General features: G+C 48.9%; 1 protein-coding gene across 1 annotated transcript; it reads left to right on the top strand.

Annotated features, from left to right (window-relative positions):
* The first annotated feature begins 8,902 nt into the window (after positions 1–8,902).
* Positions 8,903–163,458, top strand: MYO18B (myosin XVIIIB). The gene is made up of 43 exons (XM_067539421.1): positions 8,903–8,987; positions 14,301–14,456; positions 16,196–16,855; positions 17,379–17,445; positions 18,879–18,991; positions 19,822–19,998; positions 21,172–21,370; positions 23,687–23,829; positions 25,911–26,011; positions 28,206–28,269; positions 40,180–40,324; positions 63,376–63,546; positions 65,413–65,503; positions 67,259–67,451; positions 68,757–68,837; positions 70,410–70,557; positions 72,916–73,075; positions 74,696–74,879; positions 75,264–75,465; positions 78,033–78,142; positions 85,961–86,026; positions 87,519–87,647; positions 88,484–88,627; positions 89,769–89,858; positions 95,131–95,250; positions 96,122–96,230; positions 97,457–97,581; positions 99,461–99,615; positions 101,830–101,953; positions 104,188–104,388; positions 105,028–105,138; positions 107,006–107,110; positions 110,961–111,113; positions 114,591–114,704; positions 115,289–115,405; positions 116,658–116,741; positions 118,355–118,492; positions 119,868–120,053; positions 138,279–138,412; positions 141,544–141,585; positions 142,625–142,786; positions 159,719–160,971; positions 163,295–163,458. Exons 3-42 carry the CDS (start codon positions 16,274–16,276, stop codon positions 160,968–160,970), a joined length of 6,792 nt encoding a protein of 2,263 aa, XP_067395522.1. The 5' UTR covers positions 8,903–8,987; positions 14,301–14,456; positions 16,196–16,273; the 3' UTR covers position 160,971; positions 163,295–163,458.
* Positions 163,459–218,944: the final 55,486 nt, after the last annotated feature.

Raw genomic sequence — 218,944 nt, 5'->3', positions numbered from 1 at the left:
GGATGGAAAGCTCTGCATCCCCTTTTCTACTCTCCCATAAAACTATGCTCTGTGCAGAGAGCATATTAACTCCACCTGTCTGGCAATCACCTAGTCTCCTGCTGCCTATCACATGAGGTATATAAAGCCAGATTCCCCTCTCCTGGATGTGTGGAACCTTGGTTTAGTCTTCTACTACTTTCATCTCAGTATTTCTCAGAGGAAAGAAGTAAAATCTCATGGGTTATAGGCTCATCGCTGAGACTGCAGGTTCCTAGTTCAGAGGGGGATGGTGACTTTTCTTTAACTACTTCCCCCCCTCCTGTCACACTCCCGGGTCCCTTAGTTCTGCCATTCCTTGGGTTGATCCCGACATGCTGTGTTCTTCTCTGGGGAGTGTAGTTAAAGCAGATGCTGCTGACACTGCTGCTTCACAGGGCTAGAAATGTGAGCTGCTGCCAACTCCTTGGCAGTGGGAGCTCTGTGCTCAGGGTATTGCCTCCCTCGCCATGCTGGACCCTTTCTTCAGCGCACTGCCCTTCTCCCAGGCAGGGAGTTTAGGCCCCGAAGTGCCTGGGTCCTTTTTTTCTCTGGATAATTCTCAAGGATTTCCTGAGGTGAAACGGGGGGCTCCAATTTCCCTTCCCCACTACTGGAAGTAACAAGTCCAGAGAGCTCCCACCCACCCCAAGACTCAGTGTCCTCCTGCCCAGCCTGCGTCTCTGCTCACACTGCCATTTTAGGGCAGCACTTCCTTAGCCCTCTTGGGACCCGCTTCCAGGCTCACAAGAGGAACATGCTCCTTCCACAGCTCTCCATCCTCCAGATGTGCTCCACACCGCTTTGATTACAGACCTGGCCTCCTCTCAGTGCTTCTGGTCCTGGTTCTCCCCTACACTAAAGCTCCAGAGACATAAAACAGCCCGAAGGCCTATCTAGTTAGTATTATCTAACATGGCTTACATGGCCACAGAGGCTAGAGGCTAACTAAGTTCATGTTCCCTTGTGCTAGGGGCTGTACAAACTTGTAGTGAGTGCCCTAAATGGCTTCCACTCTCCAGCCATGTGAGGATTCCTCTCTTCTTTGCAGTCATTTAGACAGCAGCCCAAGATGCATCACTTCTGTCTTACCATGGCTGAGTTTATTCCCAGGCCTTAGGCGCCTGCCTGGGTTTTATAGCCTCTGCTCTGCTTTGTTGCAGGGGTGTCTTGGTTGGGCATATGGCTCACAGACAAAGGTTATGGACGTGCACAGAGGATTTCACCAGGAACAAGTCTTCAGTTTCGGTTCAGACACCAAGTGGTGACTCAGCTGATTGCACAGAAAGGTAATGGGTGAAGCTGATGAAGTTTCTCTGATCTGTTCAGGTGGTGGAGGCCTCCGGAGAGTTAGACAGAGACACATTCCGCCTTTGCCTCTGAAAATCCTTTACCCCAAAATATCACTGGGAAAGGCCACAGAGTAACAAAATGGTGGGAAATGCTAATGGTCTTCGAGAGCCTGGTTCCTGCAGCACAACTCCCTCCTGTGCCTGACCTTGAACCCGAACACTGGTGCATGCTACAGCGAGTGAGAGCTGGGTGGCAGGCCGGTGACAATCTGACCACGTGGAAACTGAGGTATGATCCCAAACGTGGAGAGACGAGGCAAACACGTGAACACTGCCAGGTGCACTGCCCCCATCGACATCCTGGGCTCCCGAGGACCTGTGTCGGCTAAGTGAGAACACCAGGACCAGCCTGTGGTTTTGGAGCCACAAGCTATGACGACGACCTAGTGTGGACGCAGCTCTTACCCCACTTCCGCAGGCAGGTGTGCAGAGGAAGGCAGTCGGCTCAGAAGAGGGAGCTGGAGCAGCAGGGGCTTTTTAAATGACAGGCCCCAGCTGAGGTGTAAAAAAAGAAGAAAGGAATGGGGGGCTCCAGACTCAGCCGGAGGGGTATGGGCTTGTATCCGAGAAAGGAAGGCTCGTCTCTACTCCAGACAGGGAGGGGCAGGAATGCCTCTGGCTGCTGACGCAGGGTCCCTGCTCCCCCATGAGACAGGCCATTCACTATGTCTCATGCAGCTTATTCAACTCCTTCCCCAGTAAGAAAAATTCCTTGTTCAGGCAGCACGGTCGCTGAGGGGCAGCGCTGTCTCCTGCGCTCATTGGCTGCATCCCAAGAGCCACGAGTTCTTTCCAGCTGACACCATCTGTCAAAAGGCAGCAAGTGACGGATCTGTCAGCAGCTGCTTTCCTGGGCGAAGCAGTGCCGGTGTAGGGGGGGGACAGCAAAGCAAGGGAGATTCAGGAGAGCCCGACAGGCTTTGCTGCCCCCCTGGCCTGAGACGGTGCTTTAAACTGGGCAGTTGTTTCAGCAGAATCTTCACCGAGGAGGCTCTGTCACCCCTGAGCCACCAGAGCCGTTACTCTACCATGCGCCGTGCGGCTACCGGGGCCAGGGCACGTTTCCTACTTTTGCCAACGATGCTCCTGCTACGATAGAAGGGCCCAGTGTAGTTTTCGGTGATGCTGTGTCACCCCCGCAGCCAAGGGGTTATTTTATTCATTCATTCATTCCATGTAGCTAGTGAGCCCGTCACAAACTGCAGGCAAGCTTCCCGGGACAGCTACAATAGGGCCCCATGCGGGGTGCTGTCTCCTGCCCACCCTCAGCTAGTCATCAAAGGCAGTTACACTGAAGGGGAAACATTTTGGTTTCAGGGGAGTTTTTGGGAGGGGAAAAATCAAAATGAAAACACCTGACATTTTGAACTGAAATTTGTATTTTGCTCCTCAAAAAACCAAAATGCAAATGGCAATTTGAAATGAAACGAGACCCCCCAGAAGAGCCTATTGGAAAAATGGAAACTTCCACACCAAACTGTTGCTTTTTGAAATTTTCTTTGAAATCAAATTGCATTTTTCAAACAGTCCTAGAGTCGTTGTGCATTTGATGGCCTGTCAATTTCACTGTTCCCTCAGTGTAGTCAACCAGCTTGTTTCCTCTGTTTCATCTGTGGCCCTCTTATATAGGGGACACGGAGACGTTTTAGTGAATAGGAAAATGTGATTATAAACCCACAACATTTGGCAGGGTGAGTCTGTTACAGGAATAGCACCTAAAAATACTTACAGAGCATGTTTCGAAGTTCATTAGATTTCAGTTTCCTAGTGTCCCTTTTAGTACAGCAGTTTCTGTCATGAAATCGCATCTACAGAAACTTTGGTGATCGCCAGAGGCAGACGTCCTGATCCAACTCTCCAAACCAGGGTTATAACTGGCACCTTCCTCAATCTCTCTGCAGTGGCTTTTTTGTTGTTGTTGTTTTGGCCACTGATCGTGCTCCTGTAATATTCCCATTTGCCATCAGGTGTTACAATTTAGTGTAGTTTCACTGTATTTTAGGATAAAGTTGCTTAGTCTTTTTATCTGTCAACCAAGAAAGCAATACACAGAGCCATCTAGTGGGAAGGAGATTTACGGGAGCCGATTACTCCAATAAATCTACTTCCCCCAAGGAATGAAACACAGTGACTCAGCTCAATCCGAGGCGTGGTCTACACTTACCCTGCTGATTCGGCGGCAAGTTACGCAAAGTACGCAAAGAACTTGTGTAACACCCGTCGACTTCTGTGCTTCTCTTCTGCGCGCCGTCTTCGCTGCGCTGCACCATCGGGAACCGCGTTCCCGTCGACGCAGCGCTGCGCCACTTGTAGGGGTGGTTTAACAGCGTCGACTTCCTGATCGACTGAGCAGGTCTTCACTGACCGGTCAGTTGATCCAGAAAAGTTGATCTGATGGTGGCGACTTTGCCGCCGTCAATGTAGACATAGGCCTAGTGATGTTTGTTTCTTCCAAAAAAAAATGGAGCTTTTTGTTCTGCTTGTAAGCCCAAAAATAGAATAGATAAATGTGCAAACAGATCTCTAACCCAGCGACCAATCAGAACTGGTGAACAGAACTAGTAGTTACCGATTTGGACGTGGGAGAGCTGGGTTCTGTTCCCGCCTCCACTGCTGACTTGCTTGGTGACTCTCAGCATCTCGCTGTGCCGCTGACACCGCTCTTTGTCTGCCTTCTCTATGCAGAGTGTAAGCACCTGGGCAGCGAGCGTCTCTCCCGACAGACCAGGATGCATTGGTTCATGGTGAAAATGCTGGCACAGAAACAGAAAATCAGACTCGGTATTTTGTTCCTTTTAGTAGTGTTCCAGGTCCAGGACGAGCGAGACCATGTCAGAGGGTGATGCTGGCCTTTTAAGAGGGAAGAGGCCAGTGTACCTGGGACTGGGCAGTTGAGCTCCCCACCTAGCTAGGCTTCGGAGAGGGCATCTGGGCCCTGGCAGAGAGGAGACCTGGAAGCTCAGAGAGGGTTGAACAGAGGAAGGGAGGCTGAGCGAGACAGGAAGCAGCAAGGAAGAGCTGGCAAGAGATGCTGGGGCGAGAGAACTGGGGTCCCAGCAGAGGGAGCGGAGGCCGGAGAGGAGCGTTGGTGACAGCTGACCAAAGCTGGGGATTCCCTGGGCAGGAGCCCCTAGACGAAGGGTGGATCCAGCATGGTTGGAGGAGGCCAAGTGCAGAATCAAGAGTGTTGCTGCAGGAGGGTAGTTCCCCTGAGCAGGGGCAGGACTTGCAGGCCTGGAGAGTAGAACCTGTGGGGAGCCTAGAGTGAGGACCTGCAGGCAGGCCTGCAGAATGAGGCTCTGCATCAGGGCAAAAGGAAGTGGGGACCCCGTGCTGCTATTGGCTGTTGGGTGGGTCACCTGGAAGAGTTGGCCTTGACACGGGGATGGGGAAACCTGTTGCATCTTTGTATGTTCACAGTGGATTTGTCAAGGATGGTTGTACTGCCAGGGTTGCGGGGGAACTACTGCACTGGTGTGCATGAATAAATCACACCCGGGGGGGGGGGGGGGACTTTGTAATGGACGCTGACAGACTGTTTCTTTCATGGGCAAACAAAAGGGGAAACTGAGGCAGGCACCCCTGTCATGCCCTAGCCTGCTGCTGGAGGGTGCCCCCCAGGCCAGGGTCACGCTGTCACAGATGCCTAGACAAACACATGATCAACAGTTCCTGTGGAGGCTGGTGCACCGGGATTCTTTGGCAAGGCATCAGTTTGTCGCACTCAGTTGCAGCACTATGGTCTATTCTTTGCTCCTGAGAGCCATATTCCCCCATCTGGCTAACTGCCTGCGTGTGCGTTGCGGAAACGCTGAGGCCTGGTTGTCCGCTTGACTTCTGCCTAGCGTTTTTAAATTCTACATTGGCTCCATTCACCCACCTAAGCTCACAGTAGCACCTTTCCCTCCCGCCGCTTCTCACAGGCTGCCCAGCTACTGGATCTCCCCCAGCCGTGGTCGCAAACCTTTTCTGCCTGAAAAACATGTCCCCAATCACCCGTGAAGGGCATCCTGCCTGCACCGCAACGCTGACTCCGAGGACTCATTTGCCAAGTCAATGAACCAGCACACACCGTGGTGCAGGAACGGCTACGATGAACCTAAATTCCCACTTCTCCTGCTGATCGACTTCAGAGTGGCACGAAGAGCGTGCTCCAGACCTCTGCAATCTGCCTTCCGTGGCAAACGGCCGGCTTCACCCTAGTGGGGCTCGCGCTTTTGCCTCTTGTAGTGGGCCAGGGAGTCACCAGTTACCCCGTCTCCCCAGGGAGAGGGGTAAGGACCCAGGCCTGCCTGCTCCTCCGGGTCCCAGCCCAGGGACCCTATGAGTAGCAGCTATGTGCTGCTGGCACCGTGTTCACAGCTGCCGTCTTTTTCCCCTGGACTAAGTTTCCCCCCTCGGTCCTTCTGGCCTCTCAGGCCCTGCTTCCTTGCTGCCTGGGCTGGGCTTCCTTACCCAGGCCCCTATGCCTGGGGGAGTAACTCAGTCCTGTCGGGGACAGGTTTCCCCCCTCCTGGGCTCGGTACCTCTCTCAGGACCCCTCCGCTCTTCCATGCACCACGGTACTCCGGTCCACAGCACACCTATTCCTCCAGCTCCTGCCCTGTCTGTCTGGAGCAGAGGGTTTTTAATCAAGCACCTGGCTGGGCCTTAATTGGCCTCAGCTGCTCCTAATTGCCCCCTAATGACTCTTAGCTAGCAGGCAGGGAACAGAGCCCTGAGCATTCTGGGGCTTACGTACCTCCCTTCGCGCGCACTCCTACTGCCCTCTGCCCTCGCTATATCACACTTCCAACCAGTCATTTCGAGTGGGACTGGGAGGTATTTTTAATAAGTGTTTGTGAGACACTTCGTGTACCTGTCAGCAGGGAACTGAAGTCTAATAGTCCTGTTTTCCTTCCTTGCTCACGGCTCCCTTGACACCTCTGACTCCAGCATTCTGGAAACGAAGCCAGCACTGGTGCCTTGGAAAACCAGGGAGAGCGAGATGGATAGTTTGGTAACTCTTGATGGACAATTTTGATAGCGGCTCTCTGAATCCGGAAGTCAAAGATCCCAGGCCTGCTGGTTGTTCTCCCATGTAGCTTTCAAACTAATAATCTGGGACTTCACTGGCTGGGCTGTGAGATCCCAGTCGGTTAAACTCAGCGTGGTGTGCTTTAAAATGTCCGTGTCCCTTAGTCCGTTCTCTCTGGTTGGGATGAGAGTGCTACAGAAAAGCAACATCTGACTCTCTTGTTGTGTAGATGGTAAATAAAGGCGTGTGTCATGCTCAGCAAGTGACTTCCTGAGCCCAGCGCTTAGCAGGCCTCCCACCCACCACCGGGGCATCCAGTAAAATGAATCCAAATTAATGTAAAGTGTGAATTTGAGGTGGATTAGTGACACTGCATTAAATCTCGGTGTGGACGCCGTTGTTCAGGATTGTGGCCCTAATTTGATTTATTTTAATTCACTTCAGAATTATGCCATGTTAGAGAAACACCTCTGGGAAGCTGACGTCAGCACAGAATTCAGACTGCTGTATTTCACAGCTCGGGGCCAGGGATAACTTTTTCACTCTGTCCTACAATGAGTAGGTCCAAACTTCTTTGGTACGTCAAGCTGGCACTGCAGTTGACATGATTTTTTCCCCCATTGCAGCGAGATGGAGCTGTGCTATTTTAAGTGTTGCACACAAGTCATCGGCCCATCTCAGACTGTGATCTCATTGGCTCTCACGCACCAAGCATGGCAGGCATGATCAGGACGACTTGTATGGAGGGGAAACCGAGGGAGCTGCAGGAAACAGTGCTGGTCATGAAGTACGTAGCTGCCTTTGACTCAGTTTGGAACCATCCGTCAACCGGAGCGTGGGGACCCTTTGGCATTAGAGCTGATGTTTTAATTAGATGAAACTACGCTCTTGGCCAGATGGAATCATCAATGATCCCAGACACGCTTTTACAAGGAGAGAGAGAGAAACTTGCGGTTTTGTTTCTAATCTAATGTAGGTCATTTATATTGTGACTCTGAACTCCCCCGGCAGGTTCAGCTGAGTACGGGCTGTTCTTCGTTCCCCAGTTTTGAACTCTGCGCTGTTAAACCAGTTCTGAATCCCAGCGCTGCGCTGCCTGCAGTTCAGAGGCTGATTAAGTGATTTGTGTGCATTTGTGGTAGGTCATTTCATAGCCAAAAGATGCTCTCACAGCACGTGCTTTCCCTGCCTTGCTTTTCGATTTTTATTTGTTTTAGAGACATGGTCATTTCCCCCGAATTCCTCGGGGGCAGGCATTTTCTGAACCCAACACCCTCTGCCCTCACTGCCGGCAGTGTGCGGTAGCTGTGCTGGAGTGAATGGTGTGGCGCGCTGTGGATAGACGGGAGTCGCCAGGCAGCGGAATAAGGAACTTTCAGACTGGGCTGTATCAGCACAAAGCTCGCTGCAGTCAGTCAGTGCTGCTGCCTTCAGAGAGCCTGTGCCACAGCCCCGTCAGTGGTGGCGTGAGAGGCTCTGCCGACATGAGTGGCTGTAACAGCTGGACCGTCGCCTGGGGGCTTGGCTGGGGTTACTGGAGCGCTGCTGAAGGCGGCAGGCTGTAGGCAGGGTTGCAGAGCTCCCTGCGGGGTGCAGGAGAAGGAATGCACCAGAGGAGCCGTACACCCAGCGGGTTTAAGCGAGGTTCTTCCGGCAGCTCGAGCGAGGTTGGCAGGGCCGTTTGGCAGGAGGCTGGTGCAGAGCTCAGGGCCTGCAATGCTGCTCTCCGCGCCGGGCAGCCAAGGGAGCTGTAGCCGGACCGGGAGCATCTCTGGGGGCTGGGGGGTGGGCAGATAAGGACAGCGCTAACTGAAGCCGTTGGGACTGGGGCATCTTTCTGGGTTCTGTGCTGCGTGGCAGGGCCGTGATTCACCATCCTCAAGGTGCGGAAACCGGCTGCCGGGATGGTTCTGCCGCTGCGCGTTATTAACAACAGGGCTGCTCTGACTCCCCAGAGCAAAGGCAGTGGTGGTCCAAGGGCCTCCCAGCGGGCAGCACCTTCCAAGTGCCAGCCGCTGGCTGGGCGGCCTGGGCCTGTGCGTGGGTGGCTGGAGCTGCCCACGCCTGCTGAGCCCGCCGCCGGGACTTGTCCCTTCGGCATGTGTTAAACCAAAGAACATTCTCCAGCCACTGACGGAAAATTCCTTCCCTTGACGTCAGGCCTTCTTCGATCCCCCCAACATCTCCGTGGTTTCCCCTGGCCTGTGCGCACGCACGCGGGTAGCTCGGTGGAGATGAAGGGTGGGCACATGCTGCAAGAGAGTGGGTGGAGTGGCGGGGAGGGCGGTAGCCGTGCAGAGTTCCCCAGAGCCCTGCTGCGTGCCGTCCCGCGCGGCTGGGGCCTCGGAGCTGCCAGGCCCCTCACTCAGACCTGGAGCTGGGCTTTATTTTTAGCAATGACATGTGTCAACTCAGCTGCTGCTATCGCAGGGGGCGGGGGCAGAGGAGGGGCCGTGGGGGGGGGGGGTGCCTTCTCTCCGCTGCTCTCTTGCTCTCTTTGCTTTTTCTGCTTGGTAGGCTCCGTTAGCTGCTAATAGAGACGGGGTGTCTGCCTGTCGGACTTGAACTCCCGGGCTGCCACCGCACCGCTTGCACGAAAGGTAGAGTCGCTGCTCGGCGTGTGTGCTCGGCTGGGCTGGTGTGTGTCTTGGAGGAGACGGGTTAGGCTTTGGGATCCAAAATGTACTTTTTTGGGTGTGCTTGTTGCCGGGTTCTTGAGTCTCAAAAGCCTGAGGGGAGCTATTTTTAGCTAGGTATGAAGGGCGACAGGAACGGGTCTGACTTCGGGGCCTCCATCCATTGGCTGGGTTTTCTCTCCCAGCAAATGGAACGTGTACGTGTGTGTGTGTTAAAGGACAGTACAGTGTGTGTGTGTGTGTGTGTGTGTGTGTGTGTGTGTGTGTGTGTGTGTGTGTGTGTGTGTGTGTGTGAAAGGACAGTACAGTGTGTGTGTGTGTGTGTGTGTGTGTGTGTGTGTGTGTGTGTGAAAGGACAATACAGTACAGTGTGTGTGTGTGTGTGTGTGAAAGGACAGTACAGTGTGTGTGTGTGTGTGTGTGTGTGTGTGTGTGTGAAAGGACGGTACACTGTGTGTGTGTGTGTGTGTGTGAAAGGACGGTACAGTGTGTATCACTCTCTTTGGGTGGTTGTTAGACCACATGGATTCATTCACCAGGACCGTGTTTTTTTCTGAGCTCCTGGAAAGAACTAATGTGATTTTCTGGCCAGTCTCCTTTTGAGAACTCTTTGCTCACATTCATAATCCTTCCAGCCCAATATCCTGCCTGGCACGGTGGCCAGCACCAGATACTTCAGGGGAAGGTGTACGGACCCAGCAGTAGCAGCTATGGGATCATTCGCCCCCCCACGTTAGGTCCCGTCCTGAGCTCTGTAAGTTAGAGACTGGCCAAGCCCTGAATCGCGGGGTTGAATAGCCCTTCTGCCTGTGAGCATTACCGAGCGCTCTGCAGAGTGCTTTGCAGTGTGCCTGCTCTGAGTAACCAGTTTAGTGTAAAACATCCTGGGCCAGATGTCCTCTCGGGTGCAATTATTGCATGCAAGGTTTGCAGTCTGGTGCTGTTGGACGGTATCAGCGAAAGCAGCAGCTGGGTTTCAGATGCTGGGTCTGGGAGCTGCTGCTCCAACTTCCCGTGTGACGTGTTTGCTTCCAAACGAAGCGTTAACGTTGCCAGTAGCCGTGGGTTGTGGAAAGTCTTTATTGTGTGGGACCCTGGCTCACGCTCAGCCTCTCAGCGGGGTGATTAGCAGCTATTTGGAGCTGACTGAACTCACTCAGGTCAAATCTCAGTGGTGCTTTTTCAGACCCACAGTATGAGGGAGGAGGAATTTTCATTTGCTCTGCGATAATATAAATCGTTGCACTGCAATGTCCCCCTGAGGAATACGTCGGATGGTTTATGTTCTAGTAACCTGAATCCAGAGATGCTGCCTTGAATTGAAATGCACAGCTAAAGGGTGGTGGAAAGTTCTGACCGGGGAGGCCATCATGCACAGATTTCAGTTTGTCAGTGAGATCTGGGGCGTCTCCCAGCCAAAAGTCTATGAGAAAATACATCCCGGGTCCAACGTGTGTGATGATTAGCAAGTTAACGTGCTACCATTGTGGCGGGCACTGGGTGAGGAGCACAGAATCATCCTGGTCGAGGGCCCTTTGCGGCTCCAGGCGCGGCTCGCCGATCCTGCCATGGGGAAATGTTCTTCATGGCGTCAGGGTTCCACGTGCCGGATGCTGCGGAGGGGCAATGTGCGCAGCGTGGTGTCCTGTGTGTGGGGGGAGGCTGCTCTCCCCAGGGTCACAGGGTCCCTGCTGCCATGACACATGGCTGGAGCTTGGAAAACCTCAGAGCCACTGTTCTGGGAGAGGATCGTCCATTGTTCTGCCTCTCGCTGCTGAGCGTGAAATGGGCCCTGTGAGGCAGGGCGTGACCGTCACCCTGCCCTCCCGGCTCGTGTCAGCGGCTCGGAAGTGCGGCCAAGCCTGGGGAGGAGCTGTTGACCTCGGGGAGGGAGGCTCAGCAGCGGGCAGGGGTGTCTGCGTGGAGCAGCAGAGGAGAACCCTGGCTGGTTGGCCGTGCCCGTGCTCCTCACGCCACGGCGGAAGGGGACAAGCTGGCTCAGTGATAACCGCGAGCCAGGACTCTTGGGTTCTGGTCCCGGCTCTTCCGCTCAGTGTTTACACACTGTGAGCTGGGGGTAGCATTCAGCTGCAGCACCCGTTGTGAGGCTAGAGTGATATGGGGGCAGCCCCGGGAGCACGAGAGGGAAAGGCGTCAAAGGGAGGTGACTGCTTGCCCTGCTCCGCGTGTGTGGAAATGAGCCCGACGGGCGATGTCTAAACGCGACGAGGCCGGCGGGGCTGTTGTGCCGCAGCAGAGGGGCTGTGACCCGATCCGAGGGCCCGTGTGCAGCCAGACACCTGGTTGTCTCGGCTCGGGGGTTGGAGGGAGAAGGTGGTTGAACAGGGGCACGGCAGGAGATCCCCGGGGCTGGGGAAGGGTCCTTGTTCTGTCTGAGTCGGGGAAGGGGCCAGTTGGCTCAGGCACCCAGAGGTCTGCCAGTTCCACAGCCCCCGTCCTGGCCGGGGTGCCCAGGGCCAGGCATATGAGACTGCTTGCCCCCGAGCATTTAATGCCAGTCGTTGGCAGCCTTGGGAAAGCCATGGGGAGGGCAGGTGTAAGGCCTGGCCCGGCGCCCAAGTGGGGCCTATGCTGGAAATGGCCCCTGAGGGGGGTGGGAGGGTGGAGTGAGGCTGGGGCTGGCCAGGGACCGCGGCGTCGCCCGTAATCACGGGTCACTTCTGAGGCAGGGAGAACAGAAGCGGCTGATCTCCCTTTCCTGGCCCAGTCAGTGTTTACAGACTCCCACCACGTCCCCTCTTCTCCAGGCAACAGCTGTCCCAGTGTCTTTTCAGAGCGTTTCCCAGGCCCTTGCTCATTCTCTTGCCCGCCTCTGAACCCCGCCGCGTCCGCGGTGCCCTTAGTGCGCTGGGTGCCCAGTGCCGCTCACGGGGCCCAGAGGAGACGCACGGTCGGCTCACACAAAATGGTTCTAACATTCTCCATACGTAGCATTCAGCACCCCGTGCCCTGGGCCTGCTCCCGCCTCGTTCGCTTTCCTGGCCATCGGTGCCCATGCCGCAGAGGTTCACAGGGCAGATATGGTTCAGTTGGACCCCTCTGGGCGAATGAGAAGTTCAGAGTTTTCCCTCATTACTTTGCTTTGGGTGACCGTGAATTTCCGTGGCCCTCGTCTTGCCCCTTCACCGAGCGTGACGAGGTCTGGGGAGTTCCTCAGTCCTCTCTGGCCCTGATTAACCCAAGTCGCTTTGTGTCAGCTGTCTGGGTCCTCGACACCCAGGGCCGGGCTACCAGCTGCCTCTGATTTGAATGTCACTCATTGCCCGGCTCTCCACCCCCGGCTGGGAGGGGCCTGCTCAGCCGTCTGGGTCAGACGCCCACGGAGAGGGTGAGCTGGGGCCGAGCAGCTGGTGTGTTTCATGTCTTTCTCGCTCCGGGACTAACGACATCTTTGTTTTTTCTCTCCTCCCGCCCTCCTGGAATCCGTGTCTGTGTGTCTGGTCCTGGGCCCAGGTCGATGTATCATTTGTCTCCATAAAACATCATTCCGTGTCTCACACTTGAAGCACACCAGTCCTCAGGCACTGTCACGGCAGCAGCAGCAGCATGGCCATCTCCTCACGCCTTGCACTGTGGGAGCAAAAGGAAAGTGACGACCCTCGTGCTGCTGCGGGGGCGGGGGTCCCTCCCGGCGGGACGTAGCCTGTCTCTCCTGGGGGCGTTTCGAGGGAACAGAGCCTTGGAAGGAGCCAGTGGTTCCCAATTGCACAGTAGCAAAGCTTCCGGCAGGGGGGCAAGGAGCATGCGCCGCTTTGACCATTGCTAGCACGCTCTGTTCATTGCCTGGATTCACGTTACCTGTTACGATTTCGCATCTCATAGCACATGGCTTTGGTGTCACTCCCTGTGCATGTCCCGCTGCCTCCCCAAATGTCCCCTTTGAGCCTTCCGCCTCCTAGCACACAGGAGGCCATTTGTGTGTTGCGAGCTATTTCTCTACTGCCTTGGGAACAGAGGGCTCCTGTCGGTAAATTGCAGGTAGAAGACGAGAGTTAAAACATGCTTGAAAAGTACGATTGTCCTCAGCTGCGGATAAAGCCATTGGGGGGCGGGAGGGAGGGAGATACCATGGGTCGGAAGTTCCAACCTTCTTCGGGACACAACACATAATAAGGTTCAGAGGCCCTGAACTGTCACAGCTTTCGCTGTTTCCCAAGGTTTGAAAATGAGACTGTTCCTGTAACCCCTTTGCAACAGCCATGTCCTTTGTGATGTGAGCGGCAGCCACGTCCCCAGCCCCTTGATGGCCGTGGAAGTCTTTCCACTGACTTCAGGGAGCTTTGGAAGCGGCCCTTAAACATGTCGGCTCTTGTCAGAGGAGGACAAGGTTAGATGGATTCCTAGATCCCTTCTGCAAACCATCCTTGGAGTTGCTTTGCTAGGGGACAGTAGAACATGGTCAAGGTGCTTGATTTGTAGCCTCAGAAGGTTTGACATCCCTCCACCTGCACACAGGGAGACAGATGAAAACTCACCCAGCCCTTCTTTGTGTCACGCTACGTAGCCAGCGGCTGTTAATCAATGGAAGGCAAAGAATATCCCCCGTCTCGTTCAGCACACATGGGGATCAGATTGGAAACGTGTAGGCAACGTCTCTAATGTCATAAGCAAAGGAGGGTGAGATAGTTACTGGGGCGTTGGCTAGGCTACTTGGCCCCATATTAGACCACTCAGGCAAGTCCCCAAGGATTTTCAGAGGAACCAGGAGAATGGGGGAGGTCACCCAGTTGCCCTTGGGCCTTTGGAAATCTCCCCTGAAATTCTAGATGGGTATTTTCCATCAATTTGCTTAGTGTTTTGGCAAAAAATTGGTGCCACCAGTCTGGTTTTCAGGAGTGACCCTACCACAACACAGCTGCTTGGAGAGCAGGCCACAGGCGAGTGCAACCCCAAGACTCCCAAGCAACCCTACAATAACAAACCAGAATGCACTGCCCCATTGCCCACAGGCAAACCTGTAGGAGACACAGCCAAGGGGAGGTGTCTGGTTCCACTTCGTGAGTGGTGATGAGGATGTCTGATTGTTGGCAAGAGCTCTGCAAACCCCCGGCCGTGTCTCTCTCTCACTGTGCTGCTCCCGTGTGATGCTATCGCAGAGTGTGGGACGTGGCCTGTCACCCCTGAGCTTGGTTGAGTCACGTATGCCGGCTAACTGCTCTCCGAGGGGTTTGTGGCGCTGTCTGAGCCCGAAGAGCAGATCTCTGCCAGGGCCCGGGAGGAGAGCCATTGAATAACAACCTCTGCTTGTACAAACAGATTAGGGAAGAGGACAGGAGTCCGGCCCCTTCTTCCCCCCCTCCACTTTTCTCGGTGATTCCTGGGGGATTCATCAAACAGCTCGTTCGGGAAACAGAGAAAGAATCCAAGGAATCTAGATTGAAAGAGAAAGGCACCTTGAACGCTAAAGAAGACGTAAGTACCCAGCGAATCGTGTCCTGCCTTCCGTGTCCTGAGGTTCAGCTGTTAGTGTAACCACCACCGTTGTGTGTGTGTGGCTGGGCCAGAGGATACCAGCCTACTACAGCTCCCAGTTAGAGGAGTTGCTCCGTTAGCTCAAGTAGTAATGGCTGGTGCTTTCAGTGCTGGCTGTCCTGGTTCGTTCCCAAGGCACCGGTACCAGGGCATCTGGGATAAGCAACAGCCTGAAAACGCCCCTGTGCTAGAAAGGCAGAAGGGTGTTGTCCGTGACATTGTGAGGGCTCAGATTTGGGTTTACTGAAGGCTGCTGGGTGGGTTGCGGCTCTGTGTGCTGCGTTGGTGGAGGCTAGTTTTATTCTTGTTTGCACAGTCCGGGTTCTCACAGGTCGAAAGTGCTTAGAGCCTCGTTGCAGAGGCTCCTTGTCACTGTGAGAGAATCCTGGCCGAAACCCCAGGCAATGACTGTCGCTAACGGAGCTAATGGCTAATGGACAATAATATCAGAGCGGCAGGTAAACTTGCAGGGCTCCGTAAGCCAGGTTTGCGTTTGGGCAAAGAGCAGCACCAAACCCAAAGTCCCGAGCATCTTCCTAAACCAGCGACTGGCCCGGGGTGAAGCTGGCTGAGTTTCTGGTGCTAGTTGGAAAGTTTTTAACTTGAGATGCATGGCTCAGAATCGGTTCAGTGTTTTCCAATAAACTGGTAATAAATAGACACATTGGAGAGAGGGTTCAGAGAAGGCCCCAGGCCTTATGGTGATAGACTGCAGGAGCTTATCACGGAGGGTTAAGGGGTGACTTGATCACGGTCTGTGAGTACCTGCCAAAGGACTCTTCAGTCTAGCAGGCAAAGGTATAACAAGACGTAATGGTTGGAAGTTGAAGCCAGACACATTCAGACTGGGAATACAGCACACATTGTTAACGGGAGGCTAACCAGCCACTGGAACAACTTACCGAGGGTCGCGGTGGATTCTCCAACCCCAACACACATGCGAGAGTTAAACCTGGGCGTGTGTGTCACTGGCTCAGGCCGAGGGCCCTAGGTACCTCGTCGGGATGAGCCTAGGCATCCAGTCCTGCCAGGCATTCAGCGTGCTCAGCTCGACCTGGCGTCACGGCTGGACGAAAACCGTCGACGAGCTGTGCTCAGTGCCGTGCAGGATTAGGCCCTAGGGTAACATTGGCAGAAGGGCCAGGTTTTCACCAGGATTCAGGTGCCCAGTGGAGCAGATGGGCACCCAGGGGGGTTTTCTAAAGCACCTGGGTACCTAGTATCAAAGCAAAGTCAAAGGGAGTCAGGAGCCTGACTTTTGCCAATCCCCTGCGGTGCCCCTCTGCTCGTTTAGGCCCCTAAATCCCATTGAATTAGGGTTCTAAGAGCCAACCTCGCTGACGAAAACGGACCTTAATGACATGGGTGCGTTTGACCCGAGTGCAGTGGCTGCTCCTGTCATTTGTGGGCTGAGCCTGCAGCTTATCCCTATTCATTGGAAGCTACTTTTAGTTGTTCCAAGTCTCTCACTCAAATCAAAACCTCCTCAACCCCCAGGTGAGGAGAGCAACTCAGCCAAGCCCCTGTAGCTCTGCACCTGAGAGGAGGCTGGGTGTAAGCTTGCTCAGAGGCCCCGGTGCCCCTGGGCTGATGGATTCACCGTGGGCTGATGAAGCCGTTCCTCTAAGCCCCCAGGGTTCATGTTAACAGACTTCGCTTCATCTTGATTTTGTTTGTAGCCGCCCGGGGAGCAGGACAACGACCGTGTGCAGCAGTTTGTGACAAAGGATGAGGATATCCTCGACGTAGGAGGAGAAATGTCAAGTAACGGGCAGCTGCTGCAGAACGGCCTGAACGGAGAGCAGCACGGAGGGGAGGTGGCAGCGGAAATTGCTCCGAGAAAGCCTCTTCCCTTCAAGAGAGGCGTGAAGAGGAGCAACATCAAGAAAGCCACATCCCCCGCACCGGAAAAGGCAGCTGCAACTCCCACGCCGGGGGAGACAATCCAGCCAGATGAGTCCCAGGCTGCCAAGCCTCCGTGCCCTAAGCAGAGCCCTCAGGAGCAAAGTAAAGGGGAAAATACCCCTGCTGATGCGCCGGTGACCAGTAAGGATTTTCAGTGCCACAGTGAAGATCCTGCAAAGGAGGGCAACGAAATGAGGAGAAAACATCCTGAAAATTCAGGGAAAGAGAAGGTGGTAACAAAGAACCAGGCGGAGCCCCAGATCAGGGGTGAAACCAAGAAGGAACAAGGGGAGATCAAGGAGAAGCCCATGGAGGACAAGGAAGAACCAGTGGAATTCAAGGAAGAACCAGTGGAAATCCAAGAGGAACCAGTGGAAATCAAGAAGAAGCCTGGAGAAATGAAGGAGCCAGGGGAAAGCACAGACTCAGACAAGGTGATTTTGTGCCCTGTCCGTTTGTCTTGCTGTTTTGCTGTAGTATAGAGTCCTGCCCTATGGAATTAGAATAAAAACCCCTTCGGCACAGGAGAACTGAAATAAAATCAAAGCTGTTTAAGGTCCCAGATCAGAAGAATCTGTGTCTCGTGTAGACTTAGAAGTGACAAGTTCATTGGAACTCATGCAGATGTTAACATGTGTGAGAAAGTGTTTAGTGTTTGCATTTCATGACCAGCTGGTGGGATGTCGCAAGCATGGTTTTCACATATCTGTCCCCTGTTATAACGTGATAGCAAACATCTGCATTGTAGATATCCCTGTAACTGAGTAACCCATCCAAGGGGAAAGAAGCCTTGTGTAATGCAAATGAAGAACTTTACCAGGGAAGTTCTCATTCCTGCACATGGCACGCAAATGGGCATTGTATGTGACATCAAAAACTTTGCTAAGAGACCAGATCAGAGCTGCCTCTGCTATGCTGTCTCCTGCTGCAGGGATCTGACTCTCTTTTTGTCTCCAGGTTCACGACGGTGTGTGGTATGAAACAGAGAAAGTTTGGCTTGTCCAGAAAGATGGATTTACACTCGGTAACTTTCATTTTCTCCATCTGCGCTCTGTGAAGACTAAGCTGAGTAATTTGCTTTAGAGTAGAGTGTGGAAGGGCGATAAACCTGACAGGTGCAGCCTGGCCTCTGACTGCTGGGGGCTAGGAGGAAACCCCATCACTACAAGGCTTCTTCCTCTGAAGCAGCTGGTGCTGGCCACTGCTAGAGCTGGGACACTGGACTAGGTGGATCTCGGGTCCGATCCAGTCTGGCCCATCCCTCTGTTGGCCATTGCCATGGTTCACGCAGGGAGGAGCCTCTCCTAAGAACCATGACCTCCTCCTAGATTAGTAGTTAGAGCAGGGGTCTGGGAGCGGGGCTCCTCAGTTCGGTTCTGAACGGTGTCAGGATGCCACTGTGTGACTTGGCCAACTCCCTCCTGGCATGTTCTCCTGGCTTGCATGGCCCCAGAGGGGTTAGTGGGAGCTCAGCCTGTCCAGAGATTCACCCCTTAGACTTGGCTGACAGGCTTCTCCTGGTCTCTGAAATGGGGTTGAATCTTGTGCAGTGGTCCCCGTCAGTGGGAAAGCATCACGTGAGTGCCACTGAGACGCGAGGTGCTAGTGGGGAGAGAGGAAAAATATCACCCTTCCCGTACAACAGCAAACCTAATGCACGGCGGTAGCACTTTCCTGTTGGCCACGCTCCTGGAAGGCATGCCAATATTGCAGGCCATGTTGCCTCCCCCCAGAGCTGGCAGTGTTTGGTATTTGTCACAGAATTTCCCCTGGTGCCTTTCTCTGCGCCCTGTCGTTAACGCTCAGCGCGGGCGTTATAAATGGCGCGTCGGACTCTCGGCTTTACGCTCTGGCCCCTTTCCCTCACGCCGGCAGAGTAAAGAGGCCTGGTAGTCTGTGTGCGCAAGGAGCCGCGACTGTGTCTCCTCTGCCAGGGGAGGCGTGGATGCAGCGTGGGGAGGTTTATCTGCACCAGCTTGAATCTAGTTAGCATGGGGAGAGCGTTGCTGAACTGGTAACACAGGCTTCAGCATGGCCACGCAGCCGGAGAACTAGCCCCGCAGCGCCCTGGGGACCTGCTCTGGTTGCTAACCTCTGCTGACGCCTGTTCGGCCACCTCTGTGCTGCTACTGTTATCCGGCTGGCTAGAGTAAAGCTCGTACGTGCATGCCTACCTGTGCTGCAATCGCCCTTACCCTTGCAGTGCAGACAGAGCCCGTAGGGCCACGCACACTGCAGGGGTGTGATTTCGAATGGGTTGTGAACTGTTGGGGTCTGGGTAGGCCCTGCCGGTGCACGCTAGAAATCGCCTAGGGTACAGCACTGGGGCGAGAGCGGAATTGGCCCCTCTGTAATTCTCTGAACCAAAGCCACATCTTGTGCAGGCCTGCCCAGCTACCTCGGTAATTAGCCACGCCTTCGTCAGGGGAAGAACTCATCCATGGGCTTCTCTTGCAGCCACCGTGCTCCAGCCGGATGTGGGGACCCCGGAGCTGCCAGCCGGGAGGGTGAGGGTTCGCAGAGAAGCTGACAACATTGTCACCGAGGTGGACGAGGAGTGTGTGCACCGGGTGAGTAGCCAGAAATGAAACCCAAACCAGCCTGGAAAGCCTCTTCCTCCCTCCCAGCTGAGATGGTCTCTCTGCCCCATGGCAAATCTCACTGCGCCTGTGAGATGGGGGCAGCTCTGTTGCAGTCCATGGTGGCACCAGTTTGTGCTGATATAAGAGACCTCCACCCCTGTTCCCCACTGGATGTCCCGGCAGCACTTCCTGTCTCCTCGCTGGAGATTCTCCTGGTATTTCGGAGACTTTTTGTCTGTCCAGTGATTGGCCCTCCATTGCGATTGGCTGCAGTGGTTGGACTCCGTTGCACATCACGCTGTGGTTTGCAATAGCAGGGCTGGAAGCGGGGCTCTGACTGCCCTGTGAGCTGCTGATCTGTTGCAGCCCTGTCTCCTCCGTTCCTGGACCTACTCTGCAAGATACTACGGATCTCTAAATGGTTTTGGTTCCTGCTCTCAGTTAATTGTACCTGGATGCCATTGACCCTAGTGAAATGTGAGCTCTTGGGGAAGGGACTGTGCCCTCCTGTTTGTTTGGAAAGTGGCTAGCACGTTTTGGGTGATGTGGCCATATAAATATTGATTTAGCAGAGCCCCAAACTGACCTCTTCTCTGCCCCAGGGAGTTCCATCTTGTGAGGTGTCTCGCTGGGCACCATGCCACCGTTCCAAGGGTGGTCACAGGAAGCTCTGGCTTGAGCCCGAGAAACGTTAGGGTTCCCAGGTTCTCAGCGATTCTTCGTGATTAATAATAAACACTCGGCACTGCAGGGAATGAAATGAGTCTCTCCAGCACAGCCAGCCCCTCATGGGGCAGCTCATGCCTTATTTCTCGTAGACCAACCCCTCCAAACTGGATTACGCAGAAGATCTTGCTGCACTGATCAGTCTGAATGAATCGAGTGTCCTTCACACGCTCCAGCACCGGTACCGGTCCCAGCTCTGCAACACTTATGCCGGGCCCAGCCTGATTGCCATCAGGCCCAGCTGGGCCACTACTAGCTACTCGGGAAAGGTAAGCGATGGGCCGGTCCTGTGCGGCGTCTCATGCAGCGGCTACATGACGGTGTGATGTGGTAGATGGGTTCCCTGGCTTGGGTTTGGGATGGCTGCAAATAAAACGTCAATCCCACACAGTCGTGCGCTTGGGTTAGGGCCTGTGTTAGAAGAGGGTTTTATTTGATTAGTTTAGAACATGATCTTCACCGAACGCCCTGTTCCCCGGTGGCCTTTCGGAGGAGAATTCCTTGGATTCCATCAGTGTCCAAAAGGTGGTGCCATAGAACCATCATAACAACGAGAGGGGCTGGAAATGGATTGCGCCGCCTTCTTAACTGAGGAAGGAGGGGCTCCTGCATTAGCTGAAAAGAGCGCCCCGGGCTCCATTTTCTGATCGGCACACGTGGGAATGACAAACCTGAGCATCCTCGCTCCTTGGGATGGGTCTTCCTGTATGGCAGGGCACAGCAAACCGAGGGGGGCTGAGACATGTCCATAAGGAAATGCAAAGCTGTAGGAAAAATCAAGGGGGAAGGAGCTTGCCTTGCATCCGGCGCTTGAAATTAAGCCCGATTCACATGAACGTTTCAAACAAAAGCAGACCCATTTCAAAGCAAAAGATGAGCGAAATGCTCCTTTCTCTTTCACCTTCCACCCTTTAGCATTTACGGGCCGATGGTTGTTCTCGTTAGAAATGCGTGCATGCCTGATTTTCGTGAGGAAAGAGCGATTTTGCTAGAATTGCAAGGAAAGCGCCGTACTAGCGGTGTGGGCTGAGAACGGAGAGGAAGCTGTGGACTTCTGCAAAACCGGCACTGAGTTTCCAGAGCTGTAGGAAATGGGGCCACCGGGTGACGGGACGGGGCAGAGAAGGAAGGAGTCCAGTTAAAGGCAGAGCTCCTCCGGGCTCGTTAGCAGCAGACCCTCTCTGCTAGCCCCTGTGGTGCCATCATACCCTGTGATCTGCAGTCTCAAGGCAAGGTTAGGTTGCTTCAGGGAAGGGGTGAAGAAAGGGCCTGCGGCTGGGAAGCTCGTGGGGTTTTTCTGCAACAAAGTGCAGCCTGACTGGAAACAGACAGGCTGGAAGTTAAAACCCTCAACGTCTCTCATGTCGGAGAACCCCACCGGGCGACTGCCTGTTCGGCGAGATCATTAGTGCAGCTCATTCACGCGGCCATTCCCTTTCTAGGTGTTCAAAGGGAAGCGAGACAACATGCCCCCTCACATCTGCTCCGTGGCGCAGAAGGCCTACTGGAACCTACTCATGCATCGTCAGGACCAGGCGATTGTGCCCTTGGGGAGAAGCGGTGCTGGGAAAACAAGCTGCTGCCAGAGCGCTCTGGAGTACCTGGTGGGCGCCGCCCGCAGCGTGGACAACAGAGTCTCAGGTACAGCCGTGGAGACTGCCAGCCGGTGACTATGTCTGCATATTATTATCCTGAGTATTGCAGTTGCACATAGGGAGCCCACTGATGGGCCAAGTCTCCACTGTGCTAGGTGCTGTACAAACACAGAAAAAAGAGATGGTCCCTGTCCCAAACAGCTTACAATCTAAGTATAAGTCAAGAGACAACCGGTGGAGACAGGCAGGAGGCTGGGGGAGAGCAATAAGATGATACTTCTTTGCACATGTACTCCCCTTTCTGTCTGTCTGTCTGTCTGTCTACCTATTGTCTCTTGTCTTATACTTACAGTGACAAAGTAGAGAATGGGTCTGAAATCAAGATGAAATTCAATAAAGACAAGTGCAAAGTACTTCAGTTAGGAAGGAAAATTCAAACACACAGCTACAAAATGGGGAATAACTGGCTAGGGGGTGGTGCTGCTGAAAAGGCTCCAGGGTCACAAACTGAACATGAGTCAGCAATGAGATACAGCAGTGCAAAAGGCCAATATCATTCTGGGGTGTATTAACAGGAGTGTCGTATGTAAGACAGAGGAGGCCATTGTCCTGCTGTACTGGGCGCTGGTGAGGCCTCAGTTGGGGTGCTGGGTCCAGTTCTGGGTGCCGCACTTTAGGAAAGATTTGGACAAATTGGAGGGAGTCCAGAGGAGAGCAACAAAATGGTAATGGGTTTAGAAACCCTGGCCTGCGAGGGAAGGGTAAGAAAACTGGGCATGTGGAGTCTTGAGAAAAGCAGACTGGGGGCGGGGTGGGGATGGGAGAGACCTGATAACAGTCTTCAAATATGGCAAGGGCTCTTATACAGGGTAGGGTGAGCAATTCTTCTCCATGTCCACTGAAGCTAGAACAAGAAGGAGATTTAGGTTAGAGAGTAGAAAAAGGGTTCTAACTGTAAGGTTAAGCTCTGGAACAGGCTTCCAGGGGAGGCTGTGGAATCCCCATCACTGGGGGTTTTTCAGAACAGGTTGGACAAACACCGGCCAGGGATGGTCTGTTTATTTGGTCCTGTCTCAGTGCCAGAGGCTGGATTTAATGACCTCTTGAGATCTCTTCCAGTCCAACAGTTCTATGTTTCTATGTAAGATGTTTGGGGCAGGGACCTCTCTTTGTCCTTGTGTTTGTACAGCGCCTGGCACAATGGGCTTCTGGTCTCCAACTGGGGCTGCTGGGTGCTGCCATAATAGAAATAATAATTTTTAGTATGGCTCAGCTTTAAAAGCAGCAGGCTCAGCATACCGTGAGAGTGAGCAGGGGTCAGGTTTATGAGTTTACTGAGGTGCTGATTAGATTTGTTTGAAGCTGAAATCTACCAAATTATATTTTCCAACTGGATAATATGATAGCCAATATCTGAACAGAATTTAATAAGGATAACTCCTTTTTATTGAGCCCAGGAAGCAGTAGCGCGGTTCTTTTTCAGGTCTACTTTTACCATGGACAGTATTTCCCAGATCAGGACACTTAGTTATTCTCAACCAATCACCACATTTATTACCTCAGTAAGAACCACACGGGTCTGTAAACCCCAAGTTTTATAGACTTCAAGGCAGAGGAAAGTTTGCAGGAGGGATATGAAGGAGGAGAAGGAGGCGGCTTTGTGTGGATGTTTATGGGGAACTCCTCCTACGTGTGCACAGGACTGATCACAGATAGGAATGCAAAGCGCTGGGCTCCCCTCTCCAGTTACGTGAGTGGAATACCTCAACCCTTTGTGTCCCTACTCGTGGTAAGCTCTAGCTCCACCATGATTAACAGCAATTCTCCCTTACTGTGGAGGCGGGTGTGGATTGAGATGTCTACATTTATGGACAGTCCCTTGTCTACATTTACATTGCACTGTTTGGTTTCTGGGGGTCAAAAAGCACAGCCTGGATGGCACCTACCGATGACTTTTAAAACCTGAATAAATAAATGTTATAGGAGCTAGGTTTACACGGGGTTAACTCAAAATGCCCTCCCAAGGGAGAAACACAATGATGAGCAACAGCGTGTCCTTGGTCCAGCAACCTCCACTGTGCCATCCAGAGCCTTCCCTGCTGCGAGAGTCTGGGCCATGCTGCTGCGAGGCATCCCGGCCTTTAGTGCAGGGCATTGGGACTTGGAGGAGGGTCTGATTTTCAGCGAAGAACATGGATATTTTCAGGATAGCAGCAGCCATGTGTTGCTGTCCCGCTGGGGCCCAGTGAGCTGGGATTAGAACCAGGGAAGTGTGCATTGCTCTGGTACAGCAGCCACAGGGCATCTTGCAAACGCTTTTTTTGCAAACTCTTTTTCAAGTTGTTTGTGTTAATTTTTGCAGTGGAGAAGATTCAGGCCATGTTCACCATCCTCAAAGCTTTGGGTACAGTGACCACCCGCCACAACAGCACCTCCACTCGCTTCTCCATGGTCATGTCACTGGATTTCAATGCCACGGGCCGAATAACAGCCGCTCACCTCCAGGTAACTCTGCAGACCCCAGCCCCCGCACCCAGGGGCCAGCCTTTTCCACTGGCAAGATGGGAGAGTTCAAGTGCCCAAAGGAGACCTACCGTGACTCTCCGTTGCCCTTGTATGCCAGGTGCGGGGCTGTTCCTTCGCTGGCAGCACCAGGCAGTCATCCCCGTGGTCACACAGCTGTCCAGCACTTGTGGAAATGCACAGACTGTCCCGTGGGGGAAGCGATTGGGTGGACGTTTATAGGAAGTAAAGAGGAATGCAAGTTCTGATCTCTCTAAAACTGCTCCCTTTCTTGGGGGGTCTAACGGGGTGTGAGAATTCTGGTGTCTGTTCCTGGACCACATGCAGAGAGGAGCAGTGGTCAGCTGCCTTCCACCAAGACACCTTCACTCCACGTTTCATACAGTCATCATCAGATTCAGCCCTTGTAGAGAACATAACAACAGCCACACTGGGTCAGACAATGGTCCATCTAGCCCAGTATCCTGTCTTCTGACAGTGGCCAATGCCAGGTGCTTCAGCAGGAATGAACAGAGCCGATAATCATCAGGTGATCCATCCCCTGTCGCCCATTCCCAGCTTCTGGCAAACAGAGGCTAGGGATACTTCAGAGCATGGTTTTGCATCCCTGCACATCCTGGCTAATAACCATTGAAGGGCCGATCCTCCAGGAACTTATCTAGTTATTTTTTGAACCCTGTTATAGTCTTGGCCTTCACAACATCCTCTGGCAAGGAGTTCCACAGATTGACACTGCGTTGTGTGAAGAAATACTTCGTTTTGTTTGTTTTAAACCTGCTGCCTATTAATTTCATTTGTGGACCCCTCGTTCTTGTGTGATAAGAATCATAGAATCATAGAATATTAGAGTTGGAAGGGACCTCAGGAGGTCATCTAGTCCAACCCCCTGCTCAAAGCAGGACTAACCTCAGCTATATCATCCCAGCCAGGGCTTTGTCAAGCCTCAGCTTAAAAACCTCTAAGGATGGAGATTCCACCACCTCCCTAGGTAACCCATTCCAGTGCTTCACCACCCTCCTAGTAAAAAACTTTTTCCTAATGTCCAACCTAGACCTCCCCCCTGCAACTTGAGACCGTTGCTCCTTGTTCTGTCATCTGCCACCACTGAGAACAGCCTAACCCCATCCTCCCTGGAACCCCCTTTCAGGTAGTTAAAGGCCGCTATCAAATCCCCCCTCACTCTTCTCTTTTGCAGACTAAACAAGCCCAGTTCCCTCAGCCTCTCCTCATAAGTCTTGTGCTCCAGCCCCCTAATCATTTTGGTTGCCCTCCGCTGGACTCTCTCCAACTTGTCCACATCCTTTTTGTAGTGGGGGGCCCAAAACTGGACACATTACTCCAAATGCGGCCTCACCAGTGCTGAACAGAGGGGAATAATCACTTCCCGTGACCTGCTGGCAATGCCCCTCCTAATGCAGCCCAATATGCTATTAGCCTTCTTGACAACCAGGGCACACTGCTGACTCATATCCAGCTTTTTATCCACCGTTACCCCCAGGTCCTTTTCTGCAGAACTGCTGCCTAGCTCGTCGGTCCCCAGTCTGTAGCTGTGCATGGGATTCTTCCTTCCTAAGTGGAGGACTCTGCACTTATCTTTGTTGAACCTCATTAGATTTCTTTTGGCCCAATTAGATTTCCCAAGTTCTGCTGAAAGTCACACACCGTTGGAAGTTTTACCCATCCTGACATGTCTTGAGCTAAATCCTCCTCTCGGTGACACCAGTTACTTGGCAGAGGTGTCAGGCTGGTGGAACCCAGAGAAAAGTTTGGTCCCTCAAATAATCCATTTTCAAAAGCTTTAAATCTTGGCTACAAAACACAAAAAATATAAAAAATCCAGGTGGGATCATCCTGTCCTCAGGTCTGTGCATCTGGCTCACTCCGCAGTGACTCTGATCTGGCCAGCGATGGGTGTCTGGCATAAAGAGCCCCTCCCGTCACAACATGCAGTGTTTATTTGGGTATTCCCAGTCAGTCGGCGTTCCACAGCCGCTAGACGCGGCTGGCTTGTGTGGGAGCGCAGGCTGGGGAACGGGTGCTGACCTCTTTCTTTCCTCTCTCAGACAATGCTGTTGGAAAGGGTTCGCGTCGCACAGCAACCAGAAGGAGAGAGCAACTTCAATGTCTTTTCTCAGATGCTGGCAGGCCTGGACACGGCTCACAGGTACGCCTGAGGAATTTGGAGGCCGTGTGTGTGGGGCGAAGTGCAGCGTGGCTGTATGGGGTAGCTTTTCGCCAGGGACTCCTGTGTAGATGCTGCAGTGATGGGGGCTCTAGAAGTGACACACCATAGGCTAGACTCCAATGTTTAAGCCATCATGGATTCCTGTGTTACACCAGTGAGAGAGTGGGCCTGATTCTCCTCTGGTGTAACACCAGTGTAAATCAGGAGTGTTGCCATCTATGTCCATAGGAACCGCAGTAGCATAAAATGTGTATAAACTTCAGAAGAGTCAGGTCAGCGGGTTCTGCTAGACTGTTCTCCTCAGTCACAGAACTGCTAATGGACACAGGTGGCCGAGCTGTTCAGCCTTCTATTAGAGAACTGTTCGAGCGTGGGGATCTGCTCCCCAGTTCCCCTGTCTTTCCCTATTTATACTCAAGAGCTGCTTCATGAATACAGTTTTCCAGTTCTCTGTGATGAGGGCTGAATATAGAACAAAGACTCTTGGAACATATGGGGCAGATCATCAGATGTACTTTGCACTAAGCACAAAATTTATATGCTGATGAAGAAGGTGGAAAAAAAATCAGTCTGGAAGAGGCTGTGTTTTAACAGGATTGCCCTTGACCAGGGTAACAGGTGTCAGGCTGTTGCTAGAGATAGATGTAATGTAGGATAGGATCAGACAAATAAACGTGATATTGGCAGGGGGTATGAATTAGGCTCTGGGACTGTATTGAGGAACTCTGATTTCTCCAGCAGAGGGAGCAGAATAGCTATGAAATGATTTCCCAACACAGCATTTGGTTTTGGTTCTGGCCCATTTGTTAATCTGTTGTCTGATGGAATGAGATTTGACAGCAAAGACACACAAATAACAGAAATCAGGGCATTGCACTCTAGGGTGTTTGTTTTCAGCTGTCTTCTTAGAGGAAGTGGGCAAACGTCAAAGGTTACGGGGCGTGGAGAGATCACTCCACATGCAGAGCTACTTTTGGAGACTCCAGTGTGGAGCTGGGTGAGAAATCTTCAGAGAGCAGGGTCGGGCAGGAGGCTCCTGGTGCTTTTGCATCTTGGCTAGAACCAGGGATGGGAGAATGAAGAGAGAATGAAACGTGATTCCAAAACATTCAGCGAACGGTTTAACAGACCCACGCACACACAACTGACTTCTGGATGCAGGTTTGGGCCACTTTTCATTTTATCTGGATGATTTCACCTCATGCCTAATAACTCTGGGCTGCCCCCTGACCCAAGTTAGTTAGCCCCACACTACAGAGTCCCATTGACTCAGCTGGCAGGGCCATCTCCACCTATGCCTGCAACGCTCCGTATCCACCAGTGGCCTCTGCAAGTAACAAATGCCCCTGAACCTGGGAGGCCAGCCTGAGCTCTGGTTGTCTGAGTTTGTCCCATGAGGTTCCTGCAATAACCCCAAACAGAAGGATCCCAATTCTTCTTGATTCTAGCTGATTTCCATGTGACTTTCACAGAACCACGTGGGACCCCTGGTTCTTATCCACAAAACTGGGTTTGTGACTAAGAAGCTGAACCTCGCCACTACCCTACAGCCTGGTAGTGAATTCACACGATAACAGAATAGCTCCCTGGGATCTGAATTGTATTGCGGTGCTGGTCATTGTAGGACGGGAGGAATAAACCGGTTCATGTCTGGGAGCATTTATTAATTACCTCATCTCCATCACGAGTGCGTTACTTAGCACAGGGAGGGAAAGGAGAAGTGCCATGTACATTTGTACATCCGGTGTATACAGCATGAGGGGAAACTAGCACTCAGAGATCAGGAACCATGGAAAGGGGGATTGGAGAGAATCCGCACTGCGGCAAGGAGTTGTAACTGCTGGCCAGGGAAGGCCATTCTAGACTGAACCTTGCACTACTCCTTTGGGCTTGATGATCTCTAACGGCGCACAGAGAAGCATTTCCAATGGCGTGAGCCTTTGGGAACCACACGTGAAAACATGAGTTTAGTACGCCCACCTCCTTCAAAGTGATATGCTCTCTTACTCTCAGCGGAGCAATTGGATTATCCAAGCTCTTTCAGCGGCTTTGAACACTGCTCCGTGCTGTAGCATTCGCGAATGTTTTCATGCACCAGACCCTGGAGACCAATAAGACCCGTCAGGTAGCGCTGAGGTGTAGTTTAATTTTCATTTTTCATCACTGCTTTCAGGACGATGCTGCATTTGCACCAGATGGCTGAGAGCAACTCCTTTGGAATCGGGCCATGTTCAAAGGTAGGGCTGTACAAACCGGTCACATTACCTCCCGCATTGCTTGCGTTGCGTTGCTCCTGACTGTTCTGTGTAGCACGGTTTGGTGTGTGTGGCTTTGTTCAGACACACCAGGTGACACGAGCCTGGCTCCTAGGAGTTACCCTTTGAAATTACACGTCACCTGGCTTTGTCAATATGTTGCAGATGGATAATTTGTCAGATGTGCATTAGCAGAGGAATATCCCTCAGCCCAAGCTAGCAGCACAGCCGTGTTAGACCCTTCCCACAGGGTCAAGGAGGTCCAGACAGGAAATGTAGCGGGCATCGCGCGATAGATGGAACGCACAGATCTTGAACTTTCCTGAGATCTTTTGAACCTAAAGTGGCTCCTGAATAAGACGGGCTGGAAAACCAGAGTTCTGTTTTGTGCGAAATGTTGTGGTTTCCACGTTTGTGTTTGTTCCACATTGGTATGAAAACTAGAGCTTTTGTGGGGAAAAAAGCGAGAGAGCAAAAGTGCTCCTGATTCAGAGCAGAGACTTTCACCTCGGTTTCTCCCATCCCAGGTGAATGCGCACGAGCTACTGGCTATTCTCGCTCTCTCTCTGACCAGAAATATCCTGGACCTGAGAAACTTTCCCAGTGAAATTTCCATTGACAGTGATACTTTTCCATGAAATGTTTTGTTTTTGATGACTCAACATTTTCTGATGAAAATACATTTCATTGAAAAATTCCAACCAGCTCTATAGCTCTGGATAGAGAACTGGCTAGAGAATAGGGCTCTACGAGTAGTGATCAATGGCTCCATGTCTAGCTGGCAGCCAGTCACAAGCGGAGCGCCCCAGGGGTCAGTGCTGGGGTTGGTTTTGTTCAACATCTTCATCAAAGATCTGGAGGATGGGGTAGATTGCACCTTCAGCAAGTTTGCAGATGACACTAAGCTGGGGGGAGTGGTAGATACCCTGGAAGGTAGGGATAGGATACAGAGGGACCTAAACAAACTGGAGGATTGGGCCAAAAGAAATCTGATGAGGTTCACCAAGGAGAAGTGCAGAGTCCTCCACTTAGGATGGAAGAATCCCATGCACAGCTACAGACTGGGGACTGACGAGCGAGGCAGCAGTTCTGCAGAAAAGGACCTGGGGGTTACAGTGGATAAGAAGCTGGATATGAGTCAGCAGTGTGCCCTGGTTGTCAAGAAGGCTAATGGCATATTGGGCTGCCTTAGGAGGAGCATTGCCAGCAGATCACGGGAAGTGATTATTCCCCTCTATTCGGCATTGGTGAGGCCGCATTTGGAGTATTGTGTCCAGTTTTGGGCCCCCCACTACAAAAAGGTTGTGGAGAAGTTGGAGAGAGTCCAGTGGAGGGCAACAAAAATGATTAGGGGGCTGGAGCACAAGACTTATGAGGAGAGGCTGAGGGAACTGGGCTTGTTCAGTCTGCAGAAGAGAAGAATGAGGGGGATTTGATAGCAGCCTTTAACTACCTGAAAGGGGGTTCCAGGGAGGATGGAGCTGGGCTGTTCTCAGTGGTGGCAGATGACAGAACAAGGAGCAATGGTCTCAAGTTGCAGTTGGGGAGGTCTAGGTTGGACATTAGGAAAAGGTTTTTCGCTAGGAGGGTGGTGAAGCACTGGAATGGGTTACCTAGGGAGGTGGTGGAATCTCCATCTTTAGAGGTTTTTAAGATGCGGCTTGACAAAACCGTGGCTGGGATGGTTTAGTTGGGGTTGGTCCTGCTTGGAGCAGGGGGTTGGACTAGATACCTCCTGAGGTCCCTTCCAACTCTGATTCTACTTCTCAGTAAGATTTGAGAGTCCGGGTGTAGGGGCCTGAACAAAATCCTGGGAGCAAAATCCTCTGAATTACTCGTGCGGATCTTCCTTCCTTGAATGGATGGCTCATCTCAGGACGGATGGACTGGACTATATTTTCTCTAAAATACAGCTGTCTATCTTGGGATGCACAGTAACAAGCGCCTTTGTCGCACTCTCTGGGTCCCAACTCAGATGGATTTTGCATTTTTCCCCAGTCTTGGATGGCAAAGTGGGGCAGGAGGGGGGTGTCGTTCGCTTGGGGCACCGAAGAGGGCAAGCGAGGAGCTAGGGAGTGCGTCAGAGGGAGCTGAGTTTATTTGTCGACTGGTGTGAAAACGGTATTCTGGACTTGTAAGACCCAGTCTCCCAGTACGGCTCTGTGGGAGGAGAGGGGGGTGAATGTGGAGTATCCAATGGCTTGATTTGCTCCTGGCCTATCTCAGACCCGTAAGGTGACATCGTAACGTTGACTCCCAGCCTCCACACAAGCACCTTTGTGGTTTCTCCCATGCTGCCCTTCGTGCTTCGGAGGAGCTTCCCAGAAACATCTGCTAAGCTACCTCCTCCTCCTCTTCCAACTCCCTCTGTAAAAATCGCCTTGGCCATGATGCCTACGAAAAAACCTGACAACACTTAGACCACTGGTGAGCTGAGACCACTGCCCAGCGTGCCGACTGATTGGTTCTGAGCGCTCCCCATTGGTATCTCTCTATTGTCTCTTGTCTTGTGAGCACTGTGGGACAGGGATCATCTGTTCATGCTGGATCTGTACAGCACCTAGCACGAGTGGCTAGGGCTCCTGGCCACTATGGTAACAGAAGTAGTAAATAAGAACAATAATAGCTATAGTAACGCAGTGAACCTTCGCATTCTGCTGGCTAGTTGGGAGGAAGACCTTGCAGTGAATGGGACACGCACCAATCTGGAGCTGTCCCCTTGATCCTAGCACACTCTTCTGGCTTTGGCTCCCAGTGCTAGCTAGCGCGATAGGCTGCAGAACGTCACTTGTCTTGTGCTGGGTTATGCTGAGCCCTGTTGGGGTGGTGAGGGACGAGGCTGTGGGACGCGGTGCAAGTGAAGTAGCTGAAATTCCTCAGTGCAGCTTTACGGAGGGTACCAGGGCGCTACTGTTAGCTGATCGGAGGTAGGGCAGAGTTAGCCAGCAGAGACTGAGATTACGGGTTTCTTGTTGTCTGTGGTGGAGCTGTCTAGCACTCTGCTAGGTTAGCCTTTGTCTCAAGCTTGTATTTCAAAATTCAGCATTCACTGCTGCACCTTTAAAGAAATATGCCTGTCTCTGTTAGCACTTATTCAATGAAATAAGACAGAATGTATTGTTCTAAATATGTGTGAATAATTTCTGATATTTCCTTGTGATCGTAGCTCTCCGATGGGTGAGATCACGCTTTGGAGAACATCAGAATAATATTTTTAGGGGCTATAACTACATTTGGTTTTCATCATCTGCTGCTTATTAGTCTTAAGCTGTTTGCAGGGATTCGGCATTTTACCAATGAGCCAAAGCACTGGCATGAATCATCGCAATTTACAGTTACATCAGCTATTGATGCAGTTCAATTTTCCGTCTTCATTATGTAGCTGTTAATCAAATGCAAGGGCCAGACAAATGAGCTGCTCTGAGCAATTGATCCCCTGGCCACAGGCTGGGTGGCGTTTCCAGGTTTGGAAGGGCACAGCGTGTTATTGACCACTGATAATACATCAGGCAATGAGCTCAGCTTTCACCGTCTCGATTTCCCAGTGAAATGACCTTCTTTCATCATTCCTTCCCCCGGCTCCTGAATGCCCGGGTTTGGAGAGAATTGCAAATAGCCTCCACGTGGACAATTCCTGTCAATACTGCTGCTGGCCCGTTTTTTTCCAGCTCTACAGTGCATTACAGAGCAGACGTGAGTGACGGCCCAGCTCTGCTGGTGCAGTGTTTCTTTGGCAGCAGTAGGTAGGGAAAGCTGGATCCACCTGCATTTGTGAATCTGAAACTGACAAGAAACAATGCAGGGCTGGGGTATTTTTTTCTCTCTTTTCTTCCTTGTTGGTCTGCAGTCCCTGGGATTAAACAGGAATTCAGGCTGTGATCTCTGAGAAGCTGCACTGGGCAAAGGGCTCCTTGAGTTACATTTTAGTTGACATCAGTGTCAGAAAATCTATATATGATGCTCTTCAATGTGCTAGCTGAAGTCTCTCAGCACAAAATGGGGGATTTTTTATTCCTTTCTCCCGCTCACTGGTCTCTCTAGGTTTCACTTCTTACTCTCCAGTACTGTTAATGTGGTGCATGTAGGAAGGAAAGTGACCTAATTAACAGTCAGTATAGAAAAATGAAAATGGCTCATATTTAAGTCAGCCTGTTAATGTTACCTCAATTACTTCAATGTACTCTTCAGTGTGCACATTTCTTTAGTTGTATTAAATCAGCAAAGTGAAAAGAGTTCAGATGCAAGAAATCTCCCTGGAAATGCAGGCAGGATTCCGAGAATCTCTCTGCAATGTGAGCAGGGAGTCTAATGGCGCATGGAAAGCTCCACTCAGCCTCTCTGCCCGTTTGTGCTGTTGGGGACATTTAATGCGTGGATTAGTGGTTTACTGGACTGCAGCTGCATTTGCTGATGCATCGTGGTCCATGGAGGGTGCCTGTTTGAGAGCTTTAACCTGCAGATTGCTGACATGCAGCCCACCGTGCAATGGGAAATCATGCCCTGCAGGATGGGTTTTCTAATCTCTGACCTGTTCCAGGTGTGTGGGTGCAGCCGTGGGGGTAGCAAGCAAATGACATGGTTTTATGCTGATTGCATCCATCCTGGGACTGGCTGCATGCACTCCCTGGGGCAGACCCAGGGGCTAATAACAAGGAAAAACCTTCAGGCCCACCCTAGCAATACCAGGAGGGGCAAGGTTATTTTTAGACTTTGCAGCACAGGGAGCTGAAAACATATTGCACTGGTCTAGACAGTGCAGCTTTATGGAGTGACGCAGTCATTAGGGTTGAAACTGTTATTCCAGGCATGTACCCCGTTCGGCTGAAATCCTTCATGCTTGTTCTCAGCGTAAAGGTGACTCTTGCTTTGGTAAAGGGCCATTAGGCTGTTTTTGAATTAGCCAAGCGTGAAAACGAGTATGTGTGAGGCTTTGTTTTGTTGTGTGCTGTTTTACCAAAGGGGAAAAAAAACCCAGAATCTTTTCTGTGGATGCAGATAACTCAGAAACGCCTTATTTTTAAATGTCAAATGTGCTCTGGATTTTTAGGCTGGGATTCCAATAGGCATGTTTGAAAGTCCTAATCTGACTCCTTGCAGTGTGTAGGAATAGGGTTGCATCCCTTTAAATGGCTAGGGAGCCCTCCAGTGGTCCTCACCATGTTCTGTGTTTTGGAAGCTGCCAGAAGCCAAATGGCAGAGCAACATGTATGCAGCTAAGTTATGCATGTTGTGTATATCCAGTAAACACAATTATTTGGAGTCCACTGTGTTTGTGTGGGTCCTTCATAATACATTTGCATAAAAATTAAAGGACTCAATAGTCCTTAGTGGGGGCCATCGGCTTTGCTGCATTTGGAGAAACGAAGGATTGTGTCAGTCTGGGGAATCGTGTGCTCTGCCAATGGTGCAACTAACTCCCGGCGCCCTCTCGCTCCTGCTAACTCACAAGAATGTCACGGTGAGTTTCTCTGGGGAGACGATAGGGAGGCAAAAGCTGGGCGAACTCTCAGGCAATAAGACAGGAGTTTGGTGTCTCGAACTTGTGCATAATACGGGCATGGGAGGGGATGGGGCCCCGAGACGACGATCAGGGACCACTGGTCGAGGGATTGGAACCGGGCACCAGTTAGGGGTGGTTGATTTATTGTGTGTTGTGGTCAGTTTCCAAAATCTTTGCTAAAGGAAGGAGAAGGGAGGGCTAGCTCCCCGGCAGGCAGTTCCTGCTGAGATTACAGCTGTGCGTTTCCGTGCGGGTGTAGAGGTATGTGTCCATTTACATCATTCCTGTATGCGTTTATGACATATCTCTCAGAAATCCCTTTCCAGCAGTTTATCCTTCTGTCCCTGGGACTGAACTTCAGTGACACAGTGGGACATTTGCTTTGCAAATGGAGAGAGACTGACGTGTGACACTGACAAGGGACTAGAGTCACCACAGCATGCACATGGTGCCATGTTACTTATCAGAGATTCCTGCAGAAACTGAAGCTCAGGGGAGGAAGCCCAGCAAGGATGCACAAACTATCCCCTGGGACAAAAAACCAAACACCCCATTAAGTCAGGCGGAATCAGAGCTGTATCCTGTAAATGGGTCCCGAGCCGGCTGACGGCTAGTTGTAAACCTTTCCCTACATGACCCTATACTGAATCAATAAGATGGTTTTATGAAGTGCATGTCAAGATTTGCTAATGTCCCTGGGGCTGACTTCTGGCTTTGCCTGGTTTTGACTCTGGAGTCACAACCTGTTCTAATTCAAAACTCAACTCCCGGTCACAAACCAAAAACAAAACTTCACCCCAACCCCTGCAACGTTAAAGTGCAGCTCCATGGACGAGTCATGAGAGCTGCTATGAAACAAAACCAGATCAGATGTCATTAAGTACTCAGGGAACTTTCCATTGGCTCCGGGTGAACCCTCCCTAAAGGTAGCCTCTTTACTGCTGGTCCTGGCTGATTCCCCGGCCTCTGTGATGGAGCAGTGCCCATTGCAATCTGAGCTACGGCTGCTCAGAAATTGTCACATGAAACAGAGTTTGGTCAAAAAAGGCCAGTTTATCAAACCCAGAAAGTGTTGTGGAAACAGTTTGGGTTCAGTGAATTGTCATCGAATCACAGGTAGGGGTGCGACAGAGCCTTGTCTGCCAGATTCCCTGCCAGCTTGCCTGGCAGCTGCTGGGCACCCCAGAATGTCGAGGTTCTGGGCTCCGGGATAGCCCACCCGGCCAACTGAGTGTCACTGTCAGCAGCTGTTGGGGGCTGCTGCCTTTTTTTTTTTTTTTTTTTTTTTAAATGTCTGGTTTGTGGGAAATTGAGAAAAATGTGGTTCAGTTCTGAATCAGGGCCACATGTGTCTGGGTGGCAAATCCTCTCTAAAAGGAAGAGTCAAATGACAGCACCGGCATGCACATGACTCTCCCGTGGATGGTTAGTTGCAAGAAGAGAGTGGCACTGGCCAAATCTCTCCCTGGTGCAACTCTGCTGAAATGAACAGAGTTGCACTGGGGTGAACTTGGCTTGGCAGTCTGGGCTAAAGAAGCATTCAGGAACTTAACAAAGACGGGAGCAAAGCAGGATTGTTGCCAGCTGTGGGGATATGGCTTCAAGGATGAAATCTGCTCTGCCCTTCTCTGGGGTCTGACATGAGCCAGGCAGTGGCTCTGCCCCCAGAATTTCCTTGCGGGGGCGGGGAGGTGGGCGGGAGTGGAGAATGATATTTCCAGTGCCATGAGAAGCTTTTTGTGGGCTGACACAATGGAATTAATACATGGGATTTTAATACTAATGTGTAAACTGCGGGTGCTCATCGCAGGCGCTGTCTAATAGATCATCGTATATAAATAAAGGAGGCTCACACAAGTTCTTCTGTAACTGCATCTGCAAGCTGCTGTCCTTCCCTCGCTGCCAGCAACTTGCCTTTGTGCTTTGAGCTTCTGCGGCGGAGGAAGCCGGCGCTCGGTGCCCTCGGTGAGCGCTCCTCGGCACTGTTTGCCCTCTGCGTTTAGTCCTGAATCTGCTGCCCGTACTCCAGGGGGACATAGCACAGCAAAGTACTACTCCGGGGGAGTACAGGAGGCAGAACTGGGCCCTTCGGTAGCTCTGGTACTGAGCCGAAAGCCAACAGCTTGCAGCACCGGGGAGTTTGAAATCCAGATCATCGTTATTTATTATCCTCGCTGTGGTGGCAGCGAAAGGCACTGACCAGGATCCAAGCCCATTGTGCTGGGTGCTGCATAAACACAGGGAGAGAGACAGCCCCAGCTCTGATGATTTTTGTGGCGTGGGCCCATCTCGCCCTTTCGCAGAATTCACCCCTACAGCCAGGGAGGAAATGATGGAGAGTTGCAGCCGACACTGAAGAGGGGGCGCCCTGCATGGAAAGCCTATTTATGGAAATGTCCTCGGGGTGACTGGGTGAGCAAGGGGAGCGACCAGGAGAGATGGAACTTTTCATCTGCAGGTCACTGGTTCAATCCGTTACGGGAGGGTCAGATCAGATTTTAAATGGTATTTAGGCAACTAAACACTTAGAAAAATCTGGCCCATCATGACTAGAGGCTGTTGGCACGTGACTTCTGCTTGCTGAAGTGAACTGAGCCGGCGAGTCTCTGGACATTGTATGAAACACCCTCACGCACAGTGATCTGCCTGAACCCAGCTAGGGTGCAGGGGCAGGGCTCAGAGCCTGCACGAGCTGGCTAGGATAGAGGGGGCGTAACACGAGCCAGGCAGGCAAACAGAGAGGTGATGGCGAAAGAGCGAGTGTCATGCTGAAAGCTTCCTCAGCACTGAGGCTCTCCTGTGTGGATCTCCCTGTCACCTGCTCGGTCCCTGCGCCCCGTAATCCAGAGATTTGCATGCCATGGGAAGTTCCGCCTCAAGTGATCTGACTGACAGTTGCCTCCGCGATCCCTGATTGGCTCTTTGACCCTATATAACACCAGGGGGTGGCCCAGAAAGCGTCTAGCCAATAACATGGTTCCCTAGCTAGCCGCCACGACTGCCCTGCTTCTCCGTGGTGAGATCCTGGTGGCGAGCGGGGCTCTGACTTGGATTCTGATCCTTGACCAATCTCCGGGAGCCCAACACAGACCCTGACCCCTGGTGTGGACCCTCACCCTGACTCTGACTCTGGCTTGACCCTCAGTTCGATTCTTGACAAGGATACCGGCTCTGACTCCTGGCTTCACTTCCTGGCTCCCAAGGGCCTACCCACTTTCACCCAGGATCCTGACAACTGACAGCTAGGGATGTGGGTCTGACAGCCACAACAGGGTGAGAAAGAAACAGGGGCTTCCTGCTCATTTAATAGCCCACAATCCTTGCTGTATCTTAAGGCTCGCTGCTCACCAAGTTTCTCCCCGGTTGTCTGTTTTGGGGGATTGCTTCTTTAGTAGAGAGGTGAAGGTGGAAGAGGACATTACCGGGGCTGTCTCCAAGCCGGCTGCTGCACCCCTTCCTGCTCTCCGCAGGGGAGCAGCTACCTCCCCTACAGCTTGCCAGCACTTCCGGTTTCCCTGAGTTTTTTCACTTGAAACACAATGCTCTGCTGCCACTGGAAATGGCCCTTGCAAGAAATCCAGTTTGCGCTTGTCCTGGGTTGTCGGAGTTTAGTTTTTCATTCTGGTGGCAGGTGCTGGAGAGCGACAAACACGGCCTGCTGCATGCAGCGGGGGAATCTCTCCACCTCACGGGGCAAGAAGTGACTAGAGGGATGAGAGCGTGTCATTCACTGCTCTCCGGGCAAGGGGGCTTGTTCCTCTTTCCATTTGAAATGGTTTTCCCAGCCTCTGCCGGCCCTGAGGACTGCCTGGCTGACTTCTTGGATGGTAGACAGTTGTGAAGCCAGGGGTATAAAATATGGTTCCCTGTAGAGCAAAGCTGACCCAGTCATAAGTCTGAGCTCAGATTTTGTGCCATTTTATTATTATGATCTGGTCCCATGATGCTAACACTTGGAATGAACTTCCGCTGGAAGAGTAAGTATAGATAGTGTCTCTTCGGTTTGTTAACGCTTTCCATTTCTGCAAGAAGCCAACCCACCATTCATTTACATGCTTCTCTAATCTGCACTGGGAACTTGTTCACTCAGTCTTTCACAGCCAGCCAAGATGTATATCCTCAGTAGGTTCTATTACTTGGAAAAAGAGCCAGAATAACCCGGTGATGGCGTTGGAATGAGAGGATTCCCTCCTCTTTGTCCTGGGCACGGAATGCCGTCTCTGCTTTTCATCACAGGGCAGACTTGGGGCACCTGCTTTTTTTGCCATTCATTACATCAGAAAAATAAAAACATAACTTTCCCAGTGGCTCTGACATGTGTCATTTCCCAATGTGTGACGTATAAAGGTCCTGCGGAGAATTAACTCCCAGAACAGGGAAAGGGAAGTCAGGTTTGTCTTGTTTGTTAATATCACATCATGGAAATATGACTGCCACTAAGATCTACAGGGCAAATAGCAGATTGGAAATGAAAGACTAAGGGTCTAGTTCAGGTTGTGGGCAGTCTGAAGCAACTTAGTTGACCTAATGTAACAGCAGGCAGGAGTATTTTGCAAGAAGATAGAAGACTGATGGTTAGCTTCCAAATTGCTGCGACAACATACAGAATTGTATAAATATAATTATATGAAAATATAAATCAGCTGATTAAATCATTTTAGTCAGTAACCAGCCCTCCTAAATACAAGGTTTAAAGCAATTGCACAAAACATTTAATTAAAATCTGAGACTAATTGTGCATTAAAATTATAATTTTTGTAACGTTAGAATTGGGTAACACGTATATTTAAGTAATAATGATCATGTACCTAATAATAATTTTCACTTGTCTGCAAATCCCAGTTGCAGACGCCGCGCTGCAAAGATTCAAAGACTTTTTTCATCGATTCATAGATTTTAAGGCCGGAAAGAACCACTGCGATCATGTAGTCGGCCCTTCTGTGTGTCACAGGCCATTGAATTAATTTCTGCTTCAAGTCCAATAGTCATGAACCCACGCCTGGAGTTAGGTGCCTAAGCCAGGTTAGATGGTGGTGATGGTGGTGCCCGCTTTTATGTCCCATAGAGCTTAGGTTAGGGCAGTCACCAGGCAGGTGAGAGACCTGGTCCAAGTCTCTGCTTTGAATAAAGCAGAGTGGGGATTTGAAGCCCAGGTGAGTGCCCTACTCACTGGGCTCTGGGGTCGAAGGGAGCTGCTGCAGCACCATCTCCTGCAGGAGTCATTTGGGCTGGGTAGGGGTGCTTGCAGCATGCATAGGGCATCGGGCCCCCCAACGTGAGTCTTGCTGGGGCGTCGACCCTTGCTAGATGGCGAACAGCTCAGTGGTGTCGGGGCTTAGGTGGCTTTGCACATGCCCCCGGCAGAAATGCTGGTGCCTACAGGATTTTACTGGTGGAAACTTAAGCACCTAGAGAATTTAGGTACCTACTTAGGGTGAGGTGGTGGCTGAGAGGTGGTTTTGTGAATGCTAGTGACACCTAAGGGGGTAGTCGGGGTGTAAATCTACCCCACAGTAGCCTGCCCCACACCAAGTGTCCCTGGGGACCCAGCTGCCCCACACTAACAATTCCACAGTGCCCACTGCTCTACCCCGCTTTGAGATGGGAGTGGCGCACTAGGGAAATCGTGGTGCCTGGTTGCAGGGCCCACACGGCTGGTTAGTGCATGGCAGGGTAGATCTACACCCCGCCTGGCTGCGAATGAAGTGTTCGTGTAGTGAGCCCCCTAGATCACAACCCCAGGCACAGTGCAACGTGCAGTCTCAGTAGCAGAGACAGTGCTGGCTTCATGGAGAATTGGTGTGAATTCCTTCTGCCGCAAGGCAGGTTTACCTGGCGGGCATCTCCACACACACCAGGCTAGCTGTGATCTATAGAGCTCGTCAAAGCTCTGGATTTCCACTCAGTAGGGAAATTGGTTTTCATTCCGATTCAGAATGAAATGTAAAAAAATTCAAAATTCCGCACCCCCCCCTCCAGATTTCATTTTGGGTCATGAAATGTTTTGTTCTAAAATGTTTATAGTATAATTTATAATATATTTATAAAATAAATTTTGAAATGGAAAGTCATTTCAAAGTGAAAAATCAACACGCTCTCCTCCGACCTTATCAAAATGCTTTCCCCCCCCCAATTTTTTCCCCCCAGAACAAAATTTTCTCAGAAACAACACATTCCCATGGAGCGCTTCAGTTATGACAAAACTTCATTTTCTGAAGGAAAAATGGTTGGAAAACTTTTCAGCAGCACTAGTAATTGTCCACTGTTTCCTCCCTTGGCCCTTTTTAATTTCCCTCCAGGGTTGAGTCTGAGTATTTGTGTTTTCAAGAATTCCCCGCTCTCACTTTAGAGACAATTAAGTTTCTCCTGTTGTTTCTTCCCCCCTCTTTTAGACTGAAGAGAAGCAGAAGGCGTCTGCAGCATTTGCCCAGCTTCAAGCTGCTATGGAGACTTTGGGAATCACGGTGGATGAACAGAACGCTATTTGGCGTGTATTAGCAGGGATCTATCACCTAGGAGCAGCGGGGGCATGTAAAGGTAAAGGAGAGCTTGTGCCTCTCATCTTCCTTGTTTTCCTACAGCTCTTACCTGGCTGCTACTTGTGCAAGGGGAAGAGGAGGGAGAAGGCAGCCCAGCTGGACACACAATTTGACCTGAGAGAGAAATGTGTAATTAGATTGCACTGGCCATACCTTGCAGTGTAACTAGATTTCAGTTAATTCCTCCTCTGCTTCTCCATGTTGGTCTTTTTGTGAGTCTTCTGCTCTTTAATGCTGAGGTCACAATATCAGGGCTGCAAGGTGGAGGTGGGAGCGCTGTCCCCTGAACTGAGACAGACTGACGGTCACGGTTACATCCGTGCCACCTCATCGGCTTCCAAGGAGTTGAACGGGTGTCAGTAACTCTGAGTAAATAAATAACGGGCTATAGGCTGGGGTGTTAAGGCCTAACGCAAACTGCATGCTACCGATACTGGATAACGAAGGCGTTTCTCTTTTAGATGCCCACAGCAACTCCTGGATAACAATTCCCTCAGCCACATTGGTGGTGTCAGTCGGCAGGCTTTGATACAGGGCCCAGCTCTCTTCTCACACCAGTTTAAATCCACGGCATTACGTCAGCGTACAACTTGTGTAGTGAAGAGTCAGGCCTACAGAGTCCATCATATTGTGTCCTGGGTTTAGAGACCTTGAGTTCTGGCTAGTAGCACAGACCAGACTTCTGACAGTTACTTTTGTTCCTATCATTCATTCCTTCCCTAGACAGGTTCAAAGGTCCGCCTTACTTTTTTACCAGAATCACGCCATGCCCAAAGCCATGGGGTATGAAAGATTTCCTGACCTTCATTGCAAACTTGTGACATGCACAGAACTAGGGGCCCAGGCTGTCAGCATAACTCCACTGAAGTTCGATACCGGAGTCAGTGGAGTGACACAGATTTATACCAGCTGAGGACTTGACCCATAGATCTCCAGCAATTTGCCACGTCACATGACTTAAGCATCCAGGAATTAGCCCCTACTCAGAAGCCTTTGTCCCACTGGTTCATCATTCTTCAGAGTTCCTTTTTAATTATTTAGGACCTGAGTTTTGAGCATGGGGCAAGAAAGGGGAAGACAGGCTACTGGAGGAGTTCTCTGGAATGTGTTAGTTCCTGGTACACCCTACCAGCCATAGACATCAGTACCAGAGAAATCCCATTTATTTCTCACAACCAGGTTTTGCCCGACTCACCCATTGTACTAACGCCAGTGCCTCTTGTCTCCCTTCCAATGTTTTGCCATGGTTGGGAGGATCAGTATGCATATATGGAAATGAATTGTCTGTATTGTTGAGCTTGTTCACATTCATGGTCCTTGTCTTTGACAATGAGGTTAGTAGTTCCTCCTCACTCTAAATTGCCGTGTCTGTCATTCCTTAGCATTTTTCCAATGCGCCAACTAGAGAATTATCCATCCTGGTTCCTAGGGTGGCTGTGTGTTAGGTGCAGGTTCAGTTAGCAATTATTTTAGCTGCTCTTGAATGTCTCGTGCAATTGAATTATAACGGGAGCCACTTGTACAAAGGTTATAAAGACATTATTACTACATGCATACAGAAATTGCCTTTTCCCTAACGAAGTATTTAAGCTCTGTTCTAGCCTATTCTAGGGACAGCCACACATGATTTACACACTTCAATTGATAGGAGCGAAATAATGGGTTGCTTTATTGCTGCCTATGGCTGATTTTAAAAGCCTGCACAACATGCCATAACACATCTCATGGTAATTTATGCCATGAATCATTTATTAATTATTTTAAAAAGACGAACTTTGTCTTCATCTGAAGTGTGTTCTTTCTCTCTCTCTCTCTCTCCCCATTCCTTTCCCAGTTGGTAAATTTAGTACCTCTATTTATCTACAGTGCAGCACAGTCTAGTCAGCAAGGACACACGCGTCTGACATTGATTCGAGTTCTGCCTGTCCTTTGGAACTAAATTTCTCCAGCCTCCGAGTTCCAAGCCAAAGGAAATCTTGTGAGCAGTGATCCCTCATTTAAAAACTAAACCACTTAAGCACAAAGTGAGCTGGGCAGATAGATGCCAGTGCTGCCCAAGGAGGAATGATTAGACACCCGAGCTGGTGTGTGGGTAGGGACCGCATCCTTCAAAAGGACGCCACCCAACTAAAGTGGATGGTGATAGAAGTATTGCAGTCACTGTACTAGAACTGACCAGTTGCGCTCTATCTTGTCTCTGCTATAGAGGAAGCTTCTTCCTAACCCTGGGGAGCTAGTGGATGAAGTGTGCCCTGAACCTTGAGGGGTTATATCGCTTGCCCCTTTACAGTCTGCTAAAGAAATGGTGGGTGGCTCTTACTGTCCATCTAAATGTCTGATCCTGAAGATGTCCCTTTTAAAAAACGCTGCCCATCCAGTCACGGTTTTGTGTAACAGCAGTAGAGCATCCAGGGGTGCAATTCCCGCTTCTAATCAAGTGATGATTGTTTGGTAAGGGGGAAGGGAAGATTTGCAGCTGCCAGGACCTTCGGGGCGTACTCACCCTGACTCTCTTAGCATGCTCTCGATTTGGAATTGAAAATCGCCTAGTGCAAACACAGGAGACTCGGGGCAGCCTTATCTTCCACTTTAGTTCTCGAGGGTCACAGCTCTTGAGCCAACTATGCAGCCATGTCAGAATATGCTAGGGTGACCAGCTAGTAAGTGTGAAAAATCAGAACAGGAGGTGGGGGGGTAATAGGTACCTGTATAAGAAAAAGCCCTAAATATCAGGACTGTCCCTGTAAAATTGGGACATCTGGTCACTCTAGGATATGCAAAGCCGAATATCTACTTTATGAAGTTGAGAAAGGCTTTAAAAACTCCCTCTGATAATAACTGGAGCTGATTTACTCAAACTTATTGAACTTTCAGCAGGGACCTTTGGTCCTCTGCATCCTGTGAGTGAGTTTAAGGTCATCCTGTGTTTGAAAAATCTTGTTGCAGTTACTTTGGTAAGAACTGGAGTATAAAATAACAGGCCCAAACAGGTCTTGAGACTTCTCACAGAACTGAATCAGGTACAGGATTAAAAACCAGAGCATGTCTAAGCATCACTCACTCTGGTATCGATTCCTCTGTCATGTGTCAACAAAAGGAGAGAAATGAAAGGAAATGTGGATAAAAAATGGATCAAAGCTGGTTGGAGGAAGAGTCTCTGAGGGGCACTCTTGTAATATGGTTAAACATATCTCCCTGATAGCCATCTCTCCCCTCCCCCTTCTCGTGAACTTTGAAGTTATGTGTTCAAAATCCTTTGCTTTTGGAAATGTCACCAAAGAGAGCTCATCAGTGCCTTTTTCACTCACGGTCCTGAACACAGCCAGACACTGCCGTGCTGTGGAATAGCAGGTGCCACGGCTGCCTCCGTTATCTCAGAAACAAAGGCACTTACCTCGTGGCACAGGCTATATTCACCATAAGGGAATGCGAGTTAAATAATTGTCTTTGCGGATTACCATCATCTTGTCACAAATTCTGTTTGCCCTAGACTAAGACCGAACGGGCCAGTGGCATCTCTCACGGGTTGAGAATGAGAAACTCGTTTGTCACTCTAAAGACGACAAAAAAAGCAGGACTTCAAAAGCCTGCTCCGTTGGTGTCAGCACTTCTTGTTGCCTTAGAAATGTTGTGACGTTCCCTTTGTGGGAAACGAGAATGACATCTAGAGGCCAGCAGGCCTCCTTGGGGACCATTCACTGAAGCATTTTCTCTCTCCTTTGTGCATTGCAGTCTCTTAAGTATTGTCATGTATTCATTAGTGCTTTAACCAAGAAGGAGGTTTCAGGTGCAGTTGGGGGTCTGGAGTCAGCCCATTCTCAGTCTGTTTTGCTGGCTGGTACAAAAATCACAGCCTCAATATTCTCTGGACTAGGGCTTCCCACCAGGGTCGGATTAACCCATAGGCTAATAAGGCAATAGCATTAGGCCTTCCTATTTTTAGGCCCTACTTTAGGCCCTCCGTTCCATATTGAAGTAACAGCCGAGCGACAGTGGCGGGGCCATTGGAAATGTGTCTCGTTAGATATTGATTTGTACAAATTAATCCATCAAGATTGTGAATTCCGTTTATGACGGTTGTGATTTTGTCTTTGTGGGCTAAGTAAGTGTTTGTGGGCCCAAGCCACTTTGTACCCAGTAGGCCTGCACTAGACAATAGAAACCATGTCGAAGAAAGGAGGATGGCAGAAATTGAAGGAGGCCAAAGACAGACGGTAAACACAAGATGTACTCCTTCTCTAACATTTGTTTCCTCTGACTAAGTCCGGTGGTGAGGAAGTCCAGGCGAATACCCCAAGTGAACCTGCTGTACCTGATGAAAAGAAGCAGCCTCCTGTGACTTCTCTAGCTGCAGTCTCACCCCACTCCTCTGAAGACCTTCCCAGTGGTAGTCATACAAAAATATCCTCCTCCAATAATCCAGGCGGGTGGCATATGACTTCTCAAGATCTCATTGTATATTGGACTGAGAAGGGCCCACAGAATTGCCAGAATCTAGACGCTGACTTTTTATTGACAAAGGGAGAGTACGCCAATCAGTATCATTATCTGACCAAATCAGTGTTTGAACATGTGAAGCCTAACAAACAGACTGGCAAGCGAGAATGGCTCATCTGTTCGCCTTCTAAGAAAATGTACTGTTTTTATTGCCGCCTGTTTTCCGATACCAAAAAGTGGGGAATGTTCTGCGAAGGCTTCAGTGACTGGAAGAACACTGCATACGTTACCAGTCATGCAATGAGTGAGGCGCATACATTGTCAGTTAGCAGCTACCTTGCCTGAAAGAAAGTTAATGGCAGAATTGATACCCAAATGGAAAACCAGTTTTTGGAAGTTTGTGCTTGTTGGAAGAATGTTCTCAGATGCACTCCCCCAGCAAGGCCCCGGCAGCTGCAGTGGGGACAGGGGAAGTGAATGCTCCCTGCTGCATTTCCTGCCCCAGAGGCATCGCCTTGCCCCGCTCTCCAGAGCCACCCTGCCGGGCTGGGGCTCCGTGACTCTGGGGAGGGGCTGGGGGAAGTGCTTCAAGAGGTCTGGAAAGCCTGTGTGAGAGTCTGTCACCACCCACACATCAGCCCAGCCTCCTACGCAGCAATTCATTCTGCCCCAACTCCTGGATCGAGCCTCCTCTCCCCTCCCCACACAATGGCCTCATCTCTCCTGCCCTCCCCCACCTTTGCTGCTTCCACTGATCCAGGGGCTCCTCACCCCCCTCTGCTAGGCCTGGGGGGCAGCAGTGGGGTCCCTTCTGTCCCTTCCCAGGCCGGGTGTTGCAGGGAGGGCGGGGGAGGAGGGAATGGAGCCGCCCTGAGCTGCTGGGCTCTTTCTGCTCCCTCTTCCCCTTCCCCTGCTGTGGGAACAGCGTTGGCTTGGGGGGGCAGGGACGGGGAGATCTGCCTCCTGCAGCAGCCCTGATTGGCTGCTCTTCCTCAGGAGGCGGGCAAGTGGGGGAAGCAGCCAATCAGAGGGTGTTTTCCCCCCAGGAGATGGGCAAGTGGGGCAGGCAGTCGCCAATCCCAAGGGGTTTCCCCCAGGTGGGGCTGAATTTGCTGTGGCTAGGGCTGTTGGGAATGGTACCTGGGCCAAGTAATCCACCACCTGTGCGGTCTCCTTCATACAACCAATGGAATTGTTGCATGCAAATTAGCTGTAGAGTAAGGTCGATGATTGGCTGAGTTACCTATGATATCACAAGGGTCTTCTGGGACTCCAGGACTCTTGGCATGGCTTCGGTGTGTAGCCGTCCACCGCCTGGGTGTCGTTCATAAAGCCCGAGTGGCTGGTAACTTAAAAACGGGCTGGTAATAGACCATGAAAACCGGTGCGGACTGAACCTGGGGATATACAGCCGCAAGGGGTTGCACTGATTTATTGATCCCTCCTTCTCCTGGTCTGCAAAGCGCAACCAGCCCCCAGCACTGATAGGTGCCCTAAGCCTGCCCTGGGAGCAACACTTTCCTCAGCTCTGAGGAACACCTTAAAGCTGAACGAAGGTTTAGATCCCAGTGATTGCGACCCAGGCTCTGGGAGGGAGGAGCTGTCTTCTCCCCACCCCTATGGGCAGGCCAGAGCCACGAGGGGAGCAAGGAACACAGGTTTGGCTGTAATGGATCAAAGCCCTCATCCTTTGGCATTTTACACTAGAGTGTTTATACAGGGCATTGTTTGCACAGCAGTGGGAAGGGATGGTGCTGCCATATTGGCCTGCCGTAGTCCTGCGTATCGTTTGAATGGCCACATAAAAAGTGGGAGAGAACCCATGCAGGGGTCCCAGCAGTTATGGGAGGTGATCAGTGCCGTGGGGCAGCATAAAAACTTGAGTAGAGATAAAATCCTGCTCCATGCGAGGTGGGTAAATGACCCAAGTTCTTCCAGCAGACTGATCCTGTTTTTAGAATGCTGCCCGGTTGCTCACACCTCTTCCCATTTAGAAAAGTGATCTGGCCACACTTTTGCATGGGACAGAAAATGACTGAACACTAGGAAGGAAAATCGCTGCATCTGACTTTTCTGGGTGTTTATTAATTTTTTTAATATTAAGGAAAGTGATTGTTGTGCCTGGAACATCCAGTCATGGCAGGATTTCGCTATAGATTCACTTTTTAGTCTTTGATCGGAGCAGTTTATTCTCAGAGGAGTAAATTTTACATGGAACTGCACGCCACTGAAATGAGCACGGCATTAGAGATGCTGTTTGAGCTCTTCCTTTCTGTCTATGAATGCTTTGAGAACACCTCCAGACAGCCAGGCCTGCTGGCACATGTCTGTTAACACAGTGTATTTCACTCTTTGTTCTGTTAGAACTGGAAGTTCTCCAGCGCCATCCTGCATGTCAAGTGTGGCTCTGTCTAGAAAAGTGATTAACATTTCCATTTAATTGTTGCCCAAGCCTGCTTTCTGCAATTTCTCTGATCATATCTGCCTGGTTTCATCAGAAACCATTGCTCCCAGCCCTGTAGAACTCAGTGTTCCTGTGAAAGAGTGATCCAGTTTTCACACTTCCTGGTGCATCACAGAGAATATTGCCAGTTATATTCTGCTCCCAGGACTATCTGGTGGACTTGAGGAAGAGGATGTGCAAATCAGGAAGAACCCAACCTAGTTTTCAGGCACTAAGATTGCAGTGCCTGCAATTAGAAAAATCTTGCTTTGCTTGATCCAGGAGTGTTGGGATCTTCACCTAAGTGCTGCGAAAGTTAAAATTCAGGGCTCAGAATTGTAGCTGCATCTTGATAGCAGTTTGGGTCTCCTGCCTGAACCAATCTCTTTTCATGCTATTTCAACTGGGGATGGGAAAGGAAGCCTGAGATTAGTTCCCCTGAATGCATCCATAAGAGATATAGTCATAGATTATATATTGAAATCTAGGCTTTAAATCATCTACTTACTTATTGCCACAGTCCCCATTCCTGTCATATCTGAGGCAGGGAGGATTATTATCCTCATTTTACAAGGGGGAAACTGAGGCACAAAGAGATTGTGACTTGCTCAAGGCCACATGGGAAGCCCCTGGGCCTGGATCCATTGATGTGAAAAAATCTCTATGATGCTTATCAGTAGAAGTGACTGACAGTAAAAATGAGCTATAGAAACCTCACCTGGATACCCCTTTTAGCTTTTTAAAATGGAACGTTTCCAGAATTGCTCAAAGCTATTTAGATGACGAGGGTAATGGGGATGTCAATCAAAATGTTAAAAACAGGGCACCTTGCAGAATCAGGCAGGTGTTAATTACCCAGTTTCCCGTGAGCACGGATGCCAGTCAGGAATGAGCCGGTCTGACTTATCTCATCCTCACCAGCAGTAAGAAAATCCTTAAACCTGCATTACAATTGCTGTTTTACAGTTTCGGAGATGTAGTGACCTGCCAGTAATGGATATGGAAATGACACTTCCTTAATTCCACCACGGCTCAAAACCCAAATTTACCCTAATTTTTCATGATTATGTGTCACTAAAAGGATGAAGTCTCCTCAATGATCACTGGCTCAGAGGCTGCCTTTTGTGACAAATGCAATATCAGATGTATCCCTCGGATGGTGGTGGTTTGCAAGGGAAGAAACCCAGCATGTTTCAGTGTCGTCTATTGCATGTTTCAGAATGTTCATCATTGTCCCAGCTCAAGTCCAGCACTGGCTGGCATCTGTGCCCACGTAGCAAACGCCAAATGAAGAGAAGAGCCCAGTGCGTTAGGGGCTGGGTTTTGCATGGAAAGTAACTTCATAAGACTTTCCACAGGGGCAATTCTCCCCCCTCCTAAGGCTTTTAAAAACATGTTTGAGGATTAAAATCTTGTTTTAAAAACATTTTTTATCCTGTTTGTTGGAAAGCCAGTGCCAGGCGCCTTCTCTGCCAACTGAATTTGAGAAAAGGGAGAGGAGAGACCCTGACTGGCTAGGAAGCATCATGAATCCTCTCTAGCTTTCTCTGAGCTGCGTGCACATGCACAGTGTGGAGATGTGGGGCCCAAATCAGAGCAATGCTGGAGTGGGGTGGGTAGATTGGGGTCCTCAGACCCAAACACACCTGGCAGTTTTGACTCTGGCTCAGATGCAGCCCCAGTGGGCACACATTTTCTGAGATCAGACGGCTGATACTGTGAGGTTTGGTTTTTTAAGCTATTCAAAGTCAAAATCTGGATAGAATGGTGTTAACTTTTACATCATCCTCCAGAACCTTCAATTCTGGGAGGGGTTTTTCTTGTTTGTTTCTGTTTTGTTTTGTTTTTTAAGAGCTCGCTTTCCTGATGGGGATGCTAGAACATTAACAGTTGGCTCAGCTAAATCGCATTCTGCTGAGTCTCACCCCATTGCAATGTCAGGGCAAAGGCTAGCTGCCTCTCCGGCTGGGGAAGGGTACTCTCTGCTTTCTTGTGTCATTCATCAAGACGCTGCTTTGAAAAATTCAATCTAGGCCGAGTGTTTGAATCTCTGAGTCTCTCCATAAAGTCTAACATATTCCACTCTTCAGCACCTTGGCTTTCTTCCTGACATTCTTTAAAGGGACAGGAGCACGTTGTGTCTCATCTGCAGTTTGCAGTGAGATCATTGCTGTCATATGTTGCATGCTCTGAAATAACAAATCCACACAGGCTTCATAGGAAAGGCCTTAAAAACTGCCTGCGAACAATCGTAGTGGACTTGCAGACACCCGCTGAGTGCAGTGCTGAAAGGAAGGGGGTTCTGAGCTTACTTAGCTTCCATTTGTTTGTTTGTATTGGAGCCATCTGGGTTTAACTGGACAGGGGGAATGTGCCTGGGTTTGACCCCTGGCATCATAAAGCCAGTGGACTCTCATTAGTCAGTGCATGCTAGCTGGAGGAATAGAGATCCCTTTTGACAGGCAGAGGTTGCTGTGGGATTTTTAGGAATCTAGCTCTCTTGGTGCTTCCTTGAGGAGGGATGATAAACCCATTTTGTTGGGATTGGCATGCTAGGAATGCTGGAGACTGGGGAGGGAGGGGAACAGAATCTGCAGCACCTTGGGTTAATGCAGCAGCTTTTCTTTTCTGGAGACCCAGCGTCAAATGATTGGTCACGAGCTTTAATCATGCCATGAGTTTTATGTTCTCAACCTTTGTCCCTAATGGATTATTAGTTCCTATCACAAAAGCCGGGTGGTCTTCCTGGCCTGCCAGCACTTTGGCAGAGCTGTGTGGAGCAGAGATCTCCGAAGTGTGTTTTAGGGAAACTAACTGGGTTTTATACCAATTCTGAATCTCAACGTGGATTAGCAGAAATGTTTGCTGAGATATATGAACCCGGGCCTCGTTCTGGGCCAAACGTGCACTGCCTTTCCCGCCTGTGCTGGGTGTGGGGATGTTCAAGATTTTGAGTGAGAACCATGCAAAACTCCAGGACACGGAGAACTGACAAATCTGCGGGTTTGCAAATTGCACTGATAGAGCAGGGCTTGAGTGAGCTCTGCTCTAGTATTTACGGATCAGATCTGCATGCTCCAGAGGTGGTATTCTCTGGCAGCGACTGGACGAGCAGTACATGAAAGCTGCAATTCCGCAGAGTGTGCAGGACAGGCATCCTGACTGGAAGTCGCCCCCAATCCAGTGTACGCCCTCAGCTACCTCTGCTGGCACGGCTCTTGGAAAGCCTCTGGAACCCGCCCACAAAGGAGGCGACAACAGCCCCTTTCCTCAGCGGGCAGCCGCTTGCACGCCTGTGGAATACTCTATGCCAGACCCTGGCCGCACCTGGGGCCAACCCAGCTCTGCAGCCTTCCTTGTGTCCCCTGCAGGGGCTGAGTACTGTGGCAGCCCTGGCGTTGTCCCTGAGTAGGCTCCCACCCGTCCTGAAAGGGGCCGGGAAGGGGAAAGGAGAGTGAGTGGATGGTGGCCTCTCCTCCGCACAGGCTGCAGCAGCAGCAGTGCTCCTCAGGTGCTGAGGCCCCGTAGGGCCTTGTATCTCCACGGCTGGTAACTTTGCCACAACGTGGCCCATTTTCCCAATCCAAATGATATGTTTGGACGCCCTGGATGGGCAGGGCCTGAGGAGTTGCCAGTGATGCACTCAGAATCCGTTCTCCTTTCCTGGGCTCTTGTCGCCCATGCGGTGAGCTGTGCGCCTGGCCCTCAGATTCACTGGCTTTCTCTTTTTTCTGAAAGACCTTTGCTGTCATTCATTCAATCGTTCATTCCCCTTTCACCCGACGGCCTGGCCGTTACGACAGCTGAGTTACTGGTTATCACGGCTCTTCAGCCGGGGCAAGCTGTCTCTCCTCACGCCGAGATAGGGCACTATCTGTTCAGCGCGCCGACATCTTCATTACAAACGGGCCGCGAAATGCAGCCAGAACGGCAGATTTCTTTAATCATGCCATTACTCGGCTCTTCCCCTAGTTATACATACGCTTTAATGTGTCATTCGTCAGCCGAGGGGTCAGCAGAGAATTAAGCTGGAGAATTTGGTGGAGGACAAATAAATTAAACATTCAAGCAAGGATAACCCCTCCCTGTCTCGTCCCCCCGCCCAAAGCCATGAAATGGGCGTAAGTGTTAGTCCCGTCATCAGGAATGAACACACACATTGTCATTATAAAATAAGAGGAGAAAAGTGGCCGAGGTGACAAACTGGCTCAGCTGTTTGTTTGGCACGGTCGCTGAACTCTCCCTTCACAGAATGGCAGAGGCCTACAGAACAGCTGAGTATTACATACCCAGAGAGAGAGACCTTACACTCCATGCTGATTAGGCCTCAACTGGAGTCTTGTGTCCAGTTCTGGGCGCCACATTTCAGGAAAGATGTGGACAAAGATGTGGAGAAAGTCCAGAGAAGAGCAACAAAAATGATGAAAGGTCTAGAAAACATGAGCTATGAGGCAAGTCTGAAAGAACTGGGTTTGTTAGCCTGGAGAAGAGAAGACTGAGAGGGGACATGATAACAGCTTTCAAGTACATAAAAGGTTGTTACAAGGAGGAGGGAGAAAAATTGTTCTTGTTAACCTCTGAGGACAGGACAAGAAGCAATGGGCTGAAACTGCAGCCAGGGAGGTTTAGGTTGGACGTTAGGAAAAACTTCCTCACTGTCAGGGTGGCTAATCACTGGAATAAATTGCCTACGGAGGTTGTGGAATATCCATCATTGGAGATTTCTAAGAGCGGGTTACTTATCATCTGTCAGGGATGGTCTAGATATTCCTTAGTCCTGCCATGAGTGCAGGGGACTGGAGCAGATGATGTCTCAAGGTCCCTTCCAGCCCGATGGTTCTACTATTCTAATTAGCTGGATTCTTGAAGCGTAAGCGAGCGCCCTTTACAGGCTGCAGGTCCCTCTTAACATCACTTGATGTTTAGAATGAAATGACCCCGTAGCCTGCCCATCCCAATCCCGCAATGCACAGAGACAGAATAGCAAAATAAACCCATTCCTCCACAGGAACCATGGTATCTCTGCCCCATCTCCAGGCTCCTGAGATGGGTATTGCAGGTGTGTCCTGTAAGCTACCAGCGTCCGTCTCCCAGATCATAGGAGTGGAGTGGGTTCCAGGTCGAGGCCCGCCCTGTGAATGCCTTGCCAGCCCCTCCCACGCTCCTATATGGAGGATGCTCCATCTCACGCAGCTCTGCAGGCTCTAGTTGTGCTGTATGGCGCAGGGAGGAAGGTGTCTCAAAACCAGCTCCTGGGAGTTGCTCCTGGCATGAAACTCCACTTCACGAGAAGCAGCTGCAGCCCTTAGTGTCTGGGCGGTCTCGAGGTGCAGCTCAGAGATCCCAGCTCCAAGGGGGAAAGGTGCCTGAATCAGCAAGGAAAGGTTGCACCGTTCTTAACCAGCACTGATGAGTAAAGAGCTCCTGGGCTCAGAAACTACCTGGACATCCAGCAGCAGGGCAGGGTCCGACAGCGCTCCCCTCTCCGCTGCACGCCTGTGCTACGAAGGGCCGTCACAACCCCTCAGTCAGGGGCACCGAGGGAATTCCTGGTGACTGCTCTGCCTGCTTCTCCCACCGCATCGTCGCCCGGGGCTCATCTGAATCGAGCCTCCATCCAAGTCCCGTTCTCACCTGGATGCTGGGTTACACATCCCACTGCATCAGTCAAGTCAGGCCATGTCTCCTCACCGCCCCCCAGCCCCTTCCTCTAGGGAGGGTGGCAAAGCATCCTCCTGTGACACCTGAAAGCTGGAAAGTTTCCTGGAGATCTCCATGGAGGATTCCTGGGCCATCCCTGTGCACATAAACAGTCTTTTCCGAACGGCGTCCTCTGCGTAGCTGGAGTGGCCACTGGGAAGCAGATATCCACTGTGCCTCACTTTTTCTTCGTATTACACATACAATATAAGCGCATGTAACCCACAATTTGACTGGAATGGCATTCTCACCAGAGGTGCCTTCTCCAGCATCACGCTCAGCCACCATGCTGTTATGCGACCCGCTGGACTGCTCCGGGGTTAAAAACAGCCCCTGGCTCTCATGGAGGATGGATTCCCCCCCACTCGCCTGTTTCCCATTCTCGTCCTCGTCCAGCATGTCCTCCTGGGTGTTGCCTGAGGTGGCCCGAGACTGAGACTCCTGGGAGGTATCCACCCTGCGTTTGGGGGTAGTGGTGGGGTGGCCGCCGAGAATCGCATGCCGCTCATTGTAGAAGCAGCATGTCTGTGGTACAGAACCAGAACGATTGTTCATCTCCCTTGTCGTCTGGTACGCCGGCCGAAGTTCTCTGGTTTTCACGTGGCACGGCTGCGTGTCCTCGGTGTAGCCTTTCTCCCCATGCCCTGCATGATCGTTTCATAGCTGTCTACATTTCTTCAGCTAGATGGGAATGGTGCCTGCACAGGCTCTTTCTTCTCCCCAGAGACCGATAAAATCCACCACCTCCCAGGTACTCCAGGCTGGAGCACATTTGTGACATTGAGTCGCCACGATCAGCTGCGCTGGCGAGTTCTCTGCGTTGGCCAAATAGGAAATGGGAATGCAACGTTTCCTGGGGCTTTCCTGTGTACCTGGCTGCGGTGCAGCAGAGTTGAAAACGATCTCCAGAGCGGTGACAGAGGAGCATTGTGGGACACCTCCTGGAGGCCAATTCAGACACAACACTACGTTTTCACTGCCTCTTTGTCGACCCATCCACCTCAATTTAATCGCTACGCCTCTTGCAGAGGTGCAGTGATTAAGCTGATGTCACAGGTGAGTTAGGTCAGCGGAAGGGACCTGGTAGTGTAGATGCAGACCTGTTTGTAGTGTAGACCAGACCTGAGAGACATTATTATGGGCTGCAATCTGCCCCCATTGCCTTTACATAGGCCTTTTCCCAGTAGTATCGCAGTCTGCCTGACCTTCCCTAGGTGTGGGGAATTAATATGCAAAGCAGCTATCTCACTGAGCAGCAGCTCCTCAAAGCATTCTTGGTCCTCAGTGGGGTTCCCATCCCCCAATCACAGTCTCTGCTCTTAATTAGGCTGCATTTCCTCTAATAGACTAGTAGCTCGGTGTTTGGTTCCCAAAGCACGTTCTAATTTCCCTTAATTGTTTCCCACATGCACTGATTAGAGTGGAAATGTTAGGCATGCATGTTCATGACTAACTCCTGATGTCTCAGGGCTCTTAATTACTGATTATTAAATCAATATATTGTTGTTGGGGTGACCTGCAGGAACCGCAGGGGGCATCAGGCAGGTGACTGGGAATGCTGGTGTTTTCACCACCGGAGCCGCTCTGCGTCATTCCTCCTGATGTAATTATCCACTTCTATTATAGAAACACCAAGTACAGTTTGAAATACCCAATTGCTGCCCACAATTTCCCCTACTCCCGTCCCATCCCGGCCAGGCTGCCCAGGGAATTGAGGTGAACTCTATGTATGCAGAGGCTTCTAGAGTATGCATGACAGTGAGAACTGCAAAACAATTGGCTTTGAGACAAGTGTGCTCATCCGTCAAGGGCCCGGTCTAAGGAACAGACGTCGCCTTTGAACTTTCAGTGCTGCTTCATTTGTTTTCACAGGCAGTTTGGTAATGGAATTCTGAGTTAGCAGCTTACGGTGTTAAATCAGGCTGCCTGGCGTAGGTGATCTCTCTATTAATATATTTCTCTTGGATTTACATTCCAAAAATCCTGCTCTGGGCCCCGGACTGGTGACCGTTTGTTTAATTTTCGTTGAGATAATTTTCTTCAAGAGTAACTCCCCTCATGTCAGCGGGCTTAACTGGCAGGATACTGATGTGAGACGAGAATCAGACCCATCCTGATTTCAGGGAAGTGAAGGAAGAAGGTGGTGAGTAACAAGTCTGGCCTCCGTGCTGGAGCCGCTGGGATTCGGCTTCTCCCAGGAATACATAGCGATGACTTCACTGCAATACTATAGAAATATCACCCTATCGGTGCTCCAGAAATCTGCCCAAAAATAGCACCATCATTTTGCTACTCCACCATGTGCTGCTAATACCAAAGCTCAGTGCCATGCGGGTTTAGTGTGAAGGAAAGGCTAAAAGTGATGGAAATCTTATTAAACAATTCCCACTTGCATAAGGCAGAAAAAAGAATTCCAAGTCCAGTCACCTTTAAATCATCTGGGTTTTCCCTGTAACTTTGCAATATGACCTTCTAGGTTGCCTGGAGACCTCTTGGTTATGCTGTTATTATGTGACCAATAAAGTGCCTTTCCCATGATTTAACATAACAATAGAAACAAAAAAACCAAAGAGTGAGTCATGGACCTAGATTTAAAACTCTGGAAAATGTCCTATGGCCTGTTCAATTGAGTATGGTAGAGTCTGATATTTGACCACTCTGGTTTACGTGCTGTGTGAGAATCTCTGTTTGTGTGAGCGCATGCGTGTCAATAAGCATCATGCTGATAGTTTAGCTTCTTCTTGCCTCTGTTAAATATTAAACAGGCTGCAATAATTACTTTGTAGATGTTGAAATTCAGATGTCCTACGACAGGCAGATTGCATACCAAGGTGACTGCACACTGCTGCTTTTATTTATAATTTATGAAGTGGAAAAAACATGCTTAGCACTAGATGGAACCGACTGAGAATAGAAAAGACAATTGCCTATCAAATCAAGAGGCACAATACATGGAAAAAGTACCAGACAAATCCGGATTTCTATGAAGACTGAGAATCATGGAATCATAGAATATTAGGGTTGTAAGAGACCTCAGGAGGTATCTAGTCTAATCCCCTGCTCAAAGCAGGACCAACCCTAACTAACTTTGTCAAGCCGGGCCTTAAAAACCTCTAAAGATGGAGATTCCACCACCTCCCTAGGTAACCCATTCCAGTGCTTCACCACCCTCCTAGTGAAAACGTTTTTCCTAATATCCAACCTAAACCTCCCCCAATGCAACTTGAGACCATTACTCCTTGTTCTGTCATCTGCCACCACTGAGAACAGCCCAGCTCCATCCTCCCTGGAATCTCCTTTCTGGTAGTTGAAGGCCGCTATCAAATCCCCCCTCACTCTTCTCTTCTGCAGACTAAACAAGCCCTCAATCTCTCCTCATAATTCATGTGCTTCAGCCCCCTAATCATTTTCGTTGCCCTCCACTGGACTCTCTCCAATTTGTCCACATCCTTCCTGTAGTGGGAGGCCCAAAACTGGACACAATACTCCAAATGCGGCCTCACCAGTGCCAAATAGCGGGGAATAATCACTTCCTTCGATCTGCTGGCAATGCTTTTCCGTAAGTGTCAATTTGCTTTTTCAGGATATATCAATATATTAAAATTGATATGCCATTTAAGGAATATTTTTCAGTGTAAAAAATAGCAGTATGAAGCGCATCTGAGAAATGATTTACTGCTTATTCAGATATGTTCTTGGAACAGTATCCAGATAGAGGATCTGATGCATGAAGTAGAGGATGGCTGGTGTATATTTATAATAAAGTAGCATTTCCCTAACCTCAAGCAATTTGTGCATCATAGAGCAACACCTTTTATCTCATTTTAATAAGGCTTTGTATTCTCCCTTCTAGAATAGCTGCAAGATCTTACATGATGAAGTAGCAGAAAGCAGGCCTAGAAAGAAATCCAAATATTTCCAAGGTATCTGACACGAGGCAGCCATCTTGTTATGTTCAGATAAACATTGCACTTATCTGTCCTGGGACCAACATGGCTACAACAACACTGCATACACCATTGTGCTTATCTGCCCGTTTATCCCTTAGTTTCCAGAAGAGGATGGTAAGCAGAACTGCACAGGGTTGGCAGGTTTCCGGGTGAGAAGGGCATTTCTCAAGGGTTTGGCTTGTGAGGGGCTGGCTGTGAACAGCTCCCTCTTGCTTGCTTGGACGTTCAAGTCTGATTAACTCAGGCATCCCAGGAAGCAAGCCTTGTACCTTGCAGCGTGGTTATGCAAGGGCAGTCGTTCTAGAAAGGATGTTTGGAAGAGGAACTGAAACCACACAGCCTTGCAGTTAAGGGACATGTGGAGTTAGAAGGTCTGGCTTCCACTGAGGAGGTCACGTAGGCCCTGACAGCTAAAGGTGTTAGATGTTAGGTGTTAGGTGTTGCTCCGTTCAGTGTTGCGAAGCCTAACTGATGTAGCCGAAGTCTCGGTGAAAGTCCATGGGACTGAGCTCCTTATCACAGATCCTAATGAGTGCCCCTCTCTGGCCATCCGCTAGGACAGCTGTGAAGGGGGAACCCAAGCCTCTGCGCTCTGGATCTCCAGGGCAGGGCTAAAATTCTAGAGTTTGAATGGAGTCCAGCCACTGCCCCAGTGTTGGGGGACCCTCGCACACTGAGAGTGCACAGACCTGCTATCCAGCGACCCCGCCGAGAATCGGAACTTGCTATCCAATTGCCTAGCCCTTCTGGGCACAGTGCTGTCCCTTCATTCTCCCCCCAAATCATCATATGGTCTAAATCACGTAGGGCTTGCAATGCTGAGGCAACGCCTGGATACCTGGGCCTTAATCTTGCTGTAGCTTGGTTCTCCATGTTTAAAATGGGGACAATAATTCTTCCCTACGTCGCATGGGGGAGTTGTCAGGGCAAACCCATTAATGTTAGGAAGGTGCTCAATACCACAGTGAAGGGGGAGGTATATCAGAACCTAGAAGGGCCGTCCACTGCAGGTGGCTGAAGTATTTTGAAACAGTGATGGAATTTTGAAATTCAGAAATAAAAAAGCAAAAATGTCAGCGATTTGTTTGTGATTTTGTTTCAATGGTTTCTGAACATCCATGGAGCTGATCAAAATGTTCTGAATTTTGAATTAAAAAAAATTGATTTAAAAAACAGAAACAAAATCTTGAATTGTCCCCCCCCTCCCCCCAACCAACCAACCAACCAACCAACCAACCAACTCTAGCACATGCCTTGATGTTTGGAGCTCTTTATCAGAATCAAAACTAAGGGAGAAAGATAAGTGCACAGAGAGATCTTCTTGACAGTGCTTTGCTAATTGTTAACACTCTGTCTTGGACCCAGCATTTGTACCTGGTCTGAGTCACTCCTTTGCTTTCTTTTTGCATTCACTTTCTGTCCACAGATTATGGAAAAGCATAATCTAATATATCCTTTATGGTAATAATAAGTCCCTGTATGACTTTTTCTGTCTCTTCTCTTTTCTGTCCATTCCACCTCAGCTTTGCTGTTTTCCTGCCAGTTTGCTGTCACAGAAGAATATTTATTCGTCGATTATCAGGGGATGTATTCTGCATTTTGTCTCCTTGTTGATTTTAATCATTAAGATGGAATCACTATTATTGAATATAAATAATTGTCATTGCAAATATATGTCCGCTTTATTTGCTGGGGGAGGTAACAGCCCTGTGACCTCCAGGGCTGTGGGGACGGCAAACATTGCTGCGCTTGAATAAGACAATCCTGAACTTGAAGGGATTGCGTCATGAGCTCATCAGCTTCTATAAATGCATCTGTTAGTTCAGTCCTTTCCAGCTCTTAAAGGATGCAAGAAAATGCTATTACAGCCTTTGCCAGTAGCGACTACTATATCATTACAGTCACAATTCAAACACCCTGTTTTCACTCACTCTGAACTTTCTGGAAACCTTTCCTTTGGGTTTGATATTTCCCTTGCTTAGTCTCTGCCCAAAGGCAGAATCACTTTTGAAGGGTCGAGCCAACTGCACACATATTGTTGAGTTGCTGTCTATGTGTGATGAAAGGTATACTTAATCCTGCCTCAGAGCATGGTGACGGAATAAATGACTCCCAAGGCTTCTTCCAGCCCTATGTTTCTATGAATCTATGGCTCTGTTATATGATTCCTTGAAATCAATAGGACCATTCACAGTGCAAAAAAGATATGCCTCCGTCTTTGCATGATTGAGGTTGTAGTGTGGAGCTAGCTGTGCTGAGGGCAAAAGGTGTCTTCGCTAGGTTTGAAAAGCTATTGGTTTTAAATTCATAAAAAGTGTAAACCAGCTGAAAAAGCCATTAGGAGCATAACCAGTAGGAGAAATGACTTGTGTCTAGAAGTGTGTAATTACAATGTGCAATTAACTAAGGACCAAATCCTGCAGTGCTTACTCAACCCAAACGTCCATGAATGCCAATGGAAAGTTTTGAATGAGTAAGGAAAAATGCTACAATATTTATTATTTTCTTTCTTTATTATTGTTCTCACCGTCAGAGGTAAAAGGAATGGATATTAAATATAGACAATGTTCTTCATATATTGCGAGCTCTTTGGGGCAGGGAACGTCTCTTGATCAAAGAAAGACAAGATGGGCAAACCCAAGACAAGATACTTGGCAGCTAAACCGAGGCGTGCAGATTGTTACGGAGGGGGGAGGAGAGACTGGTTATATGGAGGACTTTAAGGGCTAACTAACTTCTCAGTTGGCACACAGACCCATTCGCGTTACTCTGCAATCGGAGAGCAACCCTAAAGCCACTGAGAACATCTGTGCACTGGAATGAGAATCAAAAGGGCTGGCTTTCAATGACTTGCATAAAGCTGGGGGATACCTCAGTGAAACTGCTAATGTTGGAAATAGATACCACTTTGGTTGCTGTCTAAATAAAGGCAGAAGATCTGCAGTAGTTGATGGCTCTTAAAGTAGCTGTGAACGTGAAAAAGAAAATGATAGTTTTTATTTAGTTAGCTAGCTGTGTTTTAGTTTTAGCAGTGAGGGCCTCCGAGTTCATCTCCAGCTGGGAAGGGACAGGGTTTGGTTCTGTGGTTCCAGTCTGGGCCCAGGACTAATATTCTAGATCACTTCCAAGGCAGCCAGCAGAAAGCTTTCTGGGTGAGATGAGCTCCTGTGCAGAACGGCCTATGTGCCTAGTAAGTCCCACTTAAGACCTGAAAACAGAGTTCAAGGGGGACAGAAGTGCTGGCCCATGCTCATATGCCAGTCACCCTCTCCACTGAAGGAGGGGTTGTCAGGATTCATATAGAGCAACAATGATGGCAGTAATGCAACTGAGGTTCTGGCATTGGCCAGGTCTGAGTTTAACTCGCACAGATCTAGTGTTAGTGGAAAACTCGCCCTCTCCTCTGGGATATTGAAATTCAGCAGCCCCCAGACGCACCAAGCAGCTGTGTTTTATTTCTGTGTGTGCGCCTCTGTGCTCAGCGTGTCAAAAAGAGTCCAAGGCGGGGGTCAGATTTCCCGTTGTTGTGGCTGCTTGTTTCGCCAAGACCTTGTCAGATCGGACAGGCCCGTACTGTTGAAATATTTTTTCAAGGAGGCTGTGGACTGGAAAATGAAATGTTAACCCCGAAAATAGTTATTTAAAATGTCTGACTTTGATTTTTGTCCGTTTTGCTGGACATTGCATCTGACCGGCACAGTTTAAATGGGGGAAAGTCTTCTGTTCCCAGCCAATATCCTACTTCCATTGTTCAGATTTCTCTTGAATTATCTGGAAAACAGAATTCAGATCCACACCAACTCCTGTCATTTTTGCAACAGCAGTCCTACTCTGCATTTATTTAAAACCAGCCCCATAATTGGAGCTGGCTGGGTTGCAATATGGAAGGAATTTAAACAGCTTTCATTAGAAAGATCTGATTTGACAAGAGAGAGAACATCCAGATGTTTTACTGGAAATTTGATGATCATCTGTAATTGCATAGACAAACCCCACTGAGTCAACGCAACTTTTGCCCAGTTTTCCCAGCACTCACTGTCAAGGCTGCACTTAGAGCAGGAAACATGGTTTGCTTATTATCAATGATGAGGCTCTTCTCCGCACGAAACGCTGGTGCCGTGCCGTTGGAATTGTTGCTTAGGGGCCTTCTTGGACTCCACTCACCCTGTCATCCTGATTTGCCTTCCTAAAGATGCTTGCCACTTCCTCAGTGGGAGTCGGCTTTTCGTGCCATCCCCTAAGCAGAACTTGGATTTTGTTTTTTGCAAGATGTGACCATTTTCTTTTAACGAGCTTCAATGCTCATTATAATCTTCAATCAAGTTTTAAGTAATTAAAATAATTTAAATGAGCTTGTAATTAATAACCAACTTTGGGTCAGATTCTTCTCCCAGTTAGTGATGCTGATGTAAATCCAGATTAACTCTACTGAGTCAGTGGAATGACTCTGATTTACCCCCGTGTAACTGAGGGCAGACTATGAGCCTTGCAATTCATTGTAGCCAGGGGACTGAGGTACTCCCTGGCTTTGCTTGAGCTCACGATCCGTGGGAGAGATGGCTTTACTAATGCGATAGGCTGTGCCCTGCTGATGACAACTTCAAGCTGTGCCAGCCACGCTCCTGGCATTGGATCGTGAGGCCAGGATCGCTTGGTCCTCGTTGCCCCACCCAGCCATCGGATCCTGCTCAATCCTTGCTGAAGAAACTGATCTAATGCTTTTCTTTAAAGACTGGGCCCAGTTCCTCCTAGGTATAACCCCACTGGTTTCTCCTTGGACTTGCCCTAGAGAGGAATTTGGCACTGTGTCCTGGAGTGTAAGGTAAATGCACAACTGTCCTCTACTGGACAGAGTCAGACTTGCTCTGTGGAGTGTCATAGATTCTAAGCAACTGTTATAAAGGAACTTCTTTAGTAAGGTTACGGGGCCTGGCCTGGTGGAGCGAGGCCTGAGTCTAATCCCAGCTGTCTCCGTGACATGCCAAGCAGCTACACCACGCCGTGTAGTGGCAGAGAGCAAGTCCTAGGTTGCTACTGGCTTGCTATTATATCTTCTCTAACTGCTCCAGCCCCATGTTCCTTTCCAGTCTCCGTGGCAGAGCTCCGTGCTCCCAGTTTGTTTCCAGGCCTCAGATCCTAGCCACTGAGCTGGAAAAGTAAGTTGAGTACTGACACGTCAATCAGAAAAACAAGTGTCCTGATTTTCTTTAGAATTCCTGTCTGCGGGGCTGAGCGGAGAAGGGCTCATGTTAAAAAAAAAAAAAAAAAAAAAAAAAAATCCTTCTGGGACGCTTTGCTCCTTTCCTCTCCGTTTTCCAAGCCCTGTCAGTCTCCACATCACCTAGATGTGAGTCCACAGGAAGAACTGCAGGAAGTGAGATCGTTTGGAGGGGGTGCTTCTTTCCAGCACTTACAACATAAATACAGGTTCTAAGATATAAAGCACTGTGCAGAGGTGAAATTAAACTGAATTGCAGCAATCAGTTTTATTCTGCTCTGTATTCTTTATGAATGGGTTCCATCATGTTCTGACTAATTAGCTCTGCCATATTACACCCGAGCAGCAATTTATTTTAAAGTACTTTCTATCGAAAAATCATTTCCAGGTCACATGACCTGGCATTTGCAGATTTTTCCCTATCTTTGTTGAATGTGAAAATATTATTGCCTGCGACCATCCGCCCCATTTCTTTTGTTACGTGCTCACCGCTAAAATCTGTACCATTGTTGTCTGTGAGTGATTAATGTTACCATGGTATTTGTAATGTTCTCTCCATCAGGCGCAGCTAATAACAAGAGAATGGTAATTAGGCAAAAGGTAAAATTATTAATGGCAATCACTCTTTGAAGGTGGAAACAAGTGTTACCTATTCATTTATTTATAGCCGGGGCATTTATCAACATAATGTCTGAGTATCTCAGAACATGGATGTGAGTCGGTAGGCTCTGATTCCATGCTCATAAGACATTCAGATCAGAGATTTGGGGTTTGTTTTGATTTTTTTTTTTTTTTTTTTTTTGCCTGTTTGCATCCGGATGAATTCTTTCCAGCACCTTCCCTTAGCATGTGACCTTGTCCGTCTCATTCTGAGGTCAGTGAAGGCAGCGAGGGGAGGGGGAGTTGAAAGTTGCATGTGAGGAACAATTTATGTATGCACGGAAGGGTGAAATCCAACATTTCTTTCCTTGGTGGGGGGAGAATAAACAGGTCTCACCAGGAGGATGACCCAGGATGTTCTTCCACCCATTCTACCCCCTCCATGGTAAACAATAGGTTTGCTTTCTGTTTCTATGACTGGACGTGGGGTTGGGAACTAGGGTGACCAGCTAGCAAATGTGAAAAATCAGGACAGAGGATGGGGGTAATAGGCACCTATATAAGAAAAAGCCCCAAATATTGGTACTGTCCCTATAAAATCGGTACATCTGCAGTCAGAACAGAAGGCAGTCAGATGCAACTGTTCTTGATCGGCTGGCTTCTTTTGTGTGATTCTACTGTCTTTTCTCCTCTCTTCTCAGTTGGCAGGAAGCAGTTCATGAAATTTGAGTGGGCTAACAATGCTGCAGAGGTGCTGGGCTGTGATTTTGAGGAGCTCGCAACAGCGGTCTTCAAGCACCATCTGAAACAGATAATAGAACAGGTCACGTCTGGAACGAGTCGGCTGAGCAAAGATGAAGAAAGAAATGCTGGTATCAGACTTTTCCACCCTTTCCTTTAATTATAATTGACGTGGAAATATTGCCGTGGGTATTGTTCTGGACTTTGGCCAGGGAATAGCTAGTGTATTTGTGTGGCATTCTAGAGAAGTGTACTTCACCCATCTCTCACCAGTGCTGTGATCCTCTAAACATAGTTACATTAAAGAATTTTTTACCGATAATTAATGTAACAGTCCCCAGTTTATAATACTGATCATACGCAGCACTTCTTTAGAGCATCTTCAGATCATTAATCCCGACAATCCCACTGCAAGGAAAGCCAAGTAACAAAGTATAAAAATTTTAACCTATCTGCAGAGCGAAAACATGTTTGTCAGAGAGCCCCTCTTCCAGTGGAGACCCTGCTTCATTTTGCAAGAGAGATCCTGCTCGAGCCCTGCTAGTGTGGGCACATACAACTTCTCCTCTCCTCCTTCAAATTAGAGTGAGCTAGATGATATTTGTTCCTCCATCTGCATCACCAGATGTGTTGAACATCACCAAAGTTGTTAGAATCCCTTGGACTAGCCTATGGCCTTTCCATCTTCATGATCAGCATGTCATTTGCGCTTTTCTTTCTATGCCACAAGAAGAAACATTGCTACCTGCACAGAACAGGCAAACGGGCCCCCGTGAGATGCAGCGTCACTCCAAAATAGGGAAATGCCCTTCCCAAGGTCAGCAAGCTGCCAAACCTTTGTCATTTCTTTTGTAATTCACAGGACAATGTGTGCATTTTTGTAACAATTTTGCATTGTGCTGGGACCAACACACGAACTCTTAAATGTACACTTGCCAACCATTTCCGGCAAGGCGGCTGAAAAGCAGCAGAATACAAGGGGAGCATCAGCCTTAACAAACAGTTATTTGAATTGCAAATATCAAGTATTTTTAAGTAGCAAGTGGAAATCATTTGGCTGAGAAGCCAAGAATGTTTTGCTCCCTGCTGACATCTGGGCACTGAGTGTAATTCACAGCCAGCATCCCTCTGATTTCAATGAGTGTGTTTTATTTTTCTCCCGTCTTTTGGTGGTATTTATCTTTTGAATGTTGTTTTTCCCCTTTGTGTGTTTGCAGCCAATGTTCACGGTTCTCAAACTCTGCCATCTGCTATGGAAAGGACTGTCATATTTGAGAAAGGTGCTAGGAGGTTGTTTGTTTCCTAGCAACAAGCTCAGGTTCCAGGGTTAAAGGAAGAATGTAAAATGTTCTAAGAGTATCAAAAAAAAAAAAAAAAAAAAAAGTCAGCATGTAAAGGGTAGCCTTTTTTCACCGTGCTCATGCATGAGGCAGTGCTGGAGATTTATTGCAAATGCCTATGTCTTTCTAGAGAAAATGTGGGAAACATGCTGTATTGGATGTCCAGGGCTAGCTCAATGAAAAGCAAGTATAAACAGATGATCTGATAGCATTAATGAACCACTGCACAACTGGAATAATGGTCACATGGAGCTAATTCAGGAAGGCAGGTTTAGCGAGAGAGATTTCATGCAGATTAAGAACCAGCCTGTACTCCTATGAGGAGTCCTTACTGGCCAGAGTGGAGTCTGTTGACTGGTGTGAGTAAGAGTTTGCAAGATCGGTCCCTATACTGTAAAGGCTTTATTACAAAATATAAATCAGATAAGAGCCACTGGAGCCATTCAAGGCAACTCATGCAAATATTTATTCCTCATGTAAATGGATTTATGGAGTTAGTGCCTTAGACATAAGAACTAGGACTGGTGCAAGTTATGCTCCATAGGGAGCAGGTGATGTAGTTATGCCGGTTCTGTCCATGGAAGTTCAAAACGGATTGACAAATAAATCATTCAGTGTCTTTGCTCTGCTGTCCTCTTTTCTCTTTGGATCCTGTAGGACCCAAGATGACGGGTGTGGAATGTGTGGAGGGGATGGCTTCGGGTCTCTATGAAGAACTGTTTGCGGCTGTTGTCTCGCTAATCAACAGGTACTGAGCGTTCCTAAGCCAGGCAATTAAAAGAACAAACAAGTGAGCAGAGAGCAGGAGGCTGTGATAAGCGAGGTATAAAAACACAGATATGATTCATGTCCATGGTTTGTCCCTTATGTCCCCCCTTCCTGACATTAATAAAGAGGAATCTGTACAGAATGCACTCTGAAGAGACGCACCTGGCATGTAGCCACTGGTTGCTGCAAAAAGGTTATCTGAAGAATGTCTCTGAGACAGAAGAAAGTTATCAGGAAGTCAGAGAGTGATCTTTTTAAAGGATACTGCAGCATGCTCAATAGATTGTTCCACTCATCAGGAGGAGTCACTGATGATTCTCTGAGGTCTCATGGAAGAGCAAAATGCTGCTGGCTGTCTAAAATCCTGAATAAGGAAGCATTAGTTGACAGAATGTATCTTATGTCCCCCTTCCCTTAACACCAGCTTGTTTCGCTTGTTTGTTTGTTTTTTCAAGCCAGCCCATCAAAGCCTTTTAAGCCATTGCCACAAAGAGACAGTATGTCACAGTGGAAACTGTATGTTTCAGTGCAGTCAAGAAAATTTTGCTGACTCTCATTGAGTTGTTGAGGTATTATGGACTTAAATCACTTGCAACTTGTACTACAATTTCAGAACCACAGGACATGTCAGTGATGCTAGAGGAAGGTGCCGATATGAAATTCTTTAAGTGAATTCTAAATATACTTTTGTTTCTTCCTGCGAACTTGTGCGTTTCAGAGAGACTTCAGAACACTAATGCCTGGCATTTTTTCCTTCCAATTATTTTCAGCAAATCTCCTTAGTTGGCATTTGCCATCTGACAGAAGTACACACTCTTAAATCTCAGCCATGTGCACAACATTCAGCACTACAAGTCATGTTATATCAGGCTACGGGAGGAGGCAATGGGAAACGACATTAAAAATGCATCTGAAGGAGAGCAGAGTAACCCAACCTTTTCAGAAATATTTATTTAAAAAAATCACGGGGCTTTCTCCAGCTCATGTTCCCACAGTTATTTTTCTCTGAAATATTTGACATGGATGGAAGCAAAATGGAAAGAAGTTGTTGGAAATATTCATTTCTCTCTAAGCGACTCTATAGCATGGTTCTCCCTCTGAACATACTTGCTGTGCTCTGCATTTCTGGTTACATGTTTCATCAAGAATTAAGGCCCAGCATTCTTCCACAGTAGAAATATCTGATACTTTATTTTCCTACAGTCAATATTTTGGAACTTAAAACGGTCATTAACATAGTCAACCATTTTTAGGACCAGCTCTGGCACCCAGTTGTTAAGACAGCTTAGATCTGAGGACTCCATATTTCAGGTACAGTGCCTAAAAAGAGGCATCTCAGCCCATCATCAGTGAAATGCTTATTAATCCAGGTCAGGAACAGGCTATGCCAGATCTTCTGTGCTAGGCTGGAAGCAGTCACCAGTAATGAATAGAACAATGAGGACTTGGATAAAGTTCAAATCCTGAAGGGCAGGAAAATCCCAGTAGCAATGTGGTTATGATCACTCTGTTTTAAAGACACAGACATGTGCCAACCAACCAGACATGGTTGAGCTATTAAACGTGTTATAATTATAGCTAGGGTCACAGGACTGTCATGATTAAAAGGGCCTCCTGGAATGATAGTTGAACAAACATTTACATTTGGGGAAGGGAAATAATTTCAGCTAACAAAATAGGACTCAGATATGTTCTTGACGAAAGCTTCCATGCTATTTTTACCGTGTTTTCTCAGGTCTTTTTCATCCAGTCACCTCTCCATGGCTTCCATCATGGTGGTGGACACCCCTGGTTTCCATAACCCTCGGCACCAGAGGAAGGAGCGAGCGGCTACTTTCGAAGAACTTTGTCACAACTACGTGCATGAGCAGCTGCAGGCACTGTTCTACAAGAGAACGTTCGTTTTGGAACTGGACAGGTACCGGGAGGTGAGGCTCCAGCTCTGACCCCCTTCAGGATCTGAACTGCTCTTCCACTGGCGACGTATCAGCCAGAGAGTCCGTGGCTTTTTAAACACTGGCTTTTCATAAGGGAAGTACTACTAAAGCATCCAAAAGACCGAATGGAGATGGAAGTCTTAAGCAATGTCCCTCTTCCACCTTTTTCGTGTAGTACCCCCTACCAATCAGCTCCTTGCAGTCCCAGCAGAAATCCCATTAGATTTCATCCCTGCTTTGGACTTCCCTGGTCACCTCTGAATTGGCTTGAGGAGGCCCTGCTAGTGACATCGCTGAGCATCTCCCTGGGTAACCCTGTGTGCCAGGCAGAGAAAAGAAAGGAAAATGTGAAATTATCTAGGAAACAAGTTGACATAAAATCCACAAACAATCACAGCAAGTAAAAAATGACTCTCTGTTTTAATATCTGAGTGACTTACCTCACTCACAGAGCTCAGGCATAATTTGTCTGAATATCAGCATCCAGTTGAATCTGGGACCCAGCATTTGAATTGGTTCCATCTCAATATGTAGGTGCAGGTTCTGTACCTGGAACTGCAGAGAGCTGCCTCGCTAAATTACTGCGGAAAGATATTAAAATGGTGGTTTCTGCTGCAAATGCCGGATTCATCTGCTGCCGGGGCAAGGAGCCACTTAACTCATGGCTGCCCTTCGCGTGGAATGGCTACATTAGCTATGCAAAGTCAAAGCTTGTGTGTAAAAGGCTGTTTTTCAGAAGCGCTGAAATCTCCCTGTGGGGAGCGGCACTATGCGATGATGTAGCGCAAGGAAGAAGCTGTCAATAATGAATGGCTGGCTCGTGCATATGTGGGGCAGTGAGGCTGATAAAATTAACAGCTGTAGGATCAGAAGCCTGGGAACACGGAGCTGTTGACTTAGAATTCTCAGCTCGAAAGGGAAATTGAATAAAAACAATAGGAAGCCTTGAAGCTGCAAATTAAATAATTGATGGTTTTCATGATGCTTCCTTGTTAAGTCCCCCATTATTATCACATCCATTATTTATGAAACTTGTTTGACATTCACCAAACCACTGAAGAAGCCTTTGGTGCACCCTTATCTTGACAGAATTACCCAGCGAAGTCAGCTGAGGCTTTGCCAGTGCAGTCAGTTCAAAGATGTCTGATCCAAGAGCTTTGATCAGCCGACTTCAGGCTGTCGCGAAGCGAAGGGGGATAAGGAGCAGACGCAGTTTTTCTTCTTGTAAGTTTATTTCCTCTTGGATTTCAAATGTCCGCTCACAAATGAAGCAAACTTTTCACTCGTGTTTTCCAGGAAAATGTCGAGGTACCTTTTGAGCTGCCAGAGGTCTCTCCGATGGCCACGGTGTCTGTCACTGATCAGAACTCCTCACAGGTAACGGGGCCTGGAAGCAACGGCAATTCTCTCTGTCCATCTCCTTGCCGGTGGTCAAGGGAGCAAGTGCTGGGAGAGCTGCTGGTTGTGAATCTCGCATTTTGTGAGGATTAGTCTCCCTTTCTCGGTGGAACAAGGATTTCCTGAGGCAATGTGCTGACCTGAGATGCACTGACCGTGGGGGACAGGAACAGAATGGTGACCGAGGGCTGCAGCAAGGACGCAGTTAGGTTCTTAGTGTTTCACAGTGTGTTCTCTTTGGCTGCTTCTTTTAAGGTCTGGCTTAGTGCTAGTGAAGTCTCTCTCTATATATATCGTCTCTGGTTGTCCCTAACGCACATACAGCATTGGCAGCAGCAGTGCCTGCTTCCCCATACACACCACCTTCTCCGTGCTCCTTAGCCCTCACCTGAGTGGGCACCGTATTCAAACTTCACAGGGGACTTCAGTCCCGATGGTCCATTCAGTTGTTGGCCTGAGACTGCAAGCAGACTGAACAGAGGGGGTCGTTAGTGACTGCTGAGATTTTGGTGATAGGGATATGGATACAAATCCCAACTCGTTTTACAAAGGTGACCGAACAGCCATCGCTAGAGGGTACTGTAAGGTAACGCACCACTAACCCGGATCCGATTTGACGTGGTGATCGAGAAATGAAAGGCTCAATACTCCATTCATGACTAATCCACTGCACCAGCCTTTAAGTGCTTGGCATTGTCTGTGGTTTGTAATGCTGCAGTTACGAGAAGATGCAGACAGACGAGTATCCATGTCAGTAGAGTGAAATGCATGTTTGTGCACGACTGCAACTCAACAGTGGGGCAATTCAATGGAGTGTCCAAGTTAAACTGCACCTGGTGCTTGTACAGACTCATTGTCATTCTGCTGCATCGAATAGGTCTCTTTGCCTATCTCCCTGTCAACACCAGGTGCCCCTTCCGTATGGTTACAAGTCCATTCTCTGTTTATATGACTCAAGGGCTCAGGTTTCTATCCCTGGCATGGCTGTTGCAGATCTCGGATCTGATCTGCCTCTCCAGTGCAGAGGAGTGGTTCCAGCAAAGGCAGCTGAGTAGCACTGGTGGCCGTGAGAACTGAATTGGACCCAGGAAGCCTTTCTTGTTATTGGCCCTAATGTTTTCCCTTGCTCAATTTCATCCCGTTTGTCTCCTGCCCTTTTCCCACGCTGAGTCATTCGTCTCCATCCTTGGTATTGACACCCTGGAAATCATGATACGATTCTTCATGTTCTGGCCTCTCCGGGTCATCACTCGCCCGGCCTGAGCGTATGTTTGTGAGGGAGCCCAGCAGAGTCTGAGGAACTAGTGTAACTTAAAACCTCGTCCATGGCAGAAAAACCAAATCACCCCGAGACAGCTCTCCTGCCTGGTGAATGGGCAGCCCTGGGTGGAGATGGTGGGGAAGGTGGTTTAAGAATGAGGGACGAGTCAGGCAGCCGTATCTTCAAAGCCTCGGTAAGCACAGACAGCTAAGCTCGCATTTCCACTTGCCTGCCCCCGCTCTGCTCACTCCGTGTGGGAGATGTTCTGACCGGTCGTTTCATTTCACCAGCGGCACGTGCCTCCCCGTGGCCAGAAGGAAGAGCGAAAGGGCTTGCTCTGGATCCTGGACGAGGAAGTTCTGACCCAGGGCTGCAGTGACGGCGTGGTGCTCGACCGCCTGTGCTCGTACTTTGCCAAGGAGGGCGCAGCGAGTGAGGGTAAAGAAGAAGGAGGCTGTGTTCGTAAACTCTGCAGAGAGGGAGTGGGCGGTGCCCTCCCTTGGCACCTCCCTATGGCTTGGAAAGGTTAAGGGATCATCTGGCAAAGCAAATACCTCAGTATGCTGCACTTTGCTTTGGCCTTGGGGGTGGTGATTGTTTCTTGGTGGCAAAGGGCCAGGCAGACCTTTGGTGAGACTCTGTTGGCTACCACGGGCAAATGTGAGTCTCAGCGTTTTATCTGGGGATAGACCACGCTTGAGCAAGGGGGAGACACTCTGGTTCAGTGGATGTTACATGCAGTCCACCCTTTCCCCCACTCAGTGCCCTTTCAAGTACCCTGTGAAAGTACACTGAGTCTCTGTCCACCCATTCTAGCCTTTATCCGATAGGCGATGTAACCTCTACAGGGGCCGCTCGCTGCGTTTCATCACGCCCTAGCTTTCTGATGGCAGACTAGCGTAACCTCCAGCTACCTTGCATCTCCGAAATACGATTAATAGCAACTGTTCACCAAAGGGCCACACGTACAAAGGACGGTGGAATGGGGGCAACCACAAAAATGCACTTGGACCCACTGAGCTTGCAACACACACACTAGTGCGTAGAAGCAGGCGTCCGTTTATGCCAAGCTGGGTTTTGCGTGTGCACATGCATGTTTGTGGGCTCCCCTGTTGTATTCTCTGACAAAGTGGCCCTAAAAGCCTGTGATGCTGCTGAGACAGTGTTTTGGACTCAACATAAAACCTCTTAGAACCTGACCTAACATCTCATCCGTACGTGGGAACCAACAATCTCTGCATCCCCGCTGGCAGGCCAGCTTGGCAGGCTGCAGCATCACTCCTGGTGCTCTCTAATGGACATGGGACGGGGAGGGCTTGACTTGAACGAAAGTTCCAGATTTTGATGCATGTATTTACCTTTGCATCATTGAATAACCTGTCAGCAGTGGAACTGGAGATGGAATTTTGTGTAATCAGATGGACAGTCCCATCTAAGTGCTTTCACTCTAACTAGCGGATGCTTTGCCGTTCACTTTCAGGAGAAGTAGAGCAGGCTAGAGTCAAATGAAAAGATTAAGGTATCTGAGTGTTGGTGCACCTAAAGGAAAGCCACATTATTTCTGGTAGGTCAAGTATAGACAGGATTACCATGTAGTGGTACCATGTAGGGCATCTGTAGTCACCTCGTTGATACGACAGTCATACAGTGCAGAACAGTCTGGCTGTGCTAAACCAGACAGAAAAATTCCCAACGTTCTCATCTAGCAAAATTGCCCAGGTTTAATGGGGGTAGAAGTTTGCAACAAATATCAACACCTCTGAGAAAAGTTTTAACTCCAGCACAGCAGCATGCAGGATTCCCTAGGGTTAGCTACAGCATGTGCCTCTGACAGCGTCTTTGAACGTGGGAACAGGAAGTTCTTGCTTTCGAAAGTGTTTCAGACCCAGCTCCAAAATAACGTAACTATACAGGGCCACGCTCTCAGCTGGCGTAAGTTGGCGCTGAAGTCAGCAGAGCTGAGCTGATTCACATGCGCTGAGAAGCTGGCCCGGAAACATTGTTGACCGTGCAGCATGCAGGGCTTAAAGAACCTTAGAGCTGCTAACCCCAATGGCCCACAGAAAAGACCATTTTTGTCATGTGTGCAGCAGGTGCCATTTATAAACAGACAGGAAGCTGGAGTCTGCCCAGCCAACAAGCGTGAGAGTGGTGAGCATCGCCACCTCCCTGCCTGCTGGCTTGCTCAGGGCCACATTGGCAACAGCAGCTCTGACTGGGCAGGCTATGCCCTAAGGAAAGGCAGCAGCGTACAGGGATGGAGAATGGCACAGGTGGCTGAGTTCTTCTGGGCTTCACGGCTGCTTTTATAGCTCTAGAGTTTTCCAGAAGTCGGCAGAATTGCACCGTGTGAAAGGCCAGTGTGGACCTGTTTGAGCATCTTAATTTAATTGCGCATCTCATGACACTGCACTTCACTAGTCTGGCTGCTTTCCATGCTGGGACAGGGGATGGGAGGGCTGCAGGATAAAGGAGCAGTTCCAGGTGCAGGAGGTGACTATGCATCCTGCAGACAGTCTGTGCCCGGCTTTTCTTGGACAGGTGCTGCTTCTGGCACATAACGGAGGTGCAATATACATCAGCTGAAAGGAAGGCTGCTATGTCAGTGCCCTCTTCACCAGCCTGATGCTGCAGGGTCTCTTCCTGTACCGGCTTACCGCAGATTTGTGCTAATGGGCGCAGCCCTAGGAAACCCCCTTCATATTAGCTGGACAATAGGCCCCCCTGTGTGTGCAGCTCTGCTGACTTCTCCCCATTGACCTTGAATAACCTCTCGCTGGTGTATTAATATTCCAGAGGAAGGCTCCCTTCGCAAGTGTGAGCAGGTGCTGCAGTTTGAGATCTTCCATCAACTGGGCCAAGACCCTGTGCGTTACGACCTCACTGGCTGGATCAATAAAGCCAAGCTGAACCTGTCAGCACAAAATTCCATTCAAGTCCTGCAGCAATCCAAAATGTGAGTACCCGGGGCAGGCTTCACCTGCAGTTTGCAATAGAGAGGCAGGTAGCTCAGGCAGGGAACCTGGTGACGAGATAAATCAGAGCTGGGATGCAGGGCACATCTCTTTCACTGCAGCTCTAGTGATAATAAACTTTGCCAAGGAGAACTGCTCTGGCTTTAATATCCATCCTTAATGGAATGAAGAGCTTTACCTGGGGTTGGGACCTGTAAAACGTTGCCTTGGGGTGAAAGCAAAGTTAACGGAGGGGAAAGTGATTCCCGTTTTTTCTCCCACCTTTTATTAAGCCTTAAGAGCTAAAAACACTTTTATGGATATTTTTGAATCAGCTGGGGATCAGAAAGTGGAAATGATACGTTTTATAGCATTTATAAAGATACTCCAAAGCGGCTGGCAGGCCATCCTCACTGGCTGCTTTGAGAACTGCTTCTGCCTAGCTCAGTCCCAGAGAAGTATAGGAAAATAATTTCCCTAGCTGCACAATTCTTCCTGAAGTCAGGGATAGCTTAAAGGGATATCTGCCACAGTTAAACGCCCTCTCTCCACAGCTGCTGCTTGCTACAGAGAACAGATTTTAGTTGGTCTTTTGTCACATCAGGAATAACCACTCCATGTTTTCATAATGGATCGTGTACGAATTTTTAGTGAGAAACCAAAATTCTGAAGGGGTCCAGTCATTTACACACGACACAAGAGCAAATCCCAGCTGTTGATAACAGTGACGCACAAACGGGTTTGGGTCACGTAAGCGCTCTCTCTCCCGTCCCTGAACCGCCCTGAAAGCTCAGATCCAAACTTTGCAGAAGTTTGTGAAGGTTTGGTTGCCTTTCCCGACATGATTTAGGAGGGAGAGGGGCAGGATCTCATATCCTGAGCGCTGGAGTGGCAGCCAGCAGTTTGAGTTATCATCCTGGCTCTGATATTTACTCCACTTGGACCTTGGTCAAGTTACTTAACCTCTCTGTTTTAGTGTTCCCATCTGTAACAAAGGGCTGATAACACGCTCCCTTACCGAGCTCCTGGGGTATTTTGAGTATTAACTAGTTAGGTCCTGATTCTGCAACCCTTGAACATAATGAGAAGCACCCATTATTGTCAATGGGACTACTCAGGCAAGTGCTATTCACTGTGAACAGTGGGGGCAGAATTGGTCCCTTCGGGTTTAAGTGCTTCAAACACTTGTGACCCGGTAACTTTTACCTGGAATATAAAAGACTCAGCTTCTGGGGGCTGGGAAGTTTGCTGTTGAGATACCCCGTTCTTTCCGTACCCGATCCCAGTGCATGCCTCTGGTATTTGTGCTGGGATACAATTCCTGGTTAAACATCCAGAAGGGAACTCAGGTTCTTGGCACAGAATGCCAGGAAATATTACACTTCAGACAAGGATGATGCAATATGGCAGCTTCCCCATAAGTAAAGAAGCTGCAGTACCCAAACACTTTCCCCAGCAGTGAGCTAGCCAGTCGCCAGTCATGGTTTAATTCCCTTTTTCAGGTGACCTTTCAGTGAAAAGAAAAGGTTTTCCACTCAGCTGCGGGCCTTTATTGCTGTGATCTTATCAATCAGCCAGTGTGTGACCTTGGCTGGTTTATTTCATTGTTTCATTTCTGACAGAGATGATCTGAAGAAGCTGTTTCTGTCCCGGTCCAAAATGCCCCTGATTTGCCGGGCAGTGGCAGGTCTGGAGGGAAATTCCCAGCAAGCTCTGCAGCGCATTGGTTGTGTGAGGAAGACCTTCACCAGCAGCTTTGCAGCTGTGAAGAAGAAATCTGTGTGCGCTCAGATAAAACTTCAGATGGTGAGTGACCAAATTGTCTTGATTCCCTCCCATATCTTAGCGGGTGGGTCAAAGTGCCTTTGTCACGTTGAGCACATTGTCATTAATAATTCTTGCCTATATCATGGTAGGATCCTGGCACCTCGGTTCTATTGCACTGGGCATTGTACAAACATCGTAACCGACAGCTCCTGCCCCAATGAACTGACAATCTAAGCAAACAGTGACCCTGATCTGGTGCCGTTTTCCTCCATTGGTTAGTTCTGTTTCTGATTCCTAGTTATTTGAAGAATCTCCTTGTATGTGGCCCATCAGCTGGTGGAAAGGGAATTCTTGTCCTTCCATGACAAAGTGCCATCCCTTTAATCCCCAATTGATCTCATTTATCTGTGATTTATACCACAGGACGCTCTCACAAACCTGATCAAACGATCCCAGATACAATTTGTCCATTGTCTTGTGCCACGAGCGGGAGCAGATGGTGCAGAAGGGAAGCTCTCCCAGCCTGGCGTCACAGGAGAAGCAGAGCTCACTTTGGACATACCAACCCTGAGAGTTCAGCTGTGTGGGGCCCAGTTACTAGATGCGTTACGCCTGTACAGGATCGGTACGGCAAGCCTACGTCGCGCAATAGCTCGGAATTTTTTTGCGTGCGTTCTTCCCACCCTGCCTTAGCCGCTGTGCAGCAAAGCCGCTCAAGTATGCACTTACTAAACGACTCACTCCTCGTTCCTTCTTCTGATTAACCACTTCTCCGCATGTCCTGTCTTCATTTATCAGAGTGACGTGATTGCCATGGGGAGGAGGTGGATTCACAGTGGTTTCTAACTCCTTTGCCCCAGGCAGAGGATTTTCAGGATCTCTCCACCCCCAGACGGCAGTGCTGCCTACTCAGTGACTTCAGTCCCCTCTACCAGTTTACAGTCATGGAGACATGCCAGCTCAATTGTGCATAACCTCGTCAGTCCTAATGGCTGCCTTTCCGCTATTTCCCCTCTGAGATGACTGAACATGTCGTGCTCCCAGCTGAGCAATGGCAACACAAATGTTTCAGAGGGAAAACTAAATCAGGCCAGGCCCTGCCTGTTCTGATTCTCCTGCTGTAATCTGGACAGAGCTCTCCTTTTTGAGCTTTGACTTTAAAAAGGTAATATCCCCGAAATATCCTAGCACTTCGATCCCCTGGAATGTAAAAAGTGAGACCCAACTGCACTGAATTGTATGGCCTAGGCCCCAAAACTGCCACTTCCACCCACACCTCAAAACCGGCGCTCTGTCGACTCTGTAGGATGGAGCTTGCCAGCCAAGGCCTGTAAGAAACACAAGCCAGAAGGCTGACAAACATTTCCCACACAAAACAAGGCGGTTGTGACGAGGGGAGTCAGCTGAAGAGCTGGGGTTATGTAGAGGGGGCGTCAAGGGAACTTGTCGTAGTTCTGAGGCTGCGCGGCACAGAGATCAACGTCTGCTCAGCTACGGTGACTGTTCTGTTTGTTTGGGTGCATCTTTCATCTCCTCTAGAACGAGCCTGGACTCGGCTCAGACGCGTTTCCAGTGGGGCTAGATTCCAGGGGCAAGTAAAGAGTTATCGAACCCATGTGTCCCCTCCAAGAGCAGTTGCCATGGTGCAGGTTCAAGGGGCGGGGATAGCTGGGGTCCCAGTGCATTGTAGAGCTTAATTTATCAATGAAATGGCTGGCAGTGGAGAGGGCAGGGCATAGATATTCTATGTTCTTGGTGTCCTGCTGTGCCTGAAAGGTGGGCGACCATATGCTGCATTAGAGTAGTTTGTCCATGGCCTTGCGAGCGAGGTACAGGGGAGGGACCTTGCAGTGTCTAAATGTGAGGTGTCCAGGGATAATCTCCTAACACTCATCTCTTCCCAGGAGCCAGGCCGTGTTATTGCCTTACACACAGCTGGCGTTGTAGTTAGCGACAGAACTCAGAGCGACTTTTTGAAGGATCTGATCCACTGCTCCGGCTGTACGTTTGTTAGAATGGTTGGGCTAGGTGGAAAGTTTCTAATGCCGAATAAATCCTGTCTCTTCAAGCTGTGCGGACGCAACAATAAATATATCCAGATTTGAAAGCACTTGTGAGAGCGGGAGTGAGCATTAGGTACAATCAGAAACAAAGAGAAATTATTCCTCCGTCAATGCCTTATTGATTAGGGCTTTGCTCTCTCTGACATCGAGCCGAATGAGCCGGGAGCTGCCATGGGGAAATGCTCACAGCCTGAGATGGCAGTCTGAGCTGCTGGGTGACAGTCCATTTCAGGTCAGGAGGATGCAAGCTGGGACTCCGTTACCCTGTCTCTCTTGGCCAATGCGGCACAGTGAAAAGCTTTTGCATATATTTTAAATTGGCACCTGATACTCAATCCCATGTTATCACAGCCAGGGAGTGTAGATTTTGCTGGATGAAGACGATTTATATTACAATGGTACCAAGAAGTCCCTCATAGCACCAGAGCTCTGTTAAGCTAGGTATTGCACACACACCTGGGAAGAAACAGTCCCTGGTCCTGTGAGCGTACAGTCAAACGGACGAGCCTGACAAAAGCGGGGAGAAGGAAACTCTGACCAGCCCCCACTTAATGCACAGCAGGACTGAGGCACAGAGAAGTTCAGCAACTTGTCTGAGGTCAGACCATTTGTGGAAGAGCCTGGACTCAAACCCCACTCTCCTGAGTCTCGGGCAGGCCATTAACCACAAGGCCAGCCTTCCTTTCCAGGGGGGCTGGCTTTTGCGCACTAAAGAGGAAGGATTGCCCGGTATTTAAGGCACTGACCTGGCACTTAGAAGTCCCAGGGTTATTTTCCTGCTCTGCCAAAGACTTCCACTGTGACACTGGGAAAACCACTTACATTCGCTGTGCCTCAGTTTCCCCATCTCTCTCTCTCTCTCTCTCTCTTTCTCTGTATGCTCTTTGGGAAAGGCTTTTTCTGTTTTAGAGAGAAAGTTGTGCTGTTCTCCACTAGTCACAGCAGCACAGCCCATCATCCCTGCACCATGCTCCTCCCTCCACATCCAGTCCTAGGAGGAGGAGAATTTTCTCCCAGGTTTCTGTTTTCCGTACAGATCTGTGGACTGGCCCCTATTCCGATTCACTCATGAGTAACGCGTAGCATCGCCCTCTCAGATCTGCATCCTGCTCCTCTCTGTCTCTCCCAGGTTATGGGGATCGCATGGTGCTGACTCAGTTCCGACGCCGCTTCCAAGTGCTGGCTCAGCTGGTGATGAAGAAATACACATCAGCCTACGAAACACCGGACGAGAATAAGGTGTGTGGGTTGCCAACAACCGTGTGTTGCTGGTGGGGGAGTGAGCTGGAGCCAGGTCCTCTTTAATGCAGCATTACCAACTGCAAGTGTTCAAACCATCGGGAGGTTGAAAACAATCCCTTCTTGTTGTTTGTCTTCTGGTTTCTGAGCTTTTCCGCTGCACTCACGAACGTGTTCAATCCTCCCTCTGCAGCCACAAGGGGTGGGGCCTTGCTTTTTTTACACAGATGACAGCTGCGGGGCCCAAGTGAGCCCTTGCCTGCTGGAGCTGGGGCTTTAAGAAAACACCGAATACATCGAGACTGGCTAGAAAGTCCCCAGAGTTGGCAACGCCGCGCATGGATCTGCAGAGCCAGCCCACGTGTTGTGCAGGCAATGAGCTGTCAGAGCCCAGGACTGATAAACAGCAACTTGTGGAGGTTGCAGATGGGCTCATGACGGCTTCACGGCGGAGTGCCGGTTTTGATAAACAATGGGCACGGTAGCGAAGGAACCGAGATTCATTTGCTAGCTTCCTCTTAGCCAGCCATTGATTCAGCCAGAGTATTCATCTCAGAAGTACAGGACGTTCTAATTTCCCCCTGTAGTTCTCATCTGAGACAGAGGATCAATCACTGGGAGAAGAGCGCCTGAGTTCATGCTGCTTTTGTGCACCACGATCTAGATACTCCGTGCAAGGTTCTCCCATGTTTCACATGGCACAATGAAGGGATGGGAATTTAAATTGCTCTCTCTGGCTCGTGGGGGGCAGCTCTCCAGTCGGCTTGGCTGCATCCTTGCCCTTTGTTAATGAGGTTCTAGTGACCTGAGTACATTAGCAATTTGTCTGAACTTCACTGGAACAGCAGCAAGGCCCCTGGCTCGTCCTGGTGCTTTTCCTGACTAGAACTGGGTTTTCCAAATGCAATAGACAATCTGAGTCCTGACTGCAATAGCAGCATTTGCCCCTGTTATTGCACAGTGGAGAAACCAACCCGGAAATGAAGCTTGCTTTGTTCCTCCTTAAATACCAGAGAGCAGAGTAAACTGATTTAAAAATCCCGCTTGTTGGGAGCTGACCGGTGCTCTGTTCTCTAGTGGGTCGGGCTGTAATGCCCTTATTTACAGTGTAACTTTATTTTGCACATCGAGGTCCACATGCTCTGGAAAGTGAAATGGGTGTGTGGGCGGGCGGAAGGTCTCAGCTTGCTTTCTAGTCCAAGTCCAGCTGCACCAATGGCAGCAAACAGCAACAGCATGGAGCAGGCAGAGAGAGGCAGACCAAGGACTCTCAGAAGCAGCAGCAGTCCATCTGCCAGACATTAGCTTAAAGAGTCAACCGCAGGGAATCCCTGAGTGTGGAGGGACTTATTTTGCTAGCCTTCCACCAAAGAGCAGGCTGCGTTCACCTGGGAAGAGACCCACAGCTGCCTACGAGTTTGTATTCAGAGAGCCACGAAAACTACAGATACATAAGCTGCATTGAGGTCGCACTTCCTCCATCCACCTGCCCAGCCTGGCCTGTGCGGCAGGGTTGTGTTAACTGACAGCGCCGCCTGTCGCTTTAGTGTGGTGACAAATCTCCCTGCAGCGACTGGCCCAAAGCCACTGTGACTGGGATCCTTTCCTTCTGCCTTCACCCTACACAGAGGGGGACAGTCACCGTTGCTTTGGGCAGAAATGGGGCCAGAGATCCCCTCTAGCTGGGGGTGTCTGAGAAGAAAATAAGGTAGCACTGATAGAAAGGAAGGTGGATAATTTAACCATCAATGTCTCTCACCATTTCTTCTCATTAATGGCCATGTCAACCACCCCCTTGCCTTTTGCCTCGTGCAAACTTCGCCAAGGCAGTTCTCACGGGGTTAATCCAGGTCATAAGTGTTATGGGATGGGGCAGGGGTCTGATCTGATGGAAAACGATGAAATGAGGTCAGCCTGTCATCACGTGCCATTAACACTAGAGAAAAGTGAAGCTACTGCTCTCTTTATAACCTGAGCGGCTTATTGGATGAGGGTGGGGGTTTCTAAGGAGGTGCCGAAACCCATTGAAATTCTGTGGCAGTTGGGTGCCAAACTGTTTTAGGAACCTGTGAAAATCCCAGCTCCAAGAAGTCTGAAAGGAGAAGGATGGTTAGGAGTAAAGCGGACTGTTCTCTTTGCTCGCAGGTTTCATTTGCTCCCACGTAGATTTTCAGTAAAAATGGAGGGTGGGGCAATGTCATTTAAGAAAAAGCCGATAAAGATTCAAATTCTGGAGAGGCTGATAGGAGATAAATATTCATGAACATGTGCTCCCTTGTGCAAACTGTCAGTGTGCAAAGTCAGTAAAGACTCCCGGATTTAATGAGACAAGTTTGACGGCCAGAAAAGGTCAATATTGTTATTAAATGCTATAAGACGACAGAGGCTCCTGAGTCAGCAGAGTGTAAACAGGGGATTGGAAAAATTCATCCTCCCTGGTGCTGGCCGTAATGACGTTGTGTTACAGGAAAACTGCATTAAGTTGCAATTAGCTGCATTAACACAGCCACTGGCGCAGAAAAGATGTTTTTCTTCATCCTTGAGGTCACTGTACACACACTCTTTCTCTCTCTGCAGGGCCCAATCCTTCATGCACTGAAGCTAATGGGAGTTTTATCGTCCATTCAGGGGAAACAGCACTGGGTCTTTGCATATAAACGTGTATTCTGATTTCATCTCTAAAACGCTCCCACCCAGAACTAGAGCTTTGCAAACAACAGGTTCTATGGTTCACTGGCCAGTCCAAAAAATTGGGGGTGGGGGGACAGAAATTGTGTTGAAAATGTTGGCATATGGCAATGTTGAAAAAAAATTGTTTTGGGTTGAATGGAACGTTTTGGTTAGATTTTGAGCATTTGAAATCACGTTTATTGTTTTTTAAATAAGGAAATTTTGAACAAAAAAAATCGTTTTGATTTTTTTGTACAATTGATTTATTGTTTTGGGGTTTTTTTTAAACCAAAATAATTTGGCGAAACCAACGCAAATTTACAGAACATTTGGGGGTCACCTAATCTGTGGTTTTCTCTGAAAATGTTTTTTGCCCAGCTCTACCTACAGTGCTGTAGTCACTCATCTGTAGGTTATCCATTCTCATGCACAGTTCCTCCCCGCCTCCACCACCGGCAGTCTCTGTCCTTCCCTGTTCCAAGCTGCTGCTGTTAGTCGTGTGTGTATTTGTTTTACACCAGCAGCACTTGGAAACCTCACCCAAGCTGGTCCCTATGGTGCTAAGTGCTGCACAGATCTACAAGACAAGACAGTCCCTGCCTGAAAGCATTGACAGTCTTAGAGATTCTGACTCTCACACTTGGCCACCGCTAATAATCGCTTATGAATTTAAACCTCACTTGTGAGTGTAGCACTAAACACAAAAGCCCCTCCTGTCCCCATTCCCAGCCCCAACAGCTTGGAATGTAACGAGGTTGCATTTGCTGTACATGTCTTAGGTCTCCATCCCTGACCCCAGTCAGATATCTCCTGGGTATCCACATTTCAACAATGCCTTGTTCAGTTTAAGAACAGGCCTAACTAGGAGGAGGCAGCAAGGATGGTGTATTTCAGAGATTCACCCAGAAGCGAACACCAAAGAAAATGCTCTCTTGCTTTCCTGGTAGATGTTATACAGCCTGGCTCCACATCTACATTTTGCATTGTTACAAACTCAGAAATGAATAATATGTTCTCTAATTGCATTACATAGTGAGTCTGACATCCCCCTGGAAAGTTCATGTCAGGCTTTCATGGGCAAATCTGCTTAGCTCTTCACAGAACTCAATACAGCTAGATCAAAGCAAGGACGATTTCAACAAAACACCATGCTGGAATGGTTTTGTTAGACTTTGACAAGTTGTCCTAACAAATACGGGATCTCTCACACACATACAGGCACAGGTGAGCATTCACACACACACACACACACACTAGGTTGGTGGGATGCTCTCATGTTTTATATGTGAATGAAAAATGATGGCACATATAGTAGTCCCACATAAATTTGCAAGGCCTCAGAAGAAGTGTCAATTAATTACCGATAGGAAATCTTCAGTGATGCAAGATAATGTTTTTCCTAGTTATGTTAGAGAAGAGGTATTCAAAGTACAGGATATGTTATAACTGAAGGCAAAGGGCGTCACTGGGAATTAACAAGGGTTTATATCTGTAACAATTGTGGATGCTGTTTGAAATCCTGAGCACTCCAGCAGTGCAGGTGCCTGCGGGAAAGGTGTTCGGGTTAACTAGTGATGCTGTAATGGATGTTGGGTGGGACTTTCAATATCGCCTAGGTGACTGAGCAGCACAAATTATGTTGACGTCTGAGCGTGCCTCAAAGAAATGAGCAGTGCGGATTAGACTTTCTGACCTCGGTGGGTTCTCAGGTTCACACGTCCATTAGCAGATTTTTCTGCTGCTCGTGGCTTTGATTCACGGTCATTTGTATCACTGAAAGACCATTCCTGCTCCGAATAGAAAAGATACGTTTTGTCTTCTGTATGCAAGTCAGGCTCTGCTACCATGTCCACTGAAGTCCATGGAAGTATTTCCACCGTAGATCAGGCTCTGGAATGCTGGAGTAAAATATGGAGAGGACTATAAGCAAAGAGCAACTTCCACTCAAGATAAACCCAGCATAACACATTTAGCTAAAGTCCCTGTAGCTTATCTGGGAATACTTTCTCGTTCTCCAGCAAGGTCCCTTGCAGATCTTACAATGGTTTCTTCTGCTCACAACAGGAATGAGAAACTGTGCAGCAGCAGAATCATTACAGATCGGTGTGTGTTGGCTCCAAACTCCTGAGCACCTCAGTTGCTTGAGCCTTTACACTCCCTCCGTGTTCGTCTTGTGCTTTTAAAATAATTTTGCTGCTGGACTCAGCTCAGCTCTGAGTGTTGAAATGGAACGTGAATTAAATCAATAGCCATTTTTAGAGGCTTTTGATGTTCCCTGAATGGCTTATGACACCTTCGGTTTGTTCTGTGATATTGCAGATTGCAGAGCATTTCAAAGGAATGAGCCAAAGGTGTGACTTTTGTATATTTTATTATTTGGGAAAGAGATTCTCTGTGATGTTGTTTTGTCTTAGACCAGACTTGAATGCCAGACCTGAATATCGGAAGGCTATTGAGAGCTCCTCTGAAGTCACATATAGTTCTGTGGCTTTTAAATATTTCTCATACGAATGTGCCCCTAGTGACAGAGGGGTGCTTGTCTGAATTTTAACAAGGAAGAAGACTAGTCTGGGTGGCTCTTATGTGGAGAGTTGTATTATTGGAGGTTTTATATTAAAAGCTCCCTTAGGTCGGAGGTTTTCAAGCAATCCTTCTTTTTGATCATATTCATCATCGTCAGGATGTGCACTACGTTTTTTAGCCCTTTGTTTTTCACTAGTTTATTACCTTGACCCAAAGACCACAGAATCGGCGTTCCATGCTTCTGATAATATGCAGACGTGGGTGCTCTGATCTGCACTTTCCTGGAAGCCGCCATTCTCCTCCTTTTACGGGGTTTGTTAGAAATATGGAGTTGTCTCCTCAGACTCCCTGAAGCTCTTCCTAAATGTGTAGGCTTTTGGTAAACAAAAAGACAAGTGTCCTTGGGAGCTTTCTTTTAAAGACCCTCATTAAAAGCTGTCAATCTAGTCTCTGAACGTCCACTTGCTTTCTCTCTGAAGAATGTCACATTTCCAAGTTTTCAATTGCCAGCGTGTCAATTGCAGCCTTTTTGTACTGCAGAAAGCAACAAAAACCTCAAGACACCTTTTAAGAAAGTGCAGATCTCCACCCACTGATATTTTCAAATAGTTCTCTCCCTTCGAGGCTGCTGAGTGGCCATGTCTTATTTTGCTTTGTTATTATAGAAGTCAGCTTCAGAGGTGCCTTTTTTGCTTTGGTCTTTCTGTTGTCCATGGACTGGAAATGGAATCAATTCTTGATTCTCATTTCACATCAAAGGAACTCAGAGACATGATCCAGGAAAGCCCATCTCCAATGGCCCCATGTGAACAGGGTTGAGGCCTTTCTTCCACTTTTAGGGAACATCTATGTGGGAAGGGTTTCTAATTGAAAAGAAGTATAAAGTACTCAGACACATTCCTCATCTCTTGACTGCACATCACACAAGGCAGTATAGAAATAGGGGCTTGTGGGTGCCGCATTCCTGGAAGTTTGCAGGATTCATGAGACCCACTAGCATGCACTTACTGGATTTGCATGACATTTTCACAACCAAATTCCAAACCAGTGAAGTCTCCTCGGTTGACGGTTTGTTATAGACCCGAATCATGAGCTAGGTTCACTGCAGGATTTGTTTAAGTACATGAACCTGAGCAAATCTTGGCCCTGTTTCTTAGAGGTATCCACAAATCCATTGGAAGTCAGCGGGAGCCCAGGTTGGTCATCACAGCTGAAAATCAAGCCCTTTGAATTTTGGCGTGAAATCATACAAAACTCAGTTGGTTGGGTTGCATTCTGCATTGAGATTAGGGGTTCGTTTAAACCCCAAACAGAATGGAAATTGGGACTGGGGGTGGGAAGATTTTCCTAAAATCTCTTAAACTCAGCCCACTGAGTTCTGCATGGCATTCATTTCTATACATTTCATCCATAAGGAGACAGTTTTCTCTTCAACAAGACTAACTTGGATTTGTAAAAATTCTCCAACAATCCATATTTATTACTTTAATAGTGAAAGCCCTAAACCTAAAATAAGTTCAGTTACTGCTCTTCTAACTCTTGTGCTGGAACACTCCTTATGATGAATGAATAATGTGAGCAGATGTGAGGAGTAGAGACGCCTAAAACCAAACTGCTTATTTTTTTACCTGAACAGGGACATGTATTGTTTGATGCATTATACTGCAGAGGCACAAACAGCAAGCTTGTGAGTCCACAGCGTAGCCATAGCTGAAAGGTAATAATACAGGAAAGGGCATGTGCCTTCTGCACTGAGTCCTGGGGTGGTTCTTGCATTGCTCTGGGAATATTTTTAATAAATGTTTTACAAGTCTATGAAGCCAAAGCCCTGCAGGCTGGGGGGACAAAATCCATCAGCTAAGTTGATGTGAGATTGTGATGCTTTTTTTCAAAGGACTAACAATTATTTTTCTGACAGCTTCAATTTTAAAATAAAAGGTTGCTTAAAATGCACCCTTAACAGAGACCTGCGGAAGAATTCCCTCTTTGATATTTCCATGGTGGGGAGGGGGTGAGTCTAACATAATTACTTCATCACCCAGGGCTAGAGTGGGCTGCAGTTCTGGTTCTTGCTTTCTCTGATGTGCAGTTGTGCCGTATTTGATGGGGCTCTGAGGACGTTTCCTGAAGGGTTCTGAGCGTCACCAGGCTGAAACCACTAAGAAGCTAATTCTGCTCTCCTCCTAATCAATTGCAAAATACCTGTTCACTTTGCCATGAGCAGGAGCGGGCCCATCCTTTTGGTGTGATCCTAAAAGGTGCTCAGCACCCCTCGATTTCAGAAGGAATTGCGAGTGCTCAGCATCCCTCGTGTGGGATACTGTTGTTGTCCTCTACTACTTATGCATCAAAACTGTGCGCCCCGTAGACTAGGCCATTAACCCTCCCCTCTCTCCCCTATCCTCCTTCGCCCCCTCTCCCCCCGGCACTACATTGTACGCCAGTTATAAAGGGGCAGCACTCTGTCAGGTTAAGTGGAGGGTAACTCTGGTCTGATTCGGCCTGAAGAGCATAATATGTCCCAACTCCCTTGTTGTTTTCCTGGACGTCCAACCCAGGTCTCTGTGGTCAATGAATTAAACAGTCCAGTCCCTCGTAATTCCTTAACGTGCTCTTTCTCTGCAGGCAATAGAAGAGCTCTTCCGGGTCCTTGATCTGGAAAAGAAAAGCGTAGCAGTGGGACACAGTCAGGTATGCTGTCCACAGTCCTTGTGTCGTAACGGTGTCAAATCCTGCTTGTTATCAGGAGCACTATTCATCCCCTCTCCTGTATTAACCTAATACAGTGAAAGACATTGTTCTTGCTTCCGTGTTGTTACCTAGGAGCCTAAGTCCCAATGGAAATCAATGGCACTTTGGCTCCCAACTCACTTAGTCACTTTTGAACATGTTCCCTGATGTGAACGATACATCAAGACATTAAGATCCTACAGGCAGGACATTTGCAAATGAAATAGTTGCCACAGTAACACGTTCACACTTAAAGCTAGTCGCAAAGAGGAATTAGTGTTATGTGCACTCCTACCTCTGTCTCTGGGATGCTATAAAGAAAAAAAGAATTCCTTGAATTATTCTAGGGAGCAGAATAACTTTCTTTCATCCTCATGCAATAGTTTGCAATGATCTCTTCCATGAAACCCTCTCACTTAATCAATAGCGTGATAGCAGCACCAGTCAAATCTTGTTGTATAGGAGTTAGTTTTGTCATCACTCTGAGCATTGATTTTGTACTAGATTGTGAAGTTAATATAGCCATTATGAGACAATCAAAGAGGGGTGAAGCAGTCATAGCATTATCTCAAGAAAGCCAGTTTTCTTGCAAATGCTCTTTGATAGCATTTTGGTTCTTTAAAAATATAGATTTCAGTTATGTTGTAAGGCTCACAAATATAGTTATATTTGAATAATTTGTTTTCAATATAAAAAGTGTAACATACAGCATTTAAACCATATTGGTCAAAGCACTGAGAGTTTTGCTTGAGTAAGAAGTGGAACAGGATCTCAGAATTTAGCCTTTTATTGATTTTTCAAAATATAAATACAACAGCAAAATCTATATTGTTTGTAGCATGTTTGTCATGAGCTCAGATCAAGTAAATGGCCAAGTTAATTTTGTTTCTTCCTGTCGTACGTTGGTATGTATCTTCCATTGTTACTGCATTGTGCATACACTATTGAAAATGCATTTTGCAGCAGAGAGTCCAGTGTCGTCTGCTCATAAAGTAGGTAATGACCCGTGACCCATGGTCAATGTCTCAATGACTTGCCGCTTTGAGCAGGCGTTAGGGCACGCATCAGTAAAAGGGGGGAGAGGACAGAGTAGACAGTAGAAACAATGAATGAACTACAAGCTGAATACAATTGAGGCCATTACGGTTCCTAGAAATTGAGTTGGGAGGGCAGGTTCCTGGCCCAAGTGACGGTAGTGAAGATGTTATGTCTGGAGAGAGCAAGAATTAATTGTTACAGACACTGGGCCATAGTCCGGCTCTGGATACACGCATGCGGGATTGCTGCAGATCTCAGAGGAAGGCTGGCAGGCAGGAATCAGAAGCCAGAATTCGGCTTTAGCAGGGGTGCTCACTAAGCCCTGGTTTAAAGAGCAGCTCTTATTTCCTCCTGGACAAACGTTGGTGAGCGGCCACATTTCCGGAGGTGAACGATTTCTATCCATTGCCCTCAGGTTTTCCTGAAGCCTGGCGTGGTCTCCAGGCTGGAGAAGCAGCGGGAGAAGCTGATATCCCAGAACATGGTTCTGTTCCAGGCAGCTTGCAAGGGCTTCCTCTCCCGTCAGAAATTCAAGAGATTCAAGGTAACTGCCCTCTTGCCCTCATTTGGCCAGAGGGGACGTCCACTTCTTTGGGAGAACCCAACTGGGCATGAGGTGGCCTGTGGCTGCTGCGGGAACAGGCTGGGAGTTCCTGTATCCTCTCTTGTTGTCTTGTGTCACCCTCCATGGCAGGAGAGAGGCCTCCTTTCCCCATGTAGGACTGTATTGATTCAGAGATGGAACAAAAGCCTTTCCATTCATTGCGGGCTAGCTTGTGGCCAGAACGATTGAATAGAACGATGAGCAGCCCCAGTGAAACGGGTGGGACTGGTCATGGTGGAAGGTGTTACCTCGTGAGAGTCACAAGCTGGCTCCGATGTTTCACCATTCCTGGGTCGTCTGACATTAATAACAGCTTCTCTGCACACACGAACATGCATGCATGCACAGTCACACGACTTACTCTGTTTGCAAAGTTTGCAGGGTTCATTTTTAACTTGTACATTCTAATTTTCAAGTTACATCTTGTAAAGCTAAATGAAACATAACTAAGCAATTAAGCACAGTCCAGTCAAACCAAAAGGCGCAGCTCCGGGTCAAATGCATTGATTTTCTGAAGTCATGCAGCACAGTTTTGTGCAGCTTTGGAAATGAACAATCCATTCCCCAAACCACAGACTGATGTTAGTTGGTAAAATATTTCAAGATCTTCAGCCTTGTCTCTGCTGGAAACACCACATTCCCGTGCCCTGTTTCGATTCTGGTGAAGCTCTCCATTTGAACACGTATCTGAAACTCTTGCTCATGTGTCTCTATAATGTGGTGGGACAGACATCATTGCTGGAAAAGTGCCATTGTTTCCAATGCTCTAATTTCAGATTCAGCGCTTAGCCATTCGGTGCATCCAGAAGAATCTGGCGGTGTTCCAAGTGGTGAAGGACTGGTCATGGTGGCAACTGATGAGCTGTATTCGGCCATTGCTTAGTGTGAACGTGGTGGAAGATCAGCTCCGAGTCAAAGACGTATGTAACGGTAGAGCAAAGACACTGAATGGGAGGCCCAGCACGCTAGTCAGTCAGGAAGTATGTTTTACTGCCAGGAGAAAAAAGACCCATTTTGTTGGTCTTACCAAATTCTTACATCCTGTTTCCCACCCTGCACCATTTGAGCCGGGGGTGTGTTTTCAGCTTATCCGAGAAGTGAAGGTACAGAAATAAGAACTAGGCTTTTCAGGAACAAATGGGAAAAGTGGGAATCTGCATTTCTGCCTAGGATAAAATAAAACACACAGGCAACAATTCTGTCTGTGAACTGAAATGCAAGCCGTTTGGGTGCAAATACAGGCACCGGACCCAGTCCGGGTTCTGGACAAGAGGTGTCTTCCAGCTTTGGTTTAGACAGGGGAGGATCCAGATATAACATTCCAGAGCAGGCCCTTGTCTAACATATCAGAGTGGGAAAGTGGGAAGCAGCCCCCACCTTGCCTATGGAAGGGGCAGTTAAAAAGGAGGACTTGTCCCCTCGCCCCATTCATGGAGGTCCTTTTCCAGGGACTCCGAGTCTAACATGAAGCCCAGGCTCCATGCCATGAGAATGTATTGTCCCGGGACCCCCACACGCTCTTTCCAACTCCAAGGGCACCTTAGGAACCACTGCAATATTGGCCTTCTAGTAAGCAGGCCACTTAGGCCAGGGAGAGACCATGTACCGCAGCTGATTCTGGCTGCCAAATATTGGACCCTGCGGTGATGAATAGGGCCAAGAGGTCACATTCACCCTCGGTGTAACAGGCTCGGCTTTCTAATGTTAATGGAGTCATGCCTGCTGCAACCACAGCTCCATTTGATAGCTGGCCAGGTTTTCAAGAGTATTTATTTGATAAACAGCATTCAGGCACTTGGATGCTCATCCAAGCTTCTCAGGTTTGCTTCTTTCTAATTAAATGTGTGCTGTGCATACACCAAAGCTGATGTTCTCTCCATTTAAATTAGTGTCAGGAACTACATTCCAAGCAATTAACAGTGATCAGCCCTTAACTTTGCCCAGTAAATTTTCTTAATAAGGCAATTATGTCTGTCCCACTTATTTTTAACAGAAAAGATAGATTTATAAATAAACAAACCCTGCTAGAATGCTAAGCGCGTGTTCGGCAATTTTATTTAGGAGGAGCTTGCAGTGTTAAGAAGAAAGCTTGAGAAATCAGAGCAGTCACGTAGTGATCTTCGGCGGAACACAGAACTGTTGGAAAGCAAGGTAAACCCTGAACATTAACCCTTCGGGCATCTTCCCTCTATGGCTTTGTTAGCGCACAATTACAAATGAAGGTATACCCCAAAGGATGGACGTTAAATGATAATGGCTCCGTGAGGAGTCAGAAAAGTCTAAACCTGGCTGGTGCACTGGATACAAGCAGGTCTGGGCTTGTGCCACTTGTCTGCCTGTCATTACCGTGCAGATTGCCTCGAGAAAATACTGTGTGGCGTGTCCATATCCAACTCCTTTCTACTGTATTCCTCTCCAGCCCGACTGGAAGTCGGGGGAGCTGGGTTCTGAAAACGCTCATGTTGTAATTTTGGAACATGGGTTAATGATCCCTGAAGAGCTGATTTTATATTTAATCTACCAAGAAAATTACCCACTGATTAATTTTGATCAGGTCAGATGCATGAAATGGACCGTTTTGGCTCGCTGTCGGGGAAGCCGGCAGCTCTTGCTGTTATCTGTTAGGATAGCTGAGTGGGAGGATGGGCATTTTCTCTCCTATCAGATGGAAGAATCCTTGTGTACTGCCAGCCTTTATTTTGGTTGCTGAGCAGTTTTCAAGGCCCCCGGTTATTTCGAGGTCCTGTTACTGATGCCAGCTGACAGATCATGGGATTCTAGTGAAAGGAGATGCGACTAAAAGTAATTAGTAGGTAGCCAGTCCATGGGCCACGTCTGCTGGAGCCCCAGGGGCCGATAGAATGAGCATGACCAGTGCTAACAGAGTTCTGCACTAGCCAGGCAGCTCACCTGCACTGGTGTCACACGTCTCTGGCTCCTGGCCCCCTTTATCACTCCCCCGGCCCTCCCCCCATCTCACACTTGTTTGTAACCTCGTTGACTTGCTGGAGGGGCAGACTTACAGCTACTCAATCGGAGTGAAGAAGTGAGGGATTGACGGCGTTACCCTGGGCGGTCATGGCTCACCAACAACACGGGGTCGCAGGGTGCTGAAACCAGCAGCACGGAGGCAGTCCAGTCTCCTGACAAAGAGGGAACTCGGACTAGAAATGGTGCACAAATGTAGCGTATTCTCCGTCCTTCCACTCTCCAGACTGCAACCTCCGCCACCTCTGCAGATACCAGGAGTAGCTGCGTTTAATGGAACGAATGCTAACAATGAGAGGAGCAGGCCCCCGGGCAGACCGGCCATCTGGCAGTTCTGACAAATGCCAGAGGGGCCGGTGCACTCAAGGGCTGCTGGACCGGTTGGCCCGGCACGGAAGCCTTTCGTCAGACCCTCCAGCTGGGCCTGGCCAGAGGGTGGCAGCCGCTCCCCTTCCCGCCCCACCCCTCTCCCATTGCGTGGGCCCAGCGGTGCCCTGTCCAGTGCGCTTTACAGGCCAGGGCCGATTTTAGTCCCAGTTCATCACTGAGCAGGCAGGTAGCGCAGTAGCCCACCCATCTGTGGGCACTGAGTGTGACCTGTTGTGGGCTGTGGATGTTAAATAGCAGGAGCGTCGGAGCGGAGATTGGCATTCGGGAGACGGGGGCTGGGGGCAGGTTTCTCCTTCAGCAAGCAGGAGCTGAGAGATGTACTCAGGGCAAAATAGGCCTTTGGCAGAACGTAGGCATCTGCTCTCGGGTCCCAGACATGGCCCCACGTTGGGAGCATGTGAGATGAATAAACACCTTGCCCTTGCTGCTCGCCGGGTCTCAGAGCTGCCTCTCTATGGAGTCTGCCTTGTCACAGACTGAATTCACTGAACGAAGCGACACGTTAGGCCTCCTGTAGCTGCACTGTCTGAGCAGCTCGTACAGCCCTCCTGCAAGCGTTACGATGCCTGAAAGGTTCTCCATACAGCTGCCAAATGGGGAAAGGAAATGGTTTTAAGCCTACACGTTTCCTTCTTTTGTTCTGGTTTTCTGGACCCTTTGAGAGAGTCAATGATCTGTTTGGAGCTTCTACCTCTGGAGTCTTCCAGCCACCTCCAGGGGAACCAGCCAGCCAGGTCTGACTGCAGGGCCAGCTCCTGGTCAGACGTACGTTGCAGAAAGAGCAAATAACACGTCAGGTTAATGTCTTCTTCTGCTAGCCATGTGCTGATTATTTCACACTGAGCAGTCAGAGCAGTGTGGAAACCTGGTTAGCCGTAATCGCAGCACCCAGGAGATGTGGCAGTGTTTCCACAATGTGCCAATTGCATGGAAACATTTTGCCACAGCAGTCAGTTGCTTTCCACTGTGTAACTGCGTGAGCGTGTGTAGCCTCCGTCCTCAGCTGTACTCAGTATCCACTGGGCACAGCTCAAAGGCGGGAGGGTGGTGTTTGCCGCTGGAGCTGGTCCAGCCCTCTGACTACTCCATGCGGGGCCTGTCTGGATGTGGTCCCCAAGACCAACTTGCGGATAACCAGCGCCGTGTCCTCCAGCCAGTCCTCCTCCTCCTGGCAATATTCCTGGCAATATTCTTTGCAGGGAGGAGGGGAGCTGCATATGAGTCAGCTGCCTGGCTGTACTCCCGCAGGGGAGGGAGATCTGGGGTAATCCTGACTCCACTGAAGTTGGTTGGAATCTGACCACTGATTTCATCTGTGCTTCTATCAATGGGAGTGGGGCTCAGGACTGAAGTCACGGAGCTTGTGAGTGTGTCCTTGCGCGTGCATGAGCTTGGGCGTGCGTGCGTGCAAGCAACTGACTTGTAATGACGTGTACTGCAAATGCTCAGATGCTGAGGATGCATCAGAAAACTGGTGAATTGACCAGGTGAATGATTAGTATTCACTTTGGGGGTGGTGGTGATGTTTTCATGGGAGCGATGAAGAATGATTCAGCACTCTCTGTAGCAATCTTTGTCTGTCTTTATTCGCACGGATCCCCAGTGTCCCCTAGGAACAGGCTGAAGGTTTTGTTTGGAGGCTGACACAATTTTGCTCTCCCCAGGCTCTGACCAGTGTAATTACCGTGTTAATGAGTTAATTGCTCCAAAGTGGCGTTTGTGTGAAGTACAGAGGAGATGCCCAATTTATGGCAATTCGCTTTGTAAAAGCAGGGCCTTTTCCTCCAGTGCCAGGCACCTTGTGCTGTCCTTTCCCAAAGCACAGGAGACTCAGACCTGAACCTTTTCCAGTGCTTTCCCCTCCTTCTCTACAATCCCTGGTGAAAAGCAGCCAAGTGCATTTCATGGTGGAAAATCCTTTATTGACTGTTCCTTCCCTTTCCCCTTCCCCTTCCCGGTAAATTGGACCGTTGATCACACTCATCCCCCCTGTGTTGATTTAGCAATGAATGGCTTGTGGGAACGTTCATGGGTGTGTATACACACATGCGCGCACACACATAAATTAACACACACACAAGATGTGGAACGAACAGGACACGTGCCATTCACCCAGTCATTAAGCCAATCGCATTGCTTGTATGTCAGATCCCTCGCATCTGCTTTTTCCTGTTTTTGCAGTCTGTAGTTCCTTCTTTTCTCTGTATAGGACATTTGAGGTGTTACTGTAATAGAAATAATGACACACACGAACGCTAAAAGGACATTATTAAGGTTGGCATTTTCTAGATTTAAAAAAAAACAGAACTGAAAAAAGAGACATTGAATCAGGTGGGATCACACTGGCATCCGTGTGGATCGTCAGCTTGGTTTGATCCTTCAGCTCCACCGTACAGACTCTGCCACGTGAACTAACGGAGTAAGTGTTAGCAGCGTGAAGCTGTCATCCTCTGTGTGGACCAGCACTCGAAGGGATGGGACACGTAGCCAGTGTGCTATGTGCTGAGAGCAGAGGGGTGGCGAGACGCCGGGATGTTGGATTCCAATCCAGGCTCTGAAAGGGAGTGTGCTCCAATGGGCACAGACTCTTCTGCTCATTTCCACCAAGCTTGGCCTTTCTGCCCCGTCCCCTCCAGCGTGTCCCTGTCCTGTCTTTTCCCCATCCCTGGCTGGCCAGCCCCAGCTCCATTCTCCTCTCCTAGCCAGTCCCAGGCTCTACTCCTCTGGCTTCTCATTCCAGTCCCAACAAGTCCCAGGTGCCCCTTACTCCTAGCTCCTCATCAGATCTGTCTCTTCCCCCCACCCCAGCCTCCATTTGCCCCTTATCCCCATTCCCACTGGCTCCCAGTTCCAATCGCCCTCCCCAGGCACTTCATCTAATTTCAGTGTCACCCTCTCCTTGTCCCAGTGTCTTTGCCTAGGCAGTCCCAGTTCTCCCTCCACCCCCAGATCCTTGACAGCTCTGTCTCTCCTTGCCCCTCCACTGATTTTCCCACAGGAATAGCCAAAAGGACACCCCTGACACAAAATCCACCCCCTGCCAAATTTCACATCACTACTCCACAGTATGGGGACACGAGCGCATCTCAGTTTTGTTTTTTTTTAACATGGGCAAAACATATTTTTCCACCTTTGTTCTTGGAAATGGCTGAGCTCTTTTGGCTGACGTTTTCCAATAAAATTCAGCCTGAGGCAGACGTATGGTTTAGAAAATTTCAGCTCAAATGGTTGTAGTTTGGCGAAATTATAAGCATCTGAAGACTGGGTCTTATGAACAGTCGTGCCGGGCAATGTTAATAATAGGTGGCGTTATCAGCCCTGCCTGTAATAATCACTGTATGTAAATAAAATGCTTTCCTGACATAGTCTGCTGTACAACTAACCAGGGAAATGGAAAGAAGCTACCATGAGACCAAGGTGCTAAAATCTACATTGTGTGAACCGGGCTAGACTCGGTGGGTTTGTATGAGTGTGTGTCAGGATAGACTCTGAACTCTTACTGAGTCTTTCAGGACAAGAGCGGGCGAAAAAATAATCCAGTGCAGCTAGCGTAGATCTGAGCATGAGCAAATAAAAGAGGCAGCAGGTGGCACAGCAAACAAACAGATGAATATTACCCCCCGGGAGCTTCTGCACTCAGACAGTCCAAGCGCTTTCCAACTTGTCAGCACAAGTCAGTCCTTCCTCCTCTGTATGTTCTGGCCAGTCTTCCAGAGGAGGCAACAGGCATGTTTCAAGTAGGAGAATGAGAGTCTTGATCCGGTCTGCAGAGAACACGTGGGGCAGCTTCAGAAACTGGGTCCGCTGTTCGCATATGTCAGCAGCTCCTCTTCCCCATCTCAGTTCTGAAGCCCCAGCCTCAGGCCTGGTGCACGTTCAGCTGCCACGTGGTACAAACGGAGCCCGTCCAGCCAGTGTTATTTCAGTAGCCGGAGAGTGACCCGATGTGACGGGCAGTGACTCTTGTTCCAATCAAGGAACCTCTGTTGGCTTCGCATGATGTGCTTGGCCAGGTCAGGCTTCACTTTGTGTTACGCTCCCCCAGGTCATAGACTTGACGACCGAACTCTCGGACGAGCGGTTCAAAGGCGAGGTGGCCTGCCAGGTCCTAGAAGGTGAACGGGCTGAGAGGCTCCGGGGCTCACAAGAGATCAAAGAACTGCAGGTAAGAATCAGGCTTGAAGAGCTGGGGCATGGACAAGGTGGCATATTTGTGCTCGCCCTCCTCCATAGGCCATTGCCAGGGACGGTTCTTCTCCGGTCTGAATCTGCCAATGGTAAGACCGGAGCCTCCCCTTGCAGAGGACAGCAAAGAAGAGCTGCTGGCTGAAGGCAGCCCACTGGAACTAGCAGAGCTGTGACCTCCCGGGAGCCTAGCATGACTCTCAGCTGTGCAGAGCGTGCACGGAGGGAGGCCAGCCATGGGGCCCAAGTCTCCGCTAACTGGGAAGTGTATCCTGGGGTCTGGCTATCTGGACAAACACAGCACCAGTCATTGCGGACCGAGACGTGTGAGAGACTTTTGGAACCTTAACTTCTCTGGGAGCCGCCAGCCAGGAGGAGAGCAGCCTCATGAGCGCAAGGCCTGTGAAGGAGGAGACCTGGGTTGTGTGCGCATCTCTGCCACTAACTCACGGGGACCTTGGCCAAATCACTTCTCCTCCTCACGGCTCGCGCTCCCCATTGTAACGGGGAGACAGCGCTTGCCCACATTTGTGAAACACTTGGCAATCCTGGAGGAAAGGTGCCAGATATAAGTGCACTTCATAGCATTGTTCTTTATTTCAGTTTCATGCACTGTTTCATTCACACTGTTGCCAGCACGAGTCCAGCTGCCGGGGCTGGAATTTGGTATTTCTGATTAAGCCAGAAATAACAACAAAGCAGGCGCTAGTGTGTTGTTCCCTCCCTTGCGGCCACCGCTGGAAGTGTGGATGTACAGGGGGAGACTGTTTTAGTTCCATTTCTGCTGGGCTCCCTTTGGTTTGTGCACTTGGCTTGCAGCTGGTAGGCGCTGACCCGCTTCTTCCTTTCAGAGTAAATACGACCAAGTGCAGAAGAAATTGGAGTCCGTGGAAAAGCAGCTGGAAGAAGCTCAGCAGCAAATTCAGTTGCGTGAAATTGGGATAAGTGGAGCTGCAGGAGGTAGGGAGCGAGAGCCGTGATGTGCTTCAGAGACAAAGCCAAACTCAGGCGGGTGTAAATGGCGGTCCCCCATTGTGTCTAGCAGGATGGCACCTCTGCACCCCAGGTCTGAATGTGGCCCTTAATGTCTTGTCACCTTGACTCCCTTTGCAGCTCAGTCTGATTGTTGGAAGTTTCAGGACATTCCAGAGCTATTCCCTTCCCAGAACACCGCCACCAGCCCACCTTTAACCCAGCTGCAAGTTTGCCACCGCCTGTCATGCTAGATTTCCCCATCCGACATAGCTGGGGAGTGACATCTCTTTTCTCCTGTCACTGCCGCTATGACTTCTGAATGCAGGATGAGCTAGGATGGAGACCGAGTGCGTCAGCCCGGGGAGCCGCTGGTGATTCTCTGTGCTGGCCTGGAGGCTTCACGCTCCAGAAATGTCAGGAGTGTTTAAACCAGTGGGTTTTACAAACAGTCACATCACTTGTGAAGCGATGAGGGTACTGTTAAGGCTACTGGGCGGGAAGGCTTAGCTCCTATAATCCTGCGTATGGTGAGGAGTGTGGTAGAAGAACCTATCTAGACTAGACTGGGATGTCCAAGAGTCAAGACTGCATGTCTGGGCAGGGGGTGGAGGAGCTGGTTTGTTTTTTATTTCAGATACCGAGGTGGCGTCAGAGTGCCCCCTTCATGTAAAGGCAGGGCAGCCATGGGTGCAGGGAGGTTAGATTGGACCCTCGAATATGCCTACGTAGCAATTAAACACCTGCGGCTGGCCTGTGTCAGCTGACTCAGGCTTGTGGGGCTACGGGGCTGTACAATTGTGCTGTAGAGATAGGGGCTCGGGTTTTGGGGGGACTCCACAATGGGGAAGGGTCCTAGAGCCCTCGCTCCAGCCCGAGTCCGAATGTCCGCACCCCGATTTTACAGCCTTGTCGCGTGAGCTTCAGTCGACCGACACGGGCCTGTCGCGGGTGTTTGTTGCAGGGTAGACTTACCCTGAGAATTCAGTGGTGCACATGACCTCCATGAGAGACAGGGTTTTCTGTCCCTGACGGGTCAGCGCGGAGCAGTGCGCCTGCATCGTGCCAGGGTTCTCTGTCCATCTTGGAGGTGGTGCCACTGGCTAGCTGACTTGTGGAATTCAACCCTTCGTTCACGTGCAAAGGGAGCTCGCCTTCTCCGAGTGCGGGCTGCCTGGTTCCGGGCTGCTTCCTGGGCACGCTTTCTTTTTCAGAAGAGGAGTGGCAGGTGCGATTCGACTGCGCTCAGACGGAAATCACGTTTCTCAGAAAGCGCCTTGCACAGCTGGAGGAAAGGCTGGAGTCCGAGCTGAGTGCTAGGAAAGAGCTGGAGCACAAGGTACGTGCTGGGAGGTCAGCGCTGTTCCTGTTCTGGACAGGTCTGTACGGGAGTGGGGAGCTGCCCGGGTGGGGCGGGGGAGAGAGAAGGTTAACATCCTGAATGGCATGATCTTGAAGAAATCTGTTGTCCCTGTAAAACCATTTCCACTGGTGATGAGGTTTGACACCGTCTCTAGAATTTGTTTGCTGAGCTTTGAGGCCTCCTGTGTGCCTATGTTGCTCAGTGGGGCTCCTTGCGTGAGCGAGGATTTCTTCTGTCACTAAGCCTCTGTAGGAGAGTGCTCTTAGCTGTGTCTCTAGTCCGGACGTCTCTCCATTCACGCCCTGGCCAGCAGAGAAAAATCACCGTGTCTTTCTTAATGTGAGAAAAAAACCCAAAGCTCTTCTGGAAAGTTCCATTTACACAAGAATCCTTCAGAATTCCACACGGGTTGAATGTGAGAACACGCGGACAGATATTCATGTGCATGTACACATCAGCAGGGCCCTACGTTCCCAGAGAGGGCCTGTTGTGCTTGGGAAACGTGGCCACGGTTTTAAAAACTGGCTAGTAGTTTTAGCTGTTTTGTGGGTGTTTGTCTAAAAGCACCTCCGAGGGCCCTGATTTTCAGGGTAGGTGACAGCCTTCAACGTGTCTCAAGCGGAGCCCCCAAAACTGAGGCAACCAGAATCACTGTCACTTTTGTACGTCTTGGCTTGCACTGATCAAGAAGGTCCAGCAAAGAAATGAAGCCTGGACATAGCAATGTCCAATGTCTTCATGACAAAGGTGCAGCAATCTGGGGGTGATGGAACTGGAATCCTCTTCTTCATGTAGCCGTGAGCCGTGGACAGGCTTCTCTGAATGTATCAGCTCCTTGATGCAGCTCATCTCCATATCTTGTTAGAAACTGGAATGACATTTGACGTGCTCAACTACATTAACCCTCCCTCCCCTAGACACACACATTTTCAATATTTGATCAAGGCGTATTCATTACCATATGCCTTGCGGGTAGATGTTACCTCTAGGAAGAGCTCATTATTCCACAGAGGCCTCTTGAGAGTGTGGTCCTCTCTTTACGGCAGCTTAGAAAATCACCTCGCATACTATGAGGAGCAAAATAAAGAAATAAATACCTTCACGGTACATTAAAAAGTTATAATATTGCAACTAATTCTTGGAGCTAGGGTAAAAGAAAACAGCCCATTTGCTTTCCGATACTTAGTTCAGAATTACAGGCTTCATTAACTCAACATTTTGCTTATTTAAAGTTATTCTTTAATGACTCCACTTCTTCATTCGTGAGTGCGCTGGGTTTTTCTTTTTCCCAAGCCCAATGCAGATCCTTAGCAGAAAATGTTTTCCACTTTAGTAGGTTAGAAGGCTTCCTTTCGCATCAGAAATGCTATTCAATGTTCTTAAATATTGCAGTTTTGCTGGAATAAACGTTAGGGGACTGGATCTGAACTGGCATTTATACCACAAGAGTCCCGCTTCAGCCCATGGACTGTGGTGACTTGGCCTTGTGGGACCTCGCTAGCCTTTATGCTGGCTCTCTGCACAGGATGCATTTCATCCTGGGAGAACTAGCTCTGAGCTGCCAAGTTCAGCTCCAGCTCTGAATTTCTCACCAAAGTTAGAGGGTATTTCAGCCTGGGGTCCAGGTTCAACCCATCTTAGAGGTTGGTGAGCCAGCTGCAAAGCTCAGAGCAGGATCCAAACTTGCCCCAAAGCCTGGGTGCTTTTGGACTGGAGTGTTTGGTTCTGGCTTCTCTCTCTTTCGGACGGATGGAGGCCTGAGTCAGGATGCATGCTGGAACCTCCTGAATGGTGATTTCAACCCCCAGTTATCACTGAGCAGAGAGTTCAACTTGACATTTCTCATGCCCTTCAGCTCAGCGAGGTGCAAAGCACTTACGAAGGCACCAAGAAGGTGGCACAGCAGATGAAGAGGAAGTGCAAACACTTGGCCTGTGAACTGGAGGACACGCGGGTCCTGATGGAAAGCCAGCAGAGCCGCAATCATGAGCTGGAGAAGAAACAGAAAAGGTAAGATTGTGAGGAACTAGCTTTGGGATCTGCCATCAGAGACAGCTCTGGCGTTAGAGCCGGCAGAGAGAGACCTTATCCACTAGAGCGCCACACTGCCCAGAGGTGCCCCGAAAAGCTGTTGGAAAGAATAGCCCTTCCTTTTGGGGGTAGCATCTGCTTCCTCAGCCCAGCGCTGCGAGCACACACACAGAATCCTGGCCCTTCCCTCTCAGCAGCCAGAGAACCTGTGTTCAGCCGGCAGCTAGAAGGATGGGACACCCCGTTTCTTAGGCTTCAACGGTTAGCTCCACTGAAACAATAAGACAGTGGGGGGCTTTGTCCCAGATCTTGAGATCGAGCCCTTCCCAACAACCTCATTGCTAGCCAGCAACCTGAGGAGATCAGACCATTTCAGCAACCTACGACTTCTCCCTTCTGGGGGACCCCCAGCTCTCTGATCTAAATATTGGGCTCAGCTACTGGAGCAGTCGGTGTTTCGCAGAAGCAAGACCTGCCATCCAGCCACTAAAAATGGAGAGTGAGCCCGAGCAGCCGATAATGGACAAGCAAGAGGCTCTCACACAAAAAGCCTTCCGAGCGAGCTTGAACGAAGCTACTTTGGTCTGAAAATATGACAGCTGCTTCCCCAGTGAGGAAACCGTTGTCTTTTCTGAGCAGAACAGCAATGAGACCACAGCATGTAATTGGACCCTGAGTTCATTTATAGCCAGAAGCTGCTAGTCACATGAAGTCAGGAGCATCCTCTTAAGGGAACCCCCATGGAAGGCAGAGGCTGCTGCTGTGATTCCTCTGATCCCAGAGTTTAAATACCGTCTCCATTAATGGGCACCAGACAACAACAGCCCCATAGCATGTAGCAAGTGAACTGCGAACCCTACAGTAGGCCGTCTTCCAGAGGCTGAAATTCCTTGGGGGGGCTGTTTATTTTTACCTGCTTTGAATGTTGGTATTGCACCCGGCAATATGTTCTGTTGCCGTGTAACTATAACACATTTCCATAATAAACATCATTCTGTAAGCAAACATGCTCTGCCTACAAGCAGAGCACTGCTTACTGCATTTTAAAGTCCACAGAGAAGGTGACTGTGGGACTGGCAAACCCTTTCGTCAAAGGTGGTGACTACGTCCTGAGATGCAGCAAATAAAAATCTGTGTTTCAGGGGAAGTGGCCAGCACTTAGGGATCTGCATGTACTAAAGATCCACCATTAGTGATGATCCCTGGGTTTGCCCCTGACTGTGTAAGTCCCCCATACTGGGAGCAAAATGTATCCTTGAGTCAGATGGAGGAAGTCCTTGAGCCCATGTTCCAACTCCTGCACCGCTGCTGCCATTTTCTCACCAGGCAATGGGTGCAAGGCACTTTCCTGCAGCTACTTCTTGTTTGGCCAAAGAGGCGTCTGTAAAGGAAGTGGGGCGCTGCTCCTCCAAGGAAGGGAGAGACTAAGACAGAGTCTTCTGCATCACAGCTCGGAGAAAAAGAAACTGGACCTCGCCTGCATTATCAGCTCTCTCTGTGTTCCTTTCAATGCCATTTCATTGCCAGTATCCCTCATTTTACTATCTCCACGGAGCTCAGATCCTGAGTTTAGAACTGAGGGTTTGGGGTCAGACCCACATCTACTATCAAGTCAAGAAAGTTTAATCACCTAATTATTGCTCTGAAATCACCAGGTTCCTGGAGCTGAAAGGGCATGGCGGAGTCCCGGGGTCAGCGCCAGCAGATTGGGCTCTGAATTGCCTGCAATGTTGTGTTTGTTCAGGGCAGACTCTCAGCCTGAGGGGGAAGCTCGGGGTTACTCTGTGTGTGTCTGAGTATTTTAAAGCATTTCCCATTAGTAATGGCCACTTAAAGTTCTTGTTAATGTTCTGCTCTTTGCGGAGTGCTGCTTCAGGTGCACATGTGCAAAGAGCTAAATGTGCACAGTTGCTTTTCAGGAGCCTCCCAGCACTTAAAGGGAGTAATTAACAATTCGCCAAACGACAGCAACACTTTGCAGACTCTAGATATATCAGGTGGCCCCATTTGGGCTGAGCCCTGAAATGTCACCTCAGAAGCACTCGGCCAGTCCAACGCCAAGGGAATGCTAATTGCCACCATCCTGTCCTCTCCTTTTGGAGCGATCCCCCTGATAACACTCACTTGTAGCCCTGTTCCCGGTCAGGATGTTGTCTGTAAAGAGCAATAATGTGGTTGTTTCACGTGTGGCAGGTTTGACATGCAGCTAGCCCAGGCCTTGGGCGAGTCAGCCTTTGAAAAGAGGCTTCGTGAAAAAGTGACTCAGGAAAACACCACCGTCAGATGGGAACTGGGGAAACTTCAGCAGAGGTTAGAGGTGAGAGGAACATATTCCAGTTTGCCCTGGCTTATCTGGCTGCTCTTGAGAACTGGCATCTTCCAGCAAAGCTGTAATAATTGTAATTACAGTCATGATAATTAGACACAAACCACACTGCTGGAGATGTCTTTGTTCTGTGATTTCTTCTAGCACATAGCAGGATGCGTAAGGCTCTCCAGCATCAGGCTCCTCCGACAGGCAAGGAACCCAACTGCTACACAGAAACCCACTGAAGTAGACTGAGCTCGGCCCAGGTTTAGGGGTCTGTCTGTGAGTCTGTCTGTAACAAGCTGCAGGGCTGGGGCCCCAGGGCATTGCAGAAATGAGCTGGGGCCAGAATTAGCACGTCACGGTTCCAGTTTTCTGCTGGCGTGACTCCAAGCTGTAAGCCTGTGTAGAACGGGCAGGACACAGTGTTAAATCAGCCCTTGGTGGTGGAAAGAGAGAAGCAGAGGAAGGGTTTTTTCAACCTATGAGTTGCCCTTGTTTTCTTGGAATGGGATGTAAATCCTGGGGCTCTCAGTAATGGAGCACCCCAAACCCCGAGGGTGCCAACAGCGTGCCAGGCGGAGCATGACTCGCAGGCGTGCTCTGTAGGTGTTTCAGCTGCTAGGATTTGTAGGTGCTAGCCCTGGTGAACCCCAAGAACCACTCAGACACATGGCTCTGGGAAGGTATTTTGCCAGGGCTGGCGGGAAAGGGGAAGGTTGCAGATACCCTAGGCGTAGCGGCATAGACAGAGTTCTAAGTGAGCAATAGAGGCTCCTGTTTGGCTCCCTGGGGCCACTCAACTGAGCGCCAAGGCTCTTCAGGCCAATGTCTATTCAAGCAAATAGCAGCTCGCAGTTTCCCAGGCCAGGCTCACTGGGGCTCCTCTGCCCTGGCTCCCTGCCCAGCCCCTGCTGCTTGCCCATAAGTCCCAGGCAGACTTGCCTCCAGCTGAAATGCCTGCCAGGCACAGCCTGTTCCAAACGCAGCTCTGCACAGAGTCCCTGGAGAAGATATTTTTGTCTCTAGCTTTTCAGCAGCTCCTGGCTTGCCATGCAGCCACTGCTTCCAAACAGGGCCCGGCCACCACCTGGTTCATGATCTTTGCTTTCACCAGGAGGTAAAGGGACGTGCGGTGGGGAAGGGCTGATGGGAGCTGTAGTCCCTGGGTTAGTAAATCCATCAGCAGGGGTCTCTCTAAAAAGATCTTTAGCTGTAGCCAAGAGTATTGGTTGTGTTCGTTGGTACGGCAGGGATCTTATTCTGGAACCTCTGAGATGTGAGAGCTGCTCAGAAAATCCTGCCGGAAACGAGGGTATTCCGAATGCCAGTGAACCAGTCAGGCAAGTCCGTCAAAGCCTGTGATACTGCAACACAGCTTTGTTTTGTGAGAGAAACTTTCATTCCTCCCTTGCAGAGCCGAGAACTTCAGCGACAGAGTTGGAGAGCAGAGGCCAGCAGAGGGAGAAAGGAAGTAGGAGAACTAGGCTGGGGAGAGGGGGCATGCTCTCGTTGGAGAGCTGAATTGAGACGCAGTGGCATGACGAAGAGAAGATAGTACCAGATGGCAGGAACTGCAAGGGAGGCACTGTCCCAGCCACAACAGTGACGTCGCGGGGGAGTAAGAGAAGGGGTCAGCGGTGGATGGGCAGAGGGAGCGAGAGAGGAGTAGAGAGAGAGACAAAAGCCCTGCTCGGATGAACTGGTCTGAGCTAGGTGCTGCGAGTTCATGGAAGGTATCTTAAACCAAGGAGTAGATCCTGCAGTGAGTGGGGGCTGATGGGGTAGTCTGAAGAAGTGGGTCGTTATTTTCATTGGGTGACTGCTGCATCGAATAAGTTCAGAGTTTACCTCCCACCCCTTGAAGAAGCCCCTGTGTCATGGGTTGAATCTCCAGGGTCTCTATAGCAGATTGCAAAAGTAAGGTTACAGCTCTTGTTGTTGTTTACGTGCTGCATGATGGAGAATGCCTCTTCCTTTCCTGCTCTTCTCCTCCCTGTGTTGCTCAAAGTCACGTTTCGAGAGGTTCCTAACAAACCAGGTTGAAGATTTTCCAAATTTCAGTGAAAGATTTTTTTTCACATTTGAATTTATTCTCCCCTACCCCCACCGTTTTCTGACCAGTGCTGGTTTCTCAGTCAAGTCCTGGGAGGTTGCTTTCTCAGGGAAGCAGGTGGCTGCATTGCTAATAAGCCTACTCTGACCCTCCACATTTGTGGACTTTCTTCTATTTCCCTGCATAGCAAAAGGATCTGGAAGCGTCCGGCCTGAATCAGCGCGTTGCAGTGCTAGCCTCCCGAGTGCAGGAGCTCACGTCATCGGATGCCTTGGAGGAGAATGCCATGCCCACCCTCAAGAAGAAGCTTTGGGAGCTTGAGTCCAGTGCCGCTGAACAGCAAGAAGAACTGAGTCGCCATGCAAATGCCGTTGAGCAGCTGGAACAGGTAACGTTCCTTTCTCCTTAGGCTATTCAGTCCAGCAGGGCACCGGTGGCATGGCAGGTCAGTGCATTGGTCTGCAGCACCCTAAGAAGTACAGAACAAGGAATCAACTCCCCCCAGCCTGAGACTGATTTTTAGGCTCTTCTGCAGCCTCTCACCTTATGGAAACTCAATGTACAGTTTATTGATTCGCCTTGTCCAACAGAACTCCTTTAACATCATTCAGCTGGTTCATCATCATGTGCTTAAGCTCAGAAACTCATTGCACTGACTGGTAGCAGGTGTGTTGCATTGCCATGGCCGAGTATTGCAGTGTGATACCAGTACAGCATGGGGGAAGGCTGACAGCGTGCAGGTGGTCGCGTCCTCCGCTTTCTGCTTGGAAACATTCAGCTCCTGGCAGCTTCCGTCATGCTAAGTCCCCCTGGCAGAGAGATCTGAGATATTTGTTATGGTGTGATAGGTAGTTGTACCCCTCCCACACATTTGGGCTGCCTGGAGCTGCCCACCTGGCATCCTTCTTAAATCTCCAGAGGAAATGTGCTGCAGTTTCCTGCCTGTTCAGTAAACTGAGGAAGCGCCGGGAGAGTTGGTAACAATTCACCCAGCCGACACAGAGCTCTTTGTCTTGGGTCTCCTCAGCTCCATATGAGGCTTGAAATGGAAATAGAACGGATGAAGCAGATTCACCAGAAGGAGCTGGAAGACAAGGAAGAGGAGCTGGAAGATGTCCGCCAGTCCTGTCAGAGGAGGGTATGTCAGGGAAGTGTTAATTGGGGGGGACTCGCTGAAGGCTGTGACCCAGGGACGCGCTGTCAACCAGTCTGTTGAACGTGCCGTTGGGGAAAGGGATTTGAGTCTCTTCTGTCTGTGATGGTGACTGGGGAACGATTCAGAAACGAGGCCCCGATTGTCACAAGTATTTAGAGGTTGCGCTGCTCAACATGGGAAGGCCCAACCGATTTCGATGGTGAAGTCACGTTAGAAAATGGGAGTGGGCAAATATAGCTTCTAATCTGACTGCAGCGTGCGGAAAGGTGCAGGGGCTGGGTTTAACCCAGGTCCAAAGTGGCTCTCCGCTGAGCAGCCATTTTCCCTCTTTGCCCTCCCTTGCCCCAAACAGATCGAAGGTTTTTTCCCCTAAATGAGTAAACGGCAGAGACTCCCGAGAGGGCAATCAATATTTAGCAGCTGGCTCGCTCGCTCGCTCGCTTTCCCCTTTTAAACCTGGTTTAGGAGCTGCTTTTCAGAGATGCAGAGGGAGGCTGGCGGGTGTCTTGGGAGAGCGCCGATGATCCACGCCAGCCCCCGGCAGGCTCCGAGCTGGAGCCTTCTTGGCAAGGTTGCTCCTCTAGGGCCGGTCCTTTAGTGGCCTGCAGGAACAGACGTCAGGCTATGGAACAAACCGTTCTGATTCTGATTCCCCACATGTAATCTAGCTGCTCCTCTGTCAGCCGTACAGCAAAGCTGTGAAATGCTAATCGGGCTCTTGCTTCTCCGTCCGCAGGGTATTTTTCATTGTCTCGACAAGCGGTGATAAATGGTGTCTGGAGAAGGGCCAGATGAATGAGCCTGGTTAGGTTCCCCTAACACTTGCCATCTCTTTAAGGCTGTCGCTGTACAGACGTGGCCTGATTAACCCCCCCCAGCACCTCGGTGAGGGCACTGTTGTTGTTCCCTTTTCACAGACGGGGAAACTGAGACACACCGGGGACATGACTCAGCCTGTCAAGTCCGTGTCAGAGTGCAGAGAATATGGCCCCTTTTCTCTGGCCACAACCGCACTAATTCTCCGAAGTTGCTATGGCATCTCTAAGCCACCCGAGGATTACCCTGACAGGAGGAATCCCCTGTTGTCAGGTTAGGCTCCCAGGAGAGCAGTGCAGAGCAGCAGTGATGGACTGAGGGGGTGAGGGGGGGGGCGCTGGGCTGGGCCAGAAGTGGTGGCGTTGCCAAGAACAAAGCAAGTACGTACATCTTCTCAGGGACAGACCCCTGCGGCAGCGAGCCTCAGAACTCGGGTCACAGGGTTCAGGCTTGCGGGGCTCGTGCTATAGGGCTGAAAATAGCCATGTAGACGTTCCTGCTCAGGGCTGGATCCTGGCCTCTGAGGCCTTCCCCTCTCGCTGGGTTTTAGAGCCCGGGCTCTAGCCTGAGTGGGAACATCCACACTGATCGTTTTAGCCCCATGAGTCAGTTGACCCAGGCTCTGAGACTCACTGTTGCAGGATCTTTTTGGCAGTGTAGACGTACCAAGAGTGCCTTTAAAGAACAAGTCTCCCATCCCTACTAACGATGATGGGGTGTTCAACGGGCTGCAAAACTACTGCGTGTTGCTCTGCTGCTGCTTTGGCCATGCCCTGGCAGGACATACCATTGGGCTGTATTGTTCCACATTCAGAAATGAGAGACTTCATCTAAAATCAGTGGCTAGGACTGTGATTGCCTTCCCCCTTTTAGTACGGAAAGGTGCCAATTGTGCAGCGACCGCCGTAAGGAGCCAGCAAAGTAGTGTCCAAGAAATAGCTATTGATGAAGTCAGAAGCAATCGCTGCCAGTCTCCGTTGGGGCAGCAGATTGCATTCTGAGCGATCTTTGTGTGCTTCTCGCCCGTGCGCAGCTTCGTCAGCTGGAGATGCAGCTGGAGCAGGAATTTGAGGAGAAGCAGATGGTGCTCCATGAGAAGCAGGATCTGGAAGGGCTGATTGGGACCCTCTGTGAACAGGTAGGAATCTGGAGTCCACCAGCTCCTGGGAGATAGTTTATGGAACTGCCAGCCAGACGAAAGGGTGTGACTCTAATCCTTGATATGACCTTGCCCTTGGAGTGCCCCCACCCAAAACACCTTTTTTATGACTGTGTGACAAATTACAAAACGTCCATGAAGCCAGGCACAGAACACAGTGAACGTCCTGATATCAAAGCTGTTGCCAAGGGGCTAATCCCGGCTCTTCTCCCACCAAATTCTGCCCAGCAAATATCGCCCTGCCTATTAGAGCAATATCATTTGCCATAGCCGTTCTAATACTGTGGTCCCGATACAGCCTCAGATCACAGGTGTGGCTGATCCCACAAGGGGAATTTGAGGGAAAGCTTTATAGTGCTTCATCGGATAAATATCTGGATAACGAACAGTTGGAAAGGAATGCTGACCTCATACTATTTTTGTGGGAGAAGCCAATAAAACCAAATGAATGCTGGAGCAGCTCCCTCTGCCCTGAGAAGCAGTTTATCAGATTGTTATTTACCATAGATGTCTGTCCTGACCACATTTGTCTGAACAAATCTTTTGTCACCACCTGATGTGTGTATGGCAGTGATTGAAGAACATGTCATGGAAAAAGCATACACAGCTGTTTCCTGTTAAATTGCAAGATAAGGAACTTGAGCGTAGCTTCTTTAGATGACACCTTGACTGGGTAACATACAAATCTAGGCAAGTTTAGAAACTCTCAGTCACCATGTCCTGGGGTGGGAGTCCTTGATAAAGGCCGGGTTGATTCTGGCCATTACCTGGGTGTGCTGTGGAAGGGCCTCCCTGGACATTTAGACAGGCTGTCTTATCACTTCTCTCTGGAAAGTCAGCGGGAGTCGGGGCAATCACCCAGCGAGCGGAGTCTTTTGTGCTAACTGCCTGTGGACAGTTCATCGTTATGTTGCAATTAAAATAACTTTAAAACAAAGGCACACACAGAGGAGTGTGCACAACTGCTGTGGAGCTATGGTAACTAGATAGCGTAACTCCTGGTCAGTGGTGTGAGCTGGCAGGGGTTCATGAGATCTGGCAAGTGCGTGCGTTCGTTGGATTTTGGAGTCTAACAAGACTGTGCAATGGTGGGGAGGTATCAGGAGAGATGAACAATTGTGGAATGGGGCCTGTCCATAGCTTCCCATAGGCTTGGAGCTTGTCAAATGCTTTGGTAGCCGTCAGAATGAACCCTGCTATAGGCATGCTGGGTATTACTGTTATTGCCACCCAACAGTTCAGCATATTTTCCTGTTTGATAGTGTACAAAATTAACATGGCTGGATGGATGTGTGTACGAGCTGCAGAGAGAGTTCAGGGCATGGGAGAGAGGGAGTGTCAGACAGTTCTTACCAAAGGCTGCTGGTACCCCACACAAAGTATTGCCAGGACCATGTCATCGCTCCGTCCACGCCCTTCACCGAATGCCCATGTTCACTGTTGTGATTCTTCATTTCCTGTTGTGATTAGCAGAAAGGAATAGCATTAGTCGGCTTTTATGGCCCTGATCGTAAGTGAAAAGGCACCTGTTGGTGATGACAGAGAGGGCAGGCAGAGACTGGAGCGCTCTGGGCACTCAAAAGGCCGAAGTCAACAAACCCAGTTTGTATTTGTGACACAGAATCCATCTGCTGTGGCAGGCAAGCACTGAGATAGGACAAACAGTACAGTGCAGCATCCAGGAGATAGTCTTCTTGTGGGGGAAGAGGTGGGGGGAGCAAAGCAGAGCTGCTTGGCTTTAGCGTTAGTAGCGATACCGTTTGATTTGCAGTGGACAGTGTGCTACAGACCTTCTTATAAAAAAGCCAATTAAGGAAGCAGAGACACCCTCAGTGTTTTCAGGTTACAGAAAAATGCCAACCCGCTTTAAAACAGGTTCCAAGGTCGAGTCTATGTAATGAATTTTAATCAGCGACCAGATGATAGGAGACTAAATCTGAGAGTAGTGATATGTAAAGGAATATTTCGAGGCACAGAGTGCAAGTGCTGTCACATTCCAATTAGTTTGAAATCAAACACTGACACCATCTCCTTCTTTGCTCATTTTTTTGTCTAACTCTCTTATCCCTGTGTCGATGGATGCTCACAAATTCATTTGGACGTAGAATTTTTTAAAATCACTTCCTCTTCTTTAAATGGCTTCAGGGTAACACACTGGCACAAAATGAACAGGTGAGGAGCCCACATAGCAACGCCATAGTGATCGCCTGCCAAGACTGTTGAAATGTCACAACTGACAAACCTCTACATACAGAGTAAGGGACACACAACTCAAGCTGAATAACTCTCATTTGCAAAGGGTCCTTTTGCTATTTCAACAGATGCTTTGCCATAGCTCTGTGTGAATAATTCAAACTGAAACATTTGTTTGGTGGTTTTTTCTCTGTTCGTTTAGTTATTTATTTATTTATTTTTGTGATCTGGAATTTCCCAATGAAAATTGTATATTCTCTTGATTTTTTTTTCATTCTTCAATAAAAATTGTGATAACTTTTAATTTTAGCTGTTCAATATTTGAAATTTGGGATGTTGCTTAATCATGATCGGGTCACAAAGCACAGTGGGTCGTCTCTGTTCCCTGACTGGAAGAGCGTAACCCTAATAACAAGGTTTTAGGTGTGAATGCCTGTAAAAATCAGAGATTCCCTTTCTGTGAGTCTCCATGTTAGTAATTCTCAGTTGCATCAATATTAGCAGAAGGCCGGTCGGTGTGCAAGGGGCAGAGATACCGGCAAGGCCAACCCATCCCAACATGCAAACCGGGATTTGCAGTGCTTTTCCCACACTGCTGTTGGAATTCATCCTTCCTGCCAGCAGAGAGGCTGCATGGGTGATTCGCAACCTGGCTTGCAGCGGGGGAATTCACTTCCCAGATGCTTCGCATCCCACAGACATAGAGCCCAAAGGGTCAGATCTGCAGTAATGGCAGTGACAATGAAAAATACATTGGACAGTCTTCCATGCTCCCGGATTGATATTCTGCTGCATTGTTGTCTTGTTCTTCCTCTAGCGACACTGGTTTTTTCTGTAGTAGTATCCTTGGTAACAATGCTCTCTAGCACTGCAAGTGGGATAATATTGCTTTAAGGATCTTCCTGCCGCCAAGCCCTATGGCTTATTACCGGTACAGTGTCTGCGCAGGAAGCACGGCACCGGACAGCAGCTGCACCCGGTCTTCCAGTTCTGGAAGCTCTCACTGAGTGCTATCTTTTGATGGGCAAGCAGTTAGGCATGCAAAACATTTGAGGATGCCCAGAAAGCTTTTGCTGGCATCTGCTCACTGCTGAGTGGGGTTAACAGTAAAGATGAAATCTCTTAAGGGCAGCAAGATAAAGTCTGGAGTAGCTGTGGATCTCAGTAATCACTGTGCACATGTGTATACATCGAGTACATTCCACAGAATCAAGACAGTTTAAAGCGCCTGGGTCCTAGACTTTGTCATTACTTATTCAGATCGTTTCCTTGCTGCTCGTTTGAAATCTGTTGCTTTGCGCTAGAGACTGAGGCAGTCTGCATCTCTGTACAAACACGATGCTAATGGAAACTAGAGACGGTAGAAAAATTTCTAACAACGGTTTTCTATTGAAAAATGTAATTTCATTGAAATCAAAACATTTTGTCAGGACAAGTTGTTTTTGACAAAATTTTGTTGAACAAAATGTAGAAGTGAAACATTTCAATAGTCCCAGTTTGACATTTTTCTGAAGTTTTGTTCCGTGGGAAATTTTGAAATGTCACCTTTTCATTTGGTTCAAAATAAAAGCCCTGAAATGTTGGAATTTCCCGCAGAATGGGTGACCAGCTCTAATGAAAACCTTTCTGCCCCCAGATTGGTCATCGGGACTTCGACGTAGAGAAGCGGCTCCGGCGGGACCTGAAGAGGACACACGCTCTGCTCGCAGATATGCAGCTCCTGCTGGTGACAGCGGGAGATCCCAGTCCGTCCATCAGCAAAGAGGAGCTAGAGAAACTTCGCAGTCAGGTCAGAGACCTTAACACTTTTGTTACTGACAGAGTCTTGATAGACACGTTTGCCTTTCTTTTCTTTTCATTTGGAACCTCTCGCTTTGTTATGCTGGGATGCTGGAAACACACTAGCACCTTCACGCACAGAAATAAGATGCTGCTTAGCGGCCTTTCCCACGTACATTACAAAGTCACTACATCCAACTGACCAAGCGGTCAGGGAACCTCTTCTGAAAGCATGCACAGACTTGCATACCAATTGGCCAGTGCCCGGCCTTAATGATTTTGGTTTGCACTGATCAGGGTTAGGAAAGAACAAGCTTCAGTTCCAGTAGGACAAGACTTCTGTAGATTCATTCAGAAATTCGTGTCCCCACTGTTTTCCCACAAAGATGCAGCCTAATGAATCTGCTAATTTTGGTACTTCGCAGCTCTCCTTAATGTCCAAAATCTTGTGACCTGCGCATTTTTGGCCTCTCTGCTTTCACACTGAGATAGCAGACATAAGAAAGGGAGCGGGAAATGTGCTCCAAAAAGTAATGTGCTGTTGTTAGGAGTTTAGTCAGGAAAACAAAGCTGGAAGAGCAGTCACTGTCTCCCAGGTTCTGTTTGCTGCCGTTAGCTCTGGAGGAAAGCTGGGAAATGTGGGAGTATCACCCTTTCAGCTTTGTTTTTGCATGTAGGACAGAGAGTGAGTTCCAGCCAAATCCTGGTGTTTCAAAGTGCTCTACCTCTTACTGCCGGGAGATCTCCCCACTGAGACTAAAGAACCCGCCCAGGTTGGCCCCCCAAGATCGCATCTTTAAAGACACCTCTTTGTGTGACGGGTTTTTCACACGCTCCCCTCAAAACTCTCAGTGAAACGGGACCCTCACAGCCTGAAGGCGCAGAGAAGAAAACCCTCTTTTCCATCTCTCTCCTGTCTGAAATAATACGAACGGTGCCAGTGTGATTGGATTCACTCTGCGGGCACTTACAATTCAGATCAACAGGCCTGCGTGTGCCTTTAAAAAGTGGGGCACCTGTGATTTTAGGGTTCCTACTGATGGTTCTCATGAGGGGCCCCATCCAAGGTCCGTTGAAGTCAGCGGAGTGACTGTCAAAGGGCTCTGGCTCACACCCTAAAACCTGGATTGGCTTCTGTGGGATTTCCGAGGTAAATAAGGTGCCTAGTCAAATCCTTCACTCTCTCTCTAGACACGTCTTACTAGTTATTAGTCAAATCTACAATGGAAAAAACTGTGAAGAAAGAGAAAACACATTGAACTCAGTCTGAGAACTGCTTCCAGTAAACTGCACTTGACTCAGAGAGGGCGTGGACAGCCAGTAGCTTTAGATACATCTCACTGAGCGGGCAGCACTGTGTCTGCCGCCAGGCTCCGAAATGAGAGACTCCAACTGCGTCCTGGACGGAACAGTTAATGCAGAGTAAAGGACTTTCCCCAGAATGTCGGCTGGGCCTGTCCTGCGCAGAAAGTTACCAAAGGAAATCTCCTCTGAGAGGCGTTCTTTTCATCTTCTACCATAAATGAATCCGGTCTTTGTCTTACACGCCTCCCGGGCCTTTCTGAAGGCAGGCTGCTTCGGTGGTTGAATCTGTCGTGCATGAAGCACTCGGGATTACGGTCAGTTGCAAAGGGGGCGTTGTGGTTTCGTTGCTTGGCCGCACAAGCGCTGGGGCTGAGCACAGGCACGGGCACTGATGTTCGTTAGGACTGATGTTGATTTCATGCCAAAAGAAGCAGGTCAGAGTGGTAGCCACAAGAAGGGGTTTGTAAGGAGCTGACACCTACGAGTTAGCTCTCACGGTGCATGAGAGTGTTCACTTAGGCGGAGATCATATGAAAGCACAGTGCCCTTGAATCAGCGGCGGCAGATCAGATATAGCAGCTCCGCTCACCGTTCACTGTTCTCAATGGATCCCTTTCTTTTAACTAATAAGTTCTTTTTGCCAGACATTCACAGGCTATTTGTCTCCCATTTTCCCTGCTATAATGCCATCTTTAAAAGTGAATCCCTAGTTGTCTCTTGTTTCCCACTTCAGTGCTGAAAAGACTGATGATGCTCATTCACTTGCTTTCCTCCGCCCCTCTAGTGTTGTTAATTGGGCAATTTGGCACCCTTTTGACAAAGACTTATATATAACAGGTTAAAGACTGAATCACAGTAACCTAAGTAACTGACCCTTCCGCAGCACCCTTTCACATGCCTAGGGAATAAATAACCAGGCAAAACTGAGCATTGCTGACTGTGACAAGGACTTAAATGTGCCACAATTGTTCTACTTTCCCTTCAAATAAATTGATTAAATATTGCCCTGGCTGGAGGTTCTCATGTGGTAGAGAAATATGTCTTCTATAGCTGGTTAAACACAGGTTTTCTTCCAAATCCTCTAATTTAAAACCGTCAGTAAGTAATAAAAGATGCAGTGCTAGTCAATTAATCTAAGAAAACCGTATTTCTGAATAAAAGGGTTTTTAATACTTTGCCTCTCCTACAAAGAAGATACTAAACAACACAACAGCAGCTGGTTGGGATTTATGGGGGGGAGGTTAGGAAATGCTAATTTTTTATATGAGCTCTTCAACAAATCCTGGGAACTGACTCTGGGATTCAGAAGGAATGTCTGCATCCAGGAGCCCTTACAGACCTGTGCTCATATCCTGATGGAGACTGGCAACTGAAACAGCTAATTACATGAAGTAGCTTGGAACTGTGAAAGTACCTTTGGCTCAGTGGGAATGAGAAGCACCGAGGAAGGAAGAGAAAAGTCCTGTGTAAGGATTCTTCAGGGCTTCCTCAGGGACAGTCCAGGGACCTTTTAGATTTTAGAATGACATCATGTCTTCCAGATGTCTGTAGGACATTTAAGATCATTGTAATTTTTTTTAAATAGCCGAGTAATAAAAATCAAGAGCAAATTAGCATTTGTAAATGTGGTCTTTCATGTGTGTTTGCAAATGCAGTTTACACTACATGAAAAACCCATTTGCATACTCCAAATCATGAATTGCTCTAATCACAAATTACATGTAATTCACATAATTTTGCAAATTAATGATCCCAGCTCTACCTTACTACACAACGGCAGCGACAGACAGTAGAATTTCAGTACAAGACGCTTGCTTCGCTACTCAGCAAGATGGGGATTTATTTTAAGGATTTCCATTTATGACGGTAATTGAATGACACCCAAAGCAAGCCTTCCCACTGAGGGAGAGTAGCAATACACGTTTTTCTCTGGAGTCTTATTTCATGGCACTGTAACCAATGGGAAGGCAGCAGTTTTTGTGTGAAATGGAAATGGAATGCCTCAAGAACAACATACATTTTACAAGGTTGAGTTAAAATGTACTTTATTGGGTGAAAATGTTCGGGGAGTAAAATGTAAACAAATGTTGCTGTGTAGCAAAGGGAGAAGAACGGTCAGTGGAAGGACTTTGGGCAGTCAGTGAGAGCTGACGTAATTATGGTCTTTCTCACTTCTTCACAGTGGGAAGAGAGCAAAGCCAAATGTGCAGAGGCTCAGATGTCCCAGAAGGCAATGGCTCTGGAGCTGGAGAACCTACACACAGAGCTAGAGACAATCAGCAGGAACAAGAACCTGGTATGTGCCCAGGGAAAACGCCCTTAGAATAACAGACATTACTGAAACTGCCTATAACCCACCCAGCGCCCCAGGGCAGTGTGGTGCTTTGTGGATAGCTGTACATGTTTTATGCACTGTATTGTTTAGACTCTGAGATCCTCAGAACTGGGACTCGCACATGTCGTTTGCTTGTAAATTACTTTAAATTGTCTAAGCTTTCAGGGAGAGCCAGCCCAAGGACATTTCTTGCCTCCAGGGACATGTAAAGTGGCACAAATTATCCAAAACACACAACATAGCCTATGCTGTCTGCAGTGATGTGGTGAACACCAATAAACCCTTACCTTCCTCTCCCTATCAACATGAAACAGAAGCACACGGACTTTCAGTATGTGCATGGAAATGGAAAAAGCCCTCAATGAAGTGCCACCAATGAAAGCAAGTCTGCGTGCGCAGCAGAGAATTCCAGCCCTAAAATCCCTCCACTACCACTGGCAGCACTTGGAACAATCCCATCGTCTCTGTCCACACACACTCACACTCACTCTGTCAGCACTCTCTTGTCAACTCTGAACGAGCAGCTTCCTATTTGTCCTCTGCAGGGTGACGAGCAGCTTTACCAGCTGCAGCACGAGAAAGCTGATCTCCTGAAACGCATTGATGAGGACCAGGAGGATCTGAACGAACTTATGACAAAGCACAAGGCTCTGATTGCACAGGTAAAGAGTGTGATGAAGAGGAAATGGATGTGCATGAGTACACACAGGCCTATGGGGAGAAGAAGAGATCACTAGACAGATGTCCAGAATGCATCATGGCGTTACACCACAGGGGAAGGGTTAGAAAGGAAATGTGTAACCTGCTGGAATCACGTAAACATATTGCTAATAGTTTTCAAACAATACATTCTAATAAACGGTGTGAACATGCATACCCAGACACACACATCGAGAGAGTCATTGCAATATGGTTTGCGACAGCTAGTTTGTTACTCTCCTGAAATCATGACTTTTAATAAATCTGGCAGCTGGGGATCCATGATCAAGTGTTAAACAGTGGGTGTCTATGCAAGTAACCAAAGTCACACTCCAAATCCATCCATAAAAGTTGTTGCTTAGAAGAACAAACTGGCTTGGAGATATTGTTGGTCAGGAAATTATTACCCTTTTCCCATGAAAAATGTCAACAAAAATGAAAAAAAATTCAAATTTCCATTGAAAACCTCAACACTGATTTTTTTTCCCCCTCCAGTTTTCAGTAGCCAAACTGCAAAGTTGTGTTTGGTTTAAAACTGAAAAAGTGGTTTGCCATTTTCACTGGAAATTGTGTGATTTTTCACTGAATTTCCTTGGGAAAATTTCCATTTAAAACAAATTACAGAAAAAAAAAGTTTCCATGAAAAATGCTGACAAGCTGTGTTTGGCGATCCTTTGTGGGGTTCTCAGCCTTTGACTAGAGGGGAGATTGGAAGAGGACATTGATGTGTTGAGGGTACTGGCTATGGGCCAGGAGTCTATGTGGCTTCTATATAAATAGCTTAAACATTATGTGACAGTGCCAGCCCTCTGAACTGTCTCAGCATGGAAAAGATCAGTGCAGGTCTCCGGACTCCGAAGGTATAGAAGGGGCCCCATTCGGACAGAGGTCCAGTATTTGCCAGACGTTTTCTCGACCATGAAAGGTCCATAGTAGCTTTGCAAGTGGAACAAGTCTAAGGACTTACAGGATCTACCTTTGAGGATGACCCTGGTGATGTCACATCTGATCAGTTCTGCCAGTGGCTGTCCCCAGAAGCTGAGAAATCGGGCAAGGTTGGTGGGTTTATGCTGGCATAGTTCAGGACAGGAACAGCTGCCCATTCAGATGTACTGGGAATTGCCTTTCCCTTGCCAGTCTTCAAAACTTGTGTGTTCCCAGTTCTGCTCCAAGTTCTCTGTTTTGCCGCTATTGCTGGGTTTCCTGTTTTCACAGTCTGCAGCAGACATTACTCAGATTCAGGAACTACAGACGCAGCTGGAGGAAGTGAAGAAAGAGAAACAAAATCTTCAAGAGAAAGTAAGTGCCTCCCCTGGGGCTCGAAATATCTGGCTATAAGGTACATCTGCCCAGGCATTAACTCATCCCTGGAGCAGACAGGCAACAAAGGGCTTAAAGGAATCACTCGGTCCTATGGCTTCTTATTGCCAGTCCTGTCATTGCCTGCAGATCCCAGGACTTAGTAAGATGCTCATATCCCCTGGAATACCCCCATCCAGAGGCATGTCTAAGAATCCATTGAAGTTCTGAGCTTCAGCACTGACATGCAGTGTCCTCATATCCTTGGGTGACATCAAATGAAATGTTTACCTACTCATTGTCAGAGAACTATCTCCTCTCTGCAATGCCATGGTCCCTCTCCTCTTCATAACCCACCGTCTAAGTCTGCAAGATCAATGAGACAAGTACAAACGTAAACGCCTCCTTTTAGTTGCTGTAAACACTGCTGAGTACTGACTTTCCTCAGGGCGAAGCTGAGAAACTGGGCCAAACAGCATGTTCAGGAAATCTATAGCCACCTGCAGGTGAACTTTCCTTGGGACTGATGAAAATTCACACTTACATGGTTCTTTGAGACCCGGGGAGTTTCCTGCTCCTTGTCTTTGCTGTTGCAGTTTCTTGAATTGTGCTACCGCACCAGATTCAGAGGGAATATGCCTCCTTCCACCGCCTCAGTGGGGACAGTTCTTCCCTGCTCGTGGCACCCTGGCTCCAGTCCTGTAAAGCATGTATTTAATAACAAGCACGCCAGGCGTCCCACTGGCTGAGTGCTTTGCTCTCCCAGGCCTAGGAGTTGGACTCGCTCACTAGGAGACAGATTGGAGGGTTTGACAGACAGTTTGGAGAAAATAAGAAATATTTCCTCTGTCTGGGCCAAAAATACATTTTGATCCCAGTGTTTACCGAGGTTTGGAAAGGGCTGGTTAATTTTCCCCCTCATTGTTTCTGAGCCTTATTTCCAAGGCTGCCTCTGGAATTCCAGGGGCCAGACAAAATTCCGCCCTGGGCCACACTGCACAATTTCATACATGTACCGTCCTCAAAAGACTGGAGAGGGGGAAAACAAACCACCCAGCTGGCTGAAAACTCGCCCTCATTTTTCTGTTCGTAAAACCACTGAATAGAAGGAATTGTTTGCACACCCTTCATGCAAACCATAGCACAGGACGTCTGGCTGCCACCGCTGAGGTAGAAAAAGATTGGGACTTGGGGGATAATCCTGAGCCCATAGAACTGGCTAGCTGGGCTGGCACTGTGTAGTGACAACCCTGACAGATTTCCCATGTCAGTTATTAAAACCAAAAAAGTGATGATCCCGGGAAAACCTGGACAGGTGCCAACCCTGCTTGGGAACCTGTATCTTCGTGAACTGCTCGGCACCTGCGTGCGGCCCTTGCACTTTCAGTGTGCTTTCAGAAGGGGCTGTTGACAGCTCTCTTGTCTCAATGGATGTGGTGCTGCCATGAGAAGGTTGCATGGTAGACAGTACTGCAGAGAGGCATTAATAAAAGAGGAGAGGAAGCGGGCACTTGAAAGAGGCCAAGGAACGTTTGAGCTGGTTCTGACATTTCCAACTAAAAGCCTGAAGCTTCACAAACCCTGTCTTCCCCTCCCCCCCCTCTCTAAAATAGCTGCAGGTGGCTCAGGCCCGGATTGCTTACGTGGAGCAGTCGATGGTTGAACGTTCCATCGTCAGTCGGCAGGAAGCGCTGATCTGTGATCTGGAGAACAGGCTGGAGTTCCAGAGTGTGCAGGTTAAGCGGTTTGAGGTACTGCATATTTCTGAGCTACTTATTTGCCTCTAACACACAGAGAGAAAAGCCCTTTGAAAAAAGTGGTTGCCTTTGTCAGCGCTGCTGTCATGGTGAGATATTGGCCTGCATCACCGTGTGCTTTACAAGCGCCGTGGCAATGCAGCTACTTCTGGTGTGGATGGAAGAGGCCAAGTGGCTCTCAGAGTAGTGCAAAACAGTGTGGCAAGAGGCTGTGGAAACCAGAGCAGACGCCTGCCCTTGTGAAAGTTGCTTTGGGATCTTTCCTACCCAGAGCAGACACCAGCTCCTGGGGCCACATCTGTAATGCCCCCAGAGCATGGAACCCATGGCATTGCCCTGGGAAGGGGGGGAGGCTTCTTCTTTGGAATCTGCGGCTCTGATGGGGCTGTGGATTTCATACCACAGAGGTTCATTATTCATGCTCTATTGCTGTATTCTTTGCAAGCCAGAGGCATGCTCAGTGCTATAAAAACATGTAGGAAGATATGGTCCCTGCCTCGAGGGATACAGCACTATATTGATTTACTCCTTAGCACGGTTATCACAGTGCCTTTCCGAAGGCATCGCAGGGCTTACGGCACAGTCCAAAATGCAGCATATTAAAACCAGGCACATCAGTGCATATCTAGCCACTTAAAACCCCGGCCTGCATTTATTTGTGCCCATTTCCTTTCATATTATGAGACAAAATAAAAATACCCATCCCCCCCCGAAATGTGACTAATAGAGGGGGTAAGGCCGAGAGAAGGGAGGCCAAAGAAAACGAGGTAGGGCCACTTTGCAATGATATACCAGCAGGATAGGAAAGGAGAGGGGAAATGTAATGCGATGCGATGTGATGCTTGCCTCCCAGATTGTTTCCCTGCCCTAGGCAGTGGATAATGAATGATGGGACACGGAAGGCGTTGCTTTGCAGTGCGTGCTGCTGTTGTATACACTGCATTCCACACACTGATTGCAATGTGATCTGAGCTGTGCGGAAGCTCTCAGGGCTCTTAAACCTGCCCCCAATAAATGCAATGGGCTGTGCAATGAAATTAAAGAGCCATAACTTTAAAGCCAACCAAAGGAAACCGTGCTTTGTGGAGTTCACAGTCAGCCTGCATGGAATTCATTGCATCAGAGGGTCACTGAGACAAACGCTGGCTGCTTAATATTATGACAGCTGCCAACATTTGCAATGTTTGATCCAATAGTAAGTATAAACAAACTTCATGCTTCAAGGCATCAGCTGACCTTCTCTAGGGGTCAGGAAGGGAGAGCATTCCTCCATGTACATCATTATAAAAGATTAAACAATGGGGAAAAACTCCTTGTAATCCTTTATTTAAAATTACCCCTTTGCCTTTTGTTCCCCCCCTCTCTCCAGATGCTTGTGCTTCGTTTGCGGGACAGTGTAATAAAGATGGGAGTGGAACTGGAGAAGGCTGTGGAGTCAGAGGATCGAGAGAAGGAGAATGCCAAGTATTACCAGATGCGCATGGAGGAGATGAAGGCAGATATGAATGAGCTGGTGCAGAGGGAGCTGGAAGCCAGTCGCAGGCGTGTGGAGCTGGTAAGAAGAGGTGGGGGCTTTCATATAAGAGAGGGTCATTACCTCATATCAGACACCAATGGACTCTCCTTGCTGGAGGCTGGGAAGGGCTTGTTGCAGCATCAGAAGCTGTTTACACCTCCTGGATATGGCCCATTTTTTTCAGATAATCAAGTAAGGTTACCACTTTCCCAGCTCTGGGTTGTTCCCAGGTATCCATCACTCCGGTGCTTTGATCTTTGGCTGGATTTATTCTGGACTTGTGTTGCCTTTCAATGGTTGGAACATAATTTCCAGAGTGCGTTTAGAGGGTGGTGTCTAGGAAGCAGAGACATGCATGAGCTGCCATCGCCGACGGAGGCTTAATTCATCCTGCTCCATGTCCTGGTGCCTTCTTGCGATAAACCAATTTCTATCCAGTGGTCTTTCACATAGGTGCGGCTGCTGCTGCGCTATGAAATCTACGAGCTGGCAGATATTATAACAACATACACCGGGGGGATCCTGTGATGCAGGGAAATAAATTATGTCCTGAGTTGTGCTAACTAATTGGCCCAGACTCACCAGTTTGCTCTCAGTCCCAGCATGCCATGGGGGTCCTGTAGCGTTTCCAACACCCTTACTGTCTGTTGCACATAATTACTTCTTTGCAAGCCTCCCAATAACCTGCAGATTGGCCCAAGGGTCCCGGAACAACAGGTAATTTTCTGCTTGATGTTCTGTGTGCTCGATATTTCGAGACAGGCCTATCCAATTTGTTGTTAGAGTTGGCCCTCAAGCAGGGTAAGTAATGTTTTACAGGCCACTTCCTCTCGCTGCTTGTCCTGGATTTCTCTGATGTCAGCCACATCAGGTTTGGTTTTGACAAGCGGAGTGCTGAGGGCAGTCAGAGCGGCTCTCTAATGGTGCTGGGTAGCTTTCCTTTCCCCCGCGCCCCCAAATCATTATTATGACTCCCTTGCATTCCACTCTTCACGTAGCTTTGGCTGGGGCAGCCCGGTGACCTCCGTACTCACTGGTTTTATCAAAGAAAGAAATCGCTCTGCCTGCTTACCTCCAATAAATATGGAGGACGTTAGCCAGCCGAGCGCTGGTTGGGAATTTTCCAACACCACCGAGTTTTTTTCCGAGAATGCCGATTTGTCAAACCCGCCACGCTTTGTGCAAACGTCCAGTTTCGATGAGCTTTCGTTGACTCAGAGGCAAGCTCTCTCATCTCGGGTGGTTCTGAGGCCATTGACTGTCTCACTTCCTACCAGGAAGCAAAGCAGCATGAGTTCACAATCAAGCCCCGAGGCTTAGTGTGTTGTTTTCCCCAAAATGTTCACAGTGTGGGATACATTTTAAAACCAAGGTTGTCCCATTGGCCACCTCCTCTGCCATTCATAACTTTACGTCTCCTGTGCCTCGCTGCATAACATCCCTGGCAAACAGAGCAGTTGCTTACCTAGAAGAATAGAGCTCCGTTCATCACTCTCCCAGCATCTGATCTGTTGTGACATGGGGTCACAGTAGGGAGAAGGGTGAGAACCACTGATCTAGAATGATCAAGAGAAAACTCTTCCATTCACCCAGCTGCCCCACCCCTTCTTCCAGTGTTGAACAGAGGCACAACTAGGAGTCATCCACATTGGCCAGTGTGTCTTGGTGCATTGAGAGAGAGAGGAAGGGAGACGTTTGAATGGAAAGAGACTTACCTCAGGCCACAAGCTTCCCTTTTGCATCCGTTCATCTGGACCCTCCAGCGTAAAGTGGGGTGCACAAAAGAGAGAACGTTCTCCATCCAGGTTGCACATGAATCCGTTGTGATGAACAATTCACCTGCTCTGCGTTTACGAAATCACGGCCAGACTCAGACTGACATTTAAAGAGCAAATCAGAACAACGCTGATTTATTTTCACTTTTCAGTCTCCTTCAAGCTTTTATTTAATAGTGAGCGACAAACCCCCCATGAAAGGAAAAGATTATTCATGCAATAGCTGCTTCTAATATGGTTGTGCTGCTGGCAGAATCCTAGCCAGAAAGTAACCGTTCCCTTTGCTAAAATAAATGAGTAAATCTTCTTCGTTGTTTTCATAAACAAACATGCATCCCGGATGCCACCAGCAGCTTTTCTAGAGGAAAAGGAGTTTGAGTTATTCTGTTACTTTTTGAGGGTGGCTCAAACACACTTTGTGTTAGGTGTGTTGGTTTGCATATTTTGTATATATGGCCAGAAAACTCTGTCTAGAAAGGACCCACTCTCCCCTAGGAATGAAACCTATCAAATGTTCTGGTCAATTCATGAATTCTATCTGAACCAGCTCTAAGTTGCATTCAAAATTAAAGAGCATTGCATACCTTGGCTAATTCCAGGAATGTGCATTTCCCAGTTTTGCAGACTCTCGTGGTTCAGCTAATTCACAAGGGCTTTCGTTAGCCAGGCATCCGTTTTGAAATTTTGCATATTGTCTTTTAGAACAGTGCGCAGAGTCTGTTAATTGCATTTGGAAAATATAAGCACAAATGTAAACCAAGGCTTTTGTAATACTTCCTCGAGACATTTAGGGGGCTGATGTAACACAACACCCGGTCTCCTTGTGATACGACATACATCAATTTCTAGGGTAGAGTTTTGAAGAGGCATCTGAGAGCATCCTCTTAGATGTCTCACTGAGACTGCATAAAAATAACAGCACTGCAAGCAAAGGCTAAAGATATGCAGGTTGATTTAGCTTTCTCCAGATACCAAGATATCTGAGTTTATCTGACATCTGCTGCACAAGGCATAGGCTTAAGGGAAAGCAGTTAAGGAACGCTGCTATGCAAGGAGCACATTCAGGCACTTCCAGTGCCCATTGCCCAGGCTTGTGAAATGAGCCAAAAAATGTCTCTTCATCCAGGGAAGGTGGGGCTGGAGAATTGTGTGTGGAGGGGTTGGATGAAGACGGTCTAGTTATGCTGGAATCCAGTGTGTATTTTGAGCAAACATTGATTCCCTGTGACCAAGAGGCTTTATCGCAGCAGAGTCTAATATTCCCTGAAAGCGAAGGCATTCCTCCAGGCTGTGTGAACTCTTAATAATGTTTAAATAAAACGTTGCAGGATAGCTGTGATCTCAGTGCCCAACCATGCTTGTCAACTGGGGGTGAGACCATAAATAGTTAATAGACAAGCACTTACGACTCTGCTCCTGTTAAATCTCACATAAATTATAAATACTGCAGGAGTGATTCACTTAACATTACTTAAACCATAGTTTGCACCTAACAAAATAAACAAATAAATACAGTTCTTCCTTTGTCCTATATGGGGTTTGGGCCTTCGTTCCACTAAATGTTTTGGAGAAAGGGATGAAAGAGACTTATTTATTGTACAGGTTGATTTTCAAAGTTCAGTGTTCTTTCCAAGAGTGCTAAAAACTGCATTTGCAATGCTCAGATGTGCGTGAATACATAAAATGCCAGTAGCTCACATCTAGCAGCAGTGAAGCCGTATGAAAACATTTATATCTAAAAGGAAATTGTTTTCCACCATTTCACTAACTTGAACCAGTGACAAACTTGTCCAAACTCACTGTTTCCTCCTGGAGTTTTTTTGTAAAGGGATGGCAGAGTGCAACAAAAATGATGCTCTGTTCTCAGGACTCAGGGTGTGAATGTGCTACTTTATTTCAACTGCATCATAAAAAACAAAATAAAACAATGTGCGGCGGGGGGCGAAGGAGAATGTCACCCACTGACAAAGAGGAAGTAAGGAGGGGTGGAACATGGCTCCATTCCCTAATGCTTGGGTAATCCAGTTATCCCCATTATGACCACTTTACTACAGAGTTCAGATTGTTATCAATGCTGACTTGTGCTTAGTGAAGATGCTACTTTAGCATCTGAGCTGGGCAGAAGGGATGGAATTTCAGTCAGAATCCACTGGCACATGGTGAGTTTGACAGAACTGACTCAAACTTGGACACTTTGGGGCTAGGAACCTGCAAGGTCCCTATTTCATTATCCATTGTGGAAAATTCAGACAAGGCGCACGGACTTGTAGACCACAAGGCAAGAGGGCCAGGGCCCTCTAAGAGTGCCAGCAGCCATAACATTTGCTTTGCTTTATTAATCCTCCACATGAGTGGGTCTTATTTACAAGAGCCCACACTGATGTTAGTTTCCAACACATGTTTCATCGGGCAGTGAGCAACATGTGCTTGCTTGTGGAGCGCGTGGCGTGTGCTCATGGTCCTCTTGCTCTATTCTTCTGTTGTGTGTGAAAAAATATCCACCCAGAAGCTGTTCTCCTCCTGAAGGATCTGGATCTGCAGGATGTGCTCTGGACTGCTCTCCGACGCAGTGCTGAGCACCCAGAGGTTAAAAGCCTTAGTCCCAGCCGCCTGTTCTCTCTCTGCTACCACGGAAACTAAAATCCTCTTCTCTTTTGTGACATAACCCTAAGTTATCTGACTATTTAAAATAAACCCTTGGGAGCTTAACAGCAAAACCAGTTCTCTTATCTAATCTTCAGTGCACACTCGTTTATTATGAGCTTGATAGAGGAATTACTGGGGGACATTCTTTGGCCTGTGTTATACACGGGAGGTGAGACTAGATGATCATAAGGGTCTCTTCTGGCCTTAATATTATCAGGCAGATCTTTAGCTGGTTTAAACTGTCATAGCTGCAATTGAGGCTCCAAGAGCTGAGGACCTGCCCCTGTCGATCTGTTAGTTACTGCAGGATACTGGACGCATGCTGGGCTGGATCCATGGCCGTGCTGCTCTAGGGTTAGGCGTGAATAGGGTAGGCAGTAAGCTTGTCATGAGATTTAGAGTCAGTGATGGTTTTCAGGATGCCTGTTCCCAGCTACTCCGCTCTGGAACGGTTGAGGAGAGACCCCCACTGCCCGTGCACCCCAGGATCAGCCAAAGATGTCAGCTGTTGTGTCTCAGTAGCCATCTTTGAAAAAGCAGGGTCCCCTGGCAGTTGCTGCAGGGAATCTCCGGTACGTGCCTTGACCTGGCCCTGCAGTTTGCAGAGAAAGGGGACTCCGCTTTGCAGCTGCAGAGTTTCCGGCACAGAGATGACAAAATGCATGGCATTGACTCTGATGATGATAAGTACAGTTTCCAACAGCTGCTTTTTAATGATTCATATGGTCACTACAAACATGGAGTTAATACAAAGGTAAATGTAAAGCACACCCCAGCTGACAGCTTGCAGCAGAGGCGCCTACGGTGCTCAGCATGGTTATTTAGTGAACTAGCTGTAGCTGTTTGTCTTTTAAGAGGAAAAAAGCTCCCTGAGGGCTGGGGATTACAGCTTGCGGGCTTGAAGTGCAGAGCGGTCAACAAGACTGGTGGGAGTTTTCCACACGTTAAAATGCCCTCCAAGGCCATGCAGTCTAATGAAATGCTCTCGTCGAACAAGCAGCGGTCATACAACACGCCCAACTTTCCGCCCCGAGGCTGGGCTTCTACAGTGTTTATGGTGCCCCTGCAGAGAAAGGCTCAACTCGCTGGTGTCCTTTCTCTTGCTTCAGGCACTGAGTATACAGAAGTTTGGAGGTTCCCCTATGTTTAGGATGGGTGGTAGGGAGAGAGGAGGGGCCCTTTTAGCATCTCCTGTAGAACAGTGACTCTCTGTAACATGGAAAGTGTTGGCAGCTAAGATACTGGTGTAATCAGAGAGAGGCCTCCTGCAAGCATCTGTAGAACTGTAGCATCTGTCTATGAAGTTCTGTGGAAAGTCTCCAGCACAGCTGCTGACGCAGGCAAGTTTTTCACAGCTAAGAGTCAGGTCTCAGTAGGACCATTCTGCACATGCTGGTTGTCTTGCTAACAGGGCCTTTGTAAATAAGGAGTAACATAAGCGGTGATCTGCTTGGAATGAACCTTCTCTGAAAGGACCCAGGAAAAAACTGGATACCTCGTCGGCAGCTGCTGGGCCTGAGAATTTGTGCTTGGGGGCTGATATGGTGGGACAGAGCAAGCGTGTGAAGCATTAACACTCGGTGAGACAGACCCAAGCTCTGCAGAGGTCACAGAGTTTAAGGCCTGAAGATACTACCAGATCACCTTTACGTTAAAGTTTCTAAATGTTTCTTCTATTAATAGATGTGAATCTATGTGATCTAGGTGTGATCTATTAATAGATGTGAAACGTGGAGCACTATGCACTATTCTGAGTGAGAACTGAAGTATTTCTTCAAAAAATCCCATCTGGAGGGTATTTTAGGCAGCAGCCATGGTGTAAATAACACCTTTTACGGTTCTCATGAAAGCAGATATCCTTCCTAATTACGGCAGTGTTATCAGAGTGCGATCCAGAAGGGCTTAGCACATTATAGCCTCCGTGTTTACAAACTGTTTTCATTTGAAAGGCTTAATGGTTTCTCAGCCTTTGCTGTGAGCTTGATGGAAGAAACGCCGGATATTTATACTCCTAGTGAGGTGTCTAGACTTTGGCTGGATTCTTAGGGGAGTTGCACTATAAGGCAAATTAAAGGATATAAACAGAATAAATGCTCTGAACAGTCCATGACAAACTTATAGCCCCCTGTCCCCCCATCCCTGAACATCCCCTGCACAAGTCCTTTGGAGTTGTTCCTTTCCCTAAAAGCTAATGACTTTAGCTAAATTTAACCACAGATATTATCAAAAGAAGTCAATCACTCCAAGCCTCACTTTGAGATAGGCTACGAAAAGCTTGTTTTGGAAAAGCCACCTTAGCAGAATTAGATCCAGTGCGTGTCAGATGCGTGGCTTTGTTTTGTCAGTGGGGAAAAAAATTCTGTAACAATGAATCAGCACTTGCAGTTGCTAATGCCAATTATAAATAATGCCTGTGTTTGAAAGATTAGAAACAGATACTCATCTCATCTCATCTCGCCTGAGAGACTGGGGACATTTTGTCACTTCAAACTTGCTGAAAACCTCAGTTAATTACTTAATTAAAAATAATAATGATTGATGAATGCTTCAGGAGTATGTTAAATTATTCAAACAGAGCCACTCCAAACGTCATTAATTAGATTACACATCACTTAAAGGTGGCTGGGAAATTTGGCAAAGTTTATGTTGTGACAGCAGAATACACACAAAAACAATCGTGAGAGATGACGAAGCTGTGATGAATTTTCCAAGTCTTCTGACCACAAATCCATTGTAGTCCCGTTCAGTTATGTCACTTTGGCTTATCTCTGCTTTGCCGTATTTTTAAATGCTTTTGAGGCAAATTAAACGCCATTTGAGTTGTGAGAAAATAAGGTCCATACATCCTTTTTCAGAGAGAAATGAAACCTGCCTCCAGAGCTTGGCATAGGCTGAGGAGGCAGCAAGTGAGATGGCTAGGTAGGTTATTGTCATTAGCCATTGTGGATCAGCAGCGCTAAGTAGCCCTAAATCAGCCGGAGACGCCCAGTGGAAACTCTGCACTGGTGTGGAGGGAGAAGAGTGGCTGTGTCAGGTGTGGGGCTGTGTCACCCATCCTCCCCTGGCAGAAGGGACCCAACTCCTGCACTGTCAGCCGCCTGTCTTAGAGAGGACCCCTCCTGCCGGCCTGCCTGGGTCTGAATCAGGAAGCTGCAACCTGCTCCCATGAGCCCAGCTCTGGTCTAGCAGAGAACCAGGACCTGTGAGCTAGCACGTGCAGCTTCCTTTTCATCGTATCCTTGGGCTGCTGCCTTCGGAGGCCTTGCCAACGTTAACTGCCTGGAACTGCCACCAAAGCCAGCAAGCGCTGCCTCTCTGGTTATTGGTGGGATGAAGCGATGGACAGTGACTGCCTCGCTGGCCCCAATTCCTATCACTGCTTCCCTGGGCCCTGGAGATTGCCCACCCCTCCTGCCCTGTCTCTGCCTGGATCCTCTCGTCTTTCCACAGAGGCTGAGGGGAGAACCTGTCCTCCTGACAGAGTTATACCTGAACCCGGGCTCTGACAGGTTGAGTCACAGTCGAGCCTCAGCCTGACTCATCTCTCAACATGACCCAACACCACGGGCGGTTCTCAGAAAAGCGCCGCTCTGTGTAGCAACAGCTCTACGTGCGACTTGAACTTGACGGTGTATAGGCCTGGCCCTCCCTCTCCCACTGGGCCTCTCTGTGCCGGCAGGATGCTCCCTCGCATCCAGGTCTTGAAGACCACAGGGCCCTGCCAAAGGGTTAGAAGGAAGCTGATGTCCATCACTGGCTGTCAGTCAATGGGCCACAGTTAATTTTATTTAAACAAGCCTGGCCACATTCAATGTTGCTCTCTCGCCGGCCTTCTGCCTTGCACAACCCTTCAGGGCTGGCAGGAGTCGCTGCTTTTGTTCCGTCTTCATTGACACAGATCCAAACAACCACAGCTGGGCAATTTTTTTTCTCCTTTGCTGAATGTGGCTGTGCAGATGTAACTCAGTCCAACACAAGGAAAGGAAATGCAGAGCTAGGCTTATGGTTTGGATTTTCTCCTGCACATCTGTCAAAACTGCCATCAGGTGTCGGCAAGTAAATGTCTTACTAGTTCCCCAATGCCTTGAAGTTCCGTGCAACGCCATTTGCAGGCTGAGCAGGACTCTGTCATTCCCTATTTACGATTTCATTCGCAAGTGAGCTTTAGCATTGGACAGTCCAGCCCAAACTTGCGTACCCATCTGATTTCTTCTTGCTTTGCTGCTGACATGTGTTGCCAGAGTTTTGATAATGTTTAATTAAATCAGCAGTAAATGGTCTCGTATGAAATCTTACTTGAAAAATTTCAAGGCTGAGAACGTTAAGCATATGACAACAGTGACAGACCTACCAGAAGCGAATGAATTGCAAAATTTTCTGTGTAGATTTTGAAGATAAGGTTTCCTCACTGCAACAAATAGTTTTTTGCTACATATGGTTTTTGTTATGCAGTGACAATTGCAGCCTGAATTCTCTTCACTATTTTCTTGGAAGACCTTAATTCGTATGCCAAGCTGGGTAATATTAACCTCGGCTTTCTAAAGTAAATGCTTTTGAACTATTGACTGTACAGTGTTGTACAGATTTTTGACAATGCTGTACATTAAGGCAATTTATCCACCCACGCAGTCAGTGGAAAATCCAGATTGGGACACTTTGCATAAAGAGATGGTACATCTATCAGATCAAGTATATTTTAGCAGGAATTAAAATAATGATCAGGGTGATTTCCATCGGCATGACTGGCAGTTCTTCATTCCTGAGTATCTAGTGATTAAATAATTACAGGGTAGATACACATGATATTAGTATAAGCAGGAGACAGATTTTTAGAAAAGCTGCACTATGGAAAGGTGCCTGAATCCCTTTAGCATCTCAAGTCATTGATAGACCAAACCATTACAGTTTAGTACCACTTTGTCAGTGCACCTCTCTGACGCTTTAGTGCAACAATTCTGTCTTCCACATACCCTCAACATATTCCTTCTCCCAGCTTCCCCTGTTCGCTCAGCCAGCCCCTGGGTCCATTACCCTTTGCAATCCCAACAGCCTTGCCTCCTTCCTGAGATTCCAGTGGCCCTCTCCAACTAAACTGGTCACCCTTTAGCACCAGGCAGGATGCTGTATGGGACAATTCTTCACTGAATGAAAGGCTAGACTAGATGTGAGCTGATTGGCCTTCTCCCCTCTCTAACCCTCTGTGAAACAGAAACTCAGCCAAGGGGATGCCAAATGCAGAAACAGCTGATCTAACCACCAAACAACTATAAAGCAGCAGAGACTTGTTAGTTTCTGGATGAACCGTTCCCAGGTGGTGGCTGGTTTGTGAATAGCTGCTGGCTGGTTTCAGTAGTATCTGGGCTCTGTGTGGCTGCATAGTCTGATATCTGTAGCTTCATGTCATCACAGGTGATAATCTTTGCCGCTGTGAAAAAGAGAGAGGGCGAGAGCGTTTTCAAGGGCAGGCACGGCAAGTTGATATAGAAATGTATGGGAATAACAGTCCCACTGCTAGAATCCTTCCAGGCCAATAGCTCCATGAGTAAGCCCCTGCTTATCTTGCGGTATTGCGGAAATTGCAGATTCTACAATATTAGGCTTCCACTCAGTGCTAAGAGTGGGAGACCCCACTGTCAGCCCTGGGTCCCTGCTCTCAGCCCCAGGGAGCCAACAGCAGGAGATCCTGCTCTCAGCCTGATCTTCCTTCTGTCAGCTCCAGGTGGCCGATAGCAGGGACCCCCACTCAGTCCTGGATGGCTGGCAGCAGAAAATCATGGAAAAGTAAGAATGGAATTTATTGCTGCAAATAATAAGATCTATTATTACTTCTCTGCAATTTTCCATGGCTTGTCCGTAACTCAGCCGCAATTTTTTGACAATCATCCCGCAATTCAAGAAGGGCCTTATCCATGTGTTATTTCCTTGTGTCTCCTAACTGTTGTGATGCTCAGTAGAGGAAATGGTCCTTTTATCTGTGATATCCATTCTGTCCAGGAAGTCAGTTCATTGGGACTCCCTGCGCTTTGTCTGTGCTCCTGGGCGTAACGTGAAGTAAATGAATTGCAGTGCAAACCACTGCGGGTCATGCAGGCAGCCAGAGCGGCTAATTAGAGAAACATTCACGCACTCCAAAAAGGTTCCCAGGGTCGCCTCTCAGAGTTTTCGAATGGCAATGGTAGATCAGGCTTCCTCAGTGTGTTTGCAGAAAAGCAATGTGATCAGCGTTGCTAGCTTAAATCACTCTAGAAGGCTCTGTCCTGTAAAGTGCGGTGCTGAATTACACTCAAGCCAAATTGTTCTGTAGATGGAGAAATAGCGCTCAGTACCTGAAAAAGCTACAGGGACATCATGCAGGGGCACCGATGTCTCACCCGAGGTATGTGTGCTTTGCAATGAAGCAGCTTGACCCTGATGCGAGCGGATAGAACTGATCCTACCATCGGAGCTGCTGGCCCGAAATTAGCCAGGAAACCTGGGGAAAGTGTCGGAGACACTGCCCAGACAGCAGAAGTCCCTGGGGGTGTGTTGTGGAGCAGAATAAAGAGCTACTGGTGGGAGTGAGGGAGGGATGGAACCAACAGCTCAGCGAGAACAGCTGCTGGAGATTTCACAAGGAAATTAGTAAAGGAGGTGCCTGCACCAGAGCTGTAGCCCCAAAAGATAGAACAATAGCACCAGCCTCCTTCATCCTTCCGCCTGATTTCTGCTCTGCCAGGCACTGTTTTTAACGTGGATTCACTGCATGTGGAAGGAGCTGGTGGGGCAGCCTCGGAGAGCAGAGAACTGCTAAGTGCCTGGGACAGGCGCAGCATGGGCAGCGGTTCACCCTGCTCGCCGATGAGCCTGGGCATTATCCCAGAGGCAGTGACTGCAGTCCCTGGCCGTTCAGACCTTGGCCTGCCTTCCATGGGCTATGTGGGAGGTGGCCATTGGGGCACCCTGGTTTGGTGAGCTGGCTTCTGTGCACCTTTTGTCTTCAGAACGGCACAGGGCATGTTCAGGGCAACTGGGGCACGGCTGAGCCAGGCTTGTCTCTGGCAGGGGCAGAGACGCCCTACAGTCCCCTCTCCATTGGCGTCTGACTCAGCCCCTCTGTGGTGGGAGGCAGAGACTAAAACGCGTGTACGTGGGGGGCGAGGCAGGAGGTGCCTACGGTGAGCAGCAACACGGCACCAGTTTGCTGTGGGGGGGATGAAGGAAAAGGGGCAGGAGAAGTAGGAGGTGAGAAGGCCTCTAAAGACACCTCTGGAATCAGCCAGTCTGCAGCCTCCCCGTATGGGGGTGGGGGGTGTATGGCAGCAATTGGCAGCTGTGACTGAGCGGGTAGCGCACTGCGTGGAGCCGTTCACATGCGGCAGGTGCTGAGGGGCCCCCATGTTTCGTTCGGGGGGGGGGGCGGGGGGGCGTCAGGGAGGTAAATGCAAATGCTGCCTTCACTGCCATGATTCTTGGTCAATGGCTGTGTGTCATTTTAATCATGTGTCATTGTCTCCTTGCTGCAGGGTGCGATGGGCACGAGATGTCAGGAATCCTCCTTTCCTTCTAGGTGGGACAGGGGCAGCGTAGCATAGGAGAAAATACAGCCCCCAGGGGCAAGGGGGGACACGTTGTCACTCTTCTGAGACCTAGGAATGGTTCTGAGGGGCACTGGAGAAGTGGGGCTCATCCCCAGCTTGGCCTGGCGTCCTTTGGCAGAGGACAGCTAACGGGGAGAGATTAAAGAGGGGGACTCCCCTCCAAATAATGCAAGGCATGGGGTTGAAATGAATGTCCACCCACAGTGCAGTGTTTAGGAAAATCACCATCTCAGCCTCAAAATATCCCGATTGCTGCCAATTCAGAACTGAAATCTCAGCAGCGGCGAAAAAGTCACGGTCTTATTCCCTGCAATAGCAAACGTAATTACAAGCTGCTTTCGCCTCTCTCCCCCTCCCCCTTATGTAGGTCTCTGCGGCAACAATTACCTTCAGTCCCATTCATCAACACGGCCATTAGGATTTCAGTGAAAACAGTGATCAGTAACACCATCTTCCTGCCCCACACCAGCTAGTGCTGAATAACAGACAAAATTACTCGCAGCTCCCCGCCTCTGTCCACACTGCACGGCCTCGCTTGATTCCTGTCTTTCGGCTTCACGCACGGTTTCTCACACGCTGTGCAGCGCACTTATGGGCTGGCAGTACAGGTTGGCTGTGCTTGGATGGGGGACATGTAAGAAAGTGAAGCCCCCGCACACCGGCGATTCCGATTATAAACACCAGGCATTTCAAGGAGCACCTGCAATCAGATCCTCCAGGCTGGTGTGGCTGTTGTACCCTCTGGGTTGGTGGAATCCAGTGTTCGGACCAGCAGATCTGGCCCCAAGAGGATCACCCCAGCGAGAGCTGCCTTGCTGGCACAGAGGGTCCTATGCCATCTCCTTCCCCTGCCACCAGGGCCTGGGGATTTCCTAGTCCTGTGAGCTCCTCCCGGCTGCTGCTGCTTCTTCTTACAGGTGGAAGGGCAGAGAGGAGGCCATGGGGGTTCGGTGAGCCAAGGTTGGTTGGCTGTAGCGCTGGTGGCGGTGGGGGGAGAAACTCAAGCTCCGGCTGTTAGAACAGCTCCAGCTGTGTGTTGGGCATGGTACAAATCCCTGACAGCGTGCTGCCTGCCAGGCTGGTGTATGGAGTGCTCACCTCCTTTGGTCGTTCATTCTTCCTTTGGTTCATAACCAGGAAGTATTTGTCAGAACAATAGAAGCTGGTGCCTTTCTCAACAAACATCTTTTTGTGTTTCCTCTGGACAGGAAAAGTCAGAACCAGCCTCCTGTCCATTCCCAAGGAGTATTTTAAAATTCATGCGGGTTAGTGCATTAAAAGGGAAATGCTTCTTGCATTTACATTCAAACTGAAACAACACGTGTCAAAGGTGTCTTTCTAATTGCTACCTGGAATAACGGTGTTCTGCTGTTGGGAACTTTATTGTCACGTTATGCTAAGAGGATAATTACATTTCAAGTGCAAAAATTATGTTGATATAATTATTCCTTTCCTCGAGAAAATTGCGTGGTACAGATATGTCATGTTTGAATTTAAGTGGAAGGGCAAAGTAGGTACAGTTGTTGCAGGCACCAATTATGCTGATAGCAGCTGAAATCCTGAGCGTATGCTAATAGGAGAGCCTCAGTCTATGCCATGAACAGCAATTTTAGGATATCATTGTCCAGTCAAGGCTAAAGGAAAGGTTGTTCTGGAATTTGTGTCCTATGCGATGTACTTAACTCCATTCCCGTGGACTGGAGAGAGAAATTTTTGCCATAAATGTTGAGCTTTGACCTGCTAAACTAGAGACTATTCTCAAATCCACTCTACAGACCTCTCTCATCCACCGAGATCCCTTCCATGCTCTGTGCACGGGACTCCCAGTGGGGCAGCTGGAGGGCACAGTGTGCACTAGAGACTTGCAGTGTGCAGTGTACAGCATTTCACTGTGTCTGCTTCTACCAAAGCTTTCCTCTAAAAGCGAAGGTCTTGATCCTGGACGATTGAAGATAATGGGAGATTTGCTATTGACATCAATGAAGGGTCAGGCCACGGTGTATGTACAACATGGGATAAACCAGCAACTTCTTAACTTGTAGGATGGAAAGATGAGTGGTACAATCTCTGAAACCTTCCCAAATTGATCATGTTTCTTTTGACATGGTTTATTTACAAATTAAATGGTCCCTGTGTAAGGACGGGTGAATCAGTTGGGATAAAATAAGATCAAACCTAGACCTCTGCTCAATCCATAAACAGCAGACATTCTGTTTACACTTACTTTATTCTGTTAAAGTTGAGCAAATCATTTACTTTTTCTGTTTACAAGTCGCCTACAGACTGCTCATGAAATCCTCCAATTCCTTTGTTAATTCTTCAGCAAATTCTGAATATTCTGAATTCATGCTGAGTGACAGGTTTCGTAAATCAGGTAGTATCGTTCCGCCCCTGTTCCTGCTGCACATTTTTATAAGTGACCATACAGTTCAAAATTAACTTTCAGTGACAGTTGGCACCTTCAGACTTAAAATTCACTTTTCATATGGATTTGTACAAGTAAATTACTTGAAGGTTAATGGAGAGAGAACACAAATTGGCATGACATTTTTTTCTCAGTATTGGAACCGTTCCAGTGCCTCTAATAATAGTAATAATAATAATAACTTGACAGCTCTCAGCTGTAAACAAGTCTGGTTTAGAGACAATGGTATTGTTAAGTACTGCTGCCAGCTTCCATTAGAAATCTCCATCAAATAACCACTCTGGCCAGAATCGGTTAAAAGAATCTCAAGCTTATTGATAGCATTATCACTGTGGCAGTATAATATATTAGGCCACCTTCTCAATAACGTCCAGTGTTAACCCCCCCTCCCTACAAAATGATTGTTAATAACGTTACAAACACAAATCACACAACTCCTGCATAGAAGGGGAATAGCAGGGCTTACATTCAGCCGGAGCTATCTGGAGTGGAATGCCAGTAAATATTTTCAACCCCCCTGGAGTTTTTATAGCATGTTGGGGGAATGGGCCCCTCCGGGAAATACTCAATAAGAATTTAAGCCCTGGTGAATAGTATTAGCCTCTCTGGGTTTCCCCAATTGTAAAAGTGACCTTCCTAAAAAACATACCCAGAGCAAGATCTGGCAAGGTGCAGACCCCTGCCCTTCCACTGAAGTCTCTGGGCATGTAGTTCATTCAGCACCTTGTAGGGTGAGGTCTCGACTCCTTTAGAACCCAGCTTTCCAGCCCTGCCATGTGACCACTTGACCGTGCAGGCCTATGTAATGTCAGAGGAAGGACGGATTTCAGCTCCACTTAGAGAGCCAGCACAAGATCTAGGCACCACTTCAGTTCAACCTCACCCACCAGACAAGATTATATCCTGGTCAGAGGGAGGAAGGTCTGCTCTGTCTGCAGCTCGGGAATGGGGTGGGAGAGAGAAGAGGTGTGCACCTGATCTCCCCAGGGCAATGGATGGGGGTAAGGAGGGGTAGAGCCATAGAGCTGCTCTCCTATGTGCCGACCAGCCAGCTATGAGGAGGTAGGTAGGCTGCACTCCAGAAAGGAGTGTCACAACTTACTTCCCTCCCCTCCCCGCCACTAGAGAGAGAGCTGAGCCGGGGAGAAACTGTGGCTCTGGGTGACATTTCTGTCCCAGTGCTGCTGCAAGGAGCTGCCCCATCCTCCAGGACGACCCAATCTTCAATCTACTTTTAAGGTTCTGAGTGTGACTTAAGCAGTAACCTTGTGCTGGCCTTGGTACACGGCTGAATTTCACTTCACGGTCTCACTTTCCTTCTGGATGCCCAATTGACATTTCTGTCAATAGGATCTGGTTGTCCACATCCCTCAGAAGCAGCACTGAAAATCGCAGCCTTAACATTTGATAGACGCTCATAAGAGCATGTGAACATCAATGTAAAACAAACTGATGTACACGACAGCTGCCCACGGAGACACAGCGTCCTCACAATGCAAGCTGCGAAGATTACATTATTTGTTAATGTTTCACATCTATAGAAGTCTTGGAGGCCTTTTATTTTTCACCAAATTGAGCAAGAAAGCAACTGAATTCCCAGATACCGAGAAGCGATTCCATCCCTTTGTGTTGAGGGGAGTGCATTCTCTCCCGTCAGTGTGTCAGGAAAATAATAACAGTATGCAGCAAAAATTGAATGCAGCCAGTGAACTACATTTAATTGAGTCACATCTTCCCAGAGCTGAGGAATTATTTTAATGAGGGCTGTTATCAGTATGTCTGAGGTTTGCTTTTTTATCAATAGGTGGTTTTACTTGTTGGTTTTAAATTTACAAATAGCTAATTACAGATGTGTTCTCTAAAGCTCTGAGTTTTCTCCCCATGTGATTTAACACTTCACTGCCTGTCTAGAGTGTTTTGCTTTTTTCATTCGCTTGCATCTCCCATCTCAGTTGTGTTGTGTCCACTACCATGTGGCCTACAACACCCACAGGGGCCACATCACGGAGCACTTTTCATAGCCAGCTGACCTGTATTGTCAGGAGGATTAGCAAAATTCCTCTATAACTCTAATTCCTATGAGTGAGCTGGGGAATTCCAGGAAGGGAACCGAACCAGTCAGCTGTCCACTTACATTTTGTTCCTAATAGGGAGGGAAATAAAAGACCTGGAAACACCAGATTTCAGAAAGATGTGGGTGATGTTAAAGTCTCTACAAATATCGGAGCACTCCCAAAAGCAACTGAGAGTGTGTGCAGTCCAAACTCAGACATTTCTTTGCATGTTTTTATGAACTGAAATGCTGTTCCCCTAAGGTCTACTCACCCTGTGAGACCAAGGCTTTCATTATTTACTCTGACAGGCGGCTGGCTCTTGCACTAAGGCCTGTCGCTGCCTGCATTACAAATCATCTCTCACCTTGTCACCACAGAGATGGCAATTTTACAGCTGGCACCTTCAATCAAGTTGAATTTGCAGCTTGCTCTCTCTCTGTCTCTGTCTCTGTCATGTGATGGTTTAGAAACACTGTCTGAAGAATTCCTCTCTAGCTGGGATCTGAAAAGACTCAAAAGCAAATTAAAAATGGCGCAGTTAAGACTGTGAGTGGTAAAAGATTGAAATCTCCATGTGATCAGTGCCAGCTCAGGCAGCTATGGTTGCAATTAGGATGGGAAAATCTCAGCCGTGGCTTGTTGCTGATATTGATGGTGAACAATAGAATCCAGGTTCGTGACACCTTTCCCCCTGTGGTTTAAATGATAAAATTAGCTTCTGGTTTTCTTATAAGCTGACAAGGTTTCTGAAAAGAGCTTTGTCTGTAAGCAGTTTGTACCATGTTATATAAATGGATAAGCATCCCAGAAATACACAAAAAACATCCATTTGGCCCTTGCATTCTCCGCAGGTCTGTTCCCAGGTTAGTTTTATGAATGAGCTCCCTCCTTCCTCACATCTCTCCTGCATACAGCACAATTTAACTGAGTCTTAAAACCTGAGCACTAGGATAGTGGTGCTGGGTCACAGAACGAAAAGGTGGGAAAGGCATTCTAGACCATGGAATCTACCCTATAGCCAGATCATTGCAGAGCCCCCATTCAGAGAGGGCAGAAGGCATTGAAGTCATACAACTGCCAACTGCACCAAGACGGTGGAGAGGGTCCTGGATTCATTTCATTTTATTTTTGAGGATAGAAATATGGGGGTTAATGTAGGTCTAAAAGCTGTTTCAGAAAAGAACATGAAGCCAAAACCCAAGAGCTGAAGGCCCTAAAAGGATGTAGCGTTGCTGGTACCTGCTGTTAGCATTCAAAACAGGAGGAAATGCTCAGGAGTCTGGGGGTCTCCTTACAGGATTTGGGGGTGCATTGTAACCTCTCCCATAACACCACAGCTCTTCAGGGGAAGGGGAGATAATCTTATGGTGAAAAGCACTGGACTCCTCACTCAGCCGGTCTGGGTACAGTCCCTAGGTCTTCCACAGACTGCCTGGGTGACTGTGGACAAGTCACCCCACCTCCCTGTGCCTCGGTTTACCATCTACTAGTGCTTCCTTTCTTCCACTCTTTGTCCGGTTTAGCTTATCTATTCAGACCGTAAGATCTCTGAGGCGGTAACCGTCTTATCAAGTGTTTGCACACGACTTAGCACAATGGGGCCATTATCTTGGTTGGAACCACTAGGTGCTACTGGAATAATAATAATAATAATTAATAATAAACACATTTATAAGAAAATACACCATTTAAGTGAATGGTTTGTTGCCCCTCTCTGAGGTGTAGGTCCATGGCTGAATGTCTGTAGCTTTCCTGCATAAAACCTAATCTCAGCATATGTTTTCTAGGAGAAGCAGGTGGATGAGCTGTCTGCAGTGAGGCAGACCTTGCAAGCTGACCTGGAAACCTCGATCAGACGTATTGCAGATCTGCAGGTCGCCCTCGAAGAGGTGCAGTCCAGTGATGAAAGTGATACAGAAAGGTATTTAGAATAAAAACAAAGCAACAAGACAAAACAAAGGAGGCCAGGTTCATCCCTGGGGAAACCATTCTAAAGTTAGTGCAGACACGCTAGGGATCACGTTGACCAGATCTCTTTCATTGTGATTGGGAGAAAAAAGTGTGCAGGTTTGCATGATTTACACTTGCTGGGTTAAATACACCTGTGCTGATGGAGAACACAAGACCCACCTAGGGTTATGTGGGACTTATGTAGTGAACAAGCTTCTTTGAACTGTCCGCACAGGAGGGAATCCCCCCTCCAGTGAATCACACTGATGCCACCTTTAATGACAAGGAGTGTTGTCACAAGACTGGGTCAAATTCGGGAACCGAAAGTGTTTTTTCCATTGACAAATGGTCTTTTTATTTTTTAATGAAAAACGTTGCATGATAGGTGCCACTCACAAACTGTGCCCAGTGGGATGATTTACATGAATGTGGGACACATGATGGAAATAGCCTAGTCACAAAAATCATGGTTTCCTGTTCCAACAGATGCATGGTTTCCTTCAGGGAGAGGATTCTAATCCCTTTGTGTTTGGTATCATAAATGTGGCTGTGGAGTCTCTTTCAGAATGTGAGCGTCCGATGCGCTGTGGTTTATGGCTCTGCATCTTGTAAACTCATTTGAACCAGTGAAAAATAGGAGCATAAAGCTCCCAATGCACCATGACGGTGTTTTAAAGTGGAAAGGGCTATGCAAGGTACAGGGCAATGGAAAAAGCAGGTCCTAATTTTGCATATGTCCTTCAGTCTTTTCCAAAAGAGCTGGCAGGGTTAGTGGATAATTTCCTTTTGCAGGGCCACAACTGAAATGGATTTAGGACAGTACTGAAGGAGGTTAAACTGAATGATGATTAAAAATGTCAGTGTTTAATAGTTAAACCCGTACGCTTAATTTGTAAAGTTTTCCTCCTGCTTATTAATCAGGTATTAACGCCCTTGGGAAAAGCATTTCCAGTCTCGGATGCGCTGGCTGTTTGCCAGAAGCTGGGAATGGGTGATGGGATGGATCACTAGATGATTACCTGCTCTATTCTTTCCCTCTGAAGCACCTGGCTTTGGCCACTGTTGGCAGACAGGATCCTGAGCTGGATGGACCATTGGTCGGACACAGTGTGGCCGTTTTTATATTCTTATGAAATCTTTGTTCGCCAACACACTTCACGCTTCCTTTCTGCAGAAAAGTGCTTGTGACCTCTTGTGTTTGTAGACTGTTGGGTGAAATGAGTCCAGTGCAAGTCAAATTCACCACCTAAAAACCTTGACACGGAGCCTTTAAAAAGGCTATCATCAGATACATTTAAAAATAAAATTGTCATACAAATTAAAAGGCAAAATAATTCCAGCAGTGAATTCTGTGCTCAACAAAACAAATGACTTCTTAGTCTCCAAATCAGGGGCGTTTGCCTCCCAGCCTATGATGCCCTGCTGTCTTTCCAGTGCTAATACCTAACTGCTCTTCCCAGATCTGTGTTTGAGACATGTTCTTACTCAACTAGAGACATTCTTTGGCCCTGTAGCCTTCACAAATATAGCAAATACCCCAAGTTCTAGTCTGAAGCCTCCCTTCTATTACTGATCTTCACACAGCTATTTTTGCTTTAAATCAGCCCACTGCCTTCCATCTTTCTAACTGTTTTTTTAGTTTCCTTGATGCTTTCAGGGTGTCTAACTCTTTCCCAGACAGATTCCAGACAAGGCCATTGCTCCTGCAGCAGATCTAATAGGATGTTCTTCCTGAAAATAAATCTGCTATGTCTCTTCCCAGCTCCCCCTGCTGTGAATACAGTGTTCTTCTCTCTGTGTAAGAGGAAGTCTCCTGGAAGGGGTTAGGCTTAACGGGATATGCATCAGGCTACACAGCCAGAGATGCTGATGTGAGAGAGAGATGTTTTTACAGAGCATCTAGTTATATCAGGCTTCTTGTCAACTAGATGCTCAATAAATTGATTAAAAAACAAACAGTCACATGCTAAGAGGACATTCTGATGACTAGAGAGAAGGGTTATTAATTAATTAATTAATTAATTAATTAAAGGTCTTGACACCATTCTTTGAAAGGATAAAGTTCCTTCCCCAATTATTACATTGGGTAGAACCGGGTGAAAACCAAGAGCTCACAAACGCCTCTTGTAAGCACAACTTTGATTTCAGATGCAAGTGAAGCCTTGCTCCACAATCAGATGTACGTCTCAGCAAGGATTTTCCAGCTGCGGTGCTGGGGAACATGGTGTTCTGCCCTCTTTACGGTTATTTACCCCCTCCATGGTTAATGTGCTATAATGTCTAATGATGCTTCTCTGTATCCATGGGTTCAAATGTTGCCATTTCCCTCCTGTCTTGAGCTTTAAACCAGGGGATCCTAAAACAAGCCCAAACTGTAACTAAGTTGAATTAGTAAAGTCAGTCCTCCTCAGCTGTTCACTGAACGTTAGGGAATGAAACACCAGCTCTATAATAAACCAGGGTTAGAGACAGGGGCTCTCAGATTTGCAAGTGATCAATGCCTGATGCCGTGTCTCACCTCTGACTTCACTGGAGTTAATCCTGATGCACGCAGGTGTGAGAGCAGCATCAAGCCCCAAGCATCATGCATTAGGTAGCTCCTAGAAAAATCAACCCCCTCTGGTGCAGAAGAACTGCCGCTAGCACTGCTGCTCACAGCAAGCATAACGTGCTCATCACATTAGTTCCTTTTGTTGGCCTACAGACCTGGGCTATGGGTTTAGCATCTTACAGGAGAATTAGCCATGCAACTTGCATTACCAGCAGTGGGCTTGTGGACTGGCACCACATCACTATACCAAAATACCTTCCCCCCCAAAGTGCACAATGATGGCCTTTATCTTTGTGTGTGCCTGCGCGCGCGTGTGCCTTTCTTCTCTGGCGTGTCTGATTTTTAGGAAATATTTTGGACAGATAGGAAAAGGGCCCGGTTGGCTCTGTGCCTTCTTGTAATGACAGCTGAAGGAGCAAGTGGTGTTACAATGAATCTGAAACATTTTTGACCTCCTCAAACAAAAGCCAATCCTCTGACTTCCACTGTGGTTGAATAACGATAGCACAATCCATCGCCAGGTGTAATGATCTTTTGTTCCTTCATTACAGCGTCCAGACAGCCCTGGAATCAAATTGTTCAAGAAGAGATATGTAAGTGAGCCCTAAGAAGTGCTGGCTGGTTAAAGCTTTTGACCTTTTGTGTGATTATGAAATAAGTTATTGATTCACAGTTGTCAAAATCTCGTTTGCCAAGGAGATGTCAATACCTGGTAAGAATGTGGTTGTGTTCTTATTAGACGTGCTTTGATTAGTTTCAGATGGAAGTTCAGATGGATTGCCTGTACGTACGCCGCAGCTACAATGATCTTCCACATTTTCCCTAGATAGTCTGCCTATGAATCCAAGATAGATTGTCTCAATTTTTTTTTCTTTGCCTGGCTCTGATTTGAGCACGTTAAACAGGCTTGTACTTTTAAAGGAGCTGAACCTCTTAAAGGAAACCAACCTGTCATGATATCAGGAGCGGACATTAATAACAAATGAACACAGGGACCTAACACCTCTGACCTGGAGGACTGGTCAAATCTGTTTTACAGTTAAAGCCATCATCCCAGAACTGAACATACAGCGAATAAGCTGGGGACTATGTTTGCATGCCATCGATCCGCGTTACAGAGCATTTTCACCAGCATAAGGGAAACAAAATCTGTTCTGGTCTTTCACAACATCAGCACAGATTGGCTCAGAGTCTGCTTTCAGTGTGCATGAAACACTCTTCCAGGGAACCTGATTTTCATGGCATTGTCACTTCAGCTGCCTGTCATCTAACGGTGCAAAAAATAATTAGGGATGAAGTGACCAATACAGATCAAACAAAAGCCACCCCAAACTACCACCCTGAGAGAACCCCTCTCGTTTTAGTAATCTTTCCCTCCCCCCCTTCCCCCCGCTTCAGTTTTCATGTGCATGGTTTGGGTAGACCTGCTACTGGAGCCCAAATTCTAAAACACCGTGGGAGAGGCTGGGCATGTGATTATTTCCAGCCCAGGGATCTGGAAGCCTGAAAAGTCAGGTGACGCTTTTCAATTCCCCCATTTTCCAACTTACCTCAGATTTCTTTGCTGTATTTGTGGAAGGAGGGCATGCTGGAGTGAACGTGAAGTAAAACAGCGCTGTGTTCTGCTTACAGTGCCAGCCAGTCCAGCTTAGGCTCCACTCTAAGTTTGGAGCCAGAAGAGAGCATCAAATCCTGGTTGGGGTCATCAGTGGGCTGGTCGTCACCTTCACGAACCAGTGTGGCGGGAAGTGCATCAAGGCAATCCATGGGCAACCGCAGCACCCTGAGCCTGAGGTAAGAGACGTCGCTGAAGAGTAGAGAAAAGAGGTGGAAACAGGAAAGTTACGTTGTGGGCCTTAACTGAGAGGTTAATGCAGTTGTCTCATTCATTTGAATACATTATTTAAAACATCTGTAGAAAAGTGACACCCTAATCAGGTCAGGTCCTATAGAATCCTTGGTCCGGAGACAGAAAACGTTTCAGGCTACATTCTTTTCAACATGTAGAGAAGGAAGCTCAGTGGGAGAACCTGGTATTTAAGGTCAAAACATTGAATCAAGGAAGGTAGTCATTTCTAAACCCGGATCAGTGGAATGTTAGATGAAAGCCACTACTTCAAAACCACACTTCAAGCAGTATAATATCCCTTGATGTATTCGCTGGAGATGATTTAAAGAGATAATGCCGTCTGTCTGAAGATTTGTGTGCCATACGCTCACACATTTACCACTGAGAAAACATTTCACATTAAAGTGTATAGATGTAGGACATGCCAGTTTTTGAAGAAAATGCAAACAAGCTGCAAGCAAGTTGGACAATGGCATATAGAAGCAGCTAGATACTTAACTTGGCACAGCTTGGCTCACAGCTTGGAGGGACTAGAAACGATGAGTAAATTAGCCCCAGAAAAAGGTTGAAACATAAAACATGCACCAAACTACATTAGCACAGGGGCCAAGCGTTCTGCCTTTACTAGCTGGGATAGCATTTACTCACAAGAATAGCCCAGCTACGAATCCTGGCATGATTAAATAAGAGAATAGAATGAGTTGGAATAAAAAGTCCAGGGTCTTGTCTGGAAGCCATCAGTTTCCTCTCCTGAAGCAGAGTTCACCTTTCCCCAGATGACCTCAGTGAGCTGTTACTAGTTTACTAGGCAGCAGGAGTAGCATATAGACACACATTTGTGACACTTAGCATGTGCTGTCTCATCTTGGGAATCTTGTGGTGCCACTCACTGCAGCTGCACTACCCTCGTGAATGCAGAGCATCCAAGGACTTCAGTTCCAATGGGCAGAGAATGAATGACGTCAGACATACATTCCTTTTCTGTGTCAAACCTTTGCCATCCTGCCCTGATGATTACTCCATCCTAATGATCAGAATGGTGACCACAGGAAATCCGGCATGGAAAGACATAACAAAATCTTGCCAAAAGATGTTGGAAGCCTGCTGTGTACCACCGAGAATATGCCCCATATTGCAATCCCAAACATGAATGGCAAAATATTGATTCTGTTGTGTGGAAATAACGCAGAAAACTGTACGCGTTCTCCTGCAGGCTTAACTCATTTGCCCAACATGGCCTCGACCTGAAAACTCACCCTCTGCGCTCAGTGGCAGCTTTCCTTGTGCTACAGCATCAATGCAGAACACCCTCTAGTGCCCCGTGTCCCAGTGCACTAAGATAGAGAAGACTAGATGAGACAGCCCTTCATACCCCTCCTTCTCTAGCCACAGAGGTGGCTGAAGGACATCATGAGCTATTCTTTCCCCCTGGAGTCAGAATGGTGTCTCCACAGCACCGTTAGAACCGGCCATCTAAGGGAATTCTTGGAAACAAAGCTTAGTCTTTCGCAGATGTGGTAGCACACGTGGCAGCAACACTGACCACATAGAGCCATCAGCACAACTCACAAGTGTGGCTCTTGAGAGGACAGTGTCACCCTTTGAGAGCTCACTCTGTGAGAGCTCAGGGTGCATCAGATTGTTCCTGAGATGTGGTGGGAGCTCACTGTTCGTATCTGCTGATAGCCAGAGCCTACCCCCAGATAATAAATTACTTTGAACTTTATAATGTGTTTATATGTTTGCTATCATAAGGAAAGAACTGCTTGAAGACAGGGGAAAAAAGGGAGATCACCTAGGTTTGGATTTCAGTATCTGAGTATTCTTCTTATATTAGGACTGGAGGGCTTGGCCACACTCCTTATTTTATTTTACAACATGATATCAAAAGCAAACAATTTCTATTACAAACTTGAGAGCTATCTTGCAAATGAAAGCATGACAGGAAAATAATAAGAATTTCTTAGTGGAATCTGGACAAGTTCTTCTCTCTTACTGCAATGGAGTTGTACTGGATTCAGACATGCAGAACCAAGTGCATAATTCGGTCGATGCTCTTTTTTCTCTGAACATGCACTGTATTGCAATGTAAATGTGGCGATTACATATAAATTATTTCAACTAGCATAATCATAATCATGTTAATTGCTGTGTAATCTTCAGTAATTATTGGATGTCATTTGCTTTGGTGTGGATTGCACACTACAGAATTCTATTTGGCTTACAAATGGTTTTAGATTTTTTTGCATTAGGTCTTAGTTTGCCTCTGACTTAGAGAAAACATCTTCTGTGATGTTTAGTTAATGTACCATATTTTGCTTTGCAGTTGTAATATGCTTACAAATTGTGCCCCTTCTAGCATCGCCCATAGCCCCAATTGAAACAAGCAGAGGAACAAACACACTAAGCTTAAACGACATGAAGGATGCAGTGGAAATCAGAAACCTGTGAGGAAATATCTGGTTCAGGCCAACGTTCCATATTTTTCTTTAAAGCACTGTGAATTAGAGATGGTCTGTCAGTCTCAACTTTCTAAAGCTTTGAGTACACTAACTGAGTAACATTTCAGAATGGGAGGTGAATATCTGTCTAGTGCTTGTGCCCTGTAATACGAAGTTTCCTCTAATTCCTTGCTTCACTTTGGGTAGGTGAGGAATGCCTGTCTTTTTTTGTGTGTGGTGATTTTCTGTTTTTCATGGCCAAAAATTTAAAAGAATCCAGAAAGTTTAAGACCAGCAGGAATGACTTGTCTCAGTTAAACATGCGCTGTGGTTTGTTAATGTACACTTGCACATAGAAATAGGGATTCAGGCTTTTTAAAATGTTGTTTTTACTCATTTAAAAACATGTTTGGCTTAACAGTGTTTCTTCTATATTTTATTACTTAGTGTGCTTATCTGTTAGTTTACCATGGATCTTAAGAGAAGGTGGCTCATTTATGTTATATAACCGTAAGGAAAAGTTTCTGTGATCAAACTGTTATCTTTGCGTCTACAAACCTCAAACTGTTTTAGGCTGAAATCCGGGGAGGCAGTGATCTCAGATTAACGGCTATTAGGGCCGGTAATTTCCTGTGAAGTCACCTGATATCTTTCTCTTCCTGACACTACGATACATTCCCAATGGCGGTTCAGAGTCTGTGGCCACAAGGAGATGTAATGCCTTTCCTATATTTATTTCTCAGACACCCAAAGGTCACAGCTCTTCAGTGGGATGCATTGATGGGAACAGGACTGAGAGATAACGCAGTGGCACCGGTGAATCAACACGCTCAAAAGCTTGGTGGTGGGGACTAGGCTTGTCAGAGTGATTGCAGCAATTCACACATCTCTCTTCCATTTCAGTCGGAGCTTTGCAACTCCCACAAACAGCCAGGCAAGCTCTGGAGGAATTGCTTTGCAATAGACTAGCCTGTGGTGAGAAGTCTCTTGGGTAAAGTCTCAGTTCATCTCTTGATGAGTGTGAATCTCATGTGGGTCACCCAATATTTCAGACCCACGTGGGATTTACTGCAGAGATGTTTTACATCAAGTTTCCATACTTGGCCTTGTGCGCTTCTAAGGCAGCTGCTGTCACATGAAAGATCATCATAATGATACATCCATTCCAGTCCCTGCTGGGTTCAGTCCACTCTGAGACCACATCGGTCCATCCACTTGTGTCACTCCCTTTACAGAGGAAGCGAGCACTTCATTGCAGGCCCTATCCACTGCTGCATTCACAATAATGTTTATTCTGTAATGGATCAAAGCCATAAGAAGCAGGAGCAGGAGATCATTGCTCCACTCTTTATTAAATGAATTTCCAGAATACGCAGCATATGGACCCTTTGAGTGAAATGTATTTAGAACTGTGCTGAATTGTCCATCTTCATGAGATATTCATCCCATTAACATGAGGGTCCCTGGGCTCATCCTCTCACTGACACATTTCCAGACACTCATCTGAATTGGCACGTGTGATCCTTGCCTGGTCTCTTGTGAGGTGAACCAGACAAATGCACAGATATCCAGGGGTGCGCCTCACATTGCCATCACAGGTTTAACTCAGATTTCACAGCAGCTGGGGCAGTGCTGAGGACTTCTGAAAATGCCACCCCTGCCTGCCAAGCTCTCAGTCTGACACTGAGTTTTGAGGAAGGCAGCAGTGGTGCCTGGAGGGGAGATTTTCCTTCCCATAGACTTTGAAGATAAGTCTAGAAACTTTAGAAGGCGAGGCGGGGAGGTAACCACCAGGCCCGAGACAAGCGATTTAAGCTAAAAGGCAGCGTTGGCACAAGAACAATGGGGGATAAACTGGCCGTGAATAAGCTGAGGCTGGAAATTAAAAGGAGGTTTCTAACTGCCAGAGAGCTGAGGTTCTGGAAAAGCCTCCCAAAAAGGAATGAGGAAAAACAACCTAACTGGTTTTAAGATGGATCTTGATAAATGTATGGATGAGATCGCACAGGGCTGCCTGTGATAGCCGGGCTGGACTCCATGACTCAGGAGGCCCCTTCCAGAACCATGTCCTACATCCCTAAACTTTCCCCCTTGCTTCCAGTCAGTTTTCAAATCACTGAGCAATGAAACATGGGCCTTGAGCCCACAGCCACTACCTGGCTCTGCATTTCACGGGAGGGGAGCTAGCTCTTCACTGTCCCTTATGAATTCCTGAAGGAAGATGTCACTGCTGAATGTAGAAATAATGTTCCAACATCCCAGAGAGATTTTCAGACTTTTTCAAACTAGCTGTTCTTTGGCCCACACATGAAAATAAAGAGGCTAGGACATCACTATTCCTGGGAATGCTCCCAGAGACAGTATATCAACCCAGCAATCATACACTTGTTACAAGGGAGAAATTAGCCTTTGGCATGCAAAGGACTTTCTCAGAATGTAATGAATTTTAAATGAAATTTAATTTCAGTCTCTGTGTGTGGCTAGAGAGCTGGGGTTGAAGCCTCCTTTAATAGTTACTTCATCAAATCAAGTTAGCAGATAATACAGAGAACCTCTTCAGAGCAGGAGAAAGGTCAATGTCACACAGAACTTCTCAATGCTAGATGGTAACAAGAATCTAGCGATACTTCATTGAAGAGGAAAAGATCTCTTTAGCATGTAGCCCTTTGTAACTGCTTGGTAAAGGCATGTCAGCTTCCCCTGGGCTTTTTTCTGGGATAAAATGTAGTGCAATATACTAATCTCAGAGACGAAATTATCAGATTGCTTGACATAAAACTAAACGCTGTCACACAGAATGAAAGAGGCAAGTTGGATTTACTTTACAATATCTACAATAAAGGATCAATGTATAGTAGGAGGTGGTAATCTGTCTTGATTGAATTCCAACTCCTAACAGTTTGTTTACAGATAAATTCAGAGGGGCAGCAGACGGTTGTAGATCTGCAGTGATATCCAGCACATGGACAGATCAAAAGTTTTAACTTATGTCATTATCATTTGATAAAATTCTGGCAATTGAAACCAACATCCTAGAGGAGAATTTTCACACTGCAGGACTGGGGAGGACAATCCAGGCTGATTCTGCCACGATGATCAAAATAAAGCCATTCTGCAGCATGCAGCACAGCAGGCATGATGTTGACCGGGATTACAGAACTCTCTCCTCCTACACTTTCATCAAGCCCCCTGATGGCGAATGCTTTAAAATCTGTTTAGATAAAAGCAGTGGATGAATTGGCTGACTGAAGTACCTGTAGGTTGCTAATTCTTTCAAAGTACTGGCTCTTTCTTTTTCAAACTTAGTGCGAAGACAGCTGAATTCCTGCAGCGCCCACACTCATTACACTCCACAGAGTCAATCTCTTCTAATCTAACACCCTGGTGCCTGTGGAGCATGACGCATAGATCCACAGAAATGTTGGGCTGGGAGGGACCCTGAGAGGTCATCAAGTCCAGACCTCTGTGCGGAGGCAGGACCAGTAAACCTAGACCATCCCTGACAGGTGTTTATCCAACCTGTTGTTAAAAATTTCCAATGATGGGGATTCCACAACCTCCCCTGAAAGCTTGTTCCATTATTTAACGATCCTTACGGAAGGTAATTAATTAGTCTATTAGAAAGTTTTTCCTAATATTGAACCTAAATTTCTTTTGCTGCAGATTAAGCCTGTTATTACATGTCCTACTTTCAGTGGACATGATGAACAATTGATCACATCCTCTTTATAACAGCCCTTAATGTATTTGAAGACTGTTCTCAAGTTCCTCCTGTCTCCTCTTCTCAAGACTGAACTTGCCCAGTTTTTAAACCTTTCCTCACAGGTCAGGTTTTCTAAACCTTTCATCGTTTTTGTTGCTGTCCTCTGCAACCTTATTAGTTTGTCCACATCTTTCTTAAAGCATGGCGTGCCAAACTGGATACACCAGTGCCGAGGAGAGTGGGACAATGACCTCCTGTGTGTTACACACGCTCCTGTTAATACACCCCAGAATGATATGAGCCTTTTTCACAGCTACATCACATTGCTGACTCATACTCAATTTGTGAGCCACCAGCATCCCCAGAGTCTTTTCAACAATACTGCCACCTGGCCAATTATTCCCCGTTTTGTAGCCGTGCCTTTGGTCTTTCCTTCCTAAGTGAAGTACTTTGCACTTGTCCTTTTTGAATTTCATCTTGTTGATGTCAGACCAATTTATCAAGGTTGTTTTGAATTCCTCCAAAGTGCTAGCAACCCTTCCCAGTTTGGCGTCCTCTGCAAATTTTATAAGCCCACTCTCCACTCCATTATCCAAGTCATTAAAAATATACTACGTGCAGGGAGATTTTTGTCCCCTGTAAGGCATATCTGGGCCATAGTCTGTATTTCCCTATGTCTGAAGCATCATCTGTTTCTCATAGATAGGGGCATACCTGTGAGCTGTTCCATTACTAGGCATTCTTGCCTGAAATGCCAGGGTTTTAAGGGCAGTCATTTTAATGAGGCATTCTGAAATCCATGCAATTCCTTGGTCTAACCTTCCCTCCATCACAGCAAGACGATCCGTACAATTGGTGAGAGAACTTTTAAGTACCACAGCCGTCCAGTTGGGTAACGGTCTTCAGGTATCCTCCCTTTTCCCCTCATAAGATATTGTGTCCATTGAGCTCAAAGAGCTAAAACACCATGGAGGAGACTGCCCACCCCAGCTATTGCATTTCGATAGATCGCTATTGACGCTGATAGAGCTGCACTGATGTTTCACCAGCTCAGGATCTGGCCCCATCTCATATGTAAGAATTGAGCAGTAGTATCACTGTTGTTGTTACAATCATCATACTGCTAAAAAGCTGCCATAACTCCACAATGATCTCCCGGGAAATCTTTCAGCTGATTGACGGACCATCCTATGCCTTTGCATTGCTCTCTAATGTCTAAGGCCTTATCTGTGCTGGGATTTCAGACACTGGTGGAGTTCTTTGAACCTGGACAAAAGTAGAATGGGTTGAAATTTTTCAATCATGAATTTTCCTACCCCCCAAAAAAGAGATGTTATCAAAAAACGAATTAGTTGGGTGAAAAAATGCCCTTTGAAAATGCACTGTAAATGGAGGGGGGGACGGGGGAAAGTGGCAAAACCGTTTTGTTTTGTTTAGAATGTACATTTTCAGGTTTTGAAAACTAAACCAAAATGCACATTTCTATCTGAACCAAAACACAACACAGATTTCATTTAGTTTCAAAATTTTCCTGCAAACGTTTTTTTCATTCAGAGTTATTTGCGGTTTTACAAGGGGGCTGGGGGAGCTTGGCACGCGCTAGAGGTAAGTTGCCCTGATGGAAATTGTGCTGTGCTGGTGTAAACGAAGGCTGCACAAGAAACGTGCACGAGTGCAGCTGCATCAGTGGTCCAGTGGAGACCAGGGTTAGATCAATGAATCAGCTGCTGCTTCCGGATTGAGAAGCAGGGCCAGGTCAAATGCCTGAGGCCTTGCCCATGGTTACATGGGCTCTGACCTGCTCTCTGTCATGGCTTCCTCTCCCCTCCAGCTTCTTTCACTCCTCTCATTTTCTTCTGAGCTTTTTTCCAACTCTTCTTGTTCCCCTGTCCAGAAGAGGGAGCATCCGATCTGAGTCATGGGCTCAGCTCCTGGCATCCACTGGAGAGACAGACTGAGCGGGGAGAGGGCGGGTGCTTTTTTGCTGGGTGTGACCAGAATCCTTGCTTCACTGCAAGGACCCCGGCGTGCCGGGCACTGGAAGGAAGGGTGACGTGCCCGTGCAGTGTTTTCTTGCTGCACGATGCCTTGTTGCGCTGCCCTAAGCCACATTCATGATTTGCATTTTAATTTAAAATGCGCACACGCCAGGCAGCTGATGCTGCTTTGAGCTAATAAGGTTTTTGCTCCTTTGGCATACACGCCAGGCAATGCACTGGGTAGCAGCGGCCCCATCCCTGCTCCAAGCCGGCCTAGCTCTTCCTGTGACCAATGGAAATAAGAGTTACTGTGTCTGTTAGGGTGTCTGTGCGTTAGATTTGCGAAGCTCTTGGTGCCTTGCTACATGGATGATTGTTTCGTGAGCAAAAATGGGACATCCCCGAGTGCTCCTTGGGTGCGAAATTGTCTTGAACTGGCACACTGCAGGTAGGCTTTGCCTGCGAGCCTGGTTGCTTTGGAGCCCAGCCGCTACGTGCAATGGGTCACTTTGTTTTTAAACCCCTGGAACACGGTTTGGAGATAAGCTCACATGCAGAACGAACTTCTCCCACTCCCCTTTTCCCACTCATAGACTTCAAGGCCAGAAGGGACCATCGTGATCATCTAGTCTGACCTCCTGCACATCGCAGGCTGCAGAGCTTCACCCAGCCACTCCTGTAACAGACCCACAACCTCTGGCTGAGTTACTGACGTCCTCAATCTGGAATTAAAGATTTCAAGTTACAGAGACTCCACCATTTACTCTAGTTCAAACCTGCAAGTGACTTGTGTCCCACACTGCAGAGGAAGACAACCCCCCCCCAGGGTCTCTGCCAATCTGACTTGGGGGGGGGGGGGGGGAGGCGGAATTCCTTTCTGACCCCGAATCTGGTGATCAGCTAGGCCCTGGGCATGGGGGCGAGACCCACCATCCAGACACCTGGGAAAGAATTCTCTGTAGGAAGTCAGAGCCCTCCCCATCTAGTGTCCCATCTCCAGTCGCTGGAGAGATTTGCTAATAGCAGTCATGGATGGGCCGTAAGTCATTGTAGGCAGCCTCATCATACCATACCCTCCAAAAACATATCAATTTAAATCTCGAAACAAGTCAGGGTTTTTGCCCCCACGACTCCCTTTGGAAGTAGAATTTCCCAGGACTTCACTCCTCTGATGGTTAATTTCAAGCCTAAAGTTGTTGATGGCCAGTTTATAGCCAGTTTTTCTTGTGCCAACATTAGCCCTTAACTTAAATAACTCCTCTCCCTCCCTGGGGTTTATCCCTCCGATGTATTTATAGAGAGCAGTTGTATGTCGCCTCAGCCTGTGTTTGGTTAGGCTACACAAGCCAAGCATCTTGAGTCTTCTCTTGTGAGGCAGGTTCTCCATTCCTCTGATCATCACTGGAGTCCTTCTCACTGTCAGGATCTTCCTCACAAGGAGGTTACAAAACAAAAGCCTTTGTGCAGAGGAGCTGCTGCAGAAGCAGCATTATAAATGAGCACGGTGCACCCAGGGAACGGGATGCAGAGATCATTTTAAAAGCTCACTTTAGCTCCTTCCTACACAAGGTGGGACGATTCCTCCATGTCTTTGGCAGAAGCTATGTTTATTCATCAGGAACAGAGGCACAGATGTTGCTGTTGCCAGCATGGTGTTTTGAAGCACATTGATTATTCCATGTTGCATCTATAAATATAAATGTTTGAACAGGACATGATTTTAATGCAATTTTTTTTTTTTCAGAATCTCAGCAGACTAGGAATGATTTTTGTCAGTTCAAGTGAGGAGGATGATGCTCCTGCAGCTTCAGTTTCTGTGTTTATTCCTCCCCTCCATAGGCACTCACTTTGATGGTGCCCAGAGGGCCCAGCACCCACAGAAAAAAATATAGTGGGTGCTCAGCACCCACTGGGACGTTCAGGGCGATTGGCAGTCTGCAGATCAGCTATTTCACCCACAGACTGTGGCTGAGTTTGTCTTGCCCCACCCACCTGGCCACTGATCAGCTGTTTGATTTCATCAGGTTAAATCAATCAGCTGTGAATTGGTGTTTCCCCTGGCCATGCCTTCTTGCTCCCGCAGGGCAGGGCTGAGTCATTCTGACCCCAGGCCCCTCTGCTCCAACCTCTGGCAGCCTCGGGGCCGGGGGCCAGCTCTCAAGCCATGTCCCCTCCTCACTGTAACAAAACAAAAAGTGTAAGGGGTTAGGGTGAGAGTGGGCGCTGCTAGCACACAGCCCCACCAGCCCCTGCTGCTCACCTGGGGGCTGGGGCCACCCCGCCTGCAGCGCCTCCCCTCCGCCTACCTGCGTTAATTTGTACCTCCCAGCCAGCATGTGCGTGGCTGCAGTTCTCAGCCAGGCTGCCAGGCAGTGGGTAAGTCCCGGAGGGAGCCCGGCGAGGCTAGGGTAGCGCTGGGGAGGGCGTGGGGTGATTTGGGGTCTCTGGCTGAAAAACTGGATGCCCCGAGCCCCAACCTGCTGCCTCCTGACCCTGCCGCCCATGCACCCCTCCCCACCTCCCTGCACAGTCCCGGTGGCAGCAGGGGCAGGATTGGAACTACTTGGGTGGGGCGCGTGTCCCGGCACAGCCTGCCACCTCCTGCTCCTCCGTGACCCCGTGGGGGGGGGAGGGGGGAGGGTGGTTTCAGTCATTCAGGCTGCAGCTGTTACTAGTCTGGAATTAAATCTCCCCCATCCGGCCTAGGCACCGCTTACGTCCTCCCGATAACGTTTCAGTGGGGCACTAGCTGTGAGGTGGAGTTCACTCCTGCTCACCAGTGTGAAGTGCTGAAGCTGTTTTTTTCCAGGCAGTTTTCACTTACAGAGAGCTTAGAGGACCACAAATATCATTTTTACAACCCTGAAGGGCCACGAGTCTCTGCCAGCAGGCCTCACCCCCCCCCAACACACACACACACACACACACACACACCCACCCACCCCCCTCTCTCGCTGATCTCCCGTCCCCCTGGCTGCAGCAGGGAAACCGCATGCATCCTGTAGCCGTGTGCTCCACCTGGATCCCTAGGCAGTGGCTCCCTTCTGCAGCTGGGGGGATGGGAGATCAGTGCTCCCCTCCCTCTGGCTCCAGCAGGGACCCCAGCACTTTAGGACCCAGGTGGAGCGTTTTGCAGTGCTCCCTGCTACAGCCAGCGGGACGGGAGCGCTGATCTCCAATCCCCTCGGCTGCAGCAAGGAGCTTGCACCGGTCTTGTAGCCCCACGGCGATGCGCTCTGCCGGAGTCCCTAGGCAGAGGATCCCTTCTGCAGCCAGCCGGTGGGGAGCTGCAGGCCACTTTGAAAGCCCGCAGGGGCCAGTTTTGGCCCCTAGGCCACAGGTTGGGCAACACTGGCTTAGACTATCGTACCTGCTACAACGAAGACCACAGCCCAGAGAGGTCAAGCCCGTCTTTGTTTTGAGACGCAGAACTCAGAATTTGCTCTCTGGCCCTTCGCCCCCCAGAATCCAGTGTACAGAGTCTCTGTGCTGCTGTCACTCACAACGCTTATTAAGATGTACGTCGGCAACTGAGTTAGCCTCAGATCTCTTCACTCTTTCCATCACCGCTGGGATGGCATAAAGTAGCTATCATCACTGAATTTTAACAGCTTTAATCTCAGCCCCAGATCACCCAGCCCCGAGAGCAGAAATATTTATATTCTATACATTACTGGCAGATAAGGCTACTAGAGCAACAAATGCTCAGATTGGGCTCCCTCTCTATGTTGTGCTCTGTGGAACACGTACAAAGAGCAACAGGTGCAGTTAACTCAGTGGGTGCAGGTTAGTAGGATTTGGAAGTATTTTCTGAGTGTGACGGTATGACAGAGTTGCTTGTGATGGTAGGGGCAGGACTCAGCAGCCCTGGTGCTCACTTCCGGTTACTGTTTTATAATCCTAAAATCTCATGCTTCAGGGTTTCAGATGGCCACCTGCAGGGGTCAGGAAGGAATACCCCCTGCCCCCGAAGCATCAGGGTTGTCCACAGCTGGTGATGGGATAGTGGGGAGGGCAGACCAGAGCTGTGAAGTGGCGCTGAGCATTTTCTCTCTTGGGTGCTTGGATGGCTGGCTGCCTTGCCACATGTAGGGTCACAAAGAAATTTTGTCCCAGGTCAGATTGACAGAGACCTTGAGAGTTTTTTGGATTTTTTATTTCACGTTCCTCTGCAGCATGTGGGTGCAGGTCACTTGCCAGGATTATCTGGGTACATCTCACCGTAATCATTGCCCTGCCATTAGAGGGGCCTCGGGTACTGGTGCACCTTGGTACCTCCTGTTCTCTGCCTGTGGCACATGATAATCTAGTCACACATAATAATCTAATCTGGGCTGTAATACTTTGGTCTAATTTTGGTTGCTGGGTTTAGTACGTGACTGTGGGTGGTGTTGCTGGCCTGTGATATACAGGAGGAGAAACTAGATGATCTGGCAGGTCCCTCTGGCCTAAAGCCTCTTGGTCCTAATTGGGAGACATTAGCAATTGGATTCTCTGCTTTTTGGGTATGATTAAGGCCCTACCTGAATCACAGGATGATTGTCAAAAAATTGTGTCTGAGTTGCAGACAAGCCATGGAAAATTGCAGGCAAGTAACAGTGGACCTTATTATTTATGGTAATAAAGTCCATTCTTACTTTTCCGTGATTTTCTGCTGCCGGCTGTCCAGGGCTGAGAGCAGGGGCTCCCGCCGTCAGCTGCCTGGGGTTCCCGCTGTGTGCCTGCACAGAACAGAGCTCCTGCTGTCAAAATTACGGTGGGAAGCTAATATTGCAGGAGCCACAATTTCTGCAATATCGCAAGTTAAGTAGGACCTTCGGTACGATTTCATTTCTTCTGCTTAAAAAAAATAAAATAAATGAAAGCAGCAGCTCCTGTGCACATGAACCAGACAGGAAGAGCTCTCAGAATTGCGCTTTGGACAAGGTCTAAAATCAGAATGGATCCTGCTGATTGAATTTTATAATACCACAGCTAGCGAAAACAATAAACATGTGAGTGGGTCATTAAGTTTCAGGCTCCAAACACTTTCATAAGATAATGTGTCTGCTACGTCGAATGGTGCAATGAATATCAGATTCTAACCCTTTCGTGTGCTCAGGCTGTTAGTCTCTTGCCTCTTTAGTACAGTTTTATCTAGGCATTAAAAACCAGAAGTAAAATTAAAGCTGGTGTATTACAAGCTGTCTGTTTAAATTATGAAATCTAATGAGTCTGCAATTTGCAACTTTGCTTGGAAACATAGAAATGGACGGGGGCAATTTCCATGTAAATCCTCTTGGAAGGATTACACAAGCTTTTTATGTAGGGAACAAGTCAGGATCCCAAGAGCTGACATGAATGATTTGGGCCCTGACACGAATCAGTTGTAAGTGAAAATTGCATGAAAGCCAGCGCTAAAGTCACCCGTGTGTTCAGCATACTAGTTTAGTCCTGTCTCGTGTTCCTCTGCATTTTATTGTATTCTAGTAACATTGGAGTTATTCTAGCTTACCTCATTTGGGGTGGGAAAGTCCAGCAGCTTGGGACCGTTCTGGATCTCAAGAATCAACCTTTTTCGTTCTGGATGAAAGCAGAGTTGTGTTTGTATCTGACTAATGGCTAGCTCTCTCTGTTACCTGCTAGGCCCAGGTGTCAGGACAAGTTTCTAGGGCCTGATCCAATGCTCACTGAAGTCTATAGGAGACTGTCCGTTGACCCAGTGGAGAAGGACAAAGAGATGTCCATGTCAGAGGGGAGGGGAGCCAGTGCATTTTCGCATGTGCACCCATCTTAAGAGCCTCTCCCCTCACTCTTTTGGAAATCACAGCCCCACAAATGCATGAAACAGCAGCATTGCATGGCGGCTCAGCCCCTCCTGCCCCGGTTTTGCTGATTGATGTCACGCTATAATAAGGAAAGCAGCTCAAATGCACCGTGATCCCGTGACTTCTTCAGTTGCTCTTGGATGCTGAGTTTGTTACCGACAAGTCTCAACATGTAAATTACTTTGTGATCGGGAGAGCCAGGTCTCAACTTGCCTGGCATTGTCTCTGCAATTATTCACTACCATAAGGTTACCATAGCAACTTGAAGGCTTCCCTAGTCAGGGTGGTTAAATATTGTCAAGGTAAAACTCCCCTACTGGTTTTGAAAACATCAGCCCTTGCATCAGGCACAAGGTATTTATTTGTACTTAGATTCCTCGGGTTTAATCTATTACCCACACATTTTCTTCTTTCTGTTGTTAGACAAATTCAAAACCAAGAAGCTTTTTCATGAAAGAAAATTATAGGTCCTAATTGATGATTTCTGACTGCTGTGATTCAGTACAAAATATACTTTTGTGTTAGAAAATTCTGGGCTCCTTTTACAGCAGCATCTCCAGCTTCAAAACACTGGAAAAAATTCTTTATAGATAAAAAACGTTTTGACAGACTCCATTCCTAATTTCACAGGCAAGAATCTGAGGCAGAACACCCTATACATTGTTACTTGATAGGATTGATCCAAAATTATATACCATGAAGAAACATACAATAACTCCTCAAAATGTCTGTCATGCTGCATACAAGAAACAAACCCTTCAGGTATTGTTAAAATGAAATGGGGGAGGGTGAGGGGGAATGTGTTTTCAGACCTTCAGATGTCTGCAATCTCTTTTGAAGAATTTCGCCCAGGGTTTTCTATCACAAAGGCTAACAACGATGGCCATCCATTTTTGCAGTAATGGTTTTGCATCATGGACACTTCTGGAGTTATGCTCCAGACTGCTCTGCTAAGGCAAAGACCCACCAACTCAAAAAGGATTTTCATTAAACTGCAACTAATTTGAAATGACGGCTGGGCCAGACCCTCACAGCCTACATGGTCAGTGAGATCCCCACATCCCAAAAGAAGGTTCGGCATCTCCTCGCCAGGCACAAAGGGTACAAAGCCTTCCTGGTCAGGGGTGTCCTAACATCATCAGTAGCACTTGCGGATACTGCGCGACTCTCAGATTGGGAACATGAGTCACAAGGGGTGGACACAAACCCTCAGATAAAGATGCAATGAGAACAGTTTCTTCATCATCCAACCACTTCCCCCAGCCTCATCTCATTCTTAGCTGGACTCAGCTTCAGGCGGCTCACTGGTCTGCACACCTCTGGCGGACCGGCTGGGTAAGGCACAGTGACGAAGCGGAGCAGCGTTATCAGCCCCATATACCCATCAAACTGGCAGGGAGACACGGTGGATAGCTGCAGAGCAGCACATTGTAGTATGAGCTGCCTCCGCCAACCACCACCTCCGAACGCTCAGCCAGGAAAGCACAGACAGAACACTTGATCTTCTTTCATCACTGAGAGGAGATCCCCCTGTGTGGTCTCTGTCTCATACTCAGGCCTGTACCCAGATGGCCAAGAGGCAAAGAGACGTGTAGTGGCACCCGAACAGTCAGAGAGTTTCTCTCACCAACACCTGCCCTATGATCCTACCTGGAAATACTAGTCGAGGGCTAGCCGACGCTGACACCTGGCCTTGCCTAGTGCCGGCACAGACAATCTCCGCCAACCATGGAACTTGTACTTTGCTACTTGCCTTTCTCGGCTCCTTATTTTTGCATTTTCTCCTGCTAAGTGTGTCTGCCCTTAAAACAAAAGGTCCAAGGAGTCAACAACAATAATGTTCCATTCAAATACGTGCGGATGCTGTTTACAGAAAGGTAACATGTCCTTGCTAAGAGAATGGTAGGGAATTCTGAAGACACGCGGTATTCCTTTTCTAGTCAAAGCTACAAGCTTTAAGAGCATCATCCCATTAATAATAGCTACGACGGCGATAGCTATCAGTTGACAGGGATTAATTAACAGAGCCTGCATCGCTCCTTTCATTAAAAATTAGCCTTTGTGGTTGTTTGCAGGAGTTCCTGTATCCTTCCCCCCTCCGCCCCCGCCTCCCGGGTCTCTGCAGCGCCTTCTGCCAGGCTGCTCAAGTCTTCCATTTGCTGGTGAATGGATCCTCCCCGAACGGCACTGATTTTAAAAGGGCAATAGATGGTGCTTGCTAAAGCAAAGGTTAACTAGCTCTGCTCGGTTTGTTTTTTCACTGGAGTCTAATTTTACATCACAGCTAGTCTCCCGTTCCTGGGAGCAGGCTTTGGGTTTTGGCCTGTGTTCCATTCTAAAAAGCTGTGTTCATAAAGGCAAATTGTGAAAGAACCCCGAATGGAAGGCATTTTTCCTGTGGTGTGTGCAGTCCATATCCAGCTCACAGCCAGGCATTTATTTTGCTCTTATAGATTATAATTATTTCCTCTTACCAAAGGGAGCACTGCAGAAACACAGCAGGCAGTACATTAGAATAGCGCTTTGTAATTCAGCTTCATGAAGATTCAGTGTATGGTCTTTGGGTTTGGACAGAAATAAAATAAATCATATGAATTGCTAAAATCTATTGAGAAGGAAACCCGTTTTGAGGCATGTCTCGGTATGTCAGATGGATGAAGTACACTGTGTGTGATGTGATCTACCTTACGTCATGCATTTTAGCTTCTGTACTTTACCTCGAGTCATTTAAATTGAGTTCAGTTATGCTCAAAAGTTGCAATTAATGAAACAGCTAGAGTTCATTTACCTGCAATAAGCAATTCCTATTTAGAGACAATGGTTCAGTTGAGACTAGAAGGTAAGAACAGGTTTCTGGATACAAGGACATGTCCTTTCTGACTGATGTTGGGGCTATGACAAGCCATGAAACTTAAATTAAACTAAATGTCTTTTCATTGTTTCTTAGGATGAACAAAGAAATCAAAGCTCAAGAAATGAGCCGACCAGCTTCTGCACTGAGTGCAAGAAGAGGGGAATACGGAAGAACTGTGGGTGAGGCAGATTTTGGCAGGGAAGTGAGCCATTTAGTTGGTGCTCGAAGAGGGGAATTTGGAAGAATTGTGGCTAAGGAGGAGTTTGACAGTCCGAGAAAAGCTATGGATAAGTTAGGAGCTACATCTCCATCTGTGATGAGAAGGAGGTCATCTCCTACAGCAGAAGAGACGTTTCCAAGCTCTTCATCTGCACTTTCTGAATATGTAGAAGAGCTGAGGAGGAAAAGGGCAACAGAGAAAGAGCAGGCAACATTAGGATTAGAGGACACCTCTCCCCTGCCAATCTACCAAACAACCGGCGCCTCCTCCCTGAGAAGATGCAGGACTTTCAAAGAGGAAGATGAGTTCCCAATGAAGTTTGGAGCGAATGAATTTACAGAAATTGAAGACGTGCCTGCAGGAGCTAGCCTAGTGCGTTCATCCAGCTTAAAATGCTTATCATCCAAGAACCCAGAGCCAGCGCGCTCCCCCGCGCTCAGAAGAATATCAATGTTTGGCTCCTGTGACTCACTCTTACCAAAGATTGATAATTCTGGCCTAAAGCTGAGCTCCCCAACTGTGGGAGAAGAGGCGTTCCATACATCAAGACTTAAGCCATGGAGAAATTACCCTGAGCCATCATTAGAGGAAGCAGCCAACGCTGATACGGGGAAAGATTCTCTGGTATTTCCGAGTAAGCAATTCAGTGACGTTATGGATGAAGGACAGGAGAGCGACCCGTTCACTTGGAAAATACCAACTCTCAGCTACGAAAGGAGAACAAATGTTGATTTTGATGACTTCCTTCCAGCAATTCAAAAATCCCAGTCAACAAGCAGCTTGTCCAGACCCGTCAAGGACAGGCGAGAAGGTCAGAGGCTCATGAGCGTTCACTTTGAAGACCAGGATACGGCAGACAGCCCTTTTTTGTCTGAGATAAAGCAAAAGCCAAAGGCTGCAGAGGACCCCGGAAACCTCTCTGACTCATCTTCATCCTCTGGCTCCATTGTTTCTTTTAAAAGTGCGGACAGCATCAAGAATCGGCCAAAGATTCAAAGGCCAGAAGGTGAAGGATGTGCCGGAAAACTAATCACCGAAGGGGCAAAAGACGAAAGACGATTGGAGGCAGAAGGGAAAGAAGATGATGTAAATAGTATTATGATGAAATATCTGGGAAGAGACTAAGGTAAACTCGCTGATACACTAACCATGACCTTTCTGCACCGTTAACTTAGGCCGGTTATTATAGTTTTGCCATTTGTGTCTCTGAGCTAGAAGCTGTGGCAGCATTTCCACTGCAAATTCTTCTCTCCAGAGGCTTCTGGGTCTGGAGCAGCCTAGTGCTGGCTGATAAGCAAAACTCTCCGAGCAGAATCCATCTTTTTACTTGGATTTATTTTTAATGATGTCATAAATAACTGTCCCTTGGCTGCTTCTGATCTCTGAAGTAGCTCCGGGACCTCTGGAGCCTCCCCGTCTGAGGAGCGCAGGATACCCCTTCCCTCCCCACATGCAGCTCCTGCTCCAGGGGCCGGTGCGCAGAAGGGAGGGGCCAAGGATCCCCCTTCCTAACCCATTTGCGGGGCGACAGGAAAGCAGGTGGTGCTTGTTGTACTTGGCCCTTACACAGGCTGTACAAGGGATAAAGGCAGGCTCCTTGCCCTTTCCTTCCCTCTGCACTGCATTCAGACCAGGTGCAATCTGGTCCCGCGTGAGCCGTTAAAGAAGCTGGTGGTAGCTTTGCACCCGGTCAGAGAAGGAAGTGCCCTGCCCTGGAAGTGATGGCTCTGGCAGCAGCAGATGCAGGGAGCCTGATTCTCCATTGACACCCATGCACAGTGGGCATGAGGCACAGCCGTTTGGAGCTCGCAGGGTTGAAGCACCCACCGAAAAAAAATAGGAGGGTGTCAGCACCCCCGGAGCCACAGCTGTTCTAGGAGGGGCCCCGCCGCTCAGCTGTTGGGGCGGGGGGTGCCACTGCTCATCTGTTCGCCTCCAGCCCGCCCGTTTTCCCGGACCTCAATAGGTGTTCCCTGGAGACTGCTTTGGCGGCCCCAGGACTGGCTGCCAATTGGCTGCTCAGGACCCCACTTGTCCCCAGGGACCCACTCTCAGTCGGTCCCATGCTGCACCTCTTCCTGCCCCCCCTCCACCTCTTCCCTGAGGTCCTGTCCTTGCTCCACCTCTTCCTGCCTTTGCTCCGCCTCTCCCCCAAGACTCCGCCCACCACTCTACCTCTTTCCGCCCTCACCCCGCCTCTTCCCCCGAAGACCTCCCCGCCCCCCCCAGCAAAAACAAAAGTAAGAGCCTATGCGTGTGTCTGTGATGGGAGAGCAAGAGTCTCTTCCATACAGACTGCTTTGAGCTTAGCTCCGTGGCCTTACCTGTTCACTGGGTTATCAATGCCTAGCTCTTCTCACATTGCATGACATCGATAGCCGCTGTGACGTTTTTGAGACTGCATCCCTTTGGTTTGACATGTTGTATTGATAAAAAAAATTGATGAGCCGGGACCTGAAGTTCACCTCTCCAGAGAAGGTAGGGAGTCACTCTCACGTCCTGTATTCAGCGTTAGATTCTGACAGCCAGTTGGATCCAATTCCCTTATTGCCTTTGATGCTTCCAAAATTAGGGTTTATTACTGCAATCCAGGTTTGAAAGCAAACTCCCTAATGAATGCATCAGAGCCGTAATTGTGTTTAAAATAGATTAGAAAATGTTTTGTAAAAATGCAGCCTCTAGATAAACTTACTGGATGTCAAGCTGTGACCAAATCTACTAAACCAGCACAGGAGCGGAGAACATGTTAATAAAACATTTCTTTATGGGAAGCAGCACTTGTATAATTAGATGTCCCACTTTCCCCCAGACTTCATTTTAATAAATGATAGCAAGGGGTGTCTATAAACGATAAAGCCCAGGAACATCAACCAGCCAAAATCTCCTGCCTTTTGCTTGGAAGTGAGAGTAGGAGCACCTAAAAGGAGAAATGTAACTTAAATTAACAAGCCATCGATGCTGTCAGCTGGCACATAAAGGACAGATGTTTGTTCACATTAGGAGACTCTGTAGAACAACCAAGGAGAGCTCCTCAGTTCTGCCAGCCCCAAGCAGAGAAGTCAGGCTCTCAGAACACAATGTGACATCAATAGCTGCTGTTACATTTCAACGGGTAGCCTGAGAGAGGTTCTCTGCCAAGTTCCATGGCATGACGCACATCCCTGAATCTGCCTCTTCAGACTTTTTTTTTCATTTTCCAGAAGCTGAGCCCTTATCTGAAGCTTTCATAATTTTGTAGTTCTTAGACAAAAGATACGTATGTGGCTTTCATTGGCTCCTGGCTGTCTGGAGCATGCTATGCTTCCTGAACAAAAGCATGACGATATGAGAGACAGAGATGTGATGTACATTATAATGGGGAGCTGTGTTCTGACCTCGGCTTGTTTTATACAAAATAAAACATTTGCTTCTTTGACTTAAGCCTCTTCTCTTCTTTCCTTTCCTTGCAGTGAGAACAGGCAGCAGAAAACAAAATGCGTATATTGAAAAGTCCACCACGACGTAAGTGCAGCCCACTGCCACGGTGAGGTTTAGGGGACATTTCTCGGTGTAATACACACTCCTTACAATCATCTGCACTTAAGTCTTAATAAACAAAATTCCTGGCATCTTTTACTTCCAGTGGATTTTTGCTTTGTTTTTGAATCTGTGCATTCTAATAACCTGACTCAAAATTCTAGCTTCCCAGGAAAGGCAAAACTTCCTAGGTTTGCTTTACTAGGTGTTTGTAGCAAAACTGTGAAGCTGTTCAGAAACTGTCTTTCACTGCCAATCTCTGCTGTTAAATCTGCTGGCACACTGACTGTCCCTTGTCTTTACAAGAGAGAGTCAGTGGTTGTTGTAACTGATTTACTAAATACTTTTTGGTACGCCCAGAAATTTTGCAATGAGGGAATTTTTGGTATTGCAGCCCTTAGAATTCCTCACACTCCGTTTCTCCTGCATTTCGAGTTTAAACCAAACCACTGCAGCGAGAAGCATTTCTTTCTCACAATGATTGCAAAACTTTCATACTAGGGCTCATGCAAGCAGTTACACAAAGCTAAGTAAACATTTCCACCTCCTGTCCAGCTCTGGGGACACAATCCCGCAGGCGGAGAGCACCTGACATTTCCAGGTTTAAGCCCATCTTTAAGGGCTGAAGTGCAGTCATGATCATGCTAGTGTCATGAGCTCATCTCTAACTGTGCAGCGGAGTGGACTGTGGTGCCTCTTTTAACCTGTGCGTTGGGTGCTACACGCTGTGTGAACGCACCGACTGTCATGGCTTGTGTCTAACCTTATGTGACGTGTTGGGTGAAGGCAGCTCCTCTGTGTGCGTGGCAAACTCCCGCCTCTTGCTCAGCGAGAAGAGCCGCATTGGTGATGTTTGAGGGGACTGTCACTTTGACACCCCCGCTGACTGGAGAAGAGTTGCATCTGGCTAGTGGAGAATGAACTCCTGGCTGATCTTCTGCTGATCAAGCAAGAATATTACTGGAGTCAGATTGAACAACCACCAACATTATGGGGAGCAGACCTCAGCTGAGGGAGGAATACACACCCCCATTCTGCAGGAATACACGCAGACTTGTGTGCTGTACATGACGGTAGGTACATCTTAGAGCAAAGAACATAGAGGCCCAAGCACATGTGTCCCTGGGGAGAGGTGGGCGCTAGCAGCTTCCTGAGAGAGTGAATCCAGAGCACAACAAAAATAAATAAAGTCGGTCCTAACGTTCCCCATCCCCATTTGTTGTCATGGCCCTGGCACTGCAAGAAAGTCGGCTTTGGAACATGATAGGAAACTGGGACCAAAGAAACTCATTAACCAACCGTGCGCAGATTCCTACTGGTGCTGCCAGCATCAGCCACCACTGCCATTTGGCAGCACGGTGCATGAGGAGCAAGTCCCTTCTAGCCCCTGGTTACGCCATCTCCGTCCTTCACACCTGGGCCCTCGTTCCTGTTGTTCAGGGAGTGAAACCCTCAGGGGAAGGGGCATGAGCACATCCGAACTGGAGATTTTGGCCAGAGGAAGGAGACTAGCTGCGCACGGGCGCGGGGGAGGGCACATCCACGGTTCCCTCCGGGCCGAGACAGATGGCTGCTCAGTGTTGGGTTGACTGAGCAATGCTGAAACATTCCATGACAGCTCAACCCCTGTCATGGCGCTGCACCTGCTCCTGACAGAAGATGGCCAGCAAACACGTGCTGTCACTTGCTCACAGCCTGCCTTTTAATGGCTTTGATGGCTGGCCCAGCTCCTTTCGGAGCAGAGCTTGCTTCTCGGTCCAGACACAATGGTGAGCTGAGGGAGTTCGGGTCTGAGGGCAACCTCGCTGGCTCCCTTGAATATTTGATTTGAAACGCATGACAACACAATCCTTGGGACAGGCCAAGCCCACAATGGTCAAGGTCTCCAAAGGAACATTGCAACCAAGCCCCCTGCATCCCTGCTTGTTCCAGTCAGGGTAGCGGTTATGCCTTGTTTAAATGCTAAGCTCCTCGGGGCACAGACCATATCTTTTCCTTTGTCTTAGTCAAATCCCTGTACATTTTCAGTGCTTAGCCATGGATTGATAGCAAGAATAACAGCATGAATTAAGCTCCAGCGTGGCCAGGCCATAGGGGCTGTTACAGAGGATGATAATGCTGCTAGTTCGTGCTTTCCACATTCACAGTGCTTTCCAAATATTAACAAGCCCTCACAACACCCCGGGGAGTTGGGGTAAGTGTGTATCATTGCAAGTGCAATTAAGATGATTTCAGATTATCGGGCGCATATGTTACCTGTGGAAAAAAGGAGCCTGCTTTCAAAGCTGAAATGTATTCAAAATCTTCCTTGTGGAGATCTTCATTAAAAGGGTTTTTTATGGGCATATTAAATTCCTCAGAGTGCTCAGTGCAACGCTATTAAGAAATCATGGCTTTTATTTTAAAGAGGTTTTTCCTCTTGAAACTGACAAAAAATGGATCCCTACAACACACTACACACTCATTACCGCTCTTGCAGCTTCTGAGATGAAACTCCAGTTCTCTCTGGAAAAAAAATAGAAAAAGGAAAAATTATTTTTAAAAAAACCTGTCCCTCCTTCTCCTCTCTGCGCCTGTACTAAACAAAATGACAGATTGTGCATTTCAGAACAGAGAAATCTTTGTAGCCTATCCTTCAAACTAGCCTGAACGTCTGTGCAGCTTTTATACCTAATAGTTCGCTGGGGGGAAAAACACAACAGGACCGAATAGACTGAACATGTCAAGATCTCTCTCTGTGCCTGGGACTTTTGCTTAATGAAATTCAGCATCTGCATAAAATTTACAAGGCGAGGGGGGTTCTCGTGCAATTTTTCAGTGTGAATTACCTTCAATTGCTCCCACTTTCACACATGCCCACACACACATTGGACCACGCAACAGCGTTCCCTGGTGATAGGGAGGGGTGTGTGCACCCAAAAAAGAAGAACGGAGGCTGGAGCCATGCAGTTGTCTGAACCACCACACGACAGGGCGTTACTGGTGTAGCATTCTGAAAGGCGAGCAGGTAAGATCCATGGAAGAACAAAGACACAACCTGGAGAGCGTTACAGAGGGGACCAGCCTACCACTTTGGTGATGGTGGTTTGTTTTATTTGACGGTCTCTGGTGTATTCACCAAGGATCAAACAGCTTTCCTTCCTGCATTTCCAGGTCTTCCACATGTTGATGGTGGCGGTAGTCAGGAGCAGGGCATGGGCATGCCCTTCAGATAAAAGCAGACCTCAACTTCCAGGCTAAACTGGAAGGTTGGCAGTTCGGAATATATTCTGCTTTCTAACCCAAAGACCGGATTGTCCCTTTCCCATATGGAGTAGGGAGTTCTGAAGTGGGCCCAGTGATAACGACTTAAGTGCGGCCCCTTGTGCTGCCATCTCACAGTCCACCGAGGGCAGGGACCTGATGCATGCCTGCATGCTTTCATATCAGTGCTGGAGAAGTCGGGCGGGCAGCACTCTGCACTCTAACTCAGTACTAAATGGGCATCCCAGCACAGCACTGAGAGAGCAGCGTGCTCCGACTCTGGCATACGCGGCTGAGAATAAAACTGAGCTCCTTTATGGTGAAAGCTCCCACTGCACGGGTCCCTGGAACGAGAGCTAACCACACTCATTGCATTCTGCCCCCCACACTGTCCCCGTAGGGCCAGTTGTACGTGGTATTATAGTTCCACGTGGTGTTGCTCTGCACTGCTCCCTGTTACTGAATGCCACCCTCACTCCAGAGGCTGCTGCATTTCAGTGGCAAGGTAAATATAGCTCTTACCTACTACACAGTGTACGGTGCGGTTTAATTAGTTAATGTCTGCACAGCACATTGAACGAAGAGTGCTATGAACGGGCAGAGATCTCAAGGTATTGTATGATGAGCGTTGGCTGGATGTCATTGGCCCATTAATACAGGGTACCATACGAGCATGGCTGACAGCCAAGCAGAGGGCTCGCTTTGTGTATTCACACACTCGTAGCACCTTTCAGTCCTTCAGCACAACTGAAAGGCCCTGGGCCGCAGGCCCTCCCCCCCCTCCGATTTCTCCCAGGTGTTATGTACAAGGAGTCGCCAAATGCATTCTCATATAGCGAAGGCTAAGATTATATCACGGTGGGCTCAGAAATGACAGAATCTGTGACTTCCTGCAACCTCTGTGACAGGGTTCAGCAGAAAGAAAGGGAGAACACGGGGTAAGAGTGGTCAGCGGGCGGCTCCCTGCCCCCATGGCTGGGACCCGGAGCTCTGAGCTACAGCCAGCAGCGGGGGAATCTTGGGGGGTGGGTACCTGGAGTTCCCGTCACTGCAAGCAGGGGGGAGGGCGCTCCACAGCTCCCAGTCGCCACAGGGGCTGAGGGCACCCCACAGCTCCGAGCTGCAGGCCCCACAGGCCGTGGGAGTAGCGGGGCTGCAGACCCAGAGCTCCCAGCCCCTGGGGGGAGGGAGGAAGAGAACCATGCTCCATTGTTCTCATCCCCTCCCCCGTTGACCCCATTTTGTCATAGATAGTTATTTTTAGTAAACGGCAGGGCAAGATCACGGCTTCCACGAATTTTGGGTTATTGCCTGTGACCGCGCCATGACGTTTACTAAACATTCCCGTGACAAAAATCTTCACCTTCCTGCCACCTTAGACATACTGCTGGGAAGAGGCCCTGCACAAGTCCACACTTCTAGTCAGGACAGGACCCTGTGAGCAGCTACTTCATCTTGTCACCACAGCTACTTTCACGTGGCAAGACAGACAGACTAAGCGAAACATCCGTCACTGGAATCAACCGCTGCGAAAACGTATCCGCGCTCACGGGCTGAGGAATAATTCATCCCCGCTGGATGTGCATTTCCTGCTTTAACCCCACCAGGCGGGAAGGCTCCCTGTGTTTAGGACCCCAGTCAACAAAGCCACTAAACCATACGCTTGAAGTTCGGCATATTGCCTTCCACGTGACACGCACGCGTCACTCTTGCTGAACAGGGATAGCCCTAGGCATGTGTTTGAAGGTGGACAGGTGCATGCTGAATCAGGGCCCTGGGGCTACACAGACAGTAAGGCGGGGCAGCAAGATGAGCCTCTAACAGATGGGCTCACTAGTGAGCCAGGCTGTCCTGCCTGCCCGAGAGTGGTTAATTCCAGGCACTGACTCGTCAACTCACATTCCAGCCCAGTGCCCCATGAGCAGCTAGTGCACAGCATCGCTGGAGTCTTTCCCTCTGCACAGTCCGCAGGCTTGTTCAGTGCTCAAACCCCACCCCATCCAAGGGGGTCCTGGCTCATGACTAGGACTCCTAGGCACTACGGTAATACAAATAAATGAGCATACCAATACTCCAGGGTGGGCGAGGAAAGCTGGGCCGGTGGGTAGGGCGGAGAGATTAATGAGGCTGGGGCTTCAGCTTTAAAAAGTGATGGGGATATGATAGAGGGCTATTAAAAGGAGGACGGGTGTAGAGCAAGTGAATAAGGAAATGTTCTTTACTCCTTCTCATAACACAAAAACTAGAGGTCACCAAATGAAACTAATGAGCAGCAGGTTTAAAACGAAGTATTTCTTCACACAACGCAGTGTCAACCTGTGGAACTCCTTGCCAGAGGATGGTGTGAAGGCCAAGACTATAACGGGGGTTCAAAAAAGAACTAGATAAGTTCCTGGTGGATCGGCTCCATCAATGGCTATTAGCCAAGATGGGCAAGGATGCAAAACCATGTGCTGAAGTGTCCCTAGCCTCTGTTTGCCAGAAGCTGGGAATGGGTGACACAGATGATGCCCTGCTCTGTTCATTCCCTCTGTAGCACCTGGTATTGGCCACTGTTGGGTGGCAGGCTCCCGGGCTAGCTGGACTATTGGTCTGACCCAGTCTGGCCGTTCTTATGTTCATATGTAGGGCACGAGCCTAGCACATAGGAGCCATGGGGTCCAGCGCCTGCGCTGACAGGCTGGCTGTGTGACTTGCGGTGCATCGCCTAGATGCACTGTGCCTCAGTTCCCCATCTGTATAATGGCCTCGACCTGCCGTGACAGGCAGTCCCCAGCTAGCCACCGCCACCCACAGAAATTGGCCCTAAGCAGTCGTGGGGTTAGCAAAGAGGAGCTGATGGATAACAACATGTCCAACGTTCTAGGCACAGTACCTGCACCTGTTCCCCGTGTGCTGGCTCGCCTCTCACCGGCTTCCTGCACACCTTGCTCGGCTGTTGCCTACCCCGGCCGTGACTGAGCATGAAAAGTGTTTGTGGTATATAGGCACCTCCCACGCCCAGCATGCTTTGCTAAAGGCTGCTAGTCCTCACCCTCCCCACGTCCCCTGCGCCACCAGTCAGTGAAACCAGCGGAACCAAACCTCAGGTCTAGTTCCAAGGCAGGATCAAAGCGTCCTGATTATTCCTTAAAGGAAAATGCCAGTGTAAAGACGAGCGAGATTAAAACCAACTTCTTAAAGAGCAAAAATTTGGCATCGTTCACTGTGTTCTGATCTTTGCTTAAATGATTTGAAACAAAAACATGTTTTGACCCAATTAACCAAAGACATTTCAAATGAGACTTTTTCCCCCTCCACGAACACTTTTTTGTCATGCGAATGGTTCGACACACTGTACTATTATACCAGCCAGCAGCCACCTGCTGGAAAAAACAGGCTTGGGTCTATTGGATAATGGGCCTAATGTTTGTTCCATGGTCCAGGTGACGAAAGTTGCATGGCTTTCCTTGGGAACCTACTGCGTCAGTCCAAAGGCATGTCCAAAGGGCTGATGCTGCAGTAGTGCTATTGCACATCCGCAGGAGACAAGGCGGGCTGGGGGTGGAAGACATAGAAAAGGACTTTTTTGGCAGGCGGTCAGCTGGATACAGGCACCAAAACAAAATGGAGATTAAAAGGAACTTTACTAGCCCGATTACCAACAGCATTTGTTACTTCTCCACAGTGTTCAAATCTGCTCTCCTGTGGGCTATCAAAGACTGCTCCATGGCAAGCGGCGCTGATGAACTAATATTTGTGATCATCTTACACACCGAACTGTATTGTTGGGTAGCAGTCTGGTTCAATACAAAAGTGACACTAATGGAAGCTGTTCCGTTAAACAACAAGGACGTGAAAGTTGTCTTTAATGGCAAGATTACACTGGAGCTAATGGGCCCAGTTCAGCTCAGATCCCCGGGGAACTGCCACAGATGACCCAAGATCTGATGCGTGTGCTCAACCAATCTGTTCCTGGGATGAAGGTTTGATGTTAATGTACAGCATAGGTCTCAACCTGTGGTACCCGTCCCAGGGGTACACGAGACACAGGCAGGGCATACTCGGGGAAACAGAGAGAAGGGGAGGCGGGCAGCAGCTGCCGACTTCTGGGGACGCCTGGTGTCAGCAGCCCATTTCCCACCAAGTCACAGCTCCCGGCGGGGAGGCGGGCGGTAGCCCCCAGCTTCTGGGGGAGGCAGGCAGCAGCCCCCCACTTCCCGCCAGGTCCCAGCTCCCAGGTGGCAGCCTCCTGCGTCTCGTGAGCCGGGCTCGCAGCTGGGTGGCAACCACCCGCACCCCGGCTCCAGGCTGAGGGACAGCCTCCAGCGCTCCGGCTTGAAGACGGGCAGCAGCCGCCTGCTCACATCCCCGGGTCCCAGCTGGCGTAGAAGCCTCCTCTGCTCCAGCTCGGATTGAATGGCAGTCGCCCGCCTCCTGGGCTGGCAGCCAGGCAGGTCCGCCTGCAGCTTGCCCAGGTGGCAGCTCCCCTCCCCCTCCCCGGCTCAAAAGCCCAATGCCCAGAAAACGTGTCACTTTCACTGCTCTATGATTTTACCAGTTACCCGCCTTTCCTGTCTCTCTCTCTTGCCCCGTCCTCCTCTCAAATCTATGGCAAAAGCGCTCTATATTCCCCGGCACTGGCATGCCGCTCAAAGCCACCTAGCTTTGGCCAACATCACCTCTAGCCCAGGTACATACCTGAGTTGTGCACCCCTGCTGTAAAGGTGGTAACGCGACCCACACTAGATCTGACATCTGTCCTATCATGGCCTTAGCTACGCAGCCCTTCTCCCAGCATATGGCGCCCATTAATCTGTACATATAAAATCCTGTGGACAATTGAGTGCTGGGGACTTGTTACAATTTTCAGAAGTTAGGGGGTACTTGCTACTTGAGACACTGCTGTACAGGATGTGAGTGTGACGTAGTAACGCTGCTAGGGAGCAAAGCAGAGCAATGACTAGGCAAGGGAGACGTCGGCTATGCAGCCCTGGGAGAAAAACCTTCCTGGCAGGTGATGGGCTGGGAGAAACGATGCAGGCAGCCAGTGTTACTCTCAATCAATCGTTCACAGGCGCCTCGAAATCAGCGCTGGCGAGGCATAGGAGAATGTGTCCGGGGTGAGTCCTGCTGACTTGACACTGGACCAGCAGTGTAGAGCCAGGCTAGCAGCAATGGCTAGCAGAGAATCTCACATGCAGCCCAGCATCTCCTGGAGTCCAAGCACTAACTGTTTGTCAGATTAGCTGTGTTCTCCTTATGAACAGGGCTCTTAGGTCCCCATCACCCGCTGCTCGCAGGAACTTTCCATTAGCAGATCACGTGTCTCTTTGATTAGAAGCAGGGGGCCTTGGAGCACTTTCTCACAGGGCTCAGCCACAAAAGCCAGTGCAATTATATTCTCCCCACTGAGACCCTGATATGAAGGACACGGTAATTATAGAACAGATGAAAGGCAACGTCTTAAGTGACGCCCCTGCAGGAGAACAATCAGGTGGAAAGGCAGGGTTCTGCGCCCGCCCGGCTGCCCAGCAACGCGCTGGACTGGGCAGCAGCTTTCAGACAGTCACTTTATGAACCGAACGCCAATCGATGGCTGCGGGCTCAGCCCGCGCTGCTGCTGCAGCCCTCAGAGAAAGCAAGCCGATAAAAGAGCGAATACAACTGTGAGCAAAACACGCATTCCGTTTTCTTTGGCCAGGCGTTAGCTGTTACCTGCAGCCACATTCAGACTATTGCCCTCCACGCCATGCAGCCCCGGGGGCATCTTGCAAGATCCTGCACGGGCAACTGGCTGCTGGAAACAGCTGTCTTATTGTCTGGGTAGCCGGCGGGCGCGCGGCGCAGGCACGCTCATGCAGCTGGGCTATTTTTGCAATATAGTGGAAAATATGCTCCTAAAAACGCTGTTTATTGCAAGGGCTTTTCAAAATGCGTGCCACCCTGGGCGGTTCATTAAAGCGATTGATCAAACAACCTTTTGTTGTGCAAGCCAATATAACCGGATTGCATTTTAATGAGCGGCTGCTTACTTCTGCGGCAATGTAAGGTGTTGTATAAAACATCAAAGATGCTGATCAAATGACCCGGGCTGAGGGTGCGAGAACTAAATCAGGCCTGCGGGCCAGGTGGGGAGATGGCTAAATGGGGAGCAGAGTTACGGCTGAGAGGAAGGATGGGCCAGTGGTTAGTGCCCTACCTTCAGACTTGGAAAGTTTCAATTCCTGGCTGTGCCACAGCCTGTCTGTGTTACTCTGGGCACGCCTGGGATTACAGAACTGTTGGGCTGGAAGGGATCTCGAGAGTTCAGCATGTCCAGGCCCTGCACTGAGACAGGAGCAATCACCCCTTTGCGGGGTTTGGCCAACCTGTTCTTAGCGCGCTCCGCTGACGGGGATTCCACAACCTCCCCTGGAAGCTTGTTCCAGAGCTTAACTACCCTTTGAGTTAGACGGGGTTTTCCTAGCCGCTAACCTAAATCCTCTCGCTGAAAATTAAGCCCATTACTTCTAGTCCTGCCTTCAGTGACCATGGAGAGCCATTTTCCTCGTTATAACAGCCCTGAACATATTTGCAGACTGTGACGTCACAACACAAGCTCTCTGGACACATGTTGGCCAGCTCATTCTGGCGGTATTGGTTTGCTTTGCAGGTCTGACAACAGCATCATGCCCTCTTGTTACTATGTCTGATGGTAGCAACTGACCGCGACCAAGGCTCACTGTCCAGACAAAGTGTGAATTGATCCTTGCACAGCGGAGTCACAGTCTAAATAAACAGGCCAGAAGAAGGGTGGGACAGCAGCGTGCTTTAGGTCACACAAGGCAGTGGTGAAGCAACCCATGGCTCCAGAGCATTCATTCAATCCCTATCCACTGGCCCCTGCTGCAGCTCAACGTCAAGACCAGCTCAGTGCTAAAGGAAAAGGCTGGCCATTTGGGTCATTCTCGTGCCTGCCGTTTTTGCCTGCGTGGAAGCAGATCTCGCCTGGAGTAACTTGTCTGGGCCACAGGAGCCGTGACCCTGTTTTGCACAATCACCACATTTCGTTGTTTTAAACGAAAACCTGCACACCTGGCCTCAGTGGGCAGTGACTTGTCATGCGAAATGTGCTGCATGCAGATAATTCAAAGCCCTGCACTGCGGGTGCGTTAGTGGCAGCAGCGAAGCCCGATTCCTTGGCCAGCCAACGTTGTGGTTGCCATCAGTACAGCCTCGTGCTGCAGCAGTGGAGTCGCTGTGCAAGACGATGCAAACATTTACACCTGCCAAAGGAACGCTGAGCCGCGCCGAAGCGACAGCCATTGTTATTTATTTATTTATTTAGGCTTTGCCGGACACACAGAAAATGGCTTTGCACATCATTGAACAGCCACCCAGGGGAAAATGATGGTGATGCTACAACTTTTCAGCCTCAGTCCACTGAGTTGCCTGCCTTTGAAATGCCCAGACTGTAATGAGATCTAAGCTGCCGGATCTGATGGAGCCTGTCACTCAGGCACACAGAGCTGGCTAGGAATAACTGCTGTCATTGGATTGTGTAGATGATACAAACACACTGGGTAACCTTATGCACTCTTTGGCCCAGCCCCTGTTTGTCTCCTAGGCACTAGGTTGGTTCCACTAGGAAATATAGGACGGGGCCCTACTGTATTTTAGCGACACTTGCTAGCGTTCGCCACCACAGCAGTTTGTAGTTTGTCATTATCAATGCTGCGTTCAAAGAAAAGTTCTGCTGTATCACGCCAGGCCCCACCACCTCCATCGCTTAGGCTCTTGTGGGGCTCACCTCTGCCTTTCCTGCATGGGCCAACACGCTCAGCACTGACAGAGTACTGAGCCTTTCGCCACACTCTACTCACGAGCAGGTCATGTCTAACCCACATTGTCCCGGCAGCGACCCTCCTACCCTGTGTCGCTAGTAAAAAGGTGTAATAGCGGGGCAGGGCCTCAGCTGCTACAAATCGGCACAGCAACGTGGACTCGTCCCATGCTTACCGCCGGGCATTACTGCACAGTTTTGCAGGCTCAAGACCAGAGGTTCAGCGACGTGTGTTTTTACGAGTGACAGCCATGGTGCTCAGGTGTAAAAGCAGCAGTGTGTGTGTGTGTGTGTGTGTGTGTGTGTGTGTGGAGGGGGGAACGGGACGACACGTAGCCAGTGTAAGAGTGTGGGTGAAGTAGCCAGCTGGAAGCTGGCGGGGGTCTGTCTGGAGCAGCAGGCTCACGAATTGAGGCTTCAAGGCTGCATCTCACTGGGGGTGAGTGAGGCCAGCAGCTTGCTGGGCATGGGATGCTGCGCGTGTGGAAATACCCTGGGCCTCAGGCTGTGTGTCGAATTGCTTTTTTGGTCCATTAGCCCCCGTGAGCTCAGCATCCTGGGCCAGGCGCGCAGCTGCTGCCGGAAGAGTTACTGCCCCCGACTATTTGTTATGTCAGCTGCTTAGCGGCTTGTATTTCTACCTCTATTTAGACTGTGTCGGAGCAGCTTGAGGCTCCTGCATACCTCATGCACTTTTCCAAATGGTTGCCCCTGGTTTTACAATTTCCCACATTTCGTAATGCTCTGCGGGAAAGGGATCGGGCCCTGCTAGCCAAGGCTCTGCCCAGCTCTCACTCACGTCAATGGGCTTTTTTTCTTTGGACTACAATGGCAGCTGGAGGAGGCCCAGTTGCTGTAAAGACTGTCCTTCCATGCAGCAGTCGTCATCGCCGGTGCTTTTATAACCACCACCGATGCAACACTGAAACCGTCTCTCTTTGAGTAAGGCAGCCCTTTGAAAGGGGACAGGTCTCCAGATCAGACTGGTGGCATCTGCCAAGTTCCTAATGACGGTCATTAAAGCGTGCTTCCTTTTCCGAAGGATACGCCTTCTGCCAGCGTTCAGCATGCCTTAGCTTGCAAAACATTCAGAAATTGTGGCCACGTGACGGCCAAATCAATCCTACCGCCTATCGCAACCAATAATGGAGCTTGGACACGGCAATTCATTTGGCTTTTCTTCCCAAGTACCAGCGTTATTCAGCTCCACGGCTGCTCGGTGAAGTACGCTAATAATGCTACAATAACAGTTTTACAGCCGAAACCTGCCGAGAACAAGCCGAACACACAGAGCTGTTCAGGCATGACAGAGCACTGCCGTCCGGCCCCTCGGGATGTTGGCTTTCAAGCATGATGCTAACGGGAGGAGGGGCCTGCAGGGACTCAGCCCTTCGACCGCTAGGCCCACTTATTTAGGGCTGGAAATATGGATTTGGGTGCTGAAGGTTAGGAACTTCAGTCTAAACTTTTACTTCATAACTCGTGTGTGTGTGTGTGTGTGTGTGTGTGTGTGTGAGAGAGAGAGAGAGAGAGAGAGGCTGATTAATGGCCTGGAGGAATCAGTGGCTTCTTTTTATCTCGCTGGTGCTCGGCCATAGCTCATTACATAACTGGTTTAATTATATGGATCGCGTTAGCTTGGCCTTCCTGACAAACTTTCTGTCATGCGTGAAAGTCTGGCATATTTATGGCAGCTTCGGGCAATGGAAACATAGCCCCTGCCTTGACTGACACAGCCGCTTAAACACTGAGTCCTACTGCCCCGTAACACTGGGCCTTTCGTGTAGGATGGGAGAGACTTTTTCTTCTTTTACTAGGCTTTTGAGGAGCCCAGACGGAGCCAGACGTAGTGTTTGAAAGCCGGCAGGAAGCCCTGACTGTCCATGAGTTACCAGTACAGCTGCGGCATACAGCGGTCAACCAGCAACACTGGCGACTGTCTGTTGGACGTCTGCTCTCAGCACAGTCACATCCGAGTACAGAGACAGGTAATGCCATCGCGAAAGGGGTGAAATGAAACACAGCCGCTCAAGGACCAAGGTACCCAGAGATAGGTAGGCTGGCCAGAGGATCAGTTCCATCGCCCTTCATTTCAGTTTAGTAGCAGCCCTGCTCTGCTGCCTGCTGACTGGCTGAGATAGGCTGCTTGCTGGCCACATCGCAGACCAGGGCTCAGGAGCGAGATCGCTGCCGGCATTGCTGAAAACCGAAGGGCGTCTTGCTTTTGATAAGAAGAATGACTTCGCTTTGCCTGGCGCTAGTGCTGCACAATTTGAATGACAGCCCTGGCCAGCTGCACTGATAACTGGGTGTGAGTTGGGCCCAGTGTTTGTTAGTGCTGAACTGTCCCGGGATGGCAGAACTCTGCATCCACTGACATTTCTCAGTTCCCCCCCAATCCCGTTTGCCCTGCACGAGGGAACAGGAACTGCGGTGCAGACTGCATTCCTCCGGGTCACTCAGAACTCAGCAAACCCCTGGTCAGGACAGAGAAGAGCCTTCCTCGGCCATCTCCAAGGAGCTAAAACCTGATCAAGTCTGGGGGCTTCCCAGGGCCTCCATCTTTCCTTCCTGTATTTGAATGGGATTGAGTTTCATGGCTATTGGACACAGTGCTTTAATACTAAATTGCTGCCGTGCCTGGCGGCTCTGCCAGTTGGATGTGTTCCTTCAAGAAAGGGGGATGTAATTGAAATTATTCTCCCTGCAGGTGACTCAATAGGCATGGAACCTCCTCAGGCTGGTCCTAATATTTGCATTGTGATGAGCCTCGTGCTTCAGTGCCGAAGACCCTGACAGCAGCTATACCCACATCCATTCTCTCCGTCTTTTGGTGACCGCCGAACAGGCCTGGGCCTGGAGGATGCCCTCAGGGGCCGAGTCTGTGCTGATGTGGTATCCAAATGTGAGCAGTGCTTGGGAGAGGAAATCAGCTCCACCCTTGACCTGTCAAAATGGTAACACGCTGGGAAATCTGCTCTGTCACACGTCAGCCTCATGCAGTTTCTCCATTTTTCTCCCTGACTGCCCCCCACCAAAGATCCGGAGGTCACCTTCCCATCCAGGTGCATCACAGCATCTTTACCCTGACACACCGAAGGCTCAGATGGTCTCGTTGTAGAGAACTACTAAGAAAGAAAATCAGACTGCAGCACAGAGAATGCTCTGTGTCCCAGCCCCAGTCTTATACTTGATGAGAAGTAGGTAGATATCTGGGTGCATTCTGAACTGGTAACAGTGAAACAAAAAATAGACATCTTCTCCTCTGCCCTGGTCCCTGGGAGCCTCCCCCCCTCCGCCTCCCCAAAGTGGTCACACCTCCCGCTAGGATCCTCGTCCGTTAGTGCCTCTGGCCATGTCTGATATTAAAGGTATGACAGAATTATGCATCGTATCGGAGGTAAGTGCATCCCAGCAACACACTGGTTGCTCAGGTGTGTACCATGCGTGGGGCTGTGGCGTGGTTCTTGGCTCTGCAGACAGTGGCTATTGCCCTGTATCTTCTAGCTCTCCGGAGTCCTTTCCCAGAGTCCGCTCTCAGAAGCTGAACAGTTCGAATACCCCTTTGAGTTCACCGGCTCGTGGTTTGTTACGCAATGGCCCCTGGCGGGAGGTGTGAGGAAGGGCAAAGCTCAGCCTGGCTTCAAGTGACAGGATTTATGCTTGTCGTGTGGCTCCCTCTTGCTAGCCTGTCGGCTCTGGATTATCAGCAGATTAAAGCCCATCTATCACAGACTTCGTTCCGACAGGCCAAAACCGAAAGGCTGAATTTTATTCTCTGTGAAAGGCGGATGTGTTTCCACACACACACAAGGACTCTCAGTCCCTGCCAACTCAGCACCATTTTCTGGAGGCGTGAAGGTGCTTCTGCAATGCTTATGCCCATTTCAGCACAATCCCACAGAGCCCCTGGCATTCCCAGTCAAACACCTCCGCACAGAGATTCCCTGGGCTCTAGTGGCCAGTAGCCATCAAGTTTCAGGCATTCCCAAGGGATTACCTCAAGCACAGTGGAAGGCCTTCAGTTAGGAGGGATATTGCCCGCAAGGCCAGAGCAGCCAGCGTGGAAAGGTGTTTGCTCTTTGGTTTGATGCTCTGATGGTCCCCCTATTTGGTCTGACACTTGTCCCTCTATCCTGGTCCATCCACCGCAGAGACTCTGCAGAAGCCTCTGGCCTTAAAGATGAGATTTGAACAGAAAACAAGTCAAGATGCAATAAAACTATAAAGGAGACGTTAACCTGAAGTGCTTTATTCCAGCAAAGCCCCCCCCAGGTCTGCTTGGCTGATACAGATTCTGTGGACAACATGACCAGGGCCAGCTCACACCATCTGGACAGTCATGACTCCACTTTAGTAACTGGGCGGCAGGGAAAGGGAGCAATCAGGAAATCCAGACCAGGTGCTGCTGCATTAGAAATGAGTGTGATACGCCTGGCTGCACAGAGTATCCTCACACATGCCCTGCAATAGGCGGCAAAATGTAATCATCTTTATTCCATTTTCAAATCTGCACTAAAGGGATTTTTCGCTGTAACTATGTTAATTTCTTGTAATTCACTTTCTTTTTCTGGAGGCCCGACATAGGACTGTCTGTCCCACGTGTATCCGGTCTGATAATTTTTGCCAGACACCCATTTACATCTGCCCCCTGCGTGGTAAGCAGAAATGCTACGTGACACAGCGCAGAAGCAGATGGACAAAAATTCCATTTCTGCTTTACGGGCAGACATTGAATGTGCACTGCACAGTGGGTAGGGGCCCCAGTCTGGGATCAGGACCCTCTGCTCTAACACAGAACTCAAAGACAGGAGCTTGCAGTCTAAGCTCAGTCAGGTACCAGCTTCCAATAGCATCTGGCTCCGAGGAGCTGTGCCGCAGGGCAATAGAAATATGCACATGGCACGTTGTTAGCTGTGCGTAGTCTGCCAAGCCCTGACTGTGACATCCCACATTGGCTGGGCACAGACAGAACCAGCTGGCAAGGCCTGTATAAAGTAAATGGAAAGATGGCCTTCCCATCACTCCTTGACATGCCTCTCGCAGGTTAGCCGTTAGGGTAGATTCAGCCCTTGCGGGGGGGGGTCTGGTAGTCACTGAAGAAGATGCCCTGTAGACCCCCCCACCTGAAGGATCCAGTGAGGACTTGGACCTGCCAGGACATCCTCTGGGATGCGCCAGTCCAATAGAGGCCTTAATTAAACAATACAGGCACTGCAGATGCTGGCAGGTCACACAAGGTAACAGCTGTGACTAAAAGATCCGAGCGTTCCTGCTGAACTTGGGTTCAGGCTCTGGGTGAGGCATCAAGGACTGCGGGGCCGGCCACCACCCCCCTGCAAGGGCCTGCCTTGTCCTTTGCTTGTTCGCTGTAGTGCCCACCCCGGGAATGGGCAGCCTGGAAAACATCTCTCAGGAGCTGGTTCTGAACACTTGGCTTTGACAATTCCCCGCCTCCAGCCTGCACCTTTTAACCACTCCACTTCGGCTGCCTAGAGTTCAAAACACTGCCTGGTGCCCCTCAATGGCAATCAGGCTCCACAAGGACAGACAGACAGACATAGCTGAATCTCTTTCCGGAACACAGATGTTCAGCTGGAAAGGCCCAGCCTCCCTTGCCGATAAACATGCACACCCCGGCTGTTCAGCCCCTGGGCTGCCCCTTTGACTCTTGCCTCGGGGCTGGGGCTGGCACTGCTGACACCAATGGGAGTTAGGGATGTCATTAGCTTCTACGGGGGCACGATCAGGCCCGAGTTGTAACTCATTCATGCCGTGTGATTGGCCATCTCAGTCACATGGTATTGCTTCTCTTCCCTGACTGGGTGACTCTCAAGATGGGAGGTTGGATTCTGCCGGCCTGGTTGGCTGGAGGGCGTTTGCACAAGTGGACACAACACTTCTTCTGCAAGTGTGAACAGATCCGTACAAGTGACCTGGGGTTCCCAGCTGTCTGGGGAAAGGATCCAAAATGTAATTCATCCAGTAAAGTTGTTGCTGTGAATAGTTCACCCAGCTCTGCTCACCATTACTTAAAACGTACCTACCTCTTGATTAGATGATATGGAGACCTAAGGCCCCTGTGTGAAGGGGACCAAATTAATTCCCAAGCCCAGACTGCAGGGCTCTCACAGCGGTGTTGGTCTGGCCAGGGTGCCAGTTGTTTCAGATGCAAACAGCTGGCATCCATCAGTAGCCGGGTCTCCAGCCCCTTGGGGCTTAAAATATCCTCACTGATAAACCTGTGCACAGCTAGCCTGGCACCTGGGATGGATTGATTAGTGACTGAGAATAGCCTCACTCACACAAGCTCCTTGTTCAAGCCCCAAGAAAGGACCCTAGGGTTTGTCCCTGAGCTGTTCAATCAAACGGGGCCCCCGCTGAAGCGGTGCGTGAGCTGCAGCACAGGAAAGTGATGCTGCCCTCTGTACACCGGGCACGGTATGTCTGGGAAACGTGTTGTTTCTCCACCAGTCACAGGCGAGCAACTCCGCTGACTTGAAAGAGAGACGTTGCTTTGAATTAAAGTCCTGAAAGAATAGCTCGAGCTTAATTACAGTGAACGAACCCTATGTTTGCAGCAGCAGCACATTGCAAACCAGCTGGTGGGAGAAAAGTTTCGACAGCAGGAACCGTTCCAGAGAGCAGTGCACCAGCGCTAGGAGACTTTAGTGAAAACAGAATTTATTTTTAATGGAAATAACTAGTGAGAGGTTCATTTGCATTTATATTGCAAAGCTTGGGCATTGAGGATACAAATTCAGTCTACCCAGACATCACTTATGCTGAACAAGTGCAAGATCTAAAACTGGGGCAAACTGTTGATGCTGCAAATGCTATACACAGGGAATATTAATGCTCTGTTCCAATGGGCTCTGAGTTGAAAGTCCAGGGCGCAATGAATGTGTCTTGTTAAATGGCTGGGGATATAGCGGCAGTGATAATCCCGAAGCTATTGCAGAGGGAGAGGAGTAATAATGTTAATGGTCGTTTTCTTTTTTCTGAAAAGCAGAATATAAAATAATTCATAAACCTTCTATTAGCTAAAAAAACCATGATTTTTAGTAGATGTGCATGTTATACAGCTGGTAACATAGCTCTAGTTTGGATCACAGCCCAGAGATGGATGTGACTTTTACTCTCATCCAAACTGATCCAAATGAAAGAAAAGCCTTTTCTAATCCAGGCCAAGAAGGCAAGTCCTGCCGTTCATTCCAGGTAGTCAGCAAAATGGAGACATTCAGCATGATTTTGAAAGACTGTGGGTGAATTGCCTCTCTTGCGTAGAAGTCAGCAAAAAGGTCAGGCACCAGGTATGTTCTGTTCTGGAGTTAATTTTATCCGGTACTAATAAAACAGTTCAGCAGGGATTTTTTAAAGTGTCCTAATCAACACACCATAAAGAGATTTATTGGTTTTTTGGTAGAGTTCAGGATCCTAAATGCAAGAGTGACCATTTCGGCAATCTCTCTCTGTACAGGGTATGAATTCTAGCTGAGAGCATGAACTCTCGCTTTTTCAACCATCATGGCTAGCTTTTCTGTGTTCTTGCCTCATACGCCTTGTGCGAAGGAGACAGGGAAGGCTGCCTGAGTGTCTGATTCTGAATGATTGTTGGTAGGCCATCGCTGACGACGCTGGCGCTGTAGTCACAATTCCCATTTACGGCTATACATACGATTCTGACGTGCAAACCCTGATGCAGAGAGTCGGTCACGCAGAGGTCATGGGAAGTCCGTATCTATGATGTTTGACGATGCAACTCTGTGGAGCCGTTCATGTGCAGCCTGGAGATGTTAGGAGAGCTGTTGGGACCACTGCACTGTAGATCTTCAGTTTGGGGGAGACACAAATGTTGTGTTGGTTAAGGACTTTTATTTGGAGTCAGCCCAGGGCCTGGCTAGCGCTACTAGTTCTGAAGGGTGCGTGAGTGTCTGACTCTGAATAGGATGGCTGTTAAAGACCATCAACACCCGAACAGATCACGCCCACATAAAACAATAGCATGGCTGGGAAACCAGTTTTCGGCAGCTTGTCTGCAGAGAGAGAGGGCTCTAAGATGTGGAGAATCTCCAGAACGGGGCAAAGAAATGTCAGAGCAGGGATCTAAAAACACCCAGGTGACTGAGAAGTCGAGGAGTGATTCAAAGGGGCAGGTCTCCTGAGTGAGGGGAGACCCTGTAGACTGTGGGAGCAGGCTAAGCTAAAGGAAGCTGGTTGCAGCTGCAGAAAGGAGATGCCATGATTTGAGAGAGAAATCTGACCTGGAGGATGTCTTGGACAGGGGACCTGGGACCCTGAAAGGACACTGACCCAAATCCTAAAGAATGCTCCAGTGTGGTGAGGAAACAGAGACAGGGAATGGCGTACAGATGTTTATTGTGTACCTAGAGCCGTGTACTTACACCCTCCCTGATGGGGGTAGGAAGTAGAAGCATGCAAAATACCCGTCAAAATTGCTCTGCATCGAAGTCTCCTCTCCTTTTGTTATAAACTCAGATGTAGCTCCAAATGTGGGCACCCTATGAAAATGGGCCAGGATCCAAGCAAATACAGCTCTTGCATTGAAAACACGTGAACACGTGCCTTATGGAAAGTGCCAATAAAGCAACATTTGGAAGTTAAGAAATGGCATAAAACAGACAGATTTTTCCTGTGAAATTTAGTGGAATGATGACTGTGAATTTCACAGAGCTCAAGCTGTGCAGCTTTGATCATTAATTAATATTTGTACAGGGCTTTGGGATCTTCAGATGACAAGGTGTGAAGATAGTAAGAGATGGCCTATCACAAAGCAGGAGACTTAATATGCAGCAGAAGACAAGCTAAAGAACATAAAGGTAAGAGTGGAGCCCCACAGAGGGTCAAGACAGCTATGAGACCAAGCTCATCTATTTGAGGGGCAGCTGGAGAAGGAGTTGTTAGAGACAATTTTTTAAAGGAAGGCTCAGAGATTACAGAGCACTGAATAGAATCTCAGGAGAAACAAGTCTGCTGTGTGTCATTCCTTTATCATGGTCCTGGTTTCCATCAGCTGGTTTGACTATCTTGTATCATACTGTCTCCTCTGCGAGCCAAAAACACTAAATAACTTCCCTCTGGAGTGAAGGGTTTCATCCTCCACCTGAGAGGCAACTCTGAACTGAGGAATGATGTTTAGTGGCTAGGCAAATTGCAAACTGCGAGCTTTCTCTGGAAGCAAAGGACACATTAATAAGTTCTTGCTTCCATGCAGGCCTGTAAGCTGTTCACCCTTGAAACATTTTTGAACTAACACTGCCTATTGCAATTTGGAGCCCCACACACCTCACAAATTAAATTATTTATTCATATGAAATGTGCTTACAATTGCAAAAGGGATTCACTTAATTGAAAGCGCAGCTAGCATTTTAATAGCGCTGTAAAGGGATGAAACGTGCATAAAAGGAAGAAAAGTGTTTAATCTCAAAACGAGTGTTTAATGTTAGTGAATATATTTAGCTTCCAAAATAGCTAAGCAAATAGTGTTGAGCTCCCATGAGCAGGGAGTTATTTTATCTTTGTTGTACAAGCCCTAGGTCTAAATTTCACATAATTCACAATTATGACATTAGTCCATTACCATAGCTTCCGAAGGCTTTGACCAACTAGCGGATCATATTATTAATATCTTTCCCTGGGTGAATAAACGCGTGTTTCTATTACAGTAATCCATTCACAGGCACACAGGGATAAGAACGTGTTACTCAGTGTAAGTGACAGATCACTGAATCCAATATTAACTGCACGAGACGTTGTGGGGAAATTATACATGCGTGGTCAACAACAGAAATAGCCATGCTTAACATTTAATCAACTTAGATTATATATCCCGTGATCTATTTGAATGAATTCAGATAATGTCAACCATCTGGCTTTGTCCACATGCTATGTCAGTGTCTTGCCTTGTCCACAAGTCCATGATTCTGAAGTGAAAATGTAAGCAAGTACCACAGATGGCAGAAAACCCCGCCAGGCAGCTTTTTCAGGTGCATCTAGAGAGCGGGACCCTGAAAGAGAGAAGTGTGAAAATGCCTTTTCTTGGAAATTACACAGCACTTCACAGGCAGCTCGGGGACAGCGCAAGGCGTAAGGTAGCAAAAAGTCAGGCCCTGCCTGATTAACTTACCTGTAAAGCTGCCCACCTAAAGATGCAGTGATAGGATAAAGTTCTGCTCTCGGTTAGACCGCTGTGGTGCTGGCATGACTTGAAGTGGTATTAGGCCCCTAGTCTGTCTCTAGTCAAATCTGTGTAGTGGTAGCCATGATGGTCACTGGATATTAGAGAAACAAGGTGGGTGAGATAATATCTGTCATTGGGCCAACTGCTGGTGGTGAGAGAGACAAGCTTGTTCCAATAACAGGTATTATCTCACCCACCTCGTCGCTAATAAAATCATACATTTGTCTGGGGGCAAAGGGTTGTTTTTGTGAAGGACCAGTGAAACAAAGACATGGTGCAGCTACACTGGGGTTCAGAACCATGCTACACCCGACTCCAATGTTATCCCTAGGTCACGGCCCCTCTGGTTGGAGACTTGGAGAGGTCATTCCCACCTAGGGGTCTGAGACAGCTGAGGGAGGTGCTCCCAGCTGGGAGCAAACTGTGCGCAGCTGAGTCTTTATAGGCTCAATACCTTAGATCTCTGTGTACGGCTTCTTAGAAAAACGATTCCCGACAATCTTTGTAAACTTTGTTCTTTGAGGGGAAGAGTGTCAGAAAGCCATTTGCTGTGCTACAACTGTCATTGTCCAGGCTCCACACTAAACAGTCATTGGGTGTTTCTCTATTATTGTCGCCAGCAAACCTCTAGTTCATTAAAGCAAAATCATTGTCAGAGCCTAGAGAGCAAAACCAAAGCAGAATAGCCAGTAAGAGTTTGTGCCTTATTTCTCCAGAAGAACTGAATTCCCTCGCATCCTCGGCTCACACCTGTAACTGTCTGTGTGGGTGCCGCGATGGCCCATAGTTGTGCTATCTGAGCACCACCCAAATCTATGGAAATAGAAGTAATGGTAATGCTTTATATTAATGCTCCATTAATAGCTAATCCAATCAAACATCTATTTGTTGGTAGATTCCATCAGTAGGCTGCATATACCCATCTATAACACCTTCTACTGCTGTGCTTATATCATTAAGAACACATACTACTCCTGTCTGCAACATGTTTATAAGAGCTAATGATCATTTATTAGTCCCCATAACCCCTTCCTCGGGCCCAGGCTCTGAGGAAGGCCACAGCGCCTTGGTCTAGTGGAATATGCGTCCACCCACTTCCCAGGTTACAACTCACACACATGGGTAGAATAAAACAAATTGGTCACCAATCCGCTGCTTTAGTTCAGTGCATGGTCCCCCTGCAATACTGGAGGGTGGGGGGGAATGCACTTCCTTTTGCCTTTGGTTTCTAGCTGCAGCCAGTTAATTCATTCTGTTGTTAATATTCGCGAGCAGCTTGTCTAGTTTATGAGGGCCTGTCTGCTTCCCGATGACTAGCGCGGCCCAGCGGGGAGTCAGCTTTGGAATTACGGGGCAGGTACAATTAATGCAGCAAATGGAACAAATGGAGATGAAGGGCTGTTCTTCAGGAGGCAGGGGTGGCGAGCGAGGCAGTGAGAATCAGTCACTCCTGCCTCTGTCTCCTCACGCGTGTGCATGGGATTACTGAGCATTCACAGCACATTGCTCCAAAGGCCAGGAAGAGGCTTTCCTTACCAAATGCGCTGTTCTGCGTGCCCCAGAGCGATACTGTCAGAGGGGAGATTTCCATTCCAGGGACTGTACCTTCCAGCCCTTCGGCAACTGAATGCTAGACGCACTGGGCTGTCCCGTGGTGTTTCACTACCTCGTGTATCATTTATGCATGGGAGCACCAGGAAGCCTCAGCCAGGTTGGGCCTCGTTGTGCTGGGCGCTGTACAGACAGATCACATAGCAGTCCCTGCCCCAAGGACAGGACATAAGAGGTGGATGAGACAAACAAGCGATCGGGGTAACAAAACCAATAGGATGCATGCAGCTCTTAGTCCAGCGCTGTACTGCTCCAGGGGAGGTCGTGCCATGAGCCTGGTGCAGCTACACTGTGCTCGTGCAAGGGACGTTTGCTGGTTGTTCGGTTTCAAATCCACGAGCCCGTTCTGTGGTTGGAAGCCTGACTTCAGCCACAGCAACTTCCCCGTTCAAGTAGCAGCAGGACAGGCCGTGCAGCGTAGGCTGCCATAGAAATTCTCACTCGGGGTAAGGCTTATACGACGAGCCGTACACTTCGCAGCTGAGCGCTTATTTCAAAACTGGCTCTGTTATTGCTGCACTATTGTGGCGAGACACAGAGTCCCCTTCGTCGGCAGAGGAGAAAGAGGCAAATTCTAGCTTTTGCTTTTAGGAAGATTAGCTCAGAAAGACGTTCAAAACCCCCCGAAGGCCGATAGCCCCTGGCCCCGAGAGCACTATGAAATGGCCGCGGCGTTAAGCTGCATACGGTCAGCGGGTGTACAGTTGTGCCAGGTCAGTGCTAGACATCACAGACACACTGTGTGCCAAACACTGCTCAGTATGCACGAGTGTCGTGCTTCCATAGCGTGCACGGCACAGCGCACGCCGTTCTCCTGTGCACCATCAGCAAATCCAAGGGGATTTCTCAGCGTTTAAAAATCATTAATAACACCGGTGCAGAGCGAACAGTTTGACTTTGTGAGTCCTCCCCGATGACATTTTTCAAAGGGCCTGAGGAACTAATTACAGGGCCGCATTGGGCTATTGATGCCAATAACCATGACCTCAAATGTCAGCCCAGCAGGGCAGGCACGGCCTGCGGGAACGCCAGAGGAGGAACAAGGAACTTTTTGGCTTTTACACAAAAATCCCTAAAATGTGACACCACCTTGGGTTTTCCATGCCCAGGCTATTTCCTCCCAGCTGGAGCACATAGCTAAGGGCGCAGGGCAGCCCATGTCGGAACATTTGAGTGCCAGGGAATAGGATCCACTGTCAGGAGGGGAAATATCGAGCCAGGTTCTCAGGTGGTGTAAATCAGCACAGGTCTGTTGGTTTCAATGGAACTGCACCAATTCACACCAGTGGAAGATCTGGCTCATATGGCATATTACCCAACAATGACTGCAACACAGGTGGAAATTAAAGGGCAAGAGGTGAAATATTCACGCTCCACCATGTAACTCCTGCTTTGTTTCAATTCATGCTACTGCTACAAGAAAGAGCCTCCAGGCCCTTCGGAAGTGATCTAGGGGACTGTTGCGAAGTGATGCGCCCTGTAGGTTGCGGGAAATGGAGGGGAACAGAGAGAGAGACAGCTGTTCCCTGCAGAATATCCCAGGACCACCCCTGGAGGTCATCCCTATGCACAGCCGTAGGTGTGAGGCAGGCACAACCTCCAGATGTGACAAGGCTCTACTTAGATGGCCGGAAAGAGGTTCCCTCTCTCTCACTCTATAGAGTTGCTACCTTTGAGCACATGGGTCCTGGCTTGAGTGCTGGACATGATAAGATGGAGGCTACGCACAGTCCCCGGCTGGTATTTATAATCCAAAGCTGCCCAGTTCTGCTTGCACCAACCAGGATGTGTCTGGGCTCGGCTGGCTGTGCAGAGAGTAAATCAAGCCCAAAAGTATCTGTCGTTTATGAAGTCTCTCCTCCTACAGTTGGTTGTGGGTAGAAGATGGTATTTCCTCTTCCACCAGTACATGCAGCCTTATATAGTCCAAGTCCATAGTGTCTCTCTTTTCACGGCAACGGTCCTGAATGAAAGAGAGGAGGAAGAAGAAGGCTCTCTAGGGTTTTCTGAAGGGAAGTTTCATGCCAGGACTGGCAAAGTTGCTTTGGAAGAAGAAATCTAGTACACGTGATCGGTGGGCTGACCCCAAATAGATTGACTACCCTGCTGCTGATTGCTGGCTGATGGACGTAAGAGTTCTGAGGTGTGTGTGTGTGTGTCTCTTCATGTGAACATGTGTGCTACAGGGAGATTGCCAGCATACCGGACACCATGGCTGGTCCTCATGGCTCTAGTTCCACTCAGAACAGTGGGTAGCTGAAGGTCATTCTTTGGGAGCCATGTTGCTTTTCTCCCTGGAAGTGGAATCAGGTTGACCCTTGGGGTGACACTTTTACAACTAGCTGGATAGCAATCCCTTCTTTCACCCTCCCTAGCTGCAGCAGCTGTTTCCCAGTCTCAGAGGCTCCTCGGAAGCCAAGCAGAGAAACAAGCAAAACAGAAAACGAAGTTTGCCTTCTGCCTTGCCCTCTGCTGTAGAGAATTAAAGCCCTCCCACACAAAGCAGGAAAGGGGCTCTTTGATTTCTTTCTGTGAATGCTGCCACTTGAGATGGAAAATTGTGTTCAGTCCAAAGGGTGCTGCTAACAAACAAAGGGACATTTGTAGTTCTGCTCTCTATTCTTCTGTGTAAGTAATTACCTAGGAAAAACACCGAACACACAATAAGGTCTCTTTCTAACTAGGTGGTAAATAGAATGCGGGGAGCGTGGGGAGGATTTAAAGAGCCCTATTCTAAAAGAGAAGTGGTTTCCCTCCTCCCCCAAAGAATCTGTCCTTTTAACACTGTTTGTATTGGTGCTATAATAAAATCATTCTTGATGCGGTACTGTCAAGCTGTTATACATCTGCGGAGTCCTTGGCGCTATTACAAAGAGCCTCCATGAGCACCCCTTGGTCCCCTTTGTTGGCGGTTTCAGCAGAGAGGCTAAAGAAGGAAAAATAATTGCCCTTTAACCAGCTAGTGGTGGTCTCTGCAGTGTGGACTTGAGTTATGCCATGCCACACCAATGTATGTGGTCAGCTTCCACCAGCACTGTCCATGCTGTACCTTTTCTGGGGAATAAACTGGTGACTTTGGTCCTTTCTCCACCTCGTAAATCACTGTAGAAAATTGAGCCTCCCAAAGAAATCCAGCATACAGCGATGGCATCTCTTGGGTTGTTTGCATTTTCCTTAGAAACAGGAAGTGCCTCTGATTCTGCACATCCCCAGAACAAAATGTTTGAAGTCATGGATGTAACATGAGCTGCTGAAGTCTGCGAATGCTGACCCCAGCCTGTGACAATGTGGTGACTCTGTAATTCCAACCTATGTCAAGTTCAGTTTTGCCAACTCCTGTAATTTAATTGGGAGTCTCACACTTACTGGTGTTTTTCTTAAAACCCCAGCTCCTGATGTCAGTTGATAATAGAATCTCAGCTTTCATTTAAAAGAAAAAGTAAGGTTCTAGCACTTGTGGCTGTGGATAAAAGCTTGCAAACATGAATCCAAGAGGCTCAGAAATGAGGCGGCCAATAAAAAGAACCAAACATTTATTCATTTTTTAAAATCTGATGATCTTTAATCCAGTATCATGATTTTGGGAACATGCCTGATTTCTGAAGACTTGTGAATTAATAAGACTAGATGGATGGTGCCAGGAAATGAAGATTGGTCTCTTACCTGTACATCCTGTATTTATTATACTGACCTCAATTATTGTTGGGTGTTACCTGGGAGGGGCGGCAGTCTGATTGGTGTCAGACAGCGGCAGAAAGGTGTGTGGCACTTTACTTGTCGCTTAAAAGATGCTGGGAACATGCTGAGCAACTCACAATCTTGTGGAGAAGTGCTATAGAACCCTGCAGCCAGGGATAGGGGTAAGAGTCAGGGCAGCAGAGCAGGGACACAAGGACACCTCCAGTAAGATAAGTTTCATCAAAACCTATTGAAAGAAAGAAAGAAAGATGGCGGTTAATCAGAAATTTTGTCACTTGAAGAGCAGCGGAAAGGAAGAATGATTTTAAATAAATCATTGTGTTAATTGGGGACCGAGAGGGGAAACTCTCTCTGCTCTTTTTAAACTCACACAGAGTCATCATTTGATCTTCATAAGGGCTTTGGTTGCCCCTTTCCATGGAAGTTGAAGGCCAGTAAGCCTGACAACAGTGCAGCGTTCGGCATTCATGCCATTGTAAAGAACCTGATGCACTTATGTGGCTCCCTACTGAGAACTAAAGACTGTAGCTGGAGTGAGCGAATCCTCCATAAACAGCATGTGGAAAATGAGCCTATTGCTTCCTGCTGAAGAAACTCGTATGGTGAAAACAGACTACAAAAGGGATCTATGTTTTTTACTTGCTTTTAACTGTTGGAGCTGCTTGTATCTTCTGGTAGGGAAAAGAGGCCAAGAAACAAGTCACAAAATAAAGAACGGATCGAAGCAGCACTAGACCCTGAAGCTACAGGTGGTTTGGAGCCTTTGTGTATAACTTTAGTAGGTTTATTTTTAACTTCCTTGTGGAGCCAGTGATTTCGCTGACGTCGTATTCCACAAGCCCATTATGCGTCTGAGCAAGCTGTTCAGATATATATTACCTACCATCAATGCATCTGCAGGCTCTGTGGGCTTGAATGTAAATGCATCTATTTGAGTGTTTTAAACTGTGCCAGATAATTAGCGCACTTACATTTGTGTATTGCAGGCAAACGTACTCCTCCTGCTTGGGGCGAAAGACAGCTGATCTGTGGCAATCAGCTGAGGTTCTCGTTGCCAGCCCAGAGCACCAGGCTGACAACGGGGCCCATCTGTATTCGGTGCCAATTTACACGAGTTTGTATGAACGCCGTGGCGTCACATTTTGGGATGCAATCCAGACCAGTAGGGGCATGTGTCAGGCTTGCCTTGTATCCCTGAGTGCTTTAAATGCCATAGCTCCCTGCCTGGGATACTCAGAGTCAGCAACAAGCGTGTACTCTGTGTCCGCATGCTGTGCCGCCCTCGCCAGTACTCTGACATAAGCAACAACACAGTCACTCCCTGCTTTCCACCAGCCTCGTTACACTGGGCAAGATCACCCCAACACTCCCAGCCCAACACTCCCCAAACCATGTGCTCTGCAATGTCCAGCCCTGTCCGAGACCATCGAAAGGAATAACAGGGTTTGTTGGCTCCTCTAAAGAGACCAAATGCGCAACGTATCACTTTAACTGGAGTTAACAGTCACTCTGATTCAAACACAGCACCGGCTGGGGTTAGATTAAAAGGAAAAGAAGTGTATTTCATTACAAAGAGGTTGGTTTGAAGTGAGATCAAGTATAAGGGTTAAAGATTGAAATGATTATAAAGACATAAAAGTGAAAAAATGCTTTCCCTTGCTAAGGGTTTAACAAGTTACTGTCTAGGTATCGGGTAAGAATCTTACTAAACACACTTGGTTCAGCAAGATGGCCGGCCACCCCTCGGGTCAGGATCTCCCCCCAAGGAGATGTCTTCTTCAGTGAAAAGATGCTTTTCAAAGGTTTACTGGATTATAAAGGAGGTTACTGGTTACTGGTTATTACTGTTACTTAGATGATTTGTAATAAATGATCTCGCTCTAGAGACTCACCAGGCCATATTTAAGCAGAATAAAAGTCACTCGACCAGGACCGTAGGGAGACTCACACTAAATTCCACTGAGGACACAGCATTAGGTTAAAAAGTACACTCAGCAGACGACATTTAAATAAGGCCAAGAGCTGCACTGGTAAGTTCCCACTACCTGATGCACAGACACAATGTATCCTGGCTGTCCAGGGAGAGCAGAACACAGACAACACCTGATTTTACACAACTGCATCAAACCGGCCTGAATCGATTTCTCAGGCAAATCTGGACAGCAGGTTACATTGCGATCAAAATGTCTAGCAACTCGTAGCATTATTAGGGTTGTTCCTGCCATTTGCCCATCATTAATTTCCAAGGAGTCTGTCTCACAGTGATGAGAAGGCAGCTTGGTGCTGAGACGTGGACTAGATCAGGAATGTAGGGATTGTCAGAGACAAACGCAAAACCAGAGACCTGGAGCCTTAGCTGTGCAAAGAGCTAGCTCCTAGGCCCACCGTCTGCTCTCAGAAACCCAATGCCAAGCCAGCCAGGGGCGTACCCAGGGCAGATCTGATCCCTGGTCTTACCAAGGGAATTAGGAGACCTCGTTTGACTCAGTCCCCTCTGCTAGTGCTGCAGGCAAACCCTGTCACACACTTCTCCGTGCTCTTCCTCCCCTGGCAGCGGATGCAAGGCGGTGTGACTGGGGCTTGCCAGCCTGATGGTTAACGTGATGTCAAGCAGGATGTAACAGTTATGTAAAGCGACAGCCCAGAAACGCGCAGCAGTCGGCAGAGACGTGGGAGTTAGTCTCTCTGCCGGGATACGGAGGGGATGCCCTGCCCATGGCAAGGACGCTGCTGCTGGGCTCCTGCTCCAGGGACCCTGCCATTGCTGTTGTCACTTCGGTGTCCTCTGCAGCCACAGCTGCCGCGAAGCTTCCGCCACAGGCCTTGGGGGTGGGAGCTCGTCTGAGCCGGGTCCGCGTGGGAGAGCGATTTAATTCCTCCAGAGCCGACGGAGGAGACCCCAGATCCGCAGGGCGCTTGTGTTGGATACCGCTCGGCCCGGACACCTAAAGATAAGGGTGTTCTGGTGGGAACAATGGGGCAGGGTTGCTAACATGGTACGCAACAGCGTTCTTCAGGTGGTCACTAGTCCATCAGAGCTGCGAGGTACCGCTGACTCCCCAATGCCAGGGCAACGTCTCGCTCAGAAGCCCGCTGGAGACTCTCCCTGGCTTCCCGCATGCTCCACCGGCCCCATTTGTTGAGACGTTAGAAGTTTGTCCTCCTCTGAAACGTCTCTTCTCCAGCTAAAGCTGAGGGGAGACGCAGGTGGCTGGTTGGCCCCGGGGCCTCCTGTGTGACTGAGATTGCTGAGATTTGGGCACCTTTACAGTGACACAGGGTGACATTTCCAGATGAGCTGGAAGGGACCTCAGTGCGTTGGCTGAAGATCAAGATTGAAAGGTCTCCACCCGCAGGCTGTGCAAAGGGCAAGACGATGATCAGGTGGCAAAGAGGGAGTAATTAAGAATCTGACCTCTGGGGACTATAATGCTGAGGGTATAAAACGTTATTGGTGTAGTGATCCCTGCGTACCAGGCTCTTTACAATAACAACACCACTGATAAAGCAAAGTCCCCGCCCTGGCGCGTTTCCCATGTGCAGAGAGAATATGCTGATTTCCTTATTTTCCAGATTTGACTGAACATCTCTTAGCAAGTGGCGTGCAGTTGAACACGCGCCCAGAGGATCCTGCGTATTGCATTAGGCCTGCTCTCAGAGGGGGTTAAAACAATGAGTTTTGCATTGTCATACAAAGGTAATGAGATTAATAGCATTCCCCTGGCTTAATCTATTTTTCTTGTCCAGACTCTGCTACCAGGGAGAGAAGGGATTATTTAAACTTTAATTCGTTGTGTGGGTGCTTCTGTAGTGCAGGAGTAGCGGGGAGGTGCTCAAGGAATTGCTATTTTATTTAATCAGTGAGCAATTACGGGAACATAGCTTTATGGAATCATTACTTGATGGGCCTGGCTACAGAGAGCAGCTCCCATTTGCATACAGCTAGCTAGGGGTGGTTGTTTTTTTTTAAAGAGACGCGCATGTTGCAGGGAAATTTTAATATCAGACACCGTCTCTCTTTCAATGAATTAAGCAAGCCTCAGACGAGCCAGAAGCATCGGCCTCCTTTTCCTTGCAGAACCGCCTGAGTGATCGGGGCTCTACTGAAATCCCACCTGTGATTTTTCTGAGGGATTTTTTTCTGTCAGCTGTGTAATATTGCAGCAGCCTGGGAGTCCGGGTGCAAGAAGCTTTGTATGCACAAGGCGAGCGAGGTGTGTCCCAAATTTCCTTTGGATTTGGCAGACAAGCTCATTGCGATTTTCCCTGGGTTGGGGGATGGAGCTGTGAACTTTCCCTCACACCCTCAGCGGGCAGGCCAGAGCCCTGAAGGGAGGCATTAGCCTTTTGCCACAGCATCACGCTGGGGGCTCATGTTGAATTGTTTATCCAGCATGGCCCCTAAATCCTTTTCAGATTCACGGCTTTCCAGGACACTGTCCCCCGTTCTGTAGATCTGGCCTGCAGTCTTGTTGCTAGATGTATGATCTTGCATGTGGCTGCATTAAAATGCATTTTATTTGAATGAGCCCAGTTCACCCAGTGATTCAAATCACCGACTGGTTGCCCTGGTTTCATCGTTATTTACCACTGCACTGATGTTTGTGTCAGCTGCAAGTTTTACCAGCAGTGGTTTTATATTTACTTCCAGATCACCGATAATAATGTTGGACCTAGAACTTAGCCTTACAGAATGCCACTAGAAACACCCGCATTTGATAATAATTCCCCATTGACAACTGCTTTTTGAGACCTGCCAGTTAGATAGTGCTTAATCAATGGAACATGTGCTTTACTTATATTAAAACAGCCAGAGTTCTGTAGCACCTTAAAGACTAACACATTTATTTGGGCATAAGCTTTCGTGGGCAGAAACCCACTTTGTCGATGCATGAACGTTTGCTTATATTGTGTAGTGCTTTTCTCTCAGAAACGCAGGCAGTACTCAGTCAAATGCCTTACAAGAGGGTATATTATTTCTATGCAGTTACCATTATCAAACTGTCTGTTTCTCTGTAGATTTTAGGAAGAGATTCAGGCTCATATCCACACCTCAGGGTTTCTTAAGTTCATCTGTCTCCTGCCTGCCTTTTGAGCACAGTGTTCATTAGGTAGCCAACCAGGATTTTCAGAGAGGAAGAAAACTGGAGATGGATACAGGCAGCTCGCCGGAAATCAACTGGGGTTTTAAAGTCTGCTCATTATGTTTGCCCTCATCACTGAGAGAGTGAGCTGTGCATCAGAAACAGATGGCGTGCTGGAGTCCTGCAGGATTTGCACCGAGCGCATTGAAAGAATCTGTCCTGAGTTAACAGGATTATTTTGTTTTATTTAAAGCCTGGAACCAGTTTCCTGCTGCAGTTGGTGTCGGGGTTTCATGGACTGCAGCTGAGATTACAGGGCCTTAACTACCGGTGGGGAGGGTTTTTCTCACATCTCACAACTAGGCCAATAAAATGTTTTAGGGGAGGTTAATTATCATTTTCAGCAACTTCCAGGACTGTTGCTTGAAATTCCCCATCAGTGAGAGGGAACCACAGCAGAGTCAGTGAGTGGTGGAGAAACCTACCTGTGAATGTCTTCTCTCAGTCTGACAGCGACTAGCCCCAGCTTTAGTTCGCTTTTCCAAGAAGAACCCAGTGCCGGATCTTCACCTGCAGCAAACAGAGTGACGGCACCACACTGGAAGCAGAAAGTTGGACAGCAGCATCTGCAACATGCTATTCTAAAATGTCTTAGGTCTGCTCATGTCCTGTTCTCTACCAGGTCCCCACCCTCTCCCACAGCGACCCAATGCCCCAATGAGTTTTGAAGGCCCCAATCCTGTTAGTAAAGGTGCAGCCATCCAATCAGGGAACAAAAACAGCACCAAGTGATTCTGAGCATTGAATGGCTGCAGGAGCCCTTGAATTAAACAGTTGGAGAAGCCCAGAGGTAGAAATAGGTCTGAGGAAACTATTCATCACACAGCGACAGTGACACACACCTTCATCAGGCCAGGGGCAGGGTCAGGGTCACGGATAAAGAACCCACCTGACCCCAATAAACAGTTGAAGCAGTAGCTTTCACAGCAGAGTGTTCAGTACTTTCCCATGCTGGGCATGCCCAGGAAGGACACTGCTTGAAGTCAGCCGGGTGCCCAGAGAGTTCATTGTGAAGCGAAGAATTGAAGTCTGAGTTCGCCGTCCACTCTTAGAGCATGTCTACCCTACCCTGCTGAACCCAGGGCATTTACCTGAGCGGGGCCTCTCGGTGTTTTCACTCTGTGTGCAGGTTGTTGTCTCCAAACAGACCCTGAAATGACATCCTGCATGTGGGATCTCTCAGCAGAGGGAGAGCCGAAATGTCATCATTCTGGCCTTTTCACCAGCGCACTGGATACACACGACACCTGTATTAGAATCAGCACTGCTGTGATGGACAGCACTGTTCCTCAGTAAAATCCATGGCCTCTCATGCCCGCTGTCAAAGGGAAGCCTGGACATGACTTGTCTGTTAAGAACACTCACTCACTCACCCCGAAGGCAGGGAGTTTGCTAAACCAAACTTTACAAATTCTAGCCCTGGCCATGGGGAAGCTGCAGCTCCTCTCTGAAGAAGGCATTCATGCTGCTCCCTCCAAGGTGAGAGGCATGCAGGTGAAAGGTTCTGGGATGAAAGCAGTTCTATTTATACAACCAGAACGGAGCAAGCTCCCTGGGTTGCACTCCTGTGCCAACTGGCAGGGTATCTCAGCCCTCGGTAGGGGTAACCTGCTCAAGAGGGAAGAATGGGAACTCAGGCTCCACGGCCCGTTCCATCCTTGGCCTCTCTGCTGAGACTCTAACCGTCATTAATGCAAATGGCTAATGTAGTGGGCAGAGAGGCCCAGAACAGAGCAGAGAATCTTAAACTGCATCATCCAGAAATCGGATCCAGACTCCAGCTTTCATCTCCTGCTCACTTTGTACCTTGGGCTGGTCCTCTCAGCTGCTCTCAGAGTCCCAGGAATGCCTCGCGTTCGGGTTGCTATTGCTGTCCCGAGTTAGGGAGCTCCAGAAAGGGCTCGTTTTGGTAGGCAACGTGGACCAGCGAACAGGGCAGCCGGCTGGAGATCAGGAGAGCCGGGTGTTGCCCCTAGCTCTGCCATTGACCCATGCTGTCAGCTGGGGCTTGCTCGCTGCCTTCATCCCCACCATCTGTCAGGTCAGGGCAATAACGGCTCCCTCTCTTTGGGCTGCAGTGGGTCAGTGGATGAAAAGTAAATTGTCTGTGAGTTACAGCAAACATGTGACTCTCGGGATGTCACGAACGCTTTTTGGCAGCGTGCAAATGTTTTCCAGGAAGCCAAAAGTACCTGCTGGAGCTACAGTGGTTTCAATACCAGAGAAGCATTCAGTGCATTGATACTTTTAACAGCAAATGGCTCGGCTGCTGGATTTTTCTGCTGGCACTAATAGATTTGAGGTTGGATCCATTGGCTACCAGCTCCTCAGACATGGCAATGCTGCATTTGTTGTGAGTTCCTGGCGATGCAAGAATTCTTGCTCTCATTCTGGGGGGCCAGCGTCGCAGGGCAGCTTTCTGGGACAGCCTGTGAACCACCCACGCTGCCTAACTTCCCAGCGTTTTCTCCCCATGCAGGATCCTTGATGTGCTTCCCTCGCCACAGACAGGGTGAGTTTCCCTCCTTCTCAGCGTCAGGTAACCCAATCCAGGGGTCTCACTAGTACAGCAGATTCAGGGTCTAAAATCAATGCGTGGCTGATGCATGTATGACCAAGAGTTGTTCCCTGTCAATAAATAAGGGCGTTAGTATCGAGTAGGCGGATAGCTGGGTGAGTAGGGTGAGATTTGTTGAAGGATCTGGTCGGTTATCATGTGGTTAAACGGGGAGCGGCACAGGGCATGACTGCAAAACTGGGGGAACAGCAGAGCGTTTGTACAGCCTGTGACTTCTCCTTTAGCTTTGGAAGGTAACAGAAACCAACACAAATGGAGCCTGCATCTCCATTAGCATCGTAACCGGGCCCCGTGGAGCGGAGCTTTCCTTAGGGTGTCTTTGCGATAGGAACGTGGAAGGTACCTGGGAGGTAATTTACAGAGCAGATTGAAGGTGACAATTCAGCCCTGCTTCACCTCTGTGGGATTAACTAATGGGATAAGGCGGAAGACCACTGGAATGGCCTGCAGTGACCTAGCCCGGCATTCCCCCAGGTTTTGGAAAGCTGATCCCCCTTCCAGGCACATTAAGCCCTGGAGAGCTGTTGTGCATTGTTAAATACCTGCCCACCTTAGTTAATACGTGTCCTGCAGCACCAGGTAGGTCTCCCCCAACCCACCAATAAAAAAAAAGCGTCTAAGCCCCCAACCCACCAATAAAAAAAAAGCGTCTAAGCTGGACAAGGCCTGGCAGTCACGCTGTGCCCATTGCACCAGACAGAACAGACACCGCAGTTACACTGGTTTCCTCTTATTCCCAGTGTAAACAGACAGAGGGCTGGGTCTACAATTCCCCTCTTGCTCATTTCACTCTCTCTTGGAACCTTGACGTTGCTCCTTTTTTTCTTCTCTAAAATATTTCAACTCCACATCAGCTTAAATGTCCTTCCAGCCAAACACCAAACACCTACCCATCCAGCTAGGCGTTTGTCCTGCACCTGCCCCCCGCTGTGGTCTGAGATCGCTCAATGCATCAACCGTGCTGCTGAGTGCCCCTGTGAAACTCTCGGAGCTGTTTCCCGCCCACCCATAGCCTCTGCATGCTAGGAGACCCCCGGGCTGGACAGCCGGCCAGACTCACATCGCCACCATGACAGGATGTTGAGTTGCCATAAGGCCGCTGGACTGGCCGCACTCTGACTAATTCTTATTTTCACTCGACAGCCTGTCAGTAGCACTAATCCAGTGTCACTTGAAATCACTGACGTCGCGAGCCCGAGGTATTTTCACTAATTATCTGTCACCCTTAACAATGTCTCCAGTCAATTACAGTATCATTAACAGCTCAAAGCACACTCTAAACAACACAGCTTCATTCCCCAGCTCCCAGCGTTGTCGTTGTCGGTGCAGCCTGAGGGAAGGCCAGCCCACGGGGACATTATTAGCACAAGGACCGTGTTGTTGGTTATCCCATATGCTAATAGATACACATCACAGTGTGTACTTAGTGCTTGCCTTAATGACTGAATTTCCCTTCTTGTCTCCGGGCCTGCTATTCCAATTGCTGAATGAACTGTTCATTTCAAACACTCTGTGGATTTTGTCCCTCGCCGATTAGCAGGATGTCCACCACTCAGCCCCAATCTCTACGAATGACTCTGACATTTATCGGTATTCACCACATTGTTTCAGCAGCTAATTTCCAGCTCCTAGGTGGCTCACAAACTGTTCAATCCCGCTAGCTATGATTTATTACCGGGGCTCTGTTGATTGCTTATCTAAATCACACAGGATTGTTCCTGCTCCCTGACAGGATGATGGAAACTTTTTAAACCAGAAAATAAACAACACACAATGAAAAACGCACTTGTAGCTTTTCTTTGATTGTACAATAATCAAAACACATTTGTTTGCCCATTTCCCCCACCGATTCCTATGCACTTGCTTCCAGGCTGACCCTTACACACACAACACCTTCTCCACCCCATCCTGGACAGTCACTAGCCCATCCTTCAAACCCACCTCCAGGATTCTGGATCCTGGGGAGCTGCTGCCCAGGGGAAGTTACTGTTTCTATCACCTCAGTGTGATTTAGAACAATGTCGCTGTTCCCTAGTTTCTCCGGGTAACCACATGTTCCCACCGGCCACTGTCTTTCTCCCTCCAGTTGCTTTCTTCACTCGCTTGTTGCATCTTGTCTTAAAATAGAGTGTAAGCTCTTCGGGTGCAGGGACCGTCTCTAACTAGAGTTGTGGAGGCACCAGCACCATGGGGTCCTGATTCTGATTAGAAGCAAAGTGATAAATAACAACCACAACATGGACACTACCAAGGAAGCTGTGGCTTTGTCTCTTTGTAGCTCACATTTGTTCCCCTAGATGTCTTTCTGGATCTAGCGTTCCTAATGTCTTTTTCAATCAGCCGTCACAAAGAAGTGGAACCATCACACTTCTTGACACAGTGGGAGAGGCTCAAGAGAGACGTAATACAGCTGTTTCCTCCTTCTGACAAGATTGAGAAGTCAGTTTCTGCAATGCAAACTGGGACACCCCAGGTGGGATGGCATCCCTGTGGAGTTCTGTAAATCATTAGCAACTTGCTTAGGCCTCCATTTCTCAGCACTTGTTTTCTTGGGAGACTCCAGGAGTTTCTTTTTAAGCCGGTTTCCCTTTTGAAGATGCACGCTAACCTGGGGCTGAAAAGTCATCGCGTAAAGGAGGATAGAGTCTGCCTTAATGTTGCCCAGAGGAATCAGCCGAGGTAGGCCCTGGGGAATCCCAGGAGAATGTTTACTGTGATCAACCCCAAGGGCAGAGGATTCACTAGATATAGGCCCAATAACAAATACCTGCAAGGCTTGTGTTTGACAGGAGTGAGTGGCCTCATCCTGTGTCTGTGACGGGGCCTGAGTTGGCCTGAGCCAAGGAAAAAGAGAATCACCACCCAGGGAAGAAAAGGCTCTAACCCAACAGCAGAGTTAACTCGTGTGATGAGTTACAGTGCTCAGCACTAGGGTTGTATCTTTGCTCCCTCCCTGTCTCTGAGTAGCCCCTCCTCGCAGCCGAAGGAGGCAGACCGCCTGAAATTCACCCCAGGCAGTGGGGCAAGCAGAAGGCCAGGCAACAAAAGCCCAGCTTAAGCCAAAGGGTGGGACATCAGAGGTGCACAGGGGGTCGTGCTGACTCTGCATAGGGTGCGTTGTGCTCATACTGATCACTGAAATGCTAGGCTGTTGTTTACCCTGGGTTCAGCCTTTTTCACCTCCACCAAAATCAACCCCCTTCTTCTCTGCCTATTAGCTTTGCCTGCCTGGCCTTAGAATGGCCCTGGCCTGTTCAAAAAGCGAAACAAACATTTACCCACCAATTGCCGCTGGATGCAAATGCATTCAGTAATCTGAGTCTTTCGGTGTGCTTTGCTGAGTGCTTTGCTGAGTGCCTCTTCCTGGCTTTTCTTCTGCACTGGGAAGAGACGTGTAAGTGAAAAGGAGGCGAGGGCTAAAGCGGGGCTGGAGAGATGTGAGCAGCAGGGGAAACCAGCAGTGTGCAGCGGAAAAGTAATACAAACCCACCAGTGTAGATGGCAAACTGGCTCTCTTGGCACTGGTCTACAGAACAGAGGAGGCGCTGTTATGAGAGCAGGGCTCGAGATTTAAATGGCTTTACTTCAAACGTGAATTAAGCTCCCTTGTTAATTAAGGCTGATAAGTGGCCCTGGGAGTTCAGATGGCAGAGCCGGCAGGCAAGGCGGCCGCCCCACACACTGCAAATAAACACATTAGGAAATGGAAGGTGTAAACAAAACAGGAGAGTGGGCGTGGGCATGGGCGGATGTTTTATGTGAACCTCCAGAACTTCGGGAGAGCGAAGTCCTGGTTCTCTGAGCAACCACCAGAGTTGCTTCGTCTAGTACAAGGAGAGCCTGGCCTTGGGTGGAGATGGTGCATAACAGCAGCTGTTTGCTGTAATGTCAGGCGCCCCCTGAAAATGTTACACGGGTGAATGGCCAGGAAGAAGCCCCTCTCTCCCTTCCTGGTACATTGTGCTGCGTAAGGAGATGCCACAGGGGAGTTTTACACCTTATTCTGAGGCTTCAGGTATTGGCGGCTGCTGGGGACAGGATCCTGGACCCTCAGTCAGCTTGGATATGGCAGGTGCAGAAGTCAGGAGGTGGTGACAGAGAGAGCACTGCATGATGACGTGCTGGCATGAAGGCAAGGGCCTTCTGCGAGCCAGGGGCAATGTGGAATCAGCCACTTGTCCTGGCGGTGGGGAAGCACCTCCAAGAGGAGATGTCCAAGGGACTGCCAGGCAGGAGTGGGAGAACTCACTGGAGAAGGGCGTCCGAGCCAGAGGAATAGAGGAGCTTGCCCAGTGACAAAGTTTGGTAGGAGAAGAGGAGGGGGCCAAGGACATGCCCTTGTGGCACTGTCAGAAAGAAGGAGGAAGTCTCTCTCCCACACGCGTGCACGCACACATCCCAAGCACCATGGGCTATTCTGCAGGGCACAGGTGATTGCTGGACTTGGAGCAGAAGGAGGTGGTGCCTTTGCCAATGGAGAGCAATTGTGCAATGTCCGTCAGCCAGGGCACTTCAAACACGTCTCACATTCAGGAGACAGGACCCAAACCTCTTCAAACCAGGCACAAAAGTCAACCCGACCCCACAATTTCGTTCCTCAAGCCTGCCACACTGAGTGAGCTTTTTGACTGGTAATACACTCTGCAAATGCATCTGGAAATCCCTTCTCTGCACGCTGGATACGCTCTTGGAATAATAATCTCATGCATTTTTAATCTTGTTTTTTTAATGAAAAACTATAAGGCATTTATTTATCCTGCTATAACGCCATGAGCAAATCCAGCATGTCTGCCCTTGCCAACTGGCGAGAGTGAGCCCCAGCAACAAGGAAGCAAACGTCCAGCGCTCTGAACTTTGCCATGAGCAGATCACAGTGCCTGATCTGAGGAAGGAGATAGCTGACATTAGGCACTGATAATTCCTGCATGCAGGAGCAATGGGACTGACCCGTGCGCTCCAATTAGAACTCAAGTTAGAACACTTTTGTATGGAACCCGTTTGCTTGGGCAAAGGAATCAACGGCCTTAGACTGACCAGAGTGTGAGCAACTCCCCTACACACACACACACACACACACACACACACACACACACACACACACACGCCCCTTCCCTTCCTACCTTCTTCCCGGGCTCTGGGCAGTGACATGTAGTTCTGACCCAAACCAGGCCATGCGAGTATGATCCATTCACAGGGCCCGTGCGTTGCAGTCTGACCGGTATTTGCTCTGTACCAAAGCAGGAACTGGAATAAATGACAGCTGTAGAATGAAGAGTCACATTACTGCTGAGGCTTCAGGCAAACCTAGTGTAATCTGAATTGATACTGGATACAAAACCTTAACTGTGAGTCACTCTGGTTTCCATGTTCTCTGTTTTGGCAGAATCGCACTTCATCAGAAAGCCAGGCACAAAGGAAAATTAGGCGGGCAGCGCAGAAGGAAGGTGCTTTTCCCTGTGAAAGGCAGTTGCAGTAGTGTTCAAATCACCCAATCATTGCATTAATTACTAAGTACTGGGATCCTGCTGGGCTTGATGGGATCATTGTAACATCAAACAAAGGCTGAATAAAGGAATTCCTGGAGGAATGTGGAGTTCGGCTTTGATTGTCAGTTTGGTCCTCTTCTCTTGGAGGAAAGATATATCGAAATCAAAATTAAAACAAGATCACCTGGGGCGGGGGAGGGGGGTGGTGGCGCTTGCTGTGTTTTCCTGGCTAAGTCATTCCTGCAGCAGATGATGAGGCTTTGTCATTAGATTCTGTTCTTTCCATCCGAAGGTTAATGTGAAGTTAAGATGATGCTGAGCAGGGAGTTACATCCTTTGAAACATTCAAAGCTTTGTCACAGTGTCTCTCACTGCTTTGACGGGGGATGGAGAAACCAAATGAGCTTGCTTCAGGCAACGTCCTAGCTTTTGCCCAGCTATGGACCTCCCCGAAGCTGGTGTTAATCTTCCCTGGGTTATTCTGTGCTTTCTTTATTGACCATCTTAGCGTTGCTTAGATATGGACACTGTAACTGCCATGTGAAAATCACAAATAGGTCCAGCAATGAAAGCTGAGCGAGCTGAGTCAGGGAGCTGCATTGCTGGATGGCCATAAATCCTCTGTTCTCCCTTTGCCCAGGCTCCTGGCAGGTTGCTGCGTGATGGTTTACATTCTAGATGGGAATCAGGACACACAACAGCCCATCTTGGCTTTATGGTAAAACAGAAACCCATCTCCTGTGTGCAAGCAAGCCGGCACAATTTGTCCGGTACAAATGCATTCTTTGTGTACACGGTATGGATGTGATAGAACTAAGGTGACTAAAAAACTAACCTGCAGACTTTGCAGTTAAAGGGGGAATAAAAAAAATGACATGGCAGGATATTAAAGGGGCTCTGCAAGTGCCCATATGGCAAAGCAGCTAGGGGTCCTGGGCTAGGGCTGTAGGGCTTGCGTACAGCTTTTGTATATCAGCCGAGTCCTCTCTCCTATGTCACACCACTCAGCTCACCGGTTCTCCAGACCATGTCCCCCTACGTGTCCGTGCAGCACCCCTGGCATCCCCGTTCTGACCGGGCCTGCTGGATGCCACCACAGTACAAATCACGCCCGTCCTCTCAGTGCATATACTGTAAGCTGCAAGGAAGCTTCCCTCAGCAAAATGCTTCCTGCTTCAAAGCCCTTGCCACGGCAGAGCTAAATGCAATTCCATGTCTCTTATGTGCTCCTAATATTCCCAGGGGCTCCAGGACTCTGATTCTCAGCCCGTCGAACACAAAGCGGGTGAGAGAAGGGCCCTTGTGTGGCAATGCAACAGCCCGGGGGAAGATCCTTCCTGCTGCCACTGATATGAGTGAAGGAAGGCGGATGAAACAAGAGCACAGCATCCAGCACCGTCCTGGAAGGCCACATTGTATTGCAACGGGAAGAGAGGCCGTTGCACCGGGGAGCTGAGAAATGTGTTCTGTCTCTGCAGGAGAATGCCGGGCTGCATTTCTTACAAGGCTCATCCTAGCCCTTGGCAACATGTTCTCCTCAAGAGGGGCAGAGCGGAGTTACCGGACAGGCTCTGGGTCTGAGGGTCTCTGCATCTCTCTCTATCCCTCACTAAGGAGTTAGAGGAAGGGCGGAAATAAAGGAAACGTCCATAAAGCACTAAAGCCGCAGTGCTCCATTCTCTGTTGGAGCCCCCTGCACCATTCTGGCAGGTCTGACTGTATCTGAGCTACTTAGTGTAGCAAATGCTTTGTCCCCGGCGTGCTGGCACAGCACCGTCTGTCGTCCCTCTGCCCTCGCTGGGGATTTCGTTGAATTCAGCGCCGTGGAATTGCTGCAGCGAGGTCACAAAGCCGGTGCCTCGCACAAAGAGCAGACACACAGTATGAGAGTTAGACAAGTCAGGGCCAGTTCTTCCCTAGCAGAACTCCCCTGCAGCCAGCAGGTTACACCGAGCGTGTATTGTCCCCCTGGCCCAGGTGTCAGTATAGTGGAAGGAACAGATAAAGGGAAAGCGCTGCTTAGCAATCTGGCTGTGAAAGAGGAGTCCGTCGGGGACGGCTCCTGCTGAGTGTGATATATGAACCAGCAGGGCCCCAAGAATTGGCATCATCAGCACGACTCTGAGGGGCATGGAAATGTCCCAGTCCCTGAGCTGATTCTCAGAGATCCCCGGGAATTCTCAGCGCTGGGAGAGATTCTGTTTATTTTTTGATGTACTTTAAAAATAGGCATCAGACAAGGGATGGGTTGGGGATACACCCGGCCCCTGAAATGGAACAATCGGCTACTGGGAAGCACATTTCCATGTGTCCTTAGGGCATCCTTCCAGCTGCTCTAATTTATGCTAAACTGCAGCTGGGGATCGGTTCAACCTAGCCTGCGGCCTCCCATCCCTCCGGGACATCCTGCTGGCCCTCACGCAGGGAGCTGGTTCCCACAGGGCTGATCTTCCTAGAACTGGAGACACTTTGTGCTCCACAAAGCAGCTTCCCTGGGACCTTAGCACGACTCGCTGACCTAACAGCCTGCTGCCAACCGGCCCTCTTCTGTATCGCAGGCTAACAGGGGCCACAGACCTTCTTTCTTCTTGGCAAAGATTGAAAACAAATAACACGGAGTATAAAAATCTATTGAAGAGCGACCGACTAGCGGGAGCTGCTCTAAGCTTGCATGAGATCCATGCTTTTCAGGAGAGCGTACGGTGGCGGCCACAGTCAGGTGGTGACCAGCTTTGTCTGCGGAGGGCCTGTAGGCTCAGTGTTCTCAAGGAGCCAGGAAGGCTCAGGTTTCAGCGAGACACTTTCATTTAATAATTACACCGACGACTTCCTTGAGGAAACCAGATTCAGCATCCGACCCAGAGACCCCTGAACTCTGTCTTCACTCATCTCTTTAGGCTAGTTCCCCGCACAGACGCACAGGGTCCCCCAGCGGGTGCTCTGCCACGTCACACTGCCGGCAGGGATAACGGCCCAGAGCCAGCACGGTCGGTTCTTGCTGCTGCTCCTTCTCCAGGCACCAGCAAAGGGAGCGTGGCTAGGGATTGGGGGTAGGGGGGGAGCTTCATCTTCCCTGCAAGCCTAACAAAGCCAGGGGCGACGCACAGGCCTCGCCAGCCTGGCCGCTCCATAGCCATCACGCTTCCCCCACCCCGCTCACACTGCAGCGCGCGACTCAGCCTAGCACGTTGTGAATGGGTGGAGGGGTTTGCGTACCACTAGAGATCGTCATCCAGTTACTCGGTGTGACTCCCGCAAACCTGCCCCATGCAGCTTCACACACACGCACCAGCCATTTCCTCCATTAGCAAACGTCACATCTCTTCTAGGAACAGCGCCTTCTTTTCCATTTTAGAGGCCACCTCAGCCCTGGTCCCTCCTTCTCCTGGAGGTTGGGAGAGCTGAGGGTTGGGGTCCCACACAGCAGAACGTTTGTTTGGGACGAGCTGGGTCCGGGTGCCGCGTTTGTGCACAATGCACAATGAAGAACTGTAATAATGCTTTGCATTGATGGAGCATTATTCAGCTGAGGCTATGAAAGCATTTTTGCCAACATTGATTAATTAAGCCTCTAAATGTCCCTGTGAGCCAGGAGCTATTGTTACATCCCAGAAAAAATTCAGAGCTGAACGCAGTCCTGTGCTAAGTTTTCATTGCTTGACTTACAAAGAGTCAACAACAATGCACTTAAGAGTCCTGGTAGCCAGTCGGAGAAGAGATGCAAATGTCTGTCTCCTTGCTGGGTCAAAGAAATAATCCACAACCTGGTTTTTTCTGGTCTCAATCTTTTATTTCACGCCTTTGTTTCAAGAGACTATGAATTGTTATGCTATTGAAACTCACGACCACTGTGGAAAGATGTCCTGAATCAGTGTCTGACTCAGATCTCCTTAAACCCGTGCTCCCCAAACCTTTTACCATGGTTGGGAGCCAGGGTCAGGAGCGGGGCTGCGGCCGGGGCTGGGGGTGGAGGCCGGGGCCAGGGCCAGAGCCAGAGCCAGAGCCAGAGTTGCGGCCGGGAACTCTGTGCCTGTTCGCGGCCGGGGTGAATGTATTTATTAGCTCCATTTCACAGATGGTAGCGTGAGGCATGACGAGGTTACATGACTGAGCCAAGCCCATCAAGTGACTCGGTGCCAGAGGCAGGGACAGACCCCTCAGAAGCTTGCCTCCCACGCCCTGCTTTGGCGCTAGTCTGCAGCGCTTCTCTCTGCAGTACCCTTCCCGTCAGCTAGCAATGTCCGCACCAACTGTACGTCCCATGGATATGGGGTAGCCTGCAGGATCTGCACCTGCATTCCAGACTTCACGCTCCAGTGTTATCATCTACCGGGCTTTGATTAACGTGTTCTGTTGATGACAGTCAATGTCCAGACAGCCACTGAAAACACAGACTACATTGCCATGAAACCGCAGCTGGAACGGGCGCGTTTATTGTATTTCGGAAATCTCACCCACCCCTTTAGCGGCACAAGCAACATGGCCACACAAGCACCAGTTCAAACCGGGGGGGAGGGACAGGACCCCAGAGCCGGCCCAAAGCACACAAGGAGTGTAGATGTCCAGCGAGTGGGCTGTTTGTTCCTGTAGTCATAAAAAAAATAACGTGGCCTCCCTTTTAAACCAATAAAAGTCTTCCATGTTATTGTCTTAACGTGAACACGTCGTCACCCCAGGCAGGGTAACGTGGCCCCCCTCCTCGGACGCTGGGGGCAGTGTCTGCCAGAAGGACCCTCCCCACTGACCCCGCACGTAGTCACAAGAACCCCAGAGCTCCCAGTCCAGCTGACAGACGGCGAGGGCGAGCTCTTACTTATGAGCCCATACACAGACGTCTGCAGTGGGGCCAGAGAGGAACCGGCTGCCCTGTCGTTATTCAAGGTGATGGAGGAGGAGGCAGCAGCCTTGGCCAGTCTGATGATGATGAAGCGGGGGAGTTGATCTTAACCTCCACCCTGGTGGGTGCTCAGCAGCGTGCAGGATCCAGGCTCTCTGTTGCCCGGGTCACCTGGTAGCTCATATCCACATGCTCTGGTCGTGCACTGGAGCGTCTGGAGCAAAGTTGAGGGTAAATCATAGAATCATAGAGGATGAGGATTGGAAGGGACCTCAGGAGGTATCTAGTCCAACCCCCCTGCTCAAAGCAGGACTAACCTCAGCTATATCATCCCAGCCAGGGCTTTGTCAAGCCACAGCTTAGAAACCTCTAAGGATGGAGATTCCACCACCTCCCTAGGTAACCCACTCCAGTGCTTCACCACCCTCCTAGGGAAATGCACCAGCATCCACGTCTGTTGCCCTTTGTGTGCTCATGGACACACCCAGCTTGTCCTACATGAACGTTCTTAGCGATGGCCAGAGAGAGCAACCTTCAGCCCAGGGAGAACTGAGTCCCCCCCTACTAAAACAAATGGCTGGCTGCCTGGCCACACACAGCTGTTTGAAGGGGCTGATTGTGACCGGGGAGGAGAAGACAATACTGGGCGGTTTCGCTGCATGTGAAGCCCTTCTCTGCATGACGCGAGGTCCCCAGAGCCAGCCTGAAGCTGGCAGAATGCACAGCACATTGCATGGCTATTCTCCCGAGCCCGCGCCGCATTCGCTGTGTGGCATGACCATGTTAGCTACTGCTCTGGCATTCCACAGGGCAGGGTGAGTGTCAAAGAGTTGCTGGCCTGGGTGACAGGTGCAGTCTTTTGGCTCCCCCCTGGAGCACTCCTGACAGCTTGCTAAGGTATCTGTCAGCTACGTCTTACACCAGTAAAAATCTCTCCTCTCGACGCACAGCATTTTCTGACCTGTAAGATTCCCTGTGCAGTGCAGCTCTCCTGAAGTGTGAAGAAGGTGTCAGTGCCCTGGACAACTCCACTTCATTACCCCAGGCCCTCTCCAGCAGGCTGGAGTCCTTTAAAGGGGATACGTGCAAATTACCTGCAAGCATTTGCTGTAAATACCAAGCCAGCTGCAGAATGGCGTCCAGCTGTTTTGTGAGGCTATCTCCCCTCCTGTGAAGCAACGTGATCTAGTAAACAGGGATTGAACTGACACTTCAGAGACCTGGGTTCTATGCCCAGCTCTGTCACTGGCCCATTGGGTGATGGGCAAGTCACTTCCCCTCCCCATGCCTCAGTTTCTCCTTCTGTGAAATGAAGATAGTGATATTTCCCTCTTGTGTAAGGCGCATTCAGCTCTGCAGAGGAAAAGTACTAGAAAGAGCTGGGTGTTTTTATTACTATTCCCTGAGGAGCCTGCGGTGAACTCTGACGCGGAGAAAGAAGGCAGAAATAAACCCCTGCCACCAAGACAAAGAGGCCAGGACTTCAGTAGAAATATCCTTCGCCCACTTTCCCTTCTACTCTTCTTTCAAGAGCATCTGCTGGGGGGTTTGGCTGCCTCGGAGACGTGGCAATGACCATCGGCGCCACTTCAACCCAAGTAAATACCGCTAACGGTGAACTGCGACCGACTGATTTCGAACCTACAGCTTTGGAAATGAGCCGATGGTCACAGCCTAACTCCTAAGGGGCGTCAGGACTGGGAATAACTAGTCCCTCTCGTTGAGAACTGAAGCAGAGGGGCTTATGATTGCTTGGGATGGCAGAGACAGGCTAAACCTGGACTTCAAATCCCCTCCTGAAAATGGGGGCTCAGGCTTGGGCCCATCTCTCTTGAAATCATTAGGCCACCTGCTCCATGATATTCTGGGACCCATCCCATGGGTAAAACGCCAGCAGCATCTGAGATCTCTGCACATGTTTTGGGTGCTGGTTAGTTAGGTAGCTTCTCCCTTCCAACGAGAGGGAGGGAGATTCTCAACCACGGTGGCTGAGACTTTAACAAAGCCTTTCCTGAAGTCAGTGAGCCAAAGCACCCATTATACGCAGTGCTAGACCGCCCATCGCTGGATTTTTAAAATACAGGAATAGCCTGAGGTGCAAAACTAGGCCATCATTCATGAGCCTCCTTGAGAGAGAGTCTGCAGGGAAAGAAAGGAGTTGCTGACTATTTCCCAGGGCTCAAAACCAGACACAGATTCCTTCTCTTTCTTCCTGCCTCCCTCGTCCCAGTGACACAATGTCATTTGAACCGCCCGTGTCTCAGTGCTAGCGCACAGAGTGTGCTTCGATCTGATCTTCAGCGCCGAGTCCTGCCCACAACAGGTCAGTGGTGGCACGTGGAAGAGTGACCTCTGGGAGCTAAAGGAAAGATACCAATAGATAGCTACAAAGAGCAGGCCAGATTGAAGTATCAGCTGAATTTCAGTGCATTTATTCAGGGCAGAATCTGGCCTAGTTTCTTGCTAGAGATTTCACCTGCATTATAAAGGGACACAGAGAGTTTGGAAACTAGCCCAACAGGAGATGGAGTGGAAATACTTTGGGGGTGTTGCCTGTTCTCTTGTCTCCTGAGTAGGTTTTTGTATGCAGAACACATAGCAAGTGTTGCTGTCGCCATTGCACAGATGGGAGAGCGAGGAACAGGGCTTTTAAAAGCTGAGTGCTGCAGCATGCTGCAGTTCAAGGGGAACCAACAAATGAAACTAATTATCAACAGAAAGTGAAACGGACTAGACGAATTGGTCTGGTTTTACTCCCCAGTCTCAATGCAAGCAGCATAAGTAAATGTGTTTATTAAAATTTGTCAGCGGTAATAATCTCAGCTGCTGTGAGTTACACAGGACTCAATAATTCACCGTAAAATGAATCTGCAATGGACACAAGCTGCACTAACAGATTTATGTCTTCGCCGTCGGCACACTCAATACCGCCATGGAACTGCATAGGACAGTCAAAGCCCTGCACAACCATTCCCCTTACAATATCCCTGTACCGTGGGTCAGTGTTCTACAGATGGGAAATGGGGACACAGAGTTCTTACGTGGTTTGCTCAAAGCAAAGGAACCATAGTGAGTCATTTGAGGAATCAGGAATAGAACTGGCGGAGCCCAGTTGCATTCTCAGCCCATGAGACACATCAAGAGGGAATGCTGAGACGTGGTATTGTAATTCCAACCTATACGCACTGCAAGGAATGGTCTTTTAAACCAGGGGCACTTTATTTAAGCTGCAATAGCACAATTGCACTAATAAAAGAGACAAAATAACCAGTTCCCTGCATTGAAAAGCCATGTGGGCCGAAGCCAAGTACTTAATTCCAACAGGGAAATTGCATTAATGTCTCGTAAAAGCGTGGCAGAACTATTGCCACTGGTATGTTACAAGCTTGCACACGCATCCCTTGCAGACACTAGAGGAGCTCAGCTAGTTTTCCTCGAATCAGAACACAAGTTAGTCCTGCTGAATGTTCAACGATTCCTCACCTAGCCCACATGGGCCCATCTCCACAGCTCATTTTGAAGGACTGTTCAGAGTCGGACAGGTTTGGCGGAAACCATCCCTCGCTGCCCCATCTGACCTCAGCCATCGCTTCTGTGTGGTTACGCTCCTTCTGGTATTCTGGGAAACACTGGCCTATCCCTTCTGAGTCCTCCGATGCCACCCATCTGCACACAGTGGATTCCACTGCCTCAGAAGGATCTTTCTCCAACTGTAACTAGGTTGTCACTTGAAATGCCACTGGAGAAACTGAGGGTATGCTCCGATTTTGAGATCAATGTAGGGAGATATGACCACAGCCACGCTGCAGGCAAGGCATGTGCATACAAGTCTGGGATGTCACTGTGCAGGAAGGGAGCATGGATGGAAAAATTACAGGGCAAGTGAGAGTCATTCACACATGACTGGAGAGGTACCGCAGTAACCATCCCACATTCATTAATGGCCTAAGCAGCAAACTCAGCCAGATGGGCTGTTTTCATAAAGTAGTAACAAACCATTATTATCCCCTGGATGCTGGGTAGGCTGAGTGGCCGATATTCGACTGCTTGCAGGGACCTGCCCCCACACTTCATCCCCGGACTAGCTAACCCCACTGATGCGCTGAGATACCTGTGGTATGGAGGATGAGTGAGAGAGCAATCCAGCCAGCTTTGCCAGTGCTCTAATGCGCTCCCCGGAGGTAGGCTATGGAGTTATGGCAGAAAGAAACTTGTCATCCCAGTGATAACATCTGAACACCTGGCTTATACAGTTATCAGCGGGGATCCCCAAGCTCAGAGATACCTGGTTGCCTTGGGGTACCCCATGGCCGAGATGCCCGGGGATACCCCAGGACATGCTCCATTATACAGTTACACGTATATTGTTTAATGGCTAGGGTGTTTAGAGCAGTTCATCCCGCGTTCCCCTGTTTCCACTGGCTGGGCTGCCAATCTGACACCAGTGCTGAGAGGAAAAGGTTTGGAGGCCATAGAATTGCGGGGAGGGACTAGAGAGGGAGACGTAAGACGACTGAGACAACCTGGAGGCATTTCCAGAGCCTGCAATGCTGGCTCCAGACCCAGCTGCGGGTTAGTCTGCGTGGTTGTACGTGGTTTGTTAAATATAGTCAAATCACACCGAGAAACTTGTACCGTGGAAGGTTTTCCTGGCCCAAATCCAAGTCGAGGTTATCTACACTCCTTTGGCACACAAGCTCCTCTGCTCCCCTCTCCCCACATATGAAACCGGCGGCAGCACCCCAGGGCAGGATGCTAAGAAACGCCGGCGTGTGAAGAGATGATGCCACGCTGACCTGATCAACAACGTTGATTTGTCCATTAATAAGTGAAGACAGGTTTGCTCGTTGGATTGCCTGTGCTCTGGTGTGTTATCTAGAACTCCCAAACCCCGCATGGCCTCAGCGCTACGACTTCTAATGAGAACACGTGCACGGAGCAGCTGATCCCAGCGCTTGTTGCACCAGGAAGGAGGTGGTGAGAGTTTGCTGATCGGTAAACATACTGCCATCTGCCAGCCTTCCCCACCAGCTGCGTAGCTTTGCGGGACAGAAAGCCGGTCTGCAGAAGTCTGAAGTAAATGCGTGAATCTCACAGCTCTGTGGACTATTGTAAGAACAAGAGCCGCTTCCTGAGCACAGTGTATGATCAGCCTGTGGGAGTCCTTGACACAGGGGGCTCTGAGACAAACCCCATGGCTGGGTTTGATAAAGGGCAGGGCGACCCGAACACCAGCCTTCTGGTAAGAGGAGTGGGGGGAAAAGAGGGGGTTGCAGGTGAACAAACGACTCCCCGTACAATTAAATAACTCAGCCAGCTGGAAGAAAGAAAACTGAAAATGGTGAGAAAGCAGGGAGGGGGAGACGGCAGTGTACAGGTGTGGAGCTAAGAAGGGGGCGCAGCATCACGCCAGGGCAGAGCATCCAGGATATTGTCGGTATTAGTGCCATCCTCTTCCTTATGCACCCTAACATTGCTTGCCTGTTGTTACCTTTGCTGTGCATTGTCTGCCCAGGACTGGCCCCTGAAAGAAGACAGCTAATCCCAGCCCTCGTATCAGCCTTAACTGCTGACTGTGAAGAGGAAGCAATGAAAAATCCACCCAGGAAAGGGCTGCGTCCAGCGAACTTCCAGCCAAGCTCAGTACTGAACACTGAAAAGGTCAGACTGCTGCTCCGTAAACGATCCCAACCCCTTTGAGTGTTGCCAGCCCAGCCCCCACTTCCTCTTGGTTTAGTCTTTGCACTGAAAAATGTTCGAAAAGAGACACTTCTCCGAAATGCAGGAGACGTGTGACGAGCACAGAACAATGCAGTGAACACAGACAGCGACACCGCACCCCGCCTCCCCCAGAGGCTGGGGCTGCAGAGAATGAGTCTAAGAGTCACACACGTTGTTGTGACAGTGCACCACACGGGGGTTGGCTGAGTTCTGCAGGATGGAATCCATTTCTGGGCGATTCAGGAACAGAGGCCACACAGTCAAAATAGCTGTGAAGAGTGCAGGTATTTCTTTTCGGGGTAGTCATTTGCTCCATTCAGAATACTTCCCGTCTCTCGTTAATCTGCCAGTCTAATCAGCACCCACGCCTTGAAGCAAAGATTAGAGCAAATTCCAGCCGACTATGATGAGCCCTTTTCTGGAGAAACCTAAGGTAAGGAAGCTGGGAAAGCGCAAGGAAGGACTAGTCTCCAGTGAAACACGGGCCAGTGCCTGTGCGGGATTCATTCAGAACAAGGAGGGCCTGGTCCACGCGAGGCACTACCGCAATACAAATAGGTAACAGAGAGCACAAGCGTTGTGAATCCTAGTGCAAGTACTTGTGTGTGAGTGTGAGTGCTCACGTGAGCAGCTTTCCTCTCCCTGCCCTGGAAAGCTCAGCTTGCTGTTTACACGCTGGAGTGTTGATATTCCTGGGAAGTTTATGAATCGGACAAAGATCTCCTCCTGTCCCTCAAGCAGGAAACAGAAAGAATGCCACCTGACATACACGACCAATCATACGGAACAGGTAGCGGGTAACGTGTGGAAAGTTCTCACAATGACAAACCGTGCGGGTTTGTTGAGACAAATGCTTCGCTGAAAAATTGTGACCAACAAACCATGTCATAGACTCAGGATCTATTAATTTGCAAACAGAAGGAACTGCAAGATTCAGCAGGGCGGTTATTTGCAACAAATAATGTTACCAGTCTCGGCACCATCGGTGCCTGTTTCCTTCTCCCGGGGCCCTTTCCAGGTGGTGAGAAATGACCCAGAGAGGATGAACGTAGCTTCTGCTCAACCACATGAACACAGCCTAGCTGCTCTGCTGAAATATCCCAACGGCCCATCTAATCTGAGAGCTTGTCTCCAGCCGGGGCCCAGAAATCACAGCCCTCCCCACACACAGACATAACACTATATCCTGCCATTCATCTTGACCCATCTTTTGTCGTCATCGGCTTCTGCTCTCAAGCATGAGGCCCAATCATGAATCCCCATGCAAGTCAGACTGACAGCTAACCCCCCCAGACGGCTGTGAACCGCGCTGTGTTACTAGGGCGGTGCCGGATTGGCAGAATTAAGAACTGGATCAAATCAGATTCAAGAGATCCAAGACAGGCCATTACAGGCATTTTCACAAGCACCAGGGCTTCTTGGCTTCCACCGGCTAGGGAATTCTGCAAGTGGAGAGTGTTTCAGACTGGAGCGAAAACAGGAGGTGCTGGAGTCTCAGCAGAAATTAACCCTCATGTAATAAACTCTGGCAAAGAGCAATCTGAAAGCTGCCCCTTTGCAATTCAACACAGCTCCAGAGCCGCTCTCACAAAGCCATTTGGCTCGGCTCCGTGGGAGTGTAAGAGGCGCTTTCTGAGACACTGCCCACCCGAGGCTGGTCACAGCTGTAACGATGCATTTAGCACAGTGCCCAGCGGTGCTGTGCGGCATTCCCTTCCCACCCCTCAGCAAACGCCACCCAGTGTCTTCTGTGACCATGAGCTGGGTGAAGTTAACCAGTGACTGCCTGGCCACGGTGACAGCTTCACCACTGCTAGAAAAGATCTGCAAAGACACAGCTCTATAGAAGGCGGTGTCCGCTGCGTTCAGACCCTTATGCAGGAGACTGCGTTGGATGGGGCCTGGTGCATTACCGCTCCAGAGTACAGAGGTCTATACGGGGCGAAGGGGATGCCCGGAAGCACACACCGCACGTACACACACACACACACGCCGCTGTGGATGTGGAAAAGGGAAGGTGCGCAGGGGAGAAATCATTGCCTAGGGGTTACAGAAACTACCTGCTTGGTGCAATATCCCCCTCAGCCTTTGGCTTCAGGCACTGAGGCGTATAAAACCGCCTTCCTCTTGTAAACCTCAGGCACTACTGCTGACCTGCAGCCATGCGGGAGCGCTCCGTTCCAGGAGGTGTGTTAGCTTCTTGGCAGCCTCTTCACGCCCATGGCCAGGGCCTGCATCTCTCGGTGTGTGCACGTAGAAGGGGCTCCCCACGAATGCACCCCCTCATGACTGGGCGTGGCATGACAGCTCTCCCTTGTGTCGCGCCCCTGACAGTCACTCTGGTCTCACGGTGGTTCGCCTCTTTTTGTGACTCAGCCCCCCTGCCAGGTCACCTTCGGCCCCCTCCCTTCCCGGGGAAACAGAGAGTGCAAGAACCCAAACTCAGATGGGGTCGGGCAGGGTGAGGCCTGCCAGGGCTTCCTGCCTAGAGCCCCGGATCCAAGTTCCACAGTCCTTCTGCCTCTTCTGGCAGTGTCTCCACACCGCCTTTCCCAGGGGCTGGCCGGTGAGCCCAGGCCCCCCCACTCCACTGGAGTTCCTGTCTGCTTGTGCTGTGGGAATCTGTGCATGTGTAACTGTGGTCCACGCATGGTGAGAGTCGGGGTGTACACACCAGCCCCCTCTAGCTTTGTTAAAGTGCTTTGCACATCTCAGCCGCTGAGGATGTTACACACAACAGACACACACACACACTTCTAATTGAAACGACCTGGTGCCATTGTAAGCAGGAGTTGCTTCGTTCTCCTCCAAGTCCACTACTCCCCAGTAGGTGCTGGCTGGAACGCAGCCGGGCTGGGCAGATTTCCCACGCCTGGCTCTCTCTGTACCAGGACACACACAGGTTTCACGTGTCAGACGTGCTGCTCCCCTCTCCAGCTGCTCCATGTGTGGGGACACATTCGACATGTCCCCGAACCATAGACACTCTCCTCCCCTAGCAGCCACGCCTCTGCCATTCCTAGCTCCAGTTCACAGCAACATTGCACTCCTCCACCTTCCCCCAGAGCCGCTCCCCGCTGGCTGAGGATCCTTGGCAATGCTCTGACGGAGGAGGGAGGGAGCAGCGTGTCTCTGTCCCGCCTGGCTGCCGCTAGCCCAGATGGAGGGCCAAGTCCCCGGTCCCATGGCGAGAGGAGAAGGGCTTGTTTGACTCTCCTCCCACTGGCCCCCTGGCTGCTCCATGCAGAGCCCTTCGCTGCTCCCGCAATAACTGCGTGGATTGTGCGCTGGAGTCACTGAGTTTGCGAAGGATTCATTCGTTTCCTCCTTGCAGTGAGGTCTGAGAGCGTGGAAGAGGCTTGCATGTGGCGTGTTGTCTGCCCCATCCGCCAGCCGGTGGGGGTGTATGCCAGTGCTGGAGGGAGAGGATGGGGAGCCTTCATCTCCACAGCACTCAGAGGGTTAATGTCTGTGCAGAGAGCCAGGTGCATCGCACGCCTGCCTCACTCAAAGGCCCATCAGCACAGGAGAGCAGCCAGCAAACTGCCCGGCTAGCCACAGCGCCGGGCTGCGTGGAGAAAGCTCCTTCATTGCCCCAGCTAACGCCTCCCCGGAGAGTGCGCAGGGTGCTCAAAACGGAAACACAGAAAGAAATGTCCTCACGCTAATGAATGTAGAACAATTCCCTCTAACGAGCAGCCTGCTGCGCAGTCAGAGTGCGTTGGGCTGGGCTTGCTGGACGACCCTCTGCTAGGAATTCACCCTGGGGTGTGTACCCTTCTGGGCGCACATGGCCTGGCTAATCCTGCCCAGGGTAATTCCCACCCCACGTCCCTCACCATGGTTTCTGGGTGCCCAGGTGAGTAACTGGGACTTACACGCGCACCACGAGCCGAGGAGGTTTCAGACAGGTTGCAGTTTGGTCTGGCCTCCATGCCACTGTCCTTTTGAGTTAGCTCCCGTAAAGGAGACTGATGACAAAGTCTATCTGATTGTCTCATGGACGTCAAACTCCCTCCTCGGAGCCCCTCTCTGTAATAACACGCTGCCACGTTTGATAGCTTCCCTTATCCGCCGTGAGGCTGATCAGTTCTGGCTGTCATTTCATGCGGTTATAAGCAATCACACTTGCAAAGCAGAAGTGCGGCTCTGTGTTCCTCAGCAGAGGATGTAAAGTCTCACTTTTAACAGTCCTGGACTGACGTGTCCCTGGGCCGAGGGAGCCAGAGGCACATGCAGCTTCGCGTCGTTTGGAAGGAACTGCCCACTGATTGGAGTGCGTCTCTGGCTCAGCCCCAGGACAGCATCATCCCACCTGCCCAAACCTTTTCTGGGGTGTTCGCAGAATCTCTCCCCCCTATTTTTCCAGTGGACACAGCTCACAATCTCCTGACAATGCAGCCCGCTCTCCCACCCGTCCTGAAGCTGTGCAGCGTGTTACCGTGTTATCCGCAATGACACCCTCACTTCTATTGCAGAGCAGGAAGCGAACGATGAACTAACCTTTGGGCAGCGACGCAGGAAGGCCCCTGGTGTCTTCACAGAAAGAAACGAGGTGGCAATAATAACTAGGCAATGGGCCTGTTATCCCAGAACAATAACAAAAGAAATGCAGCCAGCTCTGGGGGGGAGCATGATTCCAGCACAGCAGCCGGCAGGAGGGAGAAGGAAGTTAGGCCAAGCAGATTGGGGCAAATCCTTTTTCCTTGCAAAAGGTGTAAACGTGGATAACATGGCAGCGCAGGGGTGCCCAGGCCTGACTCTGGTTCTGGTTCTGTGCACCGGGGTGAGTTTCATGCACGATGAACATTGACAACAGAGACGTCTCAGATGGGAACAGAACTATGTGGAGCCCCTGAGGGATAGCAGCACGCACACTCTACAGGCCGGCTATTGCTAGTGGATGGTGACTGCAACCGCTCTTGGCTTCCCCCTCCTTCTCTCAGGAGCCTGCTCTGCTCTTCCTCTCCCTCAGCCATCAGCACCGCTCTGTCCCTTTGTCTCTATTACATGGGAACAGCAGGCAAGTCCCTGGGAGCAGAAATTTCCTCATCCACATGTGCCTACGTCCTGGACACTTTTCCTCCTTGCTGGCCCCTGACAGGAGCAGCCTAACTTCGGAGGAACGCGTGGAAGCCACCTCCTCACAGAAGCAGCCAGTGAAGAGCCCCAGGCCTCGCTCCCCTTGGAAGAAGCTGCTGTCTCCAGCACCCCCCTTCCCCTCTCGTTTGTCTGCTGGAGGTAATGGTGCGTCGCAAG

The sequence above is a fragment of the Emydura macquarii genome, unplaced genomic scaffold, assembly GCF_026122565.2.
Source record: "Emydura macquarii macquarii isolate MOO-44397 ecotype Brisbane River unplaced genomic scaffold, CSIRO-AGI_Emac_v2 contig_554, whole genome shotgun sequence".
NCBI lineage: Eukaryota > Metazoa > Chordata > Testudines > Chelidae > Emydura > Emydura macquarii.
The sequence above is the reverse complement of the archived record's forward strand: the minus strand, read 5'-3'. Positions and strand labels throughout refer to the sequence as shown.

Bases quoted from the DNA above. Each gene is read 5' to 3' on its own strand.
- MYO18B (XM_067539421.1), top strand. From the start codon at position 16,274: ATGTCAAGTAACGGGCAGCTGCTGCAGAACGGCCTGAACGGAGAGCAG. The intron at 78,143-85,960 runs GTGTGTGGGTTG...CTTTCTCTGCAG, and splicing joins AAACACCGGACGAGAATAAG to GCAATAGAAGAGCTCTTCCG. The intron at 95,251-96,121 runs GTAAGAATCAGG...TCTTCCTTTCAG, and splicing joins AAGAGATCAAAGAACTGCAG to AGTAAATACGACCAAGTGCA.